A 281679-nucleotide genomic window follows, 5' to 3' on the forward strand; every position below is an offset into this window, starting at 1 on the left:
ACACATGCACTGCTGACTGATTATGTAATTTAAGGGTATCCATCTACATGTCCTACCACACACTGACATCATACATGCTATAACTGTACAACAACTGGTAGGGGGGCAGGTATTCCAGCTGCAGCTCCTCCTGCATCCTACACATCCGACCTCACCTCATGTAGGTCAGTGATTACTGATTATGGAGTATTTGCAGAGTGGGGAGAGTTCTGTTCCTTCCTCTTTACCTGGTGTAGGTCAGTGATAGAGCACCAAGAGGGAAATCTGGAGCAACTTCCAGCTGCTGCACCCTGGCATCCCACTCCACTGAAGATGCTTATGGGGATTGCAAAGACTCCCTCCCATTGTTTTTTCCTGAACACACCTCCTGGTTCCTTTTTCTAACCAAGCAATGAAGCTGGCCAATCAGCTTCTGAGGGGCTCTGTGAATTTACATTTGTTGACACGTTGCTGGGCAACATGTGGGAGACAAAAAGGAGACTCCTATTACCGTAGCAACAGAAAATGCTAACCTTCCAAACCCTGAAAGTGAGAAGGGACTGTGCTGTTGCCAGTTCCTTGCCCACTCCTGGATGCTCACAGCGGGGATCAGTATGTGGGGGATTAGGTGCTGAAATCACAAGGTAAGTCAGAAAAAATTACACATGCAGAGCAGGAAAAATGTGGTTTGTTTTGTGTTCTTCTAAATCTGCTGTTTAAGATGCGCAGTTTTCTCTTTTACAAAGATGAACCTGAACCATAACTCTGGATCAGAACACTCCTGGTCTTAGGAAAGTTGGGATGTGGATCCAAACTTCAGCATGGCCCTTTAAACCAAAATAAATTTTTAGTATAAATAGTCATTAATAGGTTTGTTTCATTACAAGGTTTGCACTTCATCCAGCCCCTTCTGATCTTTGGTTCAGATAATTCTGTTAATTTCTTTAAGGCACCAGGAGAGGAAAACCAGTGAAGTTTCCATTTTACTGAACAAAGCAAACATGAAGTTCCTGCTTATGACATTTGCAGTAAAGTGACATTAGAATCATAGAACCATAGGACTGGAAGGGACCTTGAGAGGTCAGCTACTCCACACTCCCCCACACTCATGGCAGGACTAAGTATTATCTAGACGGTCCCTGACAGATGTTTGTCCAACCTGCTCTTAAAAATCAGCAGTGATAGAGATTCCACAGCCTCCCAGGGCAATTTATTCCAGTGTTTAATCACCCTGACAGGAAGTTTTTTCCTAATGTCCCACCTAAACATCGTTACTGCAATTTAAACCCATTGCTTCTTGTCCTATCCTCAGAGTTTAAGGAGAATAATTTTTCTCTCTCCTCCTTGTAACAGCCTTTTATGTACATTCTGATCCTTCATCTTGTTAGCCTTCACCAATCCTATTCAATTTATTCATAAATGATCTGGAGAAAGGGGTAAACAGGGAGTTGGCAAAGTATGCAAATGATACTAAACTGTTCAAGATAGTTAAGACCAAAGCAGACTGTGAAGAACTTCAAAAAGATCTCTCAAAACTAAGTGATTGGGCAACAAAATGGAAAATGAAATTTAATATGGATAAATGTAAAGTAATGCACATTGGAAAAAATAACGCCAAATATACATACAATATGATGGTGGCTAATTTAGCTACAACGAATCAGGAAAAAGATCCTGGCGTCATCGTGAATAGTGCTCTGAAGATGTCACCGCAGTGTGCAGAGGTGGTCAAGAAAGCAAACAGGATGTTAGGAATCATTAAAAAGGAGATCAAGAATAAGAAGGAGAATATATTATTGCCTTTATATAAATTGATGGTACGCCCACATCTTGAATGCTGCGTACAGATGTGGTCTCCTCATCTCAAAAAAGATATACTGGCACTAGAAAAGGTTCAGAGAAGGGCAACTAAAATGATTAAGGGTTTGGAATGATTATGGGTTTGGAACGGGTCTCATATATCATTACCTTTTAGGTTCACTCCCTCTGGGGCACCTGGCATTGGTCACTGTTGGTAGACAGGATACTGGGCTAGATGAACATTTGGTCTGCCACGATACAGCCGTTCTTATATTCTTATGTTCAGGGGAACTGTGTTGTGTAGCGAATTGAATGCAGGGCCAAGAGTTAGGAACACCAGAGTTATAATCCCATCTCTATTACTGTCTTGTTTTGTGGCTTTGGGTGAATCACTTAATCAATCTGTGCCTCTATATCTCAAATTCAGATTCAGTTGATAATATTTCCCTAACTCACAAAGATGTTATAAAAATTAATTCGTTAAGACCTCATCCCAGCACATCAAGCCCAAAAAGCCCAGTGGGAAAGATTCCTGCAGATCTCCCAATTTGGTGAGTGGAGATGGGGGGAGGATTTGGGTGGGACTCCTCGCCCCAAATTGATGAATTGGTGATAATTAGGCATGTGGCTTACTTACTGGGAAAGCAGTATATTTATTTTGTGGAGCTCACCTGTACAAGTCTCCTTGACAAAGCTTTAGATAGTGGGTGCAAGTGGACACTGAAAGTTAGAAACAGAAATATTACCTGATGTATAGGATAGCCACCACTGGCACGTAAATTATTGATTGCACCAGATCACATTGAGGATCCTCCAGTAGTTCTAATGATCAGCTGTATAGGTAAGGTGCTGATAAGTGGTTACCAGAAACCAATGTTTCCTATAAAATGCAAAAATGATGGCATATAGTAACAAAAACAAAAATACATATGCTCTTTGTTTAATTTTTTCTGAAGTACACTAAGTTTATGCAGATGTACGTAAAAAAAATCCCATCTAAGATTATACCTGATGGAATGGTTGCCCAAATTATTATTTAGCATAATTGGTTTTAATGCAAAATTACCAATTTTTTATTCCAATTGGAATTTTCATTAATCCAGTAACCTGGGACTTGACTGGAAAGAGGAAGGATTTTACTTCAGACCAGGTGAAACTATTGTTTATAGCACAGAGCTTGAATGTTTCTTCATTTAACCCATAATATCTGGGGGTATTTCATGCTGTTGCCCTGTATCTTTTTTCCATAAGCTCATGAAATGTAATGAAGCCTTTGTATGTGAAGAATTATAAGATAGGATACTAGATAGTGTAAACAAATAAATGAAAAACAACTTCAAACACAGGGAAAGAAAGAAAATGAGGAGAAAGCAAAGTCAAAAGTAGCAAATTGTGAAATCTCCAAAGCAGCATGGGAGCAATTAAGGACTCGATCCCGTAAATCTAATCTGTGGCATCCCACATTGGTCACTGCCACAGCCATTAAAATGTCGACTTCATAGCAAAGAGACTGTACTGTGCTTGGTGCAGTAGCCCAGTTTTTTAAAACAATAAAAAAAACAAACTTTTAGGCTGCCATGTATTAAAGACACATCACTAACTTATGAGGCAGGACCTCTAGTAAATGACTGATCTGCCACCTATGCAATGATCTTGCACTGTAATCCTGCCAGAGCTCATGTGGTGCCTGGCTGGCTTAGTATTTGGGCGCTGGCTCCTAAGCACTGTTTACATACAGCAGGAGGACTCTTCCTTCTACACATCAGTGTCCCAGCAGGACATTAGGGAGTACTGTTGCTGGTTCAGATGAGATGTGAAACTGTGCTTTTAGCCATCTGTATTGATTAAGGATCACACAAAATTTTTAATAAAACATAGGGTGTTAAATTTGTCATCCAAGCGGTATTACACTTCAGGTAATTACATCTGTCTCCCTGAGTTTCCCCTAAAACTTCAATTCAATATGTTGTTCATCTTCATTTTCTTCCCTAAATTGTTGTTTGATGTTTCTGTATACTGTTATCTTTGATTTTAAGAACAGGGATATCCCGTTTAGGAACATAGGCATTGGCATATTGGATCTGACCATCTAGTCCAGGCGTTCTCAACTTTTTTCTTTCTGAGTCTCCCCACAACATACTGTAAAAATTCCAGGGCCCAGAAGGAGGAGGGGCTCTGGGATTCAGCTGCAGGAGGCACACTGGGCCCCCAGCTTCCTCCCCCTGGGATGCACTGGGGCTCTAGGCTCCCAGCTTCAGCCCTGTGGGGTGCTCTGAGTGTCACCATGTCTCAAAACTGAGAATACCAGATTCAGGACAAACTGCTGAGAAATAGGGCAGACTCATCCCAAATGGGTAGTTATTCTATCATTAGATATACCAATTCCTGACTCTGCAACTGACCTCCTGTATGACCTTGGGCAAATCACTTCACATCTCTGTGCTGCTGTTTCGCCTCCTACTCTTTGACTATTTTGTGTGTTTAGATAATAATCTCTTCAAGGCACAGACTGTCTCTTATTATCTATTTGTATATTGCCCTGCACACTGGGGCCCTGATCTTGTCCTGGGCCTCTAACTGCTACTGTGATACGAATAATGAATTATAATAATAATGTTCATGCCTCATGTGATGTTGGAAACGTGATTGCAATTTTATAATTTCTATAAAACCCAAATGTGATGTCACAAATGAGATTATAAATTTTACTTTAGCCTGTTTGAGACCCCATTCATTTTCATGGGTTAATGTGAAAATAAATATGCAGTCACAAGTGGGAAATGATGCCCTCAGACATCAAGTAAAGGATAAGCAGCAGGAGCAGATGAACTCTTATATGATGATGAAGGGAAAAAGGCAATAGGCCAAATTCTACAGACCTTATTAGGTGAAACTCTCATTAAATTCTGTATGAGTTTTGACTGAGTAAGGACTTAAGTGTGCAGAACGTCAAGTTAGTATTTATAAAACAGAATGTTTTTTGGAAGGTATGATTAATTTTACTTATTTTTCATTTTATGGTTGAATAAGCAGTAGTCTATCCTGGCACCAGGAGACCTTATGTCATGTGATCTTCCAAAAGCTACATATTGTTTTGTGGTTGTGAATTGTCCATGTGGCATTCCTGCTAAGTGAAAAGGTGAAGTATTGAGGATTACTAGCATTGGCCAATTTAATCCCTTGGTCAGCATAGATGTGTTTTGTTGGCTAGAATTCAGTTAAGAAATCCAAACTCAGAAAATGGCCTGCTAATGGGGTTTGAGGGGTTGTTTACCTAAGCGAATCTAGAGAGATTCCAAGTCCAACAGAGCCATGAAAGAAGTCCACAACCATCAGAATAATAGCCATGTCAGTGAGTTATGCTCCTCCTGAACCTATTGGTGGAACCTTTTAAACTGAATGCTTGACCCACACATAACAGCTAAGATTGGTTATGATGCCATTGTTACAACTTTTGATTAGGATTAGTTAAAAAGTTTGATATGCTACAGGTCCTATTCCCCATACAGAACAGGAAGGTGGGTGGTCAAACTTATATTGATTACACACTTTTGATTCTGGGCTGTTATATATAAAGTGTCACTCTCAGCCTGAAGCTGAACTAGCCATTTTATTCCACTTGTTTTTAATTGAATCAGACAAGTCCATTATTTTTAGAATTGCTGCTCTCCGTGGGAACTGCAGGGGGTCTCAGGTATAGGCTAAAAGAGCTATATAAGAGTACGTCCAGACTACCCACTGGATCGGCGGGTAGCAATCGATCTATCGGGGATCGATATCGCGTCTCATCTAGACGTGATATATTGAACATGCTCCCATCGACTCCGGAATTCCACCAAGGTGAGCTGCGGAAGCAGAGTCGACGGGGGAGCCGTGGCCATCAATCCCGTGCCGTGAGGACGGGAGGTAAGTCGAAACAAGATACGTCGACTTCAGCTATGCTATTCCCGGAGCTGAAGTTGCGTATCTTACATCGACACCCGCCCTCCCAATTTAGACCAGGCCTAAGATAGCAAACCATAACTGGTTTCCAATGTTGTATCATTTAGAAAAGAAATAAAAGTTTTATTTTACCTTTTACACAGAAACATTAATTCCACAACTTGAATAAATTCAATGTATTTTATGATTTAAGCTAGACAAAGCGGGTTTTGAAGTCTTCAAATACATTTTCAGTTCACACTGAATTTATATTTACTTTCCAACAAACAAATGTCAATTTGGCAGGAAGAAATGTAGACCAAATAGTGTAATCCCCATAAGGAAGAATAATTCTGTAAGTATTTCAACAGCAAGCTTGGAAATCCAATAATAGGTTATATTGTTAATAGGTTGTTTATAGCTTCTTTTATTGTTTTATTCATTGTTAATAATAAAATAGCTTGAGTCAGAAAACATTCTTCATGTGGGAATCAGTGTATTGCTTGACGTTACTTTCAAATCCTTTCAGGCAACATAATGATCAATCTGACCTAAATCAGTAAATAGAAGAGAAGATGATGAGTACAACCTCACTAGGTTCAGAAACTCTTTGAAATTTAGCTGAACTTTCTGACGTTCACTTCCCGTGACCCTCCAACAACCCTTATTTCCTCCCTCCATGTGACCCATTAGTGTCTCCATTTCCTTCATCCCATTAAAAGGCCTTGGCTACCTTCCAACTTGTGTTCAATAGGCAGTCCTCCTAGGAATCCCTTTTCCATTATTTGAAAGGGCCATGTAGTTACAGCTGCCTTATTTCTAGGCTTTGTCGGCCAATGAATTCAAATGAATTCTGGAACCATGTGCTCCTATTGTGGAGCACACCCGGCCACACATTCAGTGACTAGAGTCATTTGTGGGGTGAAGAATTGAACCCCAGGGAAGGAAGAGCCAGAAAATTCAGACTCCTATGAAAGGTAAGGGGCTTGCAGACTCGTTATATATACAACCTTTTTTCCTACACTAGATAGTTGGCAGGGAGTGGAGAAGTGGATGTTTTTCGCATTAAAGTGATGAGGCAAAAGTTCTTGCTCTAAAAAGGACCAGGCTTTCTGCAAACCCACTAAGCTTCTTGTTTATTGTTGATTACTATAGTATCTGGAACTAACTTGTTTATGACCTTTGTATGGCCATTAGTTGGTAGTAATTTTTTTTCATTGGACATTTCAGTTTCACACTCTTGTGATGAATTGGTGTACGCTGGCTAGCAAGCCTTTTGATACTGCAGACAAAAATATCACAGTGACGTATTTTAATGTGCATAGGGACATACAGTACAAATATACTCTCAAAAATTACAGGCTTTTACAGCCTTGTACTTTACAATGTCATTATATAAGCTGTAATGAGACATTAGAATTTTAGAGAAGATGATGTTAAACTCGGAACGTATATTTTCCCTAATGTGTTTGCAGGAGAGCTGCCTGCATATTTCAAAATAGTTGTTCACAGTCACTTGTTCTTACAAAAATTACAGATTTGCTTTGATGGCATTCACAACCCCTTGTATTCACTCTCCCCAAACCCTTGCATGAGCCAATTTGACTTTGTCAGAGTGAGAAAGTGTCATATCATCCTGGGAATACATAGCCACAATCCATACCAGTAGTGTTAGTGCAACTAACTTGACAGCTATTTGTGGGACTGGCAACAGAAAGAATAACATGCAACTCTGGTGACCACTCATATTTTTATTACTTTTTATGTGTTTTACACTAGCCCCATGAGCCCTTAGTTAGTGATCGGTCCCTGACTAAAGTGCATACAATCTGTGCTAAATTTACCCATGTGCAGTGGGCCAGTGCAAGGCCTATGCTCTGCTTTAGCCACACTGGAAGACTTAAGTGATGCAAAAGCATTGTCTTCACCTTTCATTGGGGAGTGAATATCACTCCCAGTATGAATAGCAAATTGCAAAACCCAAATGCATGAAGCAATAGTCCTAGCAAATAGTCTGTGAGAAATCTCTGGCCTGGAATATGTCCCTGTAAAATATTAAGGGTGTGGTTAGGCCCAGAAAAGCGATCCTACTTTGGCTTTTGTTATTTTTGTGTTTCTGTTATTAGTTAATGGCAAGGATGACTAGACCCCTGCATTTGAGTTCTTCTTATGTTGTGTCTTTAAGTACTCAATACCACTAAGTAAAAATTATCAAATAATTTTGAATAACTAACAAATTGGTAAAAGTCTAATTCTCTGTGGATAATTTGCAAACAGAAAAGGGAGCTAAATTTGTCAAATAGTGTGTTGAGAATGGTATTAACATAGCTCACCTTGCATGTAATAGGACTCGCATGTAAAGTACATACATATATCAAGGGGACAATTTACAGAAACTATAAGAAAGGCAAAAATCCCAATGTTGAAACATGTTGGGAGCTGAATTATTGAAGATGAATAGCCACGTCCTTTGCTTCAGAATTTGCTCCCTCTTGTGAGTGGCCAGAGCCTGACTCTGGGGCCATTAGGAAGGAGAATGGTCAGATAGTTGGAAGATCTAGATTTTATTCCTGGCACTGCCACAGACTTGCTATGTGAGCTTGTCAGTCACTTAACCGCTCTGTGCCTCAGTTTCTTCATCTGTTAAGTAGGGATAACAGTGCCTATCCTACATGCTTGTTGTGAGGCTTAGTTCATTCATGTTTGTAAAAGGCTTTGAGGTCTTCTAATGTCAAGTACTACAAAGGTACATAGGATTATGGTTGTTAAATATGTAGATGCAGCAGAAGATGCATTTATCTGAGATGGTATTTCACTGATTTTAACAGGTTTAGTGTTCAGAGCATACGACTAGTAGTTAGGAAGTACACAGTTCATTTTTTGTCTATTCCACTGACACTCTGAAGCTTTGGGCAAGTCACTTAACATCTCTTTATCAGTTTCCCTAGCTGTAAAATCGGGACAATAAAGCTTAGCTTTCTACCAGTGAAGTTTAATTAATCAATGATTTAATGTTTTGAAATTGTGAAGCAACTTGAAATTTGATATAAATGCTAAGTAGCAATCTCATTAAAAGCTGCTGGGATATTCATTGTGCTTGGTATTAGTCATGGCAGTGAATGGTCTCTTATGGCCAAGTGCTAGCAATATATTTCATGGTGGTTGCAATATAAGTGATTACATTAATAAACAGGAACACCCCACACCTATATTTGAATACTTAAATCAACACTTAAGCATGGAAAATGGGCAATTTCTTCAAAATCTAAATATCTTCTTAGAAAATGCCTGTTTTGCACATTTCAATGTCTGTCTGAGTATCCAGCTGTGGGATCTGAATATTCTAGTAATGATTCTGATCATGTGAGTCATTTAGCATTTCATGTGCAGGGCTGAACCCTCTGAACTCCTAGTGAAGTAGGGCATATTGAGGATGCTTGGCAGTGCAGCTTATACAGAGTGCAGTTTTACTCTGAAACATGACTCTATAAAGAAAGCACCATGTATCTCTGTTTATTGTGCTTCTTTGTTTTTAATGCCTCCATTTCATGCATATTCCATTTTCTATGTTTACAAGGAAAACTTGCAAGTCCCTCTTGGGTTCTAAAAGGCAAGCTGGGTTCTTTTTCCTGCATATGCATCACCCTCATTAATAAAGTTCATCTTCAACCAAATTGCTCAAGCATAGCTGAGAGCAGAATTTGACCCTGCTATTAGAATGGGTATCATAACTATAAAGGGATGGGTAAAAACCCTCCTATATACAATACTATAAAATCCCTCCTGGCGAGAGTTCACCAAAATCCTTTTACCTGTGAAGGGTTAAGAAGCCCAGGTAACCTGGCTGACACCTGACCCAAAGGACCACTAAGGGGATAAGATACTTTCAAATCTTGGGGAGGGCAGAGAAGGATTTTGTTTGTGCTCTTTGTTTTGGTGGTGTTCACCCTTGGGACTAAGAGGGACCGGACATCAATCCATGTTCTCCAAATCTTTCTAAACAAGTCTCTCATATTTCAAACTTGTAAGTAACAGCCAGGCAAGGCGTGTTAGTTTATCTTTGTTTCCTCAATTTGTGAATGTTCCCTTTGCTAGAGGGATGTTTATACCTGTTTTGTTGTAACTTTGAAACTAAGGCTAGAGGGGGTTCCTCTGGGCTCTTTGAATCTGATTACCGTGTAAAGTTATTTTCCATCCTGATTTTACAGAGATGATTTTTACCTTTTCTTTTTAATAAAACCCTTCTTTTAAGAACCTGACTGATTTTTCCATTGTCCCAACACTCAGGGGTTTGGGTCTTTGATCATTTTGTAACCAATTGGTTAGGATATTATCCTCAAGCCTTCCCAGGAAAGGGGGAGTAAGGGCTTGGAGGGATATTTTGGGGGAAGAAGAACCCCAAATGGTCCTTTCCCTGGTTCTTGTTAAATTACTTGGTGGTGGCAGCGTACCAGGTTTTAACCTACGCTGATAGAAATAAGCTTAGGGGGCTTTCATGCGGGTCCCCATATCTGTACCCTAGAGTTCAGAGTGGGGAAGGAACCCTGACAACTGGGTTTGCAATTCCGCTGATGATATGGAACTCAGAGGAGAATCCAGCTCCTACTCCCACAACTGTGCTGTGCTAACAGGCGCAGACATTAATAAAGATTTATTTTTGTCATTAAGGTTCCATTTCCACAAAGTTTCACTGAAAATTTCACTTTCAGAAAACCAAGTTTGAAAATTGAGCTCAAGGAGTGTCATAAACTGAAAAACTACAGTTCCAGCAGGTATCTGTATTCTTTATTAGTAGCCAATCATTGTATAAAATTAATCCAAAATGAACAAAATATATGATTGTGATTATTTTTTATTTAGTTGTTCCCAGAAACCCTTGCTAAAATTACATCCTTGTATCTTGTATCAAAGGATGTACAGTTTGTTTTGTTGCTTTCTCCAAGGAAGTGTTATGATCCAAACTTCATTGCTAATGTAATTTTCCAGTTGCATGGTGAATTTAAAATTCAATTCAAGAAATACATGAAGTTCAAAACTTCATATTAATAGTTTTATCGAGTCCGTCAGTTACATGTCTTGTATTCTTTTCTTTCATGCAGAATCACCTTTGTCAGCCAGAATGCTGTCTGGATTTTCGAATTTGTTACATCCGCGGCCATGAATTTGTTTTTCAGTCAACACTAAATCAGAAATACTTGGAAGGATGATGTCATGGAGATAAAAAGTAAGTTGCAGCAAGGCATTAGTTTATATGTTACATATGCAAAAATGATCAAAATACAACTCTTAGATCAGATGGAATGGTCAATATTTCCTGTATTTTCTTGAGATGAGGCACATAATATTTCTACCATGTTTGACTTCAAAGATGGAGTAGGTTTTTTACTGCAAAACTGGTTTTGTGACACGTCAATTTTTTCAGTATTTTTAATGTTCCTTTTGGGTGCCAGAGGCCTGATTCTCTTCTTACTTACTGATTTTACATCAATATAACTCTACTGCCTACCACAGATTTACTTCAGGTTTAGACTAGCATAAGTGAGAGGAGACTTTGACCTTGCACTCATATATAGTTTCAGACACTGGTTGTGTAAAGGTTTTGTTTATCAAACTTAAATGTCATTGATAGTATTGTTGTTCCTTTAGTAAAATTGGGAAAGCATGGTAATCTTTCATGACCAAACTGCCCAATGGGGTAAGTGGGTTGTGAAACAGGAGATTTCTGTTCTATTCTCACCTCACCTACTGTCTCTTGCTGTGTGGCCTAGACAAGGGTTAAACTCAGACCCGCTGTAAACAGTTAGGTCAGTGAAGTGCACCCACTTACACCACTTCTGAATTTAGTTCTCTAGGTCTCAATTCTTCCTCTACAAAATAATACTTCTCTGGAGCACAAGAATGTTGTGAGTATTAACTAATATGTGTAAAGCGCTTTGCGATTCTATAATTATAGGTGCTGTAGCTATGCAAAGTATTATTATTTTAAGAGGGGCATAAAGATGAAAACAGGGGAGGCAAAATCTTGTCCCTCTGAAGAAAATAAGTGAGGGGCAGATTGGAGTTCCTTGTGGAAGGAGCAAGGAAGGAAAATTCTATAAGGGGAATCCTGTGCAGTTACCTCCATGTTGTTTCTTTGTGGGAGGGAAGGCAGATTTCCTTAGGAAGCAAAGGCCTTCTGCAAAGAGCTTTTGTGCCTCTACTTTGATTCAGGGGGCCCAATGGTCCCTTTCCATTATTGGCACCAGCTTCCAGCAGAGCCGTGCTTCAAGGAAAAGAAAAGCAATTTAGCAATGAGTTAGAGCTTTTTAAAATCACACAGGACAGAAGAGAGAGGACATGATATGTCTCCCTGGACTGCCCACCCATCCCACACTCATCCGTGGACCTACAGAATGCTATCTACAGGGTCATGGGTTGATGAAGCGTGGACACTGCAGACGAAGGTCATGCACTAGCACTGGGAAATTTCATGAAGTATCATTTTGGTCAGAAATGAAAGTAACAAATTCTGGGTTATGGTTACAATTGTATGAAGCTCAGCAGTTTTGATTCACCTGGGTTCATACAAATCTTTTATCCATATTTTGCTTCTCATGACTGTGCACCCTGCAAGTTTACAGTTTTGAGTTTCAGATTTATATAATAAAATAATTTAGCAGATGACATTGTGGGTCAACCATCTTAGATGGCCTTGCTTATTTGTATGGGACTTGAAAGTATAGCATCATGGTAAGGTAAATGGAGTCTACTTTACCCCTGGTTGCCAACCTTTAACAAGAAATAGTGTTTATTAATTTCTTCTTATATAATTTGTTTCAGGATAAAACAAAGCAAAAAGGCAAAAGAAAAAAAACTGCAACAAAAAGCCCCCACAAACCCCTGCCACTGAAACATCACAATCTGATTGCTGCTAATATGCCTCAACTTGATGCAGCTCCCCTATACTCTGGTAACTTCTAACCTGCGAAGCAAAGTCAACAAGAATGAGCATCACATTGAAAAAAGGCAATCTCAAGTAAAGTAGAGAGAACATTGCTGGAACATTGTATTCTTCATGGAAACAACTGTAAAGAAAAAGAGTTTGAGCCAGCATAATAAAACTCTGCCAAGTGCTGGAAAGGCCCCTGCTAATATCTCTACCATTCTGCCTTCAAAACAGATTGCAACATCCAGTGTGTCAGATCTTCCAACAGTTTTGCCAGAAATAGTGAGTTTAGATTCCATAGTAAAAGCAAGCCCTGGGAAAAGAAGACCAGGCACTGTAATAATATCAAAACGGTCAAACACTGCAAGCATGTCTCAGAGTCAGCTGAATCGACCAGTCATTCCATCAAAGAGACCTGGCTTTAGGGTGTGCTATATCTGTGGCAGAGAATTTGGGTCACAATCTCTTGCCATACATGAACCAAAATGCTTGGAGAAGTGGCATATTGAAAATGACAAATTACCAAAGCATCTCAGAAGAGCAGAGCCAGCTAAACCTCAGTCCCTTACTGGTGGCACCTATGACATTAAGGCTGCAAATGAGACAGCTTATCAGAGTGCTCAAGCTCAGCTCTTACCCTGTGAAAACTGTGGTCGCACTTTTCTTCCTGATCGTCTCCCTGTGCACCAAAGGAGTTGCAGACCAAAGGATGGTGGCCTGGGCCCTTCAAGCTCTAATCCCCTAAAATCTGTGAAAGGCCCTAGCTCTGGCCTTGTATCTGCAGCACATACTGATCGATCTAGTAAAGTTCAACAAACACATGGGGGTGCACCAGCCATACCAGATAAGGTAAATTATTATGCATACGACCTATGAAAGAGACATGATTGTTTTGCTGTAGATACCCCAGAGACTAGAGATGAGTGAACTTTAATCAGATCTTAAATTTCAAGGCCTACTTCTTTCAAAGGCATCTTTTTGCTCCATGCAAATTGTTCCCAGCTGAGCAAGGGTGGAGTAAGGGGGGGAATAATGTGTTCAGAAGGGAAGGTATAAAATATTCTAATCCTATTTATCCCTGTTTCTTTGATCTTTCTTGTTGAAAGGAGATATTTGGATTCTCATTTTCCATGTTCCAGTGGGAGAGATATATCCCCAGAAGAGGCCATTATGCTCTATAGGTTATTAAGAGATTATGTTGAGCTGCTTAAGCAGGCTTTGCATTTTCTAGTATGTTTTAACAGACATCAGATGTTTGTATTTAATTAACATGAGCCCTAATGTTTCCTTGTTCTTTAATCATTCCAGAGATTTACATTTTTTAAATGTTAGACTTAACAATGAATAAAATCATTGGGTTTTGCATGTTCAAAGCCCAGCAACTCAGAATACAATGAAAAATAAGTAAGGAGACTGCAGTTTTTCCACTGAATTTGATGAAGGAGCCAAGATTAATGGGACCAATTCTAACTCCAATTTATATGCAAGAAGCTACATGAACATTAACAAAATGGAGCCTATATTTTTGTTTCTGTACCAACTTTGGAATGTTACTTTATTTTGGCTGAATTTTTTTTTAAATGCCTACAGTTAAGCATCTAGATCCATAAGTAGGTGCCTAAATGAATGGCCTGATTTTCAAAAGTGCTGAGCATCCAACTTCATTTGATTTCAATGGAGTCACACTCCTGTAAAAAGGAAATATGCATGGTCCACTGGTTACTGCATTAGTCTAGCATTCAGGAGGCCCATATTCACATCCTTATTCTGTTACAGATTTCCTACAAGATCAAGTCACTTAGGCTCAGATTTTTAGAAATATTTAGGTGTTGCTCTGCTCGGAATTGCAGTGCCTAAGTCCCATTTTAGTCACCTTTGAAAATGGGACTTAGGCCTTGCAGTGCTGAGTGGGGCAGTGCCTAAATACCTTCATAAATTTGGGCCTTAGTATCTCTGTGTCCCTGTTTCCCATCTGTCATGGTATAATTCCCCACTCTAAACCTTAGCGTCCAAAAGATGACATACCAGCATGAATTCCTCTAAGCTTAATTACCAGCTTAGAACCTGTAACGCTGCCACCAACCAGGAATTCCAGTGCCTGGTACACTCTGGTCCCCCCAAGACCTTGCCCGGGAAACCCCAAGACCCAGACCCTCTGGATCTTACCACAAGGAAAGTAAACCTTTTCCCCCACTATTGCCTCTCCCAGACTTCCCCTCCCTGGGCTACCCTGGAAGATCACTGTGATTCAAACTCCTTGAATCTTAAACAGAGAGGAAAATGCACCTTCCCCCCTCCTTCTTTCCCCCCCTCCCAGACTCTCCCTGAGAAAGACAGTAATCCTAACACAGAGAGAAATTAGCCTCTCTCTCCCCCTTCCCTCCTTTCTCCCCACCAATTCCCTAGTGAATCCAGACCCCATCCCCTGGGGTCTCACACCAGAATTAAAAAACAATCAGGTTCTTAAACAAGAAACTTTTAATTCAAGAGAGAAAAACAGTAAAAATTATTTTTGTAAATTTAAAATGGCACAGGTACAGGATCTTTCAGCTATAGACATTGGGAATACCCTCCCAGCCTAAGTATACAAGTACAAATTAAAATCCTTTCAGCAAAATACAAATTTGAACTCCTTCCAGCCAAATACACATTTGCAAATAAAGAAAACAAACATAAACCTAACTCGCCTTATCTACCTAGTACTCACTATTCTGAACTTATAAGAGCCTGTATTGGAGAGATTGGAGAGAAACCTGGTTGCATGTCTGGTCCCTCTGAGAACCCAGAGAGAACAACCACCAAACACTAACAGCACACACAAAAACTTCCCTCCCTCAAGATTTGAAAGTATCCTGTCCCCTGACTGGTCCTCTGGTCAGGTGACAGCCAGGCTCACTGATTGTTAACCCTTTACAGGCAAAAGAGTACTTCTGTTCTATTAACTCCTACTATCTGTTTATGACACCATCTGTTTAAAAAAAATGTGTGTGGGTAGGGGGCTATAACAGTACTTCCCTACCTCACAGGGGTGTTGTGAGGACAAATACATTAAAGATTGTAAGTCACTCAGATACTACAGTACTAGGAGCTATGATAGACAGACAGTGGTGAATAAATAGTAGGGTTCTTCACCACATGTTCACATGGCATATGTGCCAAATCTTCACCACATGTTCACATGGCAAGGGTATATGAAGTAATGCAAAATATATATGAGTATCTATGGTTATAGAAAAAAATACATTAACCTTGTATTGTTACATTGTATTATCAACCAAAAACTTGTATCATTATGTAATATAGGGTAATTGTATAATGAACTACTATTATAATGCATATGAGTTAAGGTTACTCTTTGCATATAATTTCATGTATACTGAAGAAGAAATATTAAGATAATTTTTTTTTTATTAAAAGAAGTTCATAATTATAGTGATGTAGAGAAGAGATTCTATGGAAAAAGTCATTTTGTACAAACGTTACCCTCTTACTCAACAGATGTGTGTACATTCAGACACATCTGTTGACTTGATTGGCAAAAATAAGTTATTACTGCTTTTTACTCCTCTTAATACTGCACAGTCAGTGTAGCCAAGATGACGTGAACTGGATTTTAATCTTTCTTGTGCATCATTACTTTGTTTACTTAGTTCCAGTCAGTTACACCTGTTCATTCCATTGACATTGATGGGGGCTGTACAGATCTGACTGACAGTGTAATAATATTAGTGATGATGCACAAGAAGGAAAAAACCCAGCTTGAGTTTCAGGTCTGAGGCTGAGTTTGCAGTGCTGGCCACTAGAGAAGAAATCTCTTCAGTGGTGAATTGAATATATCTAGTATGGGAATTCTTCAGCAGTAATAGACAAGGAACCATACACTGCATTTTTACATTTACAGAACCTCTCTTCTGTGTAGACCTGCACTTTAAAAGCAGAAATGGGAGTGGAAAGAGAGAGAGAATTATAATGGGAACATCATCTCAATCATCTGAGTAGCATAAAGACCACACAAGAAATAGACCATCTGTAGAGCTTAATTTTTAGTCATCTTGTCCATTTTTCACTGTATTTTTTCCAGCAAATACTTGTAACTATTGTTCACTATGCCAGCTACACAACGATTTACTAATGTGTTAATATTATGTTAAAAATAAATAATGGCTAATTAAGTAATAGCAAACAGCTTTGCTGCATAGAGGGAAAGTGCTGGGCTGGTGGCAGGAGACGTTTGGAAAGTACAATATGCAGTCATACTTAGTTAATGCAAAGTAGAAAGAGCTGCATCCCAGCCCTGTTCACTTGATGGAATGTTGCCTGAGGGCATGTCCTTTGAGAGACAGAAGAAGGATCAGAAGAAATTAATAAAGGGCTTCTTGGTGGGGAAAATAATCCTGGGCAGTCCATGTTATGTTTATCCAAACTTCTTTGGTCCAGAATCAGCGAGTCATTTAAGCGCATGTGTAAAATCAACTGTTTTGCTGAATCAGGTCCTTTTATGAATGTTTAATAAAATATATATATTAAAAGAGCCTCTGTGCCAACTCTTACATTAACATTTATAATCAGAGACCATCAATATTCCAAATTACATAAACTTGCATACCCCAATTCTGGGCTAGCACTAACCAGAGGAACCTCATGGTTGCTCTAAATTGTCCCTGTGGCCAGTGGTCTAAAGGAGCCATTACAACTGAGTATCACTGAAATGAAGGGATGTCCTGCCACACACGTTCCCCTTGCCAAGTCCCCTGTGCAGGGAGTTGGATCAGAGAGTGAGGTAGGGACAGTTATGCAGACTCTGCACCACCTGGGGATTCCACCATACTGGGAAATCCTGAACCAGTTGGTACCATTAAAGCACCTCTTGGGCTCCTCTGTGCGACCGAAGCAGCATAAAGCAACCATGAGGAAGCAAAGGATCTTGCCGACTGTTTTTATGTTAGCTCTGATTTTCTTCTAATCCTCCGCCAAATCTTTTGTCCAGCTATAGAGAAAGCTAGTTGATGTGTTACTGATTTGTTAGTTCAAAGTTGTTTTTTAATCCAAAGTATGAATTTTAATGGAATCTATGGACTCATTGACATTAAGTTGGTCTCACTGTATATAAACCAAACAATAGCCTATGCCTAATTGACTTTCACAGATTAAATCAGTTCTGAAATCCCTCTACTTGGAGCCTATTTGGATTATATAGTGATACATTAGATGTTGTTAGTAAGGTACATAATTATATTCTTTAAATCCAGTTCGGTACAACAGAGAATGCACTACTCTTTCATAGAAAAAAAGAGTTGCTACTTCCTATGCAGATTGATTTTAATTAAGTGCTATAAATGTTCTTTTCCTGTTTTCTTTGGCAACAGATAGTGATAACTTTAATCCTAAAATCCTACCAGATGGATCTCTAGCATCTGGTGCTGCCATCTGCTGTTTATTCCCTACTGTAATGTTTTACCCCCAAAATAAAAATGGTAACCTCACCCCCGCAGCGCCTCCTGCTGGTCACTTTGAGAATTAGCTCAATATTCCGGCTTGGAGCGCCCTCTGCAGGCCAGTAATCCACCTGCCCCGGCTGGCCCTCGTGTCACTCCCTGGACCCGGTGCCCTTTTACATGGGGTTCTGCCCCCTGGCAGCAACCCCTTTTCCTTAGGGATTCCCCTCCCTGGGAACCCCCCACCCTCTATCCCCATTTTGCTTCAGTATTAGCTACTGCCAGTCATTGTCTAGCCCCACACCCTGGGGCAGACTGCAGTATCAGCTACTCATCATCAGCAAAGCGGTTTGGACCTGCTGCCTTGGCCTACCCCTGGGTTGCACCCTGCAACTCCAGTACCTCTTGGCCTAATCCTAGGCCACAGCCTGGGGCTTTCCAGGCAGGAGCTCCCCAACTCCACTGCCTTTCCCCAGCCCTGCTCCACGCTAGGTACCTTGTCTAGTTCCCCGCAGCCAGGCCCTTCTCCCTCTACAGCCAGAGGAAGACTCTTTTTGCTTCTGGATCCCCTGGCCTTCTTATACAGCCTTATTGCTCAGTTTGGGGCATGGCCCACAGTTGCAGCCACTCCCGCCATCAGCCCAGGCTTCTGGCTCCAGCTGCAGCCCCCTCCTGGGCTGTTTTAAGCTGCAAAGGGCAGGAGCGGGTAACCACCTCGCTACACCACCTCTCTCTTCCACATTACTGTACATCTTAATACAGAATCAGTCTGATACTCCAGCAAAATCTTTGCACCATTCACCTGATCTTGCACAAAACTGTGTAACCAGTTCATAGAATTAGAACTTTTTCAAACAGCATGTATTGCCAAACAACATGGGCCTACTCCTGCTCGCATTGAAGTAAATGACAAAGTCTCCATTAATTTCAGCAGGAGCTGATTTGGAGACTTTGTTAGAAGGTAATTCACAAAAATATGAGGAAATAGGAAAGGATAGATAAAAATGGACAATAAAAACTTTGAATGAATTTCATTAAGAAATATCCTGGTGGGTGTGGAGGTTCCCCTCTCTCCTCTCTATATAAGTACCCTGCACTTTACTTCTGAGTTTTAAGAAGGTAGCAGTTTTAGAATAAAATGGAAAACTCAGATAATTCCCATGCAGTTACATAGGCATTTATCTACAGTGTCAAACAGAATTACCTTTTTGTTACTACACTTAACTAGATAAATCTAGGGGTCAGTTCTGGCTTCCATTCTACACCATTCCTGTCAATATGGCCAATCCCCCACTGAGGTCATTATGATAACCTGTGACAAAGAGACAAGCTTTCTGTCACTAATAAGATTCATACTAGAGACTTCCATCCCTTATGCTAATATCCTTAACTGTCGGACAGGTTGGGATGGGTGAAAAAAAGTCTACTTTCTAGGAGCCTGATTGTTGTATTAATCTTTTCTACTTCTTTCGGTGCTCCATTGTTCACATGTGTGCAGTGCTGGCCAGAATTCTGGTCCCCTGTCATTCAGTTAGGTAGATAATTTAATGAGTGGAAAATTCCAGTACTAGATAAAAAATTATGCTCTTAAGGGAAGTTTGCGACCCAGTCAAATTGAATGCACCATAACAAACCAAAAATGTACTTCTAAGGTAAGTACCGTGTTCTACAAAACAGACTTGGAAAAAGAAATTACATATTTTGTTCACTGTTGAAAATATGTAGCCTTTGAGTTTCATACTTGTATTCATGGTAGTGAAGATAATAAATGGTCATAACCTTGTAGAAAAGGACACTCACAAGAAGAGGGTCTTAATGACTTTGTCAGGTATTTGTAGCTATTTTTATAAGGACATATTTCCTCATGACACTGGGCATTAACGTGATCACTCTTTTTACAAGTGAAAAACAAAACCATGAACAGTAAGTAGCAGACTATTAAGTCACTGTCCTGTGAGTAGTCTGGGTTGGAAAATTCCTTGAACTGGGATCTGATGATTTCCAAAAATAATTTAGTTCCAAACAACGATCATTCCAGATGTGACATTTGGGCAGGACAGTTTAAGGAGGAATAGAAATGGATGTTAAATACCAGTGGTTTTAAAAATCCCAATGAAACTCACCATCCCAGAGATTCCATAGTTTAACAATCATCTCTTATTACAAATAGCAAGGAGAATTCTCTTTCACATTTTGTATTTTAGTTAGCTCTGGTACGTGTATCTGTGGAGGTGGGAGAGAATTTAACATGTAGCATGGGTTCAGGACAGGGATCGTTCCAACCTGAAGGTGATCTAATTTGGTTCTGATGTTTCCCTCTGATCTTCAATTTTCTTTAGAAAAATATTTGCATGCTGTTGAAAATTACAATAAGGGGTCATTTTTTTCTTACCTTTTTTTTAATGTGATTTTTTAGCATCTGAACAAAGTCCAAGTGCTAGATTTCTGGCTACAGAACAAATACAGCAAAGAATCCTGTGGCACCTTATAGACTAACAGACGTTTTGGGGCATGAGCTTTCGTGAGTGAATACCCACTTCGTCAGATGCATGTAGTGGAAATTTCCAGGGGCAGGTATATATATATATGCAGGCAAGCTAGAGATAATGAGGTAGTTCAATCAGGGAGGATGAGGCCCTGTTCTAGCAGTTGAGATGTGAAAACCAAGGGAGGAGAAACTGGTTTTGTAATTGGCAAGCCATTCATAGTCTTTGTTTAATGCTGAGCTGATGGTGTCAAATTTGCAGATGAACTGAAGCTCAGCAGTTTCTCTTTGAAGTCTGGTCCTGAAGTTTTTTTCCCATCCTGCAGCAAAAAAACTTCAGGACCAGACTTCAAAGAGAAACTGCTGAGCTTCAGTTCATCTGCAAATTTGACACCATCAGCTCAGCATTAAACAAAGACTGTGAATGGCTTGCCAATTACAAAACCAGTTTCTCCTCCCTTGGTTTTCACACCTCAACTGCTAGAAAAGGGCCTCATCCTCCCTGATTGAACTACCTCATTATCTCTAGCTTGCCTGCATATATATATACCTGCCCCTGGAAATTTCCACTACATGCATCTGACAAAGTTGGTATTCACCCATGAAAGCTCATGCCCCAAAACATCTGTTAGTCTATAAGGTGCCACAGGATTCCTTGCTGCTTTTGCAGATCCAGACTAACACGGCTACCTCTCTGATACAGAATAAATACAGCTTTTATCAGACTTCCCTACACTCCTCCAGCTATGATCTGGAGGGACAATTTCCAGGGCGTGGTTAGATATGCTTATTCAGTCTCTGGCCTTTCTGCTGAGAGTGCCAACTGCAACAGTGAGTTTTGTGATGTGGATGTCTTTTTGTGATGCGGTTGGCATGGGACTGAGACTACTAACTCGTTCTCACATAAGCCACTAAGCAGCCATTTAATGGCAACTTTTTGCAGCATTGTAGCTCTGTGTAGTATGAAAGCTTGTGCCTTCCACCAACAGAAGTTGTTCAAATAAGAGATATTATCTCAACCCCCTTGTGTCTATCCAATAGTAATGACAGTCAGTCACTTCCGAATGAAAGTGTGGTAGATCTGAGATAAAAGTTTACCCCTCTCCCATAAGGAAACATTTTTAAAGAAAAAGCTATTTGCTTTGATGATGACTTTTGTGTTCCCCCCATTATCACTGGAGGTATCTTATTTTAAATAATTATTTTCTCCTGAGTCAAACTACTCTTTTTCTGCTTGAGACCATACTTAAACAATATTTGTTTAGTTAGCATACCGATCCACTGCAATGGGCATGACTGTGATGGTAAGAGTAGAAGGCTTTAAATATAACCAGTTGAAGAGTAATGAAGTGACATCCATGAACGTTTAGCCCAGAACCTGGAGCACCTGCTCAAGTGGCCATTTAATAAAGGAGGGAACTTTATGGGTTTAGGGCCTGAACCAAAGCTCACTGAAGTCAAGAGAAAAACTCCCATTGATTTTCATGAGCTTTAGATCAGTTCCTTAAAATGGTTGTTTTCCATTAAAATCACTACTGTCTAAAATGAATTCTGAAAACAATAATGCTTCTTTACTGCAATTGTTGTTTGCAGCCACCAGTGATGAGACGGCCACCCACTGTTGTTTGTTACATATGTGGCCGTGAGTTTGGAACTAAATCTATTGGCATCCATGAACCACAATGTCTGAAAAAATGGCATAATGAGAATGACATGCTACCCAAACATTTACGAAGACCTGAACCTAAAAAGCCAGAAGTCAGATCCTTAGGAGGTAAGCTACAGACCAAACAAAAGGAATTGAGAGGATGTAAGTTGGAAAAAAATAAGTTTAAAGAGAGCTAAATGTTTTACATGTGATTTTGTCTTAATTCATATGAAACTATCTACTTACAATAGAGTTTAGCTTGTTTAAAGCATCCTATTTTTTCTTTTGCCAAATCAGTGTCAGTTAAAGGTACTCTGTGTCTCTCAAGTAATGAGCCCTTATATGTCAATCACTTTTGAGTCTAAAACCAGTCATTTGCAATCTTCATAACTAAGCCCTTCACTGGGATTACTTTTGGCTACTTTCTGCACCATAGGAAGGCACATTTTCAAGCAGGACAGCTCATCCAAGAACAATATGCAAGTACGACTGTTACAGGGTTCAGAGTGCAATCCAGACCAGTGAGGGTGTGACTGTGGTTGCTGGAGGGGCCACACTGAGAATGCTTAATCCGAGTGAACTGCAAAGAATGGGGCAAATCCCCCAAACTGTTGGTTTATTCTTATAATTAGATTCACCAAGCCAGTCACAAAACAGTTTCTGTAATACCTTACTGGTTACCAAGAAGCTAAAATACAGTTCCCATTAAGCAATGCAGCCTTTGGCTCCCACCCAGACAGCCAGGTCAAGTATGATGTGGATTACTTAAAATCTTATTAACCATATATATAGTTCTACCAATCCCAAGAGATTGGACACATTACCTACCAGGTCAATGAATATTTCATATTTTACTCAAAAATACTCTTACAGCCAATTTTTATTAACTAATATAAGATGTATTTAAAAAGAAAAAGTGTTACCATGGTTAAAAGATTATACATACAGGTATGAATAAAGTTCTTAGGTCATAGCAAAGATGGTGAGCTGCTGATTTGCAAAAACTCCTTCCAGAATCAGTTTAATAATAGGCAGTCCATGTATAGACTTTGTTCAAATTCTTCTATAAGAATCTGCAGAGACAGTTCAGGGTTCCAGGAGACCTCAGTCTTGTGGCTTGAACTTCCCCTGACAAAGTTTAAGCAGATCTGAGATGGCAAGGATCAGGCCTTAGAGTTCTTTTATAGTCCTCTAGCAGGTGTGACAAAGTTCCTCCTCTGCTTTGGTGGGTCCTGCACTTATTGGCAGATTTGCTCACCTCAGTGATCTCCCCCACAGTCTGGATCAACTCCTCCTGTGTCTGATCAGGAGTTGGGAGGTTTGGGGGGAACCCAGGCCCGCCCTCTACTCTGGGTTCCAGCCCACGGCCCTGTGGATTTGCAGCTGTCTATAGTGCCTCTTGTAACAGCTGTGTGACAGCTACACCTCCCTGGGCTTCTTACCCATGGCCTCCTCCAAACACCTTCTTTATCCTCACCACAGAACATTCATCTTGGTGTCTGATAATGCTTGTACTCCTGAGTCCTCCAGCAGCACACCCTCTCACTCTCAGCTCCTTGAGCCTCTTGCTCCCAGCTCCTCACACGCACTTCCTCTCCTCTGACTCCTCCCCATCTGACTGGAGAGAGCTCCTTTTAAAACCCAGGTGCCCTGATTAGCCTGCATTGATTGGCTGCAGGTGTTCTAATCAGTCTGTCTGCCTTAACTGGTTCTAGCAAGTTCCTGACTACTCTAATGCAGACCCTGCTCTGGTCATTCAGGGAACAGAAAACTACTCACCCAGTGACCAGTATATTTGCCCTCTACCAGACTCCTGCACCCGCCCACCTCCCCTCCCCGGATGCCAATAGGACCAGACTCCTGCACCCCACTGGCCTGGGTCTGTCACACAGGCTATGACAGCCTTTTGACAGCAGATAACACAGTGGGCATTGCTTGAATGAAGAATAGATAATGCACATCGTTGCTTTGAAGTAAATCTCTATTTATTAGACACAGACCAGTAAATAGCTGCATTTATTAGCATAAAGTTATTAACCATTCAAGCAGTTCATAGGTAGTTTTACTGCAAATTTCAAAGAGACATAAAGACAATACTATTACACCACAAATTTCATCTAAATATTAATATTCCCTTTTGATCTCTGAATCCATAGAATATAGTAACAGATTGGAAAAGATGTGTATCATCCACAAGCTAATATGGTTACATTGTTAACATCTAACAAGATAAAAGTAAACACAGACAAATACAATTGGCATCTTCTTCTAATTCTCTAACAATACAGGTTTACATTTCAAATAATTTAGTCTACTTTAACATGGCTTTGATAATTACCTACAAGAATGGCCCTGTTTACCATTTCAATACTTCTCTAATATGTCCTTAAGGTTGATTTTGGGTCTCTACAGCCCTCTTCCTTGCAACCTCCTTTCTGCTACCAGCTCCCTGATCTTTATAGAAGCCCCACCTGTCCTGAACAGATGTGTCCCTTGATTAGGGCTTTCCTCTCAGCCGAAAAGTCCCCCAGTTTGCAGTCGAATTGGCCCATCTGACCTATGTTACTCCCTTCAGTTACATGGGGAGCACACTGCATCACAGTCTGTTGTTTTGATTCCAACATGCTTAATTTACATAGGAGACAGGTAAATAGTTGCCTTCTCTCCTGTCTGGGAGGGAATCTGTTTCTCCCTGTTTGGCCACAGACTTTGAAACATAGTATCAATGACTCTCCATAATTTCTTATATAGTGTTAATACAGTCATTTCATAATTATATTAATCCCCAGGGTGTCATTAGCTTTGAGAAAAGACCTCGCTCTATACACTTTTGTAATACAGTAATACTGTATACCATCACTTGATGCAATTGCTTATCACTTAGGTTCAGCCCCTGTCTTTATAGACACATAAACCTTTTAAATGAATTCTTCTGACGGTTACCCCTCAAAGTAAAATTTATTCAAGCTGTAAGAAAGGCAACACATAGTCTGGTGCTGAAGGAGCTCTATGCTCTTTCTTCCCTGGCTTGTGTTTGCTGAAATGCAAATTGTTGGTTCCTAACATCTTTTCCCCCTGCTGTCTTGATGTTTACTGTTTACTGCTTGTATGTAAATTGAGGTAAACACACCTTCCTTTGGTTAAGATAGACCTGTTTAACAACTCTTCCTGACATACCTGGTTTAAATACTCTTTAGTCATAAATCTAGCATATATCCATATCTTTTAATACCCACTGGGTACATACATCACACAGGAATATTAATGATCAGTCAGATACAAGTTTTAAATGATACCTCACAAGGCATATTTTGTACAAAGAATATTACAACAGCATATAAGGTGTGAATACATGGGGTCTTAGTGTCACACTGACATATGAATTCATTAGAACAAAATATCTTCAGGCAAGAGCAACTTGGGGACTGATACCTCAGCCAGCTTTTACACCTATAATGTTGGCCATTTAAAAACAACAAACTAAGATTTGCCAATGGTAGCCACAAAATGGCATCTGAGATACCAGAGTTTTAACCCTACCCTAGTAGAAATACCAATGCTAACTATGTAGTAACTACGAGCACATGTTGACATTTTAAAAGCAGCTACTGTATACACTACAGTACAGCAAGTTGCTCTTCAGTAAGATTACATTACCTTATGCAACAAGACGGTTGCTATGGTCTTTCTACTGTCTCTAAATCCTAATAGCTTAATACAAATACACTTCCCACTGTGACCTATGGAAGCCTAACTACAGTGGAAAATACTGTATGTGACATAAAATGAACATTCATTTCCTCTTACTTATCCTATGATTGTAATTTTGGGCCTGATTCTGCAAGGTGCTGAGTTTCCTCACTTCCCTGTCCCAGATCAATGAGAACTGGCAGTGCTCAGTGCCTTGCAGGATTGGACCCTTACATTTACTCAGTGCGTATGTCTTCACAGCAGAGTTAGCTCTGGCTGATATTTGAGTGTTGCCTGTAAACCTTCCTCCTGTCCACACCTAAAACCCTCTTACCGATGTTTAGTGATGCTTTCAGCCTGGGTTTGCTGGCAAGCTTGGGGTTTGGGTTACAGCCAGAGTTCTGCTTTCACTCAGGCTGGTGACCCACCAAGTTTGCAGTGAGGGTGTAGGCTAACTCATTCAGGTGTTGATAGCCCTCCAGTGTCTTCCCACATTTTCCCCTGCAGAGTGGCTCTGCACAAAGAACCATGGGCTATGCTCCCAGGAGTTTCAGCAATGGGTATAGGTGAGTGAAGCAACAGTGAGGACACAGTAACTCGAGTATTGTTTTACAGTATGGCTGCTCTCAGCCAGGCTAGGCTAACCTGAGTGCTGATTACCCAAGTTAATCCTGCACTGAAGACATACTCTGAGACGGCATTTTCATTTCATTGGCTCTTTTATGATCATCACTTTTATTACTACGTACTGAGAGTAAAAATGAGAGAAAAAGATGGAGGACTAGATCTGACAGAGGAGGGCATAGCTGGGTGAAAAAGGGCTACTTCAAGGTTTTGTGGAACAGCAGCGGTCTGAGCCACCAGCTATCTTGGGGAAGTGAGAGGAAAAGAAGGTATCTACTCTTAAAGAAATCAGCACAGCAGGATGCGCCTATCTATGAATCTGCACATTGCTTCACTCCTATGCAGTGCTACAGGGTGTGGAGTACCTACTGTGAGGCGCTGTGTGCTCACAGTTCCCAAGGAGGCACTTGACAGTTTTCACAATATGGTCCTAAGTGTCTGCTGCTGATAGTTTTTGCTCAAATATGGTGCTATTCAACCTATGTGCTCCCCACTCTCCTGTCCCCAAGAAAATAATCTTCCTTTTTTCTTTTTCTTTTTGTTTTGTTTTTTTTGCTAAGATGATTCCAATCATCCAGGAAATGCTAAGTACTATACACACACACACCACATGTCTCACAGTTTTATAAATGGAGGAGGGAGGGAAAGCTTTTTTGGTGAATGGAACAAGCAGTGTTCTAAACCAAGAGAGGTACAGAAATGAGATCTATTTACATAAAACTTTGTATAGTTTACATAATTTTTTTTTTTAAAAAAAAGTGTGACTGGAGAGAACTGCTGGACTGATTGCAGTTTTTTTGTTTTCTGAATGCAACAAATGCCTGTAGGGAGAAAGTCACCTCCTTTCCTTTTCTCTCTCTCTCTCTTTTTATTCAATAAACTTTCCAAAGTACAGAAAATACACATTCATTTCCTGCAAATGAAAGGGGTATTTGCCTCAGCCAAAGAAAGAAACATCAGTCGGTTGCTCATCTAACGAAAAGAACATTAGGAACAGGCATATTAAGAGATCTAAGGCTTATTGTGGTTATGTGAACTGTTGGATATGAATCATATTAAAACTGCCTGGGCCCTTAATGAAGAGATCCATATCGTGCCAGTGACAGAAACCATGGAATATTTTAAAAATGCATTTATTTTTTAAATAGACTGATGCTTGCAGTTTGAAGACAAAATTTATTTAATTCCCTATAGCCACCATCTATAGTACTGATACCTTCTGGTCAGGTTGAAACTCATACATTTCAAATCAAGCCAGATTATTTTTTTATCTTGTGCCCTTCAAATGGGATCTAGATGCAGTTGCTGAGACTAAAGCATCGGTTAAACAACCTAGCTGTTCTTCTTGGAAATGGGTTTAAAACAATCATTTACTGTTAAAACAAACCAACCTGTAGCTTTTAGGGTGAAAGAAAACAAGGTTTTATGACACAAATTATGTAGCTGAAATACACTCCAGTTAGCTCTTTAGAGCCTGATCCTGTACTCTTAATGCAGGTAAACAACCACTGAAATAATTGTGAGTAAAAGTTGAACAAAATACGACATGTGTTTAGGAAAGGACTGCAGAACTAGTCTCAATGACTTCAGTGGGTGTTTTGCTTGAGTAAAAACTGCAGGATTTGTCTGTAAGAAGTTTTGGGCTAATCTCACCCCTATTCAAGTCAATGGCAGTACTCTTATTGACTTAAATTGGAGAAGAATTGGGCCCTATGCTCAGACTAGCACAGATGGGACATACCCAACATACATTTCCTCCCATCCCCTTGGTCAGATAATATAAATTCATTAAGTGGAACTTGAAATAAGGCCAAGAAAGCGAAACTTGCTGATAACATGTATGCAGAGATGTTAGTAATTACTTAAGAATTCATACCACAACACATAGGGCAATGCTTTCTCCTTGCTTTAATACAATACAGAATGATTGAGTTTGTAGTTAACTTTATTCAACCCCAGGGACTATAAGTAGGGCTTTTTTTTTTTTTTTTTTTTTTTTTGCAAAAGCAATATGATTTGGTTAAAACTAAAAGGCTCAGTCAACAGGTATTTCCTGAAAATATTTTCCATACAGAGCTGAATATGGTTGTCCAGAATGAAAACTAATACTTTATTTTTTAATTTTCCAGCCAAAGGTTTCTATGATCTCGATGCTCAAAATGAGGCTGCCTGGAACAGTGCCCAGAGCCAGTTAGTTCCATGTGATATTTGTGGGCGTACTTTCCTGCCAGACAGACTGATTGTCCACCAGCGGTCCTGCAAACCGAAACCAGCAAAGTAAAGCACACCGCACCCGCTCCCCATCCCCCAACACACACCTTCCAGCCAAAGCATTAAAGGAATAAAATCCTGCTTGGAAATAAAAGGCATAGCTCAGGGGCTCTGTAAAATCACAGTGATGTGGAAACATGTTCAGATCATCTCCGAGGTAAAAACAACAGTAACCACTATAATGTAGGCCAAATACAGTGATTTTTTAGCATATTATTATAGAAATGGAAGACATCTCAAATTGTCATTTCTGTGCTCTGAGAGGTGCAGCACAGAGCTCACAGTTCAGGGGCACCAGTAAGGTGCCTTTAAGCCACCTTTTGTGCCCTTCTGAGCCTGTGCTATTCTGGGGGGATTACCCAGAGCAAAATACCCCGGCAATCAGAAAAGAAGCACCCAAATACATCATCTATAAATAGCAGCGAACGCCCTGTCTCAAATAATGACGAGGGGAGAATATTCTGCAGTACTCAGTGATGGTAGCTGGGCTGTGCCTCCCTGCCCCACTCCCATGTAAATTACTTTTTGTGTTTAACGTCCTCAATTTTTAAGCTCTGACTGGAACTATCAAGCTTCTTACCTGTAGATTGTGGAGGGGAGTCAGATGTAGGGTGAGTCACATGGCTTAGTAGTCCTAGTGGTTGGGGGGAGGGACCAGCTAGAGGAGCCAAATGTAGGCTGAACATAAAGTTTAGCAGAGCACAATAATCTCCCTTCACACCAGCACTTCCGTCACTCCCTCTTCCTGAGTTTTCCTGTTTCCTTTGTGGCAGATTGCTCTTTTCCCCAGGAACAATCAATAAATCAGCCTGCAGCATTTCCGGCTCCTTGGAGTTGCACAGTTTGCATGGCTCCTAAGGACAGGGGTATACTGTGCTGACTTAAGCCCCATCTCCATTAAAACATAAAGAACACAGAACTTTTTTGTTACCTACCGTAGAACCATAATTTTAAATCACACTGTTAAGACAAAGCTATTTAGCCTGCTTAAGCTGGCCTAAGTATTTAAGCACCTGGCCCAAAGTACACTTTCCCTGTCAATGAGAAAGACATGCATTGACTTCACTGGGATTTGGATCAGACCCTAAAACCACAGGCACCTACTTTCCCCATCCATTGCAATGACGGAGAAGGCATCCATAATCAAGTGACAAAGTGCTGATAGGTGCAAAGGGGGAGGCTGGTCAGCACTACTTACCCTGGGGTGGATATGTGGGTGTCTTTTGCCCCATCCTAAACCATACTGGTAAGCACTAGGAGGTCTGTACCAGGGTCTTTATCCTGCTCATTGCAGTCAAAGGCAAAACTCCCATTGTCTTCAATGGTTCAGGGTCAAAGCGCTAGCACAAGACATGGGGATATGTGTTATATGGGGCAGCACTTGAGATGTTTTTGATTCCAACATTTTGAAGAATGCTATTGTGTCCCAGAGCAGAGTCAGAGTCAAAAAGCACCAGTGAAAGGGTTAAACATGTGAAGGAAATAATATATACTCAAATAGAATTGCAGCAGACAGCACTTTTTTTTACCTTACTCTAAAGTGTTTTACTAAGTGGCCAGGGAAGTTACTGTGAAATGTATGACAAAATGCAACACATGTTGTTAAGCAATCATATGAACTTCCTGAACTGCTGAAAGAAACTGGATCACCGACAAGTTTTCACCTTCAGTTTTAATGTCAGTAAGCTGGTTGTGTGCATCCTGTGACAAATGTGACTATTCCTAGAGTATTTGCACTTATTGTTGCATTTATAAAAATCAGATATAAGGAACTGGATGTCTTTATGTACTCTGAAATGACAGATGGACTTCAACTACTTTTTTTCCCTCAAGCTATCAGTCTGCACAATTTGCCATGAAGGCAAAACAAGAAATAGCATCATTGTTCAGCTGTTACGGGAATGCCCCCGCACCTGCCCCTGCCTGAGTCGCAACACAAAGTTAATTCAAATTGGGACAGAGATCGGCATTCTTTGCTGAAAATAATTTCCCAAACAGTCAAGCATTTCAGCAACCCTTTCACTTCCAGGAGAGGAATTTTATTTTCTCTTGTTACATATTTCCTGAAGTCAGTGGGCCAGTTCCTGCTCTGCAATTCAAAGCTCCATGAACCCAACAGATCCAGCCCCTTAAGTATCTTCATTGCATTGTACGGAATTCTTGGGTGGCATTAGAGCTACTTCACCTCTTCTTCCTGGGACTGGTGGAGGGAGTGTAGCGAGGGGAAAGAGGGCGTGGACAGCTTGTTCCCATGCACCAGCCATCTGTTGCTGCTAGATCCACCCCCAGAGGCTGTTGGCAGCCTGAAAGCTACTCTCTTTTATTCTGGGGACTGGCCCAGTGCAAAATGTCATCAGGATTGGAGGAATTGGCAAAGATGGCTTAAAAGTACCTTTGTGGCCATCATCCTCAGTTGTGGTAAGCAATGCTTTGCTGCAGCTGAGGAACTGAGCCATCAAGCTTCATTCCAGAGCAATTTCAAGAGCAGAAATGGTTTTAAAAGGGATCAAGGACCTTTAAGGTAATCAATTCATTTGCTGGCATTGAAAACTAAATATGAGGTAGAATCAAAGATCAACTGTCAATGGGATTTAGGCTCCTTATTGCCTAATTTACTTTTACAAATGGGACTCATGAGCCTAAGTAATGTGCTATTTTGCAAATGTTACCCGTAATGACTGACACCAGCTTCATGTAAAGCTCTCCCTACATCCACCTACTCATCTCCCCAAACTGTGTATCCCAAGAGCAGAGCTGAGCTGTTTGAAGGGCTGTGCACATGGGGTGTTCACACATACTTGTGTGGATCATGCCTTTGGGCTCCTGAGCCTTACCTCAAAATTCCTGTCATGGCTGCCTGAAGAGTGACTGCTATGCAGGCTTTTGAGGGCTTTCTGGCAAGACTCTGCCAGACCTGCCAAACTTTGGCCATGAGTTTGAAAGCTGTTGTGCCATTGAAATGGAAAACTAGAGTTTAATTAGAGCTTCACAGTACAAAGTGAAGTGTAAGTTCTGTTAATATAGCAGAGCTTGCTTTATATATTTATGTTTGTGAGATTGTAAATGTGAAGGGGGCTGGTAGCCTGACAGTGCAGTGGCAGCACAATGGTTCTCACACCTAAGGGACCCAAGATCAAAGTCTAAGCTTTTGTACCTTACAGGACGGGAACACTGTGGAGGTATCACACACCTGGGCTCTGGGTGGGGAGCAGACACTCCATATCACATCGCTCTCTAACACCATCCCTGTGTCAGATGGAAATATAAAGTACCACCAGCTAGTTCTAGGACTAGTCCTCTTCAACCAGCACAAGGATGTGGGCCCCTTGGGGGAAAGTAGAATAAAAAGGCATGGATGGGGAAGGGACCATTCCCCAGAAACTGATAGGGAGAATCTGAAAGGATCACGAGTGAGGAATACAATGGATCTTTTGATCATTTTTGTGATGGTTTTGTGAGTGTGTCTCTGTGTTTGTGTTTGTGCAGTGCTAGAGACTACAGCACTCTGTTTATCCATATATGAGGTACTGCAGAGGCAGTAGCATGGCAGGTTCTTCACACAACCCCAGCAATCTGCCTCAAAACTGATGCAGAGAGGATAGCTTGATCTCGAGCCTTTGTCACTGGCCTAGGGTGACCAGATGTCTTGATTTTATAGGGACAGTCCCGATTTTTGGGACTTTTTCTTATATAGGCTCCTGTTACCTCCACCCCCGTCCCGATTTTTCACACTTGCTGTCTGGTCTCTCTACACTGGCCTCTCTGCAGAGACTGCCAGCAAGAGTACTAGACCTGTGCCAAGTGCAGTGGTGACTTTTATGTCAACATTTGCCCAGTGGGATCTGCATTAATACCATCAATTCATTTCACAATTTAATTCCTTTTCAGCAGCACTAAGCTGTGATCTGTCCAGCATTTTGCATATTTATTTGGCATTCCTCCTTTAACCTTCTTTCAGGAGAGGAAACAGAAAACAAAAAAGCAAAGAATTTAACTTTCTTTGCTTTTTAGCATTGTTTACAGTTCTTTGGCTACTTGCCACACATTCTTATCACAGATTCAGTTGTCTTATAGCGGGTCCCACTTCAATTCTGTGTTTCTGCTGATTCAACACATAATTGTTCTAAAGATCTGAAAAATGTTTTTCTGCACTTTAAAGAAACAAAGAAAGTCCCTTTAGTTGGCTATGACTGTGCTGATAGCAACTAAACATGTAAGTAGGCATGGGTTATAAAAAGTCAGAAAACAAGCTAAAACATTACTGATCCTCATGCAAGGCTCAGAACATGCTAAGAGAATGAATGTCCTCCTTTAAACAAAGTTATTGTTTTAAAAGATATAGATCCAGAGTTGGAGCCTAATGGTCATTGAAGGCAATGAAATTCTTGACTCCAGGAAGAGACTCTCAAAAGTCCTTACTCAGGCAAAACCTCCATTTCCTGTGGAATTATTAAAAACTGGGTAAGGACTTCAAGATTTGGCCTAACAGGAAAAAAAAATCAATTGCAAATGAATAATATGTGTAAAATGTTTGTGTCTAGCTTCAGAATGACACATAATATTAATAGCCATGAGAATTTTAGCTGCAAAAGATCTCTAACCCTCTCAAACGTTAGTGGTAAAGCACATTGGAAGTGATCAAAACAATCCAGGGTGTGACTCCTTCACTATCTACTCAACTTTCTTAATGAATGAATGTTCATGACAAAAGCCTGTGAAGGAGAAAATGTGGCAGTTCAATAATTGATTTTGTTCATGCAAGTGGAAAAAACACTATTATAGATACATAAATGTTTTTAAAAATTATTTCATTTTAAACCTTTTTGCTAGTAAACATTTTTTCTGCAAAAATTATTGTTTATTTTGTATATATAAAAAGTTGCTAAATCATTTATTTGTTAATAAACTTTATAGACGTGTTTGTAGCTTTCTTTTGTCATTTTATTTTATACACAAACTATTCCCTCTGATAATCCTTGTGTAAGTGATGGAAAGAGTCCATATGTTTATTATACAATGTTAGATAATTTCATTGTAAACTTGATTTATACCTCATAGCCCAGAAACAAACTGGGCACAATGTAGAAATTATACATCCTACAGCCTTTGGCCTAATCCTGAACCCTTACAGTGCACATACTTAAGAGACACTGAAGCAGAAGCAGACTATAGAATCCATTAACCAAAGATATATTTCACACTTTTTATATATTTTTTTACATTTTTCAAAGATTTTCATAAATGTTTTTGAATTTTTCTGCTTTGTCTTTTTTTTCAAACAAAGACACACACACACAGAGCAGATCCAAACACCACAAGAAAGTGAACATTTTAGCTTAGGGGAGGTTGTTTTAGGGGTTGGGGTTTTTTTGTTTGTTTTTTCTTCATTTTTCTCTTCCTTTTTTCTTTTTGCTCTCTTTTTCATATGTGAAATGGTAAAAAGAAAAATAGAATGAGGGGAGATGAAAGGGGAAAAAAAAAATCCCTACCAAAAAATTGTTGGTAGTACGTTTCAGAAATCCCCAAAATTTCTCTCCTCTTTTCATTTTCTCTAAAAATTGGAAAATGTTGAAAAAAATTAAAATTTTCCATTCAAATTTTCATTTTTTAAAAAATGCCATTTCTTGTCAAAAGGCACAGTAAATGAAAAATTTCTCCAGCCTTACTAAATCTAGTTTAAATTTAATTTCACCTGTTTCCTGTTTCCACAAAATATTTCCTTAGAAGAGTTACTTCACAATTGTTACACCTTTGACATTTGAAGGTCAAAATCATATAAATATACAGCCATTTCTTACTAATCCCCAAACCTTCTAAATGATGAAATCTAAAGCATTGTTAAGTGTAACACACACAACATAACAGAGACTTTGAAATGCACTGTCTTTAGTATCCACACTAATGCAGCTGTGTTTTGTGCAAACGGCTAGTAATGATGAACTGCTCTGGTGTCAGCTGAGACTTGCATTAGTGCAGATTGCGCCATTTGGAAACAGGATGAGCTGCATTGGAACAAATCATGGTTTACACCAGTGCAGCACATGATCTATTTTAGGACTTTGCACCCGTGGCTAGAAATCCCAGTGTAGACAAGGCCTGAGTTACTTCAGAGAAAATCAAAATATTCATCATGATGTGATCTCTTACAGGAATGAATATTGCGAGGGAATAGGAAAACAGCCTTTTTCAGTGACCTCTCTGCTGTGTCCCTCTTGAGCTTTTACCAATGTATGCTGCTAATAATATTTCTCAGAAGTGAGTCTAAAAATGATTTCACTTAAATCTTAATGAAAAGCACATTTTAAGGTAAATGAGTTTAATGATATCTGAGGTTTAAGTTTAAAATACTGCAAGCAATCTACTGGGTAAATGAACAATGATGTAGATCTAGCCAACCTGAAACCAAATGCTGACAAGTGCAAGTGGTATTTTAAAAAAAAACCAGCATGATTTGAAAAAGCAGCAGTTGGTTTTGATTGTTGATGAATCAACAAAGCCCAGCAGGTGGCAATATAGGCACTTGTCGTAATTTGAAATCATTGAACTCATGTCGTCCAACTATATTAAGAAGAGTTAAGAAAAATATAATTCTAGTCATGTGTGGCTGTACCTCTCACATGGAAATAAAAGTCTGAACACTGAAGGTGATTTTATTCACTAAAATAGTGCAAATTCCAATGGGCCTGGGATTATTTCCATTACTGAATCCTTCTTGCCATATGCATATTTTGGGGGATTTACCATGTATTGTTTCATTAACCTGGACTGGAACAAAGTTTCTTTCAGTTGCAGAGTGCACAATGTGTCTGGAAATCAGACATGCCAAACCCGCGAAAACAATGCTGAAATTGGGCTTGTTTTTGGCTTAATTGGCTTGTGAGTTACTTATTGGTTAGTTTTTGTCTTGTAGCTTGTTGTAGCTTGTAGCTCCTTTTTTTTGACCAGCTCCCGTCAAGCAGGGGCGGTGGGGGAGGGCAAGCAGAGGTAATTAGCAAGCAGGGGCAAGAGGGGAGAGAGTCAGGGGCGCACAGCGGGCCCACCACAGTCCCAGACTGCACGCTGGGGGGAGCTAGTCACATAGAGTGTTGTGGTTCTTAGGGATTGGCTTGTTTTGGCCTTGTTTTGAAATGGGATTCGCTTGATTTTTGGTTTATTGTGAAAGTTGAGGTGCTTATTTACCACGTGAAAGTTGGCAACTGTGCTGGAAACACATCCCACAGTTTTTCTTTATGAAATGGCCTTTTGAAGGCTAGCAGAGTTAGCTCTGATCAGAGCTTTGTCTTGCAGTACTGTTGTTACTGAGCTTTACATTTGACCTGCCTAAAGTAAATATTCTCATCCAGATAAGATTTCAAACGTTTGTTCTGTTCTTAATTAATCATCCATTCTTCAAAAGCTAAGTTTGATTCTGGGGTTAGGTCTCATGATTAGTCTACTGATCACTAATTATTTTTAGTATTATCATTTGTTAAAATATGTATGCAAATATTTGAGGTGGGGGTTGAAATTTTTTTTTTAATCATTCAGCTGGAGAGTCCAAAGGAAAAGGAGTAAATATGTAACACAGGATATATTTAGGGAAGGGAATTTTAGCAGTGAATTGAAGTTCCGTGTATTTTTGTGCTCAGGGAAATACTGAGAGAAAATGAGCCTAATGAACATGAAGGTTTCTTCCGGGCTTCTGGATACTGAAGTAACTGGAGAGTCCCCCGGGGTGAAATTAAGAATCAAGAGTGCTGGGGAGCCTCTGGAATCTTGAAAGTACTGTTAAGAGACTGAAAATCTGAAATAACAATACATCTATAGGACCTTCTGTTCAAGGCTCTGAAAGTGCTTTATGACCATTTGTTAGGCTTATAGTCCCTGGCAGGCAAGTCTTATTCACACTATGCTAAAGTTAGGGAAACTGAGGCCCAGAAAAGTTACTTGACTTGCTTGAACAGAGCCAGCAATACAACCCAATTCACCTAATGCCCAACCCTGTCCTCTCAGCGCTGGACCCTGCTCCCTCGCAATACAAAGCTCTATTGCTTGTTGGATGGGAACCTGCTGGGAGAATCTGTAATCTTAATTTTCCAAACTATAGAACCCAAACTGCAAGCTGAAACCCCACATTTTAACACTTAAAGCCCTAATCCTGCAATGAGTTGCATGCAGGTAGACCCCAGTAGCCATCTAGTGCCCTGCTAAAACCATTATGGTTCTCTGTGGATGCAGGGTCCTACAAGTGCAAAGCATTGCAAGATTGGGACCTAAATATATACTTTAGTATATAGAATTGGCATTTGTGCTCTTATGTGATCACTTGAACAGGGATTTAGGCTCTCATGGTAAAAAATTGCACCCTTTGATTGATTCTAAGAATGGGAAGCCCTGACTGCACTCATCACAGTAATATCTAAGGTCCAGATCCACAAAGATACTTAGGAGCCTAAGTCTTGGTTTAGGCACCTACATCCCAGTTTTGGCTCCACTGTGATCCACAAAACTCCCGCTGAACCCTGTAGGTGCTAAACTCACTTGGTCCCTAAGTTTTCAGGGTAAAAGTTCACAAAATGTCTATCTTTCTGCGTGTGGGCATGTGCACTGCTGCATCCCTGTAGGCACCCAGATGCCTGTCTCCTGCTTCACCCCAAGATCGATTCACAAACTGAAGGAAGACCAGCGTTCATCTACTTAAATTGCAAGCAGGGCTCAATCTGGTAGGTGTGCTCAGAGGCCATCTACTGCATCAAGTCTCATTCAAAATGCAGCTGGAGGAGACACTTCTGTTACTAGCCTTGTCAGACAAGTAGTTACAGCACTTGCCTGAGACGCAGGTTCAATTCCCCCTTCTCTACCAGAGGGGAAGAAAGGATTTGAAGAGGGGGGTCTGCCACTTCTAAGGAGAGTTTGTAACCACTTAGCTCTGAGTCAACCTCAGTCTCTCCTGTTGAAACTGTTTCACTGTGGGCAAATAATGAAAGAGTGATAGAACTGGAGGAGTGGACTATGGGTTCCCCTAACTTCGAGTTATGCTTTCTCTCTGTTCCAGTGACTATTTAAGTATTTATCCACCGTGGAACAGTCCTGAGGGCATCACCCTGGCAGGTGAGAGACACTGGGTCGGGGCCATGGCTCCAATCACTCTATTAAGCCACAGTGGAACAGCTTCAACAGGAGAGGTTGAAGGAGCCCCACATCACAACATCCCATAGCTCAATGGTTAGAAACTCCCCTAGGAGTGGGAGGACCCTCTGCTTAAATCCTTTCTGCCCCTCTAGTGGAGAGAGATGGGAATTTAACCTGGGTCTCCCACATCCCAGGTGTGTGTGCTAACCACTGGGCTAAAAGTTGTAAAGTGGGCATTTTCTTTTTTGGCCATTATGTGGCCAAGGCAGGTGTGTAACTCATTCCCCTAAGAACCACCTTAGATGCCTTAGCGCCTTTGTGCTATGTGGCTCTCTGCAAGCTGGACTTAGGCACCCATCTTCTGAGTGGGGCTGGGTTTAGCATACACTCATCTAGTCAGCATCTCCCATTGGCTAGCTTAGGCAACTCCTGGCTTTTGTTGATCTCATTCTTAAGCACTTCTCTCTCCCTATTCATTGCGTTGGGGACCTTGGCACCTGATTTGGCTTTGTGGATTGCAATGTCATTCCTGTGATTTTTCTAGTTGCCTAAAAGTTAGGCACCATGACACTCAATGTTGCAAACCCAACGTCCTTTTGTGGCTCTCAACCTAAGCATCTAACTGAAATAACTTAGCACCGATCAGTGGATGGCTCCTTTCCATACCACTAATGAGGGCAGGCAGGTGAGTATTTTCCAGTATATATCAATTTGATCTGCTTGTCATTTCACTCTTCCGCTTTTCCATTCTTCTCTATTTTCATTTTCTTCTTCTCTCACTCTTTTATCTATCATATGCAAGATTTAGATTGTATTAAATGTTAATCAATTGCCAAGACTTGGGGGGTTTAGTTTGGGTCTCCCCCCCCAAAAAAAATTATTTAGATGTGTTATCAAAAGTTGGAGATCCTTGTGCATCTGAAATTCAGTAAAAATATACTAGGAAAAAAAGAGATTAAAGACCAAATTCTGGTTTCATTTACACTAGAGAATTAAATGAAGTTCTTCTGGATTTAAACCTGTGTAAGTGAGAGCAGAATTTGGCTATAGTATGTGTTCTGTCATTGAAAGAAGACAATAGTCACCTTTGGGACAATGGTCAATTATAAAACCATTAAGCTGCTTTTCCTGTGCAGGTGGTGCAGTGTCATATCAAGTGTTTAGTCTCATCAAACATCTGACTCACTGGGTGTGCAAATTTCCCAGTCTCTCTGCATTATTTTGCAATGAGAGAGGACAGAGAAATTACAAGTTTAAAATTAGAGATGGACCTAAGCCACAAAGTTCAAATCCAGATTGGAATTTTTAGTATTCTTGGATATTTTATTCTGAGGTTTTGGTTCAGGCTCACGCGTAGCTAAAATGGAACAGAAGTGAATTGGTAGCGTTGTGTTTGGTTTTTGCTCGGCACCAGTCAGGATCTGGCATATTAAATATTCATCAGTGTAAGAAGAAGTTGGACATTTTCCCATCAATGGATGCAATATTCCAAAGAACAGCAGGAATAGCATTTACAGTATCCTCCTGACCTGTAATTCACCTCATCATTTTTCAGTACATAAACGATGGTACATCTGAGATGTGACATACCATAACTTGATGCAAGCCAGTGCAACCGCACACCAGGTTCATTTAAACAAATACCTCCTCCTCATTTAATAAATGGGTAGAACTGTTTGCCATCAAAGCTAACCAAATTTCCTGTACTTCCAGTGGGCACCTGATGCTTGCTGCTACAATGTCTCAGTGACAGTGGCAAAGTCTGCAATCTTGTGCAACAATATAAGAAATAATAAAATGTTTAAATTGTACTAAGTGCAATTGTCCTTAAGTATGGTTATTGTTCATTTTTACCCTATCAACACTAGTCATAGTTTGATAAAGCCGATACAGTAAACCCCAATCCAGGGATTGTTTTAATATGACAGGCTATTTTAGATTAAAAGTAAGCTTTCTCAAGCTCTGATTCCTTGTTGGAGATAGGAGTGTTGCTTTCATGTTGACTGTGGTAGAAGGCACCAGAGATTCCACAGGCAAAGTGACTACAGCCCTCTTGGTTGACAAACCAGGGACCTTTAGCTTAACTGTCTCTGTGAGTCTGTAACACCTTATACTCTTTGTGGATCATCACAGAGGGAACCTGTAATACACCCTCTCCACTGGCTTATGCTTGTAGAAACACAAATTCTGTCCTTCTCTAAGGAGACTAGCTTGGGGGAGCAGAGTTCAATAGCTGTTTGTAGCACCATTGTATTATATACACTGAATGTATATAGAATAAATAATAATGATAGTTATGGATCTGTAACTGATGTCTGTATTTTTGCAAAGCTTCGATAAGATAATTGTTAGGAAAACAATCCATTGGAAGAAATTTAGGGAGCCAGAAAATGAGACCAGAATAGGAGACAAGAAGGTGTGCTGGTGTGAAGCAATTTTGCTGAGCATGCCTGATCAGAATCTAAATGATTGTCGCAACTCAGCTGTGGAATCTGAGCTGTGTACTGCTGTCCTTACTCAGGCCAACCTACCACTGGAGTGCCAATGGCAGTTTTGTGTTCTGCAGAGTCAGACTCACTGTATTAAAGACCCTGCCGCATGTCCTGTGTGGATGCAAGCAGCACTCTGGAGCCTGGTGGCACCGCCACAGCGCCATCCAGAACCGACTAGTGAAAGCCATCCCACCATCCCTGGGGAAGATCACCGTCGACTCTGCCATCCCTGGGACAGACAGCCGACTGCAACCCAACGTTATCATGACGGACGCAGAAAAGAAGAAAGTCCTCCTGGTAGACATCACGGTGCCTTTTGAAAACTAGTCACCTGCCTTCCATGAGGCCCGAGCACGGAAGGAGTCGAAGTATGCCTCGCTGGCTGAGATCTTGAGAGCCCAGGGCTATGAAGTCCAGATACACGCCCTGATCGTGGGAGTCCTGGGCTCATGGGACCCCCGCAATGAGCCAGTTCTGAGAGCATGTGGGGTCGGTCGACGCTACTCCCGGCTCATGAGACAGCTCATGGTGTCTGACACCATCAGGTGGTCCAGAGACATTTATACCGAACACATCACCGGACACCGCCAATACCACACTGAGTAATTGAGACAGCCAACCAGGGAAATAACCCACTTCCTTCCCTGAGGGACCAAGGGACGCACCCCACCCATGTACCTATCCGCTCCACCGATACTGACTTGGACTCCTTATTCATTCCATGGGTGGCGAATCCAAGCCTTCTTATTCACTAACACTTTAAAAATCCCTTGCACCCCAATCTGGGTCTATGCTAGTTATGCAATACGTATGTATCTTTTCATCCTTGCAAATGGTATCTGTAACACCCCCTAACCCAAGCCTGACCCCAGATGTACAGTACCTTCCTCAACCTGTGTATATTTCATTTCAAACATTTCCTTTAATAAATTTTTTAAATCTATTGTTTATATAATCCAAAGGACAAAATGCTTTGCAATTATCTTCTGTGTCCTTGTCTACACTGGCAATTTACAGCGTTGTAACTTTCTGGCTCAGGGGTTTGAAAAAACAATCCCCTGAGCATAGCAAATTTCAGCGCTGTAAAATGCCAGTGTAAACAGTGCACAAGCGCTGGGAGCTGCACTCCCGGTGCTGGTAGCTACATCCCTCCTGGAGTTGGTTTTTTAGAGCAGCGCCTTGACCACACAAGCCATGTTAAAGTGCTGCGCTTTAGCGTTGCCAGTGTAGATCTCATATTTCTGGGTAGGGTAGGGTAGGAAGAATAATTTTAACTTAATTTAATATGTTGTGTGGTAAACCCAGGACAAACAGCTACAAAGGGGGGAGGTAGTAATTAGTCCCAGGGGGTTAAAAGGCCTCTCCCAATCCACTGAGAAGAGATAACCACGGGGAAATAAGGTTCAGCTGGAAAAGGGGTTACTAGGGAATTAATTAAGTTCAGCTGGCTTCAACTGCTCATGACCTTTTTAAACCCTCCGCTGTGTGGAAGTAGGGGGAAGAGAGAGACAGGAAAGCTGCCAGTAGGCTGGGTGCAGCAAGACACTGAACCCTTCCAGGAAGGCAGGCTGCACTCCCTCCCCAGAAAGGAAGGAAAACAAGCACAAGGGACTGACTGGGGAAAGGAATAGCCGGACCCTGTGCTACTGGTAAGGATTGGCCTTGCCCAAGCCTGTGTCTCCAAGGCTAAAAAGGACTGAGTCTGCTGAGGAGAAGAAGGTACTTTGCCACAGTGGCAATAATTTAGATAAATTACGTCTATGACATACACAACAGAATACTGTAGGCCAGATTTTTCCCCTGCCTTGCAGCCACTTTGCATCAAACTGCTCATACAAAATGACCCTAACGCTGTTGTAGACAGTCACAGAAGGACAATCCCATTGTATCTGGATCCTCTGGTGGTGTACAGCTGGAGTACAAGTTTTTAGATCACTCTCACCCCCAGCAGCAAGCTTAAGAGGCATGAGCTGCTGTGACCTTGGCATTCCCTGGTTGATATATTTCCAGCTTGGGGATCCTGGCAACTGGTACAAAGGATCAGGCTGCTCTTACTACTGATGATGGAGTGTTGGCCTGGCACCCAGCCAGCCTGGAGATGGGGAGTGTAACGGTGGACTGAAGCTCCTTTTGCAATCCCCTCCTGAGATGTGGTATGTAATTCTTGACTGCAGCTGAGGATCCAGATTTGTCTGTTTTACCAGTAGATTAGTAAATAAAAATAAAATTACTAAATATTTAAATTGTAAATTCTTTGGACCAGGGGCCATCTTTTTTTGTTCTGTGTTTGTCCACAATGGAGTCATAGTCCATGACAGGGGCTCATAGGCATTACCACAATACAAATAAATAAATACATACATAAATATTGTTAGTGATGATCATTAATAACAAGGAAGTAAGATTTAAGTCTCCTTTAATTCATTCTGTTGTGCCTATGCGTTGTAGGAATTCCGTGTCCAGATACTACAGTGCTTGGCATTAAGGCATCTCAGTGAAGTGTGTAATTTTTATATAATACATGTACTGAAATATCTAAGTATAGCAGGGTTAATTAAGGTCAAAGTTTGTACTTACAGGTTTAGCCCAGAGTCTTACTATTATTTTAATACATTTTTTTCTTTCTTTTTGAACATCATATCCAAAATAAAACAAAAACAACTCCTATTGACATAGTACCACTTCCAAAATCCAGGATTATGAGACATAACCATTGAAAACAAAACCCTGCTATTGACACAGTATCCCGCCTGCAGCTTCTTTGGATCTAGTATGCTGGTGGAGCCATTACAACTCATATCTTTTACAAGAAAGTTCCTCTGACTTTATTTATCAGGTCCTCCAGATGTGATACCATGTCAGTAGAGAGTTGTGATACTGCATTAATGTAACACATCACTGAATTTTTTCACAATGTAGCTGAAAATATCACAAGAAATGGCTTAGGATGATGGTATGTGAGTGCATACAGATTGTGGTCAACAGATTGTGGTCCATAGTCAACCTGTGAACTCTTTGCCAAAGGATATTGAAAGCCAAGACTATAATAGGCTTCAAAAAAGAACTAGATAGGTTCATGGAGGATTGGTCCATCAATGGCTATTAGCAGGGATGGTGTCACTAGCCTCTGTTTGCCAGAAGCTGGGAATGGGCAACAGGGGATGGATCACTTGATTACCTGTTCTATTCACTCCCTCTGAGGCACCTGGCATTGGCCACTGTTGGAAGACAGGATACTGGGCTAGATGGACCTTTGGTCTGATCTAGTATGGCCGTTCTGATGTTTGTAAGGTTTTTATTTAAAAGTAGTGAAAGGCCACAGTCAACACTAAGAACCAAGGGACATAGTCTGCATTTCTTTTTTTGTTGCCACTGGTTGTTCCTTTTATGCACCAAGAGTAAAATATGCCTTTAAGTGCTTAAAATATGTCTTTAAGTGCTTGTAAAGCCCTGGAATGTGTGGTTTATAATGGTATTAGGAACTGATCCATAATTACAGCAGTGCTACTAGGCATGGCACTAGTAATTTATTTTGTAAGCTCTTGAAATGCTGACTATTTCATTCTTTCTTATAGTCTGATTTTGGGTAGGTAATAGCAGGCAGAACAGAGCCTTTTTTCCAGGATTTCTAACGAAGATCCATTATTCCTAAAGTCAGTCTGTATCTGACACAGTTGTCTCATTCTTCATAACTCTTTGATGAACCCCAGCAATTATATCAGCATACCCAGCAGGATTGTGTAATGCCCTAGAATTCTGGCATCCTTATCTCAGTCTATTCCAAACCAAAGTTTGTATTTGATGTTTTCTAGTCTTAGTTTCTGATTGACAGGAGTGTCTCTGCTTACCAGCTAGACAGCCAGCAAACACTATCAGCTGGATTCTCTGGTCTACTAAGACCACTTCATTCTGCAAAAGAGTGCAAAGTGGTCTTGATCTGGCTAGAGATAGCCAGTAGACATTTTCCTCGAACAGAAAAACTCTTTCCTGGTGGAAAGCTGCCAGAGATGGTCCTGCAGCCTCCTGTGCCTGCCACTTTCCTGTGAATCAAGAAGCCACAACCAGTGATCCCCCCCCCCCATGCTATCTGAGCAGAGCTCTGACAGAGTGGAGAATCAAGGCCATGACCTTTGTCTTTCCAGTACATTTGAGGGACTTGCTCAGCCACGTCTTGTGAAAGGAGCAGAAATACTTATTTATGTGTAGAGGGCTAGCATGAGTTCTGAGCATGACTTTAGTCCCATTTAAGCCTTCAATGTCAGGTTTAAAAGGGACATAGGTCGTACAAAGAGGTTTTTATTGACTGTCTGCAGAGGGATGAATTTCATTCTACATGAATAAATCCGTGACTATTTTTGTTGTTGTAGGATTACAGAATTTACAATTCAATTAGAATTTTCCAGTTAATTAAACTTGAAATTATTATACTAAACACAGTATTCCGAAGACTACTTGGATTTCTTTTATAGATAATACAATGTAAAACAAAACTAACATAAAATTAATGAAAATTAGATGTTAAGAAGTGACTTATATGATTATAATTGCATAATACATTAACCATTACTCAAATGAGATGACTTTTTATATTTAACTGTGTGAAAAAGAAAGAAAGAAAGAGATCCATTTTAGGAAGCAGCTCATTTATAAACTGCTATTTTCCTTGGAGATGCTGACCAAGTTAAGATACAAACTGAACAACGACTAAAATAACTGCATTGTGGGTGAATGTGGTTAACATGCAGTTGGATATAAAAATCAAATATGACCATGGAGAAACTTCTCCTTTTGGCCACAGATGCACTGATGACATATTCAGAGATGGAATTTTTCAGAATTAGTACATTAAATAGTGTTACTGTGGTGGAAAATGCAGCTGACAAGGCATCCTCGTGGCTAGTGGCATCATCTTGGAGTCTCGGGTTCAGGAGTGACACTACAACTCTCAATCTCTGGGCCACATATTGGAAGAGATGAGTACTAGCTGGATCAGCTATTATGGCGTCTCTCACCAATTTCCTCAACATGTTGGCTGGTTCATAAAATGGTGTCTATCCAAACAAAAGGGGTTATTTTTAGCTGATTTTCTTATTGACTACACTAGCAGCACTCTGCTTATATAGTTATACTGGTATGCGATATCAAAAAAGTGCTTCTAGTGTGGATGCAGCTTATATCAGCAAAGCTGTACTTTATGGTTTATTCCACTCCCTGCTCCAAACAAAACAAGTTATACTGATAAAGTGCAATTGTACTTGTATAATTGAATCTAGCCTAGGGGCTTTTGTTGGCACATCTCTGTCCAACAGGGATCACAGCTCTCACACTCTTGACCAACATAGCCATGTTGGCAGAAATCTGTAGTGTAGACCAAGCTTAGTTACTAGTAAGTATTAATTATACTATATTTAATATATAAATTAAATTATATTAATCATTACAAATGATGTTAAAAATGCATGGCTTGTTAATTATAGTAACTTATTATGTATGGTTAAAAAGTCATGTTTCAGTAGGCTGAAAGCAGCAACTGGCAAAAGAAAGTGTACACGCAAGTGGTTAGAACAAGGAACTAAGAGTCAGGAGTCCAGAATTCTATCCTCAATTTTGCTATTGAGTTGCTTTAGAGCATTGGGAAGTAGCCACTTCTCTGTGACACACTTCAAGTTTTTGGAAGGGCTCACAAAATGGGTTTCTGAGGCCTCATAAATTCTAGATAGCCCCATTCCAGCTTAGCCTATTTATAAATAAAAAAGAAGGGGAAGAATTATCACAGAGCACTGTGTGCTTATCAACACCCCAGTAGGATACATGCAAACAGTTTGTGTGAATGTGACAAGAGAAATTTTAATTAATAATCTGCTACACATTTTTAAAATCTTGCTTTTTGTGGTTTGTCTTTCTCCCTTGGTCAAGAAGTAGATAGATGTTTTAAAATCTGCTATCCATGCATATAGAATATAATGTTCTTGTGGAAAACAGTAAAGGAAAAGAAAATGTCTTATAATTTCTTTGATCTGTTATTTTCTGCTACCTTTCCCTAAAACGGTCCAAACTCCTGAATGGAAGGCTCAGCAGGTTTCAAACTCAGGTCCACAGAGCTGTTACCAGGCTCTTCTGTGGGGCTACCCAGCAGCAGCTGTAAGTAGCTCACCCTCCACTTCCCATAACCCACTATGGACACAGACCATAGGAAGTGTCACCTCAAGGGGTCTGTCAGGCAGCAGCCTCATGGTGTCTGATTCGCTTTGTGCCCTACATAAAACCAAAGGGCGTTCCAAGAAGTGTCCAGGTCACTGTAGGGATCTTCTGTAGCTGCTATAACCATTCTACCTCTTGAACTCCTGGTTTTGACCTTGGCTTGATTTGGACCTCACCTCCTGACCTGAAACCTGACTTGGATTCTGATCCTTGGTATCGATCCTGGCCTGGGACTTCACTATGAACTTCTCTGCTGCTCTCAGCCTCAGGTTTGACCCAGCTCTCTGATGCTTGGTCCTTACTGCCCATGTCAGGATCCTGGTAGAATAAAAGAGACAGTCATCCAGACTGGGAGCAGAGACAATACCATGAAACTAAAATAAACACAGCTCAAATATCAAATAGTGACTAACAAATACCCATGGCAGTCCTCACAACGAACAGTTTAGCTATAGGCTAGGTAACATCTGACATTATGTATGCTCATACAATACATGAACAGTGAATGTGTTCATGGAGATAGTGTTTTGTTTGTGGACAACTCAGAAACCAAAAAAAGGGCTACATCTGATGAATAGTGCATCCAGCTGATGGGGAGGGGGACAGGGGTAACTTTCCTCACCTTTCCTGTGTGGAATTAAATGAACCACATGGCAATTGTCAAATGTTTTTTGGTTGATATTAAAATGCTAACGTTAACCAACAGAGCAGTAGAGGAAAGTCTCACTTTTTTCATTGGCAAAATTAACATTTTTTAGTTAAATGTCATCAGAATTCAAATGTTTAATGGTAAGGAACTATATATTTTTTGAAATATAGCACAGTCCTAATTATCCCAGTTGCATGTTGGGAGAAATATTATGCAGTGGAACTAGGTAGTGCAGCCAGCCTCAGAATCCCTGTCCAAAAGCACTCTGTGGTTGCATCTACTCTAGAAATTTTCTTACCCATTATTCCCAATGGGTAGTGCTCAAATAGTAGTGCAGACTCCATATTGTCTAATTCTGATCTGAGCCTCCAAGCCATATATGTGGCCATATGTATTTCCCGATTTCATATTCTGTATCCTTCCTCCTCTATTCAGTGGCTGTTTGGAATGCGTCTGTCTAATTGTGGTGGGTTATCCCTTGGTTGTGAACTGTCCTATGGAGGACCCTTCATCTGTCTTAATAGTTTTTACCCTGTCCTTCATGGATCTCTTTTTGAATCTGACCCTAATGGAGCATAAAGTGTAGGATGCAGCTAAAAGCTTTCTGGGCAGCTTTACTGAATATTTTAAACGTATGCTTTTCACACATGCATGCAAGAAGGTGATCATTAGCTGCAGGTGTACCTTTCATCATCATATTTCCATTTTTTAAAGATTCAACACTTTGTGGTTGTTGCTGTTCGCCAGCATGTTCAATTTTCAATTCACTTTGAACACTTCAGTATTCTGCAGCAGCATAACACTTTCTTTTTCACATGCTTTTGTGCTTCTTTTCTTAATATTTTAAAATTCAGTGAACAGACAGGACAACCAGGGCCTTGCAGACTTTCAGCTTATTGTAGAGCATGAGCACTTGCTCTTCCTCTCTTTCTAACATATACACAGAAAGGATTACAAACAAATAGCAGGTCATAGGTGCCCTTGTTTATCCTTTATCTATCATTTTCTACTCATCTTTTAAAAAGCAAATAAAGTTTCTTTGCAGGCTGGAACATGACACATGTACGGATGATTTTTTTTATCTAAGTCCTACCCTAGTTTTAAGGCTCCACGTCTCTCCTTGAGTGAAAATCCCATATGATAAACTTTTCATGAATTGAGCTTTCAGGATTATAACAGAAAAAATAGTGGCTTATAAAGGTGTCCTTTCATGCATAAGGAGAGAGGTTTATCCAGCTTGATCCTATTATGGATTCTGTTAGCACAGCTTATAATGTTACCATGGCAATGCTCCCTAATACTGCTGTGTTAAAGGTCTACCATTTCTTTAAAAATGCATCTTTTTAAACAACCCCCATACATCCTGTCCCCTACTCTCTCCACTCAAAAATAAGATCATATATATACTTATTTTGAACAATTCCCCTTGACTAAACTAGGCACACAGATATTTATAACTGTTGTTGTGTGAGTATGTAGGCTGCATTATGCTCACTGGAAATAGACAAAAGGATCAAAGACATCTAAAAGAGAAAATAGAATGACATTGATCTTATTCCATGGTTTAAAAAGACAACGTCAAGGACAGAATAAGTGTCTGTTTCTATCGTGTATCTTTATTTTTGTGTTGCCACATCACACCCTGCCTCAAACCAAAGGCAGGAATAAGACTGTAGGCTTAAATTTCATACTCTAAAATAAACTTATTTTTAAAAACTCTTCTGGTAGGATTGATGGTTTGGATCCTAGAGGGAAAAGGTTTAAATCACAATCTAAATTAATCCTTACAATGCTTGGTATTTTACTTGTAATTGTTGACACAGTTGAAATTAATTTCCAGCGCTTTATTTTAAACAGTGGGAACATTTCCAATATCCAAATTAGAGAATTACATTGATAAGAAACTTTCTGCATCAGAAATGTTGAGCTCTCTCTGGCTCCTCCCAGGGACTCTGAACTCTAAGGGCTACATACCCTTCCATGAGATCTGAGTTGACTTGCAATATAGAAATGTCTCTCTCCAAGGGTGAAATCCTGGCCCCTTTGAAGTCAATGATAAAACTCCATTGACTTCAACAAGGCCAGGATTTCACCCCAGCTGACTTTATGTTGCAGACAGGGTCTTACAAAGCTTTCATAACTCCACGTTGAGCCCAATGGATCTCCAGAAGAAAGCATAATCTGGCTGAAAAGGAACATTTTAATATAGCTGATCAACGCTCTTCAACAACATCCACAGATAAGGCATTAAGTAGTTGGCTACATATGTATTTTATTTACCAGCGTTAAGACAACAAAGCAAACAACAATCAAGGACAGAAAGTTAATGACAAGCATTCCCTGGAGATTAAGTTTTACAAGAATTAGATGGCAAGTTTCAAAAGATATAATAACTCTCCTATGCATCTTATTCACAACAATAGGGAGAAGAACCCATGTTCCTCAAGGCAGTCAATAATATCCAAATGTTCAACTCTCAGCATAAAGACACTTAGGAACAGGTGTGCAGGTATTGGGGCAGCAACCATGAGCCCCCCCAAATTAGAAACCACAAAAGTCAATTAAAGTCCCCTTTGCCTCCCCACCTTTTAGACCTATGCCAAATGCAGGTCAGACAGCATGGAGGATCTGTGCTTTAATTTTTAAAATATACCAAAGACATGTGCTCATATTTACAAATATGTAATACACATGCAAACAACTGTGCATATTTTGAAAGTTAACTAAAGATTTGATGTTTTACTTAGCATTACCTAGTACATATTCCCAGGTGGGGGGGGGGCGAGGCCTTGTAAACATAAAGTGTTTCAAACAAAGATCAATGACATTAAAACATTTAAAAAATGCTACATTAATTCAAACCAAACTTTGAAAGCCTGGAAATTCAAGGTTAAGATTAAAGTTTAAAACCAAACATCTGAAATTCAGGCATTTTCCTGAGCCTAAAGAAAACATTTGTTATCTAGTTTCCATGTATTCTTTTCAGCTGCTTATCTGACATTTTTAATAGCTTATAACATACAGATATCTAAATGTAACTTCCTAACAAGCACAAACAAGCCGTGTTCCAACCTCTCCTCCAAACATACTAGATCCTCATTCTAATCATCTGATTCCATGAAGACAGATCAAGATCTGAAATAATTGCAGTGAAGAGACATAAAATCAAAAGTCAAGGTTGAAATCAATGAGAATTACGGACACTCAGCTCCTCACAGGAGGCACTCCGTGTTCTGCAGGCGGATGGAGCTAGCCTTATAAGTCTTATGGAGCTTATAAGAAAACTTTTTTTTTAAATTTGTACTCTGGCTGCCAGTAGTTCATTGTACTGATTATCAAAATCTTGCTTATGATTTATCTCATTCTTATGTTGCCAGTTTGCTTGTTCCTAATGTCCTCTCATGAACATTAAGATCCTCTGATTAGGATCATTAAGATTAAACTCCTTTTGCTCTTGAGCTTTTGCAGGTATTGGAAAATCACTTATCCTATCAATGGAAAATTTGAAAAAATATCACTTCAGTTTAATATCAGCAGTGCACTTGATAATTAACATTGAATAACCAATTTATCAAGTTTTCAATTCTTTGTTAGATTTTCTTTCGGTTTAATGGTCAAAATGTATAAACTTGTTACTTGGTTTATATGTGTCTAATTTGGGTGTGGGGGCATTGGAGAAAATAAAAAGAACAAAAAATAACCAATACGAGAAGAAGGAATAGGGCAAAAGGGAAGACGATGTCTTAAAACCTCTGTCAGGGATACGTCACATAAAACCTAAAATTAGGAACAAGGTTATTATGTGGCGAAAAAGCACTAATGAGAGAGAAATAACAATGTTTGAGCCCTGTGCCTGGCCTGGGTCACAATCACTCCACAACTGGATTATAATCCCTCTAAGTCTATGAAGCATTGAAAACACATCCCAGCAGCTCAGGGAAAGTTAGAATAGTGCCCAGATAACAGTAGTCTGATCCTGCAAGCAAACAGATTTTAGTCAACTGGATAGATTAGAATAATTAAAGGGTCATTCATATTCCATATAAACATCGAGCCATCATCTATATCAGGGGTAGTCAACCTTTCAGAAGTGGTGTGTCAAGTCTTCATGTAATTTAAGGTTTCGTGTGCCAGTAATATATTTGAATGTTTTTAGAAGGTCTCTTTCTATAAGTCTATAATATATAAGTAAACTATTGTTGTATGTAAAGTAAATAAGGTTTTTAAAATGTATAAAAAGCTTCATTTAAAATTAAATTAAAATGCAGAGCCCCTCCCGGACCGGTGGCCAGGACCCGGTCAGTGTGAGTGCCACTGAAAATTAATTAGCGTGCCACCTTTGGCACACGTGCCATAGGTTCAGGGCCGGCTCCAGGCCCCAGCGCGCCAAGCGTGTGCTTGGGATGGCATGCCACAGGGGGCGCTCTGCCAGTTGCCGGGAGGGTGGCAGGTGGCTCCAGTGGACCTCCCGCAGGCGTCCCTGTGGAGGGTCCGCTGGTCCCGCGGCTCTGGTGGAGCATCCGCAGGCACGCCACTGGGAGGTCCACCGAGCCGCGGGACCAGCGGACCCTCCACAGGGACACCTGCGGGAGGTCCACCGGAGCCGCGGGACCTGCAAGCGGCAGAGCGCCCCCCGCGGCGTGCAGCCGTGCTTGGGGCAGCGAAATGGCTAGAGCCAGCCCTGCATAGGTTGCCTACCCCTGATCTATATGTTGCTCATCCCAGACAATGGAGGTAAGAGGAATGTGACAGGTGTGCATCACAGCTTGTCCCCATAGTTTGAAGTACCTTTGCTGCTTCTTCAATTAGCCTCCACTGCTCTGACCTATCATCTTTGATTTGGCTCACAGGCTTCCTGTCCTTAAATGCGTCATGTTCAGATTTCTTGTCTGTACATTGGATGCCCTGCTTAATCTCAGCAGAGATACACATAGCAATCAGTTCTTCCTATTCTGTCTTCACACCATACATCATACCAGCCCTCCCTATTTACTTTCCTTCCTCTACTTTTCTACCCTCAATTTTGTGCCCTCTTCCCTGTTAGGTGCTGAGCACCTGCAACTCCCATGATTTCCTTTGATGGGATGGCTTCAAAGGGGGATGTAGGGGCCCAGTAACTATCAAACGCAGGCCTCAAGTATCCTTGCTCTTCTCTATAAACTCATTTTCCCCACAAATCCTTTCTTTCCTAATCTCCGCACACTTCTCTCCCAGGCTCGAACTGTTGCCCATGTTTGATTTTTGTTGTCATTATCCTTATTTTAAGGCAACTATTCTCAATTTATCAACTGCCAACAATGCCCGCTTTCATCTATGACTAGCCAGGATACTCTGCCCTTCTTGACAAAGGCAGACTTCATCATGATGATCGATGTATATGTGACCTCCAGGCTTGATTATTGCCATGTGCTGTATCTAGTGGCGAAAGTGATAATCTGGAACAGGGGCGGGCAAACTTTATGGCCCGAGGGCCGCATCAGGTTTCAGAAATTGTACGGAGGGCTGGTTAGGGGAAGGGGTTGTGTCCCGGCCCCCCCTCCCTCTGCCCCCCTGGAACCCTGCCTCATCCACCACCCCTCACTCTCTGTCCCCTGACTGCCCCCGGAAACCCTGCCCCTGACCGCCCCCTGCTGCTCCATCCAACCCCTCCTCTCATTCCTGATGGCCCTCCCGGGATCCCTGCCCCATCCAACCACCCCTTCTCCCTGTCCCCTGACTGCCTTGGGAACCCCTGCCTCTGACTACTCCCTGCTGCCCCATCCAACCCTCCCCATTCCTGACTGCCCCCCCCGAACCTTTGCCCCATCCAACCCCTCTGTTCCCAGCCCTCTGACCACCCCATCCCCTATCCACACCCCTGCCCCCGACCACCACCCCAAAACTTCCCTGCCCTCTATCCCCAGTCCTCCTGCTCCCTGCCCCCTTACCACCCTGCCTGGAGCACTGGTGGCTGGAGGGCACCGCCTGGCTGGAGCCAGCCACGCCGTCACCACTGTGCAGCACAGAGCACCGGGTCAGGCCGGGCTCTGCAGCTGAGCTGCCCCAGAAGCTTGCAGCCCCCGTGGCGGAGCGACCTGAGGCTGTGGGGAAGGCAGAACAGTGGGGGAGGGGCCAGGGGCTAGCCTCCTGGGCCAGGAGCTCAGGGACAGGGTAGGAGGGTCCCGCAAGCCAGGTGTGTCCCACAGGCCGTAGGTTGCTCACCTCTGTTCTAGAAGAATCTCTAGCTGGCACAGAATGTGTCAGCACATCTCAGAAACAAAAAAACTGCGGTGCTACCAGTGCAGTATTTGCTCTCCTTAGGCTTCTAGGTCAAACTCAAAGGCCTGGATACAAATTCTCTGTGGCATCCCCTTTCCACTCAGCATACCAAAGTAGTAGAGACCATCAAGCAGATATTTAGCTCTCCCTGATTCTCAGGCTGGTCTAATTCCAGTCCTAAAGTAGTTTAAAGCAACCTAGTGGCTGTTCTAAATGACACAAGCTGGTAACAGTTCCCAAGGTGCCATTTGTCAGCTTATTATATTCAGAGCACAGTAGTACTGTGACTATGCTTCTCCAATTCAAGGGCAGGGAGCGAGAATTGCATGTAGGACAGTTATACCAGATATACACCAACTTAAGTTTCCCCCATGCCAAGGGAATTCTGGCGTGGCTGGATCTGACAAGTTTCTGATACTTTTGCATTACTCCAGAAGTGTAAAGAGTCCAGAAAAGTAGGAGAAATTATAGTCCTTGGGTCTTGATCTTCAAAGCCCAACCTTTCTCAAAGACCAATTCTCTCAATCACTATAACCCTTCAAAACTGCAATCAATAGAACAAATGGAATTGTCAATAAAAGTGAAACACACGAGAGAGGGGGATAGAGCTTTCACGGTGGCCCAGAGCTTGGAACATCCTGCCTCAAGATGACAATGAATTTGTTTCCTTCTTAACACAATGATGAACCCATTCCTTTGCCAGAGCTTTGCCACCATTCTAGCCGCCTCCCAAGGGGAGAAGAGACAAAAGAAAATGTGTATAGGGAAGGATGAAAAAATCCTTCTAATGCAATAGATGATTCTGAAGGAAAAAGAAAATGAAGAATTTATCTAGACAAGAAAAGCTCCAAATACTGTTATTTGCTATTATTTACGTTCCTTATCTACATAGTTTGAGGTGGGGTGGGGAGAAAGAAAACAAAAAATCTCAGCCAGCATATTTCCATTGACTGCAATGGAGGTATGACAATCAGGAACAGTTGAGTATATGGTCCAAATTGTTTTAACTTTGCTGGCTTTAATTTTCGAACCATTCATATAGTACAGTTTGTGTGAGACAGAAGGATGGATGAGATAGATTGTAAATGCCTTGGAGCAGGGATCTTGTCTTATTTGTCTTGCACAGTGCTGTGTACATGTGTGATGCTATGTGAATGATTAATAAAAAATGTTGTCTTTGGAAGAAAATATAGTTGGCATCAGAACAACACTTAAAATGATAACTATGTTTGTTTTCTCTGATTCATAGTTCCACATTTGTGGATTTGGATAGGTGCTGCTTTGTTCTTGTATAAGTTAATTGTATTTGTTTTGAAAAGCCTTGTCTTTTTGATGAGCGAGGGAATGCAGGGTGAAAGCACACATAGCATGTTTACTCTTTCCTTCTTGGTCCTGCGGAAGGCCATATTTTTCTATCACTATCTCTTGTTGACCTCCTCTTGACCTGTGCCTGTTGCACATCTCTTCTTACCTGAGATTGTAAAATCTGTCTAATAAGGAGACAAACATCAAGTTCAGCTTCCTGGGTTATCCACCTCATCCGCATGAAATACCTAATTCAGTTCTGTTCTGTTCTATTTAGGTTTTATGTTCTGCACCATACACCATAGTAAGAGAGTTATGCCTCTGACTCCAGTGGGAGTAGGAGCAGATGCGAACAATGTTTTTCTGAGAGAACACAGCTTGCTTTCATTTTCTCTGCTGCATTATAGAGAACAATGTTGTTTCTCAATCTTGTCCCCATGCTCTACCCTGCCTGCTGAATGTTTAAAAAGAGCACTACAATTTAATGGAAATTTTATTACAAATAAGCTATTTCAACCAGACAGGAGTGCACACAGTAGCAATGGTTAAATTGCAAAGATAAGTTTTCCTGTAGCCAGCAGTTCTTTAAATAGTCGGTGTTGCAGATATGAGAGATGTCAAGAAAGACAAAGAAAACAGCAGCCTAATACTACAGAACCAGAGAAAAACACTCTGAAATTAACTTGTTTTCAATCACCTACACCCCAGGTAAGACAACGACATATTGAATGTACAAAATTAACAAAGACAACTATGGATTAGTTATGTTAAGTTAGTTTGAAGATCTACAAAATAACCTACTTTATCAACATTGCTGGATATTATATTGCAAACTAAAGGTTATTTAGTCTATTAAGGGGACAGGAGTATGATATCCCTGCACTGTTCTCTGTTCATATTACTATTGAGACACTTCTCATATGCAAGTTGACGTTGGGAGGATGTTGATGTTGATAGACCTGAACAGTAAAGGAAGGTGAAATTCCTCAGCAATTGATCATCAGAATGAAACGCTCTTCTTTTTCTTCTTTTTTTCTGCTACAGGCAAACTAGCTTCTTCTTTGGGAAAAATGATCTGTGCAGCGAACACATTTACAGTCTCCTGTTGACAATTTTTTGTGAGCTGTCTATTCTGTCTTAGCATTCTGCAACTGTCAGTCCATCAGCTACTGCCTACTTTGGCATACTGAAAGTTTGTTGTTATTTTTACTAAAGGAACATTATTGATTTTGACATGAAGGATTTGAGTGCTTTTTTTTTTTTTTTTAAGAAAAGATCACAATGAGGATGATTTGTTGTTACTCTTTAGGAAAACTAAACAGATATCACTTGTACAAGCTGTCTAATTTTAAGAACTAAGGGAAAAGTTCCCTTACCAGCATGCACTGTGATCCAATTGCTTGTGTTCTTTCCTTCTGCCCAGACTCTCCGTGCTTTGGGATAGGTCTGTGCTGACATTGGGAGGTGTGATTGCAGCAAGTGAGGACATACCTAAGCTAGATCAAAGTTAGTTCAAGTAACAATAGCAGTGAAGCCAAGGTAGCATGGGTGGCTTCACAGGCTAGCCCTGCCCACCCAAGATTCTTGAGTACATACCGAGGCTCCACAGCAACTTTCACTCGAGCTAGCTTAGGTACCTCTACAGGTGGTCTCCTGGCTGCAATGTAGACACACCTTCAAATAAATGTTTGTTACTTCTGTCAGATATTGAAGAACTGTGTGGTGTTTCTAAGACACAGCCTCACCATTCTCAGCTTACATCTTATAGGGACCAAAACAGACAATGGAAAAAAGCATACAAAATTGTTAAGAATTGGCCTCGATGGGGTATACACAGTATTCTTGCTTAGTTAGCATTTTGAATTGGTCCTCCTGTAAATATACTATCTCAAAGCCATCTGGAGAAGGAAAGAAAGGCCAGGAAAGAAAGGCCAGCCAACTATCACTCTTTTAGAACCATTTCCCCAGGACTCTCAGCCCCCAATGATGCCCCTATTGAAGTCAATAACAAAACTTCCCATGATTTTAATGGTGTGGGACAGGGCCGTATGATTTTGATATCTAACAATTCCTATTGACTTCTAAGTTTCTCTGCTTTTACTACTCATTTATGTATAGTCCCTCTTTTCTTAGTGGAAGGTCATTATGAGGTACTCCAGAAGTCTCGTTTTGCCTTTCTCCTAAGTACAAGAGACACAGATAATTGGTTCTCAGAGATTCCTTTCAGCTATATTTGCATGGGTTTTTTACAATTATTTAATGATTGTCTATAATGTCTTGCTTTGAACTAATCCAAGAAGTGGATTCTTCTGCCTTCTGTATTCTAAGTGGTTCACAGTAGGTGTTAATTTAAAATTTCTTAGAATCCTGTTATTCATTGGCATATCTTCTTAAAAACCACAGCAGAGGGCTTAATTAGTATATTGACTATAGTTGAAAAATTCCTTGTGATATATATATATATATAAAGGATTTCTTTATTAGAATTAATTTGTAGCCTCTAATATAAGTTTCAGATAATATTGTTTTTTGCTTAAGGCTCAAATGAAACCAATCGCTTACTGTTCATGGTCTTAACCCAATTAAACACATTGTGTGGTCAGGATTTCCTAAAGTAACTCATTCATAACTCTATTGAATTGAAAAGAATATGTGTAAATTGACATTTAACTTAACTTAGAGACTTCTGACTTTTTTATCCGGCATTTTGATTGGCACCACTGAGCATGTGTACACACTGCTCCACATGAGACAACAGTTCCTCTCTTTTCCTCCATCTCTCTTCCTACACAGGGTATATGAAAGAATGTAGTTCACACTTACAGGATAGGAGACTGTATTTTGTAAAACCGTGATTCTGAGAAGGACACAGAGGTCAAGCTGGACAACTGACCAAACATGAGCTCCCAGTGCAGTGTGGTAGCTAAGACAGTAAATGTGATCCTTGGATGTTTAAACAGGGAAACATTGAATAGAAGAAGGGAGGTGATATTGCAATATTATTGTTAATGGCATTATAGAGACCATTACTGGAATAGTCTGTCCAGTTTTGGTGTATCAACATTCTAAAATAGATGTTGACAAACTGGAAAAGGTTCCAAAAACTACAAGAATAATTTGTGCGAGTGGGGAGCAAGTGAGTCCAGCACGGTGTCCCATTTTCCCTTTGGGAAATATGGTCACCCTAGGTATAGAAGGACTTAAGACAGAGAAATAGCTCAATTTTGTTTCATATATTACAGGGAATAGCTGCACATCCATGCTTCCGGTATAACTTGCAAGCCCCTACTACTCCTGTAGTGCTTCTGCGGGGCCCATCCTGGTGAATAACTTCACAGCATATCTCACTGGTTTGTCCTTGGCCTTTTTGCGTAAAACCAGTATCTGCCTCCTAGTCACCTGCCTCAGTTTAACATTTTCCAGAGTGAGGACAGCCTAAAGGAGATTACTATCTAGCTTGCTCCAATGCCTGCCATCCATCTTTACACCTCTATTGCCATAGAAGTACCTCCAGCATGCAAACAAAACTGCAAAAACAAGTCAGGAACATTACTCCACCCTTCCCCCCCTGCCCCACCACCCCGTACCAACACAAAAGCAGATACAGTAGACTGAAATCCAAATGCATCCAGCACCTTCCGCACACATAGACCACCTACAACTTACTGAGGTTCCCCCAAGAATGGGAAGAAGAGTCTCAGGGTGGTGAAGTTTGTTTTTGTTCCCCGTGCAACTCCCACAACACCTGCAACAGACAGACTGTTAAGAACAGTGCCTCTGTGTACTGCTGACAGGCTGGCCAACTTGAGGGGGAGAAAAAGGAGGACTTGGAATGAGATATTTGCAGAACTCCAGGCAGAGTCACAGAGCAAAACTAGACTGGCTAAGAGGTGGAGGCTATAAATGAGGACCCAGAGGGAGAAAGAAATGCAGATCTCCCAGGAGACTCTCACAATGGCCAAAGACAATGTTGCAGTGACAAGGGAAAGTATTGCTGTGATCAAGGACAGCATCACCACGCTGATGAACAAGGAGAACATGGAAAAAGACAGAGATGCAAAGGCAACTCATGGATGCTATCCTGAGCCAGAAGGCCTTCCTGGAAAACATGCTTCTGCTAAGCCAGCAGGCCATGCAATCCTTTAATTTGGGACCTAGCCATGTCCTTCAGCTCCTGGACAATGCTGGCTGCTGGGACCAGCAGCAACTTCTAACCGCTGCATCTCCACTTCAGTGCTCCCAGCAACACCCATTCACCTCTCAGATCCAATGTCTGGGAAATGAGAACACTTGGACCTCAGAGTCCAGCTCTTCTTGAGCCTTGCAACATCCTTGAGCATTTTGAACCAAGACACTTGACCCCAGAATCCATGTACTCTCCCCATGACCAAGGTCATGAGTACAAGAAGAGTCAATGGCAAGGTGTATACTCACCTTTAAGTTTATACACCACCACTAAAAAGTTGTATTTGAAATATTCTTACTGTTGCACTTCAAGATTTGTTTGCAGTAATTAAAGGTTTGTGTATATTTGGTTACTTAAGAAGATTGGTTAGTTAAATGTATTTCGATATACAAAGATTATTTTTCCATTGGTTTCATTCAAACTTTATTATTGGTTCTTATTGTTTGTTCACAATAAAACCATTTACAGTACATCCATTATGAGTATTCATTGCATTTCACAAAAAACTCCTTAAAAATAAAGCTGAAATAATTCATAGGGTTTTACAAAAGCACAAAGAGTACCTAAAACTTCAACCATGCCACATAATACTCCTGCGCTTGCAATGTCTGCATCCCAACAACCACAACAGTGGTGCAGAGCATTTCTGGGTCAATTCTGGCCAATAGCAATTTGAAAATGGTGCAAGCCCACCCAGAAATTCACAATTCACAGCAAAAACAATCCTGGGATGTACATTGCTCAGCAGAGAAGCAAAGGACCATAGGATAGCTTCAGAGAATGCTGTGCTCTCAGTTCACAGCCAATTGCTGCCATGTGTTCACACAATGCAATTTGAAACAGAACAGAGGTTCTGCGCACACACTATTGGAGAGACTTGCATTCTGTGAGTTACTTGCCGTATATCAAAAAGTTTTGGATTAAATCTCCCATGCAGACATACACAAAGTGGTTTTAAATTGCGTAATATATGTAGTCTACTTTATGAAAAATTGGAGGTAGGGAAAATTCAGAATGGGTTTGGAAAACTAAAATCGGGGTTAATTTGGATCTGTCCGGTGTATTTCAAACTCTCAAAGTTAGGAGGTGAAGGTGGGAACAATGGCTCTAGTTCTGGCTCACCTGCGTGAAGTAGGGTGGCTATCCGTCCTGTTTTTAAGCCCTGTTTTTTTAAAAAACGGGCAAATTGTCCCATATTTTCTGTTCCCCCTGCTGGCCAGGCAGCGGTTAGTCAGCGCAGCCCCAGCAGTGTCTTGTCTGTGGCTGGCGAATGAGTGCGGGGAGGCGGTGGCTCATCAGTGAGAGCACGCGGTGGACACATCAGGTAGGACAAGAGGCAGCCCCATGTGTGTCACCCCTCGCCATTTGAAACCTTAAGCAGGGGTTCTCAATTGGGGTCTGCAAGTGCTTTCAGGGGTGTCACTGGGCGCTCATGCTGAAACCCAGAGCCTGAGCGCCCCCTGTGGGGTTGCAACCCCAATCCCCAGCACTCTCCGCGGGGCTGAAGCTGGAGACGTGAGACTGAAGCCCCGAGCCTGGCGCCCGCTGCGAGACTGAAGCCAGAGCCGTGGGGAGGCTGAAACGCCTGATTCCCGCTGGAGCCGGAGCCGCGGGGAGGCTGAAGCCTCGATTCCCGGTGCCCACTCCAGAGCTGAAGCCGGAGCCGTGGGGGGCTGAAGCCCTGATTCCCAGCTCCCGCAGTGGGGCTGAATCCGGAGCCATGGAGGGGGAGGTGTTATAACCCTGATTCCCAGTGCCTGCCGCAGGGCTCAAGCCAGAGTCGCATAGTTCTGATTGATTGCTGTTGAATAGGAGCCGTTTTACAAGGTGTCCTGTATTCAGCACAGGGAAATATGATCACCCTAGTCTGAAGTAACTCAGGATTTGAGAGTGGAATATTTTCCACCAAGATTTAAAGTTGAATGGCAAAATTAAAAAAAAACCAAACCACCAAACATTTAGTTCCTGATTGCCCCTAAATAACACACAGGGACTATTCATCACAGTACTAGTAAAAACTTAGCCTTTGTTATTTCAGCAGATGTGGATGTGGTTTCTCAGCAATTTCCAGCCCTCACTTAACGTGACACCCCTGGCAATACTCTTGGTGGTATCATACTCACCATCAGTCATAGATCACCATCCTGGAGCCTGGAAGCTGAGTACAGATATCAAGTACTGTACATTCCTTTATTCACAGCTTGTAAAACTTGGTAATTTTTTAAATTTTATAAGCTGTGGCATAGAAGATACAAATATTACCAAATTGAAAAATATTGTAGTTCTAGACTAAAATGGTGATATTTTAATCTATTTGAAGGTAACTTTTACTGGGAGTTAAAACCCCGGGGCCTGATCGAACATTCACTGAAGTTAATGGAATGATTTCCATTGATTTCAATGGGGGCTTGCTCAGTCCCCTAGAATCCAATTCTGTTACCTGCTGTCTACCTTCAACTCCTGCAGTCTGCTGGGGGAACAAGACTGGGCTCTTACGTACACACATAAAAGATACTCTTTACCCTTATCACATGTATTACCATGATCAGTCTGTCTCTTCAAGTAGGATTAGTAAATTTTCATGTACTATTGAACTGATCTTGTGTTAACCTTTTATAAAAAAGTATACTAGAGCCTGATTTTCAATGTCTTATGTCTGGAGATAAGGCGATAAGTGGGAAAAATTATACATTTGAGCAAAGCTTTGTATCTGTTCCTATGCTAAAAAATACAGATTGTGACTTGTGATATTTTTTAAACAGAGTAATAGCAGTGCTGTGTAATATAATATATAAATATGGTACATCCTGCAATCCTTATAAAAATTGACCCTTGTATATCAACAATTATTGCTTGTACAGACATACAGGGCATGATCAGAACTCCTTACACAAGCAGAACTCCCACTGAAGTGTGCAGGAGCAAGTCCATAAACAGGAATATCAGCTTTATGTGAGATATCACATGTAACACATAAAAATATACTTGGCAGGCTAATAGGCTGCATTTAAATATAGAGTGTATTTATAGCCCCTAAATTACAAAATATGTTGCTTTTCTTTTCTATAGACACTGTGTTCTTCGACCTGGCATGAGTTATATGTGACATTGTGTTCTGAAGCTGACCTGCATTCCTTTTAAAACCATTTAATCACACACAGCTGACCAGCATTCCTTTAAAAAAAAACCACCTAATCAAATGCATTTCAAATACCCAAAACAGTAATTTAATCTCCATATAAGTACGAGTGTGAAATGTGCAGTGTCCAAATACGCCATTTCCTAAGAGCACTGCAATAGTCAAATGTTTCCAAAATAAAACTCTTCTCTTCCTCTCCCTGAATCACACACTCCTCAGATAGTGCACAGACTGTTTTAGAGTGAATTTGAGCAAAGTACTGTTACACATAACATGGCCTGAATATAAGAACTAGAATTCACTGTAATCAATGTTCAAGCTTCTTTTCATACATCTTAAAAACATAAGTTTATTTTTTAAAATTAACACTCTTCCACCTTTGGGCAAGTGTACTGAATGAGCTGTGACATATATGAGAACGCATTATGTTGCAAGGGAATTATGGAACACTACTATACTGCCTTTCATCTCCAGGCCACTACATCAGATCAGTAGTTACTATTTGATGGCTGTTCTACGGAATACATCAAATGGTGGTCTCAGTTCCATTCCTAATGGGCCAGGAACTGTGATTAGTGACTTCACTGGAAATTTCAGTATGAAGGCCAAAGAGCGAATGAACATGCAGACTGAACCACTGCTCTTAATTCCTAGAGATGTTCAATCCAGAATGGGGTTTAGTAACATTAGTGGCAGACTGCGAGGAAGCTTGCATTGCTGCTGTCTGTGCTATATTTGTTCTGTGGATAACAGTTACCAGTAATGTCAAACCAGGATTTTTTACAAGCATGAAATTCACTTTAATTTACTATGCACATCTTTGGGGCTTTTGCAGTGTTGTCTCTTCTGAGACAGAAAATCCAAGTCCTGATTTATGTTTGAAATGTAAAAGCATACAGAAAATCTCTGGAGGGCCAGTGAGAAAGATATAGAGCAGGATAAGTTTAACAGGCAGGCTGGAAAATGTGTGTGAATAGTGATTAAAAAAAAAAATCCCAGACACTTCTGAGAAAACAGGGCAGAAAAGATTAAACTCTGAAAAAGAGGGGAAAATGCATTTAAAGGAACTTTCACTGCAGCCAAACTATTACTTAGAGTATGGGTAGTGTTTTCCTGTTACATCACATTGAAATCACAATGGTTTAGCCTAGTAAGTTACCACTTGAGAATCTTATAACAAAACAATTACTGTAATGTTTAAGCAGAGTGACCACCTGGCCCATGTTTGACAAACATACTATACATTCGGAAGCAGAGGCACAGCTTGTAACTGCACTAATCCTCAATAACATGAAATAAAATATGGTTTTCTAACAGAGGGAGTTAAAATTAGTTTAATGGAAATGTGTTCCATACATTGCAAGGGTGCCACCAACTCCATCTGTATCTACTGAAAGGAAAACATGACGTGTGCTTTCCAGGTTTTATACTAAGCCAAAACCCAAGGTTTTATTTTAAACAGATGTGAACGAATTAAACCCAATATTTTCAGGTATTTTTAGTGCAATATGATGCCATGTGATTAACACGTTATACCATGAGATGATGTGTGTTTCCACCTTAAAGATAGCTTTTTAGTCATCATTACAACTTGTGCCTGCTGCTGCCAGCAAATTACAGCTCTGCGCCCTATATTGCTACTTTTAGCACACTGGTGTTTTTAAACGGACCCGCTTCTGGAGTGGCGCGTGGTGTGACAGCAGAACCCCCCGAGGGAATTCCGTGAGCAGCACAAGGGCACGCGCCTGGCCCTTCCCGTTCTTTCCGTGCTGGGGCCAGGCGGCATGGTCCGGAAGGCAGGCAGGCTTTTCTGCTCAGCCCTCACCCCAGCTGACCCCCTCAAGGAGCGATCACTGACCCACTTGAGGAGAGGGACATCAAGCCCTAGAAAAACAAACACCCCGGAAATCTCCCCCCAGCAGCTCAGGCGGGGGCAATTCCCGGAGGGGGGTGGTGAAGGACGCAGCGCCCGGCACCCCCTCCTGGCTTTGTCCGGTTTCAGCCCCCCTCTCCCCCGTGCCAGGGGGCAGCGGAGCCGCACGGCCCCTGCGGCGGGGATGGAGCAGGAACGGGCGCCCCGAGCTGCACCCGGGTCTCTGTCACTGGGGGGGGGGGGTGAGGGAGAACGTGCAAGAAGCACGAGCGTGTGCGGGGGGCGAGGACGGGGCGGACAGCTGGTGGGCTGCGGGCGGCAGGGTAAGGGAGTGGGTGGGGCTCTCCCGGCACTCAGGCTCGCGGCGGGCAGGCTCCAGCGCCTCCGCCCCGCCCGGCGGCGCCTCGCCCGCTCATCACGTGGCGGATCTCCCCAGCCCCCCGAATTCCCGGCGTGGGGAATGGCCGCGGCGTGACTGTGACGCAAGCAGCGGGCGGCCGCGTCCCCGAGCTCGCCCGGGCCGCGTTCTGCCGGAGTCTGAGCAGCGGCCCCGCGGAGCAGCAGCACTTTGGCCGGCAGAGCCCCGAGGTGAGTGAGCGAAAGTTCCCTCGAGCCTGGGCCAGGCAGAGCCCCGGGGGCAGCGCAGGCTGCGGCTCCAAGTTTGCACTGGGGGCCCCACCCCTCTGCCCTCGCCGCGGTGCGCGGAGAGGGGGATTCCGGGCATCGCATCCCTTCCGGCAGCGCAGGCAGGGGACGGCGCTGTTGGTCTCCGGGAGAGCAGCGCCTCGCTAGGCAGGGGTTAGGACAGAGCCGGTGTCTCTATAGTAACGCTGCAGCCAAGGAGTTGTTTTAGCAGAGAGATGGTTGACACACAAGAGGCAGCAGCTTCCACCGCTAGCGTATGGGGAATCGATGTTCTTCCCCGCTTGGCTGGCATCCTGTCTAGTATTGGCGCTCATTGTGTCTTCCCTTTAACGAGCCGCTTCATGCAAAGCGGGCACAGAATAAAGGCAGCATCACATACGGGGGAGGGTGGGGTGAAACGAATGCACAATAGGACAGTGTGGGAAGTGCCTGCTAACCCCTCTCCCCCCGTGCTCCAAAATCCAGCATTCAAGACTTGGACATCCTCAGCCACCTCTCTTGCTGGGTTACAGTGTGCTTTGGTTTTGCTGCTTGCTGAAATGTGGCTCCTTTGCTTTTCTCTCCTGATGACTTTCATCTGCAGGTGGTAAGTGAGGTAAAGGGTTATTGTGGCTGTTGTCGAAATTCCAGGTTGTGTTTATTTTAAATGCAAAACAAAACAGTGAAAAGGGAGAAGAAAAATTAGGAGGACGTTACTGGCAGCCACACAATTTCCACAGGAAATGCTAGCATTCTTTGCTGAACGCTGCTTGCAGAGAAGAAATAGGTTTCAGAAATAACTATTGTTGACAATTTTCAGTGTTCCTTGAACTAAATCCTGAAATATAGCAGTCTGTTCCTGTGGCATTTTTGGCTTGCCTGTGAATAACTGGTGAAAAAGGAGTACTCCTGTTGTTTCCCTCTTAAAACAAGCAACAGAGCTCTGTACTTCTTAACAGCATATGATTGACAGATATCTGTCTAGGAAGAAAAGCACTTAGCTCTGTAAAGAAAGAGAATGACGGCAGAAATAAAGAGCCTCTTCTCTTCCCTATAAAGTGGAGCCAGCCCAGGGTTGTGTTTTCCAAATAAAATTAGGGTTTTATCTGAGGGATTTAATTAGAGCTAAAGCATATGCACAATGTCGGTTTTCCCAAAGTGCCACTGGAAAAATCATTTTCTGTGAAATTTGAAGCAAATGCAAATTTATTTGTGTTCTGTTCTGAGCCCGACATCCCTTGTGGGAAAATGGCTTTGAACACTGTACATGTTCTACTGGTACATACTGATAGTTAATAGAAAATTTAAGAGAAGTTTGCTGTTTTTATACCGTAGGGAAATAGCATTTATTTAGTTCTAGGAACAGTAACTATAGAGCTATCTGATAGAAGGACTGCATCTTAGATTACAGTTAAATTAATTCAAGGCTATTCTAATAACATAGGGTTGAAATTTACAAACTATTTACTCAAGCTGCTATCAATGGGAGTCCTTGTTTTTACTCCTACAATGTGAATGAATAAGAGCTCTTAGCATATAAATTGGCTCTGAAATATACTAAGGCTTGATTTTAGTGTCGCCAGCTCATGATATTTGATGTTTGACTTAAAGCCTCAGCACAAGGAGACAATTGATTGTGAGCTTTATATATATATATATGTGTGTGTGTGTCGAGAGAGAGAGCGCTAGGGCTTCGGAACAGAGGCGGTTAATGCGCACCATCTGGGAACCTTTAGTGCGCACCAGCAGGGCATACATACACCAGTTAATGTGCATCACATTAGTGCACTGTGGAAATCAGAAATCACACCCCTGTAGTGCATATTACCCCACCATGTAAAAGGCCCTAAGTTTCTAGCCGTATGGTTGCAAAGAAAAGCTTGGAAATATGATCCCAGTGCACCCTGAAGATTCCAAAAAACAGAAGGCAAATAAAAACAACTCACAGTTTATTTGTCTTTAAAATGTCATGATTTTTAAGCCATGATTTTGAGGGACCTAACTCATGATTTTTGAACATTAAGGTTGGCAGTACTGCCTCTTGCTTCCTTTGAAGTCAGTGGGAGCAGGATCAGATCCTTGAATTGGAAAATAAAAATAATTCCACTTGGTGCAGTTAGGCATGATTCTGCAAATGTGTATTTCTCTGGTCAGTCCAATGGCATGAGGTCCATTAGCAAACCTTTACCAGATCTAAGTCAAGTCAGTAGGACTACTTGAGTAAATAGGCTGAGTACTGAGCAGTATTTAACCCAATGTATAGAGAAAATGTATTTTTTTCATTATTAGTGTTTTTAGTTAGAAAAATGCCATTTGTAATAGAGCTATACAGACAGGCTACTCCTCTTTGCCCAATCATTAACTCAGTCATAACCCAGCAACTAAAAACATATTTCAGATCTTTATGAATTGCCATGTAAGTCTTCCCTGTTTCTTTGAGCTAGGGAAAGCAGATGTGCCTTGCATCATGCCCTGAAGGTTTATAAAGTCTAACTGTTCAGAAAGAGGGAATGGTGGAGGGCAAGATCCAAAGCTGAGGGACCCTCACAAAGAATCTCCTGCTAGATGTCTTCTTAAATGAGTAGGTTCCAACTTGGGCACCCCTGCTGATCTCAGCTGTGGCTTTATAGCAAGTAAGTTAGATGTTAGGTAATGCTCTCATTTGAAATAATTGTACAAGAGTCCGCTCTTCAATATCATTTGATTCTCCTGGAATGGGGAAAAATCGCGAGAGTATGACCTAGCTTCTTTTGGACTGCATTTTGCCTTTAAGGTAAAGAAAGCTCTGTATAAGCAGCAGTGTGTAGGTGCATCTCATCAAATGGACCAGTGGGAGGCACTGTGCTCGAGAGAGGCACCTTTTAGTGGGACAGTGCTTGCTGTGGTTCCTTTTGTGTGCTTTGAGGAGAACTAATTTGCAACACACTTTTATGAGATGCAGCATACCCCCTCATGCTTCCAAACAGATCTGGTTGGTATAAGGTAGGTGTAGTGGAGCCATGGCTCAGTTTGCTGCCCATTCCCCCATTTGCTCCAGAGGAAGGAACATTTTGGGTGATCCACTGAGCATCCAGAGCAGTGATCCAGGAGGCACTAACATGATGGCATACAAGGAGGGAAGAACCTTGGTTCTCTCTGTGACTGTGTTAGAACTAAGCACAATCTATCCCTTTGATTTTTACTCTGACTTGAAATAGAGGCTTGCTGGCATGCAGTTATTTTAATAAAGTCTTTATAATGAACCAGAGCTACCAACATTTTGCTGTATATAGTTCAGAATGCTTAAATATTTAACACAGCATGAAATAATCATTTTCACTGTCAAGATGAAAAATATGTCAAAGAGTATTTGAGAAGTGTTGTATCTTGAATGAAATGTGAAAACAAGTAGACTGACATAGTAAAGGGAGCTTGGAGCCAGCCGGTGGTGGTGGTGGTTTGCCAGATACAAGGTATTTCTTTATCAAAGGGGTGAGGGATGGTTCACATGGAGCAGGTGCATCATTAAAAACACAAGGGAATAGTCCTGCAACAACAGGACTGTTGTCACTATTAAAATAGGATACATGCATCAGATACACTATTGATCCTGGTGTCACAGAGGACTTCTTTGCTGGTGGGGAGAAACAGGCACATAAATATTCTGGTAGAAATTCCACAGCTGTTTATCTGTCTTGTAATTTCATCTTCAGGTATAAAGTTACCAGTGATATACAATATAAAGAAGCTACAGTTACCAAAAATAGCTGATATGCATTTCAACTTTCACAGGTTGGTTAGTACGGAGATCATCCTTTGCTATGCACAAGTCTTATTCTTGTTTTTTTTTAAAGAACGGTTTAAGAAGTATGTAAATGCACCAAAATAGTTTTGTAAACAACACTATTATGTTTTTAACAGCATTTTGTATTTTTCTATATTTAATTTTAAGATTAAATAGGATATTCTGAACTGTTCCTTTATCAATATTTCCCCCCTTCTCACATGGGTTCATCTTAGTTGTTTTCTTGTCCGTGCTAGACTGTTGGCCTTTTCTCTTTATCTGTATAAAGGGGAAAATTGTTATTCTAAACACATTTAGACTAACTTTAATCAAATGCTATTATTGCTGCTGTTGTACAGTCAGATATTCTTCTCAAAGCATGTTCTTTAATTAAGCTGAGTACTAACATCATTTTGGAAACTCATGTTTTGAGCACTGGATACAATATAATATTTGTGCTTGTTGCTAGGACCTGGGCAAAAACTGTTCTTGTGTTACAGAAAGAAATGACCAGGAAATGGGTGTATGCTTAACACCATTATTTGATTTATCTTTACTTAAAACAAATTTAAAATGAGATGTAAATGCATTTTACAATGTCTAGCAAAAAAACAAAATTGAGTTTATACTATATCTTTGAACATGGTGCATGTTATCACCTAGCTACAGTAGAATTGCGATAACCTGGACTTCTTGGTTAGTGCTCAATATGTTTGAATAAATAGGCATTCTGATTATAAGAGTCAATCAACAGAGACAGTGTAACAGGGAAAGGTTGGCAGTTCAGTAGAAGAGGGGAGAGAGAATCAGCTGTTGAGTATCCTATTGTATAGGACTTGTGTTACATAGCATCAGGATGAAATATTTGACTAAAGTAATTTCGTTGGCATAAACTACATGAAGGTTGTTTGTTAATTTTTTCTCTGTATACTTTTTGTTACCTGTGCACAGCATATTAAGAGATCCTTAGGAAAAGGGGAACTGACTTTTAAATTATAATATGATGAGGGTAATTGATGGTTTAATATTCTGGCTATTAGAAAGACATTGGCAAAGTGGCTAGCCCCACAAATTGGCCTACCTTTGTAATTGCCCCCTATTATAGGTCTTATCTTCAGGAATCTCTACATCCATTTAGTTTGCAAACCAGTTTTTGCTTGCTGCATCCAGAAGTCTAAAAAATAATTACATGATTGATATACTGTTAAAAAGGTAAATGGAGCAGTTCTTATGTTATAAGTAGGGTATGTTTTGTTGTGGGTATTTTTAGTAAAAGTCATGGACAGGTCAAGAGCCATGAATTTTTGTTTACTGCTGTTACCTGTCCATGACTTTTACTAAAAATACCCGTGACTAAAACTTGGTGGGGGAGGGAGGACGTGGCTCAGGAGGGTGGCCCTGGGAGTGCCACGGGTGCTGGAGGGAGACGGCCCATGGGAACGCTGTGGGTGCTGGGGGGGGGGAGAGTGCGGCCTGGGGGGCGCCGCAGGTGCTGGGGAGGGGAGCGCAGCCGAGGGCTGCGGGGGGAGCTTGGGTGCTGGGGAGGGGTTGGTAGGGCCGGGGCAGGCTCCCTACCTGGCTTCTGGGAAGCGGCGACACTAGCTCCATGTGCTGCCTCCTCTCGGCCCAAGCCCCAGTTCTGCAGCTCCCATTGGCTGGGTATGCGGCCAATGGGAGCTGCGGGGACGGAGGCAGCACATGAAGCTAGAAGCTGAGGGAGGGGAGTTCCTGTCTCCCTTCCAGGGAGCCCCCGCCAGGTAAGCACTACCCCACACCCCAGCCCTGAGCCCCCCCACATCCAAACTCCTGTTGCTGAGAGGCGGGGTTGGGGGAACCGAGACTGCCGGAGATGTTCAGGCAGCCCCTGGGCCAGGCACACCGGTCACGGCAGAAGTCACAGAGGTCACGGAATCTGTGACTTCTGTGACCTCCGTGACAAACACGGAGCCTTAATTATAGGATAAGAGGCTGTGCATATGCTTCTATTTGTTTAATGTTAGTCTATCAAGTTGTACTTTTGCTAATTTGTTGATGTTGTTTGTTAATTTTTGGAAGCAAGATGGCTCTGTTTACAAATAATTTTAATGAAAAGATTCTTGAAAATAAGATCTTCAGGGGTCTGACCATCTCAAGGGTTAGTATGAGGCTACTAAGTCTTATGCCTGTTGGTCATGAGTGTAAATCTGACTTTTGTCCATTATGACCAAAAGCAGTTGTCATCTCATAACCATTCAGTAGCCATGTGAAAAGCATTGGTGGTGTCAGTTTAATTCCAAGTGGATAGATTTTTCACATCAAAATTGGCACCTTGAAACTGGTATTCTCATTAGAATAAATCAAAGATTATATGGATATAAATAATGAACTACCAGCTCTCCACGGAGAAGTAGTGCCTGAGGGTCTTAGCATGTTAGCAAGTGGTATATTGAAATTTGTACTGTGATTTCCCATGTTGTACCCAATTTGTGGATAAATTGACCTGCAGTCTATCTACATCGCTGATCTTTTCATTTAAAATCAGTAATTCTTCTTACTCTAGGGGCCCCTTCAAACCATCCTCCAAGCTTCCATGGTTTCTCTTCTCCAAACCACTTCTGTGGACTTTAGTGCTGGTCTACGCTAGGGGAGGGGATCGATCTAAGATACGCAACTTCAGCTACGTGAATAACGTAGCTGAAGTTAAAGTATGTTAGATCAAGTTACCTACCGTCCTCACGGCGGGAGCTCGATGTCCGCAGCTCCTCCTGTCGACTCTGCTACCGCTGTTCGCATTGGTGGAGTTCCAGAGTTGACAGGAGCGCGTTCGGGGATCGATATATCGCATCTCATCTAGACACGATATATGAGACGCGATATATCGATCCCCGAGATATCGATTGCTACCCGCCGATATGGCTGGTAGTGAAGATGTACCTTTAGTAGTGCTATGGGAGCTCTCCCATTACTGTTTACCAGGGAGTAAGAACTGAGACAAGGGCTTCTGTGCACCTGCAGTTCACTTTTGAACATACATTTAAGTTAGACAAGCATGCTTGAGCACTGCACCTTTGGTGTGCATTTTGGCTGTGATTCAGCAAAGCACTTAAATCCTCAAGTCTCTGTTCAGCAAAGCACTGGAGCATGTGCTTAATTTTAAACATGCATAAATTCCTTTAGTTGCACGTTTTCCCAACTGAAATAAGATGTACAGGAATGGGGCTTTCTGTTCACCAAGCCGGCTGGTATCCTCAGTCCACAGGATGGTAGTCCCATTCCTCAGTACCATAAAGTCATGGTAGTAGTTTGTAGAAAGGTAGATTTAAAATCTGTAGTAGTGGTTTCTAGATTATGGGATTCTTTGGTGAGGGGAACTAAAAAAGTCTGTGGTGAATTCAAGTAAATTAAAAAAATAGTTGGTATTAGTTATTAAATAAAGCTTTGGGTCTGGGGGAGGCATTGTAGACTGTGACAGCTGTTGAGGTTTTTGGCATCTAAGGAGACATGAGAGAGATGTTTTGGTACCCATGATGCAGGAGAGGCTTTGGGTAGCTCTATTTTCTTCCCAGTTTTAGGCCAATGCAAAAATAAGTTTGGAGTGAGAGGTCATGAATTCAGAAGCCTCTGCCAGCAGCTAGCTGCCCCACAGTATACTGTTCCAGGCTCTGCCACTGCATCCAACAGGGATGGATAAGCATTTTACTGATGGTTTGATATTTCTACTAAAATTATCGGCATTGCAATAGTTGGTACTAGTGAGGCTTTTTACATTATCATTTAAGCTGCTGAGTTAACACCCAATGAAGCTGAATGGGAACATTTCACATCTCTCTTAGGGCATGTCTTCACTAGCAACATTAAAGTGCTGCCATGGCAGCGCTTTAACACGTCTATGTAGTCATGGCACCAGCTCTCCCAGCGCTATAAAAAACCCACTTCCATGAGGGAAGTAGCTACCAGCATAGCTCTCAGTGCTGGTGCACTGTCTACACTGCCACTTCACAGCGCTAAAACTTGAAGCACTCCGGGTATTTTTTCATACCGCGAAGCGAGAAAGTTGCAGCGCTGTAAAGTGGCAGTGTAGACAAGGACATAGTATTATTGCATCATGCTCCCTACAGCCTTTGAAAGCTGTGTTAGTGTACATTTGATTCCTGTATGGAAATTTTTCTTCAAACCATAAGGGCTAGAGACTTTTTTTACATGAAAGTTTAGAACCTGGAGTACAATTATGCAGCAGTTTCAAAAAGGGCAATTATGTGGCTGTTTATGAGGGAACATCAACACATGGTCTTGACTAAAGCAGTGACTTCAACTACACTGAAAGAACCTGTATTTATCTCATTTTATAGAAATGTTTGTTGTCTTTTTGCATATATCAGGAAAGAGACCCACATTATAAAGAGCTGACTTGTGTTTTTTTGTTGTCAGTCAAATTCTCTATTATTAAAGTGTCCCATATTCTTAACCCTGGTATTTTGTTCAAAAATACGGTATTTAGCTATGCTGCTGTTTAAGACACTTCTTTATGGCAATAATATTTGACATTAATAGGTCATACACCAAAATTTGATATGGAGGTATTTGTAATGGAAATATGTTTGTCCTTCCGTCCATTTAAAAAAAAACAAAACCAAATGTAATTTAAGAAAGTTAAGACAGAAACCTTAGTTTCTAAGGATGAGGATGAAACAGGAAAAAAGTGAGCTTGTGTAAATGTTCCATGAGCCACAAAAATATATTATACAAAGACTATGGTGATAAATCAAAAATTAAGAAATAGGATGCAACAAAATGTGTTTCTGTGAAATAACACATGCTTTGGTGACAGAAGGTGAAGCTGAGCTTTTCAGGCTGGTGGAATGTCACAGCTTGTTTATATGCCAAGATAAAAATATTCTCTTTAGTTCAGGGGTTCTCAGACTGGGAGTTGGGACCCCTAAGGGGGTCGCAGGGTCATTACATGGGGGGGGGGGTTGCAAGCTGTCAACCTCCACCCCAAACCCCGCTTGCCTCCAGCATTTATAATGGTGTTAAATAGATAAAAAAAAATGTTTAATTTATTGGGCGGGGGGTCACACTCCGAGACTTGTGATGTGAAAGGAGTCACCAGTAAAAAAGTTTGAGACCCACTGCTTTAGATAAATGATTAAATAGAAATAAATTCCATTATTCAAATTGCAGTTGTGGTTAAAAAAAAGTGATTGTAAAAATGTTACCTTAATGCTATCATTACCTGCTGCTCAAGGAAAAATAGCAGCACTGTTTAGTGGATTAACTAGGAGCAAGGAGTTCCTAATGCTGGCTCTGACTCTGACTCTTTGATGTTAAGTAAATCTTTCTGCCTCAGTTTACCCATTAGTAAAATGGAGAAAACCTGACCAGTGTACTCAATTTACTCATTATAAAGGGTGCTAATAGCAATATCTGTTTCCAATGTGGGGAGCTGATAGAGACCTAACACATAGTTGTCTAACACTTTCTGTTAGAAATGGCTCTTGCAACACTGTCTTGAGAAGCTCTAACACCTCCATTGTTTGCAGTTTGGATCGTTGAAATTCAGCAGGAACAAAGCACTGAGGTCTTTCTTTGGCCCATGAAATATATCTCATGAACAAAGTCCTTCTTTGGCCCATGAAGTTCCATTCAAGTTTGGCTGATGTATAAAGTTTTGAAAATTTCTATTTTCTTTCTGTTGCATTGTCAGCAGAATTTTGGCAGCATGTCAAAATAATAACTGAATATGAATATTGAAATGAAAGTCCAGGCCCCTGCAGTAGCGGCAGCATGCACTGAGATCCCTGGAAGCAAGACAGTCTCCCCAGGAAGAAGTTGTAAAGTGTTGGAGATGGCCCATAGTTAGGGCAACAGCCTGGTACTTTGTGGACGTACATTCAGTTTCCTGCTGTGCCACAGATTTCCTTTGTGATCTTGGTCAAATCTCTTATGGCCAGATTTACAAAGGTATTTAGGTCCCTAAATGTGTAAATAAGCATCTACTGGGGTTTTCAATAGTGCCTAAGTAGGTTAGGCCACGGAACGTCTATCTGCATTTCCAGGTGCCTAAACCCCTTTTTAAATTTGTCCCTCAGCCTCTCTCTCTGTACCTCTGTTCCCCATTTGTAAAATAGAGATATAGCATTCCTCTTCCTCATAGGAGTGCTGTGAGGGTAAATGCATTGAAGGTTGTCAGATACTCAGATGTACTACAGTAATGGAGATCATATAAGTACCCTAGGTAAATAAGATAGAGTGGAGGGGAAAGAACTGGGCTGGGCTCCCCCCAACAATCTATCCCTCTGAAAGTGCTAGGTGGGTAAGAAGGTCCCCCACTTCCTGGAACAAGGGAAGAGAGATGGCCAGGCCAGGCTCCCCTCACAGACTGAGTAAGTCACCTCAGCAACCCATTCTACCCCACCCTCTTGGGGGAATGGCCTTTTGCTGCCAGCTAATGTAGTTAGTCCTATATTTCAAGTCATGCTAAGGTTAAGGGAACAAATTTTATACATGGAACGGTTGTTACAGTTGCATTTTTTTTACCTTTTGCTTTTTAAAAAAACAACAACTAGGAAATCACATACAGAATTTTAAAAATACTGTCATTTAGGTTACAAAGTCAAATACTGGAAAGATAGGAAATGCCAGAATTAAGCCGGTGGTCCCATAATTCAGACCCCTTGTGTGTATACATTGCAGTACAGTCTTCAATCTGCCTCTTTCAGTGCACGGGCTGCACAATGCTCATATAATGACTCAGGGTTGGGTGGTGGACAAAATTGTAAGCTAACATGGGATAAAAGGGAAGGTCCTGTCATGGACAGAAGTGCTGCTGAGCATCCGTCTAAAGTCAGTGGGTGCCCAGTACCTCTGGCAGTGGTTAAGTGCAGGTCTGGTGATATGGGCAGAAGACGGGGAGTCATGATGTCCTGAGTTCTGATCTGTGTCTGACAGTGATTGCTTTGTCTCTTTATCTCAGTTCCTCCATTTGTAAAATGAGACTTATAATCCCCTTCTATTTTGTAGTGGAAATAAATTCATTAATACTTGTAAGGTATTTAGATATTATAGTGAGGACACTAGTAAAGGCAATGAGGAAGTGAATTATTTTGCATTCATTGCTGCAGATGGATGGGGTGCAGTAAATGAGGCGGGCTACTGCTTGAAGGATGAGGAGAAACATTTCTGTACAGTGGCCCTATTCCCTGAGTACTCACCTGCTTGTGCACTGAATGAGGCGGGGTCCTGTGGAAAAAATAGCATGTGATGTGTAATTAAGACTGTATTTTAATGTATATGCACAAGGGGCTGAATTAAGAAAGCACGCACAACATGAATTCAGCCATTTTCGAACTTTCTAGTGTTTGACTTCAAAACGTAGACAAAGTTCTTCTAACGAAATTTAAAAAAAATAATTGTTTTGAGATTCTCTAATGGAAGGCAAAAAGTACAAATGATTATTATTTTATTTAAGTCATGTCTGCTGCCTGCTCAAAACAAATGTGTGTGTTTGTTTTTAACATTAGCAACACTATAAAGCCAGTATACTGTAGCTGCAGAAGTACAAGTTACATTCTCTTTCTCATTAATGTAATTAAAAATTTCAGGTGAACTGTGATTCCAGAAGGCCACATTCCAATTTCAGTTATATAGGTGTAATTCTGGAGTAATTCCAGAGAGATCAGTGGAATTATTCTAGATAGGGATGTAAAAGTTTAATCAGTTAACTGGTTTAATCAGTCGATTAAACTGCTGCTTCCCTGCACCCAGGATTCTGCTGCTGCCCCATGGCTGGCATCCCGGCTGCCAGGCGCAGGACCGGCACAACTCCTTAATGGTTAACTGTTTAACCAATAGAATTTTAATAGGTTAAACGGTTACCATTTTTAAACCCTATTTACATCCCTTATTCCAGACTGTTACTGAGTGCAGAAGCTATCTCATTATTTATTTATCTCATTTATTATTTTTGGCGGTCATAAAATTAACTGAAAATAACAGTATTTAACTTTTAAGCACTCCAGCAAACTCGTACACATCCCTCTTATAGAAGATGATGTATAAGGCTGGTCATTCGTTTATCATGACAGAAAATGACTGTCATTTAAAATATACTAAAATGAAGAAAAAGTCATAGCATATATGATTGCCTATAATATAATATATAATTGTTTTGGAAATTATGAGAAAATGTAGATATATTTTACTTTGAAATACATTATTTAATACTTTTTAATAATATTTAATTACTTTGGACATATAGAGTCAAATTTGTAAAAGTTAATCGAGCAATCTCACTGGGTAGTGGGTAGGTCTAAGTGACAAAGATTTAAAAAAAGACCTAACAGTCATGAGTGGTTTGGGGTTATGGTGGCTTTTTTTCTTTTTCTTTTTGTTTTTTGTTTTGGGGGGGGGGGCGCGGGGAGAGGGGTTCCAAGGCCATGATATGCATAGATTTACAACCTTTATAATGTGCCTCCGTTCTTGTGTACTGCAAGCTTCTCACAAATGCTTTTGACCACCCTGCAAGTAAATCTTACCAGCATCATTAGTAAGTTTCACTTGAAACTTGCAATTCAATGGTGTGTTTCTCTTTTTCCTTTGTTTATTAGGGTTTGCCAAATGATACTTAACAGATGACACCTGTAATTTTCATTTTGCAGATGGCAGAGCTGGCAGACTAATGGACTAGGTTGTTCAAGTCAGAAAAAGGAGTATGCAAAAGGAGAGGAATTGGTAATAACATGGCAGGACAGGGAAAGAAGGATTATACAACAGATGAGACAATATGGAAAGAGACTGGTTCCAGCAGTGTTGCTGACATTCAGTGCTTTTATATGCGAGCAAAGAGATACAGATGATTTTACACAAATTGTGGATAAATTTGGGAGATACTGTAACACCTGGAGATATGTTACTTAGGAAGAGACATTTTTTTAAATTAATAATTAATGGTAATATTAAGCAAAAATCATCTCAGTATTAGATATAGGACATGCATTTTTGGCAAGCAAATTTAGATGAGTTAAGTTCTAAATTAATAACTTTTAAATCACTGTTTTAATGTTGCAATTGTAAGTGAATGGCATTTAGCATTAATTCTGTTCCCAAGATATTTTAAAAAGTAATCACACAAACCATTGCAGGATTACAAAACATTGAAATTCTAATGGATGATTATTTAATTTGGCTCCGGGAATTTAGAGAATGCAATGCAAGATTTAGGGAAATGTTGCAGAGGTACCTCTCTGTGACCTTAAAAAAAATCCCCAACCAATCCATGCCTCAACAGTAGCTATTTGTATTCAACATGAATTGAGCAAAGATATTTTAATTATTGAATCAGTTAAAATAAAAGTTCTAGTTCAAATATGCATTCCACAATGTAAAATGTATCTAAGGAGACTTCTAGATCTGATTTATGGTCAGTAAGAGAATTTCTGGATAATGACATTGTCTAGTATTGGGAAGACAGACAGAAACAGACATTTTATTAATTAAATCATCATTTCAAAACATTTCAGCTGTAATTACAGTATTTACCTGAACTTTTTACATTGTTAAGGCAACAGTTTTGGCATGGAATTTTTTAGTAAATTTAATGGAAGAGGTGCGCGGGGGAAAAACACTAAGTCACAGAAAGGTCAGCAAATAATGTAGTTTTCACTACATCAGTATACCCACAAGCATAATGGAGGGTGCTGAAAGATGAGGCCGAGGGTAGGGAATTGGTGAGAAAGCCCACCCTGTATTGACCTTGCATTGGCGGCTCCTGTCCCAGAGGGCTGGGCATGGGTTATGTACGTTCATCAACCATTCAGGAGGCAGGGTGTAACTGTCACTTCACAATATGTTGTATTTCATCTAGAACAAGTAATGTTTGATATAAAGAGTAATGGCTTATGGTAGAATCACACTAATTTTGGAAATTATAAATGTGAATCAAGAATCCTTTAGCATTCAAACAGTTAATTTCCTCTGCGTTTTTTGACTGTACTTTTAAATATTCACACAAGCTTCTATTGTTTCATTGCTTACATTAACAGGATGCAGTTTGTCAGATAATTTAGGAGCACTGTAAGTTGATCTCCTGATTACCATCTAGTAGCTTGCCTTCCGTATTAAGGAAAAGGAATAAGCAGTGGCTTTTATGTGGAGTTCACTGTATTTCAGTTGCTAGTAATCTTTGAAATAATGAAGTGAACTACAGATAATCTTGACATGAAATAGTACAGCATTTTATGTTTCTCTTTCAGTGTTCCAAGCAACCATGATTTAATCCATATAAGTCTTTTGTTCACTCTCAAATCGGAGTTTAATGGAGGATTTACAGAAATGTTGGACAGCACAAATATATGTGTATGATTGATGCACTGTTCTGTATATATCATATAGTTCTGCATGATGAATTATTTGGTGTTTTAGTATTAAAAACAGATGATAACATATAGCTTCAGCATTATTATATATGCACAGGAGATGGATACAGTAGATTCCACTTATTAGCAACCTCTCTGTTCTCAGCAAAAAGTTGCTATAATTCAAAGGTGTGCAGGGCTTCAGCCAGGGAAGGAAGTGCCTGGGACACACCAAGGCCAAGCCACTAGGGCCAGGCCAGGGCTCAGCGTGGTGAGCACAGAGAAGTACCCTTCAGCCCTGTGGGCCCCAGTGTCCCTGCTCACTGTGGAAAGTCTCAGCCCTTCCTGTGACTGTCCTGACCTCAGCCTCCCCTCCCAGATATAGGCAGGTTTGGGGCGTTGTAGCCAGGGCACGCAGGCCAAAAAGCTGTTCATAAGCAGCAAGCCTGTTGCCAATATTAGAATCCTATTAACGTTAAAGTGAATGGCATGGGATTGGTTCCTAGCAAAATGTTCCTATTAAAACTTCTGGTTAACATCAGGATTGCTATTAAGTAGCATCCACTGTATATGCATATATAGTGTGTGTGTTTGTGAATTCTGAGCATCCTCAAAATGTACTATAAATGTGGCATTCATTCCTGCCAACAGCCACGAGTCAGTGGAAAATAATTGGTAAAATCTGAAAAATACACATTCACAATTTATTAATATTAATCTCTAAATGCAAGTTGCAGATATTTACCCATTAATTTTATTTTTAGTGATATTTTGAAGCTCCTAAGAATTCCTGTTTGTGAATGTGCTGCATTGACACTGATATTTAAAGTAGCTTAGAAAATGTAGATAAGTTAATAATAAATATAAATTTATATTATTAAGACTTACTGACAGGTTATAAAGGTTTATGAAGGATGGAAAGCAAGGTTGCTTGCTTTTGATTTGAGAATATCACTTTGTGAATGCAACTTTTGAGTTTTACTTGCAATGTCATAAATTCAATCTGAAATCACAATTATCATGGTATATGTATTTTTTAAGAGTTGCAGTTTTCACTCAGAGTGACTGTTGCACTAAAATTTCATAGCAAGTGGAGAAAGAAAGTGTGTATCTTTTAAGCCTATTTTGTTAAGCAATATTTTCCAGTCTGTGTCCAGTTCTCGAGAATGACAAAAGTATAGATTTGTTCAGTTGAAGTGTTTTTGCACATTCAGATTTCTAGAGAGAACTTTGTTTGACAAAGTTTGTATATGGATGTGTTATTTTAACCTGGGTTTAGAATTATAATTAAATTACCAGTATTCAAAACAAGTGTATTCAGAGAGATTTTTGGTAGGCTTGTTTAAGAAAATATTTTTGTAGACTGTAAAAATTACAATGAAACACTTACTAGCTGTCCAATTTAAACATGAAGCATTGTACATTAATTGCTCAAAGTATATCAGTGGCATAGTTCCCACTGCATTATGCATGCTTTATTTTATTATTGATTGTTCTCAATTTTGCTTCTAACTTTACTTCTTTCCCATTCATATCTTCGTAGGTACTATAATTCTTTCTTTACTTGGTTCAGTGTTTTGTCCTTAATTTTATTCTGATCATTTCTGTCTCATGTCTTTGATGTTTTTCTAACATTTAAAACAGAAAATGTATGCTCTCTTGAAGGAGCTGTAGCTTGTAGATTGCTGAGTGCCTTTTGTGAGTTCAGAGTTCATATTTGGGACCTTTTTCTGCAATATGAGTAATCTGTTTTTTATATGAGTAGTCCCATTCATTTCAATGAGATTATTTATGTAAGTAAAGTTTCAGTATCAACCCACTGGCTTGGATTTGACTCCTACTGTCACGCTGCCTGGTATGGGACACAGCTCAGAGTGCCAATCTCAGTTCAGACTGCCAGAAAACAGGGCAAGCACCCCAAACTGGTGGTATATTCTAGTAAGATTTCATCAAGTCAGTAACAGATGTGTGCTTCCAAAATGCTGTACTAGCTACAGACAGTCCCTGTAGCCACAGACAGTCCCCTTCAGGTCCTCTAACCCCTCATACACCACCCAGAAAAAACAGACTTCTGTGATAAATTATTATTAAAACCACAAATCACATATATTGGGTTCTTCCAGTTCCAAAATCTGCTAGTTTGCAGTAAGTCTCTCTGGATCACCCAAAAGATTGGGGGTCCTCAGTCCATTAATCAAAGCTTCCTTTTGTTAGAAATCATAGTTAAGGCTTTGAGTCTGTCACAGAAGTCATGGATTCCGTGACTTTCTGTGACCTCCATGACTTCTGCAGCAGCCAGTGCAGCTGATCCAGGAGCCATCTGAGCAGCTCGGACAGCCCCTGGGCCAGCCACACCGCTGCAGAGGTAGTCTTGGGCCACCGCCCCCCTCCCCGCCAGCAGGAGTATGGGTGTGGGAGGGGGCTCAGGGCTGGGGCAGAGGTTTGGGGTGCGGGAGGGGATAAGGGGTCTGGGCAGCACTTACCTTGAGGAGGGGCTCCCCAGAAATGGCGACATGTCCCTCTGCTCTGTCTGCAGGCACTTGGTTCCCGGACAATGGTAGCTGCAGAGCTGGTGCTTTGGGTAGGGGGCAGTGCGCAGAGCCTCCTGGCCGCCCCTCCACCTAGGAGACAAGAGACATGTTGTTGCTTCCAGGCAACCACATGGAGCCACGTAGGGAGCCAGCCAGTCCCCTCAAACCCCCCGAACACCAGCAGGAGTCCCGGGCTGCATGCTGCTGCCTGCCTCCCCCCAGCACCAGCGGATGTTCTGGGCCATGTGCCACTGCCTGCCCGCTCCCCAACAGCAGCAGGGGGCCTGGGCCATGCACCACCACCCATCCCCCTCCAGTACCAGCAGGGGTCCCGGGCTGACTCCCCTGCCCTGAGTTCATCCTGGCGTCCCTGGCCCCCTGCCTTAGAGCACCCACAGTGCCCCTGGTCTGCCCCCTTCCCCAAAGCACCCAAGTTTTAGTTAGGGGTATATAGTCATGGACAGGTCACGGGCCGTGAATTTTTGTTTACTGCCCATGATCTGTCTATGACTTTTACTAAAAATACCCGTGACTAAAATGTAGCCTTAATCATAGTCCAGAGATGTGAAGCAGGAAAGAGGCAAGAAGGTGATATTACAGTCTCCAGTTTGTAACATAAGAACAGTCATATTGGGTCAGGCCAAAGGTCCTTCTAGCCCAGTATTCTGTCTTCCAACAGTGGCCAATGCCAGGTGCCCCAGAGGGAATGAACAGAACAGGTAATCACCAAGTGATCCATCCCCTGTGCCCATTCCCAGCTTCTGGCAAACAGAGGCTAGGGACACCATCCCTGTCCATCCTGGCTAATAGCCATTGATGGATCTATCCTCCATGAATGTATCTAGTTCTTTTTTGAACCCTGTTATAGTCTTGGCCTTCACAACAACCTCTGGCAAGGAGTTCCAGAGGTTGACTGTGCGTTGTGTGAAAAAATACTTCCGTTTATTTGTTTTAAACCTGCTGCCTGTTAATTTCATTTGGGGACCCCTAGCTCTTATGTTATGAGAAGGAGTAAATAACACTTCCTTATGACTGGTGTGGAGAAAGTAAATGATTTTATAGACCTCTATCATATTCCCCCTTAGCTGTCTCTTTTCCAAACTGAAAAGTCCCAGTCTTATTAATCTCGATTTTCTCTCCATATGGCAGCCGTTCCATACCCCTAATCATTTTTGTTGCCCTTTTCTGAGCCTTTTCCAATTCCAATATATCTTTTTTGAGATGGGGTGACCACATCTGGATGTAGATTTCAAGATGTAGATAAGACCTCTGGGTGACACCACTATTTACCTCTCTCCATTCTGAAAAGTGACCATTTATTCCCACACTTTGTTTCCTATCTTTTAACCAGTTACTAATCCATGAGAGGACCTTCCCTCTTATCCCATGACAGCTTACTTTACTTAAGAGCCTTGTCAAAGACTTTTCCAAAATCAAAATACACTGTATCCACTGGATCCCTTTGTCCATTTGCTTGTTGACCCCCTCAACCTCAGCCCATGTGCATGGAAAGTTACAGTCGCAAACATGGAATCAGGGATCACATGTCCTACATGCCCTGCCAAGTCACTGGGCCTGCATTGTCCATATGCTCTCTAAGGCATCATGAAGAGAGCCCCATTGGAATAGTTGTAGAAAGCAACAGAGAGTCCTATCGCATCTTAAAGACTAACAGACGTATTGGACGTGGGTGAATACATGCTTCGTCAGATGCATGTGGTGGATTCCACCACATGGGTATTCACCCATGAAAGCTTATGCTCCAATATGTCTGTTAGTCTTTAAGATGCCACAGGGCTCTTTGTCACTTTTTACAGATCCAGACTAACACGGGTACCCCTCTGATAATTGGAATAGTTGATTATCCTTAATGGCCCATCTTCTTTGGCTGACTGATCTTAAGGTAAATCTGATTTATCCAGGAACACACTATGTTTGAGATACAAACACATAGCAAACATTCATAACTTCATATACAATGACAATGCATGCATATAAACAGGATAACATTGTTCAACAGATCGCAACTTTTCTAGTAGTATCTTACAAAGTGTACTTTGCGTAGGATTTATCACAACTGTGCAACAGGGGTTCTGCATCAGTGGTTATACCTTAGTGTAAGCATGGTCATCTTCCTTTTTATACAACGTCACACCTACAACTGAAGGTTGGGATTCAAGTACAAAAGTTAAAAATCCAAAGAAGTTTTATCCTTCTTTTCTAGTTTTTGGAGTATATTTGAGTTGACTAGTGTAGTGGGGAGGAGAGAGAGAACAATATTATGTGATGATGCTACAAGACAGGATTTATTACATTGAATTTATATTTTCAATGGTAATGTGGAAAATGTACATTTTATAAACAATTATAAGAAAAAAAACAACCCTTTTTCCTTAATGAGAGATGTTTGAAGCCAGTCAGGATGCTGAAAAACTAAAGCACTTATAAAAAATCGTTTCAAAATATTTGCAAATCCCAGTTTTGCTATAGACATTGGACCCCTGGAAAGCAATAGGATACGTAACTTCTCCTTGAGGGAAAATACCTCCATAAAACTGAGAAGACAACAAAATAGCATGTATTGTATTTACCTTTGCCATAACCCCTAAGAGGGGGGAAAAAGAAAGTAGTTCTCTTTTTAATCTTCAAACTGAATTTAGAGGATATTTAATAAAATGTAGCTGGGCTTTTTATTGCATACCCCACTCACAAAATATGATCTACTCTTCAGTGCCTAGCCCCATCTAAGAGAGGTGGTGATTTGGAGTTAGTGCAGCTAATCCCAGAACTACTTCTTCATTCTTTGGCTAATGTGCAAGAGCAAGTCAGCACCTTGTCTCCTATAAACTCGGGTGGATTTTCAAAGTGTTGAACTGAGATGTGCAGAGATGTCTTGACTTGTACAGTCTGAATGCTTTGACCCCCAGCTTAGTTTATTGTACTTGACTCTTTGAGTTGGCAGCACAGTGCACTGCAGTCTGTTACATGCATCTCAGCTACATTAGCAACCAGTCATTTTTAGCTGTGCAGTGTAAATCTGAAGTTCAAGCTCTGTAGCATATAAATCAGGGGTTCTCAAACTGGAGGTCGGGACCCCGCAGAGGGTCGCAGGGTTATTACCTGGGGGGTTGCGAGCTGTCCGCCTCAAACACCGCTTTGCATCCAGCGTTTCTAGTGGTGTTAAATATATAAAAAAGTGTTCTTAATGTGTAAGGGGGGTCGCACTCAGAGGCTTGCTATGTGAAAGAGGATGCCAGTACAAAAGTTTGAGAAGTTCTGATATAAATTCATGTATGGTATTTTTTAATAGACTTGCTCATTCTGTGCACTTCTAGATTCCAAATATGAGCAATCTATTTTCCCACCTGGTAGGCCTATCAGCTGATTGTAATAGATCAAAAGGACTCTGTATACAGCTTCAGGGTCTTCCTATTGGTAATAACTGTGTAAATGATCCTGATGCATTCTTATAGATTTTTTTTTTACAGACCATGAGTAATGTTCAGACAAATGAGAGATTGGGAAACATCACTCTACAAAATAGAATATGGTTTGTCTAGTACTTCGGTATTGTGTGCTATCACAATTTGTAACAATTGATTAAAGGGACAAGTCCTTACATATTAGTGTCTGTAACATTTAAAATACTGCAGGTGTGCCTGGTCTCCTATTGAAGCTCAGTCATAACTCCCATTCTTAGTAATGGGAGTTCTGTGTGAATCTATAGCGAAATAGTATGTACAACCAACTCTGGAAAGCTAACTTCACAAGGTAGCCTCCAGTTCTCCCTTCAGGGAAGGATTCTTGAGCTTGTACAGAGGGAGAAGATGTGGCTTGCAGTTCTAGGCTCCATGGTGATATTAGGTTCTGTCTTTGCCATTCCTAGGGCAGTTACGTAAGTAGCTAGTCATTCCATATAGGAGGACTCCTCAGAGAGAGAGATGTAGCTACATACTTTCCTACATGGAGCTTTCTGCGTTCCCCTTGACAGAGTTAAAAAGCACAGAATAAGGAATTAACTGTGAGGGCAGTGGAAATATACTGGTTCTTCCATTATATGTCAGGGTATGTGGAAGTGTTCATGCCCCTTATGCACGTGAGATCAGTTGTTTGAATAGCAGTGTTCATCAGGGGTGCACATATGCCCTGTGCCTCTGTATGAGGGCATAAAGAGTGGAGTGGCCCCAACCCTTTCTGTTCCCTCTTCTTACCTGTGGTAGTGAGACGGGACCTTGTGGGTGTCCCATCTGCTAGTCTGTAGCTCCAATTAAAACACTTCAGAACTCTTTTGTTTCACACACGGTGGACTGCTGTGAATGAATGTGGCCCATTATGCCTGATTTTGGACAGTCAGACCCCCTTTTACACCCTACTTTATAGGGCATCTCAACATAGCAGACTCTAAGCTTTCAGGCTTCAGTCCCTGCCCATCCTATGGTGGGCTGATCTCTTTAAAAGATGGGCACAGGAAGTGCCTCTTCTGTTTGGGCAAGAGTAATTTACTGGTAGATGCTCAATATACCCATCATTCTCTTGGAGAGCTTGCAGGTTGTGGGTTACTCAGCTGAAGCTTTGTTTCCTGAATCAATCAATGTCTGGCTCTTCAGATCCCAAAATAGGGCGTAGCAGGTACCGGGGGGAACCATCCATGACCAACCCATCTAGCAAATTTGCGATGCCTAAAATTAGCATGGAGAAGATTCCAGCGGCGAACAAAGACCCAGAACTGAAGTTGATACCGTTAGCGTGGAAGCTAGCGCTGTCACCTTTGGTACCGAAGACTGGCAGTGAGAGAGGCTGCCAACTTGCAGAGAGAGATCCATGCTAGTTCTAATCTAGCTAGCATGCTAAATATAGAAGTGGTGGGAGAGCCTCACTGCCCAAGTACAAATCTTTCCAAGATTCTGAGTGTGCACAGCTCCAGAGAGGACACTTGTGCATCATTTTCTTGCCATGAGCCTTCCTGCTATAGTGGTCTCCTAGCCACTTATATGCCTTTTCACCAATTTTTCCTTGTCTCAAGGTCAGATGGGACAAGGCCCATCCTGGTAGCTCCATATTGTCTGAGACAGTTTTGGCCATCAAACCTATTGAAAATGTCATGTCAGCCTCCCATCCATTTCCCAGACAGCCTGAACAAAATAGCTTACAATTATGGTCATGCATTGCCCTCAGACCCAAAGTCTTTGCACCTAATTGCTTGGCTATTGGCTGGTTGAGCCCTGCTGACAGAAACTGCTCCTGTTCAAAACATTCTCATACAGAGCAGAAAGCTGTCCACTACAAAGACCTAGTCCTTGAAATGAAAAAGATTCTTCATATGGAAGCCTACCACCTAGATCCAGTAGAGGCTCAGATGCGGGTGCTGGGGTGCTGCTGCACCCCCTAGCTTGAAGTGGCTTTTATCATATGCAGCAGAAACCAAAATGTGGCAGCAGAAAATTCTTTGGTGGCACAGACTGCCCCTGGCCTCTGGTCTGAAAGAGATGGAGCAGGCCAACATTGCCCACATATTGGAAGGAGATGGAACAAACATGTCCATGAGATGGGTTGAACCTGCACAGCTCCCAGGCAGCTTCCCCCCATGAAATTTCCTGCCAGTTGTGGCTAGAATTGTAAACTGCTTCTCCAAATGGAACCTGGTTGTGGATTCCACCTTGAGGGCAGCTGCTTGTGTGAGAGTAAAAAATATCCCTCTGCCCCCATAGGAGTAAACTGACTTTAGTATGTTGGAAAATTTGAATACTGTCTGACAGCATTACCCAATGCTGTATATATTTCCAGTAAAGTTATGATTACACTTGTATTTTGGTCATGTGCCAAGACTGATGGTGTGTTTTATAGATGCAGAAAATTATATTCATAAAAATAGAAATTATAGTGTGACTACACACGAAAACAAACTTTCCTACGACATTGTTGTTTGATTAAAAACTAAACAGTATACAGTTAAAACCAAATTGTGTGCTCAGACTTCAAACTAAATCTAACTAATCACTGTTTTTCCTTACTTGTCTATTGTGAAAACTAAATATTTGCTTTTGAAGCTAAGTTTCTGTCTGCTGAACATCATCTGCTAGCATTTTTCTCAGTAAATAGAAGTATTCTCACCTCTGTTCACTAGCTAGGCTCTTCTGTGGTTAGAAAATAGGCATGCCACTTGCTATTTTTTTTCGTAGGAGAAGTGGAGAATGTGAAGCTAGGACACATTTTACTTCCTATAATTGCCTTCAGCAGATTGGACCTAGGCCTGGCACAGTAGCATTCCCTGATGGTCACAATAGCAGACCCTATCCTTGGAGTGCAGGGACTGCCCCCTCTTAACACTATCTGGCATACAAACCACCCCAATGGAGGCAGGGGACTAAGTGGAACTAGAGCTGGTCAGGTGGCAGCAGGCTGTCCCACCCAAAGGTTGGTTCAGTGTGTGCTCTCCCTCTATATGCCAAGCAGCTCAGATAGGAATTGTCTACTGAAGCATAGTCCCTCCTGGAGTGCCTGAGAGCAGGATGGCTCTGTGCTTTTTCCAGTACAGACCAATGACTAAATGTCACACTCTGACCTCAACTGAACAGCAGTCTGATCAGAATCACCTTTTTCCACACAGAGATTTTGTTGTGCAGAAAGCAGAAATACAATGGGTATAGAAAAAGAATAAAACTACTGGTGTGTGAAAGGACGTTTGGTGACAAAGCAGAGCAGGATGGTTCTGAAACAATTATGAAGGGACAGGTTTGTTACACTTTGGTCTATCTTGTAGTTCTTTCACCATTAAAAAATTCTAGATGTCATTTGCTCTTTTTACTATTTAGTTTAATGGTTTTACTTGGTGAATTATTATTATTTGTCAGTGATATTTTAGTGAAATAACTCTCAATTCCCATTTAAAAATTATTAGATGGCATCTCTCTAGATTTTGAAATATTCAGCTGTGCAAACAGTTTCTTACTTCTTTATCAATCAACTTTAAAACTGTGAGCTCACCCACCTCTCAGAGATCTTGTCTCCATTGAAAATAATCCTTTAAATCGTGCAGTTGCTCCTTATGTTCAAACAGGAGACATTTGATACAACTCTTCTCAGCTTGAAAAGTTCCTCCTCTTTCTCCATTGTTTCTCCTACTGTTGTCCAGTGTTCCTGTATCTTGGTGAGCATCCCAACCAAGGAGGGCGACTTGGCTTCTTCACTTCCTCACTGCTTCTCCATGTGTTGGCAATAGTGATCACTTGAGAACAGTCAGCCTGATCCTGTGAATCCTCAATACATGCAACTCCCATTGAAGTTACCGACATTCTGTAGGCACTTACAGGTACCTAACAAAAAGCATGTGTAATGCAAAGTAGAGGAATCTGAGTATTTGTGTGGAGAACAGAATAGTAGTGGATGAAAAGTTACAGAATGGCAAATTAAAAGTTCCTCTTACTGTTAGTTTTAGTATTTCGTAGTATGGAGTCTAACCCATGACTTAGATTAGAATTTGACAGCAGGACACTTGTGGTCTAGTTTTTAACTGCAGTAAGAAGACCTGGTGTCTGAAAAACATTCAGAAGAATATTGCACTATTGCACAAGATGAAGGAAATGGCTTAAAGGGTAAATCTGACTATCTGTGTCTTTTGAAATGGAGGGCAGCAGCTGCACACTTCTGCAAACCTTGTGTAGTCTTTTAAACATGTACAAAGTGGATATAAAGATGCTGCTAAATCAAAATGGGAATGTTCTTGTACCCACTTTGCCCATTTGTAGACATCTAAACCAGTTGCAAGGAAGTGAACGAGGCCCTTTTCTCTATTGTGTACCATTTACATTTGAAAGAGTAAAGTAAGTTGGCCCCCATCAATACTGTATCCCTCTGGTGATGGGAAGAGTATGTGCTGTGCCTACTCCTGCATTGGAAGTATAGTGAATAAGACGGAAAATGGAGCATTCTTTCTAGGCTCTGCACACAAAAACCTTAGTAGAATGCTACCTGATTATCATGGAATCTGGCTATATTCTAGTTCTGACACAGGTAAGTAACTGTAGTAGATGATAACTGATGTATTGATATGCAGTTTTTCCATAAAATGAGCTGGCAAGATTATGACTTGGTATGTTCAAGGCCAACATATTTAGAATAAAATGGTCATTATAGTTCTTCTGCACACATCTTTTCTCTGAGTTCATGCAAAATGCTGGCTTTGTCTCAAGTGGTCCCTTCTCATAGTTACTACATTAAGTACTGTTCTAAAGGATGAAAACTAGGAAATGAAGTTACTGAGGAAAAGAAATCTCCTAGAGATTAACAGCATCTTCTTATCTATCTTTTTTGCAACAGGTAAATCACATTGCAAGCACAGCTAGCATTGCTTATTTAACAACTTGGGATTTACACACATTTCTAATGGCTTTCAGAAGTTTAATAAAGGACTTGTGTTGGTCTGTTTTTGCACCTTTTGACATGTCAATCAATAACGATACAACACTGTACAATCAATTTCAAAACCTCTCAACTTCCTCATAAAAAGTAATTTCATTGACTTCTCAGATAATTTTGCTAGAAGATTGGTTGGAGAGACTTTAAATGCATTAATTATACTTGTATCATTATCAATATATTGCATAATGTTTTTTATCACATTTTGGAGCCTACCTAAGTGGCGTTGGTGTGGGGTCCTAAGGAAGGTTTTCAAGAAACCATTTAGAGATTTGTGAAATGATGAAGTTGTGCATATGGGCCAGAAATCAATAATGCCATGTACCTGTAACAGAAGACAGATGTTTGATGAGGAAGGTGAAAGCATGATTATTTTCATTTAACTAGCAAGTTGCTTGAAAGGACATATTACACAATCTCTGTCATATGTATAGACTCAAGATTATAAAGCCAGAAACTGACAGCTGTGATCATCTTCTAGACTGACCTCCTGTATAACACAGACTGTGGAACTTTCCCAAAACAATTCCTGTTTGAACTAGAGCATATCTTGCAGAAAAACATCCACTCTTGATGTACAGATTGCTAGTGATGGTGAACCCACCATGACCATTGATAAGTTGTTTCAATGATTAATTAGCCTTTCTGTTAAAAATGTGTACCATATTTTTAGTCTGCATTTGTCTCGCTTCAGCTTTCAGCCATTATATCTACTTATACCTTATGTTATAGTTTTTTTTATTATTATTATTTTTTAAAGAACTGTGTGAGAAACATGTCTGAGAGCCAGCTGGGATATAGTGAAGATTATGTCATCTTTACCATAAAGAGCATCTTTTCACCAGTACCAACTTCCTTTTGAAAAACTGTAATAGTTGTTTTAATGAATGATAATTTATTTATCTGATTGATTGATTTGACAGATTAGTCTAAAAGGATATAGGTAGTAATGCAGAGCGTACTGAAATGATAAGCATATCCTAATTGTAGCTTGTTTAAACAGTGGTTTCACAAATTGCTTTTAATATATGTTTGTGTCCACTTAGTCCAGAACTATTTCCCTACTGTAATTTTAAATGTGTCAAGCTATGGGATTTCCATTGTTTCCTTAGGGAGACAACTCTACAGTCTAATAGATGTCGTCCTTGGGAAGTTTTTTCTGATAGTAAGGTTTTTTCGGTTTGATTTGATTTAATTTGAGCCCATTGTTCTTGGGGAGAAAAAACAACCTCCTGTTGACCCGTCCTAATTAATGTATCCCCCTCCTTGACGTTTAATACCTTTCAGATATTTTTAACTTGTTCATTGTTTATTTTGGGGAAAAGTTGATCTACATGTAACTTATGTGAAGCTGTTGAAAAAATTTTTGATAATTTTCTGAAGGATTTTTTTGTTGTTTTGAAAGGAAATTGCAGTCCTCTAATTCACTTTTCTGAAAATAGATTTTTATTTACTAGAAAAAATATTAAAAATTTAGTCTTTGAAGTGAATTCTCTTTGAAATGAAATTCTCTTTCATTTTGGGGACCTGTCCTAATCACATAATGCAAATAGTTTAATTGAAGCCAATTAAACTATCCATGTAAGTAAAGCAAGCCTGTTTTCACTAGAAAATGAGTCCATTTTAAATGCAAAATGTGCCTATCTTTTTGTTTGGATCGGAATGAAAAAACTCCATATTTTGAGTAGATTTAATTGTGAATATTTCATATACATCTTGTTGACTAGATTGCAAGTAGATAATTTCAAAGAGAAATTAATATCCCTGTGATGGCAGCAATATTTGAGAAGATGTAAACTTTCCGTATTGAATAACTCCACTTACCTCCTAGATTGAATCATTCTGTTGCAAAATCTTTAACGTGTTTGTTGAAGAAATTATTCTTGAGAACATGTGACATGTCAAGATAATATGGTAGGTAGGTATGTATATAGCTACAGTCCTGTTTTATGGAATAAGTGGAAGTTCTTTGTCATTTAAAGAACCCTGTCCTAAACATGTTAAGGGAATACCCCACAAAATATGTTCTGTCTTGGGAGAGGGGGATAGAATGTAGTGTTTTAGGGGAAAAGGAGGATTTCTACTCCAAGATATTTTCCAACTGCAAATACACCGTGTATCTTTCTTTAACAGAAAAACGAGCAAGAGAAGTGTACAATGTATGGCTTCCCTTTCTCCTCCTCCTGAGGCAACACTTCTCTGTTTTTTTATACAGAGAATTGTAAACCAAAGAATGCATACTCCATATTTATCACTAACCATGGCTTTGGAACCCTGTGTGTGCCTAATATAAAGAAATGTTGCTGAAGGAAGTGTTGCTGTGAAAAGGATATTTACATAATAAAGAAGCACTAGCAAGTAGAGCTTTATCTTTGATACCCATTGCAAACACTGCTTTTCCGCTGGCATGGGTTGATAGATGGGATGGACAGAAGACAAGGCCAACTATATTAAGCACCCAATGCAGATGGTTTGAATAGCCCTTATTAAAACTTGGAGCCAATCACACTTTCTGTAGTGAGGCTGAACACAGTTTAGCCTTGGCTTATGTCTGAGACAAAACTGTGTTCTGCCACAATTTAGGAGGGGTGTTGTATGATATCTTGTGTCAAACACAGCTGCAGCTACTGCCCTGTGTTGATATAGCTTGGTAGTCTGTTGAAAACAGTGGTATTATAAATGCAACTTATAATAACAAGAATACACTCTGCCCTTGTTATGTGTTCTGACCAAGTTTCTGTTTGGTCTCTCCCTTCATTTATATATACATACATGTATCATTTAGGGAGAGTTTGAGTCATTTAATCTAGCTCTCATCTGCATGTCAATGAGGCTCAAAGTCTAAGAAAAGAATTAGCTGGTTGAAAATGTTTGTACAAATTTTCTGAAAATGCAGTTGACATGAAAATCACCCTGTCTGAAACAATTGTCTTTTGAGCTATAGTGCAGCAAAGTAAGTGTGTTAACATTACATAACTGTAGAATATTTCATATTATCAAGTAACAGTCTTGTAATAGTTCAAAGTGAATACAAACCTAAATTAATCAAATATAGCAAATCAAATATCTGTGTTCAAACAGATCAGCTGACCTTTTATTTATTTTGATACTTTCATTAAGATGTAGCATACAGCTTTTGCGAAGTACATGAACCATGTATGCTATTTCAATTTTAAAATAATAGATATTAATTTCCATTCTCTTTGATTTCTCTTCAGGACTAATTAAAACAAACAAGTTTATTTTTCTAGGCACCATTCCAAAATGTGCAAGTGCATGCATTCTGGTTTAATGCTTTGAGTGCAATTTTTCTTTTGCTTAAATCTCTAATGAAATACAAACATGTTTCTGGAAATGGATTGTATTTATTACTATCAAATTCAGATTGGTACTTGACAAACTTTGTGGTCTGCCTTCAAAAGAATGTTACAATTCAGCTCACTCAGTTGCCTAAACATTGACTGCTTTTTCAAAAAATATATGAGTAGTTCAAAAGTTTTCTGAGAGGGGGTATGTGACGTGTCATTCCATATTCTTTATGAAAATATGCTTATGATATGAATATGACATAACAGATATACATTATGCAAGATGGCTCATGTGAACTATCATTGGAAAGGTTATGATTTACCTAGTGCCATTCTCCTACAGCTCTACCTCGATGTAACACTGTCCTCAGGAGCCAAAAAATCTTACCGCGTTATAGGTGAAACCATGTTATATCGAACTTGATTTGATCCACCAAAGCGCGCAGCGCCCCCCCCCTCTCCCTGGGAGCGCTGCTTTACCGCTTTATATCCAAATTTGTGTTATATCGGGTGGTGTCATATTGGGGTAGAGGTGTATTCGTATGCCTGTATCATTTCTGTATCTGAAATTAGGAATTTTGACTATGTGTCTGGATTTCAACTATGCTACTTTGAGTGATGCCCATTGCTAACACTTCAGGTACAACAACTGAAAAGCCAGACAGGGCAGATGGCCCATCAACAAGGACAATGGACTGGAAAAGAGCTTAGTCTTCCTGTGAATGTGTGGGTCAGCCTGTGAAAAACGGCTGCAAGGGCCCTACAGAGACAGGTGGTCTTGTTGTGACAAATTTATGTTACCAATCTGCATGGGGCTTCAGGTGATCAGGCTGAGGTCGCAGGATCTTTAGGGGAGGAGATGAAGGAGCACACCAAATGACTAAGTTTAAAGCTTTATTAATCATATAACAGCAGTGAGTGCTGGGTGCTCCCCACGTCACTCAAGGGAAGGAAGAAAGCGTTAGCGCCCAAGCCCTAACCCACTTTCATACTCACACGCGCACAACCCAAGGCTGGCCAAGCCTGGGTGTAACGTAAGAAGAAGAGGGGGAAGAGTAGATGGGAGTTCTGTCCTGTGCACAGGCCGTCTAGGATCCGCTGTTGATCTCCTACTTGTTTCAGCTCTCGGGAGGGTTTTAAGCCCTGGGTTCTTCCGGGGACATTTTAGTCCAGGGATCCTTGTCTCCCAGGCTCTCTGTAGCAGTCTGAACCAGCCTTTTGCGGCTTCCTTAGGTTCCCCAAAACACATCGGCTTCAGGGTCGCAAGACTGTTGTTCTTCCATTCACTGGCCTTCTGATCTTTCTCATTTTGCAATCCCCTCCAGGTCTGTCTGGTTCAGTTCTCCTTTCCTACAGGCTTTGGCTATTTGGCAGCAGAGAACTTGTTTGTGTGTATTGGCCTTGAGCGGCAGTTTCATTCCTTATCTTTGAGCCTAGCTGAATCATCGAGTTAACCCGTTCCTCCCCCTTCGGCCTCTCGCAACCTGCAGAGAAATCTTTCATTCTACACTCACACCTTCAACCCTTCCCAAAATCCTTTCCCAGGCATATATAAGTGTTAGCAATATACAATGCTGGTGCTTACCCAGGGGACCCGATGGGGAGTGGGGGGGGAGTTTTATTGTGACATTGTGATACTGAAACATTACCTGGGACTTCTTGTAACTTTCCACTGTAAGGGAAGGGGGTCCAAATTAAGAAACAAAGGACTCCCACCTTATGCAAATTCTATTTAAGGGTAGGCATTGAGGTAATCCAAATAATCAGTTCTCCCCTGCTATCCCACCCAAGATGACTGCTGGAAACAGCTAAGACTGAACAGGAGGGAAAGAACTGGTCCCAGGTTGGAAGGGCATCTAGCCTGTGAAGAAGATTATTAGAATGACATTTAGGGTGAGAACTTACATGTAACCAGTTTCTTTAGTGTATTAAACTTAGTTTGTGTACTCTGTTTTATTTTCTTAGTAATCTGCCTTGTTCTGTCTGCTAGCTCCTTAACTACTTAAAATACACCTGTTTATAGTTATTATAAACCAGAAATACATTTATTATAACCCAGTTTATGTGATTTCTAATGGGGGAGCGGCGAAAAATTGTGCATACCCTCTTCCACATTGAGGGAAGAGGCAAATATATTGTATGTTTGGGTCTGTGCTCCAAGGGAGGTGGACATCTGAGTGCTGGAGCAAGTCTCTTAAGCTGAGTCTCTCCAGAGCTGATCTGCAGCGGGGTGTGGCTCTGCCTATGTGTATTAGAGAAGGTTTTAAGAGCCTGGCTCAGCAAGAAAGGTAAAAGGGGGCCCATGTTGGCAGAACAGGTAGACTCAGTGGTATCTCAGCACATCTGGTGACTTCCCAAGGAGTCCAACCCATCACAGAGTATAAAGGTGAATTTTTCTCTTTTTAAATATTTAAAATATGCAGTAAAAGCTTGTTCATGAGAGAACATACAGGAATAGTAATGAAAAGCAGGCAGAGAAGACCTATGAAATGCCAGCTAAAGGTCAGATACTGTCTCCAACTCATGTAGGGTAAAATCTCACCCCTCTGAAGTCAGTGGCAGAGCTCCTATGGGTTTCTACAGAGCCAGGATTTCACCCATTGAGTAATACTTTACTTCTAGAGTCACCACTTTAAAATGGTACATGGCGCAGCTGCAGCACTTCAGCGTGGACACTACATACATTGGGTTTTCCCATTGGTGTAGGTTATACACTTCCACAAGAAGCTGTAGCTAGTGCTACACTGGGGATTAGGTTGGTATAACTACATCTCTCAAGTGTGAATTTTCAGAGCCCTTGGAGATGTAGCTGTACCGATGTAAATTCCTAGTGTAGAACAGCCCTAAGTAAGTATGCAGAGTAACGTACTACTCAGTATAAGTAACAGCATCAGGATCTTGCCCTTATGATCATACTTTACACCCATTCCTTGCTTCTGGATATGCAAGTTTTATACAAATTGAAAACTGTCTCTCACAGTAACCATTAAGGCTATGCCTACACACTATTGGCACCCCAGGTGTCCTAGCTGACTCCCCGTCCACACTAGCAAGGCCTGTAAAGCGCTCTGACTCCGCAGCTACAGCGCTGCTGGTACTCCATCTCGGTGAGCAGAATAATGTTTGCTGCACCCCCTCTGGAGCACCATGGCACCAGCGTGAACGAAGTGTTGCGTTACTGTGCTGTGATCAGCCTCCAGAAATGTCCCATAATCCCCTTAAATCAAGTGACCACTCTTGTCATTGTTGTGAAATTGGCTGCAGGAATGCAGAAATGCCCTTTCAAAGCTCCGTTTTGAAGAAACCAGCTGCTTATCAGCTCCGAGAAAAGCAAACATTTACTGTTTTGCTTTGAGTGACTGAGAGAGAGGCGGGGAGGAAGTGAGGGATCTAATTTTACAAGACAACATGCTGACACACACTCTCAGCACCTCAAAAATCCACTCTCTCTCCCCCCACATACACACAACACGATCCCTGTCACACTCCACCCTACCCCACCCCCCCATTTGAAAAGCACGTTGCAGTCACTTGCATGCTGGGATAGCCGCCCATAATGCAGCGCTCCCAGTGCCGTTGCAAGTGCCACAAATGTGGCCACGCCAGTGTGCTTGAAGCTGTCAGTGTGGACAGACTGCAGCGCTTTCCCTACTGTGCTGTACGAGGGCGGATTTAACTCACAGAGCTCTGTATCTGCAAGTGTAGCCATGCCCTAAGTGAAAATCAGTCTGTGCCCACACTGTGATGTGCAGTTACATGTGGCAGTGAACGGCTCTGGTAGGAGGAGGTAGCAAGGAAAGGCTCCAGCAGTGGAGATCTGCCGGAGCCCTTCTCTGTTGCCTCCCCTGCCAGAGTCTTTCTCTGCTGTTGGATCCTTTCCCTGTGGCGGGGAAGACTCTGGCAGGGAGACACTACACTGCTAAAAATAGCAGCGTACAGTGGGAGGCTCTGGCGATGTAGAGAGCCCTGAACAGAATGTACATACCATAAGGGTTCAGGCATGTCTTTACTCAGCTAAGCAGTGCCTCACAGTCTACACTGCTAATTATGCCTGTTCTAGGGTTGTGGAGGAATTCCCATGCAATGGGTGGGGTGGAAGCTTTGTATGCCTGAGAAAGTCTTGAAGATTACATGCACGCATACACTTTTCTTGACCTCCTTGGAGACCCCTTATCGCAGCTTCTTTCTTTCTCACCAGTGGCTGGATGGAACTCTTCGTAAAGTTTTACTGAAGGGGCTACTGCTCTGCCGCATAAAACAATAAAGGCCTGCCTGTCATTTTTCCCCTTTGCAGTCATTGTTAAACTCCTACTAATTTCAATAGAAGCAGAATCAGGCCCAGAATTTTCCATTCTCTCCAGGGCTGAGTATGGTGTTTCTGCAGGCTCTTGTGGCTATAATTCAGGTTTTTTAAGTTATTTTTTTTAAATAGCAGCTCTTAATTGTTTGAGCATCAATATGCTTGGTCCCATTCCAGTCTCAGCTCTATCGGTAAGATTTGTATAATGATGGAACTTGTGTGCTGATTAAAAGCAGTGCTTTCACTCTGACTTGCTTCAGAAGTAATAGACCATTATAAATGGCTGCTGTGAACTCTTGAACTCAAGGGAACTTCTGAATAAATGTGATAAGAGATAAGGTAATCCTGGTCTCAGAATTCACTCCTCCAGTGAAGTAAATTACATCATTTTCAACCCAGTTGTTCATTTTTCTTACAATACATTGTTCCTTCAAATTCACCGAAGGTCTTACAAAAAAATAAAAATGGTATTTTAATTTTGAAGTTGACTGTGTAGATAATTTCTCTTGTACTATGTATTTTTCTTGGCTTGCTTAAAAGGGAGAAAAAAGTAAATAAAGCAAGCTAGTACTAGAAAGATGCTTAGTCAGTGAGAGAAAATCCAGATGTCGCACTTGACAAGTAATAGAAACAATGTTATTTAACATAATTTTTTAAAAAAAGAAAAAACCTTGTGAGATTCCCAAAACTCAGAAAGTTGAGTTGAACAGTACACTAGAGATTGCACTATAGTATTACGATCCCTCATTAGCAGGGCCGGCTCTACTGTTTTTGCCGCCCCAAGCAGCGCGCCGAATTGCCTCCGCGGTCGGCAGGTGCTGTCTGTGTGCTGTTAGGGCGGCGCACATGTTTCCATGGCGGCAGCAATTCGGAGGCAGCTTCAGCTGGAAGACAGAAGCTGCGCCACCACACACAGCTGAACATAGAAGGTGCTGCCGAATTGCCGCCGCAGAAACACACATGCCACCCTAACGGCACATGGACTGCCCCTGCTGTCTGCGGCGACAATTCAGCGCGCTGCTTGGGGGCAAAAACACACGGACTGCCGCCCCTTGCAGATTGTCACCCCTTGCAGATTGCCACCCCAAGCACCTAATTGGGATGCTGGTGCTTGGAGCTGGCCCTGCTCATTAGACTTCCTACTTTCAAAATAGTGTCACAGTATGTCAGGTTATCATTTTATCTGAATGTATGAAGCTGAAATAAAGTACTTTAGCTGCAAATCAACTGTCAATTTGAGTAACAACTTCTGAGTTTTCATTCCGAGGCTGGTCTATTCAAATCTTTAATGATGAAACAGTCATTTTGCCTTAGAGTTGTTTAGGACAATGTAAATATAAATAAGTGAGCTTTATTTTTTTGTGTGTGGTTTAATTAATCCCTGTTAGGAAAATTGAACTGTAAATAAATATACATGGCATACAAATAGAGCTGCAAGCTATAAACCATTAATATTTTGTTTTGTGATAGCACCCAGAGTCTTTAATCAGTACTAGGACTTTATTGTATTAGGCATTGTATCAGTACTTTTATGGTTATATACTTCTTTTTATGTTTTGCACCCAAAACTCCAAGAGGATTTCAGTATATGGCACTTAAAGCCATACTCGGACCTCCTACAGGCAAAGTTGTATGCAGCGCCTCATTCAAAACTTATTGGGAGTCTTACCATTGACTTCCCTGGGGTTTGGAGTAGGACTCTGCTGCGCATGTTCCCCTGTTTGGTTCTGTACTATACCCCCCCACACACACACTCTGTAGCAGTGCTCCTGGATGTGTGCTTTCCTTCAGGCTCAAGCAGCTGGATAACTGAGATTGCCAAATTCATCCTTAGTGGTACTCTGCTGAATCCAGTAGAGTTCCAGCAGGGATTAATTTGATCCAGAGTACCAGATAATTTCTGACTGCTGCCAGAATTTACTGGAAAATCTGCCTTCTGGAACAGTTTTAATTGGGTGCTGGGGTTTAAAGTCCAGGCACAATAGACTGAACAGAATAATTTTTACTGTTCTGTTGTTTTGAAACTTAAGAAGCTTGGTTATATTTTCTTTGCTCTTTGTAAGGGCAAGTTGACATTACAAAATAAATCGACCAAAATTAGGTAATTATTGCGGTGGTTCATTTCCACCCTGTGTCCTCTGTCGGTGTACAGATCCTCACCAGGAGCGCTTCCACCAACTTAATTGTGAGGGGCATTGTGGGGCACTGACAGCTGGAGCACCCCGGCCCTGGGGCTGACAGCTGGAGCATGCCCCCCATCCCCGCCCTGGGGTCAACGACTCCAGCCACTCAGAGGCCAACAACTAACAGATGATGTAACTCTGTGTCTATAGAGTCGCCATAGCTGCATCAGCCTAAGTGCTATCCCTCTTGTGGAGGTGGAGTTATTGAGTTGGAGTAGTGGGTGACTTACATCAGCGGGAGCAACATTGTAATGTGAACATTTACAGAGTTAGGTCTACATAAGCTGCCTTACGTCGACCTAACTCTGTAGTGTAGACCAGGCCTTAATGTTAGTCACGGGATAAAGTTGTATGACACTCATCAGGTTTTAAGTATTGCTTTATAACAGGCATTCATTTGTATTATATACCCAATATAAAGATAGTAAAATCTTCCACTATGTCTGTGAAGCTTGTTTATCTTGGAACTGCTGTACATATCTGTCATAAACAGATAGCTAAGGGTTAATGTTCTTTTACCTGTAAAGGGGTAACACCTGTGTCATAAACAGATAGCTAAGGGTTAATGTCTCTTTCACCTGAAGCACCTGACCAGAGGACCAATCAGGAAACCGGATTTTTTCAACTTTGGGTGGAGGGAATTGAGTGTCTTTGTCTTTGTTTTCTGGCTGCCTGCTTTCTCTGAGCTTTGGAGAAGTAGTTTCTTTTTTCTAGTCTTCTGTTTCCAAGTGTAAGGACAAAGAGATCAGATAGTAAGTTCTATGGTTTCTTTTCTTTGGTATTTGCATGAATATAAGTGCTGGAGTGCTTTGATTTGTATTCTTTTTGAATAAGGCTGTTTATTCAATATTCTTTTAAGCAATTGACCCTGTGTTGTATCATCTTAATACAGAGAGAACATTTGTACTTATTTTTCTTTCTTTTTATATAAAGCTTTCTTTTAAGACCTGTTGGAGTTTTTCTTTACTTCAGGGAAATTGAGTCTGTACTCACCAGGGAATTGGTGGGAGGAAGAAATCAAGGGGAGATTTGTGTGTTGGATCGCTAGCCTGATTTTGCATTCCCTCTGGGGGAATAGGAAAGTACTTTTTGTTTCCAGGATTGGGAACGGAGAGGGGGAGTCCCTCTGTGTAGTTTCACAGAGCTTGTGTCTGTGTATCTCTCCAGGAGCACCTGGAGGGGGGAAGGGAAAAAGGATTATTTCCCTTGGTTGTGAGACTCAAGGGATTTGGATCTTGGGGTCCCCAGGGAAGGTTTTTCAGAGGGACCAGAGTGCCCCAAAACACTCTAATTTTTTGGGTGGTGGCAGCAGGTACCAGGTCCAAGCTGGTAACTAAGCTTGGAGGTTTTCATGCTAACCCCCATATTTTGGACGCTAAGGTCCAAATCTGGGAATAAGGTTATGACAACCTGAAACACCTGACCAGAGGACCAATCGGGAAACAAGACTTTTTCAAATCTGGGTGGAGGGAAGTTTTGGGTGTGAGTTCTTTGTTCTTTGTCTTGTGTCTGTGCCCTCTCGGCTCTGAGAGTGATTTTTCTATCTCCAGGCTTTCTAATCTTCTGTTTTCAAGTTGTAAGTACAAGGATAGTAAGACAATAGGTTTCTATTGTTCTTTTGTATTTACATGTGTGTAGTTGCTGGATTGTATTCTTTTTGGATAAGGCTGTTTATTCATTTTTTTTTCTTTAAGCTATTGACCCTGTATATTGTCACCTTATTACAGAGATCCTTTTATGTCCTTTTTTCATTCTTTTTATATAAAGTTTTCTTTTTAAGACCTGTTGGAGTTTTTCTTTAGTGGGGACTCCAGGGAATTGAGTCTGCAGCTCACCAGGGAATTGGTGGGAGGAAGAAGTCAGGGGGAAAATCTCTTTGTGTTAGATTTACTAAGCCTGACTTTGCATACCCTCTGGGTGAGGGGGGAAGAGAGATTAGCTCTCTCGGTACTTGTGTTTCCAGGACTGGAAACAGGGAGGGTAGAATCCCTTTGTTTAGATTCACGGAGCTTGCTTCTGTATATCTCTCCAGGAACCCAGGGAGGGAACACCTGGAGTTGAGGAGGGGGAAGGGAAATGGTTTATTCCCCTCTGTTGTGAGACTCAAGGAATCTGAGTCTTGGGGTCCCCCAGGGAAGGTTTTGGGGAGACCACAGTGAGCTAGGCACTGTATAATTCCTGGCTGGTGGCAGCAATTACCAGGTCCAAGCTGGTAACTAAGCTTGGAGGTTTTCATGCTAACACCCATATTTTGGACGCTAAGGTCCAGATCTGGGAAGAAATGTTATGACAATATCTAATGCTCAAGAGAGGGCAATAAGTTTATTTTTGATCTCAGACCTATAATTGTGTAAAGTAACAGTCTCTAATTAAAAACCAATCGGCATGGCATTCTGGATTTAGAGCATAAATCTTTAATATTAGTTTTTGCACATATGGAAACCTAGTCTTTTGTCAACCAAAGGTATTTACATTTGAGTTGTTATTTGATTTGATTTGAAAGTTTAAGTAAATCCCCAAGTACTTTAGCATTGTAGTTTTGAGATGTGGAAAATAGCTTACTGTTTATCTTTTAGCTGCATTTCTTAAAACGATGTATCCTTTAGCTGCATTTCTTAAAACAATGCTTTTTTCTCTCTGCCTTCCCTTCCACTCTTCTTTTTCTTCACTCTGTCAACCTCTCTCTCTCACCCACCCACACCAACACACAGAATGTGTAAAGAAGAATAAGATGCATGAAGTGGTAGGTCATACTAAACCAGGCCCTCTCAGAGGTCCAGAGAGGCTCAGGCCACTTCCAGCTTTTGAGGCCCCTAGCCACAATAAAAATAAAAAAATACAACACGTGAAAACAAAATAAGGCACCAAAAAAAGTGAGACATAATTTGAATATTTTTTTATTTAACAAATGCTTTTCTAGCCCTTTTTTGTGCAAATGCACTAATTATTGAGGAAAAATGTAGCTTTCATGCAATGTCACAGTTGATATTAAGCATGGCGAGCCCATTCAAATGCTCTTGTCCCATAGTTGAACGGTGATAGTTCTTTACCTGCTTCAACACATTGAAGGTGCGTTCACTTGAAACCACTGATGCAGGCAAACTGACAAAATTATGCAATACAGTTGTGATATTAGGAAACACTCAGAGAGTCTACGTTCGAGTATTTCTTGAAGCAATTTCTTAAATTTGCATCTGTAAGCTGAGAGAGTGTGTCACATTTTGATCCGATAGGGATGCACATGAAAACAAGTTGCAAAACTTAACAAATGCCAAAAAAATTAACAAGTGTCTAAATTTGAGGTCCCCTTTGAGCTTGAGGCCCTGGCCAAATGACCCTCCTGCCAGGATTCCAGTTTTCAGCTTCAGCTTCAGGAAAGACGTGGTAGTTAGTCAGTGCACTCAAAAATTTTTAAGTAATAGTTGTTTCTCCAGCAGGTAATAATTTAATTAAATTTCACTTGTATTTTTGGTTGGCAAAAGCTACCAGATAATAAGATTTCTCCGTTCCTTTTTCCTTTTTACCATTTTATCACAAATTTGTCTGTCTCTGTCCTTAGCCTGTATTTTTGTTTTGTGTTTGTAGGCAACAAGATTTAAGTTCTGATAAATCAGTTTTATTTGGGGGAAGGGTAGCAAAGAACAACCTAATATTTTGGGGAAACAATGAATGTTTCTCATACCTGAACAGGAAGGGGAAGGTGATTTTTAGCAAAACTGCATAACCCCTAAATTATGTGATGTTTAGCATTAATTACAACACAGTGCATGTGAGAGATTATTATTTTATTATGTATTTTACAAATATATTTCCATCTTCTTTAGTTATGTAATATCCTTGTGCTTTCTCACAATAGTAGTGCCCATAAAATAATAAATATACCCATTGGGTACATACATATGGAGTGCTGTGGTTTATGAGGTTTTTTTCAGTATTGCATTCCATCAACAGAGTGGATTATTTTATGGGTTCTTCTCAGCTGTTGAAGTAATATGTATGTGAACCATCTCACCGGACACATGACATTTTTACAGGAATTCTTGAAGTCCAAAACCTTTCTAAGGAGCAAAATGCATTTGGGAAAAGAGACCAGTTAAAAAAACATGGAACTTTTTGCTGTCATATCAGAGATGATAATTTGCTTTCTCATCTGATTGCTGTGAGCTTGGTTGGAAACATATTGTTAATCTGTTGTATCAGTAGGTGCATCACTGGACACTAGTGAATGTCACTTGTACTTATTTTCAGCATTGCATTTGTTAATCTTGCTAAGAAATTGATGGTAAATGTTATGAATATTGTTCACACCTCCTGTGGTATGTTGGATTCACCTGGCTGCAAAGTTCTCCTGTTCACAGCAGCACCGACTATGATTTTTGCCATATGATTCACAGTGTATATAGCATTGCTCTTTTGTGTTAAACTATAACAAGTAATCGACCCCTGAGTGACACTCCAAGCATGGACCAGTGCAAATGTTTTTGGTCATTGTTTTTGCTATTTGGGTTGCTGGTATTGCAGTTTGTTGTACAGTTTTAGCACATAAGAAAAGAATGCATAGCTGGCTGCAGGAAACAAAACTTACCAGTGTCCTAGCGATTTTATTTATGCAGAATGTAAGGTTGAGTACAGAAATAAAAAGTAGAGGGTTGTTTTTTTTCCTATGGGAAAATATTTGTGGTGGTTATTGACCTTCTTCCCTTGCTAGTTTTAATCTTTTTATGTTTTCAAAGAGCCCTTCTGCTCTGGAACCATGAGAAGGCAACATACGGTGGCATTTGGATTGGGAATGATGTTGCAGAGGCTAAGGTCGTCAGAGCACCTAAAGTTGTATCACTGATGTTTTTGTTTCTGCACTCTAGATTTCTCACTTTAACCTCATTTATTACCAAAAAGACCTAGACTCCTGTTGTTTTTATGCCAATGATCCTCACAGTTCTGTCTTCAGGTTATTCATGAATCTATCGGTCCTTATCGTCTTAAATTGAATAATTACAATTGAGGGTAAAGCTGCTGTCTTTCTGTTCCCAAATGAAAGCAAGTCGGTCTGCTGGACCAAAATTTGTTGTGCCTTCTCCATATATTTAATAACAGAAATCAATTTATTTCTGAAGACCAACAAAATTATCAAATAGTTTTCATCACTGTAAAATACTTCTTTCCAAGACACTTTTTTGGATGTACTGCAATCCAAAGAGGGATGGATTTTAAAAGTAAAATAAAGAAAAACTGGAATAATATTAATAATTGAAGTAAAACTCTGGTAAGACACACTTTTAGTAGTACATCTCGCTGCAGTATAAGGATATTGTAGCTGTAGACACTGTTTATACCTGTTTGTGTGTACCCAGTCTGTTATGTGACTGTCCTAAATTTTGTATCTTATAATTTATTTATTGCATATTTAGTCATATATTACCTCACCGTGGGCAGGTATGTGTCTGGTTCAGATGAGGCACACTCTTCTAGGTTCTTTGCAGATGGATTTGGGAAATTTTTGTCACCACTTCATTGCCAGGTGGGTAGAGCCAATCCTTGGTAAACACATTTCAGAATTCATTGGTCTTCCATCCTAATATGTTCATACCAAGAAAGCCATTGAAATATTAACAATGCTAATGAAGGTAGTTGCTGAATTTGGCTTTGATTAACCTCATTTCTGATCTTGTCCTGCCACTTAATATGGACCAACGGATGAAGACAACAAAGAATCAAAACGTCCCTCTTCCATTTTAAGAGGGGCAGGAACTTCCGAAAGAGCCACCTTCCTTCAACCAAGAAGAGATCCAGTTCACAGTCCATAAGCTGAAATCTCAGTTTGTGACATTTCACCTGAATTGTTGAAGACCAGTGAGAATATTATTGTACATGGCTGTGTAGGCTCTTCCAGACCATCTGGCACACTTATATTATCCCTGATGGGTGGTGTTACTTTGCCTCCATTCAGAAAGGACAATATGACTGAGTGTAACAACTATAGAGGCATTATGCTGTTAACGGTCCCAGGGAAAGTCTTCACTTCTGGGCTGGTGTCTCAAATCAGTGATCCACTTTGTGACAAAGACTGGGATACTCAATGTAGCTTTAGACCTGGTTTTTTTTCCATTGTTGACCAGATCTTTATCTTGAGACAGCTTTTTGAGGAGATAGTTCAGTGGTTCTCAAACTTTTGTATTGATGACTCCTTTCACATAGCAAGCCTCTGAGTTTGAGCCCCCCCCCATACATTAAAAACACTTTTTAATATATTTAACACCATTATAAATGCTGGAGGCAAAGCAGGGTTTGGGGTGGAGGCTGACAGCTTGCGACCCCCCATGTAATAACCTCACAACCCCCTGAGGGGTTCTAGCCTACAGTTTGAGAACCCCTGAGATAACTGAATTTAATAAGACATGCACAACACTTTGTATAGACTTCTGTCAGGCCTTTTATTTAGTGCATTGAGCAAGTTTGTGAGATCTGATGAGGCAATCCAGCATCCCTGGGAAGATAATGTCATTGATAGAAAAGATCTATAATTGATTTAAACTCAGTTTTCCATTCTATGTCAAATACACACATGGCTTCCTGTCTCCATGGAGTTTGGCAAAGCTGTGTTCTGTTATCATTGTTCAATATTTGCATTGATTGGTTGATGGATATGCATGAGGAGGCATCATTCAGAGGCATTGAGCTCAACACCATCCTTCTTTGAGATTTTGAATATGCTGGTGACGTTGTCTTATTGGATCAGTTTGGCTCTCGGCTGCTGTTATTCACCAATCTGATCAGGCAAAAAGGAGTGCACTTTGGTCTCCATTATCATATGGCTAAAACTAATCCCTGGCCATTACCATCAAGCAGCCTCCAGCTACAGATGATACTCAGCTCAATATGAACCTGCCTGGACAGGACACAGAGCCGGTGGCAACTGTCAAATACTTAAGTCATGTCATAGACAGTACAGGAAAATGCTTGAAAGATATGGACACTCATACAGCAGCAGCTGCTGCCATATTTTGGGCCCTTCTGTAGCCTGCTTGGGGACTTCATAACATTGAGCCTGTTATGAAGCTGCATATCTATAGAACCACAGTTATACCAACTCAGTTGCATGGCAGTGAAATGTGGGCATGGAGGAAGTGGAGTGATGTTTTTGATGCTCATTTTTTTGTAGTTACTAATGGGGTGTGTGCCAATGGGATGATAAATGAGTATAGATAAGTTAGGTAAAGAGGGCCACCCCTACTTCATGTAACATTCCCTTTTCTCTCGGCGTCCCCCACTAATAGTTGTTTTTGCTCTTACACTGCCTTTCACCCCTCATTATAGCCTATGTCCAGAGGTAACAATCTGTGCAGAATAAAGGACAGTGCACTGTTGCACTGCCCTTGGATCAGTCTGAGAGGCTGAGACTCAGAGACTCATAATCTCCATCCCTCTTCCCCTACTGTTTTGTGGAAGGAGTGAACTGCATTAGGTCTGTACTCAGAGATGCGTATGCTGTCAAATGTGCCATTATTACTGTGTCGCTGGGCACGTTGTCGGTGGCAGAGTAAAGGCTCTGCCATTTCCTGCCCTGTTCTGCCTACCACCAGTATAGTGTGGTACATAGCAGTTCTGCAGAACCTGCTTCTGAACCTGCATAGTTTCCCATAATGCAAGTTACTGATCTAGCAAAATTTGGCCACCTGTAAGTTGGCACATTTAATGAATGCCAAATTGATGTACAAAATGGAGCAGGAAATTTTTCTCATGTTATGGGACCTATGCTTGCAAGAGTAATTTGGTGGTTGTTGATACAGTTTGACTAAAATATCTACAACTAATTATTTTACCATGACTAAGCCGTAATTTCCCTCTAAATGTACTGTGTAACAGCCATAACAAATGTACTGCAGTCTTATATGCCCATTAATAAACAAACAGTCGGAAAACTCTGAAGACCTGATCACGTCACCCTTACTCACACTGACTAGTATCTTACTATGTGAGTGCACGTTGAGCACCAATTTGATATTTGGCAAGTGAACAAAATGAGTGCAATTATTCTGCCCAATAGTTTCCTATTATACACCACCTTCTGCTCCCTCATATAAAGAAGATATAGCTTGTTTTGTATTATTTAACCATTTTACACACATCTCCCTCCCATTGTCCCATCTATATGTAACCCAACCCACCAACTAAGTCACAAATGAATTTATTCCAGAGTCTGTCTTGAAAGTTGTCCTCGTTTTGTATTTTGCTCCTTGAACACAAAGTTTTAATTGAGGTAAAACCTGTTTTGTGTAAGTGGAAAATATGTAAGATTTGTATGTTTTTAAACAGTTGTCTGTAGAGTGCTGTGAGGGAGAAATATATTAATACCTGAGTGTGTTGGGAGGTGGGGGGGAGTCTTTGAATTTCCATAGAAAACCTGATACTGAATGATCCTATATTTGCGGTAATTTGAGAATCAAACATTCAGCTTTTCAAGCTTAAAAACTGTTTTGAATATATTTCTCACTTCTGCTTTTTATAATGTTTGAAGAGCAGCTGTTTTAAGATCAACTTTTAGTTGTGGAGGTCCGTGTATAGGAGATTAATGACTACAATTTTTTATGCCAATGAATATAACACCTGCAGAATAGAGTTTTGGGTTGTTTTTTTTAAACTTGTTAGAACATTGGAAACCAAATGTTACTGATACGTACAATGATTCTGTTTAGACCAGCACAGCTTAATTTCCATTATTTGTAAATGCATTGTTTACCAATCGTCAGATTGATGAACTGAGGCTGGTATATTTTTTGCTTCAAGCTTTTCCTTTGTCACACAGAAGTGCTGGTAGAGTGAATTTGCTGCCATAATAATGCTTAGTACTTAGTGCCTTACATCTTAATTGTTATTGTTAATGCATTATCATCTTTCTTTGTTAGCTAACTTAAATATATTCTTTTTTTTCAGCACTGTACTTGTCTTCAGTCAGGATGTATGCCTTTGACAAGCTGGAAAATGATTTGGTTAGAATTAAGAAAATTATGAGTACTTTATAATCCTAACCCCTTTGAAATGTGTGAGCTCTGATTCATGCACAGAGTTTTTCTTAAGCTATTTTTTTTTCACTGTGAGGAACTAGTAAAGAACCCCAAGGATTGGTACCTATAGGTATAGATCAGTTTTTGTCTCCACACCCCCGCCCCTTGACAGGCCCCCCTGGGACCCCACCCCTATCCAACCCCCCTGTTCCACATCCCCTGACCGCCCCCCTCCCCACAGAATCACCACCCCATCCAACCGCCCTCTGCTCCTTGTCCCCTGACTGCCCCGTGGGACCCTCTACCCCTTATCCAGCCCCCCAGCCCTGGCCCCCTTAACATGCCACTCAGAGCAGCATGTCTGGCAGCTGCGCCACCAGGCCGGAGCTAGACACACTGCCACTCTGCTCAGCAGGAGCTCTCAGCCTTGCCACCCAGAGCACTGCCCGCACGGCGGTGTAGCTGCAGGGGAGGGGCCGGGGGTTAGCCTCCCCAGCTGGGAGCTCAAGGGCTGGTCAGGATGGTCCCGTGGGCCAGATGTGGCCCATGAGGCATAGTTTGCCCACCTCTGATCTAGAAGGTTGTTACTGTTTAAGGACTCTCTCCTGCAACGGACTCTGTATGCACAGCCTCTTTGACTTCATTGGGGCTCTGCATGAGAAGAGGGTGTCTGTGGGTATGTCTGCGTTACGAAACTACTCCGATTTTACAGAAGTCAGTTTTTGGGAACAGCTTGTATAAAGTTGAGTGCATGTGTCCACACTAAGCACATTAATTCGACGGTGTGAGTCCATAGTACTGTGGCAAGCATCGACTTTTGGAGCGGTGCACTGTGGTAGCTTTCCCGCAGTCCCTGCTGCCCATTGGAACTCTGGGTTGAGCTCCCAATGCCTTGATGGGGCCAAAAATTTGTTGCAGGTGGGTATGGGTAAATGTCGTCAGTCAACCTTCTCTCAGTGAAAGCAACGGCAGATAATCATTTTGCGGCCTTTTCCCTGGATTGCCCAAGTAGATACTATAGAATTGCAAGCATGGAGCCCATTCAACCTTTTTTCACTGTCACAGTATGTCTACTGGATGCTGCTGACAGACGCGGTACTCCAGTGCTACACAGCAGCGGCTCCTTGCCTTTGCAAGTTAGCAAAGATGGTTACCAGTCATACTGTACCATCTGCTGCTTTGCAAGTTGGCAATGATGGTTACCAGTCATACAAACCTCGATGCCAACTCTGCCCACATATCTACACCAGCGACACCATCACAGGACCTAACCAGATCAGCCACACCATCACTGGTTCATTCACCTGCACGTCCACCAATGTAATATACGCCATCATATGCCAGCAATGCCCCTCTGCTATGGACATCAGCCAGACTGGACAGTCTCTACGGAAAAGGATAAACGGACACAAATCAGATATTAGGAATGGCAATATACAAAAACCTGTAGGAGAACACTTCAACCTCCCTGGCCACACTATAGCAGACCTTAAGGTGGCCATCCTGCAGCAAAAAAACTTCAGGACCAGACTTCAAAGAGAAACTGCTGAGCTTTAGTTCATCTGCAAATTTGACACCATCCACTCAGGATTAAACAAAGACTGTGAATGGCTTGCCAACTACAAAACCAGTTTCTCCTCCCTTGGTTTTCACACCTCAACTGCTAGAACAGGGCCTCATCCTCCCTGATTGAACTAACCTCATTATCTCTAGCTTGCTTGCATATATATACCTGCCCCTGGAAATTTCCACTAATTGCATCTAACGAAGTAGGTATTCACCTACGAAAGCTCATGCTCCAAAACCTCTGTTAGTCTATAAGGTGCCACAGGATTCTTTGCTAGTCATACTGTACCATCTGCTACTGTCATGGGTGCTCCTGGCTGGCCTCAGTGAGGTAGGTTGGGGGCACTTAAGCAGACATGGGTGCTCCTGGCCAACCTCTGTGAGGTCGGTCGGAGGCTCCTGGACAAAAATGGGAATGACTCCCCAGGTCATTCTCTTCTTTAAGTTTTTTGTCTAATGGAGATTCAGTGCTGCTTAGAATATCAGGCAAGCCTATTAAAGAACCACAGATACAAGCGGCCGTTCCAGGTCAGAGCCCCAGACATCCTGCAGAAATGATGATCTGCATGCCATTCTAGGGGTTGCCCATACAACAACCCCCCCATTGCTTCCCTCTTCCCCCACCCCTCCTGGGCTACCTTGGCAGTTATCCCCCCATATGTGTGATGAAGTAATAAAGAATGCATGAATTTGAAACAACACTGACTTTATTGCCTCTGCAAGCAGAGATCAAAGGGGGGAGGGAAGGGCGGTTGGCTTACGGGGAAGTAGAGTAATTCACCATTTTGCACTTGCTCAGCCTATAGTTGAACTGCTCCTTACTACTGTCCAGGCTTCATGAGCCATGGGAGCAGGGGATAGGCTGAGGTAGGTGCGACTGCGCGGTGCTGCTGACTGGGAGAGCAGCCTGAGGCAGAAGCCTCCAGCTCGCATGATATTCCAGGCAGGACTGAATCTCTATTACACAAAACTTAAAGAGAGAATGACCTGAAGTCATTCCCTTTTTTTTTTCCAGGAGCCCCTGACCGACCTCACTGAGGCCGGCCCGGGAGCACCCATGTCTGCCCAAGCGCCCCCAACCGACCTCACTAAGGCCGGCCAGGAGAACCCATGTCTGCCCAAGCGCCCCCAACCAACCTCACCAAGGCCGGCCAGGAGCATCCATGTCTGCCCAAGCATCCCCAACCGACCTCACCAAGGCCTGCCAGGCAAGAAACGATTTTTTCCTGTTTGCTTTCACAGGGGTGGGGAGGGCCTGACGACATGTACCCAGAACCACCCGCGACAATGTTTTTGCCACATCAGGCATTGGGAACTCAACCCAGAATTCAAATGGTTGGCAGAGACTGCAGGAACTGTGAGATAGCTACAGTCGTCAGTCGCCTCTTCCTCCGTAAGAGCAACTGCAGACAATCGTTTCGTGCCTTTTTTCCATGCAGACACCATAGCATGGCAAGCATGGAGCCCGTTCAGCTCACCGCAGCAGTTATGAGCACTGTAAACACCTTACACATTATCGTGCAGTTTATGCAGAACCAGAAGCTGAAAAAACAGGTGAGGAGGCGACGGCAGCGCGGTGACGAGAGTGATGAGGACATGGACAGAGACTTATCTCAAAGTGTGGGCCCTCGCAATGTGGATATCATGGTGTTAATGGGGCAGGTTCATGCTGTGGAACGCCGATTCTGAGCCCAGGAAACAAGCACAGACGGGTGGGACCGCATAGTGTTGCAGGCCTGGGATGATTCCCAGTGGCTCCGAAACGTTTGCATGCGTAAGGGCACTTTCATGGAACTTTGTGACTTGCTTTCCCCTGCCCTGAACTGCAAGAATACCAAGATGAGAGCAGCCCTCATGGTTCACAAGTGAGTGGCGATGGCCCTGTGGAAGCTTGCAACACCAGATAGCTACCGGGCAGTCGGGAATCAATTTGGAGTGGGCAGATCTACTGTGGGGGTTGCTGTCATGCAAGTAACCAATGCAATCGCTGAGCTGCTGCTGTCAAAGGTAATGACTCTGGGAAATGCGCAGGTCATAGTGGATGGCTTTGGTGCAATGGGATTCCCTGACTGGTGGGGCAATAGACTGAACGCATATCCCTATCTTGAGACCGGACCACCAAGGCAGCCAGTACATAAATCACAAAGTGTACTTTTCAATGGTGCTGTAAGCACTGGTGGATCACAAGGGATGTTTCACCAACATCAATGTGGGATGGCCGGGAAAGATTCATGACGCTCTCGTCTTCAGGAACTCTGGTTTGTTTAAATGGCTGCAGGAAGGGATTTACTTCCCAGACCAGAAAATAACTGTTGGGGATGTTGAAATCCTATAGTTATCCTTGGGGGCCCAGCCTTCCCCTTAATGCCCTGGCTCATGAAGCCATACATGGGCACCCTGGACAATAGTAAGGAGCTGTTCAACTATAGGCTGAGCAAGTGCCGAATCCTGTTAGAGTGTGCATTTGGACCTTCGAAGGGTCACGGGCGCAGTTTACTGACTTGCTCAAACCTCAGCAAAACCAATATCCCCATTGTTATTGCTGCTTGCAGTGTGCTTCACAGTCTCTGTGAGAGTAAGGGGGAGACATTTATGGTGGGGTGGAAGGTTGAGGCAAATCGTCTGGCGGCCAGTTATGTGCAGCCAGACACCAGGGCCATTAGAAGAGCACATCAGGAAGCACTGCGCATCAGAGAAGCTTGAAAACCAGTTTCATGAGTGGCCAGGGTACAATGTGACAGTTCTATTTGTTTCTCCTTGATGAAAACTCACCCCCTTGGTTGACTCTAAAATACCCTGTAAGTAAACCGCTCTCTGATCACAGATTGGAAATAAAGTCACTATCGTTTAAAAAGCATGTATTCTTTATTAATTGATTATAAAAATAGGGAGATAACTCATAAGGTAGCCCGGGTGGGGTGGGGAAGGAGAGGAAACGAGAAGGAAGAGTCTACTTCAATACTTGTTGAACGACAGCCTTCTGTCCACTAGGCTGGAGTGGTTGGGTGCCTGGAGCCCACCCCCCGCGTTCTTGGGTGTCTGGGTGAGGAGGCAGCTATGGAACGTGGGGAGGAGGGATGGTGGTTAAACAGGGGCTGCAGCGGCAGTCTCTCCAGCTGACGTTCCTGAACCTCCACCAGACACCGGATCATGTCACTCTCCTGAGGATAACACAGAGAGATAAAGGATAGATGTTGCTTGAATGCCAGCAAACACCAAGACCATACACTGCCAGGCTTTGTCATGCAATGATACCAGATTACTTGCTACTAGCATGGCGTGGTAAAGTGTCCTATCATGGAGGACAGAATAAGGCTGCTCTCCCCAGAAACCTTCTGCAAAGTGTACCTCCAGGAGAGCTTCATGGAGATGTCCCTGGAGGATTTCTGCTCCATCCCCAGACACATTAACAGACTTTTCCAGTAGCTGTACTGGCCACGAATGCATCCCAAGCCCTCAGGGCAAATTAATTATTAAAAAATGCTTGCTTTTAAGCCATGTTTTATATTTACAAAGGTACACTCACCAGAGGTCCCTTCTACGGCTTCATGGTCTGGGATACTGCCTTGGGAGAGTTGGGAGGGTATTTCAGTCAGGGTGAGAAAAAGATCCTGGCTGTTGGGGAGAATGGTGTGCTGTGTGGTCTCCTCAACCTCATCCTCATCCTCATCCTCCTCATGTTCCCAATTGGCAAAATCCTCAGGCATGGCAACTGAGAGTACCTCATCATCGGAGTCCACGGACAGGGGTGGGGTAGTGGTGTCAGTCTCCCCTAGAATTGCCTGCAGCTCAGCATAGAAGTGGCATGTCTGTGGCTCTGTCCCGGAGCATCCTTTTGATTCTTTGGCTTTCTGGTATGCTTTTCTCAGCTCCTTAAGTTTCACGTGGCACTGCGTTGAGTCCATGTTGTGGCCTCTGTTCATCATGGCCTTGGAAATTTTTTTCAAATGTTTTGGCATTACGTCTTTTGGAACGAAGTTCTGATAGCACAGATTCGTCTCCCCATACAGCGATCAGATCCAGTACCTCCCGTACGGTCCATGCTGAAGCTCTTTTTCGATTCTGGGACTGTATGGTCAATGGTGCTGATGAGCTCTGGATAGTTACCTATGCTGATCAGCTCTCCATGCTGGGCAAACAGGAAATGAAATTCAAAAGTTCACAGGGCTTTTTCTGTCTACCTGGCCAGTGCATCCAAGTTCAGATTGCTGTCCAGAGCAGTCACAATGATGCACTGTGGGATAGCTCCCAGAGTCCAATACCATTGAATTGCGTCTACACTAACCCTAATTCGAACCGGCAATGTCGATTTCACCGCTTCTTCCGTTGTATGGACGGGTACAGGGTTAATTCGATTTAATGCTGCTAAATACGACCTAAACTCATAGTATAGACCAGGCCTGTGAGTGTACAACAAATTGCAGGATTGGAGTCTTGTCACATCCTGTTCATATTCAAGGTGGCTGTCCTGCTGTATTAGCTGAAATGGGCACAAGCACATGCACAAACAACCCCATGATGCATAGCCAAGAACAAACAAATTAAATTAAAGGTATTTGGAAGGGTACTGCAATTCTAGTCCAGCTTAAATACTTTTTCAATAATGTCGTGACCATGTGAAAACGTTTTAAAAGTTTTAGATTCTTTAATATATAATACCTCATTTTCTGTATTTTTAATAGGACTTTGCTGTACTGACTCACCCAAAATGTGCATAGAAGAATAATGGAAGCCCCTGAATACCTTGATTTGGATGAAATAGATTTTAGCGATGATATATCTGTAAGTATAAATATTTTTTGTTTGTTTAGAGAGAGCGGATTGAAGTGGCTCGATTTCTAGCATAAGAGACACATCTCATTGTCATTAGAGGCCAAAGCAGGCTTTTACCTCATGCAGAGGCTACTTATTTTGCTTCCAGTATATATGAACTGAATTCACGTATATAGAAAAAATAAACTATGTCCCCGTGTGCAAGAATGAAAATCAGATTTTTTTTCCCCAAGGGAAACATAAATCTCTGAAAGTAGCTCTTGGGGCCCACACTTTGGGGCCACTTGGGGCCTGCATTCGTAAAGATGATCTGCAAATCAAATTAATACATTTATTTTACTCATGCTGAACTGCCTTTATTAACTATTTGGGCGAATTACCCATCAAGTGATTACCTACAATCACCAAAAGAATAGTTTTAAATGAATTGAAAATAGTGCCATATGTTATCCCCTTCCCCCATCACCATTTTATTTGTGTAACTTGCTACTCTGCCACATAGGCCAGCTCCAGGCTTCAGCAAGTTTCATTAATAGGTTGCAATTTGATATGTTTTGAGGTCTTATACTGCAGCTAGAGCCAGCAGGACTTCCAGGGAGTCTAAAGAGAGCATGGTTCTGTTGCAACACTTCTCTTCTCATCCGTCACTAATGGACTAATGCCCCCCACCTAGATATGGAATTCAGAGGCATACAATATTGCTTTTGGAGGCACCGGCACTAAGCTCTGTCCTTGAGCTCAGGATGCCGGATTTTCTGCCTCAAGAGGTGGAATAAGTTGGCGGTTAAGTTTCTCCTGAACATTTTGTTTTTAAATCTTTATTTGTATTCATTTTCATGCACTTGCAGTTTATAATCTTCCTCTTTCTGTTCAATGGGTAAATAGCAGCATGGTGACTTCAATCACCTGGATCTGCTACTGTAGCATCTCCCCTGCTGGGCTCCTCTGCCCTCACTCAGACATGGTAGAGCTAGCTTGCAAATACTTGACTTAAATCTAATGAGGTATTCCCTATGTGAGGCATCACTTATAACAGCTACAGAGGGTGAATTATACCCTGCCTCTTCCCAGCCACCCAACACTCTTGCTTTGCCAGAGTACAGGGCTCAGATTTGGACTGGCATGTCTCCACCTTGCCCCAAGGAGATGCAAATCCAATCAGAGGCTTCTGAGTTTTTCAGGGAGAGAGTCTAAGCATGAGGAGGAAGCTAAACTGCAAAAGACTTGGGCTGGACAGGAGGGAAAAAAACCAGAAATAATCCAAAGTCATCCCCCGCCCTGTGGATACTGAAGTGGGCCCTTTGTTCCCTGAGGAAAGAAGCCAGGCTCCTACAGAGCTCCCTTTCCTCCCACTGAGGTTCAGGAAATTTCCATGATATTCATGGAGAAGTCCTGAAAAGTCCAGAGACCCAAAAAGGATCAAGCAAATGTGTCCTTCACAAGGCAGTAATTAATATTTTTAATTAACAAGTGGGGTAAAAATCAGGGTTTATACCTGTGACCAGATACCCCTTCTCCTTTGCCTTCTTCTGCAGAGGGTCTGTTTACTGGGGCTTTTCTACATAGAAGCTCTCATAGTGCTCTGTATCCTGCTCATGGCCTCATGTCTGGGCATGCTGAGAAGCCTGTTCCTCCTGTGGAGCCCTGCCTCAGTATGCAGCCTAATGGGAATTGTGCCTGTCTGGGTTTCAGCCCAAAGTCCCTTGCTCTGCTTGGGAAAGGGACTCAGCTTTCAGGAATGGGAATTGTGCCATATGATCAATAGCCATAAACTTTTGCTGTGCCACGGAAAGGGGCTGAGGCTCTGGAAAGCAGGAAAGGGTCTCTCTCCTGCCACCTCTCCCTCAGTCTGCATGCTGGCTCCTAAGCTTTACATTCTCTTCAGACACTCCTCATGAAGCCATATCATCATGGGATTACAGGGGGGTAAGAGGACTGAAAAATACAGGGCCGAAGGATTGGGGATAGCATTGGTGGAATCTCTGGACATGAACTGGGGGACCCAGGCTTGAGCTATGTCAATGCTGCAAAATGACAGGGTTTGGACCCAAGTCCCACTGAGACTTGGACTCACCCCACCCCACCTCACCTCAGGTGGCTCCTATGACCTGGGTCCTGAGAGCTTGCTAACCCAAGTCAGAAGGCTTATACGTGGATAGTAAGTGGGATTGGGCTTATACTTGTCTGAGACCAGGTTTGCAATGCAGTATAGGGGTACTGACTCTTCCAGTCTAGGTATGTGTACCAGTATCCCATCTCTATTGTGCGGTCCCCATCCTAGGTTTGTGTGTGTGTACTACCTCCTACCTGTTAACAGCGAGAGGAAGGAGTACCACATATGCGTCACAGAAAAACAAAACAAAATTCTCAGCATGACAAGACAAAAGAGCATTTGTATACGAGTGCTTATAATTCCTGAAGACTTTCTTCTGAACAACCCTCTGCACCCAGAGTCTGAAGTGGCTGGTAGTAGTCACAGCAAGGCACAGGTCGCACATTACACACACATACCCATACATAAACAACATGCCAGTCAGTACCTTGTATGGAGAAACAGAACCATTCATAACTGGAAAGCAGCTGGAAAGGATCCATAGCTACCCTTTCTTCAAAATCAGGAAGAGCTTTTGATCCCAGTGCAGAGAATTGCTCACCTAGAGCTCAAAATAAAGTGTGACTCTGACCATAATGTTACCGTAATGACAAAGATTTGCAAAGATCCAAAACTTCATTGCATCATTCATTTCTTGAGGGGCCATCAGTAGCCAGTTATCTCCAGTGGCTAGGGTTGCTGATGCCATGCATCAGCTTCATCCTGAGTGGGTTTCTTAAAATGTACCTGCAGAAGTTTCTTCAGAGGACATAGAACCGTGCACTTGATGCAGTGACTCCTTCATTCAGACCAGAAAACCTACACTTGACTCCCTAACTGTTGATCATGGATTCTTCATTAACCTCTGATCAAGTCTGGTGTACAGACAGAATTCAGGATATTTCATTAATTGATCTGGTCAAATTCATATTGCACGTGTGAGGGGAAAGCTCCTTGGGAGCAGGGGCTGCCTCTTTTGTATAGTGCCAACCACAATGGGGCACTACCCTCTAGATGCTCGTGATACAAATGTTATAATAATCTCAAAGTTTTGGTGCGCTCAGCTAAGCTAGAGTTTCTGCAGGAGATTTGGTTGGAGCCCTACAACCAAGCCCCTTAGAAACATGGGTATCAGCCTTAGCAGCATTTTTCAGCCAGGCACATGGGATCCTCTATTTGAGTATGAGATGCTATGTTTAATCACAATGACAAACTAGACAAGCCTGTGGCTGGTGTCTTTCTAGATGTCATTACCTCTGAAAGGCAAGTTTTGGAGTTAGTTCTTATATCTATGCAAAAACCACACTGCTCTTGCCACGTGCAAAAGTTTATTCTTGTAGCTTCAGAAACCCTTTCTGTTCAAGGTAAGTTCCTCTTTCCACAGTTCCTGGGAAATCGTCGTCCTATCATTTTGTTGTAATCCTTGAAAGGTTGTGGTATATGTGGACATTCCTACCACTCCAAACACACATCTCGTGTGTGTGTGTGTGTGTGTGTGTGTGTGTGTGTGTGTGTGTGTGTGTGTGTGTGTATGTAATACATATACACACACACCAGTTGTACCCTATTCATCTCATTCCATCTGAAATGCAAAGGCCTTATTGCCTCAAAGTTGCTGCAGGCAAGATATAAAAATTCTGCACCAATTAGCTTGCTATTGTATATGGGAAACTAAAGTCCTTAGAGGCACTAGGGGAATGTATATGGGCCTTATCTGAGGAAGGTTTGTAAAATAAGTTTACATTCCTCTGAAGAGGCCTCCTTTGGTAGGAAGAAGCAACTGGGTTGGTTCCCACATAACTCGTTAGTTTACAAAGCTGTTGCTTTATAAGAGGAAGCTTCCATTCCTACTATTACTCTACTATAATAATTAAATTCTGCTTATCCCTCCCTCTTTCTGGGATTCGCTGCTTGCTTCTTCCTATAAGTAATGAGTGAGGAGAGAGACTTTGAATGAGAGATGTCTTATCTGATAATTTTCTCTCTATTCGTAGCTTTTCTCTAAATTCAACCCACCCTCGTAGCCTGAAACGAATATAAGCTGAAGTTCTTCTCTAAAAGGAGACTGTGGGTTTCTCTATGCCAACAATTAGATTGTGCAAGCTGGGATCTGAATCTACCCTGCACTAGCCTACTGCAGAGTAATTGTCCATGTGGACCTTGCAGGTGAACATTCACAGTTCATTGGCGCACTTTGAGCAAGACACTTTGGAGTGGAACTAGCTCAAAGCACTCTAATGAATTGTTAACCCACAGCAGCAGGATCCAAAGGGACAGTTAGACTGTGACAGGCTAATGCAGGGTAGGTTCATACCCAGTTTTCCACAGTCTAATTGTGTAGACAGGCCCTTAGATATAATATATTGTCTCAGGTTAATTTAGTACATTTCATATGAGCTTGTCTTAATGCTAATAACTGGTTGGTGGAGTGTTTCTGCAGTTGTGGAATAACTCTTTTGATGGCCTGAGCTGAAGGGTGGAGCTTAGTCCTGGAGCATCCAGCAACTCACTGGACTGCTTCCCAATTCCATAGAGAGGGGGAGGAGGGAGTATTAGCACATGAATAATTAATTCTGAAAGAAGCTGCTAACAGAAAGAAAATGATCAGGTAAGAAATGTCTCAGTCCTGGTGTTCTTGAAATACTTGCAGCTGTAATTATTGTGAGCAAAAAAGCTGTTCGTGTAAGGTGCACACTTGGCAGTTATTACAGGAACCACTAATGCAGTTCATTCCTCCCTCCCTAATCATATCTCTGCCATAAGTGTTTCTCTTTTATCAATAGAAAAGAAAAATTGTTTGTATGCTGAATGTCTGGTGAGTGAAGGTGCTTCAACACACAAATATTTCTGTTGTAAGCAGAATTTATGTATTTGATTTGCAGCTCACCTTTACGATACAAAGTGCAGAGCCCAAGCTCTCTTGTCAGACAACATTACAAGCTCTTGCAAAGGATTTTATTTTCTTTCTTGCATTTCGGAAGATAGTTCCTTTTAAAAAAGCTCCACATGCTTTACTCGCATGCAGCTTACTTTTAAAATGGATTTTATTTTTACCTATTTTATGTTGACTTTTGTTTAAAGGAGAGGGGGGGAGGGAGGTTTTGAGACATCACAAGACAATGATCCAATCTTGAGAGGATAGTTTATTCCAGGGCACTGTCTTGTGATGTTAGATTATGTCCTGTAATCTCTTTCTAGGCCAAGTTTTACAAAAACATAAAGCAGAATAGATGTTTCCTCTTCTTGCCTCTCCCATTTTGCCTGATGCTGCTAAATGATGGATTTAACTACCAGTTTCACTGTTGTACAGCTTAGATTGCCCATGCTATTAGGAAGTACTCTGACCTCCTGCTGAACCTTTGAGCTAATGGCATAGATTATAGAACAAGAAATATTATTCCTATCCCCAGGCAGGAGAATGAAGGAGTTGATGTCAAAGGCAAGATTAACTTGAGAAGTACTGGCTTTTCTACTACTCTGCTCATCTCTTATGTGGTCAAATGCTTGAATAAACAGACTTTTTACAAGGAAAGCGTTCAGGGATGGGTACAGGGGACAGAATTCTCCCTTTTGTCAATCCACAAAACACTTATGCTGCTGCCCCTCTAATCCCCAATTACCTGTGTGCATGTGACCAGCAGGCTAATTCATCTGGGTTGTTTAGGGCTCTCTGTCAAGCTCTCTTGGCTTTCTGAAACTTCAGGTTTCACCTTTATGCTGCTGTGGAGAGAGCAGCTCCAGAGCACTTTTATTAACCGTCTTCAACTTTCCTGCTACGCTTCCTGTTCAGATCTGTCATAAACAGACAGTTAAGGGTTAATGCCTCTTTTACCTGTAAAGAGTTAAGAAGCTCAGTGAACCTGGCTGACACCTGACCAGAGGACCAATAGGGGGACAAGATACTTTCAAATCTTGGTGGAGGGAAGTCTTTGTTTGTGCTCTTTATTTTGGGTGTTGTTCGGTCTTGGGACTAAGAGGGACCAGACGTCCATCCAGGCTCTCCAAATCTTTCTGAATCAGTCTCTCATGTTTCAAACTTGTAAGTATAGTCACGCAAGGCGTGTTAGTCTTAAGTTTGTTTTCTCAACTTGTAAATGTTTCTTTTTGCTGAGAGGATTTTACCTCTGTTTGCTGTAACTTTGAACCTAAGGCTAGAGGGGGTTCCTCTGGGCTGTACGAATTTGATTACCCTGTAAAGTATTTTCCATCCTGATTTTACAGAGATGATTTTTACCTTTCTTCTTTAATTAAAAGCTTTCTTTTTAAGAACCTGATTGATTTCTCCTTGTTTTAAGATCCAAGGAATTGGGTCTGGACTCACCAGGGATTAGTGGGGGAGAGGAGGGGGGATGGTTAATTTCTCCTTGTTTTAAGATCCAAGGGGTTTGGATCTGTGTTCACCAGGGAATTGGTGAAGTCCCTCAAGGCCACCCAGGGAGGGGAGAGTTTTGGGAGGCAGGAAGTGCTCCAGACACTGAAATTTCTGAATGGTGGCAGAGTTACCAGATCTAAGCTAGTAATTAAGCTTAGAAGTGTCCATGCAGGTCCCCACATTTGTACCCTAAAGTTCAGAGTGGGGAAGGAACCTTGACAAGATCCAAAGCAGATAAGTAGTGAGTGGAAATTGTTACAATCCGATGGCTGTTCTGTGGCCTATGTGAAGTGCTATAGTGGTCTCAATCCATTTCTCAGTGTACATTTCTGTCCCAGATGAGATCCTTGTGAGTCATCTTGGCCAACAGGTCCAGATCTGAATGGCCACAGAAACTACCTTTGGAATACTAGAGCTGTTTTAAACACAAAATAAATATTTTTTTAAGTTTTACATGTGTGTATAAGTAAATAGAAACTATAACTTTCTCTCCCGTAAGATGCTCATTTTTGAGACTCTTAGACTGCCATCGTTTAAGTGCCACAAATCACAGATTTATTTGGGTGTAGTTTATATGTGAGTAGGGTAATGTTACATTCTGTCCAAAATGATGTTAGGTCACCAACTAGCACATCTTCACTTATTACTATTATGAAAGAGCAAGTGAAACAGACAATAGAAGAGTGGGAAATGAATAAAAGTGGGAGCACTATGAAACTTGTAAATTGCATTTAATCTCAGATATACCTTTAAAAATCAGTACGCACAAATTTAACCTTCCCCCTTTCCCAGTCACTCCAATGGGGACAGATAAAATTAGCCCTGTTAGTAAGTTGTATACTGTTCTAGTGGTCCCTTTATGGTTTCTTAGTAGTTTAAAATACAGGCTGCTTACTACACACTCATGTTATGCAGTTAAAATTATTATTATTACTTACTATTGCAATACAGCAATAATACCAAATGCCTTGATGTATTAGGTATTGTACAAGCACACAGGAAGACAGTCTGTTTCCCAAAGAGCTGTGTGTGGGTTCAGGGGTCTCTCTGCATTGTGGCACTGCTGGATTGGAGCTGGGTTTGAAAGAAGATGCTACATGTGACTTTAATAACAGTAAGAGGTAATTAAATACAGTAATAAAATTTTATATTTACATAGATTAGCTGTTGCATTCCTTGATGAATTTGAAATAATTTGAAAGCCTTTTGTCTTCTATTAATAAAATCGGCTGTTCTCAGTGACTGCTCACCCCAGCCAGACATTGGTTGACTGACTTCTTGAGCAGTAGGCAGAACTAATTATCATCCTCTAATTTCTACACAGTGAGACAAAAGGCAGAAGGCTGTTAAGACTTAGGGTATGGCTACACTTACAGTTTTGCAGCGCTGGTAGTTACAGCTGTGTTAGTACAGCTGTATAGGGCCAGCGCTGCAGAGTGGCCACATTTACAGCAACCAGCGCTGCAATGTGGCCACATTTACAGCACTTGCAGCGCTGTTGGGAGTGGTGCATTGTGGGCAGCTATCCCACAGAGCACCTCGTCCCATTTTGGCGCTGTGGCTTGTGGGAAGGGGAAGGAAGTGTGAGGGTCTTTCCGCTTCCTGTTCCAACGCCCCGTGGTGCTTTGCTACACATTGCGAGCAGTTTGGCGGCATTGTGATTCTACAGCGCTATTTCTGCGATTTTTGTTATAAATGGAGCCTGAGCTGCTGACGACCTTGCTGATGAATGTTGCCAGCACATCACGCATGGCATTGGAGCTATTCCTTCAGCTGCAAAGTGACAGTGACAGTGACAGTGAGGAGTCAGACGATGATATTGAATCGCCTGACGGTGAAGACACTAAATTGCTTGTGGCAGTAACAGACGTGCTCAGCTCCGTGGACCGGCGCGTTTGGGCTCGGGAAACCAGCACTCAGTGGTGGGATCACATCGTCCTGCAATCCTGGGATGACGAGCAGTGGCTGCAGAACTTTTGGATGAGAAAAGCCACTTTCATGGGACTGTGTGCTGAGCTCGCCCCTACCCTGCGGCGCAGGGACATGAGATTGAGAGCTGCCCTGCCAGTGGAGAAGCGGGTGGCTATTGCAATCTGGAAGCTGGCAACTCCAGACTGCTTCAGATCGGTGGCGAACCAGTTTGGAGTGGGAAAGTCCACCGTTGGAATGGTGCCGATGCAAGTTTGCACAGCCATTAATCGCACCCTGCTAAGAAGAACTGTGACTTTTGGGAACGTGCAGGACATTGTGGATGGCTTTGCAGAAATGGGTTTCCCTAACTGTGGAGGGGCAATAGATGGGACGCATATTCCTATTCTGTCCCCACCCCACCTGGCATCAGAGTACGTTAATCGCAAGGGGTATTTCTCCGTGGTTCTGCAAGCGCTTGTGGATCACCGTGGGCATTTCACTGACATTTACTCAGGATGGCCTGGAAAGGTGCACGATGCACACATCTTTAGGAACAGTTCCCTGTTCAGGAGGCTGAGGGCCGGGACTTTTTTTCCAGACCGCAAGATCACAGTAGGGGACGTCGAAATGCCCACTGTGATCCTTGGAGACCCCACTTACCCCTTAATGCCATGGCTCATGAAACCATATACAGGGAAGCTTGACAGGAGCAAGGACCGGTTCAACTACAGGCTGAGCCGGTGCAGAATGACTGTGGAGTGTGCTTTTGGCCGTTTGAAAGCCCGCTGGCGCTGTCTTTATGGGAAGCTAGATTTGGGGGAAAGCAGCATCTCCGCTGTTATATCCGCATGCTGTACCCTCCATAATATTTGTGAAGGGAAGGGTGAAAGATTCAGTGAGGAATGGACCTCCGAGGTTCGACGCCTAGAGGATGAGTTTGCTCAGCCAGAGAGCAGGGCTAATAGGGAGGCCCAGGAAAGGGCTTCAAGGATTAGGGATGCTTTAAGGGAGCAATTTGATGCTGAGAGCGAACAGTAATGTTTGATGCATTTGATGTGCTTTGCTGTACCTTGGTGTACAATATTTACCACTTTCAGCAATAATATAACGTAGTGAAAAAGAAAAAAAAATCCTTTATTCAACATACAGTACATAAAAGGCAAGGGGGTTGGGGTGGTGGACTGTACATTCACAAGTTTGAATATGTCCTATTTTGATCACTATTCAATTCCTGCTGCACTTCAGGATTACTATGCTGCAGGATAATGGAGGTGGAGTGAACAGGGTAAGAATTATAGTTATCAGGGCTGGTAGGTGATCGTACAGGTGTTGGGGGCAGCTGGGGGTAATAAGAAACTGGCTGCTGGAAAAAGTTGTTTTGTGGAAATACTGGGGAACAAGAAAGAGGGCTTTGGGAGGGCTGTGGGTTACAACAGTAGATATTTGTCTGCATGGCTACGAGAGACTCAAAAGACTCAGTTTGGAGAGCCAGGAGGCTTATCATCTGCTTTGTGGTTTTTTTGGCAGACAATTCCTTTCTCCTGCTTTCTGTTTGCCTCCATTCATGTACACTCTGTCTCCATTCATACATTTTCTCTCTCCATTCCTGTGTCTTCCTACTTTCTCTGTTGTAGTGACTCATAACTGATTTGATCAATTCCTGTTTTGATTTTCTGGGATTTCGTCTCAAGTTCTGCAATCTACGTGAGGCCGGTGATCTGGCTGCATTAGTCAAGGTCACTAGAAAAAAGAGAGATAGAACCATGTAATACACAGAGGCTACATTGTTTATTATCGCACAGTGAAGGACTTTTTAGACTTTTGGTAGCATCCTTCTCACATACCTCACATAACACAGAGAGGGCAGGGAAGCTAAGTCATGGCGAGCAATGGGGTGAGTGGTTTTCCCCCGATTTCCCCTTGGGAGTGGGAATTGACCAATGGGTCACTGGGGTTTATCTGCAATGGGTACAGGAGGTAGCTGGTGTCCTGAAGAGGGGACAGTAGTGAACAGGAAGGTGGTGAGCTGCTTGGGGGGGAGGGGGTTTGGGCTTTGGTCCGCGTTCACGCCGTCCTGCTGGTGGGGGGGGGAAGCACCGCGGTGCTGGATGCCTGCTTGGAGGGGGGTGCATAACACCGGAGCACACCGCGTGGCTGGCTACGTGCTGGGAGGGGGGTTGGGGAACACCAGAGCGCACCTCGGTGCTGGATGCCTGCTTGGAGGGGGGTGCATAACACCGGAGCACACCGCGTGGCTGGCTACGTGCTGGGAGGGGGGTTGGGGAACACCGGAGCACACCGCGTGGCTGGCTACGTGCTGGGAGGGGGGTTGGGGAACACCGGAGCGCACCACGGTGCTGGATGCCTGCTTGGAGGGGGGTGCATAACACCGGAGCGCACCGTGGTGCTGCATGCCTGCTTGGAGGGGGGGTGGGGAACACCGGAGCGCACCTCGGTGCTGGATGCCTGCTTGGAGGGGGGGGTGGGGAACACCGGAGCGCACGTTGGTGCTGGATGCCTGCTTGGAGGGGGGTGCATAACACCGGAGCACACCACGTGGCTGGCTACGTGCTGGGAGGGGGGGGGGGTTAACAACAGAGCGCAATGGGCTGGGGAAACGCGAACCTGGCGCCCTGCACTCAAGTATCCCTAAATTCTCAACAGGGTTTCCTACTGCCAGACATGTCACTGCTGCGTGTTACCTGGGAAGAGAGGGAGGGTCTTCCACAGCAATGTGGATACCGCCCTGGCCCCTATGCAGCTTGCCTGTGTGCAGCCATGGTCCCCCCACCCCTCGCTGCACAGTGGATCGGACGAGTTAGCCTGACCGGGACAAGGACCACGGTGGCTCTCCCGATCAACTTGAGAAAGCAAATTGCAAACGCTCTTGCTGCAACTTTTCAAGAGATTACCGAGGCAGATTACAGAGACGTGATAGAGCAAATCAATGGGCTATTCCATGTTTAGGCATGCATGCAGGCAGCCATAACCAAAACCCTCCTCTCCCAAAACATAAAAATCTACTTACCCCGAGCACGATCCTCAGTTTCTTCCTCACCATCAACTTCCTGCTGCTGCGACTGGCTAGCCTCCTCCTGGCTTGAGAAGAGCTCCTGGCTGCATGTGTACTGGCACTCCGGGGTGTCTCCCTCCACGCCAGTAGCCTCACTGTCACCGTCCTCTACAACCTCCCCCACTTCTCCCTGCTCTGAACTCTCCATCGTGCTCCTAGGATTGGCAGTGGGGTCACACCCAAGTATGGCATCCAGCTCCTGGTAAAAACGGCAGGTTGTGGGGGCAGCTCCTGAGCGGCGATTTCCCTCACGGGCTTTGCAGTAAGCACTCCTCAGCTCTTTTATTTTGACCCTGCACTGCAACGCGTCCCGTTCATGGCCCCTTCTCATCAAGGACTGCGATATCTGCCCATAGGTATCATAATTTCTCCTTCTGGAGCGCAGCTGTGCTTGCACAGCCTCCTCTCCCCAAACACTTATGAGGTCCTGCAGCTCTGCATTGGTCCATGCTGGGGCTCGTTTGGTGCATGGAGGCATGGTCACTGATTGATTGATTGATTAATTGCACTCCACACCTGGCTGAGCAAACAGGAAGGGGATTTTTAAAATTCCCGGGGCATTTAAAGGAGGGGTCAGGTGAGCCCAGGGCAGTGGAGTTTGCATGATTACCAGAGAGGCTTCTGAGGTATGCTGGGATACCTGCTTATGCCACAGAGGTCAGTAAAAACGCTGGTGGGTCTCTACACTTGCTGACCAGCGCTGGATCACCAGCGCTGGATCCTCTACACCCGAGGCTCGACCGGGTGTACAGCCAGCGCTGCAACCAGGGAGTTGCAGCGCTGGCCGTGCTGTGCAAGTGTGTACACATCCTAAGTTGCAACGCTGTAACCCCCTCACCAGCGCTGCAACTCTGTAGTGTAGCCAAGGCCTTACAAACTCTTTTAGATTCAAACAAAAGCCAATAGAAAAACAACTCCTGTCTGTTGTTAAAAGTGAAGAATAAAATTCAGAGGATATGTCTATATCAAATGGTGCAAACAATACACAAGAGCATGAAGTATCAGAATAGGGCTGTAAATGAGTTAATCATAGCCAGTTGGCCCATAGTTTATCCTCTTGGGAAGTAAATTATTTCCTTATAGTCAAGCCACCAGTCTGCTATTTTCTTTTCAGTTATGGGTGCTGTTCTTTGTGTTTTGTTGTTTTTAATGTTTACATAAGTGAATTCTGTGTTCATTAAAGGAAGAGGTTGAGAGCACTGACATAGCATAGACAAAGTTTTTGTGTAAGCTTTTTGTTTTCATTTTTAATGTCAATAAATATTCATCTGTTATGCTTAGGCAGCCATTTGGATTAGACATGCAGTATAAACAAATGAATTAATAAAATATGTTGTAAGGCTGCTCTGCTAATTCATAATCTTGTTCCCAACCTGCAGCACCCACAGTGTGTCCTGGACACAGATTGTGAATTTGCAGAATTGTAGGTAAGAGTTCTGTAAGTCACACAAAAACCCTGAAGGGAATAGTTAAGAGTTGATTACCTTACTCATCTTCAATTGCAACTTGAGCTAGGATTTGTAACCTTGTCTCTGGAGGGGAAAATTGGGTGTTTTTCATTTTATTATGGAAGCACCGTATGTGGTGATGCTTTCTATGTATTGCTTTACTGGTTCTAGATCACTGTTTAAGTAGCAACCCTTGAAAAGTGTCATGAAAGAGTAATGTACTGCACAGTTTTAAACCATGAAGTAGTGAATTTAAAAATGTTTTAAAATTTACTTAAAATATTTTAACTTATTAATACACTGGTGCAACTGTAATCTTAACTCTGGCAGTTAACTCTAATCTTTTTAAGAGAGTGTTTAATATCCAGAGTTACAATACAATATACCAGTTAAATAATTTAGTATCAGTCAAGAATTTTGAATGATAGGCCAGAATTTGGAACTAAAACTTAGTTGTTTTTTGTTGATTTGATGTGAATGGAAGACAACTGAATTGCTGCATTTTCCAGAATAATATTTAAACAATAATAGTTTGTTCTAGGAAAAGTTCTACAGTGTTAATAACTGAGCAAAACTTAATTGTAATATGGACAAGAAGCTGTCTGTATCATCTAGCTAAAAACAGAGGAGTTAGGAGTTTAAGATGAAAACAAAGGCACTGGAGACCCAATCCAGTGCCTGTGAAATCTGTGAGAGTTTTGCCATTGACATCAGTGGGAGCAGGGCAAGGTCCTTGATGCTTTCAGCGGTCACTTTGGACCTGATCCTTTGAGGTTGTCAGTGTCCCCACTGAGATGCTGAGTGTCTCTTGGGAAGTGCTGAGCATCTCAGTTCCAATGTAGTGCAAGTTAAGGATGCTCCATATGACAAGTGAAAGATTAACAAATAGCCATTATTGTCACTATACATTTCCCTTCATTTTATTTTTAAAACTGTTTCTGTTATGTCTCTGTGCCGCTGCATTTAATTTTTCTTCCATTATTTTTCTTTCTGCTATTATTGGGCTGGCAGTCAATTTTAAACTTGCATGAAACTGGCTAGAATGTACCTGCTAGATATTCTGAAGATTTGCTTGTTTGTGGGTGTGTATATTTAGAATTCATTTAATACGAAGTTTTAATTCAAACTTTAAAATAATGTTAAGTGCAAAGATTTTAGAATTTCTATTCAATAAGATTTCGTAGTCATTATTGCTGAAATAATGACTGGTTAAACAAGCCATGATCATTTTCAGTAATGTGTGACCACAGATTTACAGCTTCTGCTAGCAGAAAAACTGGGCTTGTCTGGATTCCCACTGAATTCTTAGAAATCTCTTGCCTGCTATTATTAATCTCTTTCTAGTAGTACCATTTTTTTTCCACAATAGGAGTATAAAGATTGCAGATTATGACCTGATCATGTGGTTTGCTGAATGCCATCTTTTCCAGTGGGGGTGGAGGGCACACAGCACCTCTTTAGAATATGGATCATCTCTGTGTAATATGGTTGAAATAAAAAATACTACTACTAAGCAATCTAGTCTTGTAACATGCTTTTGTTTTGCAACTGGACTTTAGTGTAAACCACAAGATAACTCCTCTTCTGAGTTAGTGAAGACCAGGATAGAGTGTGTCTGCTGTTTAAAGGAGAATCCTCTCTTCCTCACTCTGCTGCTCACTCACTCTGTGCTCTGGAGTGTATGACTTAACTGCTTCTTGTCTCGGTTTCTCTTTCTTTAGTGAGGTTTAATAATATCTGTTTCACAAAGGAGCTGTGAGGCTTAATTAATGTATGTAAAGCATTTTAAGATCCTTGAATGAAAAGTGGAAAATAACATCACTGAATTGTGTAGCAAACATGGCATTCTGGTTAAAGAATGGGAGCCCTACAGCTATCAGCATTGTAGTTCAATCCATCAAATAACTTGGAAATTCTGTCTGGAAGAAAGGTTAACAACCATTGGTGGACCAGAACTGGAGCTAGAAAGCTAGAGAAGGAAGTTGCTGGGAAAGGTCTGCTACAGGAAGCAAGTACTGTTACCTCCTAGCAGCTCTATAGTTTCTAATCTGAAAGCCATGTCTCTGTATTGACCACAAATGCAGATAGCAGAAATGTAAAAGTGCAAAAATATTTCTGAGAATACAAGTGGGTGGGAGGAAATCTGTTAACGAAATCAAGCATACGTTGTTAAACATCATCATCAGATTTATAACACATTTAATTTATTTTTTTGTGGGTAACTGAGTATATTTTAATACAACATAGGACCGACAAGAAAGTTTTTACTTCCAGAAGTGGAGAAAAAAGACAGAGAAGGATTGGGTCTTCACTTTTGAGAATGCCTGACAAACACATAACATTGGAGTACAAAAGGCCTAATTCTATTTGAATTACAGACTGTGTTAATAGTTTAACCTGCACCAGCTGGTGTTGTTATAGAGCTACCATATTTCTTGGTAGCTTCTTTTAAGAATCTTACTATGCCAGTTCAACATTCTTTTTTTATCTGTATGGTAAAATACTGAAATGTACGGATCAATGTTTGACTTTTCATGCAACAGCAGCAATAAAAAATACATGCAGTTTGTGTGTGTGTGTTTGTATGTAATGGTATCCTTCTCCCTTCACATATCACTTACTGTCTTAGAGTATATCTGCACTGGAATTAAAACCCCGTGGCTGGCCCATGCCAGCTGACTTGGGCTCTGGCTAAAAGGCTGTTTAATTGTGGTGTAGACGTTCGGGCTCGGGCTGGAGCTCAGGCTCTAGAACCCTATGGGGTGAGAGGGTCCCAGAGCTTAAGCTGCAGTCTCAACCCGAACATCTACACTGCAGCTATACAGCCCCTTAGTGTGAGTCAGCTGGCACTGACCAGCTGCAGTTGTCTAATTGCAGTGTAGACAGACCCTTAGATTGTGAGCAGGAACAAAATATTTGTGTGTGTTTGTACTTCCCCCTAATATAATGGAACTTCTCCCTGGGTTGGGTACTCGGAGTAGCACTGCAATATAAAAATTAATTAATAAATTAAAGTTCTGATGCTGAGACTGCTTAGCATCTGCAGTTCCCATTGACATAGTTGCAGGTGCCCAATGTCTCTTAGGATTAGTAGGCCCTAAAGAAGAAAAGTAAATTATAGAGGGAAGCTGTGTTTGGGGGGGGGTGGTATGTGTTTGAAGTAGCCGCAATCCATGGAGTGACTGTTTTACTTGAGTTCACTGGAATCAAACAAGTAAGTTATTTCTGTAATTGGTCACCTGAGATTTACTTTGTATCATGCAGAGGCATATTGTCACTTGAACTTTAATTTGTTTCAGACATGCAATTGGCAAACTGTCAACAAAAAAACAAAACTGGTATGACAGTTCCTTTTTTGTGTGGAAAGCTGCCATGTTTTTGTGTGTTGTTGTTCGGCTTCATCTGTCAATAGCAAACTAGCTGAAAATATGCCTTCCTTTACGAACATATGGTTTTTATATATTCCTCAACATTTTGTTCTATATTAATCCTAAATATTTTTACATTACTTTTGTCTGTTTTTAATAGCTCTTTTAAATGTGCAGAATCCATTGATTTTTTTTAAAAAAGGCATAATGATTTTCAGATATGTGTTGGTTTGAAAGGAAACTCTTGTGACACTGTAGCATTAGATTAAGGGTTTCTTGATATTGAGTAACCAGATTTCTGTTTGTGGGAAATTGTATTTTTATGATGATGGATCATATGGCAGATTGAAGGCATTCCACAAGATTATAAGGAAATGTTTGTTGCTTAGTCAGATTAATATGTCGTCCTCCCTCCACCCCTTTAAAGTTGAATCCAAAGAGTAACTTGTTGATCAACATCAGGTGTATCCCCTCACATCAAAGTGGTAATACATGTTTGTTTGAATGAAAGCTATTCTTGGATGCATAGATTTATGTCCTTGTTTGCCTGTGTGTTGTGGGGAGGTGTCTATTTCTGAGATCAGATCTCTAACACACTAGCATATTTTTTCACATAGCATTGTACAAATCTGAATTTTATCTGCTATAAAACAAATTATGTTAAAGGGAAGTATGCTGGATCTTGCAAAATCAAACACCATAATGTATAGCACAGGCGACCAAAGTAGTCCCTGGGTTTCTAAAGCCTCTGTCAATTTTAATATGGTGGTACCACCTGTGGAAATGATGAATATATGTGACATCTTAACCCAAGCAGTTATGCTCCACAAGGATGACAAGTCCCAGCAAGAAATGCTGATATCTGATGGAGTGCTGGATGCTGGGATGCAGTTGCCATCATAGGCAGATAGCAGCTGCTCCATTTCGTGCAGATTAGGGGTAACTTCGGGACTCAGCTACATAGGACACTTGGAATGAGAGTGTCCCTACTACTATTGTGTTTTTCTTCTGTATAATTTTGGGAATGAGCCAATTTGTATTTTATATGCATTTTTCCCTCTCTCTATTTCAGTACTCGGTAACTTCTCTCAAGACTATCCCAGAATTATGTAGAAGGTGTGATTCGCAAAATGAAGACAGATCAGGTATGCTGCCCACTTTTGTTCTCCCATCCTCTTTTAGGCTGCTTCTTAAAGTGCAGGACTTGACAGCCTTTGCTTCTTGGCAGTGTTCTGCTGGTTTTGTTTTCATTTATTTTTGTACTGCTTTCTGGAAACATAGATTTTTTTTTTCCAACAGATGTTAGGTCATTAGCACAAAAAAAAAATTCCATAAAAGGATTTGGCTATATAAACGTAAGGCTTCATCTGAGCAATCCAAACCACAATATATGCAACAATTTACTTGAAAACCCAAGAAACCATTGGTGACAAGATATAATGATGTAGGCGCCAATGAAAGAATGTTGGATACATTTACTCTGCCTATGACATGACCAGTTTGAGGGATGATATTTTGCCAGGGTCTGAAACCCTATCAGAGATGCTACAAGATAGATTCTACAGTACTCTACTCTAAGACATACTGTAACAGTTAAGATTAAAGCAAAGTTTTTGAGTTTAATAGTGTAAACTAAATGAAGAATCATGGCATATAGATGAGAACCAGCTGGAGACCTTTACCCCCCCCCCACTGACAAAAAGTGCATGCAGTGTTGTTTTTCACTTTCTAAATCAGATTAAGCCTCTTCTGTTTCTCTTTTTGTGATGAACAAAAATGAATTGATGAGAGTAATACTTTACTATGGAGCTATGAAAAGTTTTTTTATGCTTTCATCTGATGCTTTAAGCGTGCTTTCATTAATATTGTTGAATCTAAAATATTTACAGCAGAAACCTGAGATCTGAAATTCATGGGAAGATGGACCATGCCAGACTTTGGCAACCCTGATTTCTGTAGTTCCTTTCACATAGTTGTAAATTACCAAGGTTTGTAGATAAATTGCAGCTTTCTAATAGCTGCTTCTCCTGCCAGAATCATTAAGGGCTAGATTGTCACAGTCCTTATGGCAGTTGGACTTGAAAATAAAGGGAAGTAAAGCCTCACTTACTTCTCTGCTCAGATTGTGACTGGCTGCAGTAGGGAGGGGAGGGTGTATTCAAGCAATACTTTCTGCTGCAAACAAGTGGCTGGGGAAGGGACGGGGAATGGGATGTAAACTATAATGATCTCGGCGTTCATTAAACAACAAACTGGTGAATGAGAAAGGAATAAAACCTCTAATAAAACAAACAAGAGAACTGCTGTGATGAATTGCTGTACACAGCTACATTGTGTTCTCAAGCCCAGCTTCCAGGACACCTCTCTAAACTACTATATTTACAATACTGTCCGTTATGAGGGATCGTCACTAAATTATAATCTTCCACACACATATCGCTACATAAACTGCTCCACAAAAAGGGGATAAAGCAAGAGGGAGCAGGCTAGGAAATGCAATAAAGTCACAATTCATTCTCTAGTCTCTTCCCAACCAGAATGGTCTGCTCAGCTCCCTTTGAAGAAATAATATTTCTTTTTATTTGCAGAGAGAGCCTTGCGAATGTATACCAATAACAAGGTTGGAATATTTGTTACACCTGCTTCTTCTTAGAGATCCTGGGATAGTCAGCCTGCTGTGCAGCTGAATTGTTAACTAGGTTCCATCTGTAAAGTCCCTTTTGCTGTCAGTTGTCTTCCAATGATGCCCAATGAGTTACTTCTTTACACACCAATTGCCTTGAATGAGGTTGGATAGATGCAACTACAGGCTTTTCTGGAAGACAGACGGTAGCGCCAGGGGACCCCTACCAATGGAAATTAACTAAGAGTTCTGTTGAAAGTGCTTGATCCAGAAAATAATACAATTTACTTTCTCAGAGCTGGTAACCATTTCAGTCCTAAAGGTTGTGTAGGACTGAAAGTAGCATGACCTTATTTTTTTCATTAAAAGTATAATGGAATATACGCAGGGAGCAGAACCGTTGACTGAGAAGATAACATTCCATATCCTTGATGGGCATAAATAGGTATAACTCCATTGAAGTATCAGTAGAACTACATCAGTTGATATCAGCTGAGGTCATTTTTACATAGTTGCCTTCGAGAGAAAAACCTTAACTTTTCTTCCTTAGTTTCCCTATTAGGAAATAGAGATAATAATTATCTGTCTTCAAAAAGAGTTGGGATTAAAAAGTTAGTCAGTGACTGTATAACACTAAAGTGCCAAACTTTAGGATACATACACACATCACAGTCATACAGGGGCATACGAGCTCCTAGAGTCCTGGCTTAAGTGAACAATTATTGCAGAACTTTTTTAAAAATGTTAGCAGTTATGTATGGACTCAAGAACAAGCATTTGGGTTCATCCTTTCTTGCAGCAGGAGACTACAAGTCCCATCTATTCTCCTTCACGCACAGGTTCACCATTGAAACAATGGGGTTTTCCTGTTACTGCAGCTTAGGAGGCAAAATCAGGCCTGTTATGTATAGGGAAATGGCTTGACTCCACTTACTGGGAAAAACCCAGGTTTTATTCTGTTCTACTATAGTCTCCTGTCCTTCTGACTTCCTGATCTGCAGATTATAGGAAAACTATTAATCTCTCCAAGAGTTATTTATTATGTATTATTTCCACATAAAGAGAAAATATGTCCAGCCCCTACAGAAGATAGTAAAAATGTAAATGAAGACAACCTGATATGTCTGCACTCCATTGACAATTTAAATTATAATTGTATACAGAACAACTGTGCGGTGTTAGGAGAGGTGTTGGGGCTCCCCTGAGACCTCTTCCATTCAGTTCCCCCAAAACTCATTTAGACTCCAATCTCATCACTCATGTTCCTTTCTTTGGTAAACAGTAAGGCTGCACTTAGTTGATTAGTCTCAAATGCAGGAGGTGGAAGCACACACAATATGAACTCTACCTTATTTTACATTTAGGCTTGTTTACTAACACGAGAATGTTCCTGCTGATCTGAGCTAGCCATCCTAACTCCAGCATATTGCTTGTATAAGAACTTAACTTTCCATTCATCTTCCCAGTCATGCCCAATAAGAAATAAGGCAAGTTACTTATGTCAAGCCAGGTCTGCTAGAAGCTGGTCCAGCCATCCACCTCAAAATCTCATTACTTACTAGGCTAGCAAAATAATAGCTACTCTGCACTCAAGACTTTTCCTCTACCTCAGTAGTGGTGCTTTTGATTAGGTGTGCTGCAGAAAAAATAAGCTGCCACTTTTTTTGCCTCCAGCTGTGGGTTTGAATCATTTTTTTGGTTATTTTTTCTTTTGTATTTTAGTTCAGCAAGCTCAATCAAGGGATCAAGAATCCAGAAAAATATAGATACATTTTTATTTTATATTAAAAAATGAAAGATATGTGTACAGCAAAGTCACTGCAAGACAATTTGAACTGAATTGTATCACCAGAAGCTCTTGATGAGACTAAAATCCTGTATTACATCATTGCCGATCTGTTATTCATGGTGTAAGAATGGGATTTAGTCAATACCGTTTTCTTCACCCATTTCATCTAAATGTTTGAATAATACGGTGGTAACATGAGAAAGTGTTTGGTTATATTGATTTTAAATTGCTCTGAATACCTTTAATCCTAGGAAAACATAACATTATTTACCAATCAGCATGCTTTCTCATGGATTCCACCCAAACTTTTCAACAGATCTTTTTTTTGTCCTTATTGCCTGACTGCTGCTCCTTCAGGGCCCATCGTCATCTGGATTTCACTTATTTTCAAAAATCCAATAATGCATCTTTTTTTTTCTCACTGTCCATTCTTTTGGTCAACAAGGAGCCAAAGGGTCTGAGAGAAGAATCCTCTCCAGCTGGATTTTCCCCCTGGTGTAAAAGGGTTGGATCTGTCACCTCCATGGCATCTTCTGGCCCTATTGTCTCCTAAAGGTCAAGGATCTGTGCCTAAGGGGAAATGCATTCCTTAGTCTCTCACCTTCTCTGTCATAAACAGATAGCTAAGAGTTAATGTCTCTTTCACCTGGAAAGGAGTAACCTGAAACACCTGACCAGAGGACCAATCAGGAAACAAGACTTTTTCAAATCTGGGTGGAGGGAAGTTTTGGGGTCTGAGTTCTTTGTTCTTTGTCCTGTGTCTGTGCCCTCTCGGCTCTGAGAGTGATTTCTCTATCTCCAGCTTTCTAATCTTCTGTTTGCAAGTTGTAAGTACAAAGATAGTAAGACAATAGGGTTATATTGTTTTTTTGTATTTACATGTGTGTAGTTGCTGGAGTGTTTTGAATTGTATTCTTTTTGGATAAGGCTGTTTATTCACTTTTTTTTTCTTAAGCAATTGACCCTGTATATTTTCACCTTTTACAGAGACTATTTTTAATGTATTTTTCTTTCTTTTTATAAAGTTTTCTTTTTAAGACCTGTTGGAGTTTTTCTTTAGTGGGGACACTAGGGAATTGAGTTTGCAGCTCACCAGGGAATTGGTGGGAGGAAGAAGTCAGGGGGAAAATCTCTTCGTGTTAGATTTACTAAGCCTGACTTTGCATACCCTCTGGGTGAGGGGGAAGAGAGATTAAATCTCTCGGTACTTGTGTTTCCAGGACTGGAAACAGGGAGGGTGGAATCCCTCTGTTTAGATTCATGGAGCTTGCTTCTGTATATCTCTCCAAGAACCCAGGGAGGGAACACCTGGAGAGGAGGAGGGGAAAGGGAAATAGTTTATTCCCCTTTGTTGTGAGACTCAAGGAATCTGAGTCTTGGGGTCCCCCAGGGAAGGTTTTGGGGCGACCACAGTGAGCTAGGCACTGTATAAATCCCTGCCTGGTGGCAGCTTTACCAGGTCCAAGCTGGTAACTAAGCTTGGAGGTTTTCATGCTAACACCCATATTTTGGACGCTAAGGTCCAAATCTGGGAAAAAATGTTATGACATGAGTGGCAGCAGAGTTAATGCAAAGTGAGGGCATTATCTTTTCTGTGACCCTCTTACCAGCAAGGAGTTGCTGTTTAATGGGCACATTGCTAGGACTGTGGAGTCTGAGAGAAACGTAACAGTTCAGTAAAGCTGCAGGGGGCCCCACAATCAGTCAGGGGTTCCAGATCCCTGGGTTTCCACAGGATTTAAGGGGGAAAGCACATCCCATTCTGTGGGGAAAGGGTGTAAGGTAAGTTCTTGTTCATCCAGTTGTCCTTCGTGACACAAAATGATTGAAGGAGAACTCAGGGGTATGTCTATACTACAGCTGAGAGTGAGCATCCAGTGTGAGTAGACAGACTTGCACTAGCAGGGCTCAAGCTAAATTGCTAAAAATAGTTGTGTGTACATTGTGGCTTGGGCGGCAGACCCCCCAGGCTTGAGTTTGAGTGGTTAGCAGGAGTCTGTGCCAGAGCTCCAACGTCCACAATACGATTTTTAGTGCACTAGCTCAGCTTGAACTAGTGCAAGTCTGTCAACCCAAAGTGGAAGGTTTGCTCCCAGCTGCAATACAGACATATCCTGTAAGGTTTTTCTGTCCCATCCCACCTCATGGAAGGGCTGTTCATGGCCAGGGTAATTAGATCCAAGGACCTTTATGGCCCTATTTATACTGAGGCCAACTAAAGTTAAAGGAATCCATTTAAACATAATTCCAGCTAGTTCCGTTTCTGTCACGGTGTTGCTAACCCATAGATCACTTGATTTCCAGTGTTTTCTAAGCAAGAATGATTTACTTGAGCAGAAATTGTCTCTTGTTGCTTTTATTGTTCAGTATGAAATTGCTTGCTTGCTTTCTCGTAGTAAGTGAACATTGGGGAGACAGGTAGATTTGATAAGGCCATTGCAGTTAACTATTCATGACACCTGTGCCCAACCAGCTTCGCTGAGCTAGTTGATTGCACTAAGGTGTATTCTGTTAGCTGAGATGACTCTGTGATGTTGTTAAATAGATATCTAGAATGAGAACAGCATCCTACTTGAGATCTTTATTCACTTACTGATGAAAGCCAACTGAGTTCTTGTCCCCAGCAGTGAAAGGTTAATTCAGTAACCCTCTATGCTACTGAATCCACTGAACTAAATAAAGCATGGTTCACAAGAATATCCAGGGGATTGCTTTCCTACTGGGGAAATTATCAGTAAATATTGAAATTTTCTATTCCTCCAAGTTTGGTGCTCTTATTCCTGGGGGAATTCTGCACCAAAAAACTATGCACACAATATTTTAAAATTCTGCATATTTGTTGTCAAAATAATGCAATATAATCCAGCTAGTTTCAATTATTTTGGTAATTTATTTAAACTACAATACAATGGATGGAGAATGGGAGTGGGGAGCATTGGAGGAAATCACCACCCCCCCTCCCCTCCCTGTCCCTCATCTAAAAGTAATGTAGGTAGTATTGACACATTGCTTCCAATTATTAGTCAACAAATATATGCAGCCTATGCTCAGTGTCACATCACAGACAACTGAAGAACAAGTGATGGCTGGGGACTCAAGCTCACAATTTATACTGGCTACTGACCATGTCCAAAAGGTCAGTAGCAAACAGTTCATGAAGTACATTTTGATAAAACATTTTTTCAGTCCAAAAATTGAGACCAGCACCATAAGCATTTATAAGGCCATATTGTCCTTTACAGCAAGGCTCCTTTACACCACTCTGGCAATGTAAAGGAGCCTTAAAATTTTTATACCTGTTTTATACTCCTGGGGAAGTTTACTAAGAACAATGGGAACCATTCCCTAAGTAGGCAGGCTGCTGTATTCTCCTCTGCCTGAGGGAACAGAGCTTGCCCCACTCCTACCTCTTTGGAAATACCCCAAAGCCCTGCCCCTCCATGCCGAGAGTGCTGTAATAGCGAGAGAGAAAGACAGAGTGTCTCTCTCTCTCTCTCATATACACATGGCTATCCAGCCACCCTCTCCCAGGTGGTGATTTACATCTCTACCGGCTGCTCTGGGTGCCCAAACCGACCTGTCTGTGTTACCTGACATTGGGCCAGCTAGTAAGCTTAGGGAGGACTAATGACCCACCAGAGTTTGTCAGAAAGCAGCATGTTTATTATACTGATAGCTAAGCTCAAAAGAAGGGGGGGAGGGTCACACTAACACTTGCACACTTACACTTCCAGGACAGGCATGGCACTGGAGATGTTAGGATCCTTTAAGGTAAGTGTCCCACAGCACAGCAATGGACGGTGCAATGAAGGTAAGTCTTCCCGAGGCACGATGGCATGCAATGCTGTCATAAACAGATAGCTAAGGATTAATGTCTCTTTCACCTATAAAAGGGTTAACAAACAGTAACCTGAAACACCTGACCAGAGGACCAATCAGGAAACAAGACTTTTTCAAATCTAGGTGGAGGGAAGTTTTGGGTGTGAGTTCGTTGTTCTTTGTCTTGTGTCTGTGCCCTCTCGGTTCTGAGAGTGATTTTTTTCTATCTCCAGGCTTTCTAATCTTCTGTTTCCAAGTTGTAAGTACAAGGATAGTAAGACAATAGGTTTATATTGTTTTTTTGTATTTACATGTGTGTAGTTGCTGGAATGTTTTAAATTGTATTCTTTTTGGATAAGGCTGTTTATTCATTTTTTTCCTTTAAGCAACTGACCCTGTATATTGTCACCTTAATGCAGAGCCTATTTTTAGTGTCTTTTTCTTTCTTTTTATATAAAGCTTTCTTTTTAAGGCCTGTTGGAGTTTTCTTTAGTGGGGACTCCAAGGAATTGAGTCTGCAGCTCACCAGGGAATTGGTGGGAGGAAGAAGTCAAGGGGAAAATCTCTTCGTGTTAGATTTACTAAGCCTGACTTTGCATACCCTCTGGGTGAGGGGGAAGAGAGATTAAATCTCTCGGTACTTGTGTTTCCAGGACTGGAAGCAGGGAATCTCCTAGGATCGTCCAGGGAGGGGAGCCTGGGAGGAAGTAACAAGGAAACAAGGGGAGGGGGTTATTTCCCTTTGTTGTAAGACTCAAGGCATCTGAGTCTGGGGGTCCCCCAGGGAAGGTTTTGGGGGACCGCAGTGAGCTAGGCACTGTATAATTCCTAGCTGGTGGCAGCAATTACCAGGTCCAAGCTGGTAACTAAGCTTGGAGGTTTTCATGCTAACACCCATATTTTGGACGCTAAGGTCCAGATCTGGGAAGAAATGTTATGACAAATGCGGCGAACCACTGGCCAGGTGGCCTCTTCAATGGGCCTTCACGGGAGATACAAGCTTGTGAGTGTGCTCCTGAGCACATGACCCCTTCCCGTTTTAAGGACCTGCTCCTCATGGCCTGCGACTAGAGATGACTTGGCCGTGTCTGGTTGGTCACACTCCACCTCGGGCAGTGTCTATGTGTTGGGTGTGTGAGTGCTGCCTAATTAGAGTCCCAGACACCTTGTCTACCTGGGAGCTCTTCTGATCTTCCAGCTGTTCAACCAGCCCATTCATCCCACAAGCATTCCAGGAGGGAGGGGCAGGGGGGAAGCCACTTCACAGGTATTCAGAGAGGGAGAGGAAACAAAAGAGGGCAAGGGGAAGTATAACAGATCTTTTGAGCATACAGGTTATACATAGCATAGTCATACAGAGCATACAGATCACTGCTGCTCCAACAACACTCTGCACTGCCAGGGAGTGGGCGTATGACCCCTCTTGCAGCTTCCCTTGGCTTTCCCATCAAAAGTAATTTTTCTGCGGGTAAGCAAAGAAATCTGCAGGGGCCATGAATTCTGCACTTGTGCAGTGACACAGAATTCCCCCAGGAGTATGCTCTGCACAATTTATGCATCAAGCTATTTGGTAGTTTACCAATATGTGACTTATATTAGGTAAAATTGTGATTTGGTGGCAGTTGTGTTTGTAAGTTCTGGGTATTTATCATGCCTCGTATGTGTGTCCTAACTAAATATGTTTGAAATTACTGGAATAAATGAATGATTGGATAATGTCAGACCCTGAAAAAAAGGGAAGATACACGATTATGTTCAGATAAACAATAATTAAAATAATGAGTGTATAGTAATAAATTATACTTGTGATATCTCTTCAGCCTAAAATCTGTTCTTTTTACCTAATTTCTTCTCCTTCATTATTTTCTATTTGTACTAACCTTGTGATTCCCTCCCAGACATCTGAGTATGATTTTTTTTTTTTTTCCCTCACCTCACCTGGTCACATCCTAAAATCAGTCTGGACAAGGTCTGGAAGATTCCAGTTCATTTATCATCTCCCGCCTTCTCTCCTTTATAGCCTATTTGTTATAGTTGACAGGATTTGCAATGCTCTTCCTCTATCCAAGCTAGGACAAGTGAATCCTACATTGAGGCTATTGCTGTATGGATCATTTGGAAAAAGATGTAGAGTGAGCTAATATTAATGCCAGTTTCTGTCATATCCTAGCCCCAAACCTTGCTTTGTCCTAATGGATAGGTAGAACTGAAATCCAGGAAGTTGAGAACACTCAGGATATGTCTACAGTATGGGATTATTCTGATTTTACAGAAACCGTTTTTTAAAACATTGTATAAAGTCGAGTGCACGCGGCCACACTGAGCACATTAATTCGGCGGTGTGCGTCCATGTACCGAGGCTAGCGTCGATTTCCGGAGCGTTGGGCTGTGGGTAGTTATCCCATAGCTATCCCATAGTTCCCGCTGTCTCCCCCACCCATTGGGATTCTGGGTTGAGATCCGAATGCATGATGGGGTCAAAACAGTGTCATGGGTGATTCTGGGTAAATGTCGTCACTCAGTCCTTCCTCCGTGAAAGTAACGTCAGACAGTCATTTCGCACCCTTTTTCCCTGGATTGACCTAGCAGATGCCATAGCATGGCAACCCTGGAGCCCGTTTAGCCTTTTGTCACTGTCACCGTATGTGTACTGGATGCTGCTGACAAACGCTGTACTGCAGTACTACACAGCAACATTCATTTGCCGTTGCAAGGTAGAAGATACGATTACCAGCTATAGCACCATCTGCAATTGGAAATTGGCGACGAGATGACATTTATCAGTCACTTTGCACCGTCTGCAATTGGAAATTGGTGATGACCGTTCTCAGTCCGTTTGTACCATCTGCTGCTGTCATGGGTGCTCCTGGCTGGCCTCGCTGAGGTCAGCCAGGGGCGCATGGACAAAAATGGGAATGACTCCTCAGGTCATTCCCTTCTTTATATTTTGTCTAAAAATAGTCACTCCTGCCTAGAATATGGGGCAGGTGTACTAGAGAACCAGAGAGCACAGCCGCTCCGGGTCAGGGCTCCAGAGATCCCGCAGAAATGATGAGCTGCATGCCATTCCAGGGGGGTGCCCCTGCAACAACCCCACCCGTTGCTTCCCTCCTCCCCCACCCCTCCTGGGTTACCATGGCAGTGTCCTCCCATTTGTGTGATGAAGTAATAAAAAATGCAGGAATAAGAAACACTGACTTTTTAGTGAGGGGGAGGCAGCCTCCCACTGCTATGATAGTCCAGGCAGTACAGAATCTTCATTAGACATGAAAGAGTGGAGGGCTGATGGAGCTCAACCTCCAGCTGCTATGATGAGGACAGTTTTCAATCCTTTTGCACCGTCTGCTGAGAATGACCAGGAGTCATTCCCATTTTTGGCCCGGCGCCCCCAGCCAACCTCACCAAGGCCAGCCAGGAGCACTCACGGGATGATGAGGACGGTTTTCGATCCTTTTGCACCGTCTGCCATCAGGAAAGGAAGGGGAGGGGATGCTGCTGTTCAGCTGTGCAGCACCCCGTCTACCAGCAGCATGCAGTAGACATACGGTGACATTGAAAAAAAGCTAGAAATGATTTTTTTTGCCTTTTCTTTCAGGAGTGGGGCTAAATTGACGGCATATACCCTGAAACACCCGGGACAATGTTTTTGACCCTTCAGGCACTGGGAGCTCAGCCAAGAGTGCAAATGCTTTTTGGAGACTGCAGGGACTGTGGGATAGCTGGAGTCCTCAGTCCCCCACTCCCTCCCTCCATGAGCATCCATTTGATTCTTTGTTTTCCATTACGCTTGTCACGCAGCACTGTGCTGACTCCTTGCTGTGGCCTCTGTCTATCAGCCTGGAGATTTTTTTTCAAATGCTTTGGCATTTCGTCTTCTGTAACGGAGCTCTGTGATAGAACAGATTTGTCTGCCTATACAGCGATCAGATCAAGTATCTCCCATACGGTCCATGTTGGATCTCTTTTTGGATTTGTGACTGCATGGCCACCCGTGCTGATCAGAGCTCTACGCTGGGCAAACAAGAAGTGAAATTCAAAAGTTTGCGGGGCCTTTCTTGTCTACCTGGCCAGTGCATCTGAGTTCAGATTGCTTTCCAGAGCGGTCACAATGGTGCACCGTGGGATAGCGCCCGGAGGCCAATACCTTCGAATTGCGGCCACACTTACCCTAATCCGACATGGCAATACCGATTTCAGCACCACTCCCCTCGTCGGGGAGGAGTACAGAAATCAGTATTAAGAGCCCTTTATATCGATATAAAGGGCTTCGTTGTGTGGACGGGTGCAGGGTTAATTCGGTTTAACGCTGCTAAATTTGGTATAAACGCATAGTGTAGACCAGATCTCACTCTCTCACACACACAGTGTCATTCACAAATCAAGTTTCTCATGCCAGAGCACTTATGTCAACGCACAAGTTGTGCTCTTTGAATCTGCTAGTATATTAAACTGTAAAACAGCACCACCTTCAGTTAAAATTGTTAATATATTTCACTGATGTTATTAATTAAAATAGAAATACATTCAGAACTGGTTCTTATTATCCCATTGTTATATATAGCATCTCTTTGTCTCATAAAGCCCCAACTTTGCTAACACTGGTGGAGATGAATCAGTGTGAACAACTGTGAGGAATTTTCTAAAAAATTCCATAGTGTAGACTGCGCCTCATTGTCTGTATACTAAGTCCAAGACAGCTGGACCTGGAATAAATGAAAGTCTTAATTCATTCAAGGGGCTCTGATGAAGTAATGAACCATAAGAGGAAAGATAAGGCTTTTCTTTTAGATGGCAGCAGAATTCCAAATGTAAAATTATCCATATATTTATTCCTGTCTCTTCAGTGGTTATACAGTATATAAATGGTAACTTTAAAATACAAAGGGCTAGATTTTTTTAAAATGTTGTGCAGGTTTCTAGTGAGGTACCACAGGGATCAGTGCTAGGCCAAGTCTTCATTACTGATCATGGAAAGGGAGTAAACACCACAATAAGGGAATTTTCAGATGGTAAGAGCTTCCAATTTCATATCGAGTCCTGCAGGGACAGAGCAGAGGTGCTTCATTAAGACAAAGTAATCTGAATTGATTCATCCGACGACAGAAATGAGCCAACTAAAACCAAGCCTAAAATAGATGATGTGCTCATTTACAGACCATGACAGCCTAAAGAGTTCATTAAAGGAAATCATCGATACTTTGTTGGCAACGGTGATGAATATTCCAGATTTGCCAGACTTCAGCTGCAAGACTTCAGCTTCTATGCTGACATCACCTCAGATTCAAACGCCCCAAAACACATTTCCTCACTTGCCTTGCTAGCACTTTCACATGTCATCTCCAGTCCAGCCCATGCAGCTAAATGTCATTATAGATTACATCCTGACCGAGCTACTATCTTGGAAAGACAGTCATCTCATTAAGGAAATGATCACAGCTTTCCCAGTTCTCACTAAACAAGAAAGACCCAGGACCCTGATATGACTGAGAAGACTCATGGAGCCCATCACATTCCAAAACATGCTTAAGAACAGCAGCATATCATCATCATGCTCTAGTGTTGACTTTTGGCCCAGTAGCCTCCAAGCAGTACCCTCCTCCCCATCACTTACACAGACCTCCTTGGTTCTTTGACACATTGTATCAGATGAAAAGAGAGGGGTGGAGATTTGAATACCAATGTTGGAAAACAAAGGCTGAAACAGACCAGTCAAAACCGAGAGAATCTCTCAAAGCCTATGCTAAAGTAGTGTTACAGGTCAGGAAATCTGCCTTTCAGCCTCCATAGGTCAGCCTCTGAAGTTGCTAAGGAGGTATTCAAGGTGGTAAACCTCTTCATTAACCCTGACTGCCTGGAGTCCACAGCAGAACCAAGCATCAAGTGCTGCAAGGAACTATCATCTCACTTTGGTGCAATAATCACATTTTCAGAATGGGACTTCTGAGACTCCATGGACATCAGACCTAGCCAACTACCACCCAGTATCAAACCTCCTGTTCCTGAGTAAGTTCGTAGAGAAGTTTGCATACTGGAAAGATGGTCTAGTGGTTAAGGCACTAGCATGGGCATCAGGAAACCTTCAGTTCCTATGAAGTAGGGAAGAGTTATCTCCTTGTTATAGTTGGGAAACAGAGAGACACAGTGTAAGTGATATACCAAAGGTTATGTAAGTGTGCGGCAGATCTTGGAATTGAATAAGATCTCCTGGGTTCCAGTTCAGTGCCTGTATCATGATTTCTAGAGTAGTCAAGCAGTTAGCCTTTATTTGACCCTGATTGCCAGTGGCTTCTGCATGACCTCATGCATGTGGAGGGGTGAGCAAGAGCCTTCTCCCACTGGAGCATCTGTGTAAAGGCTACTCACAATAGCAATCCCTGAGACCTCAGGAAATCAACCCCCCTACTGACTTCTGATCTCTCAGGGGAAAAAGTCCATGACAAGGGGGTGGGGAGGAGGCAAGATCATGGCCCTCCTCCTCTCTGCACAGGTCTGTGGAGTGGGGCTGCTGTGCACAGGTTATCAGCACTCTGTCAGTATAATGGCTGGTGCAAAATATGCGATCCCTATGCACAGAAAGCAGCATCAGAAGAGATTATGCCTGCCTGTCTGATCAGTCTCACTCCCTACAGGAGCCTGTTGGTAAATGGTACAACCTTCTAGTCCTGTATTATGTGCGATATCAATCCATCTTTCTGCTTAAATAAGTAAATATATTCATGAGTTAGAGGAAACATAGATAATTGTTTTGTGTTTAAATCTGCTTTTCTGTAAGCAATATGTATAAAGAAATGTCCGTGGACAAAACAGAAGGAAAAATGAGTAATGAGCAAAAAGTGGTTTTCTGTGGATGTAATGCAGGAAACAAGAATTAAATGAACATGTGGTGAATCAAGAACATTTGTAGAAAGCAACTTTTTGTTTTCTCTTAACATCAGGTTTAATATTTTTACTATCACGGTTATGTGTAGATTTAAATTTTTAAGATTAAAAAGTGGCAAAGGTAGCTTGTTTCAGCATAGGAACAGAATAATGGATCTAAGCATAAGGAAAGTGAGGACAAACAAAATGTTGATGCCTTTTTCTCTGTCAAGACCCTTCTGTTGAAAGAAGTGTTTTCGTAAGACTCAGGCAGAATTCATTTCCATTCAGAGCCCTTAATGGTTCCTGTCAGAACAAAACAGCTGGAAAACATATGGTATCCATTTCCCTGTATCACTTGGAAAAAATTTCACATGTAAATAAAACCAACATAAAAGTGTAACCCTTTGAACCTAGAATCTTATACAATACATAAATAATTCAGTACAATGCGTTCTTTATATTGGCCCACTAAATTACTTGACTTGTTGTTGTTGTTTGTTGTTTTCTTTGATATGTATTCACAAGAGCCTCCAAAGAAATCAAGGTGATACTCAGAGAACTCCAGTTACTAAGCAGTATTATTCTATTGATTCGTATCTTTAATAAAGTACTGAAAACTGTATATTGCTGATTCTTAGGAAAGGTGTTTGTTACAGATCACAAGTTGTATGTGATCACAAATTAGACCTCACTGATACACTACAGCTAGTAATAAATCTACCATGTTTAAAATGTGCCTCTTGAACTTTAGAATGTGCTCATTCTTTATAAACATTAAAAGTCACCTGGAAAGAAAATATCTAAGTTGATTTTAGTGAAAGAAATTTGGTGAATTTCCCACCTCCCCCACTAAAAATATAAATATAAAGGAAGCTTATTACTGGGGTTCCACTGATCCTGGGCACTGTGGTTATGATGAACTGGACTGTACGTTTTATAGTTATGGAAGGGTGGGGGGATTTTTTCTACTGACTAGAACTGGTTGAAAAATCGAGGCATTCTGCATAAAAATTTTCAACCAAAATGGAAAGAAAACCAATACAGAACTATTTCCACCAAAAAAGCCAGATATTTTAATTGGGAAATTCTGACGTAATGCCTCATGGGAGTTGAGGTTCAGGTGCCTCATGCTTCCACTCTCCTCTACAAGCTCCCTTGGTCAGAGTACATTTCCTATGAAGCATCACAGTCTTTCCTGTTGGTGAGAGGAAGTGGTGCTTCACGGGAGTCCCGTGCCTGCAATATATAATGGAGCATAAAGTCAAGCTGGGGAGCCTGACCCATAGAGGAGAATGGGGGCATGAGACAAGGAATTACAGCTCCCTTGAGGCACCATAGTGGTATATCCAAATAGATATCTCATTTTCAGACAGAGTCCAAGAACTTTTTCAGTTCTTTGATGAAGAATAATTTTTTTTTGCAGAAAGAAGACAGTTTTTGTGAGAAACTTTTAGTCAAAAATCCAAATTTCCAGTGAAGGTCAGTTGTGATGGGAAATTTCCGAACAGTCCTATTGCTGAACTCCCAGAAGAATATCCGACTCTTTCAATGAAGCTCAGTCAGATAAAAATGGCAGAGCATGGGTTAGCAAGGTTTTATGACAGGATTAATATGAATGCCAATGGACCTTTGCCACTCGATGTTACTTGGGGTTTATATTTTTCTCATTAAATTTGGTTCAGTTCTTTTAGTTTAAGATGTATGTCAAATTTGAAAGGCGTTTCTTTCCAGACTGCTTAATTTTGGTATTACTGTAGCAGAAGTATGGTTAACTGCAAATCTGCTTAGATGTGAATGCAACATGTTTTCTAGTAAATTTCTGTTCCTGATGCTTGGTCTGGAATATCATATCTTCAAAGTATACAACAGGATAAAGATGTACACCTGATACTAATATTCTGTTCTTACTCAAATTCCCTTTTTTCTGTAGTTTCAAGCACTAGCTGGAGCTGTGGAGTTTCAACTCTTATTGGAAATGCACAAAAACCAACAGGAATTGCAGACATGTACAGTAAGTTCAGACCAGTGAAGAGAGTTTCCCCACTAAAGCACCAGCCGGAGAGCTCAGAGAACAATGAAAGTGATGACCAAAAGAACCAGAAGGTGGAATACCAGAAAGGTAGCGATTCTCACCTTGCATCTCAGAATGATGATGATCAGTGTTCAGGAGATGGAGAGGGTCTTAAAAGTAAAAACATTGAGTCTGGTGTTTTGCTTGGGGAACTGGAGCACTATGACCTGGATATGGATGAAATTTTGGATGTGCCTTACATTAAATCAAGCCAGCAACTTGCTGCTTTTACCAAGGTGGCTCCAGAGAAAAGGATTTTGGGTGTATGTTCAACAGTGAATGGTCTGAGTGGCAAGACCTGCTCTGCAGGAAACAGTGAGAACTTGCCAGCCAGCACGACACAGTTTTGTGTTCTGTCCCCTGTGAAAAGCTCTCAGATGAGAAATGCGCAGTCCATTGTCCTTAATCAGCACAAGCATTTAGCTGAAGAATTAGAGCTTTCCCAGCCTCCAGTTAAATGTAGCTCAGTCCATGAAACTGAAGCCCAGAGCAAGGGCTTCCTCAACAGGACATTTACTGATCCTCAAGCTCATAAAACTGAGAAAACAATGCCAAACTGCCAGCTGAGGACTTTTCATCTGCAGACAGCCGTGACAGAAAACAAACTTGATGAACTGAACAGTAATATGAACTGGAGCTGCTCAGGAGGCCCAGAGGAAAGGGGCGAAGACGTGAAAAAAAATAAAAGTATCTTAAACATTGTGAAAGAAGGACAGATATCATTACTGGTAAGTGTCATCCTTTTCATAAGGCATTTATAATAAAACATATATCTGTAAGACAATACAATAAGTCAACAGTTGATTAGGTGCATATCATACATTGCAACTCCATTTGATCCCCTGTAATTAGAAACTGAGTGCATGGGTTTCCAAATGAAACTTGTGGAGTTTACATATAAATATGATATTTAATCTTAGGTAGTCATGATGGACAAGATTTGTAATGTAGGTAATACACTGAAATAATATAAAATGCAGATGCTTTTCATCTTAAAATCTACTTGTTTACTAAATTAAAATTTATTTCTTAATGAAGTTCTGCCTTGCAGAATGTTTGCAGTTCACCTTGTTCAGTTATTTGTGGATTACATCACTTTCTACTCAGATGCTGGCCATGGGAACAGAGGGGCTTCTGTTGTATTCTGATTATTATTCAGGAGTGTTTATGCCAGTTTGTTGCAGCAGCATTCACAGATGGGAGCTCACACTAAAGCTTGATTACCCTCTGACCCATTTGAAGTTTTGTTTCGTTCCAGCTCTTTGATTAGAAACCATGAATAGGTGTTTCCAAAGTAACTAGTTGCAAATTAACGTCATGATGCAGGGAAGGCAAGACTCAGAAAGACTGTCGGAGTAGCAGTGCATGCAGTATTTTGTACTCTCTTTTTTGTTTAGCTTTACCAGACTAAAGCAAGCACAGTGGCACATAATTAACACAGCAACAAAGACAAAAGCAGAGTTATTCAAACACTAGAAATAGGCAGAGGAATAGATCACAATACTAAAAATAATAAAAACAGAATTCAAAAAACTGGAAGTAAAGAAATGCAGAGGATTTTTGTATAAAACACCTAATTGAATCAGATTGTGCTCTAGCTAATCTGCATAACCATATGATCTTGTCACTGTTATTCCTTACCTTTGTCTTCCCTTCTTCCTCTCTCTCCTGTTTATGAAAAACAGTTATGTTTTGTCTTAAAATTAGATTCAGGCAAGGATCATATATTGCCATATGTCTGCTCATTGGTTAATCCAATAATTCAAAGCACTATTGCAATATAAATAATATTAATGGAACTAGCTAATAAAGTAGCATTCAGAAGTTTTAGAGCTTAATTACATTTTTCACTGTACTTAATATAAGCTGCCACTTTTACCATGAACTAGGAAAAATCTGACGTTTTTCAATTATTTGTCTTCCTAGTGGCACGTGAAACTGGCGGGGGGAAGCATAGGCAAATTTGCTGAGGGGAGTCATGGACACTTTATGCCAAATTACTCCTAGAGTTAGTGGCAAAAAAGAAAAGGGACAAATTTAAAAAACAGTTGAAATGTGAGTATATTCTGTCAGATAAAGTAACCAGAAACTATACAGAAAGGCCAAACCACAGGACATGACCTTTCTCTGTATATGGGAATCTTGTTAGGAACTGCTGAATCAGATCAATAGTCCTTCTAGTTTCTGATTACACCAGCACCAGATGCTTTAGAAAGTGTAAAACCCCTGTTGTGGACAAATGTACAATAACATGTGCATGGAGAATGGTTCTTCATAGGCTCATGTATTAAGTGTTTGGCTTATATCCTGAACCATGAGACTTGATATCCTATTTAAACTTTTATCCTAAATTGCATAACTGATATACTTTATTTTTCATTGTTCCTTTTTGCACAGCCACACCTAGCAGCAGACAATCTGGACAAAATTCACGATGAAAGTGAGAACAATCTGTTGCACATAGCAGCATCACAGGGACATGCAGAGTGCTTGCAACATCTCACTTCTTTGATGGGAGAAGACTGTTTGAATGAGCGAAACAATGAACAACTAACACCAGCTGGGTTAGCAATAAAGGTGAGTTGGTTTTAAATAATCTGTGATGGCTAAAATAATGCTGATACTAAGATGATGTTATTTTCAATCCTTTTTATTTCTGTTATTGATGTCACATAAATAAATAAAAATGTGTTTCTTTTAAAGAATTAATGTCAGCCGTAAACCGCTGTATCATTTAATGGGTCATTTTTGTTTTTTTTCACATACACATTAACCTAACTTTAAATTAGTTAACTGCTATTAAGAAAAACCAGCTGTTACATTTCAAGGAACTTTTATTCATATTAACTAGATTCAGACTAGTATTCTTTACTGGCTATAACTATGTCTTGTTTTTCATTCAGATGAGTATAGCATTAAAGACAAGTATGGGAAATATGTGTTGGTAAAGCATGACAGCACTTTTGGTAGTTTCTAATGCTGCTTTTTTCAATGTGCCACATCTGAAGCTGAAACTTCTTAGATATCAAGAGCAGTTTGGAGTATCAGACCAAAGTTAAAATTTACCTCTTGCAGACCACAGCATGCAGCCTGTCAGAAACTACAAAAATGAATGTCATCTGGGAAAAAGTTAAAGCTTATGGGAAAATCTATTATACAGTAAAACATGAAAGTTTATAGTGCTGTTGTGCTGTAGTAAAATCCAATGGTGTGCAGGAAGTTTGACAGTAAAACTAAACTGCCATCTTTCAAATAAGGAATTAAATCGATATCTAACTACTCTTGGCAAGTGAATTGCTTTTCAGAGTTATAGGGATCTTAAGTTATGTCTACACTGCACTTTTCGTCGTTAAAAATTTTTCGCTCACAGGTATAAAAAAACACCCCCCTGAACGACAAGAGTTTCAATGACAAAAAGCACCAGTGTGGACAGCACTTCATCAGTGGGAAACGCTCTCCTTGTGATGAAGCTACCGCCCCTCATTGGAGGTGGTGTTATTTTGTTGCCAGGAGAGCTCTCTCCCAGCGACAGAGTCGCTACATTGCGTACCTTACAAAGGCGCAGCTGCAGTGGCACAGCCATGCCATTGTTAGGTACTCAGTATAGACATAGCCTTAGAATCACTGTCATGACCAAATTCAAGTTTGGATGTCTACATTCTGTCTACTGAAAGTCCTCTTGCAGTTTCAGTTGGGTATAGTATTTTTCTTTACTTCTTATCCTAACCTGTCAGATAGTGTTGCTATACTCTATTAACTTCATTGTCTTTCTTCCCAGTGTGAGTGGCTGTTTTTCAATAGTTTATTTTATTTATAAAATGTGTGGGCATCCTTTGAGATAAAAAGCGCTATGTATTGTGACAGACCCAGACCAGTGTGATACAGGAGTCTGGTAGAGGGCAAATATACTGGTCACTGGATGAGTAGTTTTCTGTTCCCTGAGTGACCAGAGCAGGGGCTGCACTAGAGTAATCAGGAACCTGCTAGAACCAATTAAGGCAGACAGGCTGATTAGAACACCTGCAGCCGATCAAGGCAGGCTAATCAGGGCACCTCAGTTTAAAAAGGAGCTCACTGCAGTCAGGGAGGGGGGAGCCAGAGGAGAGGAAGTGCGTGTGAGGAGCTGGGAGCAAGAGGCACAAGGAGCTGAGAGTGAGAGGGTGTGCTGCTGGAGGACTGAGGAGTACAAGCATTATCAAACACCAGGAGGAAGGTTCTGTGGTGAGGATAAAGAAGGTGTTTGGAGGAGGCCATGGGGAAGTAGCCCAGGGAGTTGTAGCTGTCATGCAGCTGTTACAGGAGGTACCATAGACAGCTGCAATCCACAGGGCCCTGGGCTGGAACCTGGAGTAGAGGGCTGGCCCAGGTTCCCCCTACACCTCCCAACTCCTGATCAGACACAGGAGGAGTTGACCAAGACTGTGGGGAAGTTCGCTGAGGTGAGCAAATCTGCCGATAAGCGCAGGACCCAATAAGGTAGAGGAAGAACTTTGTCACAGTATGTATATTTATTATGCTATGCAGGCATGCGTACTGTACCATGTAGGAGACTCAGGCACAAGTTCCACTAATTATAATGTGTTGTGCTTGTGTTGTCCTTCAAGTTTAAAATTGTTTTGGCATAACTACTAAATTTGACAGTCCTTAATCCCTATCCCCGCAACTCTTTATAATAGGTTTTATTCTCCTTGCACTTGTTTTATGCCAGTACAACTCCAATGGAGTTAATCCTGATTTACACCAATGTACAGACCCAGTATCTGTGTATAGGAGCAGGAATTCCCATACCAGATTATTCTAATGGCTTAGCGTCTTGTCTCTGACAATGACCGCTGCCACATGCTTCAGAAGATGATGTTTGTGTGATGCACCTCATTCTCCATTAAGGACCGAATGAATTTCAACCAAGCCATGTAATTTAAGACCTCATTCTGATTCTTTCGTGAGCTGGAGAGTTGAACTGGAGTAAGTGCTGTATCAAACAAGTCACACTGCCATATTGATAATTTGTTTTAACTTGTGTAAAAACCCGCTGCACATTAGAAAGGGTGCCCTTGATGACTCTAGTGGTCTAGCAAACACTGTCATTTATCCATTTCTCTGATTTAAAAAGTCTCAGAAGAGAAGATTTTATTTGTGGGGGTAGAAAAGATATTGTTTTGTCAAGATAGTTTTAAATTTGGCTGCATTTGAGCCAGGATCTGAGATGTAAGATTTCTATTAAAGGACCGATTAAAAGTATACATTAAAATATTTTCGCAGCTTTAATTATTTTCAATTAAATTGAAAGAAATATAAGAAAGTGAGTAAAGTAACTTGAAACTTTTTAGATAGAGCATTACAAAGGTTTACAAAAAGATAAATAAGAAATGGCAGATAGAGAGAGGTCAAATTTTGTATCTCCTAATCTAGAGAGTATCCCTTTAACTGTGTGACAGTAAAAGTTTAATATATGTGGCCAAACCATACTTTATCTATTCACACTGGTAGTAGTCCCATTGATTTGACTTCCAAATTGCTGGGACTAGTCTCATGAGTAACACAAGCAGAGTTCCATTCTGTACAGCTTGAATATTTAAGTATCACTTCATTTACTCTTGAAATGAAGCCGCATCTGTGGTGTCATTCAGAAGCCATTCTGTGCCAAAAACTCTGTACAACAGGCATTTAGAAGGGAAAGGGAGGAATAATTTATTCATGTAAATCTCCAGGGTAAATTTAAGTAGGCAAAATGTTATCAGTATCAAGTTATAATTAGGCCATCCCACTTGGGTTAACAAATATGTTATCAGTAGAAATAAATACAACGTTGCAAAGCAATTAGGATGATTTACATGACCATCAACATGCATATATGATTCTCATTAGCATTTCCATATGTAGTAGATGTGGTTTGGCATCTAAAACAACTGGAATTTTTTAAAATCCTTCTCTTCCTCTATTTAGAATGGTCAACTGGAGTGTGTACGGTGGATGGTGAGCGAAACAGAAGCCATTGCTGAATTAAGTTGCTCAAAAGATCACCCAAGCCTTATTCACTATGCAGGTTCCTATGGTCAGGTAAGATTCCATTTTAAATGAGTTTTTACTTTTTAAAAAAGACTGATTCAATGTTTGCACAAGAATTCCCTTTTATACTGTTCTTCAAGTCAAATGTTTTGCAACAGAAACTACATTCATTACTAAATGCAACTTCTCTTAATTATTAAGTACAAACTTTCTTAATTAATCAGAATGTTAAGGCATCATACAACTGCATATTTTAATTAAGGTGTTTTAAAATGATTGCTCCTTCTAGTTCCTGCCATCAAGTTGTAAATTATTGGCTGTGGGTAGGGTTAAGTAACACATTAGGTTGATACGTTACTCTCTGACCTTTGGTAAAAGGGATTAGTCATATCATCATGGTGCTAATGGACTTTTGGCCACATCAGAAAACAACCAAGCAATCTGGTGCAGTTTACATGCTCTTTCCAGGAGGCTACAAGCCTGAAATAATTTGCCAAAAGTGTGACAATTTAGGAATTAGATGCATTGGCAATTGTCAAGGTGTTTTCCCCACTTTGAACTTTAGCATCCAAAAAGTGGGGACCTGCATGATTACTTTTAAGCTTAATTACTAGCTTAAATTTGGTTCGCTGCCACCAGCCAAAATATAGTGTTTGGCATACTTCCTGTTCCCACAAAACCTTCCCTGGGGAACCCAAGACCCAAACCCCTTGGGTCTTAAATCAGGGAGAAATATCAATCAGGTTCTTAAAAAAGGAAAGTAAAAATTATCTCTGTAAAAGTAAAAATTATCTCTGTAAAATCAGAATGGTAAATGCTTACAGGGTATTCAGATTCATATAGACTACAGGGACACCCCCCCGCCCCCGCTCCCAGCCTGAGATTCAAAGTTACAGCAAACAGAGGTAAAAATCCTTCCAGCAAAATACATTTACAAGTTAAGAAAACAAACATAAGACTAATCCGCCTTTCCTGGCTAGTACTTACTATTTTGAAATGAGAGACTGATTTAGAAAGACTGGAGAAAACCTGGATGTGCATCTGGTCCTTCTTAGCCCCAGGAGTGAACAACGAACAAAACAAACAGCACAAACAAAGACTTCCCTCCACCACAATTTGAAAGTATCTTGTCCCCCCTTTGGTCCTCTGGTAAGGTATCAGCCAGGTTCACTGAGCTTCTTAACCCTTTACAGGTAAAAGAGACATTAACCCTTAACCATCTGTTTATGACACGCCCCCCAAATCTCAGACAGTGTGGAACCACACTGGCAGTGATTTCTTCCTAGAACTTTAGAATAAACCGATTAATAAAACACATGCACCTTTACATATACTACTAATTATGTAAACTACAAGATTTTCCACATTTCAAGGACAATTTTTAACCAGTTGATTCTGGGAAACTTTCACGGGAGAGTGCATCAGCTACTTTGTTAGAAGCTCCTGAAATGTGTTGAATTTCAAAATCAAAATCTTGGAGAGCTAAACTCCAACGGAGAAGTTTTTTGTTGTTTCCCTTGGCCGTATGAAGCCACTTTAGTGCAGCATGGTCGGTTTGTAGCTGGAACCGCCGTCCCCAAACATATGGGCATAGCTTTTCCAGGGCATACACAATGGCGTAGCATTCTTTTTCACTGATTGACCAGTGGTTTTCCCTCTCAGACAGTTTCTTGCTGAGAAACACGACAGGATGGAAGTTTTGATCCGGTCCTTCCTGCATTAAAACTGCTCCTACACCACGCTCAGATGCATCTGTGGTTACTTGGAATAGTTTGTCAAAGTCTGGGGCCCTTAGCATAGGGTCAGACATGAGTGTCACCTTAAGCTGGGCAAAGGCCTTCTGACACTCATTAGTCCACTTAACTGCATTCGGCTGGGTCGTTTTGGTCAGGTCTGTTAGTGGGGCAGCGATTTGGCTGTAGTGTGGTACAAATCGCCTGTAATACCCGGCCAAGCCTAAGAAAGATTGAACCTGTTTCTTTGACCTTGGGACAGGCCACTTTTGGATAGCATCCACCTTGTCCTGTAGGGGGTTTATTGTTCCTTGACCCACCTGGTGTCCCAGGTAAGTCACTCTATTTTGGCCTATTTGACACTTTTTAGCCTTAACAGTTAGTCCTGCCTGCCTGATGCACTCAAAGACTTTTTCCAGGTGTAGTAGGTGTTCGGGCCATGAATCAGAAAAAATGGCCACATCATCGAGGTAGGCAACTGCATATTCTCCCAGTCCTGCTAGGAGACCATCTACAAGTCTTTGGAAGGTGGCGGGTGCATTTCGCACCCCGAAAGGAAGCACATTAAATTCGTACACCCCTGCATGGGTGACAAATGCTGACCTTTCTTTGGCGGGTTCATCTAGCGGTACTTGCCAGTACCCCTTGGTTAAGTCTGTTGTAGAGATGAACTGGGTACTTCCCAATTTCTCCAATAGCTCATCGGTACATGGCATTGGATAGTTGTCGGGACGAGTTACAGCATTTAGCTTACGGTAGTCTACGCAAAAGCGTATTTCCCCATCTGGTTTGGGTACCAGAACTACTGGAGATGCCCATGCACTGGTAGAGGAGCGGATTATACCCATCTGTAGCATGTTCTGGATCTCCCGTTCTATAGCAGCTTGGGCGTGAGGAGACACCCGGTAGGGTGGGGTTCTAATTGGGTGAGCATTACCTGTGTCAATGGAGTGGTATGCCCGTTCAGTCCGTCCTGGGGTGGCTGAGAACAATGGGGCGAAGCTAGTGCACAACTTCTTGATCTGTTGCCGCTGCAGATGTTCCAAGGTTGTGGAGAGGGTCACCTCTTCCACGCCACCGTCACTTTTTCCTTCATAGTAGATACCTTCAGGCCACTCAGCGCCATCTTCTCACTGGGCTTTAAACTGACAAACCTTTAAGTCTCTGGAATAAAAGGGCTTGAGAGAATAAACATAGTACACTTTAGGCTCTATGGTGGAGGTGGGAAATGCTATGAGGTAGTTAACAGCTCCCAGGTGCTCTTGAACCGTGAATGGCCCTTCCCATGATGCTTCCATCTTATGGGCCTGTTGCACCTTCAAGACCATAACCTGGTCTCCTACCTGGAAGGAACGCTCTCTGGTATGTTTTGCTTTTGCTCTTTCTGAGCATCCTTTAGGTTTTCTTTAGCAAGGGCTAAAGAGTGTCGGAGGGCGCTTTGTAGGTTGCTTACAAAGTCTAGAATGTTAGTTCCTGGAGAAGGCGTAAACCCCTCCCATTGCTGCTTCACCAACTGTAATGGCCCCTTAACCTCGTGGCCATACACAAGTTTGAATGGTGAAAACCCCAAACTGGGATGTTGTGCAGCCCTGTAAGCAAAAAGCAACTGCTGCAACACTAGGTCCCAATCATTGGAGTGTTCATTGACGAATTTACATATCATGGCCCCCAAAGTTCCATTAAACCTCTCCACCAGGCCACTGGTTTGATGATGATAAGGGGTGGCAACCAAGTGATTCACCCCATGAGCTTCCCACAGATCTTTCATGGTCCCTGCCAGGAAATTAGTTCCTGAATCTGTAAGGATGTCGGAGGGCCAACCTACCCTGGCAAAAATGTCTGTTAAGGCTTGGCACGCAGTTTTAGCCCTGGTGTTGCTTAGAGCTACTGCTTCCGGTCATCGGGTAGCAAAGTCCACGAAAGTCAGTATGTACTGTTTTCCTCTGGGGGTCTTTTTTGGGAAAGGACCCAGAATATCCACGGCTACTCACTGAAATGGGACCTCAATTATGGGGAGTGGCTGGAGAGGGCCCTGGACCTGGTCTTGGGGCTTTCCCACTCTTTGACACACCTCACAAGACCGGACATAATTAGCAATGTCCTTGCCCATCCCCTCCCAGAACAGGTTTTGTTCACCCAGAATGGCCAGTGGGATGATCATGGGCTAAGCTTAAGAGCTTTCCCCAGTACTTAGTTGGAGCTACCAACTGTTTTTGAGGATGCCAGTCTTCCTGGTGTCCACTAGAAAGAGTCTCCTTGTATAAAAGTCCTTGTTCTACAACAAACTGGGATCAGTTAGAAGAGCTGAGAGGTGGTGCAGTGCTCCATGCTGCTGCCCAAGCTTTCTGAAGGCTGTCATCTGCTTCCTGCTCAGTCTGGAACTGTTCCCTTGAGGCTGGAGACACCAGTTCCTCCTTAGACTGTGGACTTGGGCTCGGTCCATCTGGAAGTGATGTAGGTGATGGAGTTGTTTTCGTTGATGGTGAACCACTTTCCGCTGGTGCACTATGCGATATTTCAGGCTCTGGCCGAGCCTCTTGGGTAGGGTTGTCTGCTGCTTCTGCCAGTTCAGGCCCGCTGGCGCCCTCTGGCATTGGGGTTGGAGATGGGTTTGCAAGCGCTGGCGTCAGTGCTGGCAACGGTTCTGGTGCTGGTTGCTTTTCCAGTTCCGGTTCTGGGACTGGATGCACTATGGCTGTTGCAGTCGTTGGCAGGGGATTCGGGTCCACCGCCTTTGTCTGGGTCTCTGGTAACACAGACGGGGCCCTTGTGGATGGCTCAGGAACAGGGATGGGTTTGGAAGCTTGCCTGGCTTGGCTTCGTGTAACCATTCCCACCCTCTTGGCCCGCTTCACCTGGTTGGCCAAGTCTTCCCCCAGTAGCATGGGGATGGGATAATTGTCATAGACTGCAAAAGTCCACATTCCTGACCAGCCTTTGTACTGGACAGGCAGTTCAGCTGTAGGCAAGTCTACAGATTTTGACATGAATGGGTAAATTGTCACTTGGGCCTCTGGGTTGATGAATTTGGGGTCCACTAAGGATTGGTGGATAGCTGACACTTGTGCTCCCGTGTCTCTCCACGCGATAACCTTCTTTCCGCCCACTCTCAAAGTTTCCCTTTGCTTTGAGGGCATTTGAGAGGCCTCTGGGCCTGGGAATATTTGGTGTGATGGTGGTGTAATGAACTGCACTCGGTTGGGGTTCTTGAGGCAGTTGGCCTTTATATGTCCCAGTTCATTACATTTAAAGCACCCCCCAGCTAACTGGTCACTGGGCTGAGGTGGGTTGCTGGAGACTGGTGAGGTGGGACAATAGGGTGTCTGGGGCTTTCCTTGGGTTGTAGGTGGGGTCTTGGGTTGCCCTTGGTGATAGGGTTTATTTTCTGTTTGCCCTCTGTGATATTCACTCCCCTTGCTAGTAGCTTTTTTCTTTTCTGCCACTTCCACCCATCTGGCTCCAATCTCCCCCGCCTCGGTTACAGTTTTGGGCTTCCCATCTAGGATGTACCTTTCTATTTCTTCAGGAACGCCCTCTAAGAACTGTTCCATTTGCATTAGGAGGGACAGCTCGTCTAGAGATTTAACATTTGCTCCTGATATCCAGGCATCCCAATTCTTTCCAATGTGGTAGGTATGTCGGGTAAATGACACATCTGGTTTCCACCTTAGGGCTCTGAACCGCTGACGGGCATGCTCAGGTGTTAGCCCCATTCTGATTCTGGCCTTGGTTTGAAAAAGTTTATAATTGTTCATGTGTTCTTTAGGCATTTCAGCCACCACCTCTGCTAAAGGTCCACTAAGCTGTGGCCTCAGCTCTATCATGTACTGGTCTGTAGAGATGTTGTACCCATGGCAGGTCCTTCCAAAATTTTCTAGGAAGGCTTCAGTGTCATCACCTGCCTTGTAGGTGGGGAATTTCCTGGGATGGGAAACAGTACCTGGAGAAGGGTTGTTAGGGTTGGCTGTTTCATTCTGCTTAGCCTTTTCTAATTCCAGGGCCTGTTAGTGGGCCTCCCTCTGGAGCTCCAAAGCCCTCCGGTGGTCAGCCTCTTTCATCTCTATAGCTCTCTTGTAGGCCGCTTCTTCTCTGGCTATTTCCACATTAATTAGTTCCATTCGTCTCTTATGTTCGTTGTCTCTCTCTGTTGCTTCTAACTTTGCCAGTTCCTGTTTAGCGGCTTCCTTGGAACTCATTCTTCCTGCTTTCTTGTGCTGGCCGCACCCATCTGCAGCTTACTGACTGCTTGGTTAACAGAGATTTTCTAACTAGCTATGCCCAAGAGGTAGAAAGAAAGAAAACAATTCACTTGTAAATGCCCTTTGCTGGCTGTCTGCTGGCTCACAGCTTGAGCCTCCTCTTAACAAAGACTCTTGTTAAAAAATTTAACACCTCTGCCCTCAGGCTGCTTTCCAAGCAGCTAGAAAGGAGAGAAAAAAAATCCTACTGGCTTTTGGTTTTTAAACCCAATACCACTGCTGTGCCACCATGTCAATGTCTTTTCCCCACTTTGAACTTTAGCGTCCAAAAATTAGGGACCTGCATGATTACTTTTAAGCTTAATTACTAGCTTAAATTTGGTACCCTGCCACCAGCCAAAATATAGTGTTTGGCATACTTCCTGTTCCCCTAAAACGTTCCCTGGGGAACCCAAGACCCAAACCCCTTGGGTCTTAAAACAAGGAGAAATATCAATCAGGTTCTTAAAAAAGGAAAGCTTTTAATTAAAGAAAGAAAAAGTAAAAATTATCTCTGTAAAATCAGGGTGGTAAATGCTTACAGAGTATTCAGATTCATATAGATTACAGGGACTTCCCCACCCCCAGCCTGAGATTCAAAGTTACAGCAAACAGAGGTAAAAATCCTTCCAGAAAAATACACATTTACACGTTAAGAAAACAAACATAAGACTAATCCGCCTTTCCTGGCTAGTACTTACTATTTTGAAACATGAGAGACTGATTTAGAAAGATTGGAGAAAAACTGGGTGTGCGTCTGGTCCCTCTTAGCCCCAAGAGCGAACAACGAACAAAACAAATAGCACAAACAAAGACTTCCCTCCACCAAGATTTGAAAGTATCTTGTCCCCCCATCAGTCCTCTGGTCAGGTGTCAGCCAGGTTCACTGAGCTTCTTAACCCTTTACAGGTAAAAGAGACATTAACCCTTAACCATCTGTTTATGACAGCAAAGGTGCAAGGGATGGAAAAACTTGAATAACATCTGCCTAACTCTAGCCATTTTTATTAAGCTTTATCTAAAAGCACGTTGTAAATTAACCTTATCTTATACTGTACCTAATCAATATATAAATCTAGTGATGAATAACCTTAAAAGGTTCAGTGTTTGGATGCTTCTGCCAATAATACTGATTTGTGGGGAGCTCGGGGGAGGATACACTACTAGATTATACAGTCCTCAGTTACTATAGGGTCCCCCTTCCCCAAAATAAGCCCTACAGTGAACCAACCCAAAGGACCCCCATCATTCTTGGGTTCTGCAGTGACTTTTGTGGGAAAGAACTAATGGGCTGCTAACCCTGTCTCATTTCTCTGGTGGATAGGTTCCTCTCCCCCCAGTTTCTTCAGGGGTCAGTCAAAGCCTGATGGCCTTCACAGGGGGAGTGCACAAGCAGCCCTCATCTTATCCTATATAACTGAGAACAGCACAGAACCAGTTGCTGATTTAGCCACCGCTACTTTTTTCCTCTTCTACTGATCTCTCATTGAGACGCTGCAGTTCTGCCTGTCTAACTGGCCCTATGCATGGAACTGGAAGATTTCAGAGAATTCTACCATGGAGGTCCTGGACTTTAATTTATTTCCTAGCAGCCTAAATTTAGCTTCCAGGACCTCTCTCCTACTTTTCCCTATGTCATTTGATACCTATACGTACCATGACCATTGGCTCCTGCGCAGCAGTGCCCATAAATCTATCTAGCTGTTTTAAGAAGTCCATGATCTTTGCACCTGCAGGCAATTCATCATGCAGTTCTCCCGATCATTACACACCCAACTATCTCTATTTCTCATAATCAAATCCTCCATTGCTATTACCTATCTCCTAATAATAGAAGTCTCCTATCCCAGAGGGGAATCCTCAGTACAAGAGGATACCCTGAAATCATCTGGAAGGAGAGTCCCAACTATAGGATTGTCTCCCTCCGCTCTAGCTTGATGTTCTCCTTCCCTGAGATTTTCATCCTCCTCAGCACTGAGGCTGTCAGACCAGGGCTGGGATCGCGCTACGTCCCTGAAAGTCTTGTGTTTTGTATCTCTTTGTCTCCCTTAGCTCCCCCCATTTCAGTCAGGGTGGATCCAGGCCCCAGCATGCCAAGCGCGTATTTGGGGCGGCATGCCGTGGGGGGCGCTCAGCCGGTCGCCAGGAGGGCGGCAGGCAGGCAGCCTTCGGCGGCGTGCCTGCAGAGGTTCACTGGTCCCGTGGCGCCGGTGGACCTCCCGCAAGTGTGCCTGCAGAGGGTCCGCTGGTCCCGCAGCTTTGGTGGAGCCACAGGACCAGTGGACCCTCCGCAGGCATGCCTGTGGGAGGTCCACCAGAGCCGCAGGACCGGCCACTGGCTGAGCGCTCCCCGCGGCATGCGGCTGTGCTTGGGGCGGTGAAATGTCTAGAGCCGCCCCTGATTTCAGTCACTCTGGTCTCAAGAGCCTGTACATGGTCTCTGTGAGCCATAAGTTGCTTGCACCTAATGCACACATACACCAGCTGCCCACAAGGCAAGTAATCATACATGCTTCACTCAGTGCAATAAACTGGATAGCCCCCACTCTGCTGCTGGACTTCCGCTTGCATTATTTCTACTCATTTTGTTTGTTCTTTGTTTTTTGAGGGGAATTTATTGGCCTAAGTTTACAGTATGGTTGCTAGGTGTTTTTGGCTCTCACATTCCCTCTCTGATCTCCCTCACAAAACTCCCCTGTTCGCTAGCTCCTCTGATCGCTTGGGAACAGGCTTTTTAAATCCTTGTTCTCACTGTGTTAGCCCCGCCCCTTTGTCAAGGGATACTAAAGGGATCAGGAATTAAAGTATGCAGGCTAGAACCTCATTAGGAAGCTCTCAGCCTTGCCTGGCAGGCTTCTAGGCTCAGCACATAGCCCCCAAAACAGATGACACTATAAACTCAAATCAAGCAGGCACACAACAGACAAACTGACAGACTGTAAACTCACCCTAATAATCACGTAGTCACTCCTCCTTCACCTGGAGCAGCATGTCATGTAAGGATGCATATCATGACTGACATATGCTTAGAACTTTTTGTTTGGGGAAATTTTAGATTTTTTTTTTTAAATAATTTGATCTAGCATTCTACAAGTGTAAGTTAACCTTAATAACTATTGCAAGTGGATGATAGTCACAAGCCTTGAAAATATCAGCTATAACTCATCAATATCTATAGTCTATTGCAGATGTGAATCACTTTTATGATTATTTTACATTACCCAAATCTTATAGATTTTGCTTGTTATCATTCTTCATTTTCTTTGAATTAATTTAGTTGAAGAACATCTCTATTTTCTGTGCATTTCCAAGAATCTTCATCTTCAAAATACACTAAATGATTTCTTGGACACCGAAACAGCCTTTTGGTGTTCAAGAATTCATTTTTCCTCTGTATTACTCAAACATTCAATTAATTTATCTACATATGCCATTTGGGGGTATACTATTAGAGTGTAGTTATTTGAGATATAGAAGTTATTTTAATGTTGAAAAAAATATAATAACAGTAAGTTACCTAGAACTAAAATCTAGGGCAAACCTTTAAATGGGTTTGAACCTGGCCTCTAATTTTGTGCTTGCAATCCACTACTGATACAAATGATAGCATTTAGTCACCCACCTACTTGATTTTTAGGTACAATCAGATGATAAATGGGTGACTAAATAGCATAATGTGCATCATGCTAATTGGAGGCACAGAATTTTAGGATAGCTTCTAAAGTTTGGATGTTAATGTTCACCAGAGCAGTTTATATAAGAACATTTCTAAACTACAGTTGTTTTTAATCCTATACAAGCATTTCTCTAAAATACTTACTGTACTTTTGTTTTCTGATAATTAAAAATTAAAAATAGTCCTTCACCATTGTTGGCCAACACTGCATGCATCCACAGAGATTGTTCTGAGGAGGAATTTTAAAGGGAATACCTGAACTGAAAACAAGGTCTTTTGAGAAGTGTCAAGCAACTTTAATAACAGGCAGTGTTACCATTGCTGTCTCTAATAAGTTTTGCTTTTGCTTTATTTCTTTCTTAATTTTTTTCCCTAGGAGAAAATACTTCTGTGGCTTCTCCAGTTTATGCAAGAACAAGGGATTTCTTTGGATGAAGTTGACCAGGATGGTAACAGTGCAGTACATGTAGCTGCCCAGCATGGCTATTTAGGATGTATACAGGTAGAGTACTAACTACACTTATTTCAGAGAGCTCCTTTGAATTTATAAATCTGCAGATTAAAAGCCCCTAATATCAAAATGGAGAACCTCATAGGTAAGAAATAAATCCTTATAATAAAAAAGATACTAAAACCATAAAAAAGCTTGAACAAGTAGGCTTCAAAATAAAACTTCTAAAAACTTACGTACCTTAAGTGCTAAACTTCACTCTGTTATACTTGTGTAAATCCAAAGTAATTCTGTTGTAATGAGACAAGAATTAAGGACTGAATTCCTAGAGAGTTTTTTTTAATTGATACAAAGAAAAATAACGTGACTCCATGTGCATTAAGATGAGACTACCCCTTAATGAGTTAATGAACTCCTAAAGAGCTGAAAGAGACTCTGTCAGGATTGATAGGCATACTCTGGCATTGACCTCCTTTGAAAGTTCTTACCTTTCTGATGCTTGCCATCTATTTCTCTTTCGAGCAAACCATTGCAACTATCCGGAAGGAGAGGAAAAACCATGAATAGCCAGGGTGCAGGATCATTAGAAGCATTGTGCACAAGAATGATTTCTAGTATTCAGTGTTGCTAGCACTTCTTGTGTTAGGCAGCCAAAATTGTTGACTGGATGACTAATGGATAGGGAAAGAATTAGTCTAAATGGATAGCAAAGGGATTGTGTGGAAAAGCAGAGTATCTGAGAAAGATATTGGTCAGAAAGGAAGGAGAATAGAGAGAAGAGGAAAAGAGAAGATCAGCTACATGGGTGGAAGACAAAAGCCAGAAGCCAAGATGGGAAAAAGAAGATATGAGGACAAGAGGAAGAGAGAGACAGAGAAAATGTACCTGACCAGTAGTAGTATTTTTTGAGAGTCGTAGACAAGGAGTGCTAATTTCAGGAAAGTCATTTCAGGCATCTGTAAATAGTAAGTGCAATAGAGGAAAATTGAACCAGCAGACGTTGAGGTAAGAAATCGATCGAACAGATCTGGAGACATGACCATTACAAAACTTTGCTGAATTTTCTTGTTAGTGAGATGCTGTCCTGCTTTGAAAGACATCAGGAGTGTACCCTGCCCAGTTTATTGTGAGAGTCACATTAAACGAATCAGTGCACATGCGCAATCCCTATCTTAGTGTTTTTGTTGTTATTTTTCAGATAGTTGCAACGATCAGGTGGAAAAGAAATAGATGGAAGGAATGCGAAAGGTGTAGGACCTACCAGATGGGAGCACTGTCATGGTAGGTCAATGTTTAAGGCTACCAACTTTGACAGTGTCCCTTAGAGCTGTGCAATAAATTGTGAAAGAGTAGTGATTAGCAAATGATTTTGCATGGAACAGTAACAATTCCAGTCTATTCTGGGAAATGAAGTTAAATGGAAGCAAGACTAGTGTTTCCTTTCTGAAGAGTTAACTTGAATAAACTGTCCTGAATTTTTGAAAATTTTTTTTATTTGATTGATAGATAGATAAACCAGTAGGGGAAAACCTGGCAATTACAGACCAGTAAGCTTTATATCAGTACCAGGAAAATTGATTGAAATAATAATTAAACAGATTTTTTTTAAAAAAGCACAGCTTCTGTAAAGGAAAGTTGTGCCACTCCCTTCTACTAGAGTTCTTCGAGTGTGTCTTTCACCCCTCTGAGTCTGCCACACCTTCCATCTCCAACATGCTCCTGTGCCAAGGGACCAGGACAGAAAGCTAGCTACGTTGACCTTATTATACCCAGGGATTCCCTGTGCCAGGGGAAACCCATCTGAGCTGAAAAGCTCAGATTGGTAATTTCATAGTAAGGCATTCCTGAAATCAGGCTAGTTGGGGTCATTCACAGAAAAAGACAGATTTTGTACAAGTGCATTTGAAAAAGGCTTATTGTATTATCACCAGAGGTGAAAGTAGACCGGTACGGGGTACCAGTAATAAGTGGACACTGGCAGTGCTTTAACATTGCTGCCCCTTTTTCCGCCCCTCCACTCCAGGGGCCACCAACGAGGGGGAAGGAGCACGCAAAAGGGGAAGCTTCCCCCGGGCCCAGTGATTTAAAAGGCCCTGGGGCTCCCAGCCACCGCAGCAGCGGCCAGAGCCCCGGGCCATTTAAATCACTGCTGGAGCCCCCAGGCAGCACAGGCCAGACAACGTGGAAGGGCTGGCTGGAGGAGGCTGACCGAAGGCCCCGCCCCTTCCAGGGACCCCGTACCAGTAAGTATTTTGTCTTACTTTCACCCCTGATTATCACAAGCAGAATTTGGCAGGTGTCCAAATGTAAACACGTCTCATTCACTAGTCTCAGCCCCAGAGTATACTGTAGATTTAAAACCCATTATAAAAGTTACATTACACAAAGTAACAAAAGGTGTAAAATCAAGTTAACTGGGGGTCAGGTAAAGCAAGATGGGGGAAATATTTCACCTGGTCTCTCTGATCATCTGAAGGGGTAGCTCAGTATTCTAAATTACTCCTATGCCCCATTGTTAACTTTGATTGTCAAGTTAGGAGCTCTGACTTACTGAAGAGTTATTTCTATGGATGATTTTTAAAAATAATTTAGACCAAGATTTTCAAAACTGAGTTCCTGAAGTCAGGGTTCTAAATTCAGTTTTAGGAACCTTAATAGGAATACCTAGCAGTTCCCATTGACTTGAAAATCTTTGCCATAGTTTATAGCAGAGATGTTAAAGACACTTACAGCTGCTCGTGTTCTTTCTACATCTTTGCAGACATTGGTTGAATATGGAGCAAATGTCACCATGCAAAACCGTGCTGGAGAGAAACCTTCACAAAGTGCTGAACGACATGGACACACCATGTGTTCCCGTTACTTAGTGGTTGTGGAGACATGCATGTCATTGGCATCTCAGGTTGTGAAATTAACTAAACAACTAAAGGAGTAAGTGTCTAATTCATAAAGGCGGGATAGTGGCTACACCAGGATTGTTCTCAATACAAGTTTCTCCCTTGTCTTCAGTTTATTAACTAAGTCCCTCAGCTACCTCTACATTAAAATTAGTCAATTAACACTTTCCCCTTCTTTCTCTATCCATCACCATACTCTTTCAAACTCTAATCAATCTTTAGCTTCATCTTTAACTGCTTAGCTCTTCTACTAATCTTGGTGAAAGTTTTCTGTTCTTATGTGGGCGTGGGTATAAGTGGCAATATCTGTGTATTTATGTGTGTGTAAGTAATCACCTTATACCTGTCCCCTTAAAATCCTAAGGACCACATGATTTCTAATCTTATTTTTCTAGTCACTTAGCATACATTTAGATCATTAAAACGGTTCTTTGCAATTACAGTGTTAGGTGTTGATGTTGTGAGGAATAATGAAAATAGTAGTTAGAAAATCTTTGGATCTTGGAAAAAGCTATTCTGGAAATATTGTTTGTTCTGTTTTTTTCTGCATATGACCAAGTTTGAGTGCATCACTATGGCTCATAGCAAATGAATTAGCTACAAGGGCCTGATTTTCAAAATGTTAGATGTGGGATAGCATGACTATATTGTGTTAGCAGTTATTGTGATTGAATATCCCCTTAGGGTGAACTTTCAAAAGCACTCAGTATTGGCCTAACTTGGCTCCCATTGAGGTCAGTGGTAATGTTAGACCCAAAACAAACACTGAAAATCCAGCTCTTAGTGTACACTATATCCCATTTACACATGCAAACATGGAAAAATGGGTCACATGATTTATGCAGTCAATTACAAATTTAATGTCTTGAGAATCAGGGTCAAAATGTTTTACTGAATATTTATTATTCCTTTGCTGTTAAGTCCATGTGTGTCTGCCACATAGGACTTTGTATATGTATAACAAAAAGATTATACAGTAGCAACTTGCCTCCTCTATCAGTACAGAATACTTCAGTTCATTTGAGGTATTTTGTTTTTGTGTACATATATGCAAATGTGTGTATACTTGTATTATTGAAACATCTCAGTTAGTTACAGTTTACATTTTAGACACACACTGTAATGACCCCACGTGTCTTGAGCCTGCAAGATTCCTAGTCGAGTGACACCTTCCTGCTCACACCCAGTTGATCACTACTTGCTGACCAAATGGAGAGAACAAGAAACCAGAAGCTATATCACTGAGGCCTCTTCTGGGCCCTGATTGGAGGAACACCAGGATCTCTAATTGGTCTGCGCTTCCTGTTTAAACCCAAAGAGAAGCACTGGAAGATGTCTGTCTGCACAATTAGGCTCTACCTGGTTGCTGCTTGGACACCTCGTCCAGTGCTTCAGACACAGATATGCCTGATTACTTGTATCCTGACCGTGTCCTGATTCATGATGACCTGACTAGTGTCTGACCCCGTCCAGATGAGTTCATCTGGCTCCTGCCTGATTCCTGGTAACTTGAACATGACGCTCAAGAATTAGGTCGTTAAGCAGTGCATTAGATCCAGCTGCTTGTGTTCCTTTCCCCACTTCCCTCACACAGTGAGAAACACCTTCCAAAGCAGTGAATTCAAAAGAGAAAAATGTTCTATCTTGTCACACTTTTCATATGCTGTCTTTCAGTATTGAAAACTCACTCTTATTCAGATACTCATCTCAGTTGTTATATCTTCAACAAACTGAAATAGAAATGGAGAGGATAAATGGCAACCATCAGTTCTTTGTTTCAGTTCTCTTTTTCAGTAGAATTCTCTTTTATCAAGACTCACCGTATCTGTGTTGGATTTTACCTCTGATGCCTCATTGGGGAGGGAAGACTTAACCTGTCAGCCAGCAAGCAGTGGGCACATTTGCCCCCTTAGGAATATAACATAGCTCAGAATATTTCCTGACAACAGCAACAGGCACCTTCTCAGACCCCCGGTTTCCCTTGAACTTTAGCACATAGAAAACCTTTAGAATCATTAAACTTGACTCCATATTGGTTTCTGTGTTTGCCCCAGCTGGAAATCAATATGTGCTCTGTAGGAGTCTGTCTTTTCAAGCCAAAGGGCTTTGTTCCACTCAGTGTTGCTGCCTCTCCTCAATCTCTGATGGAGACAAAATGCTGTGAGCTTCTTATGGAGCTGTCTTGCAACCTAGTCAGGCAGTGGAATAATCCATCACTGGCTTGAAAAAGCAACTTCTGCCTGCCTGTTTGGGTTACCAACCTCAGCCCCAGTACTGGAACTCCAGCTCCAGACTTGCTGGAAGACTCAGTGACTTCCACTTACTTACCAGTGTGTCTCATCAGCCAGGGACAAGTGCCTCTGTCTGAAACCCCCTTTTATCTCCATCCATGAAAGCGCTGAAGAGGTTAATGGTGTCCTACAGATACAGCAGTTCATCTACCACCTTCCTTTTCAGCCACTTCATCTGCCTCCCTGGAATTGGCACCACCTTTAGCATGTTATCAAGTCAGACTGTCCCAAATACACGTGGGATCTGGCTATGTGAAATCAGATCACCATCCCTGCTGCTCAGCCTGACCAGCTGAACTTAAGAAGCTCAGGGGGCCTGAACAAGCTCAAGAATCATCTCTTCTGATTCTTGTTTCAAGGACTGTCCCCAGAAAACGAGCACCTGGGTGTTGCTCTCTGCCAGGGGAAAGACTCTCTGCTACTGAACTAAACCCCTCCATGGTTCAGTGTTAAGGGAGAGCACAAAACCAGGAGTAAAACAACATTCAGATCAGTTTTCAGTTTCCCCTTGATCAGAGCAAATGGGCGAGCTCAAAGGCTAAGAGTGTAAACAAAAGGTCTCTAAGGTGGTCTCGGTCTCTCTCCAGAGAGAAGATATGACACTTAGAAAATAGGAAATGTCTAGAAGCCAGAAATCCTACCTATCGTTCTCATCTTCAGAAGAGAGAGAGAGTTAGGAAAATTCTTTCCACCATGGGTCATAGGGAAAGTGAAACAACAAACAAGTACTTACCATCAGCTTCACTGTAAAAAGCCCATCCTCCACTTCTCTGTCATTCTGAATGATCAATTCAGAATGGGAGCAGCCAACCAAAAGAGATTCCCAAGACAGTCACAAATTTTTCACAATGCCTACATAAAAAGGCCTCGGTTGTACTTCTCAAGGTCACCAAGGTTTTTAACAATTTGGTTAATCAGATTGATTTTCTCAGTAGTATGTCTGTGGCCTAAGGAACCCATGGACCTCTGATCAGAAGACACCCTGCTGCACAAATGAGCCACCTTTTTGACCCTCTGCTGGCATTAGTAGCCTTGACCTGTGTGTTGCTTGAGCTATCTTGGCCTGAACAATTCTGTCAGGCCCAAAGATATAAAATCAGCCCTTCCCTAGATGTCTTTGACAGTGTCCTTCCATGGCAGACTTCTCTGTGGACTCCCTGTGGTTTGCAGCATATATATTGGACATAATACCATAGCTAGATAACGTTGGTGGAGCTGGGGGTGGGAATCATCTACCCAAGCCAAGCACTGAAATAAAAAGATGTAGACAAAAATACCCTAATGTCAATGAAGCGTGGACTACAGGTTTTCATCAAAAAGCAGTTTGTCATTTTGTTCCCAGTGTTAATCTACATTCTGTAGATAAAATGCCAGGATTTAGCTGAAATTTTATATGAATGGTTTTATAATGTTGTGCAGTTGAAGCCAAACAAATAAAAATGATTATAGGATAAAATTTAACCTTATAGTATGCTCTGTTGTTTTTGTGTGTGATACTCTGTTATAAAATATAAACGTGTATACAGATACTAGGCATAAACTTTAAAATGTTATTCCATCATTTACTTATTTATGTGTTTTATTTTCTGCTGTATAAAGTGTCTGGGTTTTTTTAATAAAACAATAGATCTTGGTACATTGAAACATTTTGCTAGTGTCTGGGGCCTCAGTTTGTTCCCACTGTCATCAGTGACTAAATTCTGTGACTTGATTAGGAGCAAGGTAGGGTGAGCTGTAATTATGTATTTTAATACTAAAGCTTATGATATTGCATGACAAAGTACTGCTCAAGAATATATGATCCTGTAATTTACAAGGCTATCACAGTGTGTGTGCATGCTTGTCTGTTATATAGTATTCATTATGTAATGAAATGAAGGAAATGTGGGAATGGAGTAAGCTTTAATAGTTTTAGTTTAATAAAGAATAAATAGATTTTTTGTATAATGCCTTTTAAAAAATAATTGAGGCTTGGCTAGAGTAACTGTAAGAAAAGATGTTCTAGTGAGAGAAACACATAAAGAAAGGTTACAAGCATAGGAAGTTTTTAGTTACACCTATGAAACAGTTTGCCTTCTTTCAGATGAGTTCTCACTGTATGTGATTTATTTTTCTTATTTTAATATGCTGAACTGAAAGTTGAGAAAAGGGTAAGAGGGGAGTGAATAGATACGTAGATATCAGAGAGTAATCGCAAATGAAAATAATTTGCCTAGAAAAGTGTGTGTCTTGGGAGTTTACCGTATAATCTAGTGTTGACAGATTGTGGGAGTGATTTTAAAATAGTATACAGAACTGTGTAGGCGAAGGGAAGGAAGGGGAAAATTTAAAGCAAGAGAAGATGTATATAACTTAGTGTGGTTATGCTTTGAGAAGTAACTGTAAAATAGCATGCTGGGATCTTACCATTATTGCTTTAGTGCTTTCCAGAACCACTTGGTACATTAGAAGAAAAAACATTTATTTTCTGTCAGTCCTGCAAATACAACCTGAGATCTGAGAAGTCATCTGGATTCTTTCTGGCTCTGACATTTCCAACTATAAAGACTCTGTATTTGGAACGTAGTTAACAATTCTGTTGATGGTATTTGAGCTAGGAAAGAATCCAGCTCACTGTCAAGAGCCATGTTAGTTCTGCACAACTAACAAGATTTAAAAAAATACTAAAATTATAAAGGCAGTAGATAAGACCAAAACCATAAAGCAGATAAAAAGGTAGTGCTTTTTGCATGGTCACTTTTAATGTATAAGTACCTATGCTTAAAGGGATAGGAAATAAAATCAAATGTGCTGAAAGCATTGTGGGTAAACAGCACTTTACACCACCTGTCTTGCATATTTTTTTTTATTAAATCTTTCTAGTTTTCTCTTTTGTGTGAAGCTTATCTGTAATTGTCTAAATAGCAAGCCCACAAATATGGGTATTTTAGTTAAGATGGTACCCTAATTTAGCTTATGTCGAGTATTCGTGGCTATGTCAGGAGATAGCTTTGTCAGTGGATAGCGGAGTCAAAGCTTTCATCCCAGGAAACTTAAGTCCAGATTCTGCAGTCTGCTTAAGGCTACTTTGTAAGTAGTACACTTTGAACCAGCCAGAAAGAACCAGTGGTGAAGTCCTTGTGAGCAAGAATTTCGAGCCAGCAGAAAGGTGGCAGATGTGGCTCCACCATCTCTTGAGGCAGCCGTCCCCAACCCCCAGCAGAAGGGGATGGAGAGGATGGGACACAGTGGAGCAGAATTCAGCTAATCATATACCAGCATTAAGTTAGGGCTGCTCCTGTGGTGCCCTAATTTGCACTCAGGTTGGGTAGCCCTGAATCAGGGAGCCACAAGAAGCTCCATGCAGTGTTCTCCCCCACCTTCCACCCAGGACTGGAGAATCCAGAATTCTGCTCCTAGAAAGTATCTTTACGTATCGTTTGAAAACAGATGAATCCATTTTCTTGTGGCCTCAATCAATATAGTTCAGATTTTTCCATGTCTTGAATATGTCCTGGGATTCAGTAATTTTAGAGCAAAGGGAAGTAAATGTGCACACCAAGTACAACTCCTAAAGTTATAAATTGTAGCTTATGGCCACTCTTCAAGGCAGAGTCTTCATTCACTGGTTCATTTGAGCTGAGTAAAAGGCTGCTTGAATCAAGATAGAGTATTGTATAAAACGTGCTTCAGTCTTAAGGTATATTTACACAGTAACTACACAGCCCATGCCAGCCAACTTGGACTTGCAGCGCTTGGGCTGCAAAGCTCTTTCATTGCAGTGTAGCCTTCCGGGCTCAGGTTGGAGCCTGAGCTCTGAGACCTTTCCACCTCACAGGGTTTTAGAGCCCAGGCCCAGAAGTCTACGCTGCCTTGAAACAGCCATAGGCCCACAAGCCCAAGTCAGCTGGCATGGGACAGCCATGGGTTTTTCATTGCAGTGTACACATAACCTTAGTGGCCAGCATTGCTGTATCAAATATGAGGCTAACTAATATAGTGTCAAGTTTCCTAGCAAATTGTCAGTGAAGGCTTCAGTTGGGTGCAAACTTCATAAACTCCTGTTCTAGAGAACTGGATTTTTTAAATGAAGTAACAAAATGTTTCCAAGGGTGAACTGCTCAAAGGTGAGCATCTAAGGTGGACTCTCAGAAAAATACACACAACCAATATTTGTGTATGCACGTTGGTTGATACAACTTCTGCACACACGTTTGAAAACTTGGCGAAATCTGTTCTTCTACCCTACTCCACTATGTATTCTCTATATGACACATTTTACAGAAAAGCTATTCTGGAAATCTTTTAGAGAATTTAAAAAAAAATTTATTGGGATTAGTTCTTATATTGTTCGACCTGTGTCTTAGTTACCGTGAGTTGAACTGCAAAGTGTCAAAGGAGAGAAAAATTAAAACTAATAAACTTAAAACACCTCTTAAAAAGACCTTAAACTACTTAAAAATGTCTTGATGGTAAAATGTTGTACGTGGGAACATACCCTAGCAGAAGGAAGAACTGTGTCTCCTATTGGAAAGCTAAGAGTCTCTCTTTTCCTATAGTTATGAAGCCTCAATTTCTAGCTCTACAAAATTTTGAGATACTGGAGTTTAAATCTGTCATTGGTACAAGACTAAATGTCTGTCTTGAGCCATACAGGTACAAGATAGATGCAATTTATTATGGATGTCATCTTCATATTTTTGTTTATCTAGATCTCTCTCTACCTGGAATAAGTGTCTGTGGTCATATTTGCATATGTGGACTTTCTCTCATTCTTTGCTAGGGTTGCACTATAATCATACGTGCAATATCAGTTATGCACAATATTGTATGTTTATTTAATTGTTATTGTCCAGAGCTCTAGACGTGCATGAAGACTATTTACAAAGCACATACAGAGTAAAACAGGAAATTAAGAGGTTGTGTATGGGCTATGGTTGTATTCTTTTACCCTCAGTGGGTATTTTCACCACTGTCCTATGTGGGAGTGCAGGTACACAGTCTGCTCTGACCTTCAGGATGAAGTAGATAGTTCTGGTGATGCACTAGTCCTGTGTTGGAGGTAATGGCCTTCCTCCCTCCTCTTGACCTTCCTGTGATTTGCTCTGCAGAGGGAATAGGAGTGAGCAATACCTGTACTCCCCAAAGCAAGAGCCTCCTGCAAGGGGCATCCGTTCCCATCCCATGCACAGCTGAGCAAGAGCCATCGTGATCTGACCTTAAGTTTGCTGTGACTTGACAGTTTGGGATGTTAAGTTGGCACTAGATGGATTAAGCTTTGTGCATCACTCAGCTCCAACAAACTGTTGCTTAAAATTCTAAACTTGCAACTTACAGCAGTCACTACCAGTAATAAATTATTTATATTAACTAGGCAGCTTTCAGAAGGTGCTATACAGTGACCACGGGGTCCCCATAGGGATTAGAGGCAATTTACAGGAGTACAGAACATCTTTGTCCATGTTAATATTTTTATATGCTCTGTATTTGCATCTTCAGTTATAGATGAACAGACTTTCTTCTGAGTGTGATGTTGAATGATTGGTATCATTTAGCCTCTTATACAGGCAGCCTTTAAAAATGGATTTAATGGTTTAATATTTCCTTCCAGGCAGACAGTAGAACGTGTGACATTACAGAACCAACTCCAGCAGCTTTTAGAAGCCCAGAGATCAGAGGGCCAATCACTACCAACATCCCCAAGGTAACAGTTTCCAGAAGTGGAATTCTAAAGTAGTGTAACTTGGAGCCTTTTTATTGCATAACTATTATCAGGAGAGATCATGGTCTATCTAATCATTCACACGTTAAAAAATAGTAAAACATCTGCTAAAACTCATTACATTTCTTTTTCACTGCTGATTTCAAGTTCACATCTTTTTTAAATTGCTAGCTTGTAATAAGTGTAAATACTGAATGCTCTTAGAAAGAGGTAAGCAGAACTAATCATTCCTGTTCCTCACCATATAAAATCTGATTTATTATGGAAGCCGAGCACATTTTGTATAAGATGAATCACAGTGAACACAAGAAACACCTGGTGAAATTGTAAAGCTTCACTTTGTGTACCATGTATACCATTGTAACCTTATGCTAGCTATAGTTCATAAAACCAGTTGCTAACAAAAAATGCTTGCAGATTAATATGGCTTCTCATGCTCATTACGTGTTTTGCCCATACTAGTTACTGTAAAAAGCCACAGAACCAGAAACATGTATAATTTAACATGTCAGCGCCTTTCGCTAAAATAGATCACTTGACATTAGTTGAATAACACTAAGGAAGAGGAAGGAGACAAGACTGGGAGCCTGCAGGCCTGGTTTGTTTCTGACCCTGCCACAGACTTCTTATGTCTTTGGCCAAGCCAATTATATCCTGATCCTGCAAGAATTTAAGTATGTGCTTAACTTTACTCAGTTGTCAATCCAGTTGACTTCAATGGGATTGCAAAAGGGAGTAAAGTAACACACATACTTAAATGTTTGCAGGATTGTTCCCTTAATCTATTTCTCACTCAGTGTCTTTAACTGTAAAATGGAGATGATACTTTCCTGCATAACAGGGGTGTGTTATGGAGCTAACTTCATTTTAACATAAGCACTAACGTCAATGGAAAGAGTCACCTATTGATGTCAGTGGACTTAGGATCAAGCCCTTAGAGTGCTATTTATACAGTATCTAATAAGTTGTGGGAACCAAATACTAATCATTAGTATTTGTAAAGTGCACTGGATGGGGTATTATACAAGTGCAAATCATTATTATTTATAATATTTTCTGAAGTAGAAATTGATAGTGCAAATACACCTTCTGAGATTGGAGAAGTCTTTGTATATGAGAGGGGTGGGTTGGTGGGTGAATTGCTTGGTTGGTATATCTTTTTCAAATGGGAGAGGAAGATTCATGCTCTGCATCACTCACTAATTCTAACTACTAACCTCCTCCTCTTGATTATGTGGGTAGGGATGAAAGTGGCTCTTCATTTTTTTTTTTTTTTTAAACTCTGCTTTCATGGTGTTCACTGTTTTCCTTCCAGTTACAACTCCCTCACCCATCCCATCTTGCCACGTCAATAGCTCTGCTCATTGAAGCACATTCCAAGAACCCAAGGAAGATCATCAGAACTAACCTTCTTTCACCCAAATGATAACCTTCTTTCACCCAAGTAGTTTTTTCATGCACATTTCCCAGGAGGCCAGATACAGCTTTAATTTGTCTATTTCACTTATATACTAAAACATTTCTTAATTAAGATGAAGTGATTAATAATAGTATATTAATTTAGTACAACAGTATTAGGACTGTGAAATGATTAGAACTACAGTGGTTTGAAAAAAATAAATTCACACCTATACTGCCCCAAATTAACCATAACTGAGTCTTTTTGCCAGTGGCCATGACTAAAAGCAGGGTGGTGTTTGGTTTGTAATCAGGATATGGAATTTGTGGACTCTAAAAGCCGTGCCTCAGGGAAAGCGATCTGTAACATAAATCTTTGCAAACCAGACTTAAGATTGTATTTCCTCACTTTCTAATATTTGGGGTTTTTTATTGGAGTAATAATGTTGAACTTAATTAATGTATATTTACATCCTTTTCAAGATAACTTTAAAGGGGAAGATGTGAATGGCCCTAGCTTTTTTATATAGTCTTACATGGTTTATTGTTAGCGGTGGGTGAAATCCAACATGTGTGAAATGCACCTCTGACTAGCACAAAGCATGTTTGTAGTAATTAGGCCAAGCTATCTTTGCATTATGACTGGACAAAATTAGTTTAAAAGGAGTGTTTTTTTACCTTTTTGAAAAATGTGTAAGAAAGGTCTATAACTGAAAAACAGCTGTTTCTTTCAAATTTTCCTCTAAAATTCTTCTTTGGAATTCAAGTAGCCATACACAATTTGTATAACAGGCTACTTATGAAACAGGTTGTAAAGAGTTTTTCTTTGTCAATGTTAGCAGAGAAAGGGAGTCAAAATCTAGTTTAGAATGGAAACAGAATTAAAGCTTTCACTGCAGAGCCCCTGCAGTTGCTCAATAATAATACATTCTACGTGGACAAAGATCAAGGGGCTAAGAGGAGCAGTATGCTCAGACAGACGTGCCCTGGAAATGGCAGCGCTGAATTTTATATCTGTACATATTTGACTGTGGTGTCCTGTATTGAAAATCATTTCTTTTTTTTTTTCCTTTAAGTTCACCATTGTCCCCCGCTTCTGGAAAACTTCAGTGGAAAGCCTCTGGTGTAGATGATTTGTCTCTACCAAAAAGTAAATTGAACACCCAAGATGGGATTCAGATTCTTGGCAGTATGGGAACTTCCAGCCATACTCGGTCCAAGACGAAAGACGAGGACTCAGATAAAATCCTGCGCCAATTGTTGGGGAAAGAAATCTCTGAGAATGTCTGTATGCAGGAGAAGCTGACATTGGAATTTCAGGATGTTCATGCTTCCTCCAAGAATGTGAAGAAGATTTTACCAGAGAAAAGGGAGCTGAAGTTAGCCAGACTGAGGCAGCTTATGCAGAGATCTCTCAGCGAGTCTGATACAGACTCAAATAATTCCGAGGACCTGAAGAATACCCCTGTGAAAAGAACTGACAAACCAAGGCCACAACCCATAGTAGAAAGTGTTGAAAGCGCTGAGAGTTTGCATCTGATGATTAAGAAACACACTTTGGCAGCAGGGCGCCGGTTTCCTTTTGGCATTAGAGCTTCCAAATCTGTGGATGGCCACAGCCCATCTCCCTCTTCAGAGAGCAGTGATCCTGATAACGAACTCCAGTATCAGTCTGGGACTGCATCTCAGAGCCAGGTTTCTGGAGATACCTCTCAGTCCAGCACTGACAGTGCCACTGTTCAAAAGGTTGCTACTAGTCCTAAGAGTGCCCTCAAGTCTCCATCTTCAAAGCGCAGAACCTCCCAGAATTTAAAACTCAGAGTAACTTTTGAGGAGCCCGTGGTGCAGATGGAGCAAACAGAGATTGCACTGAATGAGGAAAAGGACCGTAGCAAAGCGCCTCAGCGGGCTCCAGCCAGCACTGAACCTGGGGATCAGCTGAAAAGACCATTTGGAACATTTAGATCTATAATGGAGACTCTGAGCGGGAACCAGAACAACAACAACAACTGTCAAACAGCAAACCTGATGAAAACCTCATCAACATTGTCCTTTACCTCATTAGGAAGAAAGGCTGCAGATAGCAAGGGAAATCCAGCAGCTCCTTCTAAAGGAAAAAATAAGACAGTGAGTGCTCTCAGGGTGTGAGAAAGAAGCCTTTTTTCCTTCTCATTTCTTTTCCTTTTTAAATAATGAACAATTTACCTATGGTTAAGAATGACAACTTCATGTTCTTCCCTCCCCACAGCCATGTACACACAAACAACCAATATGCACTACTTGCCTGGTAAAGAGAAACACAGACTGCAGATCATAGTTGGCTTTTATTTGAAGACTTATGGAAGGAAGGGGAATCATCGAGGGTGAAATTCTCCCTCCATGACAGGAACCACTAGGAGCCACTTAAGTCCATAAGTGCCCTTAATTGATGCATTGGCTCTGTGCTTTGCACAGAGGGGAATTTCATCCAGAATACATTTTTAATCTTATTGTTGGGGGACAATTCATAGTGAGAACATTAATTTTAAAACCTTTTGATTACAAAGGAGTAAATACATTCAGGGCCACCCCTATCCTATAGACCTGGTTACCTAGAGTGGCAGGAATGAATGGGTGGCAGAAAATAATGTAAACATACCCTTTTTCTGCTGCTGCTGCCCCTCTCTGCCTCCATCTCTGCTATAGTGCTCTCCATGAGCAGCCACTGCCCAATTCACTCCTCACGTCCTCCCAGCTGTGGCTTTCTTTCCCCTACACCCTCCTGTTCATATCAGAGCAGCTGATTGGTAACTGCTATCTGAGAGCTGGCGTGTCAGAGTGAGCTGTGCCGTGATCACTGCATGCAGCCTGGGTGCCAAAGTAAGTGCCCCTCCGGAGAGGAACAGGGAAAAGAAGGATGCGTCTGTTCAGAAACCGCTTCCCTTGTTTGAAAGAGGGAGAAGAATTACTCCAAAAGAGTGTCCCCCTGGGGGAAGGAGAGAAAGAAGGGTGTGTGTATGTGTGAGTGCAAGAGAGACAGAGGGGTAGGAAACAGTGTGATTGCAGTGTGTGTGTGTGTGGCTGTGAGGAGCAACAGGCGTGTCTGGCGAGGAAGAGAATAGAGTGTGTGAGTGACAGGATGTGGAGGAGCACTGAAAGTGAGTGATGAGTCAGTCTCTTGGGGTGAGAAGGACGAGAGGAAAGGGATGAATGGAGGACAAGAAAAGGAAGGAGAAATTGAAAGGGAGGAGAAACACCAAAAGAACAGAAAACAGATTAGGGAGAGAGAAATGGAAGAATTATGTACTGTCAAAAATATAATTTAGGAGTAAATGGAAAAAGAGAAGGAAAAGGTGCCTCCAAATATACAGCCAGTGAAAAGAAGTGAATGAAGGAAAGAGAGGCAAAAAGAAGAATAAGCAAACTCATAAGAGATGGGTTACAATTTACTGTATTATTAATAGTGTGTAGTGCCAAAACATTACATGAAAATTAAAAATGTAAAGTCAATGGGATAGGTTAGGTGGACATGAGAGGGTGCACTTAATGCTGTTTGCATAGAAATACACAGCCAGATTGAAGATTGCAGATTTGGGCCTTCAAATAGCTTACAAATTGTTGTAACTGTAATAGTTGAACTGCCATTGAAATACAGAAGTAACTCGATACCATAAGAGTGAAATTTTTCAAAAAGATGGATTCAGATATTTGAGAGAGAGAGAAAAGGACTGATTGTCTTCAAAAATGTTCTGGCAGAAAATGAGACAGTGTGGATGAGGTAATATCTTTTACTGGACCAATTTCTTTTGATAAGAGACAAGCTTTCGCACTTACGCAGAGCGCTTCTCTTTCACCAATAGAAGTTGGCCCAGTAAAAGATATTACCTCACCCATCTTGTCTTTCTAATATCCTGGAACCAAGACAGCTACAACACTGCAAACTGATAGAAAGTAGTGTCATAAATAGTTTACTTAGCTCACTTAGGAAGATTAAACAGTTGGAAAGGAAATTCTGACGCTATCAATCATTGCTTGCAGTATTAACACTTGCTCTGTGTAGAACTGTAGGACTGGAAGGGACCTCGAGAGGTCACCTTATTAAATATCAAGGTGCCACATTTGCATGTTATCTTCATCAAACACCAAATTCATCTGGAAATGTAGTTTCACAGCTGGTCAGAGATACCTCATAACAATGGGCTTTCTCTACCTCAAAAAAGTAACAGATTAATTATGTTTTAAAGTATCTTTTTTTTTAAGTGTTTACTGTTAAAAATTCTCCTGTAACCTTTTGACTGCACAATTACTTTAAATATGTCTGTGTGCACTGTGCATGTGATAAGCTTATTGCATGTTTTCAACTGACTTGTATATTGCACTTCCCTAGGGGCCTTACTCCAGCTATGCCAATCTTTCCTCTAGCATGCTGATTGAAGACCGTCTGTGTAACTATGCATGGTATGTGCTGATACAGAGTGAATTGTTTGGCTTCATTATTGTTGCTTTTTTCCCCCCTAATTGCATGTGCTTGTTAAAATAATTCGCTGCTGAGATAAATGATATGACTGATGTCAGGAATAAAAAACAGGGCAAATACTTGATTTCCTTAAAAAAAAAAAAAAAAATAACCCACACTTGTGATGAACTTCTGCTAATGTCACAGGTGAACTAGTTTAGAGGCTTCAGCTGTGAGCATGCATAAAAGTAGTCATACTCATAAATCCACCAGGCAGTTTAGTTCTGTTTGGCATAGCGCTTGGTCTCTGTTGAATGAAAGTCAAGTACCAGATGAGAATAGAAATCAAATTTCTTCTCATGAGTAGGGCAAGTCAACCTCCAATCATAATCTGAACATAAAGTACAGTGTTCTGCCTTCTGTGTTCTTCTCATCCAGCCTTGGACTTCAGAAAAAATTATATATGTTAAAACAAAGTCTCCTCATGATTTTGGCCATTTGTTTAATCTTTCTAATTTAAATGTACTGCATTATGAGATTGTCAGGCAGACAGACCAATCTCTCAGTAACCATAAATATGTGCTGCAAAATGCAGGATTTGATAAGATATATGTTTATTTTAAAAGAAAATATTCCTTAAACTGCTCTGTTATTTTAACCTAGTGCTGGCAACTTTGGGAAAAGTTTAAAATGAATCTTTTAGCAGTTTAGGAGTTTGAATGACTTTAGCAGGTTTAGTAGTTCGAGTTTGTTTTTTTTAAATGTAGGGCTAGGGCTATCTGTCCCTTACCATCCAAATCTTTCTCGCATATACCTAACTTGATCTTAATAGTTCAGACCAGTGGTTCTCAACCTATTTACCACTGTGGGCCACATGTACAGCTCTGTGTGTGTCATGTGGGCCACATCCACACAATATATATACTTCCTGTATGGCCCTGAGGATGTCACCTGGGCCACAGCTGTGTGCTGATCGGGTCACAAGTGGGCCAGGGGTTGAGAAACATTGGTTCAGGCAAACAAGAATCTGAGAATTCTCACTTACACTGGTGTCAGTGAAATCAGCATCAGGACACTAAAGTATAGTTTACGAAGATTTTCTTTTCCCCTGGGGAATATTGGGGAGATTCGCTTCTGACCTATTTTAAGATAGGGAAAATGCCTGTATTATAACAGTCTCTTGTAATGTCTTTGGACAGTCTCCAGCCAAAGTAGCTCAGACACTTGAGTATGGTGAAATACTAAGCCACTAATCATCTCCCTACGCTAGAACCATCTCAAAGGGCTGCCAGCCCTCACAGTATTTTCACAAGTGCCACAGTTTTGCACCATTAAAATTGGCCTTTCATGAGAAGTTCCTGGTAGCACAGGGTTTCTGCTGGAGATGTAGTGCAGTGGTTCTCAACCTGTGTCTGCAGACCCCTGGAGGTCTGCAGACTATGTCTAAGGGGTCCACGAAAGGTTGTAATTACCATAGGACAGTGGTATTCAACCTGTGGTCCGCGAACCCATGAGCATCCACAGACTGTCTATGATTTCCAAAGTGCTCCACACTTCCATTTGAAATTTTTTAGAGGTCCACAAATAAAAGTTGAACACCACTGTTGTGATGTAGTGGAAGCTGCAGTTCTGACTGTAGAGGCTTCTCCTGGGAGACTGAGCTGCAGACTTTGGACTGCAGTATGAGTTGCACCAGAGGCTGGTGCTCTCCTTGCTGTTTCCCTCACGACATATCTGTTTATTCTTCCTGGGCCATGAGGCAGATGGAGAAACAGGGAACCAGCTTAGGGATAGTTTTTAACTGTCCCCTCCTCTATTCAGCATTGAGTGGGGCTGAGAGAAGCAAAGATAGGGGTGTGTAATGGTAGAAAAGGGATCCAAGGAGCATGTAAATGGCTCAGTGGGTGGGTGTCCCCCCTTTCCTCTCCAGCCTGCAGGGATCCAGCCCCAACTGGGATGCACTCTTCCAGAACATTCACAAGGGGCAGCATCCAGGGAAGAGGGGAGAGAGCTGAGCAGGGGAATGTATTTTAGGATGAGAACTGTGTAGGGGCAGAGCCCAAAAACAGTAGAAAGAGTGAGGTGTGGGTTGGTGCCCGTTTGAAGAGAGGGGGCTGTAGAGGGCAGGGCACAGAGGAGAGAGCTGAGATCAGTGCTTGGGGAAGGGATGGTTTTGGGGAAGAGCCCCCCTGTCAACCAGGAGTAAAAGAGAGGAAGTCCCCCAGTTGGGTGTGTGTTTTTTGTGCACTTCAGGAGAGTTTCTTGAATTACAAAAGGGGCTGTTCTTGCTAGGAGTCAGAAATCAGAAAAAGAACCAAATAGCAGTTGGTTAAAACATTTTTAAAGGGTTCTTATGATATTTAAGTCAACCTTTGGTTTGTTTGGTCTGTCTCATGATTTTGGAACATTCAAGGTTGACAAGACTGCACCTGTCATTTTCCCATTCACCCACAACCCGCACCCACTAGTGTCATGTAGCCTGTGCAGCTTAATATGTTAGGGCAGTGGTCTTGAACCTTTTTACTCACAACATCACTTTTTAGAATTAAGTGCCACCCAGCATCTGCCCCGCCTCTTCCCCGAGGCCCCGCCCTGCTCACTCCATCCCCCCTCCTTCTGTCGCTTGCTCTCCCTCACCCTCACTCACTTTCACCGGCTGGGGCAGGGGATTGGCATTCAGGAGGGGATGTAGGCTCTGGGCTGTGGCCAAGGGGTTCAGAGTGTGGCAGGGAGTTCCAGGCTGAGCCTGGGGTAGGGGGTTGGGGTACAGGAGGGAGTATGGGGTGCTGGTTCCGGGAGGGGGGTCAGGGCTGGGGTTGGAGTATGGGAGGATGTTCGGGCTGCAGGAGGAGGTATGGGATACTGGCTCTGGGAGGGGGCTCAGGGCTGGGGCAGAATCTTGGGGTTCAGGAGGGTTATTGGGTGCTGGCTCTGGGAGGGGGCTCAGGGCTGGGGGTTGGGGTGCAGGAGGGCTGCGGGCTCCCACCGGGTGGCACTTACCTCAGGCAGATCCTGGTCAGTGGCACAATGGAAGCTGCACGGGCATTGCTTGCAGGCAGGAGCAGTGCACAAAGACCCCTGACCCACTCCCTGGGACCACAGGGGCATGCTTGCTGCTTTCGGGAGCGGCATGGGGCCAGGGCAGGCAGGGAGCCTGCCTTAACCCGTCTGTGCCACCAGAATTTTAGCATCCAGAGATTGTGATCAACTGTCAGAAGCTCCAGGATCGACCAGTCGGTGATCACTGGGTTAGGGAAAGTATCAGCCTCAGTCCCATTACACTAGTCATTCTGGGTAGAGTCGACTTTCCCCTGGAATGAGTTGGAAGACTGTAGTTCTGATTGAAACATTACGCAGCTTCTTCCAAAAAAAGAAGTACCTGTTTTGAATAGGGTGCTGCCTCTACAGTTATAACATTTTTCAGATGCTTAGGCCTGTCTTATTTATCTGGACAGCCTCAAACTCATTCTAACTCAAACCTTTCCATATGTAATTTTATAGCAAATGGTGGATAATTATTTGAGATCAACCTGAAATCAACCAACATCCCCATCCAATCCCAACTTCTTTTTTAAAAAACATTTTAAAATCTCATTTGTCAGGGTTCGGCATGTTGTTTACTTTTCCAAGTTGGTCACAGTTTGATAGCGAATAAATTAACAACATTTCCAGGGTCCTTGTAAAATTAGATTCACTCCATTTCTCTGAACATCTGAGGAGAGATTTCAATGTGGAGGGTGATTTTTTTCTCTTTGAAAGGACTGGTTAGCTTTTTATTTATTACAAGTCCAAACAAATGTTTGCAATTACTTGTGTCCTAGATGCCAATGAAATGTTCACTTCCCACAATTTTTCATTTGAAATCTGTAATACATTAAAGTGAACACTGGTTCATCTCATCAGTAAGAAGCGCTGTATTAGCCGCTGGCCATCAGCAATAAGAAGTACTTTGTTTGGATGTACTAGTGCATTAGGGGAATCCACCATCATAGTGCCCTCAGGCAGTTATTAAGTAGTACACCCTTTTAAAATTATTAATGCCTATTAAAGCAATAGACATTGCCAATGAGAGTTCTAGTGCCCAGTAATTGATTACACTGGGATTTATATTTCCGAGTGCAAAGTGAGCGCGTAACAGATTGAAGATTAGTTATGGTCAGTCATCAATATCTGCTGTGTAAGGGACACTATGGTGCAGTAGTCTAGGGGCACAGTGGTAGCCATCTCCACTATCAACCAGGAAACCCTGTTATGACAATCTGTTAGAAACCTGTAATGACAATCTTCTCCCTCAGGTTGGCAGGAAATGGGAACAGTATCCAAGCGGGGCACTAAGATCCCACCCACTCCCTCCCATAGCTCAGCATTGAGGTTTACAAAAACATGGAAAATGCTGCATTGGGCAGCAGACTGAGGAGAGGCAGTGATGAGCAGTGTTTTGCCATTAGCCTGATGGTGTTCCCTAGGTGGAGTCAAGGTGCAGCTTCTAGATGACATGTTCCCCTAGAAAAGCTGCATCCCTCCCACAAACCCTGGAGCAGTTGTAGAGCTGTAGCAGAGAGGATGCTTGAGTCATGTATCTTCTTTTGTGCTCTGCATGGCCTTCCACATGAGGAAGGCTGAGGGATTCACAGAGCTGTGGATTCCAGTGGGGTTACACTGGCATAAAACTGAAACAGCCCAGTAGCAAGTCATCCCAAAAGCAGCTGTCTGGTTTGCAGAGCTACAGCAGGATCTGTGCAAACGTGAGCTTGAAGCCACCTTTTCAGACACGCTCTGTCTGACCTGTGCTCTGTGAAATTTACCCACACACCAGAATGTGGCCCTTACAGAGACCAAGTTATATGATGATTATACTGTAGGAGTATTACTGCTAAGGACAAATAATGGAAGGTGGGAAATTTTAAGAGTGTTCAAAAGAAGTCACTGTGAAAGTGGGAGGAGTTGGATTCCTAACTCCCTTAGGCACTTTTGAAAATTCTACCCCAAAATTTAAAAACTTCATTGAAGAGAATTAGAACAGCATTGGACTCACATTATGCTCTTGGAAGATTCAGACCACAGATAAATCAAAAGAATTGGAATGTTCTGAATTGAATTTATATATTATAAAATAGTTTGCAGACTTAAATGTTTCTCTTTTTGGTTTCCTTGCTTAAATTAAAGGATAAAATTCTGAGCATATTGTATACCCCTTTGAAAACTGGTTGAATGGAGCGTTCTGGAGATTAAAATATATATTATAGAGAAGGCATACTTATCGATGTTGCTAATAAATAACATCTTAATTAATAAAACTGGAAGAATTGTAAAAGGTACCAAATATTTGGTGCTCTACAAACAAGGTATGGTCTTTGCCATAATGAGCTTGCCATATAATTATTGCCATCCTTTTGTTTGAATTTTTGTGTACTGAATATGATTTTCTGAATGTACTATTGAGGTAACATTTTCAAAAGCACCTAAATCCCACTCCCTTGCAATGGGACTTAAGAATTTTTGAAATTTCTACCCATTATCATTAAATATTTGAATAGTGCCTTAATGTACACAATTCTTTACAAACAAAGGTCCCAGGCTGGCTTTGGATATCTGCCCATGCTAATTTGATACCTGAATAAGAGCCATAAGGAAGTCAGTGGAACAACGTACAGTACAGTACTAAGCCCTCCATTCAGTAGTAAATGTTTGGAGAATCAAGCTTGTAGATAAGGTTGCATTCACCACACAAAACCTGCATTCTAAATAAAACAAGCACAAGACCAAACACTCCGTATCATTAGTATGATCATGGATAATTTTCTTCTTTTTCTCCCCAGGCATAATGACATCAATAGGAAAAGTCTGAAATCTTACAGCCAAAAAAATATTGAAGAGCCAGAGCTGCAGGAATTCTTCCTCTAAATCACATCTCATGATGTCTCATCTGCCTTCGAACGTGGTTTGAAATTCCTGAAATATCTTCTTTTAAGAACACTAATATGAGACATAACTCTCACCAGCAAAACAAGACTGTTAGGATGCCTTAAATTTGTAGCAGTTAAACCATATACAAAATGTTTTTATGCTATGTGTGTGTCTGTAACTTGTTTTGTTAGATATTCTGTTCAAAGGCATGGGGGAGCAAAAGTAATGGTTTGAAAATTGCAGTGACACGGGCAACCTCCAGAATGTTCATCTGGCCACTGAACGCATTTTGTACTTCATCTATTGCATGGATATACTGTCATATGTCTGTATTTCCCTTTCTCAATGACATATACTGTAAAAATTTCAGCCAGGACTCTGCCTGCTGAGCTCCTCAATGAGACCAAGGCAATAGCGTTGTTTTTTTGTCTGGTATGTTTTGTCTGTTGTTTCTATTTTTTGTAAAAAGGAAATAAAAACAGTCTTAACAATATACCATCTGAATGGGTCCAGATACTTCTCATTTCACTGTTCTTTGCTTCCTCACAGTGGCATTTTTGGTTTTTAGAATGCTTAAGTATTGAATGATGGAAGTATCCGTGCAGTTAACAACTGCCTAGACTTCCACGCAAATGGTCAAATGTGCAAAGTCATTTGTGTTAAAAATTGCTTTCAAATTTTAAATGTGCTTTTGTAGCTTTAAAAAAAAAAGTCAGTGGCTCAGGAAACTCATAAATAAGTTTCAGAATTAACATTTTTTGTTATTTTCTGTCAAGAATTGGAATGTGCTTGGTGCTATACTAGCCTCAGAGTGCCTGTTATGAGGACCCTACAGTCTATTAAAGCCCAGTTCATATCTCTTTGTAGCCCACAGACTTTCCATTAAATTCAGTGAGAACTAGTTTAGGCTTTGAAAGACAAACATTGGTAATACAAGATATACTGGGAGATCCAGAGAAGGATGTTGTTTCTCTTGCTATATAGAGGTTTTTTTAATGGGTCAGTGTTTTGCAACCTCCTGGAAGAAGTGAGTTTTTAATTCCTCATTCAGTTCTCTTCTAGATTCTTTATACATTATCAAAACATTCCATTTGGCAATCCCTACAGTATATAGTTCTAAAGCAGAGTAACAGGCAATTGTTAAGTGATGCATTTCCCCCTCATTTCTCAACTGGGCTATGTGGACTTGGTGAGACAGATCTTACTACAACAACAGCAAGTTTACTGGTGACATTTTTCTTTTCAAAGAAGACAAGCTACAATGTTAAAATTACACAAATTAACGTCCCACTTATTGTGTGATTTACAGGTAAGATAATGTGAGAGATCAGGGTGTAGCTTAATGGACCAAAATGGGGTCACTTTGGATCAGATTTCCAAATGTGTTTCACTGTTTGCAACTGTTACTGACTTCAGAGGAGATATGTGACTAACCCATTATGCATTGCTTATTGGCTTTCCACAGCAATTCTATCTGTTAAGAGAATGGAGAGATCAGAAAAATAAATTGAAATAATAAAAGACAAGCACACTCAGAAGTGAAATTCATAGTTTGTGTTAACATCTCTAGTTCTTATCTTCCATTTGGCAATGCCTTGGTTTTCAAATAGAAGGAACGAATTTAGCACTCCAGCTGACATAAACTGTGGTTTTTAAGAAAACAATGAAACCTCCAAAATATCTGAAAGCCAGGAACAGAAATACCTCTAGCTGGGCCTCTCATCTTCCATGTGTCCATAAGAAATAAAAATGCAAAGAGAAAAGGGACACGTGTTCCAGTTGTCTGAGTGTTGAAAGATAATGTCTGAATAAAAGAGTAAGCAAAGTTACTGTGTCTGATGCATGGATTTCTTGAGTCAGATTTGTGGTGAGTGTGTGAACAATCTTGTGAACGTCAAGAAGCTCACAAATATAACATGGTTTATGAAGGATAAATGGACAATTTTTTAAAAATAGAACAGACAGAATATTAAAAATATTTACCCTTCAACAATGACTGCACCATCAACACTTAATGACAGGTCTGAAGTTCTAGAGGTAGAATGCCTTGCATGAATATGTGATGGACAGAGACCTGAAGGACAGTTTTATTGTTATAGGACACTGAGTCCTTAAAGTGATTAAAGTCTCATGACTGATTTGATGCGTGTTAGCTATCTATAACATCTTGTGGCAGCAGGAGACAAGCTGAGCCTTGGTGAAGGATTGTAACAGGTTATGGTGTAAATATTGTCAAGTACTGGGAGAAGGAAATTACGTTTTCTGGACACTGTGGCTTTAGAGGACACCTGCTGTCAATTAGCTTCCAATCCATATTGAGGATATTTGCATTTCATATCTTAGAGACAGCAGGTGCTTTATGTGGTAAATTGAAATTACCCAAGCACTATAAAACCACATGAGATTGCTAAATTACATGGGACTGGGATTTGAGATGTTCAGGATTTCTGATTAAAGGGATCCTATGGATAGTTCTGGCTGAAGTTGATTCTAAAGGCGCAGAGATAATTGGATTATAGAGTATAGTAGGAAAAAGCTGGATGTTGTGGTTGACACCATCGCACACTTAATACATTTTATTCCATGTTCCTAACTCGTCTTGTACAGTATATGTTGTGCCAGCTATAATGCAGTGAGTCAATCACAACATGCTGCTGATCTGCTGCTGTGGAAAGCACTGGGTAGTGGCTCTGGCAGGGTAACCCTGTAGAAAGGACAGCCTGCTATAAATGTCAAACCCCCTCCTCCCCCACAAGGTTTTACGTCTCATGGAAGTGAGCTCATGTAAATTAGTTTTTCACTCTACTACTTCCAGGTCTCAGAGCTATCGATCGCTGTCACAGGGTGGCTATTCCCTTTAAATGAAGCAGGTCCAGTGCCCCTTTCTTCGTAAGTACTGTACAGCTTGGCCAATTAAGGTGGTGAGGCAACACCTGGGGCATAAAGGAGCAAGGAGGAATGAGAGGAGTTCCTGGGTGAAGGCTGAAGGGGAGGTTGCTTGCTGACCTCCCTGAACTAGATCTGGAGAGGGCTGAAGGCAGCAGAGGGAGTTTCCTGCCAACTTCCAAGCTGGAGAGGAATGAAGGTGGGGAAGCAGTGGATGGGTTTACCTGATGGCCTGTATGAGATGAGAGGTTAGCTGACAAGGGAGTATGATGGATACTCCCAATAGATGCTTTGGGAGTTCCTGTTGAGAAGAGTGGGGTTGCACTCCAGCTGGAAGAGCTGGGGATGGCTTTCCTGGTTAAATGACAGGAGAGGTCTGAAGAAGCATCTGGATCTGGTGGAGGAGGCTGGAGTGCGGTATGTGCTATGTTACTGGACTAGAGGATATGAGATTGTCAGGGCTACATGCACTGGGGGTGGGGACTAAACTGTGGCTTGGAACTTTTGTTATGGATAGGTACACTGTGTTTTTATAATAAACTGACCCCCCCAAGGAGAATATTATTGAGGCAAGAAAGATTGTCATGGAGTCCTTAGGGGCCAAGATGGGAAGTGGGATGGTAACTCTTGTGTTAGCGCTCCCAGCTACAAGGGGACACTCGGGGATGAGTAGGAGCCATTTACAGTTTCCCACCCACGGCTCCAGAGCCTGCAGATGTTAACTACCTTATGTTGTCCCCAGTGGAGAAATGCACTGGTTCTGTGACCCCCAGTTGGCTGAAATGTATCCTGCAAGTAGAAAACTGTTACCATTATGTATCCTTCATTGCCATGGTATCTAGGCACCATAACTCATTCATGTGATATATAATTCTCCAGGCCTCTGATAGACTGCCATCAGCATTTAAAATAGTTAGCCAAGATAGAAGAGGAAGAATTTGTGCACCCTCTGCTTCCAGTTATTAGGATTCTGCAAAGCATTCAGGTTTCTTTGTTTGCCAGTCTAAGTGAGGCTCTCTTGCCTATGAATGGATATCTTTTGAGAGGTTGCCCCCCACAAATCTCATTTATGGAGCAGGCAGAGGAGGCATCTTTAGAGCAGACTGCTCTTTCATCTTTTGCTTGAACTTTGAAACAGAGGACTCACGCGGACACATCCACTTCAGTCTGCAGATCCTTTCAAATACTTCCCTGACAGACTGACGTTCATTCAGTCATGGAAGAGCCTACTTCTTGTTGGGGATATTATGGGGACAAATAGCTAAACTGCTACATGTGGCAAGGGTAAGAGTAACAGGGATACCACACAGTGCCTCACTTGGCAGAGATCGGTAACCTGAGTTAGCCTTAAGCTTACACAAAGTAAACAGTCTCACTCCTGTCTGCCCATCCTTTTGATCCTATGCAAGCTCTATATCTCTCAAGCCATTTCTGTCTTCCTATCTGGTAGAAGGGCTGGAGGAGGAAACAACTTACTTGACTCCATCACACATCAACAATGGAGCCAGAAAGGAAGAGAACTAATGGTCTGGTTATCAATCTCTCCATCCTCCTCCCCTGCCCCAACTACATCATTCCCCTTAGGGTTTAGGGTTGCCCATGAGCTTCATGGGAGATTGAAGCCAGAGATCTTCTGCATTAGATCTTCCACAAGTTGTTTGTTTGTGACTTCTTGTGACCTCTATTCAGCTTTCCAAGCTTCATCAGGACTGAAGTTGCATTGTTGAAGGTTAAATGTGTGAGTCCAAAAGGGCTTATGCAACTGCAAGCGGTAATGAGGGATGTTGTTACGGTCCTGGTGGCTGGGAAGATGTTCATTTTCCGCAATTCTCTGGAATTCCGGAAGGGTTGTGGTATTGCGGCGAATGGATGTGGGAGCAGTGTGTGACAGCATTGGCAGCCAAGGTATTGGGGGTCGACTTAAGGGTTTCAGTGGAGCACCGCATTGTAGTGTTCAGCTGGACATCAATAAGTCAACAAAACATAAAGTTCAAGTTAGCCCCTGTGAAGTGAACACAATTCATTGGGGCATATTTGGATTCATTGGCAGGCAGGGCCTTCCTTTCCACAGATTCATAACTTTGTTGAATATGATCAGGACAGTTCAAGGACGCCTCCATGCTAAAGTAAGGAACTGCTTGCTGGGGACTACGGCAGCTTGCACCTTTGTGACCAAGCATGCAAGATTACTCCTCCACTGCTTTCAGGGCTGGCTCAGGAGGACTTGTTCCTCAACCAGGAACAGCTTGAACAAACCAATTACAGTTCCCCTGCAGATGAAGAACTTCCTGGATTGGTGGAAAGATCAGCACAATATCTGTGGCAGCATTCCTTTCATCCACACAGCTACAGTAATAAACGAGAATGCACACATCATTGTTAGGGCGGAGCACACCTCAACACACTCACAACTTAGGGCAGATGCAATTTTGGAAATCACCTAGATGCTTTGTCTCCTTTGCAGAAAGATCAAAGGGGTCCACTGTGTCTTCACAGAGACCGACAAGATGGATCTCTGGGTATATTACTGCTTGTGGTGATGCTGTTGGTGCTTTGTGCACCCCAAAGAATTACAGCACCCTCTACAGGTCACAAGCAACTTCCACAGATCTACTCATAAACTTTCCAGTTTCTGAGGTATGTAGAGCTGCTCCATGGCCCTCACTGCATACCTTTTCTAAACGCTATGCCTTGCTCGATGCAACCAGACCTGATGCAGCACTTGGTTCTGCTGTACAGTCTCTTCAGTATTGGACTTATTCTGAAGCTTCCTCCTCCCTATGAGGATCCTGCTTGGGAGTCACCTAAGCGGAGCACGCGCAGAGACACCTCTCTAAGAAGACAAGGTTACTCACCTTTTGCAGTAACTGTGGTTCTTTGAGATGTGCCCTTATGGGTGCTCAGCTACTCATCCTCCTTCCCCTCCACTTTGGGCTGTTCTTGTTGGATGTTCAGCTAGAGAAGGAACTGAACCTATGCAAAACCTATGTACACTCAGAGGATGGCACCAGGTTATACAGAGTGCATGCATGGGCTGAACAGACACTGCTATGGAAAATCTTCAATCAAGGGTTCAAGAAGTGCACATGCACCTGAAGTAGAGCACCCAGGTGGGACACATCTCGAAGAACCACAGTTACTGCACAAGGTGAGTAACCTTTTATTTTTATACTGCAGCCTATCACCAGAGTATCTGAGGCTAAGTCTACACTGGAGCTGAGGGGGTGATTCCCAGCATGCGTATATCACACCTTCAGGGTATCGGAATCTGTAGTCTCCCACCCTCTGTAGCTCATTCCAGAAATGCCCAATCAGATCTCAAGTCTCCAACCATCACCTATCTGTGGGCAGGATCCTTGTTCCACTCCCTTCTGCCTGGGGTTATTAAGGCTGCACAGCTCCCTGCCTACACTGCAACATCCCTAGCAAGCCAGTCTGCCTACAGTCCAGTACCTGTGCTTTGCTTTTCTCTCTGAGGGCTATAAAGAGTGTATTGTCTGCAGTTACAAGGTACCACACAGCTCGTTCTAAGCAAGCACATTTATTCTTGAGGTAAAAACATTAAAGAAAAAATATACAAAACAAAAACTCCTAAACTCATGCTAAAGCTAACCGTAGGTCACCCATCAATTTTGTGGGGCCCTAGAAAGTTAAATTCTTTCCAACCCTTCTGCAAGTGTTGGGACCCCCTTGGGCAGAAGGTGCTTTCCATTTGCTGGATCAGAAGGAAGGCTCTAACTCAATTAAAATTCACTCAAAAGCCCTTTTTAAGCCAAAAGCCCTTTCTTGTCTGTTTGTCTCTGGAAAACCCAGTTTCAGTCTTTACATGCAAGGCTTCCCAAGAAGTGATACCTCTCTGGAGGTGTTCACTGAGTGATTCACCTTAATCACCTCTCACTGTTTTTGGTTCCTGAAGGAGTTTTGGTAACCCTCCCCCATGTTGTTGCATACAATCCCTGGCCTACAGTGATATATAAACTTTGTACAATATGGTTCTCAAAGGTGTTGCATAGGATTGCAATATCTGTCACCATGTAGATGTGCCCATGCTAGCTCTGCTTGAGGTAGCATGCTAAAAATAGCAGTGTAGCTGGGGCAGCACTGCCTGGACCCTGGGGTATGTACTTAGGCAGCTAGCCCAAGCTGCTGCCTGTGTAACCCTGGCTATGCTGCTATTTTTAGTATGCCAGCTCAAGCAGAGCTAGCATAGGAACATGTACGTGAGCTGGGAATCACACCCCAGTGTCAAGTGTAGACATACCCTTAGTGTTTCCCATATAAAATCCAACAGCAGTATCCAACAATCCTTGTTGACTTCATTTAATCTCTGTCTCTCCTGCCTTTCAGGTATTAAAAACTCTGCTAGGAATATTTTGTTTTAGTTGGTTAGCTGATTTGTTACAGCTGTTTTGAGGGATTTGGTGGGTGGGACTGCTTGGGTAGATGTGGAGTGACAATGTTATGAGTGTGGTGTTGAACATCAGCAAAGCAGCTTGGTTATAACGTTATTTCTTTGTCTTTAAATCTGTACACTAAAGAAAAAATGTTGGTTGAGTAGGTTACTGATAAATGAAATACACAAGATCCAGCATAATCAGTTTGTGAGGGTCTAAAACAAAGAACTGTGTAAGACAAGTTAGAAAGGCAAAGAAAGTATTAGTTTAAATTTAATATTCATTCCACTGAAGCTGTCACTCAAAAACTATCTTGTACCATCAAGTCTGACATAAGATCAATGGCACAACAAAGTATGAATGACAGCATAACAATACAAATATTCCAGCATCCGTATATCTGTAGCACTAGTAACTGGCTTGAAATGTGCTCATTAAAAGATGTTTCATAGCATGTTTCATACCTTTCAGGCAAAGTAATTTCAGAATACAGCAAAGCAGCAGAGTTGAAAATAAACTGAAAATGTCAGCACATTATGTGTTGAATGTAAATTAATGTGTTAGTGAAGAGATTAGTGCTGGTGCAGTTTTTGTCTGATTGTAGAATAAGACTCAGCTGTTACTACCCTTGCAAACTGGCAGTGTTTCTTAACCCTTTAAAAACCTATTTGACTGAAATTTGACAAACAGAATCACTACAGCATAGTCAGTGAATCAACAGTATTAAATACGTTTTACTGCAAGGCTTAAATGTCTATCATTCAGCTACTTCCAAATGACAAAATATAATAAGAATAATCTCTCTACTTTTTGGTGCAGTTACTATAGTAAGTTTTGAATGAGATATAGAAAGGCTATTCTAGCTGCTGATCAAATGTGTCCAACCAACACCTGTTCTAAGTTATAGCTACTGTACAAAAGCTATGCCTAGATCACAATATACTCTTAAAAATGCATTTTGAAACATACAGGATTGTAAGTACACAGTTGTGCATGAAAATAGAATGTTTTCACATGTGCAGTGTATGGGTTCTAACCAAAGTCCTGTCTTACCAAAAGAAAAAAAAAAGTCTAAGTCAAGATTGCTCAAGAGCAACAGCTATCAACACAAACCCTTGGAAATTCCCATTTAAGTTCATCGTCCCATGCTACATAATATTGCTTTCATATCACTTTCTCAAATATACAGATACTAGTCCTGGAGGATTCTGTGCCATGGTGCACATGCAGAATTCATGTCTTGCTCTGACATTTTTTTTTCTCTGCAGAAAATACATTGTCAGAGAGGTGCTGCAGTTATGCCTTTTGCCCACTAGGGCTTCTGTGGCACCAGAACAGAAAGCAACTGCTCCTGCTCCTGATCCAGCTGCAGATAGGGAAGAGAAGAGGCTGTGTCCCTCATAGCGCCCTGCCCATGGGGTCAGGTCAAGAGGCATGGAATATGGGGGGATGGACAGCATGCGGCACATGGGGGCCACTGGGGGTTCAGAAGGGCTAGTGGGGAGGACAAACTGGGGGAGGAGCTGAATGTGAGTGAAGGGTACAGGAACACATGGGGATGGGGGAGGGAGAAGAGTGGCTGAGTGGAAGTGCAGGGACATGTGAGGATGGGGAAGGAGTGCGGGGACAGGTAGGGGAGGGAGGCTGAGTGGGGCTACAGGGCCACATGAGAGACGGGGTAGGTGAGTGAGGGTGTTGAGCCACAGGGGATGGGGCATGGTGTGGATGAATGAAGGTACAGGGCCACATGGGGATGGAGGGAGATGAAGTGGCTGAGTGGGGGGTACAGGAATGCCTGGAGTTGCAGGGACACATGGGGATGGGTAATATGTGCCTGACTGATAGGGAGAGGCTAGGGGTCAGTCAGGGTCTGCATGGGGGAAGCTTCCTAACAATCTCTCCTCACACCGAACCCCCTCCTTCCATACTTCTCCCACCCGCATCCAACCACCCTCCAAGTTCACACCCAGGCTCTTCCCAGCAATTACTTCCCTCTCCCTCAGCTCCTCTGTTACCCTTGACTCCCCCAAGCCTTTGCACAGCTTCTGAGGGGAGGGCGAGAAATACAATTCTGTATTGTAGTTTAAGTGAATTATTACTCAAAGTTCTGAATTAATATACCTATTAAAGAATCTATTTGTCAAAAAACATTTCCTGAATCTTTTTTGTTGTTCATATTGTTACAGACATACTGGCAGACAGGTATTTCGAAATAAATTACCAAAATAATTAAAACTGGTGTGATTATATTGTGTTATTTTGACAAAATATGCAGAATTTTAAAATGTATACACAGAATTTTTAATTTTTTGGCACAGAATTCCCCCAGGAATAAAATTCCCATCAACCACCAACAGCATAACTACTAACTCCATCACACTTGACAGCAAACACACAACTTTAACTCTAACCAAATACCACATTGAAAAACCCACTTACAACTAGGAGAAAAATAAGGTAAGTTTGCCATATGGCACATCACCTTTTTAAACTAAGATTGTCATAATATTTTTTCCCAGATCTGGACCTTAGCGTCCAAAATATGGGTGTTAGCATGAAAACCTCCAAGCTTAGTTACCAGCTTGGACCTGATAACGCTGCCACCAGCCAGAGATTATACAGTGAATAGCTCACTGTGGTCTCCCCAAAACCTTCCCTGGGGGACCCCTAGACTCAGATGCCTTGAGTCCTAAAACAAAGGGAAATAACCCCCTCCCCTTGTTTCCTGGTTACTTCCTCCCAGGCTCCCCTCCCTGGACAACCCTAGGAGATTCCCTGCTTCCAGTCCTGGAAACACAAGTACCAAGAGAGCTAATCTCTCTCCCCCCCTCACCCAGAGGGTATGCAAAGTCAGGCTTAGTAAATCTAACACAAAGAGATTTTCCCCCGACTTCTTCCTCCCACCAATTTCCGGGTGAGCTGCAGACTCAATTCCCTGGAGTCCCCATTAAAGAAAAACTCCAACAGGTCTTAAAAAGAAAGCTTTATATAAAAAAAAGAAAGAAAAAGACATTAAAAATAGTCTCTCTGTATTAAGGTGACAAATACAGGGTCATTTGCTTAAAAGAAAAAAATGAATAAACAGCCTTATCCAAAAAGAATACAATTTAAACATTCCAGCAACTACACACATGTAAATACAAAAAAACAGTATAATCCTATTGTCTTACTATCCTTGTACTTACAACTTGGAAACAGAAGATTAGAAAGCTGGAGATGGAGAGAGATCACTCTCAGAGCTGAGAGGATCACCGAACCAAGACAAAGAACAAAGAACTTACACCCAAACTTCCCTCCACCCAGTTTTGAAAAAATCTTGTTTTCTGATTGGTCCTCTGGTCAGGTGTTTTAGGTCACTGCTTGTTAACCCTTTTATAGGTGAAAGAGACATTAACCCTTAGGTATCTGTTTATGACAAAGATATATCCCAATAAGTACAGCTATCTCCACCTCATAGCATACAATTGGTAATAATGCAACATCAGCTGTCCACACATTCATGTTCTTATAACAATATTATTTAGCCAACCACAACTATAAATACTATTTCAGACTACATTCTTCCTAAAAAGAACACAACTCCATCTTTTATGTCTATACAATGGCTTGCTTCTTTATTAATCTACACAGTTGGAGCTAAGGCTGTGTTCTTGCAGACAAATGTGATAACAGGAGGTAGGAGTGCGTGGGGGTGTGTGGTAGTTATAGGTATATTTCAGAACATACTGTGAAAGCATAAATCCATTAGGAAACATTTTTTTAAAAAGCTGCTTTTTAAGTGTTTCTACTGCCAAAAGTGGACAATATTTGCCTGAGTAAATATGATAGGAAATTCAGTTAGCTTTTTAATAGTGAGAGTGTTTGGACACTCAATTCAATCACTAAAATTCGATTTAGAAGGACTTTCAAGTGCAGATCTGAACATAAGCTTAACTATTGAGCCTCCACAGAACAAGGACAATGTAGGGTTTTTCAGGGAAAGAATTTTCCACCTACACACACTACTCCAGGGTTTCTCAAACTTCATTGTGTCGCAACCCCCTTCTGAAAACAAAAAATTTTGCACAATCCCAGGAAGGGGGACTGAAGCCTGAGCCCTGCCACTCCAGGCAGCAGGGCCCAACTGCAAGCCCCACCGTCCTGCGGGGGAGGGGACAAAATTTGAGGGCTTCCTGACCCAGAGTTTGAGAACTGCTGCATTACTCCAACAATGGGCCCCAGTCCTGACCTGGCAGGATCAATTTTAAGGGTGAGGAAGTGGTTCAGGTCCCCATCATATCATGATCAGTGGAAATGGAGTCAGAGGGCCCATGGAAGGTCCGTTATTGTCAGGAAAACAGGGAATGTGGGGAGTTTGGTTGAAAGCAACTAACCACATGGACAGAGCAGTCCACAAGGTTTAACAATGTTAAAAAAAATTTCGTCTTAGCCTGTGTTCACCTGAGCTCTTTGCTAATGAAATATGATGGCAGAGTCTGAGCTCTGAGTTCTCTGCAGCGCAGCCCCTGGCAATGTGAGCCATAGACTCTATCTGAAGCCCCCTGGAGCCCCAGTCCAGCAATAGACCCAATGGAAGGAAGAGTGCCAGCTGTTCACTGGCCTGGCTATGCAGAAGGACAACAACAGCAAGTAAGATTATTTTTACTTTACTTGGGAACAAGGCAGGGAGGTCTGCAGCACTCTGAAGCTCACCACTGCATCATGCTTCTCAGCAGTCCTAGGAACTGTTGCTCCCCAAAGCAGAACCAAACTATGGAGCCACACAGGTTTGTCACCAATGGCCAGTCCAAAGGGGAGGGAACAGTTTCACACAAATATAAAACACACACACATTATTTTATGAAACAAACATTGACTGGGTAAAACACCAGTATGGGGATAAAACCCTTACGTTCTCCAATGAATCCTGAGTTAGTTCTTACAAAATTCCAATCTCACACTACCAAAAAAATCACTTATTTGTTTTCTAAGATTCCTAATTTCTCTCTGTAAAGAATTTTCTTACACTGTAGGGGAAAATAACAAGGAGGCATTTTTAAGGAAGTATCATTTCTCCAGTTCCAGCTTGTATCACTAATAGAGGAAGGATTTTGACAGAAACTTGTATTCCAGAACTGTACTTATTATAAGCGGTATCTACTCTGAACAACTTTTAAAATAAGAACCAGGTAGTGTCTGACACAGACAAGAGAGAAGGGAATGTGAGGTTGATTAAAACCAAACAAATGTAAGTCTGTTAGGGAATCTCCCTTGCTGCTTCCTAAGGTACTGCATGACAGCCACCTCATATTTCTCCTGGGGAGGCATATTTCCAAGTTTTCCAGTGGAGATTACCATCTTTCTGGTTGAAACGCAAAACACAGGAAGTGGATGGATATGTTCTGAGCTTGAAACAGACTGACTGTAAAGTGAAGATGAATATGTTCACATTCCAGAAGTGTGATGGCTCCATTCATGCTCTGAATATCAATTAGTTGGTCTTAGCATGATGTTTGCAGAGTGCTATGAATTTAGCACACATTTAAGATGTTTTCAGCCACAGGAAGCACAAACTAGGTTTGTGGCTCCACAGATGTGAGCGGAGCCAATATCATTACTAGCTGCACTTTAGAGATCTGCAATTATAGTCAAGGTTACTCACTTTGTTAAGGGAGAAATTGCCAGTTACAACTATATCAAATTGGGCATATGGCGGTGGGCAGATTTTTGTAGTTCTAGAGTCTGAGGCCTACTACTGTGCTATCAGCTTCCTCCTATTTCACCCACTCCCCACCTTGAAGATGAAATTGGAGCCATCTTTATGGTGGGATCTAAATGAAACTTGCTAGTTGAATTGTGTGCCCATTGTTTGGCATTCTCCAGGATTTGGAGTTCTCCATATCTGATCACACACCAGAGCACACATGAATTCAAATGCCAAGTACTTGCTGAGAGGCAGTGGGCCTAAAGACTGTCAGGATATAATAGATCCACTCTGTTTTGTACGAGGAATATGAGTGTTTTCTTCTCTGTCCAAATTATGGGAGCCAAAGTTTTCTCCATATCTGATCACACACTAGAGCTCACATGAATTCAAATGCCAAGTACTTGCTGAGAGGCAGTGGGCCTAAAGATTGTCAGGATATAATAGATCCACTCTGCTTTGTATGAGGAATATGAGTGTTTTCTTCTCTCTGTCAAAATTTTCTTAATGATAAATCTAGGGCTTCATGTAAGATGATTAGTAAAGGTTTTAAATCCAAACAATATGAAAAAATACAAAACAGTGTTGACAGAGATTGTTTAAATCTTGGTAATTGTAAGTGAACGGTATGGTCATCAGTTCAGCATCTGTCCTAGGAGAATTAATTTTCTGTATTCCAAATGCTTTCAGTGTACTGGTAGAAATGCAATATGCACCAACTATTATTGTAGAGCATAACTTTTAACATAATCCCCAATCTTGAGCACTAAAGGAGCATATTTCAGCAACATGTCAACAAAGTGAGCATTGCAGGGGTTTTACTTGTTACAAGGTATGGCTTGTAAAGAAGGGTTTTCAGATCCTTACTATTAAGGGAAAAGATAATTGTACTGAGAATATAGACAAACTGAAGGTGTACTGAGATGCTTCCTGCAGTATAGCACAACTGACCACCAGAGGGAGACAGAGTTTGTAACATTTCAGAATTGAAAGTAGAGCTTTAAGAATAAAGTGGCAAGGAAAGTCAAAGAGATAGCAGGTGGATGAGCTCAAAGCTCAAGATAGAGACAGCACATGGAGGAGCCCATTTCTAAGAGTCCCACCTATTATACTATTAGAAATGTGTAATTAGAAGTATGTAATAATTAATTGCCATTTTATCTGTGTGCATTTGCAAGAGACAAGAGGCATGACAACTGCAATGAGAGCCCGCCTTTGAAAATATAGGTCTTAATTCAGCGGGTCACTGAAGCATATATGCAGTCCCATCCTATTCAGCAAAATGATTAAGTACATGGTTGAAGTCCCACTGCATTCAATTTCAAAGATAAGCATGTGCTTATGTGATTTGATGGATTGGGGCCTTAATAGGGAACAGAATTAGATGACTATTATAGTCATCATTTTTATACACCCTTTAGCGAGCTGTTATCATCAAGACTAATCTACACTGGATTTTTAATTGTTTTAATAAGTGTTAACTAATGAGAGTGTAAATTGTACTGTAAAAAGGACATTAGGGACAAACATTTATGCCCATCTTCTAATCATGTTAGCTAAGGTGTTAGAACGTGATTTAAAAGGCCAGTGTAAACGTGCCCTGAGTGAACTGCAGGGGCTTGGCATTCAGAGGGCAGTGAATTAGCTCTGCACATGGACCACATGGATTAGCTCTGCAACTTCCCTTGTTTTGTCAGAGCAATAAACCAGCAGCCTATCATGACTTTAGTACTGATGTATCATAACTGTTGTTACCGGGATATCTGACATCTAAAAACATTATGAAGGGGTATGAGTGGGTTATAGTGAGTTAATAGACTTGCGTATCGTATCTGGAAAGTTGGATTCAAATCCTGCATTAAAAGTGAAAGTAAAGTATGTTTCACCTAGTTACGTATGCTACAATCAACTGATCTAGTGATGCTTTTGATATTCTCTGAGTAGGAGAGGTCTGTGCCTGAGAGCGCAGTTTAGGATCATGGTGTGCTGGCAGCACTGGTAGTATAATCTCACAGTGGAGGCGTGCCATTACATTTCCTCAGTTAAATATAGGAGCATGTTAATAAGAACACTGCTACTGAACAAAAAGCTACAAACCACTGCTAGGCAACATAAGAAACATTGTCCCCTTGCAAGTACAAATTGTACACTGTGGCATTCATGGCATATGGATGTCTGCGTGGTTTATTATATGAGGAAACCACTAAACTTACCCTTGGAGTTAGAAAGCACAAATATATGATAGACTTAACTGATGTTTGACATTTGATGGCTAACCATTCATTTCTGTCAGCAAAGATTGGCAGCCAAGGAAAGATAAAAGGAGGTAAGTTGTTGTGAGTTCCATGGATTTTGACTTTTGAGTTATCATATTATAATCCTTTAAGAAGATATAAAACTATCTGGTTTTCCTGAGGGAGAGAACAAAGACAGGCCACAAATAAGTCATATGAAAATTCCAGCTCAGTTCCTTCTGAGGTTAGCAGGGACTGTGAATTGCAGAAGTGTCATAATCAACACCCAGGTGGATGTATCGTAAATGCACCAAAACTGTGGCATCCCCCAAAATAATTAGCCCCCCACCCCAAGAGACAATTCATTTGAACTCCCCAAACTATTAATACCTTGGTCTTCCTCCTTCCTTATCAAGACTAGCCCGGTTTCCAGAAATGTTAACTGTAAGAGGCATTTTTTGTTAGAAGCGGGTAACAAGTCTTTTAAGACAACTAGAGTGTGCTGAATCCAAATATGGTGCTTACCAGACTGTGTTATGTATAAGAGCCTCTACAAAGAGAACAAAGTAACATACAGAAATCGTTGAAGCAAAAATCTTTATTTCCTTTTTGTTTAGGATTAATATACTTCAATTGGATTTTAATGAACTGTAGGATGTAATATAAGTGATCAAATAATGCTTATTATAATGCTATTGAATTTAAATTTCTTATTTGCAAGAGGTACTAGAAATATTTTAATGTTATACAACAATATAAAATAATGTTTGCATGGTTTTTATAACTTGTGTATTAGCTCCCTAAAACAAAAATCTATAAACCAATTTAACTATCAAAAATACAGTGTATAAGCTGAAAACTCATAACTGTAAAACAAGTGAAAATATTTTCTTGACTAAATGTTAAGTAAACACAAATTAACGCATATGTTAATGTTCTGCTTTTTCAGGAAATTTTGGTATACAGTGACAGACTGAATCAGCATTTCAATAAGTCACTTATTATAGACTCATAGACTCTAGGACTGGAAGGGACCTCGAGAGGTCATCGAGTCCAGTCCCCTGCCCTCATGGCAGGACCAAATACTGTCTAGACCATCCCTGATAGACATTTATCTAACCTACTCTTAAATATCTCCAGAGATGGAGATTCCACAACTTCCCTAGGCAATCTATTCCAGTGTTTAACTACCCTGACAGTTAGGAACTTTTTCCTAATGTCCAACCTAAATCTCCCTTGCTGCAGTTTAAGCCCATTGCTTCTTGTTCTATCATTGGAGGCTAAGGTGAACAAGTTTTCTCCCTCCTCCTGATGACACCCTTTTAGATACCTGAAAACTGCTATCATGTCCCCTCTCAGTCTTCTCTTTTCCAAACTAAACAAACCCAATTCCTTCAGCCTTCCTTCATAGGTCATGTTCTCAAGACCTTTAATCATTCTTGTTGCTCTTCTCTGGACCCTCTCCAATTTCTCCACATCTTTCTTGAAATGCGGTGCCCAGAACTGGACACAATACTCCAGTTGGGGCCTAACCAGCGCAGAGTAAAGCGGAAGAATGACTTCTCGTGTCTTGTTTACAACACACCTGTTAATGCATCCCAGAATCACGTTTGCTTTTTTTGCAACAGTATCACACTGTTGACTCATATTAAGCTTGTGGTCCACTATGACCCCTAGATCTCTTTCTGCCATACTCCTTCCTAGACAGTCTCCTCCCATTCTGTATGTGTGAAACTGATTGTTCCTTCCTAAGTGGAGCACTTTGCATTTATCTTTATTGAACTTCATCCTGTTTACCTCAGACCATTTCTCCAACTTGTCCAGATCATTTTGAATTTTGACCCTGTCCTCCAAAGCAGTTGCAATCCCTCCCAGTTTGGTATCATCTGCAAACTTAATAAGCGTACTTTCTATGCCAACATCTAAATCGTTGATGAAGATATTGAACAGAACCGGTCCCAAAACAGAACCCTGCGGAACCCCACTTGTTATACCTTTCCAGCAGGATTGGGAGCCATTAACAACTACTCTCTGAGTACGGTTATCCAGCCAGTTATGCACCCACCTTATAGTAGCCCCATCTAAATTGTACTTTCCTAGCTTATCTATAAGAATATCATGCGAGACTGTATCAAATGCCTTACTGAAGTCTAGATATATCACATCCACCGCTTCTCCCTTATCCAGAAGGCTCGTTATCCTATCAAAGAATGTTATCAGATTAGTTTGACATGATTTGTTCTTTACAAATCCATGCTGGCTATTCCCTATCACCTTACCACCTTCCAAGTGTTTGCAGATGATTTCTTTGATTACCTGCTCCATTATCTTCCCTGGCACAGAAGTTAAACTAACTGGTCTGTAGTTTCCTGGGTTGTTTTTATTTCCCTTTTTATGACACATCTACTTATTTGATAATACTGTCCTTAAATACTGTCAGGTACATTGACACAATCTTGTTTCAGTTCTAAAATTTGCATGCCCCTGTACTAACAAGTCATGCTGTCCTATACCCGCATTGCTGACTTCTTCATCCTGTTGTCCAGCCACAGGATATTGCCTCCATGCAGTCTGCTGGTATTGGTGGCAATGACATAAGCTATGGCACTCTTGATGGTCTCCTTGATCTTTTCCTAGATCCCTCTAGAGAGAAGGCTTGGCTTCTTACACACTCATTGCTGAGTTGGGCCAATTTTCACATCATTTCTCAGAGTAGAACAGCACTTTAATGCTGAACCTTAAATGTACACTGTATTCCAAACCACATTCAAATTAATATATTTCTTACATCTGCCTAGGGGGAAGGAGAAAGGAATAGATGACTTACACAATAGTCCTCCTATTTTGGTTTAATATAGTAAATGAAATGTTAAAATGTTGCCAAAGCTATTAGCAATTTAGAAATAAAAATGGTTCTTTAAAATGTATACTAGGAAGAGAAAATTAGTTAGCCACTGGCTAGCAGTCCTTCCTCAGAGTGAGGGAAAAACCATTGTAATATCAGATTATTCACTCTACCTTATTAACAAAAGGTGGCTTCATGTTTAGCCCTGATCTTAGTTTTCAGTCCATCCAGCATGTTGACTATGCCATCCCATTTTGGTTTTAGACTGGTAATGTTCATTGGTCACAGTTGCATGCATTGCAGGTTTTATGAATCATTTGTTTTACATGATTATAAATTATTTCTTTCCCCAGTTATGGCTTTCCCCTGCCAATAGTATTATCTAGGTGTTTTGGTTGTTATTAAAGGGGAATTCTTGAAAGGCTTTAATTGTAAATAATTAGGTTAAGCATATAACAAGGTCAATAAACTTTCCTTTCCTGTCAGATTGCTGTGTTCCCCCTAATTCAATTGTACATAGTAAGTAAAGAAAATAAATTAGGGTTTTTTTTGGCTAATAAACTCTTAGTATTAGGCAAGTTGGGAGCTCTTATGTCAACATTAATACATTTTGTTTTAAGAAATCCCAACACCAGTGCAACAGTCTCAATTTTGGGGGAAAAAACGCATCTATCTCCAAGAGTAGATACTTTGAAGGTATAAAATATGCAATTATTCCATGTAACTTTGTGATTTACTCTCCTATTGTTTCTCTTCTACTTAGTGATTTGTACCTTTCCCATCTCCGTATAATCCAAACATCTGGATAAAACAGCAGATTTTAATAGTGCAGAGCAACACCACTTAATGGTTTAGGACAGGAAGTGAAAAAGAAAGCTTTCTCCAAATAAAACTGCAGAGGGGATTCTGAGAAGCAGATGATGCTTTCTTGTCATCTGTAAAATGGTTTTCTTGACTGACTGGCATATTCTATTACAGAGCTTGAGTGAAATAATACTTACATCTGTAGTACAGAACTTCCTGTTAACAGTGTAAGTGAAGTACAAGGAAAGCCCATTCTGTCTCTCTTTACCCTTTCAAGCACTGTTGCTAAGGAAAAGATCCTTGATGGAATGAAAGTGCAAATCATGAACATTTCCTAGAAGAGTCTAGCATCAATAATTGAAGCAGCTTTTTACGCAACCTGTCAAATTGGTTTAGAAGGTACATAAAATGGTGCTTTTAACTGCTTGACAGGAGGAAAAGTCAGACTATTGTAGCTGCCCTTTTTAGAGCTTTTCACAGATCTAGGCCAGAAATCCAAGCTGCCATGGTCACTAATTGTGATTCAAATGCTGATTCACTTTCCTATGTGTTTAAAAAGAGTTTTCAACTTTTGAATTTGACAGCTAAAAGTAGGAGTAATGGCTCTTCCTGAAAGTCAAATAACAAGCCAAGTATTTTAATTGTAAATGTCTCACTGAAGAATGGATGTGTGAGTCAGACATGACTTCATCCTCTAACCGACATGCATTACTGGTCTAGGGAACCCTGATAGGCTTGGCCTATTTTAGTCATTGTTGTCATGGGAGATCCTTAACAATTTAGAAAGGTAACTTAAAAAAAAAATCTCCATACAGAACCCACCATATGGTATATTTATTGGCAAATGCTGATCCCTCCAGGGAACAAGTTCTGTAGTAACAAATGATGAATTATGTGGCTTCTAAAGCACACATGTCATCAAATGCACCATTGACCTTTTTACATTTTCAGGGGGATTTTCTGCTTTGTGCAGTTTCTTTGGTTTCGAAGTGAAGCAGTTTAACAATGTGTCCTGAAGGAAACAGGTAATCAATAATTTCAGTTTTTGTTTCTGTAAAAGGTAAATGAGGCCCCTATATTTGTTGAACAAGTAAGCAAGCCAGCATTTAGTGAAACTAAAGCAGGAGATAAGGCGGCACATGTATACTACTTCCTTCCTGGAAAAGGAGTAAGAATTGTTGTTTAAGAAAAACCGGTGCTTGCTTTGCAAGAAACAGAATTAGGAAAATGTCAGATTCCAGTGGGGTTGTAAATTGTAACACCAGATATCACGTAGTAGGATGCGGCTCAAGCTATAAAAAAACAGGATTGGACTGAAAGTTGATCAAAAGTAGAGGGCTAGATTCTGATCTTAGAATGTTGGTCTTGGACTCATCAGGACATGAAAACTAATTGTACCTATAATGAGACTATTAGGACCAGGAGAAAAGATATTTACAGTGCTGAGTCAGAAGCATCTTCACAGTCCTGTGCAAACCCTATCCTTTTTGTAGAAAATCTTTTTACGTGAATGGTAGCTGAGCAGTTGATTTTATGACATAAGAATGCTGGTGTTGGGACCTTAACTGAGTTTATAGAAGTGTGTGGGGTTTTTTTAAACAAATGACATTCTGTTAAGATTTGTTATAAAGGACAATCTATCCACGTGTCATATAATATAGACAGATCTGTGTACAGTACACACAGCATGTATACTTGCAAGTGTGCTTACTGACTGATTGCAGCACTGATAGAATTTACATTCCTTCACTGCATTTGTGATCAAGGGGGAAAGTACTTTTCTCTGATCCACCATGTAACGTGTGAAGTTCACACTAGCAGGATTGGTCTCTGTATTGAACATCCTGATGTATTCACGTCATCTTCACTTGGTAACTTGGTAATAGTCAAACATTTCTCAGTAAGGCACCTATGGCCTTCACTTGTAGACTTTCACCTGATCTGGCATTTAAACGACACGGATTTACTAGATAAAGACAAACTGGCCAGAGCTTAATTGGCATAATAAGATGGAGATGATGCTGGGCCTGGGAGAATCAAGTAGATTAATTGAGAGGGACTGTAACTGTTCCATCTGTTGGTGGAGTAGATCTGTCTCTTGCCAAAGATATTTGCAGTCTACAGGTCTTTTGGAACCATGATCTCTCTTGATTTACCAAGATGATGTCGTGACTTATACCACTTGTTTTCCATCTGCAGTCAGCTAAGAGATTGTAGCCTTTCTTTTGCTGATTCAGTCCTCATCACAGACATCCTTGCCTTTATCACTGCTGCAATGCACTCTAATTGGAGCTACTTTGGAAGACCACTTGAGTGATTGAGCTGGCACTGAATGAGGCAGCCTAACTGCTTGATAAAGTGGGCTAGTATGAATAGATTCCACCTGTGCTTTGCAAACTATTGTTTGCCCATCTGCTTCTAGATGCAATCAAGATGTTGATTCTAATGTATGTGTCCCTGCCTGCAGGTATATGGGATCTTGGGGAGCAATTACCACACAGGTGGGGTGCAAAATAAACTTTATTAAGAAAATGCAAAAACAGGGAAAATTTAATAGTGAGGGGTATGGGGTTTGTTAAGTTAGGCAATTGGGGAGGGAGTTCTTTTAGTATAGTATAGGGGGTTTCAATAGTGGGGTACAATACAGTGGGGTACAATACAGTTGGTAACCAACTAACACTGAAGTATAAATGTAACAGGTAGCTAACAATTTCTAGGTAAAGGGTGTGTCACAGCAGCATATAACCAACTAACAGTTATGGGTAAAATGTGTTAAATAACCAACAACTCTAGGTAAAAATGTGTCACAGTGGTGTAAATATAAAATGTGAGGTGTGTGAGAGAGAAAAAGGGTAACCAATGGGGTTTTATGCTAGACTTCAGTAATACAATTGAGGTTTGGCAGCAGTAGGAGCGGGGTGAACACGTGGGGGAAGGGATTAAAAGAGAGAGAGAGAGAGAGAGAAAGGCAGTGGTAGAGGAATGAGGTTAGGGGATGGGGGAAGAGGAGCACGTGGTGGAGCAGAAACCAAAGATAGAGGCGCTACAGAGGGAGATTTAAACTCAGGGAGACACAGAGAGCAGACAGGCTGCAAGTTTAAACAGCAGAGAGACTGCAATGAGTGACTGGGGAGCTCGAGGGGGGGGGATTGGGGCAGTGGGAAGACAAATTCAAATAGTAAAAACCTTATCTATCCTCTAACTTAATCAAACTTATATAAAATGACAAGCAGCTACAGAATACAACCAGGCAATGATTTTCTAAACTTATCTTAACCAACAATTAGGCAACACAACAAATATCACAGAAACTTACAAGCTCTACAATCTTAACAAACTATGACTTATTAAATTAAAAAAAAACAAGACCTATGGTGCACCTTATGCTATGGGGAGGTTACAGAGGGCAGAGTGGTATGTATCCAGGACCCAGCTCCCAAGGAAGCCAAGGGATGGTGGCTACAGCGGTGGATACAGCTGAAAGCAGAGAGCCCCAAGGCAAAGCCCACAGGAGCAGAGCTTAGCAGTGGCAAAGAGCCCTGTAGTTTAAGAGAGGTTTTAAGACACAGACCAAGGTTTAGCTTGAGTCTGTGTGCTGGGGAAACAGAGCCAGCAGCTAAAATAATAAAATAAAAGTATAGAAAGTTTTACAGAGGGATTCTTACCAGTCCCCAAGGCAGCAGCAAAGGCAGAAGCAGCAGCAACATCAGAAGAGGCAAGGAGGGTTCGGTACAGTCTCAATAATCAGGAGATCTCTCAGGTAGCAATTCGTTCTTCGTGGAGGGGGTTTCAAAAACGGGGGTATGCTCAAAAATAAAACGAGAGCGGAGAAAGGACCCCCCAGAACCCCTGGCTGATCAGACCAGGCAGCAATGCAGGAACCTTTCTGAGGTGTGTTTCAAAAATGTCTGGTTTTAAAGGCAAACTTGGGCAGTTTCCCACCAGTAATCCTGATAGGCTCCCTCTGTCACAGGGGAGGGGGCACAGGGGAAAAACTGAAGGTAAGCCCAGAGACATGCCTGGACATAGTCCTGTGCAATAGGTGACTCAAGAGCACATGAGACTATGACTCATGCCCAGGATCTTAAAACCACAATAGGCCTTGCAGCTCTGGACATTGCCTACCCTACACCAAGCCCAGGTTCAACGAGGTGATAACAGGACTAACCCTTTGAAAAGGGCAGTGGTCCCACTTAGCATGCAGCACAAGTGGCCATCCCTTTGAGAAGGGCAATGGCTCTTGTTAAACAACTTAAGGGGCCCTCCCTTTGAGAAGGGCAGTGGCCCTGGTAAACAACTTAACAGCCAGGGAAGGGCGGCCACAGGAGAACAGAAAACAAAATGGAGTCTGGGGAAACAAAATGGAATAGGGGAATAGCTGTAACGGACAGTATGCAGCCCTCATGGTCTTTGAGACCTTAGGTACTGATCTCTCCTCATGCACCACTTCAGTGACTATGATTAGCTAATTTAATGTGATGTTACAATAAATTTATGCCATGCCTCAGGCAGGCAATGCAATGGACAGGCAAAAACTACAGGAAAATAAAACACCATATTCTGTTGAAACTGCAGATTTTAATTGCTCTGATTATACTTTGGCCATTGAGTTAACAGACTGTCTTGCAAAAAGACCAAAAGATTCTTCACCACATGCTGCCTTGACACATCTGAAAGTGGGTAGTTTCTGCAGCACAGTGCCCACTAGCAACGTGCTGAGGAATTGATTTAATACTGAGTTAGAGAGAAGTGTGTCACCTATTGAACTGTCAACACTTCTTTGCAGCACCCTGTTTTCCTTAGGAGTCCATTAATTGACCTGGCCCACAGTGCTTTGCTCATACAGTTGAAGAGGTTCAGAGACTGAAGGACATTCTAAATGAAGAGCCCCCTTTATTGCTCTTCTCAAAGTCAAGTGTCAATCCCTTCCGCCCTTCAATCTAGAGGTTACTAGAGGCCCTGTGAACATCACAAAAATAATTCAAGATGTCCCTTCCCACTTGAGAAATCTGTGAGGCAAACCACACTTGAAAAACAGAATAATTTAAACAGACAGAAACAGTTCACATCTCAGGTGGCTAAGATAATTTTTGGGCCCTGATGACATTTGCAAGCCCTGGACCCAGGTCCTTTACTCCATCCATGACCATTATTCATGACTAATAGTCCTAATTGATTGGAACAGCCAAGAACTGGTTGCCAAATAGAATATTTTTACAAACCTACTTGAATTTCTACATGGATAAATACAAAACTCAGTGTCAAAAAGAAAAGTGCAGAGCAGGAGTTTAAAAAAGTAATAAAATGATAATGATCAAATGAAATCCTCAGAGAAGATTATGAAACAATGGATGATGACAGGGCACTACATGATTATCCCACAAAAAGGTGCCTGTAATCAGGGGAGGACAGAGTCAAGAGCACATTGAAAAACAAGTTCCGTGGAACTTTCTGAAACTCTTGCCACTTATTTTAGGGAGCAGTTCCCATTTGAAATACCCACCTGTCCTGCTCCTGGAAATTGGATTAACAATATTTTCATTTCCATTTTTTAGCCTCTCTGATGCCCAGACACACAAACACTACCTAAACTGTCAATCCACCAACAATTGTACTGGCATTTGTAAAGTGCTTGTTGCTGTTGTACTCAGGCATATTGAAAAACAAAAAACACAGCTACTGAAGAAGTTAAGGGGCTCTTGTCTGAGAAAGGATCCTTTTATTAATTGTGAGAAAGAGAGTCCATCCCTTAAAAACGAATCCTTGATCTCTCCTGAGCAGGAATACAGTATGGCTAGCTAGCCAGGGATAAAGTGAATATTCTTATCTGCTCTCATGTCTCTTTAATCAGGACATTCAACCCAAGTTTCTCCCTTGCCCCCACATTTAGAGAATGTAGCTTTCCTAAGGCTAAATGGTATTCACAAAGCTGAGGCACTGGGAGAAGTGCAGGAAGATGCACCTATGTCAAAATGACCAAGCACTTTGCAGCTCCTCTTTTTATCTGGAATTTATTGCTTTTCAAATGTTTTTCTCCTTCCTGCCTCCTATTTTTCAGATAATTAATTGGGGCAGAGGGGACAAGGAGGCAGAGAACTCATATTCCCCTCAGGGCAGCTCTTGCATCCTGTTATTGTATATACGCCCAGCCCAATGCTTCAAGCCCATTTGTCATGTGTATATAAATCACTGAGGTATAAACTGGAGGGCAGAGGGAGAAAACACCACTGAAGGGAAGCAGGAGGGGAAGAGTAAATTTTGGAGGTAATGGCTATCTCTGTATATTAGTTTAGCTGTGGTCTGATACCTAGAATAATATATACCTGTATACCCGGGCATTGTGACTTGGCCAGATAAGGTTCTTTATTAAGTGTATTAATTGGTGGTAGAATGCTTGTGAAGTGGACTAGTCAGCTCTTCCCTGCTATGCGAGCTCATTGAAATGAAGGGGCTTTGAGACAAAATGGGGCTGTCGGCAAGCAGGTAAGCAATGGTTCTTGTCTCTACCCATTGTTATTCTATATCACTCATCATCACAGATTCTGAGCACTGATTTATGGTGCACTGCATTGTTGGGGAAATGTGACAGCCCTTCAGTTAATCAGAGTTGATTCTATAGGGTTCGTCTGCAATCATTTTGAAGTGCACCTTAGGATCCGCTTGTCTTCCCAGCCACAGCCCCACACTGTGGTTTCCTCCACTCTAGTAGAAAAGAGTTGGATACAGTTCCCTCCAGACTGGAGCCTGTCAGGACCACTATGAGCATTAGCAGCAGGGCACTGGAGTGTCATAAGGCACTTCTGAGTAGGGGGAACTTAGCACTCCCGGCCCATGGAATTAATTGAGCAAATTTGGTACTAGAACTTAATTTCCTTGTGGCAACCTGCTGTGCGTGCACTCGAGTACTCCTGCTGCAGTTGTAAGTGTAAGGTAACATCTGTACAGAAATGGTTGTACTACTAGTTAGTAAATACCAGGTGAGTGCTCTCGCTATTAAGTGGACTGTGGGGAGGGAATCTTCAAATTAAGATTGTTTATATTTGTGCATGTCAGGCAAAGAAAACCAGCACTGCTCTATAAATCAAGATATTGTATTTAATGACCAGTAGAAACAAACACAGTCCATAAGATTGGACACCCCCATCAGAGGGGCTGGGTAGCTGCTGGGAGCTGTTTTGACTGTTTCATTCAATATAACGTCTTGTTTGTTCAATTGTCCTGGCTTGCATACATGAAGGGTAGGTGAACACAAAGAAATGAGCTCTGATTTTAGACACAAAGTCATCTGAGCATGTGTTAGAAGATCCAGGCTATGTTCCTGCCTTGAGTTCTCAGAAAAAGATCATGTTGGTTCTCTCTTTAGCTATCATCCTGTTCCAGTACAATACTGCAATGCCACCTCTGCTGCCTGTTCAAACTAACGGCAGGGCAGATTTCAGGGGGGTTAAAACTCATAAGTCAGCATATCCTAAGGTGTCACCTCTAACAATGGAAAGCCCTTTACAAATTTCCCCTAGTAAAACAGTAGAGGGAGCTGTTGCCATGTAATGAGAAAATATTCCCATTGCAAACCCTTATACCTTAGCTTTGTCAGAATAAGGACATAGTATCAGTGCAAAAGCATACTATAGTTATTTCCCTCTGCTTAGCAATACTCTGGACCCTCTTCATAAGACTATCTTCAGGAGCCCAGTATCTGGAGTGCTAAAAGGAGATGACATAGAAAAAAGGCACAAAGGCTGGTGTAAGTTGGGTATCTTCTGGCTGAGCAGCAGGTGTGATTCTATTCCAAGCGAGGGCAGCTCAATAGCATCTGAATCAGTGTGATCTAGTGGACTAAAGAGACAAAGACCATGGGAATTGTGCATGCTACTCCTGGCTCCAAAACTGACTCCCTCTGTGGCCTTGGCCAAGTCAGTGGACCCCAGACTCTTGCTTTCATTGGGGAATTGCACCTAACATAACTTTAAAAGAAAGATTAGCATGAGCAGCTATGATCCTGCACAGGGCTGTAACAAGGGCGAGGCAAGTGAGGCACTTGCCTCAGGCACATAAAGGCAGGGGGTGCAGAAAGCAGTGCAGAAAAAAAAAGCTGCTGGCATGGAGATATTTATAACCCACACTCCTACTCTTGCCTTGAGCCCCTCCCACACCCCAAACCTCCCATTCCCAGCCCCCGACAGAGCCCTCACACCTACTCTTGCCCTGAGCCCTTAGCACACTACAAACACTTCATCTGCAGCCACAACCCACAGCCCTCACCCCTGCACCCCATCCTTCTGCACCCCCTCCCATCCCCAAACTCCCTCCCAGAGCCCACACCCCAATCCCCTGCCGCAGCCTAGGGCCTGCACCCCAGACCTCCTCCCTCACCCAAACTCCCTCCCAGAGCCTTGGGTTGGTGGATGGGGGTGGAATTTGGGCAGGGGCAGGTTCTGGGCATCACCAAAATTTCTACAAACCTATCACCCCTGTTCCTGCCCTGCAAACCTGAACTCTCAGCATTCTAGGGACACATGCTGATCCCTAGTGGCCACTGCTGATATCTAGCATGTCCCTCCTCTCTTAACCTGTGAGTCCGTCTCTGGACTGGAACTGGACTGGAACCAAAGACCATCTTGGAAGCAACATTACCAGCCCAAGCAGTCAAAAATCATGAGTTAGATCCCCAAAATCACAGGCTTTTCCGCTGCCACTTCATTCTTCAGCAGCAATTCGGCGGCAGGCCCTTCCCTCCGAGAGGGACAGAGGGACCCACCACCGAATTGTCACTGAAGAACCGGCCCTGAGGAAGGGTGCAATTTTATGTTCTTGCCTTGGGCACAAAAATACCTAGTTATGGCTCTGCTCCCCCACTGCATCAGGAGGCTGGTAAACAAGAAGCTTTCCAGTAGTTTTAGAATCCCAATCAATGGTACATGATTGTTTAAGCCCTTGGATCCCTTTCAGCCTGTCATGCCACACTTTGCTTTTGCAACTTTTTAGGCTGGCAAAGTCTTAAAAGTGGTAGCAGAGGAGAAGGGGAAGGGGTAAAACCAGCAAAGCATTGTTAGACTGAGTTTCCCCATCCCCTTCCAGAATCCACTGAATAGCTCTATGGAAGAGAAGAGGTACATGTATTGTGTTGTACCGTATTGCCTAGGGATCCTGATTAAGGACCAGAGCACCACTGTGCAAGCTGCTGCACAGATATTAACTCAAAAACCAAACAGTCCTTGCCACTAATGGCTTAGTCTTATGGCAAGATACAACACAGGGACAAGACAAATAGGATGTGGGGGGAGAGAAAGAGGTAAAAGTGAAACAAGGCGGTTTGGGGTAGTGAACATAAGCCATTGTTCACCACCAGCTAAGCAGGCAGGGTTTTATAAGCCTCACAGCAGAGAGGAGTTTTGAGGAAAGATTTGAAAGAGGATAAAGTGATGACTGTGAATTTTATCGGGGAGTCTGCACCATTCCCCTGTCTACTTAGAGGCTGAGATGACATATGTACTCTACCCTTTCCAAGCACTGGTTGCAAGTGAATTTGTACCATTTAAAGAAACTAATTCTTTGACCCTGTTTAGAGTTTTTCTTTCATTGTAGTAAGGCTGCAGTTACACCTTTTAAAATATTGGACAATGCAATACAATCCATTGATAAAAGTACAAGCTCTAGCTAAGAATGCGGTACTCTGGGAAGGAGATTTGGCTGCCATCTTTCAACAGCACTACAACCTGCAGCGTAAGGTATCTGACATACATAGTGTGATACATATTTATTTATCCTATAGGAATCTTCACACAGGACAGTCAGAACAGGGTTCCTGACACAACATGGGAAGTGTTATGGTTTCTCTCCACATGGCGGCTCAGTCTTGTGAGGCTCTGAGCAACTCCTGTGAAGTGTGGAGAGCTCTCAATCCTCATTAATTCTCTTGGGAGTTGAGGATGCTCAGTACTTCACAGGTTCAGGCCCTTTGCAAGTTAGAGGCTAGTGTCTAGATGCTAACTGAGAGTGGGGCCTCATTGTGCTACTCTATACAAACATGGAGTGAGAGACAGTTCCTGCCCCAAACAGCTTGCAATATACATAGACAACACAGAGAAAGGGAAGGGTAATAGGATATAACAGACGAGCAGCATGAACAATGTGTCCGTGGCAAACATCATAGCAGTTCCATGAATTTTGTTCTGGTTGTGTTATCTATCCTTTCTTAAACAATTGCCTCATTTCTCACTGGCTTCCTTCTCAAGAGGACTCCATGTTAAAACTGCATGAATGTCTTGGAAGTAATTACTCTCAAGTAATTACTCAGAATAGTGGCATTCTTTTCTTTGGTTTAATTTTTCCCCCACTGGAGAAATCACTGGAACAGTGTTAATCTGCAATTGCTCAGCATAAACTGCATCCCAATATATCCATCAAGGCAGAAACTTGCATTGCAATAATAGTACTGCACACTTTGAGTTACAAAGTACTTTACAAACATCATCTAATCTTCACAACGCTCTTCTACTCCCCTTTTGGAGATGGGAAATTTGAAGCAGAAAGATTACAGATCTCTTCCAAAATTACACACTCCATACAATACAATACAAATCAGGATTCCTTAGGTCTCAGCCCTCTGCTTGGGCAACTAGACCATACCTCTATTCCTTGCAATAGAGGGGAATTTTACATGGATTCAGAGTTGGAATTGAGACAGCAGCATTTCACAACCCAGGAAGCTCATCATAATCTCCACCTCACACTTAGTTCTTTGGGCTCTGATAATTACTTTACAAATCTCTAGATTTTAGGATCATGTTTCTTGTCTGCCCAAGTTGTGAACTGTGTGTATTCATCTGAACGCCCTTATTCTGCAAGTATGACATCTGTCTCAACTCCACTTAATTTGTGGGGTCACTCACTTGTGACTGTGTCACTATCATGGGGTCCTCGGAGAAGGAATCAGGAGGAGGAGGAGCCTACTGAAGGGTAGCAGCTGGGTGGAAGCTGGGAACTACTGCAGAGGGACATATTGTGAAGGGAGATAAGGCCTTTTGGAGGGTCACATAGAAGGATGGAGGCTTGGGGAAAACTGTTCATTAGGCTGAAGAGGCTAAAGCAGTGGAAGCAGGGACAACTAGAGGTTTGTGGAGGAGGAAATCTGAATCATTTGCATAATTCTGGATTCATATCTGAACTTTTAATGCTTATCAGACCAGAATCTCTGAACTACTTGATGTCCCCATTTGGTATCCATACTACATACATTACTGTGAAAGTCTAAGGGAAGAGCGCTTTCCCATCCTTGAATATGATCCCAATATAGTAATAATACTGAGCACTTATATATTGCCTTAAATGTTCAAATTACTTTACAGAAATTAATTAATCCTTCCCACATTCCTTTGAGGTGGATAGGATAGTAGCATTATCCCCATTTTACAAATGAGAGAACTATGACAGAGTAGTTAAGTGACTTATCCTACACCAAACAGCAAGTTAGTAGTAGCAGCCAGCTTCCTTATAGGATGCTGTAACTTCTAGACACCATGTGGCTTCTTCAATCCATTTATACCATATCACATCTGAGACTAGGGGGCTTGTATTGTAGCAGGGTGTTACTCCAAATGCTTGGAAAATGTTTAATCTCCTCTGGCATTCACCACGCTACATATATTACTATGTATTAGAATTTACTGCATTGTTTCCACCAATTCTTGGCTTTTTAAAAGCCTGTGAAAAATGAGTAGTGATAATAATGAAAGGAAATAATACACAGTAGTAATTACTCCCAAGGATCTGTTCTGTCATCAGCTCTAATAAAGCTGATCCTCATTGGTCTATGTCCACAGTGCAAATGTGGTGCTGCTAACCTGATATTACTTTTTGTCTGTCTTGAATCAAAAGGTAGCATTTGATTTGGAAGTGGTACATTTTTTATTTTAAATGGAATAGACAAACATTGATTTTAAGCCCTAATTGCACACATGTCAAATAACATGTCACATTTAAAGGCTGTCATGGGAACCAAACAGTGTAATTGTATATGGACAGTGTTACCTAATTTACCCTGGTTTGTATGATTTACTGATATATTTTGCTGTAGGTTGCATTATTTAGTTCCCTGATAATCTTTCCTTTCCCTAGTGATTTACATCACGAAATTCCTGCTTGTTTTATATCAGTATGTCATTTTGTCAATCAAAATGTCTTTATGCAACAGGAATATAGCAAAAAAGATAGCGAGGAACGACTGATAGAGACTAGCCATCTGTTTACTTCACATGGATTATTTACAGGGTAATATATTGGAGAAGCCAGTTCAGAAAGTAGTGGCTGTTTATACTTAAAAAACAAGTGCTGTAGTCAGCGCTCTGTGGGTTTGCTTGCATATGTTTTGTGGTCTGTATAATTGTCTGAAAGATTAATGATCACAAAGTGGATTTTTTTTTTCATGTGAGCTCTTGTATTTTTCCCATTGCTTTCCTGATGGTGGAGTCATATCCCAATTCCTTGCTGCTCCAGCCTTCCTCATTACACTGCGTCCACGCATGGGGCCATGTAAGGAGGTAATCCAGACATGAGCTACACCTGCTCTGCATCAGTGGACTACCCTGGTACACTGGGAGGATTCTTGGCTTGCCAGATCTAGATGCTTTGTGGTTCCTTCCTTCGCACCAACAAAGCGGTGAAAGGGAGGCTGGAATTTTCTGGAGCATCTGGCCCACAGTATTTCAGGGAGTATTTGTTTAGAGCAAGGTCCTGACTTACAAAGATAGGTTTATGGTATCTTGGTCCATAATATCTCCTAGGAAGATATAAAAGCAGATTCTCCCTTTCTTTGCTTTACATAAGTTCTCAGCCTTTATATTTAATAACAGACCTTCATTTTACATGCATTTTATTGACCATTATATGGCCAGCCATTACTACATTAGTGTTCAGTAAAATGAGAGCTGTATTTTAGAACTATGAACATAAGGTCAGTTTCTTCTCTACATATTCTCTGCTAAATATGGCTAATATGTTAAGAGTAGCATTGATATTACCAAGCATCAGAGAAAAGGAAGCAATCTTGTAAGGGCACCTGATGCTTAATAGAAAATTTCCTTTTACATTCTATTCAGAAACAATTCTGCTGAGGTACAGGTCTAGTCCTATGATCCCTTTGCACCAAAACCTCTCATCTGATGATGTACAGTATGTTTGTGTATGTGTAATCCTCTTAATTTACCACTAGGGACAAAAACATGACCTGAAAAAAGTATAATGTTTCTCAAGCATTTTACTTCTAGAGTGAAATGGGAAATTTCCCATTGATTTTAGTGGGGACAGGATTTCACCCCTAGTATTTATTTCTCACTTGAAGTCTTAATTAGAGACCATTGTGATGTCACAACCAGAGAACTATGACTTCAAATGAGAAACAAACTGCAAGGGGACAAAGAACTTGCTTTCATGCAAAAGCCCTATAGTAATAAAAAAAACAGAGGTGTTAATAGAGAATAAATATGATATGTGGGCCTGATCCAAAAGTCACTGAAGTCAGATGAAGAATTTCCATTGACTTTAATGGGCTTAGAATCAGGTTCTAGGAAAAGAAGGAGTGTCCCTAAAAAGAATAATTGGTACGTATACCTTTAATATAGTTAACATCTTGTGTTAAAGAGAGAGTGAGAAAGAGACTATTTTTAGGAAAGAACTTTACCAGAAAAAAGGGAGCACAAGAGAATAGTAACTAGCTAGATTATGGATTCTTATTTCCTGGTTAAGTGAGTGGAAAACCTTGATGACACAGTTCTGTACCATTTCCATAATTATATGTTCCTGTGTTTTCTTTCTTTTTTCTATTCTTGTATTTTCTTATTCACTGAAAAATATACATTTAAAGTTTATTTTTTCCCTTTTAAAGGAACAAAACTGAAACCAGTGTTATTTATAGGAAGAAAATTTTTTTCCCAGTTCCAGATTTATGTGTAACAATAATACAAATAAACATAATGAAGGAAATAAACATACATAGATCTCTTGCGCCAAAGCAATTGTTAATAGGAATTGTAGAGCAAAGATTTGAGTATTCTTAATTTTATAAAAGTTTTTTTTGCTTTTAGATACTCAAAGAATGTTTTTCTAAGCAGAAGATTAAAAGAAAACTGCAATGCTGGCTTAGAGGGAAAAATCAGGTAGGGCATTTTGTTATCTTTCTAAGAAAACTTAAAAATTCAAAAAATTAACTGCAGAGGCAGAGTTCATAGTATATGTAAACCAAAGGCTTTTCTGTAATCCTTTACTAATCCTTTACTTATCTGCCCCACTCTATATGCATGGTCAACAAAGATACAGACATGGCAGAGAAATATAAGTTCTAAGAGAGTTGAATTCTACTCCTTCAAGGATAAAAATGTAGAACACAGACGTGTTAAAAATGTTAGGACTGGACAGAATATATTTTGGTTTTGATCTTCATAGCATGCTTTCTGGGCTGTTAACAGATACAAGTATAATTTTTCCTAATTGGTACATCTCTGTTATTTGATTCATGTAGAAGATTTGATTCATATAGAAGATTTGAAGATAATTTTTTGTCCCACTTTACCAAATTCCTGTTCTATTTTACACATGTGGATTAAAGATGTCATTAAACTTCCATGTTCCTCTCCCTCCAACATTTATCAGTGATACTGAGATAAAATATTTGCCCAGTATTTTTTTTAAAAATCACAATAAAAGAAGAGCCCAAGTTGTTTGCCAGATGGTATTCTATTGACCAATCCATTTCTGGAAGTCTGGTTGGACCAGGGAGGTTAAAAGAGATGACTGAAAATATTGCCAGTGAATGCACCGTTGATATTTGATGATCACAACATTCATAGTGAGGGTGAATTAGACATAGATTTTAAGAACCTGCAAGCTTTTATTACATTATATAGCAAAACTGAGATTTCCAATTTGTTTCATATTAAACATTTTAATCAAACAATTTGAAAAGAGATATTGCCACACAAAATGCAATTGGACTTTAATGGCTTCACTTTCCTTGATTTAACATGCTTATATTTGTCTATTATTTTGATCATAAATTTGCAGTGGAAAAAGAAAACCATTGCAGATATTACTAGTTTAATCAAGGGTTGTTGAGTTCATATCCCTTAGAGCATATTTTAATGACTAAATGTGAAGGATTATCAACTCATCGAGTATGGAGGTGTCTGTGATGATATTTTTAAATGTTAGAAATATTTTATGAGAAATCTAAGTTACTGGGCATTCTTGTAAGTGATGGTGGTGGTGGTCATGGCATGAAACAAAGTTACAAACAAACTAAACTAAAAAAAACCTCTTTAAAGACTGGATAAATAGTAAGAAGCATTTTTAATACAACTAATTTATAGATGAATGTGGTGCCAAGCTAGAATACATTAACAAGGTAAGGCTGCAGGGTCTCTAGGTAAGATAATATATTGCTTTCATTAAAAAGCAATCTGCATGGACCATATCCACTAACACTGGAAACTCTGCAGCTGTCACCTTTATCAGGGGAACAAGAGCAAGCCACTACATTTTAATCACTGGAGTTTGTCAGGAACGAAAAACAGCCAGCTTCCCACAAATCAACAGACATGTATCCTGATAAGGAGAGTGAATTGGAAAAGGACAGCTACACCACCTATTCTGGAGTGATCAAAGCACTGTAATTGTAGCAGATAAATCTACTGAATTAGGCCCTAGGATGAAACACTCGTCTTTTTCACAAAACAGACGCATGCTTACATGAGTCACCCATGACATACACATTTTATTTTGAGCATTTCCAGTTGTTCACAAGATGGCAGGAGAAGAAAGAGGGAGGAGACCGTTGTGTCCAGAATCTGACAGCATTTCTCCTATGTCTCCTTCCTAATTATTACACTGAAATAAATATCAGTGCTGTGGTTACCACGCAAGAGCTTCTTTCAAATAATTCTGCCAGGGAAGATAAACCTCATTCTTTTTAATATCTCCAACTCTTGTATTAGTTGTATCAGATGTACCCAAGTTAATATTTCACATAATAAATAATTACAACCCCAAACTTTGCCATTACAGAATCTGTAAAGGGAAGTTCTTGAGATGGGAAGAATTTGAATGCATGCCTTGAAGGTAAAGTCATGGCATCTAGTATAAGTATAGTTATACAGCAACTATATGTGGGCAACGAGCGTAAATATAGCCTGATAATAACGTATTTATGATTATTCTTTTCTGTAATGAAAGAAAAATTAATAGTAAAACAGCCATGAAAAATTCTGTTTGCCCAGAGCAAGTAGTCTGTCTGTACACAAGTAAAATGTAATTTTTTTCATTATCTTCATCACAGTAGTGGCATGTAAGTAGCTTTGGGCCCCTCCTAAGCTTTTGTGGCAATTTTGCAAGGATGCTGTAAAACAGAAGAGAAAGGGTCAGTGTCTGATTTATATGAGCTTTGAAGGACTGATCAGGAACAGTGACATAGAACTGAAAGGCCATCTTGAAGAACTAATTAAAACAAATATGTAGTTCAAGCTTAACGGGGATGAAACGTTATCACTTCATGGATTATACAGTTGTGAAGCCCCCACCCCCAAGCTTTCTATTTGGCAAGAGTAAGCACACTAGATTCAACTGTTACAATATTTAATAATACTGCAGAGGAGAATACTTAACTAAGCAGCATTCATGTTTGCAATTCAGTTGCTTAATACTATGTGGGAAAGTAAAATAACTATTACTCCACAGAAATGAAAGAACATTAACCTAGAGAAATGTTAACAAAATATAATAAGTACTATAGCCATATATAAAAATATTATTATAGCATGCTATTTGCATGCCATCAGGAGAACAGAAATATGAATGACACAGTCATACTTATCGTGATATTGCAAAAATGATTGAGCAGATGAAAAAAAGCTATCAAAATAAATCAATGAAATGTGTGCTACTGCAAAACATTCAAGACAGTTCGCATACAACATGCGATTTCCCCACGCATACCTGAACATGATTAACAAACACTGACTGACACAAACAATACAAGTAAATTAGAGTTTACAATTGGAAAGGTTATACTAGAGCTATCCTTCTGTGAAACTGGTCCTGGGTATGTTCTCAAATACATGGTGAAAGCACATACCAGCCTCCATAATAAAAAGAGCATTTAGGGGCAGATTTGCAAAGATATTTAGCACCCTAAAGATACAGATAGGTGCCTAGAAGGATTTACAAAAGTCTCTAAGCAGGATAGTTGCTTAACTCCTGTGGAAAGTTATGGACCTTAGGTTTCTAACCTGATTTGCTGCTGTATTTAAAAATTTCTCTGAAGATTTATGTTGTTGTTTTTTTTTAAAAAGTGAAATTTACAGGATAGTCATGAAGCCTGCTGGACAGCTAAAAACCAGAAAACCAAACGTAAGGAACAGTTTTTTATTATGTGTTTTACTTCTCAGAATCAATTACATTTATCTCTACTGCATTTCAACAGTCCTTTTAAGGGCATTATAATGTACAGAATAGAAAGAGAATTGAACATTTCGTTTTGTCTATCATTTGCTCTTGAAATAAAAATGCCTGTAATCCATCATCCAGAAAACTACTTAAGTAAAATCACCAACAGTCTGTCAGCTCAGCTAAGGAAATCACATTGTCTTTCTGTTTTCTTGTACTTTACAAGAGAGAATCTGAGTATTTCATGTTGATTGCTTGATTGGCTGCAGTGGGACTCTTTAAAAATACTAAAAAAAAATCAGGACTCCAGTACAAATCAAACATATGCTTCTATCAATCATGTGCTTGGGGTATTATCTGAGGTTTTTACTCAGAAAGACGTCATTAAAAGTTGCAGAAATTAATTGGTGCCATTGAATGTAATGGCCTTTCCTGACACAGTTTCTCTAATGTAAAGAAAAATTATGGATAAGGCAAATTCCTCATGGGATTTTTATAGATGTTTGCTTTGTTCTGTTATTGTTTATTGCAAATGTTATTAACATGATCTATTGCCCCATCATGCTTTGTCTATACTGGTTATGCCATTTTGTTGCTCACAACAACTGAGGGTTTCAGTCACTGACCAAAATAGCATTTATTTTTAAATTACATGGTTTATATATTCCCCTAGCAATCTCCAGGTGTTAATTTTGTGAGTTTAAAATTTCGTATCCAAACAGATTTTGTTTTGATTAAATATTGTCTTGTACATTTTTTAGTTCAACTGTGAATCTTTTTTCAGTTCAGTTTTTGCATCAATCTCCATAGCAGGTTTAATTGCAATATACAGGTATGAATGTTGTTAGTTTATTTCAGTTGATGTGCTTTGCATGGATGAAGTTTGTCTACTTGGTGGTTTTCTTTTCATTACATTTTTTTTTAAATTTAGAAACTACATACAAGATGAGGTTTAGAAAACCTGACCTATGCAGAAAAGTTTAAAAAGGGCATGTTTAGTCTTGAGAAAAGAAGACTGAGTGGGGACTTGATAACAGTCTTCAAATACGTTAAGAACTGTTATAAAGAGGATGATGATCAACTGTTCTCCACGTCCACTGAAGGTATGCGAGATGTAATCAGTTAAATATGCTTTGCTGCACATTAAGGTTAGATATTAGGAAAGTTTCTAATTGTAAGGATAGTCAAGTACTGGAATTGGCTTCCAAAGCATGTTGTGGAATGCCCATCACTGGAGGCTTTTAAGAATAAGTAGATAAATACCTGTCAGGGATGTTCTAGGTATAGATGTGGTTCTGACTCAGAGTAGGGGGCTGAACTAGATGATCTCTTGAGGCCCCTTCCAGCCCTACATCTCTATGATTTTATGGTTATCTTCCCAATTACTGGTTAAGTTCTATGTAAGACTAATGTTTAAGGAAACCAAACATCCTTCAGGAATGAAAAGCTAGGAAATGTGGAATGTGAGGTGTTGGCACTGTAACTGTGGTAATAACAAAATTATACAAAATAGATTTTAGACGCACAGAAGGTTTTGTTTATAACATGGTTATGTCTTATTAATACAGCCATGGAAGTCAGATTATTCCATTACATTGCTATGTATCCTTCATTTTGGGGCTTGAAAAATCCACTTAAAGTATAAATCTTGCTTTGGAAAAACTACAGTGAATTAAGCTTTAAAGCTATTCTTTTCTTCATTAAATCTCTTCAAGCTATGTAATTGATTGGAGTTTTAATTCAAACTACTCAGGGCTTTTTCTGGGAAATGCAATAGGTAGGGTGTGATATTCTCTGATAGTGTAAGTAAAAACAAACATACATGAGAGAGGAAGAAAACCTATTATAATACAATTACATTCAGGCAGTTTTATTTTTAGACTATTATTGTTTCATACTGATCATATGCATGCCAGAAGAAGGTGTGGAACAATCAAAATGCTTAACCATCTGCCCAGGCATTAAAGTCTAAAACAGTGGAGTTTAACTCAAACTATTTCTGTTTTAATCTGCTTCTGTTTTGTGTCTAATACAAAAGGCTTGTAGGTAATGAAGTCTGCATTAGTAGTTTTAGTAATCTGTCTCCTATCTGTGCATTTTAACTTTGTGTCTGGAGAAGTGAAACAACCACTCTATCCAGTAATTTAAATGCCCTACTTTGAAATACACATATTATTTGTTTGTGACTGTCAGTTTGTTTTTGTCTGGATAATTTCAGAGTTCCACTTCAGTATCTGCATTGATTATCCCAGGCTAAAGTCGCAAATCCTTTAAAAGCCTCAATAAGAGTTCACTGAAAACAGGAACTATGGGTTGGGTGGGCTTGGGGAATTGTAATGGAAACAAAGTTTTTTCTTTTCTATATTCTGATTTTGTATGGTGCAGTGCTCACTAGTGACAGAAAGTCAGTACTGTCAGATAGGTCTCTGGTGGGCTATTTAAAAGAGATGGTAGTTTCAGTCCAGCTCTAATGGCCAAATGTCCACCTCACAAAAACAACCATCACTATTAGCACCCTTGCTGTCACACTCGGTGAAAAGGCCAAGGACTGAATGAACCTGGAGACTGAACATGGCCCCACTCTTTGAGGTGGTTGTTCCAGGCCAGAGTTGTAGAGTGGGATCTTGCCCCAGAGGGAGTGCAACAGGAAGAAGAGAAGCTGGCAACACCATATCCACAGGGTCCTGTACCCATGGAACGGGATTGTCTACTGTCCTATTTCTACACTTCTAGGACCACTTCTCGGGCCTGGGCTTTCTATGAGAACATTGGCTATTCATTATTCGTTGGATTGTGCCACTTCATCACTGGCACACATTTGGGATGGTGCAGACTAGGCTGCCAACAAGGGTCATACACCTGATGTGACACTCGCACAGTGCACAGACCCATCACATCTGCTCAACTCCCAGATGCAATCGGCCATATTCAGAAGCAATTACTGGCAATTGCTTCAAGGAGCCAGGTGGCCTCTCTGCTTCCCCTTCTGGATCCAGACCAGAGGGAAGCACCCAGGGAAGAAGATGCAGCTGCAAAGGAGATGAAAACAGAAATGGTGAAACGGGCTGAGGACAGGAGCAGAGTAGGAAAGAGTGAGCGAGACAAGGAATGAGGAACTGGAAGGGGACAAAATGAGGTGCAAAATTCAAAAGGTTTAGGGGAGAAGGAGAGAATGAGGAAGGCTGCACCAGGTTCTCCCAGCAACCCTTTCCCCAGACTTTCTCCATTAATCCCTGAATAAACCCTGAGGGTCTCATGCCAACCCCCAAACCCAACTCTCAGTAGTCTGAGACTCCCTCCAAGAAGGGTGATAAATAATAGCCAGCATGGGTTTGTCTAGAACAGATCATGCCAAACCAACCTAATTTCCATCTTTGGCAGAGTTACTGGCCTAGCGGATAGGGGAGAAGCTGTAGACATGCTGTATCTTGATGATATTGTGGCTTTTGACAAAGTCTCACATGACATTCTCATAAGCAAACTACAGATATGTAGTCTAGATTAAATTACTAGTGAAAAACTGGTGGAAAAGCAGTAGTCACAGAGTAGTGAGCAATGGTTTTCTGTCAGAATGGGAGGACGTATCTAGAGGGGGGTCAGTTCTGGGTCCAGTACAATTCAATATTTTCATTAATGACTTGGATAATGGAGTGGAGAATATACTTATAAAATCTGCAGATGACACCAAGCTCGGAGGGGTTGCAAGCACTTTGAAGGGCAGGATTATAATTCAGAGATGAATTGGAGAACTGAGCTGAAATCAATAGGAGAAAATTCACTGAAGACAAGTGCAAAGTACTACATTTAAGAAGGAAAAATGAAATGTTCAACTACAAAAAAGGGAAATAACTGGCTAGGCAGTAGGACTGATTAAAAGGATCTGAGGGGTATAGTTAAGGTTAAGATTTTGTCACAATTATTTTTAGTAAAAGTCAGGGACAGATCACAGGCAATGAGTAACAACTCACTGAACTCTGTGACCTGTCTCTCACTTTTAATAAAAAATAACTGACAAAATGGGGCTGTTGGGAGGATGAGAGCCTGCTGCGGGAGAGGTGGGGGAAGGAAGGTCCAGCACCCACTGCTGCTGCTGCTGACAGCTCGGGGGTCCCCTGACACCTGTGGTAGCTGGGAGCTCCATGTCGCCCCGCCACTCACAGAGGCTCGGAGCTCCTGGGCCAGCAGCTGGAAACTGCAGGGTCCCTCTGCCACATGCAGTTGCTGCCAGCACTGAGGTCAGTGACTTGGAGCTGTGGGCCACCTCCTGCTGTCCAGCATCCCCCTCCACTGCTGCGACTCAGAGCTGCAGGTGCCCCCTGCCACCTGAGCAGCTAGGATTTGTGGGACGCTCACCATCACCCACAGCAGATTAGAGCTCTGGGACTGGCACAGCTAAGAGCTGCAGGGGGCCCCCACCGCCCATGATGGCTGGGAACTGCAGCACCAGTGGCTCACAGCTCCAGGTCCCTCCACTGCCCACAGTGGCTGAGAGCTGTGGAAGCCCTCTACTGCCCATGGCAGCCTGGAGCGCCAGGGCCCCGCTGGCTGACAGGTTCAGCTGTGCCACACCAGGGCTGAAGTGGAAAATGTCACAGAGGTCTCTGGAAGTCACGGAATCCATGACTTCCATGACATAATCTCATCCTTAGTTATAGTGACTCACAAGTTGAATATGACTTAATAATGTGGTGCAGTTATTACAAAGGCTAATATCATTCTGGGGTGTATGAACAAGAGCATCATATGTATAACCTGGGAGGTAATTGTCCCACTCTACTCAGCACCGGTGAGGCCTCAGCAGGAGTACTGTGTCCGATTCTGAGCCCCACACTTTAGGAAATATGTGGACAAATTGGAGAGAGTCCAGAGGAGAGCTACAAAAATGATAAAAGGTTCAGAAAACCTGACCTATGAGGGAAGATTAAAAAAAACTGGGTACATTTAGTCTTGAGAAAAGAAGACTGAGTGGTTACCTGATAACAGTCTTCAAATATGTTAAGAGCTATTGTAAAAAGGACGGTGATCAATCATTCTCCATGTCCTCTGAAGGTAGGATGAAAAGTAACCAGTTTAATCTGCAGCTAGAGAGTTTGAAAAATCTTTCTAACTATAGGGATAGTTAAGTACTGGAATTGGCTTCCAAGGGAAGTTGTGGAATCTCCATCATTGGGGATTTTTAAGAACAGGTTGGATAAACACCTGTCAGGGATGATCTAGGTCAGGGGTTCTCAGGACAAATTTTTCGGTGGCCTCAGAGTGCGGCCATCAATTATGGCTGGTGACCAGTCTCACACTTTTCCCTAAAATACTTAATTAGCTTTAGGAAAAACAAATGAATATACCTCTACCCTGATATAACGCGGTTCTTGGGAGCCAAAAATCTCTACTGCATTATAGGTGAAACCCTGTTATATCGGGGTAGCTGCGACAGGGTTCCAGCGGTGATTTAAAGGGTCCGGGGCTCCCTGCAGCAGCTGGAGCCTGGGGCCCTTTAAATTGCCATCTAAGCCCCGCTGCCACAGCCCCAGGGTTACCGTGCTATATGTGAACTCATGTTATATCGGGTCGCGTTATATCGGGGTAGAGGTGTATGCCTATATACACATCCAAATAGTTGTAATTTATTTGTTGCTAGCTACTAAGTCTATTGTGAAAAGTGATAGTAACAAACATACAAGTTTCACTTTTCACAGCAAACTTACTCAGCCCTGGCAAACCTGGGGACAAATTAAGCCCTGAATGCAGGTTCGGGGAAGACAGCATGGAGCTGGAGCCTGAAGCCCCACAACCAGAGCCCGAAGTCCCATGGCTGAGACCTGGGGACAGAGCCTGAAGCCTTGCGAACAGAGCCTGCTGCTCCACCACCCTGAGGCTGATGCCCAAATCCTGAGCCCTATCATCTCTGGGAAGGTGGGGAACTCACTGACTGCCTGCTCCTCCAGCATTGTGCCCCAGGTGTCTCCAGAGGGGGACAGGGCCCAACCCCTGCTGGTGGTTCCAGCAACCAACCAGATATGCCAAACCTGCAGAAAAAACGCAGAAATTGGGCTTGCTTTTGGCTTAATTGCATTGTGAGTTGTTTGTTGGCTAGTTTTTGGTTTGTAGCTTGTTGCTTTTTTTTTTAATCGGCTTCCAGCAAGCAGGGGCAAGGGGGGGAGAGAGTCAGGGGTTCACAGTGGGCCCACTGCAGTCCCAGACTGCACACCCGGGGGGATCTAGTCACATAGAGTGTTGCAGTTCTTAGGGATTGGCTTGTTTTAGCCTTGTTTTGAAATGAGATTAGCTTGATTTTTGGCTTATTGTGAAAGTCAAGGTGCTTATTTACCACTTGAAAGTTGGCAACTGTGCAACCAACGCCAAGGCGGTGCATCCAGGAGCAACAGGGAGGGGGAGGGACCACTAATTTGCCCCCCTATCACAGCCCAGGAGGTTGTGGCCGAAAGAAAAGCTCCTGGTGGCCGCAATTGAGAAACACTGACTACCTGGTCTTGCCTCAGCGCAGGGGGCTGGACTTGGTGACTTCCCAAGGCCCCTTCCAGCCCTACATTTCTATGATTCAATGATTCGGTAATATTGGTCCCCACTGGCTTTCATAGTGGTGGTAGCTTACCTTAGTTTCCCCCTAATCCTATCTCTTGCTTCTGAGATGTGGAAGGAATAGCTCCCACACTTCTGGTCACTGATTGGGGACACCCTGCTGGTGAAATCATTTGCTTGTTCTTCCTGTCATGAAATGTCACACTTGAAGCTGCACAGCACTTGGCTTCTATGTGTAGAGGTGCACTGCTCCAGATGAAGCCCAAAGGGCATTGTCTGTCACTGAGACACCATGCATCTTGGAGCTCCTAGAGAGCACAGCCACTCTGCCATCCTTTTAGAGGGCACATCACATGCTCTTCTCCATAGCAGGAGGAAACCCCCACTCCCTTTGGTAGTGGTGATAGCTGTGCTGTACCATCGTAATTCTTGCATTTTCTTGGTGCAAATACACCTGTTGGGCCCTGCCTCTATGCAGGAGACAAAGAGAAAGGAAAGGGAGAGGCTCCTTGACATATCTCGCTTCTAGGGCACCCACTCAAAGTTCAAGCACAATCTGGCTCTGTGTTTGCTGATGATGGCCCTGCAAGCAGTTATCAATAGGACACTGTTTAACATTAACGTAGCTGAGAACCACTCCTTTTTTTCTCAGATGCCTGGCTCATCAGCTGTGGCAGAAATCATGGAGCACTCGTCGCAACCAGGACTGGACAAGCAGGTAGAGGTCACTACAAAATTGTTTGATGTGGGCTGTGGTGGATGGTGATAGCAGTGAGAGAAAATGAAAACCAATAAATTCAGCTGGAGTACTTGGCAGCTATCTGAAATGCTATTGTATATGGGAAGGGGAATGACGGGATGAGACACCTACACTGCAGAGGCCTGGCAGTTACTCAGATGAGAGAGATAAAGATAGATTATTATATCCAAGGCAAATGGGACTGTGCACCTACACCCAGGTAATGACTGGTGAGTGGTTGGTGAAAGCATGTTAAAAACTGAGATCAGTGACTGAAATCAATGTACACTTACATAGCCATTCCCAACCTCCTTGGCTAGAGCCCTCATACAGAGGCAATTGTTCAAATGAGAGAGAGAAAGAGGTGCCCAACCCTTTGCAAATAGGACTGTGCAGGTAGACACAGATGCAGTGGCTGAAGAAAGGAAGAAAACTAAATGTAACATCTGCTAAATAGCTAATAAATCTCACTCATGTTGGTATTTCTCACAGTCAGGGTGGAACCCAGGTATGTTTATTGTGGAGTTCATACACAAATATAACACTGTTCCCTGTAGAAAAGATGGAAGGGAAAGCTTTAAAACATCCTAAAAATCCCTTGCCCTGCTTATCTCCTGTTCTCTCTCTCTTCCTTCTCTAAGTGCTCCCCACACTTCATGGGAAAGTATCAAAGTCCCATTGAGTTCTCTGGGCACTACTCATGTTTATAAAAGTTAAGTCATCCGGTAAGGGAACAGAAACCATGTTATGTGGCTCAGATCACCAGTCTTACACTCTGCATAATAAATTATCAATATCAAATACTTGAATGTTGCAACAGCTTACAAGTATCTGCTAGTCTGAAGTTTGTTCCCACTGAGGCTTTGTCTACACTAGAACTGTTGTCAGTAAAACTTTTTCGGTTCTGGGATGTGAAATCACCCCTGATTGACAGACTTTCACTGACAGAAGCACCACTGTGGACAGCACTATGTCAGCGGCCGATACTCTCCCACCAACATAGCTACCACTGCTCGTTAGGGATGGTTAAATTATGCTGATGGGAGAGCTCTCTCCCACCAGCACAGAGAGGCTACACGGGAGACCTTACAGCAGCACAAGGGCAGCGGTACAGCTTTCTGCTGTAAGGTCTGTAGTGTAGACATAGCCTAAGAATTTGTCTCACAGTTTTGATTTAACCATACATTTGTAAAAGTTGTGAACTCTTTCCAAGTAATATGTAACCAGACAGAAAGGGCTTCATCTGTTAATGGTTTGCAATGTATATTACATGTCTGAGATTTCATAGCAGCTGCAGTGCTGCAAATGGAACCTAATCCTGCTGCAAAGTCCCTTGCTCTAAAAGTTTGTTTAAAATCATATGAAGAGAGAGACTCTAAAACTCTCTCCTAATTTTTCTTGGTATTTCAAATGTACCTGATGAGTAAATTTTGTACTCAGGATTAATAATTCTAAAAGTTAGCCAGTCAAATTCCTTGGAAATATATTTTGGTTGGAATTTGTTGTCTCAGTGGATATCATTCTGTTTGGTTCAACCTGCTGATCCCTTGACAAAACCTGACACCCCTCTGCTTATCGTGTCATCTGTTGCAGACAAATTAAGAGATCCTGGATAACGACTGTTTACAGTGATAAAAATGGCCTATCAAGTTTGTATTCATATTCAAGCAAAATGTTCAGGGCTTGATTCTGATGTCACACTGCTTTTGCTCTGTTGTCTCCAATGGAGTTACTCTGGATTTACACAGTTGAGAGCAGAAGCAGATCCCTTCATGGTATTGTGGGTGAGGGAGGATAAAGAGATGACCATATCTGTTCTTAGTAAAGACCATAGGCCAGAGCCTCGCCTGACGTAAATTAGCATAGTTCCTATGGCTTTAAAGGAAATATAAGAATTTACAAGAGTTGAGAATCTGGCTCCATATTTAGAGTAACAGGAAATCCAAGACAGCTCAGAAGAGAAATAAACCATTTAACAATATTTTGTTATTGCATAGACTTTTTCACGCTGTATTATTGACTTTAATCTGTGGACATTTAATCTTTTGTTGTGTAACAGATGAAATGATGTATATTTGATACATTTTGAAAGGTCAGGCCCAAAGTCATGCTGTCTAAGAAGTCTTGTGGCTGTTTGTGCTTTTTGATGTTTGCGCCATCATGCAGACCTGATAAGTAGATGAATGACCATGATAAATGTGCATAATGAGAAAGTGATAAGAATTCAGGTATCTGGCATGAGTTATGTTTCTGTCATCCAGAAGTAGGGATGCACTCACTTTTTATCTTTAACTCTCTAATTTCTTAATTACAAAGAAAACATATTTTCCTCCCAGCACATATATATTTAGGGTGACCAGATGTCCCACTTTTATAGGGACAGTCCCGATATTTGGGGCTTTGTCTTATGTAGGCGCCTATTACCCCCCACCCCCATCCTGATTTTTCATACTTGCTGTCTGGTCACCCCAATGTGTTTGGCAAGCATGTTGTCCAATAAGAGGATATCCCAGCCAACAACTTTATTACTAGTACTATTGCGATTATTTTGTTTTGTCTTCAAATGTTCCCCCTCCTTTCTGATCACCATGAATAGAAACACATTTTATAAAGTGGTGTTGTTCTCTGTGTGTTCTCCCCAAGATAGCAACACATAAAATCTAATGTATTCCTGAACGTTTGCAGAGAGAGTGATGTCATATCCTGCAAATACTTAACAATGCATGCAAGTTTACTCACATGACTAGCCCCTTTTAGGTGTATAGGACTATTCACATGAGTAAAGCTACACAAGTGTGTTTGCAGACTCTATCTTGACTGAGATGAGATTTTTCCTATTGATGGAAGTTTTGCCTAAAAAAGGATTGCAAGATCAGGCCCTTTAAAATATACCTTTAAAAGACAAGTTCTTGCAGCAGCACTTGTGATTGTTTTCAAATGATGGGCTAATTCCAGGGGCATAACTCCACCGAAATCAAATGAGCAGCATTTGTTTATGCTAAAGGTGCTTTGAACCCTATGTGGTGCATAATGTGCTACAAATCTGAGTTTACTATTTTATGCCTTGATTCTGCAAAGATGCATGTGCTTTATCTTATACACTGTGAGTAGTCCCCCAATGAGCATATGTGTCTTTGTAGCATCAGGGGGCTAATCCTGCTTCTAGCAACGTCAACAAAAAAAGCTCCCATTGATGTCAGTGGGAAGAATGATTTGTCCTATTATATAATGTAAATATATTAAAAATGAGATTACTTCTTTAAATTGGGAAATTCTGTGTGCTAAAGGTTGTAAAGCCAATGTTTTCCTCAACTGTGAAAAGAAAAAATTAAAATTGAAGTCTGTGTTAATTAGGTAATATTAAAATTTTTGAATATTGTATTCCATTCTGATGTACTACATTCTTCTTTTCTATGATGAAACTAATTATCTTTTGCCTCTATGCCATAAGTGGCGGAATGCAGCTATTCTAATATCCTGCATGCTGCTATATACAGTTACGTTTCCATTCCGTGTTGCATCAAAAGGCAAAAAATATACAAAACATCAACAAACACTTCATGTGAAAATATAGGAGGAAAACATTTTGTGGCAATGTTTATTAGGTTTCTTTGGTCTCTTTTCAAACAAAGATTTGTTTACTAGAGGCATTACAATTTAGTGAGACAAATTAGGCTAAACTTTTTATCTCTGGTGGTTTGCACATGCACTGATTGAACTAGTATTTCTTCTAAAGATTGCATAGGAAGATAAATGAACAGGAGGAGCAATTAGAGTAAGGAAAAACTAAAGATTGGCTGACATGATTTAAGTTTACCGCTAAGGCAGTTTGTCATTTTGTCTCTATAATCTCTATCAGAATTGACTAAAACCGTAAACATAAATCATTATACTAATTTATTTCACCACACTGTGGTCTGGGAGAAGAAGATTTCATTTTTTCTACAGACTTTGGGGGATTCAAGCATTCACTTTGAACTTTTTTAAAATATATATGAAAAACCCAAACCAATGAATTATTGATTAGTATTTCAGCATCGTCAAAATCTTATATATTTTTTTGGTGGTGAGTCAAGAAACGTTCCTTTTACTATTGCTAAAGTAACTATTATATATTCAAAAAATGGCATGGATTTGATTTTTTTTAAATGACTATAGAAGGCTTACAGCATGACAAGATATAATACATCGCTGTAAGTTAATTCCTCATACTACACCAGTTAATAAGCAGTCTTCTCTCTCACAAGAGTCATCAGAGAGAAGTCTCTGGAACTGTGGACTGCCTTTGTGGTAAAAAATCCTATAGAATATCTGAGGACATCCTGCAATATAAATCTCCATGGGCTGTCACTACATCCATGATATACTCTCCAACAATAGAACTCACTGTATAACTTCATTTAGAAACCATGCTAATGGCACCTTTTAGCATTCAGTTTTAATAAAAGCCACAGCAAGGTAAAGATTTCATTATACTGCCTGTGTAAGTGAAATAGCCCTTATTAGTTAGTTTTAGGGGGAGATTTTCAAAGGCATAAATGGCAAGTAGGCTCCCAACTCCCATTGACTTGCACTTTTGTAAGTACCCTCTTTGGATTCAATGGGAAAGTGGGATGCAGCTTCCTCTCTCTTGGCCAATAAGAAGGCTCTTTAGAGATACAGTAACCAATGGTACAGCCTGACACAAAACTGGACCATGATTAGTTGACAGACGCATGTAGCCCCTGACATCCATCCACGGAAACCTCCTGCACATGCTGCCCAGATGCCTACTACTCCATGAGTCTGGGTAGAGGGTGGTGGATGACAAGAGGAGGGGACTAACCTAGACACACTATGATATTTTAAGACAGCCCACTGGATTTGTTCAAACTCAGATTCATTTGGCTTCTGTAATTTCAATGGAGCTTCAGTTAGGAATCCTGAGTGGATAGACAGTTATGTTATACTGATTAAACTGAAGATCAGCCAGCTTCAGCTCAGAGTATACTTGGACCTAAAAATGATGAGCAATCATCTGACTTAGATATAACATGCCTAATTCTGTTCTCATGTACACCAGTGTAAATCTGGAATAATTCATTGAAATCAGTGGTATCACTTTGGTGGGAAATGAGTTCAAGTGAGAGCAGAACCTTGAATTTGCAGTTGCATCTGGATTACCAACTGTAATGCTAACCAGATATGTGACTCATGGTGTACCTAAACATGATAGACTCGATTTTTATTTCTAAATTTCCATACTTTTTTAGGATCAGTTCTTCACCATTGCTTCCATGTTATTTTGTCCCAGTTTATGTCTGGGAGCTATATAAGGTTTTATTTCTGTTTGCCCTCTGGGGGAAAAATACTTAACTATATTTACGAATGGATCAACTGATTCCAGTAAGCTAAGAATCAACTCAAATCTTTGCCCTTGAACTGGAACAGAACCATATATGAGGTCTGAAAAAGTTGTGGGGGCAGATTTTATATTGCATCACCTACGGAATAGAGCCCAGCTGGTGCAGCAGGGGATAGGAGAGAGTACAGCTGGTTTTACACCATTTTTGCATCACCTGAATTATGCCTGAACGAGGGGCTATTATAGCCCTCAGGTACTTTAGAGCAGCCCTGGAGGGGCTCTAAATTATGGTAAGGTCTGGCACATCTGCCTGTGGACACGCCAGAATCCCTTGTAGCACTAAGTGTTATGCGTTCATACACCTCTTTCCATGATCTGCCCCTACTCTGGGGGCTGTGAGGGGGCAGCATAGGACTGTTTATTTCAGTACTACTCTGCTCCTTGCATTGAGGATATTCTCCCTTAGCCCACAGTGGCCTCTTTATGGCCTCTACAAACCACTAAAGTAGCATATGGGTGCAGAACATGCACCAGAGTCAACCCTGTTATCTTTATTTTCATTCACCCCTGGTCTTTCATCTGATATCTGTAATCTTGCAAGAAAGTCAATTCTCAGTAGTTTTCCAGCTCTATTTCTAGACCCAGGAGTTCAGAGAAGCTTTGATTAAGCAGTGGAATTTTTAGGGCATCTCTACATTGCATCTGAGACCGAGCCTCCAAGTCAGGCTCCACAGATTCGTGCTAGCAGGGCTCACACTAGCGTTCTGAAAATAGATGTGTAGACAGTGCTTTGAAATTGCACCTCAGGCTGGGCTCAAGCTTGCCCCCCACCTTCAGGCTTGAGTCCCCAAGCCATAATGTCTACCTAGTTATTTTTAGCACAAGAGGACGAGCCCTGCTAACACAATTCTGTGGGCCTGGCCTGGGAGGCCTGCTCCCAGATATAGCGTAGATGTAGCCTTACCTATCTAGCCAAATCAACCTTGTGAACTCTTTGACCTCAGCTATCATCGGTACTCATGGGCCAAATTAGGATTCTGTCTCTCTCACTGCCTCTATCTATCTATCTAAAAGACAGCCTCTATTCCAAAGAGTTTATAATCTATTATTTTATGTTACTTGATGCCAATACTTGTGCAGTTACACACAGTATTACATACTGCTTTATTTCAGCTTGATTTCTTGTAGCTTTCAACTGGATTTGTTTTTTGACTGCCTTCTGTGCAAAATACTCATTTGAATACCCTACTAATTGAAATACAGTGTGAAAATATTTTTTAGGTTGAGGATTGTCATTTAGTTTAGAAGAGGAAATAACTAAATTAACAAGAAAGTCCTAGTGCTTGTAAATGCTAATTACATGTAAAGCATATTTGAAATAATCCTAAATTCAAAATAAGCATGTGTAATGTAATTGCCTGAGATTAGCTCAGCCCCAGTGTAAAATGCAGCTTTAAAGAGAAAGCACTCCAGTGTTTTCTTTACAGGTGAGCCAGGGAAATGCAGTGTGCTAAAAGGAAGCCAGAAAATCCCTTCTAATTTATAGGATAAAAATGAAGGAAGGAAGGGGAGCAAAACCACCAAGGCTTCTACTTCATTCCAAGTGGTTTACATCTTAAGGGAGAAATAGACCCTCCAAGTGAGTGTCTCAGCTCAGACTTTAGGGGGCAGTAGCCCACAACATGACAGATAGGTCAGTAGCTATTTTAAAGAAAATGCCATTCCCAATAGTTCCTGATGGTATTAGCAGCAGGGACTGTGGCCCCCCTAGTTCTTGACCTGTATACATCCAGTAATTGTGGTTTTGAAATCCACAGGACCAGAAAGCACCACATGTAGTAGCAGAACATTCATCTGATAAGCAGAAAAGCTGACTTGAGTGCCTTCAGACACTGAAAATAACCAGAGTGCATGAAGAGTTCAGAAGCAGGCCACAGGAAAAGCAAGTCAAGGCAGTATGGTAAGTGGGTAGGGTGTATTACCCAGGAAGGGCCTTACAAAGTTCATATAGTTTGGATAAGATTGAGATGAGAGTCTGAACTCTTTGGTGCTTCTCCATGCCAAGTTTTGAGGTTCACTCATCACTAGTTTTCACCTGCAAAAATGCCATATTTTTCACACATCTCTGGCATAAGCAGGATTTCTTGTTGTGTCATCAGAGTTGCAAACTTTTTTGCAGGGCTTAGTTAATACAAACAATAATTATCACACTATTTGATGAAACACAAATTAAACTTTTAAAATCGATTAATAATCACATAATCAATTAATATTTATAATTTAAATAATTTGTTGATCTCTTAATTAGATTGAAGACCTCTGGTGCAGAGATTGTCTTTTTACTCTGTTTGAAACACAATGAAACTCCAGTTCTAACTGATGCATCTAGGTGCTAATGTAAATATAAATAATCACCAGTAACAATGATAGTCTATAAATGAATAGAAAAATCAACAGACTCCCCCCCTCAAAAAAAAAAGAAGCTGCACCACGCTGTTCTCCAGTGATTTGAAATCTAGGGAACAAGTCCTGTAGGTTTGTGACCTCATTATTGTATTTATTAATCATGTTTATGATGGTAGTGCCTATGGATCAACCAAGAATGGGAATCAGTTGTACTAGGTACTGTACAAGCACAGAGTAGTAGATAGTCCCTGCCTCAAGAAGTTTACAATCTAAATAGACAGGGCAGACACAGGGTGCTGGTATTACTTAGCAATGAACAGAAAACAATGCCATGGCAGCAAACAGCATGTTAATGCCATGATTTTTTTGGTTTGGAATAGGTTTAGTTTGGAGTTGATAAGCCAAATGAAAAAAAAAGTCAAGGGAGAGGGGACAGTGAAGGGAAGGGGGTGATGGGCCCAGGGCAGGGGAGAGGAGAGCCAGGTGTGAAGTGAAACTGAGGTGAAGCAACCGTTAGGGAGGATGGGGGAAGAGGGTTGGATCAAAGAGCCAATTGACACAAGGCAGCGAAAGTCCAGTCAAAACTGTAGAATGGTCGCTGCTTCTGCAGATGCTCCTACAGGCTGGAGTCTCTGGCTGGTTCCTCCCGGCAGTTTTTCCCTTTATGTTAAGCTAATTAGTCCATGATGTTGTCACTTCTTTACCTCAGCTGATGATCTGGCCACCAACTGTAAAATTGAAGAGATGAATGAAAGAAGGCCAATGGATTTGTCAATGAAAGGAAAAACACGACAGAAAGGGAAAGAAAAACAAACAAAGGAAGAAGGAAGAAACAAAGCAAATTAATATAGAGAAAAAGGAGAGACAATGAAACCAAGGCCAAAAGTTGCTGTGGAGGTTTGAGTTTAATTATTTTGTGCTGTTATTGGATGTGTAACTCAGTTAATAAGACGTGTTTTAAAATTATATGCCACAGCCACACATAACAGATTTTCTGAATTTCAAGAAAGGAATGATGCCAGTTTGCCAAGTATTTTGATGGTGGTCAGCCTGAAGGGAGACAGTCTGTCATCAGGAGGTTAGCAGTCAGCTAGCCAGTCACCCAGCAAGGCATCCAGAGCACAGACAGTAAAACATTAGAACAAAGAATCGCTTCTTTGTGCATATGTGTGGTTTTGGATATTAAATATTGTGGTCACTTTATATATAAGTAACCGCAATATTTTATTATATAAACACACCGTGGATAAATGATTCTACAGTTAAATAACTTATGTTGTTCAAGTAGCTAACTATTTTGCTTTATTATTAACTCTAGCTTTTTTGGTCTGGGGCCTTTTCTGAATTATTTTGATTCATTTCAGAAGTGCGTACTGTGTGCCTGTTGTTTGCTGTGGTGTTATTCTCTTTCTCTCTCTCTCCTCAAAGGACATTGTGAGTCTGATTCTGATCTCTCTGTTGTAACTCCACAGAAGTCAATGGAGTTAGATTGGTTCCACATCAGAATATTAAGAGGAGAACACTTTGGGTCCCTACTGATGAAGGAAATCTACCCTAAAACATACAATAGTCCACCTCTCCCTTTTCTATTGTAATTGTGTTGGTCCTAGGCTTCAAGAGAGATGAGGTGGGTGAGGTAATATCTTTTTTTGGACCAACTCCTATTGTTGAAAGACTAATCTAGCCCCTCCCTTTTGTAGGCAAGCTAATTAAGAAGGTAGCAAAATATAGTCTCAAAGACCCCTAGTGTTCTGGATTCCTTTCAGCCAGGCTTCAGGCCAGGGACTGGTATATAGAGAGCATGTGTTGCTGTGGTGAATGTCTCCTTGTTTATGGAGATGAAGAAAAGTACATCCACAATCTTTTCTGCAGTATTTGATACTATTGATCACCATCTCTAAGAAGCTGCAGTGGTGAATGGAAATGCCTTCAAATGACTCGTGTCCTTCCTCTCAGATGGAACCCAGAGTGTTATTACTGGCAATTTTTCCTCCATCTCCAAATGCTCACCTGCAGAATTCCACAAGACTCAGTCCTCTCCCACACATTGTTCAAGTGGTTAGGAGACTTACAGTGACACCATGGCCTGAAGTACCTGTAATATGCAGCCTCCCACCTCTACTTTTCCTTCACATCAAATGTAAACAGACCATCTGTATCCAAGCTTTCTCAATGCTTGGCCAAAACCAGCATCTGGCTCAAGCTGAAGCCAGGCAAGGCTGGGGCAATGCTGGAAGGAAGCAAAATAAGCTTTATTTAAATTTGACTTCTCCTGCAACATCCCTCATTATTTGGGGCTTCCACCTGCAGATTGCTAAATCAGCCTAGAGCCTTGAGTGCTTTTGGACTTCTCAATGCTATTGGATGCCCAAATAGTCATGGAAGCAAAAATATCCACTTTCATATGTGACTGACTGTCCAGAAGATTTCTCCCTATCCTCGCAAGCACAGACCTGGCCAGAATGACCCATGCATTTAAGTCCTCCAGGTTTAATTATTACAACTGGTATCTAGGAATGAAACCACATGTCTGACAAAAATTCCAACTGTTACATAGCACAGCAATCCATTTGCTTAGCAGTGCAGGTCACGGTGAACACATTACCTCCGAGCTCTGCCTTCTGTACTCCTGCCGGTCACTGACTACAGAGTCCCATTCAAAGTCTCTATCCTGATATTCCAATTCCTTCATTTTTACAGGAGTTGGACATAGACTGTGGAACTCACTCCCACAAAAGAAAAGAGTGACAAAGGTAAACTCTTTCAAAACGAACTGCAAAATTCAGTTGTTTGAATTATATTTTCTTCAATAATTTCTTCACAAACCAAAATATATAATATAATCAAATGATTTCTCCTCTGGGCTGTGAAAGAAAAAACGCGTTATTGTCATTTTGCCAGTTGGAGAGCGTGCCTACATTCACATGATTCTGCCTGGTGCTGTGGGTCACAGCTTTCTTATCTGTGGACTGCCTGGCCTGTTGCTTTGATAACTGTTTAATTTACTATACTGTCACTATTATCCATAGATTTTCCTCTGGATCTTTTAGACACAAATTATAAGGAATTTCAACAGACTCTCTTAATTTCATTTTGCAGGTGTTATTTATTTTTGTTAATGTCTTCATTTGCCCATCAAAGTGGCAACAAGGAAGATAACATATATAAAAAGCAAGCAAAACATTAAATTATAATGACCATAATACAGAGCTCAAACAGCTTCCCTCCCCATACCAAAGTCTGTTCCTTTGTCCAACAGTGCAACATTTAAATCTAAAATCCATCATTCTTACTATTAAATATGTATATTACCCAGGGGCCCTTATTTGGACTGGTGCCTTATTGTGTTAGTTGCTGTACAAACACATAGGAAAACACAGTCCCGGTCCTGGAGTTTAAGACAAGTAATATACAAAGGATAGAAGGAATCATTTTACATTACTTAACATCCAACACATTATGGAAGGGTATTACTGAAGAATATTCCATCCAAAACTCATAAAATCCTCCACCTGCCCCAGGATTTGTTTTGAGTCTCTTTCCAAAGTGCCTCATTTTGCACATACAAAATTTCCCAGGAAAAGTCTTCCTAAAGCTCCCGTTTGAATGCATGTAGAAATGCAGAGATCATGATTACTTAACATTTCTTGTCATAGTACTATGCTTCCCATGTGCCTAGTAAATATCAGGAATCTCAAAGCTCCCAACCATCTCCCAAAAACTAACATCAGTTCTTCTGCTGGGATAAAGGCGGATATAATGCAGACACTTGTGGTTCCACCACTGGGATACAGATCCATTAAGACAATGGAGGGTAAAGTAAGTTAATCTTCATTTCAGTTGTATGCACAACTCACAGCAGTCAGTGTGATCGTGTAGAGTTCCATATTTTCCGTGCAAGAAGTACCCATGCAGCAGATTGTGTATCCCAAACTGTGTAGCACTCATCACAACAGGCCACTCCACATCAGTAGCTGCTCTCCAGAAAAGTTTTCTTCACTGCACTGATTAATCCGGCATCCACAGCAGTGGGCTGAAGGACATTTTCAAAAGTTTCCCTCATTAATAAGTATATGCACAAGTAAGGTTGCAGTCGCAGTGCTTCCCCTAATATTTGCTGCTAATGTACATGACACTGCCACTCTGCTATTTCAGTCATGAGCTTCTTCTGGAGCAACTGCAAATTGTGGCCTATGGTGCTGCTTTGTAACATAAGCCTATATCCACTATTTTATCTAAGAGCTTTCCCATCCTTATCTTCCCTTCTGCCTCACCCACCCCAATATCCTTAGACACACCCACAAATTAGATTAAATGTCTTTTTATGGTAGGCTTTTTTTAATTATGGTTATCCTATTTATTATATTTCTTGAGGTTTTGACTTTAGTCTCCACACATTTTAATTATGATCTCCATAAGTCTATGTGCTGCCTTGTGAATGACTGGATTTATGACTGTTTGATTTTGTAAGCACCGACTTGTCTAATAAGTTATAACCTCATCCTGCACCCCTATGTTATTTATATATATCAAGCAGAACCTCTGTCCACATCACTTCATATTTCCAACCTGGCCACAGATTTCCAACACTTAACAAAACCACACTGAGTCCATATTCATTGGTGTTTCCATGTGGGGACAAAACAAAAGCACCGCATGAAAAGGAGCAAAGGTGTCATTAAAACTGGCTGCCTCAAAGATAGCACAAGATTGGGTTTATTCCTTTTACTTATTTTTTTCCATGAAGGCTTCTATGAGGTACAATGATGTACAAGTATATTTTATTCAAATACATCTTTCAAAAGGGGAGAAAAGATGTGACAGAGAAAATGTGCAATCGCTAACAAGAGCTCACATAACTTTCAAAATGCGACGCGGCAGGCATCTCTTCACACTCTGGGCAAATGGCACACGGTACCGTGAGACATTAGGTTTTTAAAAGTGAAGTTAAACTGATAAATTAGACCTCATTTATTGAACAGCAGTTACAGCCAATTGCCAAGGGAGTCGTTTGACACCTTTGAAGACCCTGCTAACTTAATTGGCAATAGTTTTGGGGCTGAAGGAAACATTTAAGTCTGTAGCAGCAGGATACCATGCAGCATGAAAATGGAGAAGACAAGCATTCTCACTGACAAGGGGAGTCATATATAGATTTTTGTGTCCATTGTTTTCCCTTATTTGTGTGTGTGCTTTACTCAGTCAATCAAATATAATTGACACCACTGGGTTCTGTTGTTTTGTGGATGACAGGAGCTAATGCAAGGAAAAAAAGCTGGAAGTAAACTTCCCCCTGAAAGGCTGTGAAAAGGTTTTTCCACCGGGCTTGTGACATTTTTTGCTCAATTCTATTAATTGATGTAGTGACAAGGCAGTTGGAAAGATGATGGATACTGATCACTACACCCTTTTTTTAAGGTTGGGGTGATATCTTGGCATTAACATAAACTCTGTTTTTGTGCAAGTAGTGGAAATGCAACCAGTAAATACAGAAGATACAGGATGGCTTAAGCAGCAGCAGAGAGTCCATGTGTGATACAAAAGTACACTGCTGGATATTAATATGGGAATAGTGGGGGATGCCTTTTGGAGCTTAGACTTTTACATATAATAACCTGGTCCCCAAGTTTGACTCTTACATTGCTCTGTTTTTTCCATTGTCCATATGCTTTGAATGTTTGGGATATTTATACCAACACTAAGAATGCTGCTGAGGAATCACAATATTCCCAAGATCTGAGGCCTGTAGTCCTTATAGATCACCACCTATCAGCTTCTCCACCTCCTCATCTACAAAACCAAAACTTCCCATTATTAAACCCATTTTAGTCTCTTTCCCCTAAACTGCACTAACACTTGTCTATGCTTTTTAATTTCTCTCCCTCCTTCTGGTGTTATTTACTCTATAACTTTGCAGTTTAACTCCTCAGAATACCTTGGTATGCACTTTGTATTACGATACCATGCCAAATAAAGCTGTACTGTTCTTTGATAAGGTATTTTCCTTTATATTTGCATATCTCAGTGTATGTAGGTTCATTTCCATGCAATCTTAGAGGTACCTTGACTGATGTCAAGAAGCTTTTCTGAAAGTCTTCATCTCTGGAGTCACACTATGTGTAAAATGCAATAATCTCAGAGTTAGTTCCTCTGAACAATGTCAGCACCCTGCTTTGGCATTAAACATTAGCAGGTGGTTAAGAAGGGAGCCCAGCAGGGACCAGGCTTTTTAAAGAGAAATCATGAGGAGTTTACACAAAAATGTAAGTGCAGCTGCCCACTAATGTTAGAGATCACAGCTATTGTGACAGCACACACAAATTCGGTTAATTTGTGCATGCAATCATGGTATCTGTGCTCAGTAATGATGGCATGCAATTGCACTTACATTACTTAGGCCATGTCTACATCTAAAATTTTGCAGCGCTGGTTGTTACAGCTGTATTAGTACAGCTGTATAGGGCCAGCGCTGCAGAGTGGCCACACTTACAGCAACCAGCGCTGCAAGTGGTGTTAGATGTGGCCACACTGCAGCGCTGTTGGGCGGCTTCAAGGGGGGTTCGGGGAACGCGAGAGCAAACCGCGGCGAAGCTGGTCTCCTTTCCCGGTTTGCTCTCGCGTTCCCCGAACCCCCGAACAAGCAGGTCTCCTTCCCTGCGGTTTGCAGGGTGGTTCGGGGAACGCGAGAGCAAACCGGGAAAGGAGACCAGCTTCGCCGCGGTTTGCTCTCGCGTTCCCCGAACAAACAGGTCTCCTTCCCTGCGGTTTGCTGGGTGGTTCCGGGAACGCGAGAGCAAACCGCGGCGAAGCTGGTCTCCTTCCCCGGTTTGCTCTCGCGTTCCCCGAACCCCGAGCAAGCAGGTCTCCTTCCCTGAGGTTTGCTGGGTGGTTCCGGGAACGCGAGAGCAAACCGCGGCGAAGCTGGTCTCCTTTCCCGGGTTTGCTCTCGCGTTCCCGGAACCACCCAGCAAACCTCAGGGAAGGAGACCTGCTTGCTCGGGGTTCGGGGAACGCGAGAGCAAGCCGGGGAAGGAGACCAGCTTGATTACCAGAGGCTTCCTCAGGTATGCTGGGATACCTGCTTATTCCACGGAGGTCAAGAAAAGCGCTGGTAAGCGTCTATACTTGATTACCAGCGCTGGCTCACCAGCGCTGGATCCTCTACACCCGAGACAAAACGGGAGTACGGCCAGCGCTGCAAACAGGGAGTTGCAGTGCTGGTGGTGCCCTGCAGATGTGTACACCTCCTAAGTTGCAGCGCTGTAACTCCCTCACCAGCGCTGCAACTTTCTGATGTAGACAAGCCCTTACAGTGCAGATCTCCTTGTTAAAACAAAATTGACCTTTAGGGTTCCACCTCCCTCCACTCACTCCTGCTGCACTGTCTCTTTAAAAGCTAAGAAGCAGAGGTGATAAAGTGAACTGGCCCAGGGATCCTTGCTGGAAACTTGTTTGAACACCCTTTTCAACCATAGCTCTTCCTGAAGAAAGGATGGCTTATTAAAGGGCTACAACTAACTGAATAAATCCCTTGACTAAATTGTCCAAGCTAACAGAAATATTGAAAATTTCCTTCAGTCCCTCTACACAATTCCCTACTGCTTATCACCAGGTGCCTTATAGCATCATCCCAATTTACCAGTCCTAGTCTAATTTCCTGGCTCCTGGTTTTCTGTCTTTGCTCTTCAAGTAACAGCAGCTGCTGCAGTCCTGACACACATCACCATACTTCCAGCCACTTAAGCTCATCCACTGATAAAAACAGAAAAACCAACAAAGTGGGTATTCACCCACAAAAGCTCATGCTCCAATATGTCTGTTAGTCTATAAGGTGCCACAGGACTCTTTGCTGCTAAAAAGCATGTTGTTACCCATCCTGACCAAGTCATTACCATTGACATGAGAGGTTCAAGTAGTTTGGTTTCTTACTGGAACCAAGAAGGTTTTATGCCCCAGTTACAATTTTCAGAGGGGTAGCCGCTGACAAAGTGGGTATTCACCCACGAAAGCTCATGCTCCAAAACCTCTGTTAGTCTATAAGGTGCCACAGGATTCTTTGCTGCAGTTACAATTTTGTGAGCAATATCGCTAAAGCAGACAACAGACCAGTGAGCTACTCCATCATAAGCAGCAAAGCACAAAAGAAATCAACAGCAGAATAGGCCAAGAATAATCTTGTTTAAAAGAGCCGCACTATAGCAGCTCAGCAAAGATTAAATGCTATAATGAACAGATATATAATAAACTAAAATTTAGGCTACAGTTCCTCAATAAAACACTAAATAAAATTTTAAGTCTCTGTCATCCTGGATGCATCAATCAGGCCCTCCTACCAAAGAGAAGCCTTTCATTATAAGACGTTTATCTTATAGTATAAGCCTATTTAGAGGAGTATAACATTAATGGTGATGAATCTATTGCATGCATGTAATCTTCTTGGGTGAGTAAGTCTTTGGGATCTACAGGTGCAATTCTGCTGCTCCTGCAGTTAAACAGGAACTCAAAGAGCGGAGGACCAAATTCTCAGGTCCTTGAAAAAGCTAAATTCCCACTGATGTGAATGGCAGGTTTTTCCAATTGAGCACTACAGAATTGGTCCCTTGTATTTTCACAAATCCCCAGAAAAAGATCTCCATCGAATAATTGGAGCAACAGGAAAAGAGTGGAATATTCCTGGCTGACTCTGTTTAAGCTCCCCAAATCTTTTGACCAATAGATTGTTTGAAGAAGGACTTTGCAAGTGACTAGTCCTGGTGCATGATGTATAATGTCTGGAACAGTGGAGTGCATACAATGAAGACATGCTTAGAAAAAAAAGACTGAAACATTTGTAAATGTTGCATTAGATACTCAGAAGCAGATCCTAATAGGCACAGAGGGGATTATGTTAATGTGCCACTACTTACTAGAGGATTTCAGTAATTCAGTCCTAAATTGTAAATCCTTGCCTTTTCAGCATATTAGTACTTTGTTAGATATCCATAAAAGTGCAACTTTCTTAAAACACACAGGAATTTGCAAATCATGAAGTTGTAACTCAGTACCTGTCAGAGAAATGACCAAGGTGATTCATTCAGTTAATGCTGATGAAATTGTGTAATGAAATTTAGCAATTTTTATCTGGAATCTGATTCAAAGTCCATTGAACTCAATGAAAATCTTATCAGTGACTTCAGTGAGCTTAGGCCGCAGTAGAGCTCAAAAAGAGAGTACATCTCATTATCTCCATTATTTAGACAGGGAAATTAAGACACAAAGGGCTACATTCATAAAAGGACTCAAGTCCCTAATTGCCTCTTTAGGCACATAAATCTCAGAATCATCTCCCACTGGGACTCAACAAACACCTGCTCAGCTGCCGCTGAATATTGTAGGCTCCTAACTCACTCGAAACCTACATTGTTGCAGTAAAAAGTCCTGAGGTGCATGCACACTGCTGCTTCATGCCAGGCACCCAGATGCTTTTGGCCCTGATTCCATAATCAGAACTGCAAGGGCAAGCACCTGGTCTCATGTGGAGACATTAAACTTAGCAGGCTGCCCATGGGCACAAGTGTTTGCCTGTGTGGATCCAGTTGCAAGACAGGGGTCTTATTTGGTAAATAATGCAAAAATATAAAAAGTTCAGTGTTTGTTTATAGGTGGGCCTGTCCCATTTTCTTCAACTTTCATGACACTTTATTTACTTTAAAAATAGAGGGCATTCAACCTCAGGTGTGTATTTAAATAATGTTCTAGAAATGTTAAAGGGTCAAGAAATGTGAAATAAAGTTAAAGACATCCTTTATTTAGCTGTCTTGTGCCTTTTTGATTTTCACTAAGTATCAGTAGAGGATGTATTGTCATCCTTAACTTGTTGGGGTTATTTAATCACTCTGTGTGTGATTGGTACATTGGTGGGTTGGTACATTGCACATGAAGGGCCAGATTTTCAGCTGACATACGACAGCATTGTTCTCTGAAAGTCCATGCACCCACACTGATTTACAGCAGCTCACAATCTGGCCTGAATGGTGCAACCAGAATTCTAAGTCTACAAAGCTATGCAGTTCTTCAACTTGCTGTGTTGCTTGAGATGGTGAGAGGAAGCAATGGAGAGGATCTCAGTTTCAGGTTGTGTTCACAGGTGAATGAAATGTGGACCAACATATGTGGAAAATGTGGTCGGTTAGGCATACTGACTCTAGAAGCAGCTGGCTTCATGTAATAGACACGATGTTTACATGATCCACTACAGCTCTTGACACTTACTCTTCACAAATCAAGTTTGATTGTGATTACATGTTAGAGTGATGCTGACAGCATGCTCCCAAGTCCTCCTGGGGCTTGTGTTTTTACTTTTCAGGGTAATAGATGAAAAACGAGCATGGCAAGCTGTAAGTTTTGTGTTGTTATACAAAGTTAGTTTTCTTTTTTTATTTATTGTCATGCAATTGCTTCTTTAACCCACACTATTGATCTGCAGAAGGATGGCTCAGTGCCAAGCCTCAGTCACCTGGTCCTGAGGGAAAAAAATAAACAGTTCCAGCAAAAGGGGGAAAATAGCCCTGAAGATTGACTGGCTTGCTGGGGGCCCTAGTGGATTCCTTCTTACACCAGAGCATCATTTAAGTCTATGTTCTTCCATCTACCTTGTTTGCAGTAAATAGCTGCCCATTATGTCAGGTCAGGCAAGCACTGTGGCGTCACAGCTCAGTAGCCGTGATCAGCTTGCCAAGCGTGGAGGGCAGGGTCTCTAGAGAATAGATACATGTGTCAAGTTCTTGAGCTGTCAAGGTTCTAAGCGACAGTTTATCTTGAGGGTTTAAAACATCCTTGCAAAGTTTCCCCTTCCTCCCCTCCCCCTTTCTCTTGTTGATATTCTGCTTTAAAGAAGACAGATGCTGAAGCAGTTTTCTTTAAGTTTGCTCTAATTCCACAAGGTACAATACACCAAATACAGTTCTGTCCATCTTTTAAAGGGCTGAGATCAGGAGCAAGTCACATTATTCTTTCTTCCTTTACACTAACACAAATATTTTCACATGAATTTGACGCTGTCACTATACTACCCTGATGTTTGTTGCCCTCAATAAACAAGCCACATTAGAGTTCTTAAGGCAAGCAAAGAATTGCATCCAGGGTAACATTTTTTATGCCATTGCCACATTTAATTGAACATTTTATGGCACTCTAATGCAATGTCAGGTTCTTAACATGACATGTATTCTTCTTTTACATCATTGCAGTCTAAGAACATAATAGGATTGTCCATGGATTTGTTTGCTTGAAAAATAAGATTTATTCTATGAGTAGAACTGAATCATTTATGAGACCCTTATCTCACAATGCCAGTTTTATAAGCCATAATAGTCTTTGTAGACTGATGCTGTTTACTGTAAAAATCCCAGGGAAGTGTAACTTTCTTCTAGTTATTACCATCAATAGATTAAATAAATTATTTTTCACTTCTTTATAGAAAAACACAAGATATTTCCATATTTTCTTTTGTAGTTTGTCAGCCTCAGAGGATGAGGAAGAACATTTTTAAATGGTTAGGGCCCAACTTTGCCTTTCAATATGTGCACTGGCCTCCAACTCATATAAAGGGTATTTGCATACCTGCCCCCATCACTTATACCTGCACAAAAAGGCATGGGGAAGACATGCCCCTTCTAGGTAGTTTCCTCCCTGGCAATGTATGTCCTCTGCTGCAAACTCTGCCTGCTCTAGGGCTGGGGAGATAGGAATAAAAAGCCTCCTCTTGTTGTTGCTCATCTCCACAGGACCAAAAAGAAGAAATGGATGAAGGAAGAAGAGAAGGAGAGAAAAGTCAATTATTGAACAATATAGAAAAGTGATACGGAGAGGAAACAGGTTGAACAGGACAGAGGAAAAGATGAGATACATGGTAAAAGAAAGGAAAAAAAATAGGTGAAAGAAGCAAAATGGGAAGGAGAAGTGGATCAATGCACAAGAGACAAAGGACATTTTTAAAAGCTTATTGTTAATAGAAAGGGTCTGTGTAAAAAGGTTAAAAACAAATTACTTTTTTAAAAAAAGAGATGAGCAAATGTGCTGTGGGGATGGGATGAAATTTGCCTGGGATTAGCCCTCCCTGGCTATCCTGCCTTACTCCTAATTTTGCCTTTTTTATGTTAAACAATTCTCCCTCTTAGTATCCTCAACTCCCGCTTTTTAATATAGTCCCATTTACACACAGAACTAACCCTCCAGAGAGACCACAGACAAAATGGATCATCCTCACCCTTTCTCTCATCAAAATATCCTTTGACCTAGATGAGTTTATCTGTGAGCCAAGGAGACTATGAATTCTAGACTCACCTCTTCTACTGACTGGTATTATTAATTCTGTGCCCTTGATAGCCCTTACTTTTAAGCACGTGTCATACCCTGCTGTGAGGTTACCCATGGTCACTCCTACAGAGATAGGAAGAGAATCAATGGGTGAAATCCTGGCCTAACTGGAATCAACGGCAAAATCGCCATTGACTTTACTGGGGCTAGGATTTCACCTGAGATCTCTAACACAGCAGATCCAAATGTCATCCACTTAGCCAACCTACCTTTCAGAAAGAATCTGCTGAATCTATGTGTTTGGCTATGATGTCTGTAAAATGGGGCAACTGTTGCATATGTAACCCACTGTTTAGTAGAGGATAACAGCCTACTCCTACTGCCTGGTAATGTAGTTACTCTTTTAGCTGACATAGTAGAGGTCTGCGATGCGTATATCAACATGGCAGACTCTAAGCCTGAGAGCTTTTATCCCTGCCAATATTGCAATGACATAATTCCCTTGAAAGATAGGCATAGAAGATCCCTCTTCTGTTGTGTGAGAGTCATGTAGAATCATAGAAATATAGGACTGGAAGGGGCCTCAGTAAATCATCTAGTCCATTTCCCTGCACTGAGGCAGGACTAAGTATTATCTACACCACCCATGACAGGGGTTTGTCTTACCTATTCTTTAAAACCTCCAGTCTGGAGATTCCGCAATCTCCCTAGGTAATTTGTTCCAGTGCTTAACTACCCTTACAGCTAGGAATTTTTTTCCTAATGTCCAGTCTAAATGTCTCTTTCTGCAATTTAAGACTATTAGTTCTTGAATTGTTCTCAGAAGATAGAGAACAATTCATCATCATCCTCTTTATAACAATCTTTTACATAGGTGAAGACTTATCCTGTCCTTCCGCAGACTCTCTATGCCAGACTAAACCAATTATTTTCAGTCTTCCTCATAAGTCATGTTTTCTACACCTTTAATAATTTTTGTTTCTCTCCTCTGAACTTTCTCCAGTTTGTCCACATCTGTCCTGAAGAGTGCTGCCCAGAACTGGACATAGTGCTGCAGCTGAGGCCTTATCAGTGCTGAGTAGATGGAAGAATTATTTTGTGTGTCTTGCTTACAGCACTCCTTCTAATACATCCCAGAATGATGTTTGCTTTTTTTGCAACAGTATTACATTGTAGACTCATACTGGCTAGATAGTCAGTATGTTGGTCAGTCTCTTTGAGGATGCACAAGGAACACTCAGCTGAAGTTTCATTTGCTTGAACAATTAATGAAGATCTCTTCAGATTCCACCAGGTACCAAACAAAACAGTGTCTGCATGTGCCTAAACAATGCCTAAAATCATCATGGAGAAGACCCTGATACTGAAAAAAGACTAGCGCCAAAGTTAATACCACTGGCACTAACCTCATTGGTACTGAAGCCAATACTGATACGTCTGGTACTGAGAGGCCTCCCCAAACAGAAAGATAGAGAAACTGCAGCCAGAGCTCAATGTCTTCCCTAAAGGAAAGAGCACACAAGACCTCTGAGAACAAAGCCACTAAATTGCAAATGGAAAAAGGGGCTCATGAGAAGGGACTACTTACCATCAAGGCCCAGAGAAAAAGTTCCCTTAACACTGACCCCAGTATCAGCAATACAAGCTTTGGTGTCAACACCTTCTGCAGAATCATTGATGTTGATGGATACATCCCTGGAGAAATTGGGAATAACCTTGCTACTGAGATAATTGCAGACCCTGGTAATGAGAACATCATATACCTTGGCACAGCCACTAGAGGAGACCTACTTCTGTCCATCACTCAGGCATGCATTCCCACCTCCTTCAAGCAGAAAAAAGAAACAACTAAGAGGCAGTTATGACAGAAGTCTATACAATCCTGTCACTCCTCAGGAACCCTTGTCACAAGAGCCTGTGGCAAACAGTAGTCTCATTGCTTCCTCTATGAGCCATAGAGAAAGGCAGCACCAGAATTCAGGGAAAGAGACTTCCACTGGTATTTCCTTATCCCAAAGAAGAAAGGGGGTCTTTGTCCTGCCCTAAACCTAAAAAGCACCAAGTCAAGAACCACAAAACAGTCTTAAGTTTGAAGAGATGGTATGATGGAGGCAAGCATTACTATCGACAGCCTGCGATGGCATATGTATTTCTTGGTGCTTTTCTGGTACAGGATCCTGACCTGCTAGTAGCAGCTCTGCAACCTGCTGTATACAAGAAGTACATGACATGGTATCAGAAGTAAACTAGTGCCAGAAGAGAACAGAAACAGAAGGAAAACAGCAACAAAGGTTGCAGGATCTCATCAATATGCCACTCTTCAATGTCCCAGAGAACTTCAGTTTTGTCAGCCTGAATGCAGTATTTTGCAAGATTTCAAATTGCTACAAAACTCCATCAGGAAGCTGGAGATAATCAGGTATCTTCTTTCATTTATGCTGTGGGGAAGTAAGCAAAGCATGCTTTAAACTCTTTGACTTTACTGAAGACAGTCACAAAAATGACTATGAAAGGGTTCTGGCTATGTCTGATGCATACTTTATATTGCAGAAAAATGTGGTTTATGACAGAGGGTTTTTTTCACCAAGAAATTAAAAAAACAGGACAATATGTTGAATGTTGCAAGCATTGTCTGAAAACTCTTATTTTGGGACTGCAAAATGTGAAAATATCAGAGACAGGATGGTTATTGGGTTAACAGATTAAAATCTCTCATAGCAGCTACAACTGAACACAGACTCAAACCTACCCATAGCTATAGATACAGCAAAGCAGTTTGATCTAGTAAAACAGCAGAACAAAGGCAGGAGCAACTTCAAAAACCTGAAACTAGTCTAGAAGCTGTACACAGCATGAAGGCTAAAAGTCATTGTCATAAAGCCACTGAGACAAGGTGAGATAACTCCCTGCTCAGCCTCCCTGGGAAATACAAGAAATAGTTTCTAATCCCATCACAGACACTAGAGTTCATCTGGGCCATGACTGACTCTGTCAGCAAGAGCCTACCTCATGAAGAACAGATTCCAGTCTTTCTGGTTCTGTGGCAACTCAATGGTTGGACCCAGAGAATGTGTGAAAAGGAGTTCCATTCTTTGCCTCTTTTCCAACAATGACACTCATCACAAGTGCCTCAGGGATATGTTGGGAGCCCACCTGAGCCATCTACAGATGCAGGGGACTTCATTCCTGGATGACTTGAAACTCCATATGAACATTATGGAGTTTAGGGCTATCAGACTGGCCTACAGAGTATTCCTGCCTATTCTGCAGAACTCCATGGTGCAGATCTTGATGGACAGTACATCTGAAATACACCACATAAGCAAACAAGGAAGTGTTCCATCCTCCCCAGTCTGCCAGGAAGCCATCAGGCTATGAATATTGTGCCACCATGGAGTAACTTCATTGGCTCTGCACCTTCCAGGAGACAACCACAACCTGGAAGACTTCTTAAGTAGACATGCAGTAACCAACCACAAATGGTCACAGCAGAGGTCTATCACAGAGCCAATATTCCATCAGTAGGAGCTCCCAAAATAAATGTATTTGCCACAAAGGACATCGCCAAATGCCCACACTTCTGCTTCAAAGGAGACTTGAGGCCTGATCTCTTCCTGCTACCGTGTCTGAGTGCCTCCTATATGCCTTTCCACCAATTCCCCTGATACTCAGAGTTATAAGGTCAGACAGGAAAAGGCCACATTGATCTTTGTAGCTACTTAGAGACCAAGACAGTTTTGGCTGTCAGACCTATTGCAAATGTCCATTCAGCCTCCCATCAATCTCCCAGTCTACCTGGACATAATATCTCAGAGAACCATGGCAGATATTGCACCTAGACCTGCAGTCATTGCACCTGACAGTTTGAATGTTAGCTAGTTGAGCCCTGATGACTGAAACGGCTCCTGAGAGATACAAAAGATTCTCATATGGAGCAGGAATCCATCCACTAGGAAGCCTGCCTCCTTGAAGAAAAGAGTTTCTCCCTGTGGGTGCCCCAGCACAGCCTAGACCCATTAGAAGCCCTAATACTAAAGATCTTTGTCTACCTGCTACACATTAGACCAGTGTTTAGTTTTCTGAAAGTCCACCTTGCATCAATAATGGTATGTCACACACTGATACAGTCATACTCGGTCATCTCTGATCCGAAGGTATCAAGGGCCTTCTCCATACTTAAGGGAGTCTGTGGTGGGGCAGATCCCTACCCTAGTCAGGAAGAGGTTAAAGAACTCCTCTAAGCACAGTCAGCCCCAACCCAGTGCATCTGTGAAGCCTGTCAAGCCTGGTTCTTAAAAGGGAGGATCCCAACTGATTGAGGCACTCAGGAGCAGCAGCAGAGTAACTCAAAGCTCCCTGGACTGTGGAAGAATGGATTTCTGACCAGGGAAATGGCTTGAGAGTATGGGCTGCCCAGGCCCTCTCAGATAGGAGAAGAGCCTGTCCATTTCTGGTTTTTTTTAACTTTTTGCTTCCTGAAGGCCTAGGACTCTGCTTTTTGTGGGCTGTGGAAACATATTGACCCTTTGGTTTGGACTGTTTTGACTGCCTCTGTAAGGCGGCAAAAGCTCTGAACAGCACAGCCCAAGGAAAGTGCTTTGCATTCTGAGACAGGAGCAGCATCCAACTTCTCCCCAAAGGGACCTTACAGAGGTGTAGCATACTACAACCTCCTCCATTCTTATCTTCTTATCAGAGATCAGACTCCTACGTGGGATCTCAACACCATTCTGTAAAATTTATGGATCCTTCTTTCAAAGCGCTGTCATATTGCTTGGTATGTCATTTCACTCTCAAGATAGTTTTTCTTGTTGCTGTCACCTCAGCACAAATGGTCAGCAAGCTCCTAGCCCTCATGGCTGAACCAATTTAGACATCCTTTTATAGATGCAAGATGGTGCTGAGACCACACCTTAAGAATTCGCCTATAACAATCAGTTAATCTGTCAGTCTTCTCCCTGAACCACACTTGATGACAGGAGAAAAGAAGCTATATATGCTGGACATTTCAAGAGTCTTGTTTCATAACTTAAAAAGACCATGCCTTTCAGACTGTCTCTATGACTCTTTGTGGCCATATCTGGTCAATGGAGAGGCCAATCAATTTCTTCAAAGAGAGTCTCTAAGTGTATCAGACAATGTATTTCCACCTGCTATCACTCTGCTGGCAAGCTTCTTCCTCCAAACAAGGCATACTCCACTAGGGCAGAGCATCGTAAGCCTGCCTCAGAAATGTGCTAGTGTCTGAATCTGTAAGGCAGCAACATGGAGCGACCAACTGACCTTTGTTAAACATCACACCCTTTGCATGGCAGCCAGGTCTGGTGCCAATTTTGGGAGAGCAGTGCTTCAATCATTGTTTGTTTGACTCCTCATTCCCACCATCCAGGGGATAGTCTTTGCCTATCACCTGCAATGGGCTCCACAGTGACCCATACTCAAACAAGAGAGAACAGTTACTTAGAGTGCACTAACTGTGGTTTTTAGAGATATTAGAGTGGATCCCACAACCTGCCCTCCATCCACACTTTTCACCATGCTCAGCAGTACAGGCTTTGAATTGTAAGGGAACTGAGGAAGGGCCGTGGCTGCCCCACCCTTTATGTCCTTATATGGGAGTATGGGGAGGCACAGGACATACATGGCCCAATTGGACACAGTTATTGAAAAGACTCCAATCTCATGCACATGAAGTGCATGCACACTTACAGTGTGATCCAAACTGACTACAACATCTCAAAGAACCACTGTTCTGTTGGGTAAGTAACCATTCCCTGTCTCACAAGAGGGTTAGGAAGATACTTCAATAGTTGTTTGTGAGACACTCAGCTATTATGGGGCTGAGTGCCATAGAAATTCCCATGAGGAAATTAATAATTCTGTATTCAGTGCAGTGAATGGTGCACAGAAAATAAGGCATGGGGACCACATATTGAATGATGAGGATAAAACAAAATATTGAACAGTTGTCTCGATACCAGAACACCACCCATCCTGTGCACTGAATGAGGCAGTGGACACGTGGAAAACATGGGATGTGATCATGTCATTAAAACCTGTATCATAATATATATGCACAAGGGGGGCAAATTAAGGTTTCACAGGCTACCTTAATTTGAGCATTTTCTAACTTCTGAGTGCTTGACTTTGCAATCTTAACACACTTTTAGCAGTTTTTGGTATGCAGTATACAAAAAAGGGTTCATTTCCTCTTAGTGGGTTCCCCTCCCCACTCTTTTCAGATATGCTGCCAGGAGAGAGACTTCTGTCCATGCCACCTTGAAAGAGAGATGTAGATGATAGGAGCCCCCAGATGCTGCAGTGATGAGAGTGATAGAAATGCATGTTAGTAATTATCACTTTTAATATGTGGAAGTCAGTAGGCTGGATATATTTTCTTGGGATTAATACAGTTCCAGAATGAAATCATATTCTCTTTCTTCTTTGTTTTCATGTGACCTAAGATGGCAATCATGAACAGTAACTATTTTGTATATAGCATTCCTGTTTGACTTTGACTGACATTGACCTAGGACAATCGTTCAAAACAACAATCCTTCACCTGGCTTTCTGGAGGGAGAATTTTTTGTGACCACTTTGAAACATCCGCCTCTACCCCCTGAAACAACTGGAAACATTTCTGAGATTTAAACAATGTTTTTGCAAATGTTGGTTTCATTTGGCTTAAAAGATTCAGGTTTATCCCCCTGTGTCCTAAAATTCTGCAATTCAGAGGTTGTCAGAGAACACAGGATATTGGCTTTGGTATTCCACTGCTGTTACGGTTGTTATATGGCACCGTGGAAACTTGTTAAACCTTCCTTTAGTATTCCAGGTCTCTATCCATTTCAGAGACATGCAGAATTATAACTAGGGAGCACTTCAATTCATAAGAAACAGGCAGTAACAAAAGAAAAGAAAATTTTTCACAATGACATCTTAAAGTAGCTTTTTATTCCATGTTAAAGATGCATCAGACTAAATAACTGAGCTGTATTATTGCAATTCAAGGAATTTTCAGCCAGTGATTAGGAAATGCCATTAAAAGGAAAATGATTGGCTATAAAAGTCCTTCCCCGGTAAAATGTGTTGACCTAATGGATATTCCTCAAAGGTAAGTCAAACTGTTATGTGATGTTCTCTTATCGATTGTTGATTCTGTCTGTACCTCTGGGGACAGAAACAGCAAAGAAATGTTTTGAAAGGAAAAAGAGTGACCTTTTCTATGAAGGCATTTTAATGCAGTGAGATGCTGAAATAACTAACCAAAAATATAACAAAGGGGAAAAACAATCTTGTAATATTATAACCTATGGCAAAAGAGGCATTTTTATACATTTAGTACAAAATAATTTATAATACAGTGCCTTATAGCTACAATACAGTTTTCTTCACTTAATATAAACTATAATTTCAAACTAGTTCTTTACATCCATACAGATAGTAGATTTTTGGCTGAAGTTGGTAAGTTAGAAGCCTTCCCTTTGTATAGGAAATACCAAGGTTCCAACTGGAGATGGTGTTAAAGTGCTGAACATCTTCCTGTGAAGATAGTAAAAAGGAATCAGTTTCTAATGGAAGTCCTGGGTGTAAAGGTGACGTGTTGAGAAGAATGCTCTCTGATTTTTCTGTTAGAGTTCAGTATTTCAGTCAACAGTTGTATTATTGTTCACAGTTCAGAAGTTCTGTATTTTCATATCCTCAAATAGATTTAGTAGACGATGCAATAAGGAAAAGGAAGTAAAATTATTTCTGTAATCGATATTCTGTAAAGGTCACCATTACTTCTGATGCCACACTTGAATCACATGTCCTAGGAAATTTTGTTGGTGGCTCTAGATGCCTCTCAAAGAGGGTTGTGTACTTTGATCTAGACTGCTTTGAAATGAGACTAGATCAAAGCACACTAATGAACTGCTAGTGCACATCAGGAGGATGAACATGGACAGTTAGTGTGCAGCAGGCTAGTGTGGGGTAGACTTACACCCCAGGTTGCTGTGATCTAAATGTTTGTGTAGACACCTCAAAGTATATACATGCATTACAGAGAATCCACTCTGACTCATTCTGCATCAGTTTCTTTTTAGTCTAAAGAGAGCTAAACCATCCATTCTAAACATACTGAAGTTCAAATCCCAAGAGGAGAATGGGTGGCAAGTATGGATCTATAGAAGGTTATGACCTTTAAGAGAACTTCAATTATGGGTACTGTGAGTAATTTCTCTTTGGATCACCACTCCTAGAAACTACGCAGTTACTGTATCCTGTTTATACAGCCACAATTTTGAACACAACATACAATATGAAAATGCTATAAAACCATTGAACATATTGTAAACATGCCAATCACATATCATGGAGACAACTTGATAACAAAAATTAAACATAGGAAGAAGAAAAGAACTGGGCATTCAGGTTAGAAAATGTTTTTGTAATATAGATAAAACCAAGTGCTCATGTGTTCCTAACACTGTTTAGACAGAAAAGTTTATCTGTGTTTTATGTTTCATATTTGGTGCATGATAGTGCTCATAAAACAAGAGAAGCTAAGATCAGCGACTAGCGTTAGGGAAGTTTAAATCTATGGATGGGCAATTTGATTTGGCACTAATTGACCAATGCCTTTATCTATCACACTAACAAAAGCATAATTCCATCTGTATTTGGAAGTTAGGGAAAAATTAGCCAGTTGGTTTTCTCATGTTTGGGTTTCCCTGCACTTTCTGGTTCCCTCTGGAATCAGAAGTAGAAGTACTGGGAAATTCCTGAGATTCCCAGGCCAATGATGGAAAGCAATGTAGTTCAGGCAGGTATACAAGCTTTCGAGTTTATCCAAATCTTTGTGGCTACCCCATTATTTCTTGAATCTCCCCACAACCGCATCGTACATCTGCTGTGAACTGTAATAGCGCCTGTATACTTTAGGCAAGGCTGCCAAATCTCAAAAATTCTGTGGAGATTTTGTAAAGTAAGCCATAATCTCACTAGAGATTAGATTGATGACTCAAAACTACTTTCACTGTCACTGAAGATACCCTTGAACCTGGCTCTCTACTGGGTAGTACAATTGAGCCTTGTGATGCACTTTATGGACTCCACACAAGTGTAAGTATAGAAGTAAAAAATTCCCTGCCAGGGATGTGCCCTGCCCTGCAGAATCAGTATGACCTGTCAATTAGAGCAGTTTCACTCTAGGAAATGCGAAAAGGGCACTCAGCAGGTGTTTTGTGATTTTCTTCACAGCATAAGAAGAAATGGTGCTAGGAGCCCCTAGGGAGCAACTTGAGGCCTGCACTCATCTTAGGAAGGCTAACAGATAAGGCTGTTTGATTTCTTTTTTATTCCTTTAAGAAGACTGAAGGGATCCTGCCTGGGTTTGGAAGTGTACTCTTTCCAGAATCAAAGCTGAGGGAAGCCTGGGTCTCTTTCCCTAGAAATAGCCAAGAGCTTCAAAAAACATGATTATAATTGGAAGATGGAGCCTTAAGGAGGGTGTTATGAGGGTTATTTCAATATGACAAGTCTACATGGGGTGATGTTCGGTAAATGAAGTGAAGCCTTGCAGATCTGGGGATTGGTCCTGCTTTGAGCAGGGGGTTGGACTAGATGACCTCCTGAGGTCCCTTCCAACCCTGATATTCTATGATCTTCTGTGGGTTGCCTGGCCACGCATCTGATAACAAAGACAGCAGCAGTTATAAACTCTTCTTTAAAAAGCTGGCTATGGTGTAATAAAAAGTCACTAACACCCATTTGGACTTCCCTTCTCAAACATGTAACTCTTCAAACGTGAAAAAAAAATATTTCCCAATAGTTTAGAGAGCATACAGAGCAGTTGCAATCAGTTTCCATGTGCTGGAGGTTCTGACTTGAGAGCAGTGAAGACTGTGCTTTAGAAACTGGAACTGCCTTCCAATATGTATGCAAGAACATGACATGAGTAATCTAATGGTTTGAGTGATCTGGAGAGTCTTTAGAAACCATTCTGTAAGTCTTGTGGATACATGTGCTTATTATGCTCCAAGATGGAAAAAAGGGGAATTATTTGCCCTATCACTACAAGGTTTGTAGAGGTTAACACACACCTGTTGACTAACTCTGACGTAACCACACATTTTTATTCAGTGTCAGTGCAGGTTAAAATTTTACCTCAGTTTAGCTAACTGTGCTTAGGACTGACCTGGAACAGCTAAATGAAGGTAAAAAATGTTAATATATATCTACACTAAAGAAAAATCTGTGGTTAGCTAATTCATGAGTTTATTGGATTAATCGTGATCTCTTTTCCTAATTCAGACAAACCCATAATAAATCAGTAGAATGAAGTAATCAGATGTATTAATCCATTTGATACTTTCTGTTTTAACCAAGAATATTAGTTTCTTTAAAAATTCCACTGTACAAAACAAATGAATTTTTCTATTCAGTGTGACTCAAGCTCAGTTTAATGCCTTTTTCCTCCCATCAGCCCACCCAGACATGGTATTTTTTGTGGGTTTATTTAAAGAAAATCCTTTCTTATATTTCTCCTTTTCCTTAACTCATTTGATTGAACATTAGTAATGATGGATAGTATATAATCTCCCTTTTGTGAGTTCCAGCACAAATCTATAGAAGAAATTAGTGGGTCTGATTCTGTCATCACTTATTGTAATATAAATCTAGAGTCACTGTACTGAAGTCAATGGAGTGACAGCAGTGTGTAACAGTGAAGGAGGAAAATCCAGCTTCAGGTTTCTAGAAGCTTAATCTTATTTTTATTTTTAATATCAATTGGAGTAATTTGCCATAGAAAGAAATAGAACTCAACTAGAATGGGGAGAAAAGCAGACACTGGATTGTAGTAAGATATATGTGAAAGCTCAGTATGTAGGATGCTCTTTAAGCCCTAGCAAAGATTATGGTCTAGTAACAGTCACTGCTTTTTAAGTCTACCCAGTAGATTATGGCAGTCAATGGAACATGGACCATATCTTGGAAAAGATAAGCACAGTTTAATGTTGCCTTACAGATCTCTTTTTTTAAGATGTAAATAATGTTTGGATACATCTTAAGCCTGATAAGCCTGACATTGATACAATCAAAATTGGTTAGATTACAAGAGATCACAATTTTTTTAAGTCACGGTACATATTAATACAATAAATCTAGCACCTCGGCAGTTAAAAGTACACACTAGATAAGATCTTATATTTTATTTGTTAACCAAAGTGGCAGGATGATTTTTAGAGGCTTGTTTCAATATAACTCTATAAATGCAGATCATATAAATGCTGATATTAATTTTGCTCTGCCCTCAAGGAAACAAATATGCATTTTTTAAATGATAGAAATCCTTAGAAGTAATATTATTCTTTTCGGGGGAGTTTTGTGATGCAGTTTCTTTCTCTGACTATTTCAGACAGCTGACTAGAAGACACTAGGAAACTTTGTTAAATGTACAATCTATGAAAAAATTTTAAGATGATGGAAGTGGTGGAGTGTATGTTTGTTTTTAAATCAAGGGTGTGTATGCTTCCCTGTACTGCATATTGTAAAAGGAACCAAAAGTACAACACTTCCATAGGAATGCTGTCATGAGGACTGTGACAAGGGGGAAAGGTAGCTACTGTATGCGCTAGCATCTTGTTAGATGTTCTCACTTTGTGAGATCTTCAGTAGCTAGTACAATGGAGTCCTGGTCTTGACTGGGGTATCTGGGAGCTATTGGAATAGATGTATTTAATAATGCTAATTCTCATCATCCTAGTCATATTTATCCCCTCTGTGGCTGCAGCATGTGAACTGAACAGATACCTGGAGTGTGGGGGAATAGGATAACAGCAGCTGTAGGCTTTGATTCTGCAAAGGGCTGATTATCCTCAGCAGCTGAGGGTGTGCAGCAACTTCCAAGAGCAGTGTCATACATAGTTTATTCTGATCTCAGGTAGAAGTAAAATGTGACATTAGTTTGAGCAGCAATAACTCCCTGTCCATGACTTTAGGATACTACAAAGGGCACTTGCCTGTGCTGTGGGTGGATGTTATGGGCATATAGCCAGTGCTGTGTGGAAGCACAGAGCTGATATCAGCAGAAAATGGCTCTATTGCTACCAAGGGTCATGGCCTTCTGAGAAAACTTGGAGCCAATTCATGGCCTCTTTGCTGTGCCTACTTCTACCCTAACAAAAGAGTATATGGCTGAATGTTGAGGTTCAAACATTCTTCCAGGGAAGGGGTGTGATGGGTTGGGTCAGAGGGACCCCCTTGGGACTGTCACCTGATGTGCTGAGACTACCTCTGAGCTCGTTTTCTCTGCCAGTTTTGGCCTTCAGAACCCTGCCTTGTTGAGCCAGATCTGTTAATCTGCTGCAACACAGATCCAGGGTTTGACCCACAGCCTGAAATCTGCAGACTTAACCGAAAACGGCTTAGCAAGTGCTCCTGTCTCTAGCACTCAGACACCCAGCTCCTAGTAGGTTCCAAACCCTAAATGAATCTGTTTTACTCTGTATAAAGCTCATACAGGGTAAACTTATAAATTGTCCACCTTCTATAATACTGATAGAGAGATATGCACAGCTGTTTACTCGGGTTAATTAATAATCAAAAGTGATTTTATTAAATATAAAAATTAGGATTTAAGTGGTTCCAAGTAATAACAGACAGAACAAAGTAAGTTATCAAGCAAAAAAAACCAAAACAAAACACGCAAGTCTAGGACTAATACAGTAGGAAATTAAATACAGGTAAATCTCACCCTCAGAGATGTTCCAATAAGCTTCTTTCACAGACTAGACTCCTGCCTAGACTGGGCCCAATCCTTTTCAGACCAATATTGTGGTTTATGGCCTGGGTCCAGCAATCACTCACACCCCAGTAGTTAAAGTCCTTTGTCCAAGTTTCTTTCAGGCATCTCTTTGGGTTGGAGAGGCCATCTCTTGAGCCAGCCGAAGACAAAATGGAGGGGCTTCCAGGGCCTTTTATATTGTCTCTTGTGGGCAGAAACCCGTTTATTCTTCTGTGCAAAATCACAGCAACAAGATGGAGTTTGTAGCCACCTGGGCAAGTCACATGTCCATGAATGATTCAGCTTTTTGCAGGCTGATGCCATTGTTTACATGTTAGTTTGAACATTCCCAGGAAAGCTCAGATGTGGATTGGCATCTCCAAAAGTACATTGTCAGTTAAGCATTTCTTGATTGGGCACTTACTGAGAATAGTCCTTTCTCAAGAAGCTGACCAAATGCTTCACTAAGGCTACTTAGAATCAAAGACATTGAGATACAAGTACATAGCCAATATTCATAACTTCAAATACAAAAATGATACACACATATAGACAGCATAATCATAACCAGCAAATTACAGCCTTTCTATAGACACCTCATTTGACCTCCTTTGTACAAGATTTGGTGTAACTATAGAAGCTTGGTTGCAACAATGATCTATACGGTCACAGTTCATGTCAATAACATCACAAGATGTAGCTGAGGTAAAATACTCAAATGCCCATTCAGTAGGATAATTACTCCATGTTAAACACTAGCTGAGTATTAAAATCAAACAGAATGAACATCAGTAGATACAGCCCTGTTTCTGTTATATACTGTCATTAACAACCCTCAGAAAGTGTTGACTGCAAATCAATTGGTATTTATTTATTTAATATGCAGTAACTATCTTTGTAGACCAGTAAATGAAATATGTATTTGGGAACCTTCATTTAAAATGTTACCAAATGATACATCTAGGAGGAAACATCCTACAGTTGTTCTGTATATCAGTAGAAATGAAGTAGTACATTGTGACTGGATTTCTATTTATTTTTTTTCTCCCAGTATATATTTACTATTGATTCATGTAATACACCCTTTGAAGAATTACAGACATTAAAGCCTCAGTTAATTAAACAAAATGACTTGTGTAGCTATCACACCATTTTGCTTGGGCTTTTTGTTTGGCTTGTTCTGGGGAGTCAGGGGGACATGTCTTGACCTGTGCACTTTGTTTGCAACAAAGAACAGAGGACTCCCATTAACATGTATTTGCATTTAAACAGTTGTACAGTATTATCAAATTAAACTGTGTTAAATGAACGAACCTCCACTAATATAATGTGATGCTTTAGAACTTAAACACACAAGTCTGGACATTCTAAAGTTAATGGGCTCGCAGGGGTGTGCAAAAGGGGTGTGCAAGCAGGGGCATGCCACCCCATAATCGGCAGGTGCATAGAGCTTCTCTGGCCCCAGGACCACAGTGGGGAGAGAGAGAACTCCTTTGGCCCTGGGGCTGCAGTGTGGGCACACAACTCTTCCGGCCGGAGAGGCTCTCTGAGTGTTGCCAGCTGTCCAGTTTTTGACCGGAACACTGGGTCGAAAAGGGACCCTGGTGGCTCTAGTCAGCATTGCTGACTGGGCCATTAAAAGTCTGGTTGGTGGCACAATGGGGCTAAGGCAGGTTCTTTGTCTGCCTTGGCTCCTCGTGGCTCCCAGAAGCAGTGGCACGTCCCCTCTCCAGCTCCTAGGCATAGGGGCACCAAAGCGCCAGCTCGGCAGTTCCCATTGGCCGGGAACAGCAGCCAATGGGATCTGCAAGGCTGGCACCTGCAGACTGAGCAGTGCACAGAGCTGCCTGGCTGTGGTTCTGTGTAGGAGCCAGAGGGGGGACATGCCACGGCTTCCGGGGGCTGCTTGAGGTAAGCACTGTCTGGAGCCTGCACCCCCTGCCAGGCCCCAACCTTCTGCCCCAGCCCTGAGTCCCCTCCTGTCCTTGATCCCTCTGTCCTAGCCCGAAGCACCCTCCTACATCCCAAACCCCTCATCCCCGGCCCCACCCCAGAGCCTGCACCATCAGCCAGAGCCCTGACCTCCTCCTGCACTCCAACCCCCTGAGCCAGCCCAGTGAAAATAAGCAAGTGAGTGAGGGTAGGGAGAGTGATCAACAGAGGGAGGGGAATGGAGTGAGCAGGGGTGCAGCCTCAGAGGAGGGGCGGAGCAGGGGGTGGAGCAAAGGTATTCAGTTTTGTGCAAGTATAAAGTTGGCAACCCTAGCGGTCCCTCTCCCGCCGCCACAGTCCTGGGGCCGGAGGAGCTCTGTGACCCCACCGCACCAAGTACTTGTGGATACATTTATTCAGATGGCTCCACAGCACATGTATTTTCTTTGAAATGGTGAGTGTACTGCTGTTTATTTCTATGCATAAGATGTGTGTGTTGATATGGTTTAATGTGTATAATATGTGTGTGTTTAATATGTAGTGGAAAGTTAGCTTTACTTGCCCTCAGGATGCAAAGCTAGAAAGGTGATATAAGGCCACCTTTGTCCTTCCCACATCCCAGAAGAGTGCCCTAAACGTGAAATACTGGGTATTGTGGGGTGGGTCTCACTCAGTCTCTCCTGTTGAAGCTGTTCCATTTTGTATAAATAATTAAATATTCATTGGACTAGAGTCAGAAAAATTGAGAGAGTTACTCTAGAGCCTGACAGACAGGGTACACAGCTGGGATGTGAGAGAGTAAGGTTAAAATCCCATTTTTTATAAATAAATATTTGCTGGCACAGGAACAACTTCAAATGGGACTGATTGAGAGCACAGTACACAATAGCCTGGTGGTTAGGGCACACTTGGGTTCAAATCCCTGCTTCAAATCAGGCAGAGCAGGGATTTGAAAACAGGTCTCCCACATCCCCAGTGAGTGCCCTTCCCATTGGGCTACTGGCGTCGCTTGCATGCATGTGTGTTTTTCATGGCTTAGGCACCTAACTCCAGGACAAATTTCATGGCTGAAAATCCCAAGTGGAGATCCCTTAAGGATCTGTGCCCAAAGCCCCACCCCTTTTTTAGGACTTGTAAGGTCATGGCAAAAAAATTTTTTTTTTTAAGGAGAAAGTAGTTAAGGACATTGAGGTCAATGGTAATTGGGACAAATTACAACATGGTTTTACAAAAGGTAGACCGTGCCAAACCAACCTGATCTCCTTCTTTGAGAAGGTGACAGATTCCTTAGACAAAGGAAATGCAGTAGATCTAATTTACCTCGATTTCAGTAAGGCATTTGACACGGTTCCACATGGGGAATTATTAGTTAAATTGGAAAAGATGGGGATCCATATGAAAATTGAAAGGTGGATAAGGAATTGGTTTAAGGGGAGACTCCAACGGGTTGTACTGAAGGGTGAACTGTCAGGTTGGAATGAGGTTACTAGTGGAGTTCCTCAAGGATCAGTTTTGGGACCAATCTTATTTAACCTTTTTATTACTGACCTTGGCACAAAAAGCGGGAATGTGCTAATAAAGTTTGTGGATGATACAAAGCTGGGGGGTATTGCTAACACAGAGAGGGACCGGGATATCATACAGGAAGATCTGGATGACCTTGTAAACTGGAGTAATAGTAATAGGATGAAATTTAATAGTGAAAAGTGCAAGGTCATGCACTTAGGGATTAATAATAAGAATTTTAGTTATAAATTGGGGACACATCAGTTGGAAGCAACAGAGGAGGAGAAGGACCTTGGAGTATTGGTTGATCACAGGATGACTATGAGCTGCCAATGTGATATGGTCGTTAAAAAAGCTAATGCAGTTTTAGGATGCATCAGGCGAGGTATTTCCAGCAAAGATAAGGAGGTGTTAGTACCGTTATATAAGGCACTGGTGAGACCTCATTTGGAATACTGTGTGCAGTTCTGGTCTCCCATGTTTAAGAAGGATGAATTCAAACTGGAACAGGTTCAGAGATGGGCTATTAGGATGATCTGAGGAATGGAAAACCTGTCATGTGAAAGGAGACTCAAAGAGCTTGGCTTGTTTAGCCTAACCAAAAGAAGGTTGGGTGGGAGATATGCTTGCTCTTTATAAATATATCAGAGGGATTAATATTAGAGAGGGAGAGGAATTATTTAAGCTTAGTACCAATGTAGACACAAGAACAAATAGGTATAAACTGGACACTAGGAAGTTTAGACTTGAAATTAGACAAAGGTTTCTAACCATTAGAGTGAAGTTCTGGAACAGCCTTCCAAGAGGAGCAAGGGGGGCAAAAGACATATCTGGGTTTAAGACTAAGCTTGATAAGTTTATGGAAGGGATGGTATGATGGGATAGCTTAATTTTGGCAACTGATCTTTGATTATCAGCAGGTAAGTATGCCTAGTGATCTGTGATGGGATGTTAGATGGGATGGGATCTGAGTTACTGAAGAGAATTCTTTCCTGAGTGCTGGCTGGTGAGTCTTGCCCACATGCTCAGGGTTTAGCTGATAGCCATATTTGGGGTCGGGAAGGAATTTTCCTCTGGGGCAGATTGGCAGAGGCCCTGGAAGTTTTTCGCCTTCCTCTGCAGCGTGAGGCATGGGTCACTTGCTGGTGGATTCTCTGCAGCTTGAGGTCTTCAAACCACAATTTGAAGATTTCAATAACTCAGACTTAGGTTAGAGGTTTGTTATAGAAGTGGATGGGTAGGATTCTGTGGCCTGCTTTGTGCAGGAGGTCAGACTAGATGATCATATTGGTCCCTTCTGACCCTAAAGTCTATGAGTCTATGAGACTTCACTCATATTTATCTTAGGTGGCTCCCCACTCAGATTGCTGGCTTCTGAAAATAAGAACATAACATAAGAATAAAAGAATCCCATAACTCTCCTCATACAACTCATGGGGGACCTGGGAGCCTAACTTGGGGCAGTGAAATCCACTGGGCAGCGGGCACCTAGGGGTTAAGCATTGCGATGCTCGGCATTGCAATACCTAACTCCTAAGTTCCCTTTGTGAATCTAGTCCTTAAACTCTTAAGACACTTAGCAGCTTTTGAAAAGTTTCCCCTGACTGGCTGTACAACATTTCCTGAGCACTCTGTCATACTCTTTTGATTAGATGCTTGGTTTGCAGAGTGCTCCTCCATTATTCTTTTTAACAAATGTAGCATGAATGGTCTTTCCTGAACTATAAATTGCCTTGAAATCTATTTAACACATGATGTAACATTGAAAGACAAGTTTGTGTCTCTAATCATGAAATGAGAGACTGACTCATCTTGCCTCCATCTGCTATCCTCCATTGCAGCTACACACACAGTACTGCATACACATTACTGCAATTCACTGTAACTCAGATGAGCAGAGGAAAGCATCTATAATGGATTTCAAGACATGGATGTATTCTGAGAAAATGTTCCCCATTATCCTTTCAAGAAGAACTATCTTCCTACAGACATCAAGAAAAACAATAATTCTTGCCATCTCCTATAAAGAAAGTAATTTATATGCTTTCTGGAATGATTAACATTTCACGAGTGAGAGATTTCTTTCTTTTGGTCCAGATATTTGTTAAGCCTGTCCTAACTGTTAGCACTTTACCACGCACCAGGGGGGCAACAGCTGAGCAGAAAAGTAGGGTGGTGCAGCAGGATAAATCACTGAAGAAGCTCACAGAAAATGCAATGTGGCATGAGGCTTGGGATATAGGAGTGTGCCTGCAACATCACTGATCTGAGGGGATTGTAGTTCTGATTAGGCACAGCACAGTAATGAAAAACCTTCAGGTTCATTCAGTATTCAATGTGGGCAGCTGTATAACAATTTGTTTCACAACCAAAAGTTGACAGAACAAATTCAAAACAACTCTGTGTACATGTTTACATGGGAAGCTATTGGCATCAGCAGTGCATTTGAAGGTGCGCTTCAAGTCCCTTATGCTTTTTGTAACATTTTCAAATTCGTTGCTGTCTTCCAGATGACAGGAAATTCAGGTCTGCCTCCCTCCTGGGAGATCTTTATTCACAGACAAGTCAAAAACCCTTGACAAAAGGCAACCCAGGGAACTTGTTGACCTTTTAGCTGGCTGTCTAACATCAGTGCAAGTATTGCTCCCTGATAAAATGAGAAATTCAATATAAGGGGAAATTTAGCAGGTATTTGAGTAGGCTCTCATTTTATTTTACTTCTTGGGCTGTCTTTCAAACAGAAAACTAATGTAAATAACAGGACTCTGTCTTTCATTCCTCACCTCTGATAACAGAGCCAACAGTGCTGCTCCCAATTATAATATTTTCGTGCCAGCATTCACCTAACTGTCCATCCTCTCATTCATCTGTTGCTTGTCATCTCTTCTAAATATTTGTGAGACAGAGATGAGAACTGCATATTATTTCAATGATGTGTTTTTCTTCTTAGTTTTATTGACATTTTTTCTCTTTTCATTGCAAGCATATCAATACTACATTAACTCTCAGGAATCTAGTTACTTTCTGGATGGATGTAATCCAGGAAATGGTCTTCCTTCATGGTTTTGGGGACACAAGGAATGTTGAAACTTATGCCTAAAGCAAGTCACAATTTGCCCACCTTTTGCCCATATTAATTCCTTCTGCATCTATCCCAGCCTCCCAGCATGACTTGCTTCCATGTACTGCTTGTTCCCATGGCCAACCTGACACCATCAACGTAGAGAGGAGAGATGGGTCTGGTAGATGCAGGCAGGGCATCTGAAGTCATTAGACCACTTAGGCGCTCAGTGTGTAACAGACAACCAAGAGGGATGCCATTTTGCTTGTGGGAGGGAAAAGAAAGGGCTAGGAGTCAAGAAAAGGGTGAGTCTCCAACTGCAGGGAAACAGGTCTCTTCCAACCCTAATCTTCCATGAAAGGTGATACTAAAGATGAATATATCATCACTCCTCATTTGTACCTCTCTACAGTGGTACTCTTTGAATCAAACTAATATGCAAAAAAGTCGGACTTCATAAAAGACAAGACTATGCCAATTAAATATAAAACCTAAAGAAAGCAGACACTCACATAGGATTATACAGAACTATCTAAAAACATGTTCACTTATGCATTTATAAATTCCCAGTTTTAAAGCTGCACTCTTTATAGCTGCAGATTTTTTTAATATGCAGATCATATATCTATAGGCTAGGTTCACATCTCCAAAGTATCCTTCTGAAATACTCTGTACCAGGTTGCTACCAAATGGCATCAGCTCCCTCACAATCTACTGCTTGGTTTCTCATGAGTAAATAGGGCCTTACCTGCTTGGTATTTCCATTGGAAGACTTGAAAGAAATCTGTTGCAGTGATAAGATGGAAACGTTCTTGGAAAATTGAAATGATTGCTATCATCAGGGCACTTCTTACTGAATTCTGAATCATTGACATTGGATCAGTTCGATGTTAATCAAAACAGGCACATTTTATATTTTATGGCTATGCAATGACCCAGAGGAGTGTCAGTGAGTCTACAAAGATGAAGGCCTATTACTCTACCAAAAATAAACAGCCACAAATATTTCCGTTGGTGGAAGATGTATGAAATAGGGTACCCCTGAAAATTCTTCCATTAGAACAAAGGCACCTCATCCACTTCTATACCACCACTATCTCCTGTCTTGCAGTTCTTTTTAAATCAATGAAGGTTTAATAATGTCATACAGTTTGAACCATATTAAGCTACACTGTTTTCACATCCATGTTATATCATACCCATCCAGGAAGCCATTCAACCGTGCTTTATAATGTGTGGGATCATGAAACAAGATGTGATGTGGCAGGATCTTGGCTGAAGTTGTCTACTGCAGATGTGCAGCAGAGGTAAACAAATAGGACGTACACCTCTGCTTCAATATAACATTGTCCTCGGGAGCCAAAAAAATCTTACCGTGTTATAGGTGAAACCACATTATATCAAACTTGCTTTGATCCACCAGAGTGCACAGCTCCCCCCACCCACCCCCAGAGCACTGCTTTACCACATTATATCCAAATTCATGTTATATCGGGTCGCATTATATCGGGGTAGAGGTGTACTGAAAGTATGTAGCAAGCCCAGGATGGGAGAGCAAAGGTTGAATCAGCCCACTTCTTGTGATTCCATGATCATAGAGCCAGCAAGCACTGGCCTGTTCCAGCACCAAACAGAGCAGCTGTTAGGTTGCTGTATCTTATTTTGGCTACCTGAGGCTCCAAGGGGCCATTTTGGCAGCCAGGGATCAAGCCAATGTAATAGCTCCAGAGCCACATCCTCTTTTTTTCCCCAGCTGTGTGACAGCTATGCTGCAAAATAGGTTGAACAGCTGAGGAAACTGACTTCATGAGAGGATTTTTGAAGCAGTCTGCAAAGGATACATTGATGGGTGGCCTCTGAGGTCACTTGGTAGGCCTGTCACAAATGACATTAAATCATCTTCTGTCGACAGTGGATAAATGAGGAATACAAAACAAGATCAATGTTTTAACTTAGTTCTTTTTTTATAAGGTGTTCGATCTTCACACTTTGAACAGCATTGTTTTGTTATGGCTTTAGAATGAGACTCCTCCCTTGACATGCTGCATTCACACTGGTGGTGAACTATGTGTAGAGGGAAAGAATTCTCAGTTCCCTTAAGGTAAAGAGCATCACTCTTATTAATAATAGAAAATAATGACATAAACATAATGTACCAGATTCTCTCTCTCTCACCCTGTCCCCCACCCAACCATGTCCAGTCCTTTTTTGCCACCTAATCAATTCAAAGTGGCTGGAATCTGGTCATAGAAATCGAGAAGTGAATTTCTCTGATTTGTGGGGGTTGGGGGTAACTCTTGGCTGGCATAAATCCAGCACAGCCAGCTCTAACTGATGTCAGGGCTGGGGTGGAAGCAGGGCTGGTGCTTCCATTTAGGCACCAGGATTATTGGGGGGCGGCATTTTGCCGGAGGGGGGCGGCAGGCGGCTCCAGTGGACCTGCCGCAGTCGTGCCTGCAGAGGGTCCCCTGGTCCCTTGCCTGCGGACGGTCCGCTACTCCCACGGCTCCGGTGGACCTCCCGCAGGCACGACTGCGGCAGGTCCACCAAAGCCGCAGGACCAGCGTGCGGGGCGGTGAAATGGCCGTGCACCTAGGGCGCTAAAAACACTAGCGCCGGTCCTGGGTGGAAGTTGTTATGGCTTGAAAAACAAGGAGACAAAGCCAGCTCTCTAATAACCCCATTCTCTCTCGCTTTTGCTTCCCCCCTACACACACACACACACACACACTCACACCCTTTTTTTTCCTTTTTATGTCTCAGTGGATCGCAGTGTAAGAAAAAATCTGTGTCAATGTCATAAATTTCTTGGCTGTTACAGAATCCAACTCTTCCATAGATAGGAGCTGATGCAGCTTTTGCTAAGCATAGGTCCTATGTCTATGTAAATTAGTGAATATTTGAAAATAAACGATACAGAGAGTTTAAAGCATCAGTTATTGTTTCATCGGGGATAGCATACAGACTACGGGGGGGGGGGTTCAGTATTTTGGTATTGGGCAGCATATACCATATACAGTCTGTCATGTCCCCAATGTGGGGTGAACTTTGGGTGAGATCAAGATACAGTCGAGAGGCAGTGAGGGTACTTATCGCTCATACAAACAGGTTACAGATAGTCGTGGGAATAAAGGAGCGAGCTGGGTGATGAGGATAGGGCGACCCTCACATAGTGGAGTTTGGTTTGGTGGGTTCAGGGCTCAGGGGATAGAGTCCAACGGGGGTGTGTGAAGATCTCCTCCCCCCTTCGGGTGCACGGAGTCACGCCCGCTTACTCCTGGTATTGGCGGTGACCGGTGACGTGCTCCGTGTAGATGTCTCTGGACCATCTGATAGTGTCCGAGACCATCAGGCGTCTCATGAGCTGCGCATAGCGACGGCCTACCCCGCAAGCCCGAAGCACGCGTTCATTACAAGGGTCCCAGGCGCCCAGGGCCCCAACGATCAGGGCGTCGGTATAGACCTCGTAGCCCTTTGACACTACATGTAAGCAGAGTCAGGATAAGCTCTACCCTGACATCTGGTGGAAAGAATGTCAGAGAGTTTATTTGCATAGACACGCCTACCCTATCCCAGATTGCTGAGCGGTGGGACTGCTTGGTGACAAATGACTCACCCTCAGTTGGGTGGTACTTGCTAGACAAGGGTCATGGGTTCCAAAACCCAGTGAAGTAGAGAGGCTGGGGACAGGTATCTGTGCCTGGTGGTGCAGGCTCCTTGTGGAGCCAGAAGCACCAGTTGCACCCCTTCCTCTCTCCACTGTGGAATGTCAGAGTTGATTTTTTTATTCCCTCAAGAATCTAAATACAGGTTCCTGAGCTGAACTCACTTTGGACTAATGGTGCACTCGCACTGGGGCTCCCCCACTAAGAGCTGAGATCACTAAGAGTTGAAATCACAAAAAAGCTGAAATGACTGAGCTGAGAGTACTGAGCATTGTGCTAGCTAGTGGGGGAGCCTGAAGATATGCTGTGGAACAGAGCAGCTGGCGGAGTGGAGCAGTTGCGGGGACGGCTGGAGCGGATCACGGGACAGGTGGTGGCAGCAGAGCGGCTGGCAGAGCGGAGTAGCTGTGGGACGGGTGGAGCGGCCCACAGAGTGAGCGGAGCCGAGCAGTTTTGCAGAGCAGCTCATGGAGCAGAGCAGCTGGTGGAGCGGAGCAGTTCCTGAGGACGGCTGGAGGAGCAGAGTGGAGCGGCTGGTGAAGCGGAGCAGTTCGTGGAGAAGGCGGAAGCAGAACCCACGGAGAGGCAGGGCAGTTGGCCCTGGACCACGTAAGGTGCCCCTTTCTACCCAGGCTGGGGGGAGGGACCTCTACAGATAGACTCTCGAACTCTGGGGTGGCATTGACCAGAGACTTTTGGGTTGTTGGACTTTGGGGTGATTGGACTTAAAACCCTAAGGGGAAAAAGGACAGTGCCAAACGTACTTGGAGGTGGGTTTTTGTTTATGGTTTGTGTTATAACCCTGTTTGTGGTGTTTCTCCAGTGGGATGCCGCATTGATTCCTTCCTTTACTAAAAAAGATTTTGCTACACTCAGACTCCGTGCTTGCGAGAGGGGAAGTATTGCCTCCTAGAGGCGCCCAGGGGGGTGTGGTATGTGAGTGTCCCAGGTCACTGGGTGGGGGCTCGAGCCGGTTATGCATTGTGTTACTGAAACGGAACCCCTGGATACTGAACCCGGCCCTTGTTGCTGCCAACTAGAGGGGCAGAAGGGTTACATTTTTGGGGGCTCGTCCGGGATCCCTGGGTCAGTACCCCTCGCAAGCACTTGTTGAGTGTTCCACTGTATTGGGAAATAATTATGTTTATATTTTGAGGAAACTACTGTCTGTATAATGGCTAATATGTCGGGTTTGTTGGGCCCCAGTCCTGCAGCCTCTAGCTCAGGGGCGGCAGACTCAGCCTATGATTGGGCAAAAGCACTGGGGCATATATTGGAAAAGATTGTGTTGGCCTATGCTACGTCAAACTCTTGTCGTAAGTTAAGGTTATTTGATGGGGAAGAGGAGTTTGAACTCTGGTCGGAGCATACTACTGAAATGCTGTGGGAGTGGGCCGTACCCGATGTAGAAAAGCGACGATGTCTAATAGAGAGCCTTAGTGGCCCAGCATTAGATGTAATTCGCACCCTGAAGCTCACTGACCCTGAGGTCAGTGTGAAGAACTGCCTAGAGGCCCTTGATAATACCTTTGGGAGCGTAGAGGGCCCTGAGGACAGTTACTGTAAATTCATTAATTCCCGACAGCAAAGGGGTGAGAAAATTTCAGCCTATATACAGAGGCTGGAGAGACTACTTCAGAGAGCTGTTATGAGGGGAGCAGTGACTGCTGAGCAGATGGATCAGACCAGACTGGCTCAAGTTGTAAGAGGGACTCAGTATCGGAACCCAATCCTACTTCATCTCCGACTAAGAGAACGGCAGGAACATCCCCCAAGTTACTCCCAGCTGATAAAGGAGGTCAGGGAAGAAGAAGAAAGGCAGGCAGCCAGCGAGTGTTGGGAAGCCCAAACATTGGAACGAGCCAGTACGACACCACCGCCAATGGCCAGTGTACTGATGGTGAGCACCACAGAGGAACTTGCCCAACAAATGCAGGTCCTGACAGAACGGATAGCTGAGCTGCAAAGCATCATTGACCAAGCTAAGACTTCCCGGAATAAGGAGCCTCAGACTGTGATGATAGAGAAGTCCGTATCTAGAGTCACCGTCCCACCTCGCCGAATGGGGAAAGGACACTTCTTTTGCTACCGGTGTGGTCAGGATGGGCACAGTGCTGCTAACTGCCATAAGGAAGAGAACCCCTCCTTAGTGTATGAAAAGCTGAGGATCAGTTGGGAGAGATCCAGTAGCTGCCAGAAGGTCCGGGGACGGAGACCATCTAGGCCTAGAGGATTTGAAGATTCCCCCAGAAGAGACCAACCAGCTGGGATCCCTGCAGGACTGATAGGGCCTCGAGCAGAGGTCATGGTGAGGATTGAAGGGGCGGAGTGTAAAGCTGTGCTTGACACTGGATCTCAAGTGACTATTATATTTCAGTCATTCTACCAACAGATGCTTAGGCACCTGCCCATACAGCCACTGAATGGCATTGGTCTGTGTGGCCTCAGCATGGATGAATACCCTTATCAGGGCTATGTCATAGTACACCTGGAATTCCCAGAAGAGATTGCTGGGGTAAGACAGGAGGTGGACACTGCTGCTTTAATATGCCCTGACCCCAAAGGAGCCTCTGATGTGTCTGTGCTAATAGGGACCAACTCCAGCCTCTTTAGGATACTGGCCGATTACTGCAGACAGCAAGCAGGAGACCAATATCTGAATACCTTGGTGATACACACACACTGTGCCGAGGCTTACAGAAAAATTGAGGACACGAGAAAAGTGATGCCTGATTTGCCAGTCGGAGCACTGAGGTATGCGGGCCCGGTCCCTTTAGTGGTGCCTGCCATGTCAGAAAAGGAGGTGATTGTCAGGAGTACCTGCCTAAAAGGCAGTAAGGGAACATTAGCTGTGGTAGAGCAGCCAACCAAGGGAGGGCTCCCAGAAGGAGTGCTGGTTCTCAGCGGAGTCATAACCCTACCTGCTGAAGCCCAGGAGGAGGTGACGATACTGGTTGCTAATGAAACACGCCGTGATGTGTTTGTAAAACCAGGGCAGAAGATTGCAGACATTTTTGAGCCTGAAAGCGTTGTGAGACCCCAGTGTGAAGCTGAAGTTCCAATGATAGATCCTGCGAAGTTTGACTTCGGGGACTCACCGCTGTCTGAGGAGTGGAAGGATCGCCTGAGGAAGAAGCTTTGCGAGAGATCCAAGGTGTTCTCACTACATGAGTGGGACGTGGGATGTGCAAAGGGAGTGGAACACCATATCAGGCTACAAGATCCCCGACCCTTCAGGGAGAGGTCTAGGAGGATTGCCCTCTCTGAGATGGAAGACGTGCGCCATCATCTTCAAGAGCTGATCGCGAATGGTATCATCACAGAGTCACGAAGCCCCTATGCCTCACCCATTGTGGTCGTTCGTAAGAAGAGTGGAAAAATCCAGATGTGTATTGACTACCGCACCCTAAACAGGCGCACTACAGTTGATCAGTACACCATGCCTCGAGTACAAGATGCCTTGGACTGTTTGCTGGGTAGTCAGTGGTTCTCTGTGTTGGATCTTCGGAGTGGATACTACCAGATCCCTCTGGGTGAAGAAGATAAGGAGAAGACAGCCTTCATCTGCCCATTAGGGTTTTATCAGTTCGAACGCATGCCCCAAGGGATTTCTGGAGCACCTGCCACATTTCAACGTCTTATGGAAAAAGTTGTGGGAGACATGAATTTACTGCAGGTGTTAGTTTACTTGGATGACCTGATTGTGTTTGGAAGAACCCTGGAGGAACATGAAGAAAGACTTCTTAAAGTGCTCGACAGGTTGGAGGCATACGGTTTGAAGCTTTCAATTGATAAATGCCAGTTCTGCCAAACCTCAGTGAAGTATGTAGGTCACATCGTGTCCCAAGGGGGTGTGAGTACTGACCCCGATAAAATAGAAGCACTCACTACCTGGCCATGTCCCATTAACTACAGAGAACTCAAGACGTTTCTTGGATTTAGTGGTTACTACCGCAGATTTGTGAAGAACTATGCTACGATTGTAAAACCTCTGAATGATCTTACCAGGGGATACCAGTCCAACAAGAACAAATCTAAGACCCAGAATAAGCGGAGGCCTCCAAAGCCGCCTTTGCAGAGACACTATGGCCCCTTCGAACCATTTGGGCCGCGGTGGGATGAAAGATGTGAGAGAGCTTTTCGGGAAATCATTACTCGCTTAACTCATGCTCCCGTCCTAGTCTTTGCTGACCCAAGCAAACCGTTTATCCTGCATACTGATGCCAGTTTGGAGGGTCTGGGAGCAGTACTGTATCAGGAAGTGGAAGGCAAACGCAAACCGGTAGCCTTTGCCAGCCGAGGACTGTCTGACAGTGAAACTCGCTACCACATCCACAAGCTGGAGTTCTTGGCCTTGAAATGGGCCATCACTGAGAAATTCCGAGACTACTTGTACGGTGCTCAGTTCCAGGTGTGGACAGACAACAACCCACTGACCTATGTGTTAACAAGTGCTAAATTGGATGCTACAGGCCAGAGATGGGTGGCCGCCTTGGCTAGCTATGAGTTCAGCATTCAATACCGATCAGGGAGGAGCAATGTAGATGCAGATGCCTTGTCCAGACGTCCGCAGGCACCTGATGTTGCTGTGATACCCACGGATGGCGTGAGAGCTATTTGCAGTGTGAGTCGCCGAGAGCCGGAGGCCCCTGAGAGCCTTCATGGATGTGTTGCTGAAGCTTTGGGCCTACCCCGTGAAGGCGTGCCTTCTGCTTCAGTGAACTATATTGCTTTGGACCAATCTCCCTTGCCCATGCTCAATACGGCTGACTGGCAAGAGGCCCAACTACAAGATGCTGACATTCGTGATACACTACTTGCCAAAAGAGGGGGGCGAGGCCCAGCTGAGGTTGTCCCACCTACCCCAGAGGGCAAACTACTATTGAGAGAATGGACCAAACTAAAACTGATTCAGGGAGTGCTACACCGCACGACCACAGACCCTCTACAAAAGCAACGGAATCAACTAGTGCTGCCAAAAGATTACAGAGCCCTGGCCATGAGGGCCCTGCATGATGACTTTGGACATTTAGGGATGGAGAGGACCCTGGAACTTATCCGCAGTAGATTCTATTGGCCACGGATGGCTGAAGATGTTCGCCGGAAATGTGAGACCTGCGCGCGATGTGTGCAAAGGAAAACTCTGCCCACGAGGGCTGCATATCTGAAGAACATCACCAGCAACAAACCTCTGGAGCTGGTTTGCATTGATTTCTTGTCTTTAGAAGTGGACAAGAGGAATATTGGGAACATCCTAGTAGTGACCGACCATTACACGCGATATGCGCAGGCATATCCCACACGTGATCAGAAGGCCACTACCGTCGCTCGAGTACTGTGGGAAAAATATTTCTCAGTTTATGGATTCCCAGCCCGGATACACTCGGATCAGGGACGAGACTTTGAGAGTCACCTTCTGAAGGAGGTGCTGAGGATAGCAGGAATTAAAAAGTCAAGGACAACGCCTTATCACCCACAGGGTGACCCTCAGCCAGAGAGGTTCAACCGAACCCTGTTAGATATGTTAGGGACTTTGCGGCCAGAGCAGAAGGCAACCTGGAGCCAACATGTCGCATTTCTAGTGCACGCCTACAACGCCACAAAGAACGACGCTACGGGAGTCACCCCATATCTCTTAATGTTTGGGCGAGAACCAAGATTACCCATAGACCTGTGCTTTGGTGTATCCGAGGATGGAGATAGCTATGAAACTCACCAGCAATATCTATCCCGTCTACGAGAAAAGCTGCAGGATGCTTATCACTTAGCTACATCTGCAGCTCAGAAAAATGCAGGCCGCAACAAACATCGATATGATGCTAGGGTACGTCTGCAAGAGCTCCAGCCAGGGGACAGAGTCCTGCTGAGAAATTTGGGTATTGCTGGCAAACACAAGATAGCTGACAGATGGAAGGCAATACCTTACTTAGTGATGGAAAAGCTAGGAGACCTGCCGGTCTACAAGATAAAACCTGAAGAGGGTCCAGGGCAGACCAAAACCGTGCATAGAAACCTTTTGCTCCCTGTGGGAGAATTGGTAAGCAGCCCTTATGAGATGGGCCACAACAGGGCAACTGGGCAGAACAAAGGTGCTGTACCAAAGCCGCCTTCCAATGTGGACAGCCGGCCTCCTGCAGCTAACCTACCCCTACTCGGCACATCTGACAGTGAGTCTGAGGAGGAAGACACAACCATGGTGTATCCTGGGATGAAGACAAGATTTCAGTCTCGATCCGCTGAATCAGAAGAGAGCACATCCTCTTCCGCCCTAAACCCTATGGCAGAAGTATTTAGGCCCATTCCTGACATCCCTGAGCCACTGGTGGGACCCCCGTGTAATGACTTACACAGGCTATTGGACAATGGTGACATACAGATGGAGGATGTCCAGAGCACCTGCGACCCTCCACTGTTAGAACTAGAAATGCAGGAGCCTATGCCAGTATCTGAGGGGAACTCACAGGAAACCTCCCCATCCGGCACTCAAGAGGATGTCCCCCCTACCATAGCAACAGAGATTCTTAATAGGCGAGACAGGGTAATAAGACCAGTGAAACGGTTAACTTACGATGCACCTGGGGTGATTAGTGAGGAGCCTATACATTTAGCACACAGGTTTGTGAAAGCTAAAGTGGGCTATCTAATGCCTTTTGGAGGGGACCAATAAGTTGGTATAGTAGGGAATGTGATTTGTCGGGACGACAAATTTTTGGCTGGGGGAAGGATGTAAGCAGAGTCAGGATAAGCTCTACCCTGACATCTGGTGGAAAGAATGTCAGAGAGTTTATTTGCATAGACACGCCTACCCTATCCCAGATTGCTGAGCGGTGGGACTGCTTGGTGACAAATGACTCACCCTCAGTTGGGTGGTACTTGCTAGACAAGGGTCATGGGTTCCAAAACCCAGTGAAGTAGAGAGGCTGGGGACAGGTATCTGTGCCTGGTGGTGCAGGCTCCTTGTGGAGCCAGAAGCACCAGTTGCACCCCTTCCTCTCTCCACTGTGGAATGTCAGAGTTGATTTTTTTATTCCCTCAAGAATCTAAATACAGGTTCCTGAGCTGAACTCACTTTGGACTAATGGTGCACTCGCACTGGGGCTCCCCCACTAAGAGCTGAGATCACTAAGAGTTGAAATCACAAAAAAGCTGAAATGACTGAGCTGAGAGTACTGAGCATTGTGCTAGCTAGTGGGGGAGCCTGAAGATATGCTGTGGAACAGAGCAGCTGGCGGAGTGGAGCAGTTGCGGGGACGGCTGGAGCGGATCACGGGACAGGTGGTGGCAGCAGAACGGCTGGCAGAGCGGAGTAGCTGTGGGACGGGTGGAGCGGCCCACAGAGTGAGCGGAGCCGAGCAGTTTTGCAGAGCAGCTCATGGAGCAGAGCAGCTGGTGGAGCGGAGCAGTTCCTGAGGACGGCTGGAGGAGCAGAGTGGAGCGGCTGGTGAAGCGGAGCAGTTCGTGGAGAAGGCGGAAGCAGAACCCACGGAGAGGCAGGGCAGTTGGCCCTGGACCACGTAAGGTGCCCCTTTCTACCCAGGCTGGGGGGAGGGACCTCTACAGATAGACTCTCGAACTCTGGGGTGGCATTGACCAGAGACTTTTGGGTTGTTGGACTTTGGGGTGATTGGACTTAAAACCCTAAGGGGAAAAAGGACAGTGCCAAACGTACTTGGAGGTGGGTTTTTGTTTATGGTTTGTGTTATAACCCTGTTTGTGGTGTTTCTCCAGTGGGATGCCGCATTGATTCCTTCCTTTACTAAAAAAGATTTTGCTACACTCAGACTCCGTGCTTGCGAGAGGGGAAGTATTGCCTCCTAGAGGCGCCCAGGGGGGTGTGGTATGTGAGTGTCCCAGGTCACTGGGTGGGGGCTCGAGCCGGTTATGCATTGTGTTACTGAAACGGAACCCCTGGATACTGAACCCGGCCCTTGTTGCTGCCAACTAGAGGGACAGAAGGGTTACATACATATGAAATAAAAATATCAAAAGGCATAAATCCTATCAAGCATGAGAAAAGGAAAAGAGAATAAAGGAAGGATATGGACACAAACTGCAGTTCAATGATTCAGGGAATGTATGAGTTTCAAACTTGATTTAAAAGCAAATCTTAACATCACAAGTAAACCTGTGTTCATTCACAGTCTATTCCAGTGTAACATGTTATACCATTGCTACATTTATTGCTCTGGAGTA

General features: G+C 41.8%; 2 protein-coding genes and 1 pseudogene across 10 annotated transcripts; all 3 read left to right on the forward strand.

The window, feature by feature from the left end:
* The first annotated feature begins 527 nt into the window (after positions 1-527).
* Positions 528-58332, forward strand: LOC127047534 (zinc finger protein 474-like). 7 transcript variants are annotated; one of them, XR_007773398.1, is made up of 8 exons: positions 528-623; positions 10410-10472; positions 10800-10924; positions 12520-13474; positions 22139-22319; positions 34928-35033; positions 55839-55986; positions 58037-58076. XR_007773398.1 is itself a non-coding variant. In XM_050945932.1 (6 exons), the coding sequence occupies exons 4-6, from the start codon at positions 12755-12757 to the stop codon at positions 58066-58068; spliced, it is 933 nt and encodes a 310-aa protein (XP_050801889.1). In that variant the 5' UTR covers positions 528-623; positions 10410-10472; positions 10800-10924; positions 12520-12754; the 3' UTR covers positions 58069-58332. The 7 variants fall into 7 exon arrangements, 4 of the variants coding, with proteins under 4 accessions (XP_050801889.1, XP_050801888.1, XP_050801885.1 ...); XR_007773397.1 differs by lacking the exon at positions 34928-35033; XR_007773396.1 differs by lacking the exons at positions 34928-35033; positions 55839-55986; positions 58037-58076 and adding exons at positions 28637-28935; positions 31940-33654.
* A 6089-nt stretch (positions 58333-64421) lies between these two features.
* SNCAIP (synuclein alpha interacting protein) lies at positions 64422-187444 on the forward strand. 3 transcript variants are annotated; one of them, XM_050945655.1, is made up of 12 exons: positions 64422-64580; positions 114698-114797; positions 132125-132197; positions 148075-148943; positions 150613-150792; positions 154162-154275; positions 164248-164373; positions 167084-167253; positions 175101-175193; positions 177686-178736; positions 180976-181046; positions 186864-187444. In XM_050945655.1, the coding sequence occupies exons 2-12, from the start codon at positions 114741-114743 to the stop codon at positions 186946-186948; spliced, it is 2889 nt and encodes a 962-aa protein (XP_050801612.1). In that variant the 5' UTR covers positions 64422-64580; positions 114698-114740; the 3' UTR covers positions 186949-187444. The 3 variants fall into 3 exon arrangements, with proteins under 3 accessions (XP_050801612.1, XP_050801614.1, XP_050801613.1); XM_050945656.1 differs by lacking the exon at positions 64422-64580 and adding an exon at positions 65002-65223; XM_050945657.1 differs by lacking the exon at positions 180976-181046 and having other exon boundaries at positions 186864-186953.
* LOC127047296 (uncharacterized) lies at positions 89203-104435 on the forward strand (annotated as a pseudogene).
* Positions 187445-281679: the final 94235 nt, after the last annotated feature.

Source organism: Gopherus flavomarginatus, chromosome 3 (assembly GCF_025201925.1).
Source record: "Gopherus flavomarginatus isolate rGopFla2 chromosome 3, rGopFla2.mat.asm, whole genome shotgun sequence".
Classification (NCBI taxonomy): domain Eukaryota; kingdom Metazoa; phylum Chordata; order Testudines; family Testudinidae; genus Gopherus; species Gopherus flavomarginatus.

Excerpts from the sequence above, each read along its gene's own strand:
- LOC127047534 (XM_050945928.1), top strand. The coding sequence starts at position 12,755 with ATGGAAACAACTGTAAAGAAAAAGAGTTTGAGCCAGCATAATAAAACT. Across the intron at positions 13,475-22,138 it reads CACCAGCCATACCAGATAAG|CCACCAGTGATGAGACGGCC; the intron begins GTAAATTATTAT and ends TGTTGTTTGCAG. Across the intron at positions 22,320-28,636 it reads AGAAGTCAGATCCTTAGGAG|CCAAAGGTTTCTATGATCTC; the intron begins GTAAGCTACAGA and ends TTAATTTTCCAG.
- SNCAIP (XM_050945655.1), top strand. The coding sequence starts at position 114,741 with ATGGAAGCCCCTGAATACCTTGATTTGGATGAAATAGATTTTAGCGAT. Across the intron at positions 114,798-132,124 it reads ATTTTAGCGATGATATATCT|TACTCGGTAACTTCTCTCAA; the intron begins GTAAGTATAAAT and ends TCTCTATTTCAG. Across the intron at positions 181,047-186,863 it reads CGTCTGTGTAACTATGCATG|GCATAATGACATCAATAGGA; the intron begins GTATGTGCTGAT and ends TTTTCTCCCCAG.